This window comes from Anguilla anguilla, chromosome 4 (assembly GCF_013347855.1).
Source record: "Anguilla anguilla isolate fAngAng1 chromosome 4, fAngAng1.pri, whole genome shotgun sequence".
NCBI classification, from domain to species: Eukaryota; Metazoa; Chordata; class Actinopteri; order Anguilliformes; family Anguillidae; genus Anguilla; species Anguilla anguilla.
The window spans coordinates 17,663,767-17,892,954 of NC_049204.1; the positions used below are offsets into that span (position 1 = coordinate 17,663,767).

Sequence of the window (229,188 nt, forward strand, 5' to 3'; positions counted from 1 at the left end):
TCATTATTGCATTTGGTGCAGACAATTAAAACAAGCAAGTTGTACCTTTGGATACTTTCTGTGGCAATGCAAACTTTTTGTTTTGCTGGAATTCCATTGCAAACACCATTTTGCTTGTTTCAGTCTACTTGAACTCACTCTCAGGTTGTGTCACCTCAGGTAGATTGTCTTTGTTTTGTTCATGATAACCTCACAGGCCATGTTATGGCTGTATGGAAATTAGAGCCTGTAATTAATTTTGTTCTTGGAACCAGTGTAGCCTCACTTTTAAGACTGTCTTTATTCCACTTTTGAGAAACAGTTCTGAAAGCTTTGTTTTGTTTTGTTATTCCCAACAGCAACAATAACTGTGGCACTTAAAATTGAGACTAAGGTGAACAGCTGGCGGTTTATGACAGGGATTCTCTCAGAAATGTATTGAATGTGCATGGGCCCATTTGAATCTTCCAATGAAGAAAGCATGGCTCATTTTCATATCAACCTAAGCTTTCCCTCCTCCTTTACATGACAGCAGGTGAAACAAAGTGCTGCCCTGGTAAAATACACCTTTCAACGGAAATGTGAACTACAAGACCAATCATCAGTTGGCCCAAGTCCACGGTACCTCAGGTGAAACAAGAACAAAAACAGAGTCAATGAGCCAGTCTAATCATATGCATTTTTTACTCAGTAGTACTGTTATTTCAGAAAACAGCTGAACAACCGCAAGTACTATCACTGGACCCAGTAGCAGCACACAGAAATAGTTCCTAACGATGAATTACCTCCTAATGACTGTTAAATGAGCTTGATCAGAACATATTTAGTTTAAATCAAGAACCAGCAGAGAGCCTACATAGAACAAAAATACATGAAACATTCACTATGACAATTTTCTTTCCCACAATACATCATAAGAGCATAGTGACTCTCTTTCCACAGCAGCTGCCCAGGAACTTTTCCCCTCACATCTCTCTGCATTTGCATGTTTATGAAACTTGGGCAAAGGGCATCTGAAATAAATGAGTGTAGTTTGAAATCTTTTTCTTCAGATTGTCGTTATTCCATCGAGTTTAACAGCTTTAAAGAGCACAGAGACACAGAGGCTTTGCGGGGTATAATGCACACAGGGAAAGTGACATCTAACTTCTAAGTGTAAATATTTAATCCTGTGCCATTATCTCTGTGGCCTTAGAGCAGACACCTACTTGTGAATCTGGTCTCAGAGTATACAGTACATGAGAGAACGATGGCTGCAGTGCGGGCAGGGGGCTGGGTTGGTGATCATCCCCAGTTTCAGAAATGAATGACATTATTTCAGCTGTGGGAAATGTACATCCTAAAACAACTTCTTTCCTGCTCAGCGGTGGCAAGACATAAGGAGACATGGGGGAGTTCCAGTCAGCTGCAAGCTTCCGTAAAAAAAATAAAACACATTACACACCAGTTACACACTCAGACAACAACCGTGACAGGCTTACCCAAGAGATGAAAAGAGCTAATAAACTGGTGAAAATAGAGTCATTCTTGAAAATATAGACTCACAGATTGCTAACCTAATGAAGGCCATTAGGCCATACACATGGTCAAGATTTTCAAAATACTCACAGAAGCCACCGTAAACAGAGCCAGTGAATGCGTTTATATGGGAGGAGAAAATAAACAAGACTCTTGCAAGGTAAAAATGGACTCGGCTGCATAGCTGTGAAGTGAGAAACACAGCACTGCATAATTATGTGGATAAACAAACTTATTAATAATTCATAGATATCCCTCTGTAACACAAATATTATTTTTGTTTAAAAGAGAGCCAGTTAGATCATTTTAGTGAAGCTATTTATACCCCTCAAAGAAAAAACACCAAACAGGGTATGTTAATCTGTTATTTGTGCCACAGTGTGATGAGAAGAAATATCTTAGTCGGTTGCAGATTTTCTGATGTATAACCACATGTTTTTTTTTCCAGTGAATTAATTTTGACTGAAAACCTATACATAGTCATCATGTCTTTTCAGAAAGTACCAGTAATAGCCATTTTAGTTTACTTTTGGGATGATATGTGTTATGGAATATACTGTCCTTCCAGACCTTTTGCTTTCAAAAGAAATAGTCTATGAGTCGTTATATGCCAAACCCTTTAAAAACAGTGGATTTTTTATCCCCTTACATGAAATAATCGCAATATTCATCGTTTTGTCTATTCCACTTACTATATGGATAAAGATATTACATTAGGTTTACATTGTAATCCATCTTCTAGGCACAGACAACATACTTAAAACTGTGGTCACAGTCGCAGTGAAATCTTTTTTTATATTTAATTCTGGCATAAATTTTCTTTGTGACTTTTTTCTAATGATGACCCTAAGACACATTCGTTTTTGTATGTCTTAATGTTTTAAAATCAAATTGCAGCATGACATCAGGAACAATGTTTTGTAAATTTGTTAATTTGTCCATTTCTGTTGACATCCAAACTAATTTAAGCTTGATCTGTACACACATCTACACACAGATCACGCCGTTCCAACCACTGCCTGTCTTCCATTGCCTCTGATGCCTTACGGCTGGGCCCTGTTTGCAGGGAGATTATGAACGTCTCTGCCATACGTTCAGATGCAATTACAGCCAGATGTAGATCAATTGTGTTGCCATTCATAGCATTTTTAGGAGAATTAATGCCAATCTCTGACAGTCTTAGAAGGACTGCTATATTCAAACTGAGATACCAGGCATTTTTCATCTAGATGGCTGCATCCAGAAATATAATAATATATAATATAGATATGCATTTCCTCCAGAAATACATATTTATGAGGATATGCCTCTGTCCCCACTTATGTTGAACAGGATTAGCCTTGGCTGTGAGCTAAATTACCCCTGCAAGGGCGATCAAATGCCTTTGCGATTTATTTTATTTGTGCTTATGTTTGCATTTTACAAAATGATAGAACACTGAAACAGTCATAAGCAAAGTGATTGCAAACGCTAATCACATATCATACGGAAAGGGGTTGCGAAAACATTTGGTAACCTAGAAAGAAAGTAAGACTTGCCTACATAACACTAATTTTGGTGTGCACCTGATAGCAAAGCATTTGATGATCATATACACTGTATGTATATCAGAAGAAATCAGGAGAAGAAATCAGAATGCAGATATAAAATGGGAAGCTGAGAGTTACTACTACAAATGAAGAATGGAAAGAGAGTCTTTGGTACACATGAAACTACAGTCTCACAATACTGTAGAGAATACCCATGGAAAAAGACAAGCAAAACAGTACATTTGTTAACTCTGCTTGTTGGAAGAATTGTCCTGGAAACAAATACCTACCCTTCTCATATATTTTATTATTGCTCGAACTTGAAGGTCTTCAAATTATGTTAATGCTAAATGAACAGTGCTCACAATACACTCTACTGAGTGACTGCAACATATTAACGAGCATGGCAATGAACTATTAAAAAACATTTTTTTCAAATTGAGTTCCATTGGATGATGTCATTAGGTCAGTTGGGCCCTGCTGGATCTAGAATCTAATCTCATGCTGCAGTTGCCCCCTAATGCAACATATGTCATCAGCTTCCCTCATCTCTATGTCAGATGAGTATAAAAAGGCATTACTTTTCAGCTGAACTGATCCAACCACAGCAGATTCTGTCACAGCATGATAGCCGTTAAGTGGGATCCTAAAGCTGTTGCAGATGCACATGTTGAGACACTGTAAAATAGTTGATCATCTGCAATTTTGATGATGGGATTTCTGCTCAGGAATAAATACTATATTCTATATGATTGCGTTGAGTATAATCTCATTTAGAGTATAATCTCCCGTATGTTATGGACTGATGCACTCAGCATTGATTTCCGTGATTAATTGCAAAGCTGCCAATGCCCTTTCATGCTGAATTTACCAGTTATAAGGTTACTATTGTGTATCATGGCCAATGTTATTTTAAGGGCATAATGTCTGCATTTTGAAGTGAGTGGAACATTTAGGGCTCTATTTTCAGGAATCTGTGTCGCCGGGTGCATGGGCGCAGTCAAAGGTGTGGCGTATGGGCACACTGAGTGTGGCTGCTGAATGCTAGCATTTTCATGACTTACGGTATGCTCAAATAAACCAGTAGCCAGAAATGCAAGGACTACTGTTACTTTTGAGTGTAACTGCGAGCGCACACAACCTGATGTGTCTTCAGTCAGGTTACAAAAGGGACTGTATGTCAACACTCAAAAATACGGGTTTTATACCTTCTGCACCTGCGGCAATCAATTATGCACTCCATTATGCCTACAAATTGAAATAATGAATAGTAATCTGAATAGATGTACTATGACCAACTAAAACACAACAAAATAACAGAACTGTTTCTGTCTTACCAAACAGGCTAATCCTTCTGCTTAGCAATTTGTCAAATCTTCCTCAAATCGTCTCCTTCATTCACAGGAACATCATGCACAAGTCACTTTATCATAGCCACTTTTTATATTAGGCCTGGCACTGATACATATGTAGGTAAAACCAGCATAATTAGTCAATTGTGAAGCCTTTTATTAGGCAAACTTTTTTGGAAAAAAAATGATTTGAGCAAGCAGGTGGGGAGGGCACATATCATAGTCCATATGGCCTGGAAAATTTCTATGAGCTGCACTAAAATTGCAATCCGCTTCTCAATCTTGACTGACAGAACCCCAGCAGTGAGTCTCCTCCCACTTCGGCACATGGCGAGTCAGGAAATTACCAACAGCTCAGGCACATCAAAATTCATGATATAAATACCATTTCACTAGTGTGATGGCTTGCAACACGCCATGTGTCAGCTGGAAAATAGAGCCCTTAATGGCAAATATGTTTTCATCTTGTTAATTTAAAGTAGACCAGGAAATTGCCAGCAACTGTTTGACACCTCGAAAGTGTGATAAAGTGTTTTTGAAATTTTTAATTAATTTATGTGTTAATTATGTGTTCTCACTATATAGTGGTCAGCACTAGTGTTGTGTGAAATAAACACCATACAAACATTTATTTAATCTACACTTTGAGAGCTCACAGTATTCCATAGATCTGTTTTGATGACATTTTAACGGTTTATCTTGCTTAAGTTCAAATGATACTGTACCAATACTGGCAAATACACAAAAGTAACATAAATTGGTGGGTCCAAATGGTATATTGACAGGTCTCTTTTTATTAGAACAGCCCCTAGCTAGAAACCCAGCGATAGATAATTATAAAATGGCTGCATAAATTAATTCCTCCAAAAGGCTGAAAATTATGAATGCTGTTCAATTGATTACCTTAAATTAAATGATACATTGACTTTAGACATACGTTGACTTTAGACATATGCTTCCTGGTTTCCTTTTTATACAGTGTACTGTAAGTCATTTACAATTTGTCTTCAGTAAGAATTCTTCTTTTTTAAAAATAGGAAAGAAACACAATAGAAAAGGGAAATCTGTGAATAATTGCAAAAGGAGCCCTTTGGCCCAATGACTAATGGCCCTCTTTTTTCCATGGTGCAAATGTTCTGCTTTTGGAGGAGGTCGGCTAAGCTTTCTGCTCTCTGATTTAGCGGGAGCTCTGGGACCCATCCGATACCAGACTCCCCCACACTGCGCCTCCTTGACCTCCCCCTTCATTTACAAATGTTGCTCATTACAGAGGGGCTTACACACTCAAAACAGCCTTTGACCTTCTGCTTCTTTTCCTCTCTCTTGCCTTCAGTTTCCACAGGAGACGGGTGCCCACCGGCACCGTAAATCATAATGGCCAGGGCGGGATTAACTGTGGAATTGGATGTGGTGGGGCGAAGGTGGGGATGTGCGTGAAGCTGAGAATGGCGGGCTTAAAGCCATGCTGTACGTATGCCAACCTCTTTATTTTAATGCAGTTTTCCTCATCATATTGGAAAGGGTTGACGATTAATCACATTTTTTCTGTTGGCACTAATTCAGTCTGTATGGTGCTTGCAGCAGAGAGCCAACATTTGGTCTTACACAAAAAACAAACAAACAAAAGAACCACAGGGATGAATTCTGGAAAATCTATTGTGCTGAGTGTCTGTAGTCATATTTGTACTAAATGCCTGTCAGTCCAGAGTGAAAGGAGCCCGTTTCCTTATATAGAATATGACCTCCGTGTCCTCCCCTATATGTGCTGTTCTCTAATGCTCATGTGTGCACATGTGCTTTCCCAGGGCAGCTGCTCATGCTGTTGTAAATAGAATTGCTTAAGGGATATGTCCACCAAATGACCTGGAAAATATTGCATCCCTCCTATGCTCCCCCCCCCCCCCCCCCCCCATGCTACCATTTTACAGAAGATATCGAACATTTCAATCAGAGTAAATGCTACCATTTTTTTTACCCACTATATTTACACAGAACGCTATTGACTGTGAGGCACACTCTTTATACAGTACTGCATTCAGTGGCTGTTTCCAATGACCCACCTTAGCTGCAGGTTGGTTATACCTGATGTAAGCCATAAGTACTTCTACAGAATATTGATGTGGACACAAAGCATGCTAGCTGATTCCTGATACAACCGTCGGCATGCCTAAGTGGGTCCAGTGGATGAGGTGGTATTTATGCAGTAAAATAACAAAAGTTGACTAAAGTTAAAGACAACACATTTCCATTTCACTGATAAGCTAGTGATTTAATTCTCAAATGTGGTGTGCAAACTCATTCATGTATTTAGCAAATATACAGGCAAGTATGGGTAGTACCTGCAAAGTCAAACTTTAAGAGTACTTTCATATACTGTATACTGTCAGAATTTAAATGCAACTCCATTAGTGCTCACAATGTGAAACCTGTGTGAAAATGTGTGCTCTCTACCTGGCAGGTGGTTTATAAAACAAATCCTGTAGCAAATATTTGTTTCTGTACTTATGTATGTAATTCTGTGCATTTATTCTATAAACATGTCCCAGGCAGGAGGAAATGCAATTGCCACTTCTCACAGTGGGTGGGTTGAGGGTTACTTCTGACATCAAGAAATCAATCTGAAATATGTTTTCTATGTTATTCTGTGATTTCCTATTTGCAGATGCAGAATCTTAAACTAGCTTACTTTCCCTGACATATAACACTGATTTAAATGTGACAAAGTACCATGATACTAGCCCACCATAAATCTTGCTGCAATTCCTCTATTTTTATGTTTTGGCAGTCCCATTTTTCAATAAAATATGTGACTGACCTTCAGTGAGCTGCCAGTTTATAGGAATTATGTGCTTATTTGCATGTTTGTAACTGTACTTCAATTCTAAGTCAGCTGAGAGTTTATTTGTATTATGTGCATATCTGCATGGTACATCATTAAATACAGAAACTACATCATGTTTAAGGACAGCAAGTGGATGGTATTCAACCAAAATGAAACCAAACAAAATTTTCACATTGTTTTTCATGCTGAAGACATCAGAAGGTGGTGGGCAGGAATTCAATTATTGCACATGAACAGTAGATTTTAGAGATTATAGGCTCAGTAGCTCTTGAGAAGTTAAGTAAGTATTAAACAACCTGCCGGACTGGATTGTATTACAGTAACACACATACACTTTGGCAGGGCGTTTGAAATGCAGATTTTTAACTGGGTGGTAATGGTTTTGCTGGATTTGTTATTGTATGCTGCAGAGACATACTGTACTAGTATTTTCCATTTCTAGGAACTATGTTAGATCATGCTGTAGTGCTCTAGCTGTACTAAGCCATAGGAATGAACACACAAATTTAAATTAAGTGGGTATATTTATCTCAATGGTAGGAATTTTTTTTTTTTTTTTGTATTTTATTATTCTCAAAAATACTTAGCACAGTCATCTGATTATGCCTAAAATTTAAATGGCCAGTTACATGGTACATAGCATTATAGTGAATTACCTTCTCTGGACTCTACCTATCCATATATACACATGCTGTTTTTTAAGCTTTTCTTACACATAATTTTTACAATCAATATTTTTTGTTCAGTGCAGTACGTCTGCAGGCATGGAGGCAACAATGTGCGAATGCATTAACTCTCAGGTGTTAACTTGAGACTCTAGTGTCTGCCCACCACATTTGAGAAACGCTTCTTTACAAAATACATTTATACCATTGCTTAAGTATTTATTGGAAAGTACAAGATTACGAGCTACAAAAATGTTTCATTTTAATATGTAAAGCAATTAGGATTATTACAGAGGTATATCATTCGATATTATAATCTAACATGTATTGCACGTGTGTTTCGAATAGATAAATCTTGCATGAAATTTTTCTGGTTGACTGCTCCTGAAATGCTGTCGACGTGTGTGGGTCTTTGGTGTGTTTGGGAGAGAAAGACCCGCTGGCGTGATTAATGAGGTTCCTCAGAGGGGCGGCGGGAGGCGGACCAGACAATCGCCGGCCCTGCCTCCGGCCTGCCGGAGTTGTCCTTCACGTGGGAACAACAACAACAACGAGAAAAAGGCCGCTCCCCTCCCGTTTACTCAGACTCCACTGAACTTCCTGTCCTTCATCTCCACTCGTATTGTTACTGAGGATGGGGGTGGCGAGGGGAGGGGTGGGGGGGAGGGTGTCAGCACAACAGAGCCAGTGTGTTGGGGCTGGCAGGGCAGCTGGGGTGGATGGCGCTGTCTCAGTGGCCCCCGCTGTCTCCCAGCAGCCCTGTTTCTTGCCCCCAGGGCTCCGGCAGCTTCGCCTGTGCAGTGGTAAAACAGGCTTTAACCTGCTCCTCTTCTCAATGGTGCCCATTGTGTGGGGGATGTGTGCACCAGCTTTCGCTGCACAGGGTTCCCTCCCTCTCTCTCTCTCTCTCTCTCTCTCTCTCCTGTTCTTGGAAAGGTAAAAAAAAAAAATCACCCAAGCAGCCCACAGTGCCACAGGGGTGTGGGTGAATTTCCCTTTTTAGGTGTTTTTTTTTTCAGCAGGCTGAAGACTTCTGTCGTAACCACACCACAATGACTTCTTCAAACGGGGTGCAGTATTCTTGTTAGCGACGATCAGTTGTATTGAAAATGGTATAATTTTCACTTTTTTTTCAAAGAAAAAAGAATAAATGAGAAGCACAGGCTGTTGCAAGTGCGTAAAGAAACTGACAGGGAAAGCACACCGTGACGTATTGATTGGAAAACGTCCTCTGGGAATTCCAAGGCGGCACTAGAACAGTCACATTCCATTTTGCTTTTCCAGAGGCTCTCTTTTCCACAAAGAATCTGAGACGCCTACTTGAAATGTCACAAGGCACCGGCAACGCATAAACAGTGGTGTAATATTAGGAACTATTTATCATTGGTGATATTTATCTAGTTGCAGCAGTTGCGTAAATTCTGCTCAGGGTCTTGACATCTGTATCAGTGTGCACTTGACAAATCCTGCTCTGCAGTCTTAAGGATTATGCAGAGCACACTCAAACCTGGGTCTCCTGTGGTCAGAAGCAGGCAGAATGATGGGGTGGAGGGGGTGGGGTGGGGTGGGGGGTGGATCTGAGCAGCCTCTTTTTTCTTTGGGCTGCATTTGTGTCACCTCCCTAGCCAGCCTTTTGTTAACTCCAAATGACTGTGGATTTGTTTAGTTAACCCACCGCAGCCTAAGGGCGGATTTCATTATCTCCCCACTCTCAGGCTCTCTAATTGGGGATCAATGCTAACGTTGTGGCACCTGTGATTGGCTTGCACATCTGCGTAGCCTTGGAAACATGCATTCACAAGCAGAGAGAGCGATCCTGCTGCCTCGTCTCCTGTCACCAGCGCTCTGTCATCCTCGTTCAGTCCAACTCTAATGTTCACATGGATTCGCTTATGTGGATAGACATTTCAGTCAGCTAACAACAGTCCATACTTCTATTCAGTATGCAGCTGTATGGTTCAGAATAATTACTAAAAATTGTGCATTTTATCTCTAAAGCAGGAGTGGCAGGAATGCAATTCCAGCCACACCAGAGTTGAATGTCTTGAATTGTGCCTCCTACTTTTAAATAACGGATGTGACCTTAATGTTAAACGTTATTATAATTTGCTAACCAGTCTTATAATTTTCAGATAATTTCAGTGTGATAAGTCAGCCAGATACAAGGAGAAATTTAGAAACAAATAGTCACATTCTAAGCATAAATGTCCTTAGAGTTATTTTTCTTATTGGTTCCTTTGCATTCTTAGTGCTGTTAGGATTCCATATTAGAACGGCAGAACTGTACAGTCAATATTATGGATCGACACTCTGCTTGTGCTAAATGCTTCTCAATCCCAAGTTTTTGTTAGGCTGGTTACTTATCCATGCAGCCTCAAGGCTATGATTTGTTACAAAATATAATTTCTTACAGTTTTCAATTAGCTTTATTGCACCAATACGGCTAATTCAGACATGACTGGTAACTGTAATTAGATAGTTGTAAGCAAACCTGAGAAGGCTGAACTCTTTTCCCTTCACCTCTATGTGTAGAATCCTGAATCAATCAGAGATATGAGAGACACGATGGGGTATCAATGATGTATATGAGTTTTGTGGTGGGATATCATTCAAGCTGCCATGCTGGGTAATAAATGCAAACAGAACACACAGTGATGCTGTAATTAGGAATTTGCTTCACCAGTCAAATTCTTAGATTGTGTCAAAAATAAATATATTTCTCATTTTGAAAAAATTACATTTTGTCATTTTGTTCTTCTTGTGTGCCCACAGTGGGAGAATCATCATTATTATGTTTGTATATGTAATGCATATGTCCTGAATGACACCAAAGAGGAAATTTGCACTAATAAAACTGGCAGTGAGGTTTTTTTGCGATTGGCTTTGTCCATTGAATAGAGAATTAGGGTTTGTGATATTTGTGACATTCCACATGATCTGAACAGATTTGACTTGCCTGCCATTTGTTTGTAGCAATGTTGCACAGTGGTTATGGACATGGGCTTGTAACTCAAAGGTTGTAGGTTTGATTCCCAAGTGTTGTACTGCAGTTGTACCCCTGAGCCAGGTACTTAAACCACTTCAATAAACATCCAGTTGGGTAAATACATTGCATGTAAACAATGTAAGCTGTGTGAGTCACTCTCGGTAAGAGTACCTGCTAAATACCTGTAAATGTAAAACGACAGGGTCAGTTCAATAGGAATATACATTGTGTATTTAGCCTTTTTCTTTAATACTTGAAATATTTGAATTAGCTGGCATTTAATTGGTAATTGTGCTGGTTTAGTAGAAAAAAGCACAAAAGAATGTCAGTTAAATTATTGTGATGTTAAATCCTGAAGAACATGACTGTAGAGTTTAATCCAAACCATCTTTACGTGAGATGGAAACCATCGCAACAAATATGTGTTTGATGGCTGTGCTATAGCATTTCTAAAATGCGCTAAAACCTTGTAGAATTTGCTTTGGATTATAGGTGAAAAGAACATGAAAAAAAGACATGAATTGCATGACTCTATCCCTCTCCACTCAATCATCATTGCTTGGAAACATGGAGTGAAAATGAAGCAGGTTTTAATTTTAATTATCAAAACCTGTGAGAGGTCACAAACTTAAGTGCAATCTACTTTGTCCCAGTGTTTATTTTAAGCTACAAATATGTAAATGTAGAAGCTGAGAAATAAGGAGGCGTTTAGAGTTTAATAGCTACAGGGGCAAGCATGTCATTTCCCTCCCTCTTCTTTGGTGAAATCCTCTTTGTTAGTAACAGAGATTTTGTCATTTTGTCACAGCTGATCTGAATGAGCAGTTAGCACCCCAGACCTTATAGAATGGTGTTTTCCTGTGAAACAGTGGGGGTGTGGTACATTGTCCTCTGTCCTTAATTAGGTTTTCCAATGTTGTTATTTGCACTGGACTGTGAGCTGGATGAGGTTTCCTTGGAGAGGGAATTAAACTTTGATAAATTCTTCATTGCAAGCATGAACACTAAACTGAACCTAGAAAAAAGGCAATGCCACTTCTTAGGCGTGAACTAGATGTCACAAGGTTCTTGTTGTAGTGCTTCTGCATAATTATCAGCTAAGGCGTACTCATCTTCTAATACTGTGTGGGAGGGGCTCTTGAAAGCGCACACACAAAAACAAACACATGCACACTGTTTTTTTTTTTTTTAACTGTTTAACAACACCACAACTTCCTTGGCTCTGACTCTCCCTTTCTACATCTGTAGTGCCTTGCTAAAGCTCAGAACGAAATGCTACTGCAAAACAGATTCTTTCCCCTGCAGAGGAGCAAAATCAATACACTGCTTAAACATCCCGTACAGTCCTTCGGAGATTGGGAAGCTGTACAATGCAGACGTTCAATCACTCTGGTGTATGTTTCAGTGAACTGTGTTTACCTTGTGTGTATTTTTCATGGATTTTTGTTTTGTTTTGCTTGTTTGTAGTATTATTCATATATTGATTTCAAATGCTTTTAAGAAGGTATGTGGGCAGACATCAGTCAGACACATGTATAGACGGCTGGTGGCACCAGCATAAAATATCACATAATAATCTTAAATCCAAGACACATTTTCTACAACGAGAGCATTAGCTCTCAACAGACAGCAAGGGTTTTTTTTTTCTCCATACAAATGAAATATCCAGTGTATGCTTTGGGTGCTTGAATTGTATAGACTCATAAGATATGGCCTTTGTATTCAACAAAATGAAGGGGTCTCCTTGGCAGCTTTAATGCATAGATTCCTGCTTGTTGTGTGTCAACAGGTAAAGGAAAGAAAGCACATGCACTGCATGTGAGCGTGACAATAAGGAAGTGCTGCAGTCATGAGGAAATAACCTTACTTGCACTTTGCATGTGCTTTCAGTATATTGACCCATGATCATTTCTGGCAAAGAATGGTCAGTTGTTGGAAACTAGGTCTTGTGTATGCATAATGGAAAAAAACAGAGTATTGCTTTTTTGTTCTGGGCAACTCGTCAAAAATATGAATCTTGTGAAGAGTTTATAAAATTAAGTGTCATAATATAAACCGTGATTGGTTAATATCATGCAAACAAACATATCGTATCGAGCACAAGACGTGAGAACAGGACTCTACTCAGAAAGGTGTAGTCACCATGAGCATATCAAAAAGGAAAGGATCATGTGTCCATTACAACATGTAAGTCTGTTATGTAAGTGCATTATTTCAGAACATAAATAGGGTTTCTCAGAATTTATGATTCCTGAGAAAATCTGACTCCTGTCACCTGTAAAGCCATACTCCCCACTTGGTTTTGTTGTTTGTTGGCAATGCAGTTCCATTTTGTGGAGGAAAAAGGAACATAATCGTCACATTTAATTAATCTCATCTTCATCCATTTCCCCTGTAGTGTCTGCAAACATTTGGGCACCGCTGGTCAAATGATAGGGGTTGTGGCTTTTATAAGCGGGCTATTTGGACTATGTGAGGAAACCCACAAAGACCATATACAAATTCCACACAGACAGGCCCCACCTGGGACTTGAACCCAAGACCTTCTTACCAGGGGGTGACAAGCAAATTGACTATGCTTTAAAAGGAAATCAAGCTGAATGTATTCTACAAGAAAGATGCAGTTCGAAGCAATGAGAGTGTAGTCTATTCAGAGATATTATGACATTCCTTTATGCAAAGTCCTTGAGACTTAAGAGGCGACTAGAAGGACATTCCTCAGTGGCCTTAGTGCAGGGGCAGTGTGGATCTCATTCCTTCAGAATTTGGAACATACAGCTCAGTTTGGCAAAGACAGCATAATGTTATTTTTTGCATATAATATATGAGAAATTAATGTTGATTCTTGGTAGGCAGTTTAGATCACTTTTAGCAGACCTTGGACCTCTGGAATGAAGACACCACCACTGTGGACATGGGAGGGAGTTTGTGACGCTGGACTGGCGACAGCAACTGGGCTGGTCATTCCCACTCAGCATTAACTCTTTCACTGACTTGGGGTAAGACTGGTGAAAGAGGACAACTAATAAATTTCCAAATCATTTCTGTTCCGTTTCATAGTCTTATTAAACTAAATCATTAGGCAATAACCCATGCTGTTTTATTCTTGGCCTTATATGGTTATGTAACATATTGATGTGCTTCTATTTGATTCATTAAAAATGTGGATTGGACCAAAGTGTGTGTATATGTACGCCACTGTTTTTTAAAATTTCAAAACTTTTCTATGGGCAATTGTGTCAGGAGTGACCAAGTACCGACATAGATAAAAAAGAGAAAAGGTTTGAGCTGAGTTTCTTGTTTCTCTTGGAGGTGAACTCATCAAAACATTAGTCAGCCTGTCTAGCACTGTCTCTAAGTGAAGCAGAACATGCCATTCTGTGACACAGAAGGATATAAACAACAGCGTAAAGAGGACAGCACTTATATTTTGAAAATTGATTTATTGGAACAAAAAGAGCAAAAACATATATTTAGATCCAGATTAATAAAGATTGCAGAACATCAACTTTCTACCATTTTAATCATAATCACAGAACACAAACATTCTACCCTATTAATCAAAATCACAGAATACCTTCATAAACACTCGAAATGGCTTTTTACAAATCTACGTAAAAGTTGCTCAGGGCTAAGACAAGGCTGACTTCAACTGTTTCTGGTATTTTTCCATTCTTTTCTTTTTCAGACATGTATTAAATTCTATTAAATTTGGCTCTATACATTGTCAGATGTGAACTGAATATCATGGTAAATGAATCATGAGATTGTTTTCTATCATGTCCAATTTTGGTAACAAATATACAGACCTCAATGTTTCTGTGACAGACTTTCCAGAGAACAAAAATTTTCCAGTGAACAAAAAAAAAGCAGCCTTTTCTTTTTTTTTATTTTAAGGGGTAGCTGATGATGTCATATCACTAGACAGGCTCTAGTCTCAGAGTAAAGACATTCTTCTGGGAGGTGATTGGCTGAGTGCCAGTGGGGGAGGGCTGCCTTCCCTTTGGCTTTAGTTTGACCCTACACTGTGCAGTTCTCTTTTCATTTTACTGTCTTCTGAAGTGGAGTCAAAACAGTGCAGGAACACGCTGTACACACCTAAGATTACATCAAGAGATACTGCAGGATTTTTGAGCAGGGCCTGTACTTGCATTATTACAAGCATTCACACAACAATATATATTTGATTAATGTACTTAACTTGCTTTTTAACTAATAGTAACATAGCCACTTCCAAGAAAATATGTTGCCTGTATTTTCCAAAGGTTTATTACCTCATATTATTTTGTTTCACAATGCTGTCATAAAGATTAGTAATGTTGTTGTTGTTACTATCAACAGTTGTAATGCTCTAAGTAGTAACAGTACAACTTGGACTTGCTTTCTTAAAAACAGAATGGCCATGACGATATTTGTCATTCATTACATTTGCAGGTAAACAGTAGCCACTTTTTATTCTTACCACTTGGGCCAACAGTCTGATCTCAGTGTTCCAGTATTTGTCTTATTACTCACCATCATGGCCACGTCACTGTATTTTTTCCACACCGCTTGTGTCTCGGAAGCCAAATCACCGTTCCTGTAAAGAACATTATAAACTATAAACATTATAGCATCAGAACACATTTATGAGCTTCAAGCCACCCACTATTTTCAGTGAAGTCTTATTACTTCGTTGCTGTTACAAAAAAGTATATAGCCTATAATAACAATTCTTCACATTTACTGTTGGGGGAGTGGATTTGAAGCAGATCGTTTAATGATAAATTGGCACATTGGCACAATGCCCACAACACGTGCAGCCATGGGTTCCTCTTACAGATGGAAAACATTTGGGGTTATTATTATGCTTATTGTGAAACGTCTCACAGAGCAAAGTCTTTGGCACACTTAAAGAGAACTCTGTAATGTATTCAGGTCTGATTGAGTGGTTTTGGCAATGTATCACCCCTCCCCCGCAGTGAACTTCTCTCTTTAGAAAAAAGACAAACTATTCTCCCTGAGACTATATGTGCTTTGTTATCCTTTTTTTGTATGTTTTCAACAAAAGTATCTGAAGCTGATAAATTGAAAGAGAGTAAGATGGTGAAAATAACAGAAAACATACCTGTTCTTAGTCACTGGTCTTGAACTTCACAACAATATATGCCTTGTTGATATGTAATGAATGCCATCTTATGGTACTTTCTTTTTTCATTGAAAGCTTATCATTTTCTGGCTAGTGATTACAGAACTTACTGTGACTATAGCTTATTCCAAGATTTGAGCATGTATATTATTTTTAATGTGCCATATGTTACAATTAAATAAAGAAGTGTTTGCCAAGAGCACACTAAATATCTTTTGTGAGAAAATTGTTCTATGATTAAACACACATAACAGCACAAAAACCATATAACATTGAGTACAAACATTCAAAATGTAAACCACAGCCTTGTTTAATGCAGGAATGGTTCTAGACATAGGCGACCATCCATCTGCATAGTCAGCATCTGCTCAGGGGGTACCAAACAGGTCTGCAATTGCTGTCTGCATCACAGAACCCCCCATTGCCACCCCCTGCGTGCAATCTCACCAGGGGCAGCAGAAAGGCTACAGCCATTCTGGAAAACAAAGTATTCAAAATATATTATCTGTATGTCTATATATATGCATGTATACAAGACTGTATGTCAAAGTAATAATATATAACTATGCACTTCTCACATTTTTGAAATATATAACATATCACGTAATAGTTCCAGTTTAAAACCTGAGCATTTTAAAAGATCGTTCATCCTTAAAATGCATGCATACATATAGCACTCCTTTTGTAAATGGAAGTAAATGCCTTTGTAATTACTGAGGTCATGTGATGCAAAGTTCCACGCACCCTGCAGACATGAGTATTTATTGTGTTTAAATGCACTGAGGCGACAAGAGACCCTCTCACACAAAGACAGTCTGCAGTCTCAGACATTATGGCTCTCGTAGGCCATTATGCCATTCCACTCACCAGTAAATATATTTTCACACCACGCTCAAGGCCAGTGCACAGACTACTCAGCTCTTTTGTATGTTATCATTATTATGCTGCATGTTAAGTAACTGAGTAACTAAACTTGCAAAGCACACACTGTAGAAGCAGACAGATTTCGCTCCATGCTTCATGAAGAATGTTGTAAACATATAGTTTGATCTGAATGAAAAACACCATTATGCACTGAGATTAAGCCAGTGGGGTCTACACCATCCAGCTGAACATGCTTCTAAGGCTTTTGGGGGAACTTCCTGTATGGCACCCTGAGGACAACCAAAGTAGTGTGAAAAAGGTCCATTAGCATACTGTATGCACATAGCATCTTGAAGCCGTGCCCTGAAGCTCAGCTGAATGCAACACCTGTGTTGACTTTGGCAGAATGTGCTGCTTACTTTTTTTTTTTTTTTACCAAGTTAAGAAATGAAAGCAAGTGCCTGGATCTTAGAGTTTCTGCCACTCTGTAAATGAAAACTGGAGTTCAGTGCTGTGCAGGTGGTTCCTTCTAATTAAGATCAGAATACCATAAGCAGTACTGGGAATGCATTAAGGGGGTGCTATTTGACTTAAGGCCAGGGTAAACTTGCACATTGAAGCCCACATTGTGTGCGACCAAGTACTTTTTGTCTTCTTTTCATGCTGTCGTATCCCCATCATCAAAGCTCAGCGTGTGTGGTAGGTCTTCCCAAAGCCCCCAAACCCCATAACTTCCAAGGTAATGTGTGCTGTCCTGAGACTTGATCACTGGTGTGACTGCTGCTCTGCAATGAGCTGACAGTGAAGTAATGGGGTCCATTTGGTAATGACAAACACATGATGCTGAATCAGTTTTCGGCATGAGGGACATGTTTCTCTGATCGGGGAAGGCTGGGGGTTGGGACTGGGGAGGCGTCAGAAGTCCGAGTGCTGTTGTTAGGCCACATCAGCTCCTGAAAGTGACCAGTATAGTGGAGGTTAGGCATCCCTCAGGGCTTTGCAGTAAAGAGAGGCAGCTGACTCCTGTCTCTCAGACTACAGACTCCATCAGAGCTCTGCTCTCTGACCCCTCGCACCATTAGTCTGTCAGCAGTGGACGAGAACAGGCAAGGGAGGAAGGATGTCCAACCTGTGGTGGGTGGAGAGCCGGGTGTGCGGGCGACAGCCTGGCTGAACACCATGGCTGCTTTGCCGTTTACAGGAAGGGCAGCTCAGGCTCTTGGTGTAAAATAAGACTGGAGGACAATGGCTGTAAATTACCGTCTGATTAAAACCAACAATTACACATTTTCTCAAATGTTGATTTTCCTCGTTCTTAATTTAGAAATTCTTCCTGCTTACAATTATTCTTCATAATTTCGGTTTACTGTAACATAATATTACTGATGACGCAGTATTATAAAAATGACGATGTCACAGTTCTTTCCAGTAAGTCACATGACTCATCAGTGAAAACTGAGCTGTGTTGGAGATTTTTATAAAACTGATTGTAAAAGAACAGAAACAATACTTCTGACGCAACTCTGTCAGAGCTAAAATTGACAAACGTAAAACAAGTCCGGAAGAAAACAAACAAAAAATTATTAACAATGCAGTGTCTTTTTGTTTCTTCTGCTTTCTCGATAGATGACGGATTTATCACCAAACGTTTCACTTTTTCGTTAAACATGCGTTGGCCACTAGATTAATTTTTACTTTTTATAGTTCAGAACCGTGTAATGGTGTGACAGAAGTTTAACCACTGTGAGCAATACGTCACCGTCTGGTTTTATACGTTTTAGCCATACGTTTTTGAGCGTTTTTTCCGCTGTTGCGTCTCGCTCCCGTTCAGGCTGTGTACACATGTCCCCAGGGCAGGGGTTGGCTAGATAATGAAGGCGATTGGCTGTCAGGATACGAGTGCGCCAGGGCAAGAGTGCTCGGAAGGCAGGAAGCCGTGTGGGCAGTCTCTCTCCCCTCTCCCCGTGTCACCGCTTGCGTCAGACGGCAGGAGGGAGTTTTCCACTGACGAAAAAGGCTGCGCTGCTGAGCAGGCTGGATCAGACAAGGGGAGGCTTCAGCTGGTACGGTACTCATACAATAGCGAGACAAAAAAGCCAGCAGTCTATGCAAGCATAAGCGCAATTCTTTGGATTTCAGTATACTATCACTATATTTCACTGACGGATTTCTTGTCGTTTTACTAATGGTGAACGGATACTTGAACCCCTGGTAAGTAGGCTACTGCATTATGTTGGTTATTTAACACCAGTCTTGTAATTTATGTTTCAAGACCGCCGGACTGGACTCTAGCCAAATAGTTTGAATGTTCTTTGCCGTATGTCACTCGAACAGAAGAGGTAGTTTCGGCAATACATGAAATACATACATATATTTTTCATAAGTAAGTTTGAATTTTCCAGTCTGTTGAAACAGTAAACGCGCTAGTTGGTTTAACTTTAGGAAACGATCGCACGTCTATTGCATTTAGTCTCTTAATGTCTATAATAATGTTTACTTTGGTTAATAGTCTGCTTACATTTTTAAATAACGGGTGTTTATCTGTTGGGATTACTATTTAGGCTATTGTATCATTTTATACTAGTGATAAATGGTTAGGCTATAATGTATGTATAATTAAGCTGTTCGTGATGTTGTGAATGATAGTCATTTTTAATTAGTGATAGCCGTACATGGTGAAAATGCATAGGCTAGGTACATAAAATATTTAGCTTTATTGGTAAACGCAGGTGGTGAATAACATAATTTCTAATTTTGATATTTTTTAATTGTACTGGGATCCGTCGGATTTTTATTTATTTATTTATTTTCCCCAGCACAGTGGGCTATGGTTCACGGCTTGAATATGCGAAATGAGGTAACATTGTGGCGGACACCGTGTTGATTTATGCGATAGCCTACTACATAGACGATGTGTGCACAGTAAATTGATTTCTTGTTCCTCTGTTCTTCTGTCTCTGGTTGTTACACGAGCGACTCCTGAAGGAACTACAGAACAGCTGATTGAGGCCAGCGTTTAGCGGAATGGCGTTGCAATTGTAATTAGCATTAATCACCAGGGTTGAGAAGGTCAGCACTAGAGAGATTGTCCATTGCGAAGTCACGTTGAACACGACGTGATTGAAATCCTGACTATTTATGCAAGGCTTGTAAACCATCCTGCTTATTTATTTCAGTAGTGTTTGTAATCATTAAATATCAGTTTACCAGGTTTCTGCGGTGATTGTTTGTCTTATTCTCTTTTTAAAAAGAAATGAATATGATATGGCTTCGGTCGGGATAATCACTTATTCTTTATCGTGTCTGGTACCGTTTGGTTATGGTGTTTTCGATGTGCTTGCATTGATTTCTCCCCTAATTCATGGCAATTTGCAGAAAATGAAACGTTAATGGTTTATTGTTTTAGCGGGATGATGGAAACTTTGGGGATCTCTGGTGCGATATTCACATGCTGGGATGTCTCGGCTGTAATGAGGGGGCGGGTGTACAATTTGCCTAACCCTCGTGAATGAATTAATAGGTATGATAGATTGACGTGATGTGTTCTGTAGTACAAGTCTCGCCCCGCATGTGTTTATTGTTTAGTGTTGTATTTGTAATGAGTCCTCCAGTTTTATCTCCGGTTTTGAGGAGACTATCACTCCAATCCCTTTAGAATTATATAGGCTACAACACATCATTTGTCGCGGACCAGTAGGCTATTCTTTTTCCCACAGGACAAATAACGAAATATAAGCACCCCTCGGTCTCAGGTTTCTTTCTTTTTATATGTATACTGGGCTTTTAAAACTTTACTGTTGTTATATACCATCTGTTTAAATAGCTAAAACATTCTTTTTGACATTTAATGCAACAGTGGACTTAAAAAAACTCATGATTATTTACTTCAAGCTTTGGCCTATAGTCACGTTTTCAATAGAAGTTAACTATATCTAGTGTACTTTTTCTACACTACAGTATATATTTGAGTTTATAATTGGACTTGTTAAGCTATGTTAACTTAATCACAAATGGTTGTTAACAGGCAAATAAAGATGTGAAGCCAGAGTTGTGACGCTTATCATTGTGGACAGGTATGAACCTGTACTAACACTCCTTCAGGGGAATGGCAGATCATTTTCATGCTGTCATTACACTTCTGTTCAAAAATGAATTCAGGAGAGTTAGGGAAATTAAGTCAAAGGTATAGGCATGATAGGCTCATTTACTGACATTTGATTCACCTGATTTGCCAATTTTCCATTTTCAAAAGCAGTTCCTCGTTATCAAGATGGCATGTTCTTTCCCAAAAGTTGGGAAAAAGAGCTCCACCAGTCACATGATAGACCTACAGCATCTGACAATGCGCAGTATTTAATATACGTGCATGAGATTGGCTGTGAGGAGAGCCAGGCTGAAATGCACACAGGGTCAGTACATGGGTGGGAGGTGGGTGTGTGTGGGGGGTGGGGGGTGGGGGGGTGGGGGGGGGGGGGGGGGCGAGGTTGAGGAGACGGACAAACTGCCGGAGACGATCAGACCGGCTCGCCTGTTTCCTGTTTCACCCCTGGCCTCAACCGCTCGCCACTTTGACGCGGTCCCCTCCCCAAAAAACAAGAGGTGTGAGACTGTGTGGAGTTTCTCAAACAGGCAGTTTTTTTTTTATACGCACGGGAGCTCTCGTCTCAAACCGCAGGAAACGGCTCTCCTTTACTGCTTGCACGCTCATCACTGGAGGCCCCCTATTATGTGAAAGCAGGAGCAACAGCACTGTAAATCAAGTGTCTTCTCTCTGAGTGTCCCTTCATATTTTTTTTTTTCCTCCGAGAAAAAAGCTGCAGCTTTTGTGTGTGCTTAGCGGGAGAGAGGGAGGGAGGGAGGGATTTGGAGGTTCCCTTTCAGGGTTGTGGTAGCAGAGGGGGCCGCCATCTGCATTGGGGTTGTCCGGCACTCATTGCTGGAGCAGGGATGGTGACCTCTTGTGCCCCAGACAGATTTTACCCGAGATGCCTACCCCCTACCCGCCACACAGACACGTGTGAACACACACACACACACTGCCCCACCAAGCTAGAACCCCTCCCCCCCAGAGAGTGTCCCTCTGCCTATATCACACTGGCGGTCTCGCCATTCAAAAATTTTCACGGTAAACTTTTAATAGAGGCCATAAAAAGAGGGACAAATCATGTCTGAGAGGGCCCTATTCCAGTCACTGTTGGAACAGCTGAATTAGCACGCAGTTAACTTGTTTTAAGTGTTCTCAGATTCTCACTGTGTTTAAAGCTGCAATGCTGCTTTTAGAGTTGTTTTCTCTTTGAGGCTACTTTTGAGGCAAGATGAATAATTTTACAGAGTTTCTCCCTGAGTCAGACTCAATGTCAGCATGGATCTTGTGCTATTGGCAAACCTCAGGATGCATTTGTTTGATTTGGTGCCCTTTGCCATGTTCTGCCTTGAATACAGCCAAATGTAAATAATTTGCACATTTGCGACAGCACAAAAAATCACTTCTGTTAATTCCATCAATGACATTAAACTGCTGTGTTGTCGCAAGGACCAGCACAATAGTATTTAATAAAGGTGGTGTGATGGAATAACTGTTAATCAAATGCAACTTTGCAAACAGAGTACGTAACTCACTGTCTTAATCTGTTCTCTGGCCTGCTGTCGTGTAATACCTGTAGGATTGATGTTGTGTGGAGCATTTTAGTTTAGCCTAGAGAGGATGCCTAGTCTTGTAGGAATAGTAAGCATTGTATAGGAGGAGCACATCTGGGTTAAATATTTGCAGTGTTATCCCCAGAACAGTGGGAGTCACACTGTAGGCCTGAGCCGTAATATTATTTATTTGTTTAAACCCCCCACCCCCTTCCCCCCTTCATTTGGAGCGATTGAGTGAAAGGGGCTGAGGCCAAAGAACAGAATGTCTCTTTGGCAAAGTGGACTATGAAGGATTACATTTTTTGTGAAAACAACTTCTGAAAGTGCCGTAGTTCCCACTGGTTTGCCAGCAGGTGGAGTGCTTTGCTCTAATACACCGATTCCTGGAGTTATTGAATGCATACATGACGGTAATACTCCAGTGTAACAGTGGGTGCCTGCTATTTACCAAAATAACGTTTTTTTTCCTCTCGATGCCAGTACTTAAAATACACATTCATAGTCAAAGTAAATGGAGAAACAGCTGCACTAACAGGTCACTTGCCTTCTTAAATAATGCAGTTCGGCTGACCCTGTGCATTATTAAATGACAGGCACATTTTGACAGAATGACAGTGAATTTCTTGGTGCAGCTGCATTAGTGATTTGAGTGAAGTGATTAAGTGGCACTGAGCATGTGACCCAGGAAATCGTATTCTGAATGAAAGCCCATGCAAGTCCTTCGAGCAGTGGGATGGGGGGAATGTTTGCAGAACTTAGGTGCTCCGTGCAAGAGCTTTCAACATCTGCCTTCCCATCATGCCTCGCCACCGCTCGCCAGTGACTGGGGCTAGCTTGCACCCACTGGTTCATCAGCGCGTTCAGTCAGACGAACAGCTGGGTGGACAGAGTCGCCGTGAGCAGCACACTTGCACCCTGCTCTGTTGCCGGCCGGTAGTGCGAGACGAGAGCAGTCTGGACAGCCTGTCGCGTTTTTAGAGGTTTGAGGTTTCTTCTCTGCAAGCGGGAAGTCCCAGGTGGGGTGTCTTGCAGCCCTTAGGCCGAAGGTGAGAGATTTATGGCCACGGGCATAGCCCATGTGCTAGCCCACCTGTTTGCCCTGAAGGGATTAGGATTACAGTGTTGCTCCATGAACCACACATTGCTAGAAGGGTTTAAGCCACTTGCAGTTTTACAGTTTACTTTACATTTAAGCTATCGAGAGAAAGATGAACAGGGAATAGCCCTAACCAGACTTAATACCATGTCTTCTCCAGTGTTCACCTACTACTTGAGAAGTAGTCTATGTGGGATTTTAATATTGGGTATCTTTTACTGATAACCCCACATGCTCATTTGTTTTGGGACATTTATTTAGTAAAAAAAAAAAATATATAACTTTACCATTTTTTTCCCATGTGCATTTCAGACATGGTTATGAAGAGTGTTTGCAGCGTCTATGATCTGAAAGCGTCTATGATCTGATTCCACTTGAATCAGACCGACGGGTACTCAGAATGTTGGTAATGTCTGCCGCGCGCGCCAGTGGCGTCTCCCTGCTGGCTAGCACCAGAGCGCCGGTTATGTCCGGCTGCGGTGGCGCGGTGGCTCCGGGTTCCGCCTGCCTCCGCGTTTCCACCGCATCAAGGTCTATTTCCCAAACTCTGTCACAGCTGATTTGAGAATGCTCCATCAGAGCCCATCCCCATTCGCCCGGCTGGGCTGCTGATGGAATGCCGGCGATGCATAATTCATCGCGTGAAGGGGAAGCGCGAGCACGCCGCGTTCCGAGCCATTCCGTCGCGTTCCCCCCGCCGAAGGGCCACGCGCGACGGCCCCCTTATTTCTCTGAGGGCCGGGAGTCACGCTTCTCTTCCTTCTTTTCTCCACCTGTTTAAGGATTCCCTCCAGGAGGCATTGAATAGCTCGGTCTCCGTGCTCTCCCGCAGCCTGTTCAGTTGACAAGCAGAGGAGAGGACTACACAAAGAGCACCCCTCACCCACCCAGCCAACCCAGATTAGCTGCTCGGCACTGTTTCTGCCCATTGAGCAGCATTAACAAATCAATATGTCAGGTAGTCCCCTGTCAAAAGACAATGACCTACTTCTGTCACCTTAGTCGTCCCTTTGTCCCCCACCCCCACATTGCGGCTCTTAATTAAAACATTTTGCTTTCCTTGCTCTTCCTACCTCAGGGGGCTTCGCAAAGCATTGTTTCATTTTATTTCATTTTTTTGCCTAAATCATATCAGAGGCATTATACTAGAATAGGTCAATCCCATATGCTTTTCCTCATTATGCTAGAAATGGGAGCATCATCAGTAAACATACTTGAGGTCACAGTTCCAGAGCACAGGCATGGGGATCTCAGTACTGTAGTTGAATGGGGAAAAAGGTGTTCTTAAAAATGATGCACGTCAAACACAAGAGCTATCTTTTTCTGAAATTAATAATTGGCAGATTGTCAAGTTGAGAAGACTGGTGGATGACTGCATAAAGCTGGCATATGGGCAGCAGACTGTGTTCCAGTAAATGCTTTGAAATCTTCTAATAATCAGGAGGCTTTCAGCTTATTTTTTCCAAAAACTGCTAGTACAGTTGCAAATATTTGTCAGGGACAAATAACACTTATTGGTACAAAATGATCAAGACGAGATGAATCATCTCTCAGCAAAGACCAGTTTTGTTCTTAGCTTCTACTACAGCCTGAAAGTCCCCATGTACATAGCCCCTTGTGTTATGACTCACACGTCCCACGAAAGAACGTTAAGCTTGTGGAGATGCTTTTGGTGGTGCCGGCGGGAGGCGCCCGGTACTTGGCATCTGGCGCTGGCAGCCAAAGGGTGGCGGCACGCTTTGTTCGCCCCTCGCCAGATGACGTCCCGAAGTGCCCCGTGCTGTACCAACGGTCCGCAGTGTGTACTGTAAACTCAGATTGGAACACTCGTCCTTTGTGTTTATTCTGCGAGAGAGCCCAAGTGCGCCTCCTTCATTTGTCCACGGAGCCCTTTCCCTCTGACTAATAAGATGACTAATTCAAATTTTCTGTCTGCATTTTGAGGAGGCTGGTTCTTCCAGTTCAACAGCCTGCACACGGTCATGTTTTGTTACATAATGATTTAACATAGGAATAATCCTCTTTTTTGGCTAGACTAGCCGCCTTCTTTTTTTTTTTTTTTAAAGCTTATGTGGAATTGCGAAGGTTTGCGGTTAGGTTGCTTGCGCAAGTGGAAGGGCCGGCTGTTGCTTACGAGATATTTGACGCGTTAGCCATTGTGCGTCAGTGCGCCAATGCGCTTTTGTTGTACATAGGTGTGTGGAAACATTCTGTTACTTTTTTGTTGTGGGGGGAAAAAAACCCAGCCCGCGTTGGAGCCACTGACCCGAGGAGGCCCCGTGGGACCGCGGTTGCGGGGAATAGGGCTCCCTGCCGCACGGGCTGGGATCCCCCTGAGGCTCGAGTCAGAGGGGCAGCGATGACAGCCTCCCTCCGCCGCTCCTCAGTTCCCAGAAGTCCTGCGTGTATGAGCCACGCCACAGTGCTCATTTACAGTGCCTCCAGCCCCGGGTCGCATTCCCAGAATGAATGTTTACGGAACAGTTATGCGCTGGAAAATGTTTTTTGGCACTGTCCTCTGTAATTTTAGGAAAGGTTGTTTTAAGTTTTCTAGTTTACCTGTGCAACATTTAAAAAATATATTCTCAAGCTATGTAAATATGGCAGCTATGTACTACATATAAATAGCTACATTAAATTTACATTAGCTTGTACCACAGACCAAAATCAAGACCAAGAAATTGAATTTCTGTCACAAGAATTAGAACAAAATACAGCAAAATGGCTCACTAGTTGGCTTTTTTTTCCAACAAGAACTTGATAACTTAGTAAAGATGACATGAAACTATAAGTAAAGTTACATAACCAGACTCCACACAGTTGTTTGTGGAATGAGGTGCTTTTCAGCTTTCACTGGCCATTTGAGTACTACTGAAAGCTCTATGAGCCATGTGAGTGATCTTCGATGATGGCAATTCTGCTATCTTGATAGAAAATGAAATTTGACTGTAATAAAGGATTCTCCGTGCATAAAGACAGCCACTGTTTGCAGCACGGTCGGGCGTTTCAGAAAAGGCGCAGCTGCATCTCAGTCGTAACCAGAGACACAAATACATCTGACCCCGACCGGCTGAGGTGTCACCCAGAGGTCACGGCGGGGGTGGGGGCAGGGGCGGGGGGCTGCGCAGGGACGGGACCGTGCGCCTCTCCTCGCGGTGCGAGAGGGCTGGGTTTGCAACTGATAGCCTTTGCTGCCTGACAATGGCCTGCGGGGTGATCTATGTTTGTTTGACGCTCCCTTTAGAGGCTCTGCGGAGGCCTTTCCTCACGTCGCTGCTAATAAAGTGGGCGGACATGAGGGGGAGGGAGGGTTAGTCGGCTAATTAAGGAGATTCACAGGCATGTTCCAAGCGGCTGAACAACGTAGCATATCACACTTAACATAAAGCAATTGCGGTTACCGGTACTATCGTATACCGTAATACTATCGTAATATAAAATACAGTGCTGTAAATGTAAACATTTTCAGTAATTGGTGCTAAAAGGTTTGAGTGTGTGTGTGTGTGTGTGTGTGTGTGTTCTTTATGCATGAAGGCATTTGTTTCTGTGAATCAGCGCCTCTCTCTCTGTGCTCGCTGTGTCACTGTGAATGGTCCTTGCGGTGTTGAAATACTGACCAGCTCTCAGGCTGAATTAGCCGACGGAGCAGACCAGGCGGAAAAGGCAACGGACGAGCCGTGCTCGGACGCCCTCACACGCGGCGTCTCGCATGCGCCGGCCTCCCCGCGCTCGCTTCCCAGGCGCCGGCTCAGAGCAGGGCAGAGTCAGGCCCCCGCGTTCAGCCCGCCCGCAGCGGAAGTCCGCTGGGAAAAGCCCGCAGATCAGCGTCTCTTCCTGGACGCCAGCTCAGAAAAGCTTTGAGCAGTCGAGCAACGGATTATTAGCGAGGGAAAGGGCCTCCGCTTCGGTCAGGAGACTTTAGCTGAAGGAGGCGTGGAATCGAGGAGGTGGGGGGGGGGGGGGGGGGGCGCGTATGTCCTTTCAAAGGATTGATTGTTTTTACTCTGAAACAGCATCGTTTCCCCTGACATAGGGGTCAGAAGAAAGTATACTCAAGGGTTGCAAAACGCACAAGGCGTATTTACTTAGCAGAGCTGCTCCTGGCCGATTCTGACCAGAAGACTGCTCAGTTTTACCAAGTAGGACCAAAGACACTGTAACAACAGACCTGTCTTTTAGTTGTTTTTTTTTACAGTCAGTCTACAAACAACATATAGCAATTGAGGCTATTGACACTATGACCTTTTTAGTTTTGCACACCTGCATCCCTGATGGAATCTCATCTGTGTTTAAAATGTCAGGAATTTCTGACTTGGAGATGTAAACTGTAAGCTGCTAAATTTTGACACTGTGTTCCCTGGAAATACATTGCTTGGATACATGCTTAAGTTAAATGCAAGTCATGTTGCTGGTGGATTGTTACATATTTCAAACCTGTGTATAGGCCCTATTTGTGGTAAATAAAGATCTGTTGGCCATGCAAAGTTATTTTATGATATTCTGCATAGTTACATAATGCTGCATATAATTGCATAATGCTGCAATAATTACAGCATAATTTATAAGACTTACTGCCTATGAAATGTATCCTATATCCTCATTTTTCACCTTTGCTATTTGCTATCTGGGTGACTTGTACTCACACACCCAAGCAACCAAAACCTCTTCACAGGCTGTTTCCACCAGATGAATTCATACCAAATTGGCCTTAATCATTTAATTTAGGTTTTCTCTCGTGGGATTGGCCAATGATTTCTCCCCACACACAATTAACTGTATACAGCATGTTCATTTGTTTGGGTTTGCGGTCATTGGCTGTTGACAGTGACTATGAAGTAATTTTACTGGCAAATTAAGACTCGACTGGTTTAATTCCAAACATCTAAATCTTGTATGTATTAAAACATTTTACATAGTACTGTCAGAAGTGTGTTGCCAGTTGAAATTATCATAATTTATGTGCTGCTAATGGCCTTATCTCTACCGTTTGACCTCAACAGATTGTCCAGCTATCACAATATCGCCATGAGCGGCATTCTCAAGAGAAAATTTGAGGAGGTCGACGAAGACCCCTGCTGCTCCTCGTCCTCGCCCTCCTCTCTCTCCTCCTCGGCCTACTCCGAGTGGGACTCGGATGGAGAGAGCTGCTCCTCGGAAGCCCTGGATTCCAGGCCCAGCAGCCCCAGCTCTTCCGCAATGCAATTTCCCTGTGAGTAAGCTCAACTTCCGCACACGCCCTCCTACGTCTGCCCGCTTTTCAAACATTGTGGAATGTCCCAATCATTAGCGTCATTTCCCTCGAGCAGCCCAACCCCCTCCTGTCAGTTGGTCTTATCTTCATGTAGCATTGCTGCAAGCCGCGTCTGATAAGAAACAAACAAATCGTCAGTGGGAAGATATTTTTCACAATAAAAGCGCAGACATTGCCTATAGAACGGTTGCTAGAAAGGAATAGCTGATGGTGTGAATGAAACGCACTGGGGATTGATTGATGTCGAAGTCTGGCGTCGGCACACAAAAGCTGCGATTGCTCTGGCTGTTTCCACCGGCTCTCTTGGTGGAAACGCCTGCGCTCGCCCGGGAAGAGAGGAAACGGAGGGAGTGGAGAGTTAGGCAGGACACGGCGGAACTGCCGGGGTTAAGGGGCGAGGGCAAACAGTCGCGCCGTTCCCAGGACGGCGAGGCGGGGAGCCAGCGGGAGCAGCCTGGCAGAGCTCCAGCCGGGGGAACACACTGAGCCTTGTCCGACAGCCTGGCATACAGCCGGGCACGCACCCAGCACAGGTGCCCGGAGTCAGGGAAGCACGGAGAGAGGGAGGGATCGATCAGGAGAGGCAGACGAGGGAACGGCAGAAGATGGGGACTGTGGGGGATTGAAGAGGACCCCTGGCAGGAGGAAAACTGCTATCGTGCCGTCGGTTCACAGCGGCTAACGTGCTATCGGGGCGCAGCAACAGGCCATTTCGGGGACGGTGTGCGCTGTTATCATACAGGGGCAGATGCCAGGCGGTCGTCAAGGTGATCTTTTGTTTATATAGGCAGATGTTTAGGACACATTTATTTATTTTTTTAAAGCAAGGGAGGTAAATGGCCCTCACGAACCACATGCAGTCATTTGAGAATGCACTGCGGGCTGCAGTTCAGTTTTAATCGCTAGTCATAGAACTAGACAGAGAACAGCTGTGCATAATTTTTTCATACATTTAGTTCTCTTAAGATAAGCATCGGTGAGCTGGCAGCGACACATGGGGGAAAGGGGGGAGGGGGGAGGGGGGAGCCTGCTCCTTAAAATCTGCGCAGGTTCAGAGTTACAAAGCTATTTAGAGCTTTCCTGTGAGCAGGAAGGGCAATCTATTACAAATGTTTGAACTTCTTTTAGGCCACATATGGTTTTCTTGTGCGGTTTCGCCTGGTGTCGGTGATAAAAGGCACTGGCCTAAACAGCTTGTCCCAGCTGTCCTAAAAAGAGGTAGTTTCACCTATGAACACTGAGCGATGGTCCAGGCTGACCAACTGTGGTGTTTGCTCACGATGAGATATGAATGAACCCGCGCTGACCTGGAAGCTTTAGCCAAATCGTGAGAGCTGTGCGCTGCCCTCGCTACCAGATGGCTCCGGCCTCTCAAACATTTACCCCTCGGTTTGTGATTCTGGTCTGTCTGGAGTCTCTCAAAGCTGCCAAAAGAGCACTCCTTGGTTGTTTTAGTGAACAATGAAGTGCAATGGGACACTGTGTAAATTCACATGTTCGCTCTTTCTGACCGCCTCAAAAGAAAGAAAGCAGGGCTCGTTTGGGCTGCTAATTAGTGGCATGGAACTGTACGGATGTGTGCCTGTGCGCAAGGGTGACATCTGACATGGCGTCCTCCCAAGTCTCATTTACTGCCAGCAGTGTGTGTGTGTGTGTGTGTGTGTGTTTTTGTGACAGTCTGAGAGACAAACAGCTTGGTTTTAGAAGAAGAGCATAACACCAGAAATTAGTTTCTTTCACTTTATTGTTCATTGTAAAATTTTGAAGAGACAATTGCACTCAAAGTACAGCTGCTGATTATAAATAGCTGCAAGATATAGCGCCACGCTCAACTTTACACAGCCACTGCTGTTGTATATCTGTCTTGTTCAATGATTTGGTTGCACATAGCTGCCAAGAAACTGCTGAATTAGTTGTTAGAAAAAGCCTTAAAACAAGAAGGTATTGTTGACATATAACTGTGTGCCCTGCCCTCTAGTGGCTGTGCTTGGGACTGTAACAGCAGCAACATTCCCTGAATCTTTGTAGTATTGCGGAGTGGCTCAGCTCCACTGAAAACCTCCCATTAGCTCTGGACTGTGGCCTAGTCAAACATTCCACAATTGAAAAGTCATAGTGCAACGCTCTCTCTCCTCTTATCCTTATTTGCGTTAAAGATAGTGATGTATGTCTTTCTCCCTGTGTCTCCGCAGTCACATCCATCCTGAAGAAAGCCAAGCGGGCGAGGAGGGGCAACGTGCAGTTTGACCAGGTGACGGTTTTCTACTTCCCGCGGTGCCAGGGCTTCACCAGCGTGCCCAGCCGCGGCGGTTGCACGCTGGGCATGGTGCGCCAGCACAGCGCCCGCCGCCAGTACACCCTGGCCGAGTTCGCGGACAAGCAGCGCAGGCTCCGCCGAGAGAAGCTGAAGCAGCGGCTGAAGGAAGAGAAGCTGGAGGCCCTGAAGCTGAAGGTGAGCAGCAGGCGGTTAGAGCCAGTCAAGCGCCCATCCCCTGTCGGCGCTTAAATCCGCCGGAACTGTAAGTGGCCGGTGGTCGCTTCAGTCAGCGTTAAAATCTCCCAGTGCTGGGAGAGAAGAGTGGTGGCGTAGCTCTAGAAGCACGAGGCCCTGTCACATGCATCAGAGTTGAAACCCGAGAGCCGGTTTCAGCCTTGCTCTGGCTTTCAGGAAGAAATAAACAAGCTTCCTGGTTAATTATGCAAGACAGCTGACAATTCCCACCCCTCACCCCCCCCTCCACTTGCATGCTTCCTTCCCCATCACTACTCCCATGATACCTTGGCAGGAGAGAGGAAATTCATGCTTACAATGGACTCCTCAAGGTGACAGAGACTCTCGGATCCTTCTGGAATGTCAGTCGCCGCTTCCCCTGCCCTAAATGTCGTACGGTTCTCTCCCCGCAGCTGACCAAGAACGGCACCCAGGAGTCCGAGGAGGCCGAGCGGCTGACCACGGACGACATACCGGAGGACGAGATCGACATCAGCGGCGTGGACCTGGAGGACGGCTTCACCCTCCACCCGTACCCGTCCAAGATGCGGCACACCCTGCTCAAGAGCGCTGGCGTCAAGAAGGTGGACAAGGAGGAGAAGCGGCAGCTCCACGACCTCCGCCTCTCGCGGGAGGACTGCGGCTGCAGCTGCCAGGGCTTCTGTGAGCCCGAGACCTGCGCCTGCAGCCTGGCCGGCATCAAGTGCCAGGTACGTGACCGGTGCCGAGGAACAGCCAAATAACAACCTACACCAGTCTCCAAAGTCTTACCATTGTGACATATCGTTGTGGTTAACCATAGTGACTATAATCGGAGGTCACTTTATGCAGTAAGGTGATATTGCGAGAAAAGAGGAATGAATGAAGAATGAATAGTGAGAATCAGTTGCACAATGATATTGTCACAAGATTCCATTATAGTTTCATTTGATGTGCTGGACAGGGTAGTGTGCCAGCATAAGGTCTGGCTCTAAGCTTGTTGTACTCATGTTGACGTCCCGCTTTCCTGTCCTCCGCAGATGGACCACTCCTCTTTCCCATGTGGCTGCACTAAAGACGGATGTGGGAACACGGAGGGCCGCATCGAGTTCAACTCCAGCCGGGTGCAGACACACTACATCCACACCATCATGAAGCTGGAGCTGGAGAAGCGGCTGGAGGAGAGCTCGGACATCAGCGGGCGGGCACAGGAGGTGGCCCTGCCCGAGGGCGCCCCCGACATCCCCGCCTGCCCCTCCTTCCACTTCAGCTCAAATCTGGCAGTGGCGGGCGAGAACAGCTGCAGCAGCGACATGACCGACTCGTCCAGCTCCTCGTGCCAGACCGAGGACTCAGAGTCCGGAGGCAGCCCCCGGCCCTGCCATCCCCAGCTGGACGTGGACGACGACGGGCTGGCCCGCATCCTCAGCTTCAGTGACTCTGACAACGAGGACTGCTCTGGCGGAAGCGGGGGCGACCGGCTCGGCCAGCGGCCCCTGGCCGGCACGGCGGGCTTCTTCAATGACAACGACAGCGCCACTGGGCCCGGCTCGGCGGTTGAGCAAACGGACAACCGAAGTCTGTCGATCTCCGAGTTCCTGGACGAAAACGCAAACCAGGCCTGTGCGCTCTTCCAGAGCGGCCCGGTCCCCCACACCCCTTCCCCTTCCATCGATCACTCGTCCAGCTACATGGACCTCAGCCTGTCCTCAGAATCTGACTTGGAGTTCCTGGACGGCTTCCCCGATTACAGCCCCAGTCCGCTGTACCACTCGCTGAGGGATTATGAGAACCTGGACAACTATTTTCATTTCCAGTTGCCTAGCTATCCCAGCCTCCCCCAGACAAGTGACTCAGGCACCTGCTTCCTGGAATCCCTGATTGGCTTGTCAGAATCTGTCCCAGAACCTCCTGCTACTTTTACAGACAATCAGCTCTTGGAAGAAGCCATTAAGTCATCAGTAATGGAATCTGTAAAGGTTTAATGGGGGGAAAAAGCAAAATAGACATTATAATATATTGGCTGAGGACTGTACATGTATACTTTTTACAAATGTATGTGTTAATTTAAGGAAGCTGTGATCTCCCCTCCTCTTCTTGTTCAAATATTTCTCTTTGCCTTTCAAATGTTAGTAAAGGAGTCCATCATCAGAGCTATATAACCTGGCAGCTAACATGTTGTGTACAGAAACGTGAAAAGGTCATTCAAACCTTTAAGCTATCAGTGACCTTTGGCTGATATCCTATCCTGAGAAGCTTTGTACCGCACTCGGTACTCCTCCAGTGCCCCACAAAGAGTCACCACTTTATTTACACGTAGAGATTTGTTTTGGGGGCATTTTGAATTCTCATTGATTGTGCACCTCAGGGACTCTTTAAAGCTCTTTGAAGCAATGAATTGTGACTGTCGCTGTGATGGGATCCGGGTCTGTTTCATGTGTGAACTTCCCTCCCACCGCCCCAAATCACAGCATCCGTCAGTCTGGTTTCAGCTGATGGGTTTACCCCCCTACATTTCATCCTAAAACTGGAAATGTATTTTCCCACAATGATTTGGTATGGTACACAAAGCCCCCCTTGTCCATAAGTTGCAGATCAGCACTTTACCTGTGAGAATATTGAGAACTGGTCCAAGTTCTGGCAGAAATGTTTTTTCCTTTCTGCCTTTGAAGTTGTCCTTGGGCAGTACTATTTATGGTGTTGGGTCAACAGTGCAAAGGGTTTACATAATACACTATACTGAGCATTTTATTTATTATGAACTACCATATATATTACAGCTGAAGCTCGTATTAAGATAAAAATACCTAATATAACTGTAATACCTCAAAAGTATTACATAATGTTTTAATTTATTTGTATGTATATTTATTTTGCCAATCACCAGACAAAACAGATTCAAGTAGCACTGCAGTTGGATATTATGACCCAAAAGTGCAACACCTCTTTCCCAAGACTAAACACAATGATCATGTTTACCATTTTCGGAAAAAATACCCAAGTGTTTGGGTTTCTGTGGGGGAACAACTTGGAATTGAAATGTCCATTGAAAGATATTTAAGAGCCTATTTTGTTGCAATTTAAAAATAATCATTTCAATTAAATTATTTTTCATTTATGTCATTTAAGTTATTGAATTTGCTGATAATTTGTCATCTGCTAAAAGGTGACTTAATGTGCCTGTTGTGCAGAGGAACCATGTTTGTTAGTTCAGTGTAAACAAAGGGCCTTATTTAGCTGTTGGACTGAGAACTGTGTAGCCTTCCTTTTCACTAAATCAAAAATTTTGGGTCTGTCACATTTAATAGTTAAATATTATAGGCAATTCTCTAATGTTTTGTAACTAAATTGTATAAATTAAATCAAAATTCTAATCTGTATTACTGACAAAAAATATTTTACTAGTAAAAATATATAAATCTTTTTGCAGATTTTGAAACCTTTGTAATATATGAATTATATATATATATATATATATATAAATGAAGCTATTGCTGTCTGGCAAAAAGCATTTCAAGTTTTATAGTCAAATGAGATGCAGATATTGGAATTCCTATTTTAGTCTAAGTAATTCCACCAAAAATATAAAGTATGATTAAGCTGTATTTAGTATCTTTCGGTGAACATAGCTGAGTTCATATGAACAAGGTATGTACATTTTTGGTTTTGCAGTTTTGTGAAAATACAAATTTTATGCAACTTTTTTACAGCTTTTCTTGTGCCAATCTTTGATTAATAGAACTGCAAAAAGAATATCTGCTATAAATGGCAATAATGCATTAAGCCTACAATGACAACAAGCTGAGATGGGGCACTACATATGAAACTACTGTACATATCTGACCTATGCTAAAGCTATCTTTAAATCTAATTTGTATCTTATAGGAATTGCGCATATATACGGACCCTAAACTTCAATTTTTAGTTGAAACATTCCAAGGCTTCCCTGTATACAGTTTACTTTGAAAAGTGCAAAACGAAACATTGGAAATATACTTGCTTTTGCCTTCATATGGTTTCCGTATAATTTATTTCATTTATTTTCAGTGCCAACAAGAAGGCACTTTTTGTAAATACTTTCTTCCCTTGTATAAATGTATTGCTGGTTATGAAGAAATGAAAAATATGGATATTTATTAATGTAACAATTATTCTATGTATTGAACTCTGAGGCTTTGCTTAATACTTTTATTACTTCTGCCTTTTATGTTGTACATATGTGTTTTTCTGTTTGTTATTTTCTGCTTAAATGGTACTGCCGAGTTACATGCTGCTTTTTTACTTTTACATTTGCATTGTAAACAGACTGTTTATAAAAGCCGTTTTCATTTCATCAAAGCAATTTGACAATGTTTCTATCGCTACAAATAAATGTTCAGCCTTTTCATAAATGACTGAATTTGGATGGATTTTTTTAATGGTTCTGAATGGTTCTTTCAAAGCAGTCAAAGCAGTTGAATATCTATTTATTTCCATACATACTGTGCAAGTTTTTTTTGTATTACATTTTATGAAAGGACATCAATGCATATGTGAAGGCAATTGTTTATTGACCCAAACAATCATCTCATGGTTCATCATGGCATGTTCTCTATAAACAGAAAAACAAACGGCAAAAACTAAATTAATTTAGGTTTAAGCCTGGTTGCAATTTTCCTAAATGAGGGCATCAGCAACATTTGATAAATATGGTTGGTGCCTCAGCTTTGGACTGGTGCCTTTGCTTTGCCACTTCAAAAATAAGATGGAAACAAACAAAATAACTGACTAAACTGACATACTTCTGAGAATGCTGTCCTCCTGATAATGGGCGTAGAATTGCTTTCAAATGTAATTCTGGTGTTCAGGTGTGGAAAAAGATAAGCGTATTGCAATCAGATGATGGCCCTCCAACAAATAAGCGCACTTCATGTCAAGAGAGAATTGCTGAAGGATTCTTTTGAGTAATTCACAATGCCAGAACACATATCTGAACTACACTCATGCACAGAATTTTTAAAAAAGATGTAAAGCAAGCATGTCCTCCACGTATTCCACTGCTGTCCCCTAGACAAGCATCCCTGCTGAGAACCATAAAGAATGACACTGTGCATGTCATATCATACCAACCATTCCATTTACATTTATATGAACAATATGACAGTTTTAGCTGGACATAAATCCAGCGTGTGGCTGCTTTTCTAGCCTGAAAGCACCTGGTTGTCTGACAGAAAATGTGACCAAGGACAAGACATGGGAAGTGTCCCTTGTAGAAGCCTGGTAGACTACAAAAGAAGGGAGAGAAGCCAATGGATTTACCTCCTTTCTCTCACTCTCTGTGCCACACACACACACGTGTGTGTGTGTGTGTATATATATATATATATATATATATGGGCCTCAAAAACCAAATCCACATTTGGAGTAGCTTTCCAGTCTGGTGTGGTGTGATAATTCCTTGGAGTCTTATATGTATTTTGCATATAAATTAGGTTGGCAGATGTTTGTGTGGCATCTTAAGCGCTGAGCGCAAAGCCGCTGAGGAATGGTACAAAAGACGAAATCTTCCTTCCTGTCCGTCGCCGGCTGCAGATAAACACCACGTGAAAATGTCACAGGCAGGTGCCGCACAGAGTCCGGCGTAATCTGTATAATTCCTGAGCATTCTGTGCCAGCAAGGTCACTGATTAGGAATAAGGATGATAATAATAGCTCCGTAGGCAGCATATTCTCCCAGGAAATCATCAGAAATTGAGCAGCTTCCGGAAGATCAAGGGACCTATTAGTTACTGATGCTGAAAATATTCCCATAATCCTGTAAGTGATGAATGCAATCGACCTGAGACCATTCAGGCCCATGGAGAAAGTTGTTACATTGTTCTAGTGTCTTGCCCAGTCATTGATCTTATTTCCACACTTGTAAATAGCATGAGCATTTCATCAATTGTTATCCCACGTGTAAAATTTGTAACTGGTCTTACCTCCAATTATCCATATACCTATTATTGTTTCTGTGCTGTATTGCACCCTGCAGAATTTGCTTCTGATGAAAATTGTGGAACAGAGCGTATTACTGATAAAGCAGTTGAGACATTTATTGTCCCTGTGGGCTAGGGTCACTGGGACTTCAATAATCTTTCTCCGGCAAATTGTGTGTGACAGAAGCTTAACAATCTCAACAATTTATGCCTTTACATTAAAATACTTTGCCATATAATCTACATGAAATACAGTCGCCTATCACATTTCTGCTTTCTGGAGTCTATTGATGGTGCTGACATGCAGAAATGGTCTGCATCCTTCTTGGAGGCTTAGGTCAGGCCCATGAGCTGCAAACTATCAGCCCCTGAGAAATGCAAACACTTACTGCAGCTACATAATAACCGCTCTAAGCAGCTTAGCTGTGGGGCTCCGTGGTCGCAGTAAGCAGGTAGCACAGTAATCACCTGGATAAGAATCCTGGAGTGCTTGCACTATGTTTTATAATATGGTCCACAGTAGATATGGACATTCTGAGTACATAGGGAAAAATATTAATTGAAACAAAAAATAATAATAAATAAATAAACTGATGTATAAGCTTAATGGAATGAGTACACATTTTGGGCCAGGCCAGATATTAAACCTGATTTATCCTATTATAACAGAGTGTAATTATGTGCCCTTTCTGTATATATATCTGCCAAATATTAACTCCCTTATATAACAAAGTCTTACTCGAGGATTGCTGCCAGTGTCAAACAACATCATGTTATCCCTAACAGAGACATCCCTAAGCAGGGAACAATGTCCATTGCAGTGAAAAGTGCAAGATACAGTCATTTTCTCTTTTTTTTTTTTTTTTAGCTAAGAATGCATTTATTGACAACAAGCTGCCCATTATACAGGTAAGTTGATTCATTATTCCTGATTTTCCTGTACATAGTGACTACACAGAAGTATATTATGAAGTGAACATTACAGCAGTGAAATATATGTGCTCTTTGTGAAGTGATTTTCTCTGGAATATGTTTAGCAAATAAAAACGTGCAGGTTTGTATCCACAAGGTGGCACTGATGAACACTTCATGCAGTGTAGCCTGCTATGCTTCAGTAAGGGCTGCAACTATACAGTAGTATTAATTGACGATTAGTGAGTCATTCCCCTGGATAAAGACTGAGCAGATATTCGACTCCTTCAAAATATTGCACGCCCTGACAGCAAGCACTGGTCAAGTTCCTTTCTCATAGTTTACAGACTAGCTAACATTACTGAAGAAATAGTTGAGTTGTGAGATATTGAGATTATTCTGTGGCAAGACAATGTGAAGAATTCCTTATAGAAGCAAGAAAACAACATTAGAAATCATAGGTTTTGGTGGAGAACTTGTAAGCCAGACAATATTTATGAAGACCTACTCCAGTGGTCCTTTTCTAACAAAAAGTGAAAAATTTAGCCATGGCCTGTAAGTATAGTTACCATGACAATAAAAGTTAGATAAATTCCCATAAGACTCGCTGGGTGGCCTTTACAAGGACACCAATGTTGCCTTATTTACTCTGTAGTGATCAGTTCTCTTACCAGATTGTGATTTAGTGAGACAATATTGAGGTGGAGAGGACACATTTCACACTCATTATAATTATTAATACATCATCATTTCTGATGAGGGTCTGTATGCACATAAAAATTATTAGCTTAAGCAAATTACTTTCTGGATGTGGCTTTGAAGTACTGAAAATTGTTTTGATTTTGAGCAGCAAAATGGAGAAATGCCATCCATGGAGAAATGTCTCCCTCTTCTGCATATAGAAAGAAGTGGCATACATTTTAAAAAAGAATTTTCTTGCTTTTATAATCAGTTTTACTTGCCCTGATTACTTGTCTAAATGAGCACTGTCTAATCAAATAAAATGATATGTAACTCAAAGAAATTGCTAATAATATACATTTACTAAGAAATGCAATGTTACAATAATGTCACATAAAAATCTCCTTGAGTGAATCTTAATGATACGCTGCCGTATTGAGGATTCTTACTGTACACTTTAGACTATGAAGAAAATGGAGGAGCAGTGGTCCATGGGTGGTCAATGGTAAATCAGTACTTGACAACATATTCTTTAATAAACATTTTTTTTATTTCCCATAGAAATCTTTGTTCTTTTCCTTTTTAGCTCAAAATGACCTATAAATGAAATGAAAATGGTCATTACTGATACAAATACATCACAATATATATGCGTGAGGTAATTCAGTACTATTTGTCGCACTGCTGTTAATGAGAAATCTCAGGACATGCAATTCTATGAATTGTCTATCACAGAGAAACCAGCATCTGCTTTATTATAACTCAATGCCAAAGATGACTTTGCAAAGGCACATTTTAAGATGAATTTACGCATATACGTAGCATGGCATAGCCTAGCTCACAGCTCTCTGGAAGCATGGTCCTAGAGTTTTAGCATGGATGCTGCAGTTCTGTCAGGAAAGGCTAAACTTACACTGTATATCCAGTCTGTGAAGGAAGAGACTCTGGTGAAGACAGTGGGCTTGCGGATCGTATTGCAGTTCCCACCGGGGCCGTAGCTAACCACACCATGGACCCTCCAGGCACCATCAGTGAAGCAGTTGAGGGGACCTCCAGAATCGCCCTGTAACAGTTAACAGAGACAAGTTGCCAACTGAACCCCAGGATGCCCTGTGCTACACTCTGAGTGGAGCCAGAATCTAAAACAGGACACAGATAGACCTGCTGAATTTAGCAAATATTTGTTTAATATTTTTCTTACGACAGCTTTCATGCAAATGCAATAAAAGTCCATGAAAGCTGTCATAACCTTAGGTTTGGAATTCGCACAATATCCTATAGAAGCCTGTAGCATTCAGTCCGCCGGAAAGGCAGATTGGTCTCGGCTGCGCCAGCTAGTGGAGAGAGCACATGCACCTGGGCTGCGTTAGCTAATCAGCTCAGGTGCTTAAAGGTGTGCTGCTTTCCACAGTTTGGGGCAAAGGCCGGGCGCTAACACTGAGAGCGCAGTTATGATTTTCGGTTCGGTTTATTTTGAGCACCGAAAAGAAAGGAATCCTCAGCTGGGATGCTGGAGGAGCTGGACCTGGCTGGGAAGGCGGGTCAGCTACGGGCGGCGCACTGGAAAGTGGTGGTGCTGTTTTACTTTCTTCTGTCTTTGATATTTTAGTTTGTTTTAATTTATTGTCTCTGCTGGAACCTGTGAGGGGGAGGTACGGTGGCCCAGAGGTGCAATCCTCCTTCAGGGAGGGGTGAAGGTGTCCATTTATTTTTTCATGTTTGTGTGGGTGCGCTCTCTCTCTCTCCATGCGACAGACAACGGTGTTCCCCGGCACTGCCGCATCTCTCTCTTAGGGGTGACAAAGCTCTATTTTTCTTATTGTCAATGATGGTATGGTTGAGGCAAGGAAACCAGAAGCTATGAGGATATTTCCACTCAATTTTCCATAAAAAATTCTACAGCACTGAACGGCTAAAGGTCATTGTTCAGCAATCAACACCTATTACCTGGCAACCAGCTGTCTTTCCATCTCCTCCTGCACATATCATGGTCTTCTTGGCCAGACTGCCCCACCAATCATGGGTGGAGCACACTTTGTGTTCCACCACATGTATAGGGGCCTCCTGAAGGATGTCAGGAACACTTCCGCCAGCTGAACAAGAGAGAGAGGTTGAAATTGAAGAAAAATCTAAGCCAGGGGTGGAAAACTCCAGTCCTGGAGAGCTGCAGTGTCTACATAATACTAACCTCTCAGTGAAATAAAACTCAGTGATAGCTAGCGATACGTAACATGTACAGTGGAATTCAAAGCACTGCCAATGTGACGGACCAAATCCAGGCTACTAAGACTCATTTTCTTACAGCAGACATGTACACATTTTTGGGTAAAACCTTACCTCTAAGTGCTGCAAGACTATGAACAAATGCAATTACTGATAAACACATTTATACAGCTCAGGCTGAGGTCTTTCATCCATACTCACTTGCAAGTAGCCCCCATCCAGTTATGTAGCAGGTGAAATCATTCGGCAAGACCTCACCAGCATATGGTAGGTCAGCAAGTCTGACAAAGCCATTGTCATAAATTGGAGCCACAAGCTTTAGTAGGGCAATATCATTTCTGAAATAAAAAAATACCATGTTGTCGTTACTGTTTATTTTCATGGATAGCTTAATAAAATAAAGAAGAGCACTCTTACAGAAAAACCACACAAATTTCACATGGCAAACCCCATGTTATTCCCATGTGAAAAGAACCACGTGGTGATTCGGTGGCATGGTGAGTGAGCCAGGTTAGTAATTTTTTTGGGACACCAGGGTAGCTCATACATTTGGGCTGCCCAGGTCTGTTCCTGGAGATCTAACGTCCAATAGGTTTTCCATTTCAAGCCTAATTTGGCACACCTAATTCTACTAATTAGCAACTCAATGAGATCCCTAGCTGTTGAATGAGATGTGTTTTGTTTGAGTTGAAGTGAACACCCGCAGGACAGTAGATATCCAGGAACAGGGTTGCACTTTACGAGTGTCATGGGATCTTTAATGACCACAGTGAGTCAGGACATCAGTTTTGCATCTCATTCAAAAGTCTGCATCTCCTACAGCACAACATCCCATTACTGTAATGGGGTTGTTTGGGAGGGGGGCGGGGCATGGGGGAGACCACCCCCCCTGGCCCACCAACACCAGTCCCAGCAGCAATTTAGTTTTCCCAGGTGGCCCCCCATCTGTGTACAAACCAAGAACATGTCTGCTTAAGTTCAGCCTTTCAGCAGAAGCAGAATACATAACAGCATGGCTGCTGGCTAAACCATTGGAAATCGCATGTCATACTTTAGTGGCCAGGCTTAACCCTGCTATTGATTTCACATTTTGAATGATAGATTACTTTTCTTTGTTGATTTTAAATTGCTAGCCTAGCACCTTTTGGGTATATTTATTTTCTGTATGCAGATTCAATATGCATTGGTATGATTTCTCATTGTTGACACACTGTTGTGTTTGTTAGTAGTGTTCAAATGATTCTGTATGCTAAGATGTTAAGGTAACAATAGTGTGAAATATTTGTCAAGGAATGCCAAATGACAACACATAATAACATAACATGAAGCACATAAAATAACAGTACTTTATGTAACATGACATGCAACATAGACATGATGTGCTCCACATGTGATAACATGTAGAAAAATGACTAAATGTGATATAACATGTGGTACGTGCACTCAAGGCAACAACATCCTATACAGTAGTAGATGCTTGCAAGGTTTAAAAGCATTGAGGTTGAATCTAGTTCAGAGCACTCCTACTCTGCTAAAGGGAATTAAGTGTGATTGGTAGTTTTCTAGGGCTAGCTTTTCTGAATTCAACCCGCATTTGTATGTTTTTTTTTTTTTTTTACCCATTGCCAAGGTCACCAGTCCAGCCAGGATGAATTAGTATGTTATCCACAAAGCTGAACTGCTCACTGCCGTCATATTTGTACAGGTTGTGCTCCCCGGTGACCACACGGTAATGCCTGGCATCATAGCTGGGTGCAGAAAGGACAGGTGTATGAGTCACACCGCTTTTACACAAAATATGCATTACAGTCATCATGCCATTCCCAGAAACACTTTGACTTTAATTAATTGGGTAGAAAATTTAATTTAGTTTAATTGACATAGTACTCTGGCCACAAAACTGAATACAATTTCTCATAGAAAACAATAATTAAAGACTTTTATTTTCAAACTGTATGAGATATCATTATAAGCCAAACAGTAATTAGTCTGTAATGGTCTCAGGGTTAGAAACACATGCATATGTTACATTACATACTCATATTGCAAATATTAGCATTCTTTTAGGCTTTATAAATTATGTTCTAATGTGGGTCACTTCACAGAGCTAGGGAAATTGCTATAATTTCTCTGTCACTAAAAAGGGAGAGATCCTCTAGAACGCTCCAGTTTCCAATGTGTGTCACTGATTGTGTCATATTGTTCAATTATAATATACTAAGGCACTATTTTTCTCTATGGCCTTCAGTTACAAAAGGTTACTTGGAGAGTTAAGTAAGGACAAATTGAGTTACTGTCTGAACAAACACAGCTTGAATTAATATTGGTGATGCTGAACTCGCAAAACTGTGTTTGAGACATATATTTTTTGTATTTAAGTCAAATTTAATGACAAATGTCAACTGAATTCTTGCCTTAGTTTAATACATCATGGCTGCGCTATAATAGAGGATACATTGCCTCAAACAACACATATAAGCCAATGCAAAGAACGAAATGTTTGTAGTCACCCAGTTGCATGTGTTGTCTTGTAGCTCAATACTCACCTGAGTATACAGTGGGCTGCGGTCAGGACATGTGAGGAACCGATTATAGTCCCACCGCAGATGTGGTAGTACTCCTGCTGACTGGACGAGTCAAACTGAAGTGAAACCTGTGCGCGCGTCCAGAGGGAGAATATGTTTTTTCCACAAAGAAAAGGAAGCTGAGAGCCTCAGGACATGAAGAAGGACTAGGACTCCATATTTATTTATTTTACTGGTGATAATGAATATTGATATAATGATGATTCATATTTTAATATGCAAATAAACAGAATAAGTGCTTTAGTAAATATATATCAACAAAAGGGACATACGGTTGCAGATTAAGCCACGTTGCTTATTATATCATGCACTTCTCATTTTCTCTGAAATTTTACGTGAATGTGCTTTTTTACCATCAAAAATATTGTTATGTAGAATATTGTTACCTGCCACTTCCAGGAGTTTGGTTGTGCATCTGAACCTCCTACAACCCTTTCGTTCAGCTTCTCATTGTACACTGCATGATTGAGTGGTGTCCGACCATTGCTCACACCTGAAATACAAGTTACCCCAAAATCAGTTAAATCAAATGGTTAAATACTTCAAACATGACGCAACTCAAAAGCCAAGCCAGTACTTCAGTCACTAAACACATCCAAACATAAAAGGTGCAGTAGACTAATTTTCATTATGAAAAAAATAACAAAATAAGAAAGTTGTTCAGTAGCAGAATGTTTCTGTAAAAATCTCTTTATTCTTTGTCAATGGTAATTTAAAAATTACATTCAGAAAGCTATCTCTGTGAGAGAATACATAAGAGCATGTTTATTCATTTTTACAATGGTTTACAATCTATTATACAGTATTACAAAGTCATTACTTGAATGTAGAGTTATTATTGCATTGATACTTACCAAAGCAAGACAAGAGAACCACAAACCACATCATATTGGCCAGGAAATGTGATTTGGTTCAGATGCTTCTCAGTATTTATACCTGCCTTACTGTCGATGCCTTTGTCACAATCAGAATTCTGATGAAACGTTCTGGCTAACCTATCAGTTTTGGTGTTGAGATAGGATTCAAGGACATTCTTCCAACAGCTGAAGAACCAAATCTGTCGGCCTAAAGTTTAAATTTCAACAGCCATTTCCAAATTGTAGTCTCTGAAGGTGATTGAAAGCTTGCACGTGGGCACCATTATATATGCAATTTGCATTTATGAGAACATTGTTTGTTGGCTGTTTTGAATGCTATCAGTGATAACGCTCTTCAGCAGCAAGCGTTCCACTGAGAGCAGGGGTGGGCTGTAAACACACTGGGCATTGAACAGTGTGTGGCAGACTACTGTGGGGTTTCTGCAGGTGATACGTTCCATGTACTTATAGGGTGCTTAAAGTCTGTGCTTGGGGAAACATTTTTAACGATCAAAAGCCATCAGTGATGTGTAAACCAGGTTATATTTACTTGTATTTATAAGTAGATTTTGCCTGTGCAAATATAAACAAAATAGCTTTTAACGCCCATGTGCAATTATCTGAGAATCTCCTATCAAACCTTTATGGACCCAAGTTTGGGAGCCCCTGTTCTTGAGGAATTGGCAGTTTTGTATTTTTCACTAATGTATTTCATGGACAAAAAAAAATCACTGTAACTGCATCTTAACTTTACTTCTTTCTTTTTTATTTAATTTTTTTTAAATTCTGAAGTTAACACAGAAAAACCAGACTGCAAAAAAATATACTTCATTGACATGTAACCAACCAGAATTCACTTTTAATGTTACAATGCATGTATTGGGTGATCACGTTTACTAGTGGCTTCTAAAAAACTGGGGTGGGGACTGTTATAATGCCCATGTAATCCCAGCTGTCCATCACCATCCTACTCATATGACATCAAATAAAAAATGTGATAGATGGAGTAGGACAAGTTGTCAAAGAAATTAATTTCTTTGACAACATGTCCTACATAAAATGCTTGTAATGTAATTTATTGTTATGAGTAATCGAGAAAAACACAGACAAAAAAAAATTGTCAATAAGAAACAAAATTGGTAAAACAAAGTCACACATGCTCCATATTAAGCAAATTTACTAAAACCACACCACAGAACAAGGCACTGTGTACATAAGGAAGACAGGCTGTTCTCACAGCAGGGAGATATGTTTAGGCAATTTTGGCTTCTGAAGAAAATGCGACAAGTTTCTCCAAGGAATGCAGGCATCTTTGCAAGGAACAGTGAGCCTACGTTTGGACCTCCTCCTCAGCTCTAAGGCCTCAGAGCCAGCCAGGCACGCTCCAGGATTTCTCTCTGGATGAGCGGGTAGCCAGGGTGCTCAGTCAGAACCTGAGGGAATCAAAACGTCAACTTCAGTATAGCGCATTCATTATTTCAATTTTATTATTACCTATACTACTTGAAGATTGATTGAGAAGACAAGAATGTTTGTGTCTAAGAAAAAAAAACAATGGACTGTACAAACCTTGCGGCAAACATCTATTGCCTCTGTGTATTTCTTGTATTTCAGGTAATTGAAGGCAAGTCTGAAACCTGTTTAATAAGCAAAGGATAATATGAATTCACAGCAGTACTCCTACTACTGCTACTACTACTAATAATAATAATAAAAAGGCAACAACTATTGATAACACATCTCATATATGCAAGAACAGAACACTTGTAAATAACTCACCCATTGCTGGGTTCACCCTGTTGGTGTACTTCCAGGCCTGCTCATAATAACCTATAGCATCTTTGTAGGATTGCTCATTCTCCATCATGAAGCCCAAATACTCAAATGCTTTACTGCAAGACTGAAAAATTAAGATATACTTTATTATTTACTAATTATTTTCATTTATTAATCTGTCTGGCAGACACACATTTTGAACTTTCACAGCTTAAATCTGAAATGTTTTCCACCTGTACCTGGGACAGTTAGCAAAGCAATTTTGGCACTTTCTCAAGGGTGCAAAAGCAGTGACCCACTAAGAACTCAAACTTGAAAATGTATGCTAATAATTCCAACTCCCTATTCACTATGCCACTCATTATGACACCCAGGCAGGTCAGTAGAGTTAACACTGTACAGGGGAAGTTGGAATTTCAGCACTTAAAATACAGAATTTGATAAATGTTGAATAATAAGAAGTGGAGTTCATTGCGTGTGGCATAGGAATGGACTGCATATGAATGGAGCTGTGTAACTGCAGTGCATTCTAGTAGCACTGCTGCCAAAGGATGACCTTGCAGGCGGCAGGGCTTGGTTTACACTTACTCAAGACCTGACCTCAAACCAAGGTAAACCACGGCCTCCCGGAACAGCTGCTGAGGCTGATAAATCACACCAGTGTTTTTCCACACGGCATACAGATGCCACATTCACACTCAGAGGCTCAGGCTTTGGCTGACGTGACCTTTACAGGGCTCATATTTGTTTGTCTTTGTGAACTGGGTACACAGGAGTATATAATTTCAAATGAAATGAAAAGAATCTACTGCCCAGGCAGCAGTGTAGAATAACCATTAGGGAACTACGCTTGTAACTGAAAGGTTGAGGGTGCGATACCATGAAGCCACCAAAACAACAATATAGATAAGCCCAGGAACGGTGGCCTTAATTTCGGCATGGATAAATTCCTCTTCGTGTACCGGACGCTCACCTTGTTGTAGAGGAGGCAGCGTTTCAAGAGCTCCACGGCGATGTCATATTTTCCAGACTTGATGTAAACGTCAGCCAGGAGGATCCAGCTTTTCTCCAGATCCTCTGCGTTGCTCTCACTCCAGTCCGTCTTCGAGAGTCTCTTCAGCTGGTTCCTGGCCCTGGGTGCCTGTTTCAGTATCATGAAGGCCTGGGCCATTGCCAGCAGATACGGCACATTGTTCTCCTGCAAACAACACAGTCGTCACCAGTGAAAGTATCTGCATCACACCCAGAAGACACCCACCCAGTCGTTCTGCCAAAGTACTACAGGACTATACTTACATACTTACTTACATAACCTCTAGCAGATAGAAAGATAAGGAGGTGCGTTATGAAAGCATTCACTGCCATTTAAATATTATCTACTGTGCAATACATTACACAAACAATGCTAAGCCACATTGTAGCATTATTTTGTGTGAATTTATGGCAATCTAATTAAGTTAAACAACCATCAGAGGCTATTCATTTTATTTTTAAACAAAATTTAAACAGCTACTAATGGAAATGGTGTAATGGTTCCAAGCTTGTCATTTAAGACATAGCAAATGGATATAATCCAATCCAGTGGTAACCATCCCTGTTCCTATGGATGTACCATCCTGTAGGTTTTCATTTCAACCGTAATTTGGCTCACCTGACTCTTCTAATTAGCAGCCCAATGAGATCTATAGCTGCTGAATGATGTGTGCTTTGTTAGGGTCAGAGTGAAAACCTACAGGACGGTAGATCTCCAGGAACAGGGTTGGTTACCACTGGTCTAATCTGTAATTGCTGAAGGACAATTTGTACCAGCGATGAGGCCATTTCAGTGAATGCAGACAGAGCCCTCTCCACTTGCTTGGGTTCTTTGGTAGCCATCAAGCAGCGGTTGTAAAGCAACAGTGCTTTCTCCTCTCCTTCTCTGGTGCGGGGATGGTACTCCTTCAGCAGGTTCTGGGCTGTGCTCACTCCCAAGGGCTCTGACTCCCTTCTGTCATCGATACAATGATTCAGCAAAGAGGGACATTCAGCTCTTTGGTTCGCTACTCACAATGGCAAATCCAGAATTCATACATATGACCATTTATTCACGAGTTCACTACATTGGACCACTACCATAAGCAATGAACAGCCCTGGAGACAGAGCAAATATTTCAACGCTGCTCTGCTAAACAGAGAAGGCCTGGTTCCATACTCAAGTTTGGTTTACTGCTACATGCTAATTTGCCATTAGCCCCCAATGTTTCTCTTCCTGCTTCAGAGTACCTACCTCCACTCCTCCTGAACTGCCTCAAACACCTCCCCCCCGACGGTGTCACTGTCTGGGTTGAGGCAGATCTCGATCATGTGGTGTACTGCCCCTTCGCTCCAGTCCGTGTCTCTCCGGGCCTTATTGAAGTGCATCAAAGCTTCATTTACCTGTCCCATGTGCCTGAAGCCAAAAACCAAAGCAATAAAACAAACGGTTCCGTTTATTTCATATTTTAAACATGTCCACTTTAGATATGGGGGTAGTCGAAACGAACCAGCAGTACAGGCCCTTGCAGAAGTTATATCCTGGCTCCATGGTGGCTCTGGGACTGTGTTTCTCACACCTTTCAAAGTGGGCTGGTGCATCATCAAGCTTCCCAGTTCTTCTCAACAAGTTTATAAACTTGGCCAAAACAAAGTAGTTATCTGTTAAATAGAATGATTTTTGATTTATGCCTAATGCTTTTGGACACATCCTACCTCATGACACTGAATTATGAATAGATTTTGGCTTTCTGTCAACATCATTGCTTGATGATGGAGTAAAATGGATGCTATTTACATGTGAGCAGTGTTAACACAAAAGCACTTTCTAATGAGATTATAAAACTGTATGCCTAGTTAACCTATTATGTAAGGTAGAGAGGTTTAGCTATAGAGATGGCTGTGTTGTACCTGGGGTTTGCTCCATTAGTTTTGTAAATTGCGAGACTGCACCATCATACTCTTTTCTTCGAAACAGCAGATCTGCCATCAGCTATAGAGAAGATTCAGATGAATAAAACAATGTTAATTATTAGTGAAAAGGGCATCTGAGAGATACATTTCTGTGGGATATTATGCATTGATGTTATGATTTGGAAAGCAGCATAGCGACAACTATAAATAGTATGGTGAAAGGTCAATACCATGGCTGCCTCTTCATTGCTATCCTGGTTCTTTAGCAACACCTGGCACTGCTGATAACAGGACTCCATGTTACCCTGCTCCAGGCGTAAATGTGCCAACTCAAGTATTACCTGAGAACATACAGCACAGAACATAAACATCCTCTGACCCAGATTCCTGAAATACATACAACCCTTATGCAGCCACACGTGTGATGCTATTACTACTTTATTGTCATTGTGTAGTTAGTTAAGCCCATGATACATCACATTATAGAACGGTGCCTGTGGTCAAGAGAAGAAGCCTCCCACGAGACTATACTCAAACCCTCGATTGAAGCTGAGTAGAACTTCAGACAGACTTCGGTGAACAGTTTGGAGCTCAATTAAATGTGAGTGGCTCATGAGAGCAGGACAGACCAATGACTGACCTTCTGGTCCCCATCACAGAATGATAGGGCCTCTTTGTACGATTTCTTGGCCCTATCAAAGTCCCGCTGAGAGCGCCACAGCTGACCAATCTGGTGGCAGATGGACGCCGCCACCGTCTTCTGCTCCTGGAAAGCTTCTGGCTGCTCCAGTGGGAGGCGCCTCATAACCCTCATCTGAATATTGTAGGCCTTCCAGGAAGCAACCAATGTCACACCATGAGATCTTCCAGGCCTATGTGTTACCTCATGGTAACACCTATGCATTATTAAATATAACTGGTATCTACTGTACATGCACATGTTGGATAACTAAAGGCCTGTATCCCTGGATTTCTTAAATGCATTCTGCTTATCGGATTCAAACTTCCCTAATAATCACATGTGATCTAACTGAAAACGAGTCACTCTTGGCTCAATTATTATAACACTCTAACCTTCTCCAATGTCTCCATAGAAGGAGATCCACACCTCTTATCGATTTTGGCCAGTAAAAGCAAGTACTTTACATCATTCATCATGGTCAACAAGTCATTTCCTGAAAGAAAAAAAAAAACCTCAGCAATTACAGTAATGATACAGCAATTCATGCACTACAGTAATGTAACACTCAATTTGCTTTTACTTTGAGAAGCATTGTAACAAATACATTGAACACATTCATTGTCACTCGCATTCAGGGATATCAGTGCTATTCAATATACAACTAAACATATTTGCAATAATTATTTAATCAATTATAACTTTGAAGATCTGTCACGTGTTATATTAAAAAGCTGCGATATAGAGATTTTTAGCATTTTATGTTGTAATTCCAGCGGTTGTAAGAATTCTTTGCTATTGAACACATTAGTCTCTTCTTATCTTCATATGTATACTTGTGTCATAGGTAGTTCTTGATATGAATGTTGCCATTATTTACAATCAACATAGAAGCAATGTGTATCTAAACATCCCTAGTAAAAAATATACACTGTAAGGTCTGTTCACTGAGCTCATGTGAGTTTCATGTTTCACTGAGTTCATGTGATTGCAAACCTGTTTCATGTATTTAATTTACCTGGTTCATGGTCCAAGGCCTGGTTGAGAATTTTCGTGGCTTTTTCGTATTGCCTCATTTTCAGAAGAAGCTCGGCCAAGTCGTTCCGCAGGAAATCCTGTCCGCTGATCTTAAGGGCAGCTTCGTAGTAGCTAACTGCCTGAAAGTTATTGAGTGTGACGTAACAAAACAGTAATAGCATGCATGATGGCATCCTTTACAGGAGAAGGGGGGAAGTACAATAGACCAGCAATACAAAAATTAGTTGCGCATAGATTTCCATTGAAAATTCAGCATATATCACCCCTCCTGGCACATACCTGGTTGTACTGATGAGTCTTTACAAATGCTTGCCCAATCTTTCTTGCCAAGGTTGCATCTCTGCTAGACTTTTTCAGAGCTGCCTGATACACGTCAATGGCTTTTTCTGGCTGAAAAAAGAAGAATACAAATTAAAGCATTCAACAGTAGATAGAGTGGGTACATATATTATTTGCTCAGGAATGTACCTGAAAATTCCACTAGACAGATATATGTAGAAATCAGCTGAAGCCACCTTGTACCTCCATGTTTGCAAGGGCAAGTTCATCAGATGGAGGTACAATATGCGGTAAAACCTATTAATACTAGAATCTCATGATTGTGTTTTTTACACGTTGATCAGAAGTTTCATACCTCCTCTATTTTCATGTATGCATCTCCCAGTAGGACACTGGAGTGTGGCCCTGGCACATCCTCACATAGTTCCCTGAAACAAAAAACATTAAAAAAAAAAAAATCTGTGACCTTGTGATAGAATGATGAGTAGATGGCCCCATGTGCTCCACACACTTCATATTGAGTCTTTATAAGAGCAACAGCAGTTTACACACCCTTTTTGTGCACAGAAATGGATTCAGAAATTAAAATCAAGAAAAATGATTTAGTCCCGTGCGTGTGTGTGTCTGTGTTTGAGAGAGAGAGAGAGAGAGAGAGAGAGAGTTTGTGTGTGTGTGTGTGTGTGTGTGTGTAAAACATTTTCAAAAGGTTAATAATCCAACTCAACCTGTAGCATGCAATGTAGAGTTTTTTGTCCTTTCTTTTCTCCAGGTATATTTTGGCTATCTTCTCTTTGGCCTCTGTGTAATGCTGCTGGTCGGGGGTGATGTTGCGCAGTACAGTCAGAGCTGTATCGCTGTCGTCTTTGGCCAGAGCCAGGTCTACATTGGCCAGGGTGACCAGGATCTCTTCTGGCGTCCCGGTGAAGTTCACAATGGCGTCCTGCATTACCTTCGTAGCTTCATGCTGATGGAAAACACTTATAAAAAAGTGACAACGGAGACTGACACGCCTACTTTTATGCCACACTGTTGCCTGGTAGCAAATCAATTATCGGTTTATCATTTAGAAAGGGATGTCCATGCCTAGAGGGTATGATTACTTCATAACCATAAATCATAAGAGATGCAGATCTTCCAAGTACCTGTTCCCCATTCAGCCTTAGTGCCTCAGCCAACTCCAAGTACGCTGACACACGGTCGCTATTGCTGATGGACGTCTCTCTCCCCTTTGCCTCTCTTCTCAACCCTGGAAGACTCATGACCATTTTCAGAGTCTGGATGGCCTCTGGAATGTTCCCCATCTTCTTCAAGACCCGAGCTTTGATCAAGTGGTACTGAGGTAGCTCCCGAACCTTACAGAACAGTCAAAGAGTGAAAAAAAAAGCACAGCAATACACTATGATAAATACGCAGCAACTAATATAACATTGCTAACCAATACTGCATCTATTCTACCATTTAAGACTCATTATCAATCATTTCTGGAATAGATGTTGGCAACAGAATCCAGTGTATTAGTAATGCAAGTGCATCATTTTACCGCTCTATTCACTGTTTAATTACGCTGCAGATAAAATGTAATGGCTTTTCACAATATTGAATGTATTTTGCTGGATTTTAGTCAATTTATTTTTTATTATTAACTTTATTTCAGGGGAGTCCCACTAAGACCAATGTCTCTTTTTCAGGGGAGCCCTGTATTCAAACAAAACATACATATTTCTTGGTATATTCGATGCAAGTACTGTAGCAGTTACTCAAGGATAAGAAATTACAGTATAGTTCTGCTCCAGCCTTTATTGTGTATGTTTACTGTGAGCAGGTTGTAATGTAATGTTACATTACATGTTCCCCACATGCAAACACATATGCACACACACGTATAACAACTTTAGTTGGGAGGACACAGCTGTAACTTGTTTGATGATTGGAAGGATGGAAAACTTAAAGTGGTCGTAAGGTGCAAAAAGGGAAAAATACTGGTAGATCTGATATTTGTATGTAGTGGCACAGGCTTTTCTGTAATTTTAGGTTAAATATAAGTTTCCTGCATTATTGTCTGATGTCCGAAAAATAATCATTTTCACTGAATGGCTGTTTTGACTGGAAATTGAATAAATGGTGGTCTCTACCTTTTGCACAGTACTGTACATACATATACATATTACACAAAAGGAATGGTAGAGGTATAGGTCTGGACTTACCTGAAAGTTGTGGCTCACCCCTGTCTCCAGGGACTGTAGGCACTTCTTGAAGTCTTCCACAGAGAGGCAAATTTGTGCTTGGAGCAGGTGGACATCTGCAACAGTTGGGTCCAGCTCCAAACAGCGCGTTACGGAAACCTGAGCAGAAGTGAAGTCACCTAAAAAGAGGGGGGTTGAGAATGGTATGTGGGACCCATGTAGGTACTTCATTCCCTGCCCAATAACTGAAAGCCCAGACAAATTATACCTCACAGGGCTGAACAGAGCTTTGCTGTCAAGCAAGCATAGTAAATGAATAAATAAATTAAAGCACAGCAGTTGCCTGGAGAGGACAATCATTTGTCTCTTTTTACAAATCAGCCCGATGACACCTATGGTCAAGGGACATCAATTAGGTTTGTCTGCCCTGGATATTGTTACCTGAGAGATATTTCACCTTGGCCATGAGGTAGGCACCAGGTAAAATGCCTGGAGCAGTTCTGACCACAGGATCTAAGATCATGGCAGAGTGCATCAGCCCAAATGACAACGGTTGACCAAGAGCACGAGGCTGTCAATAAGAGGGAACAAAACAAATGCCATGGTGATATGTGATACTGTGGTATAAACACATCAACAACAAAAGTGCAGTTTCCACTGAATAAATATGTACCATGAAATAGCATTTCAGACAATTGAACTGCTATGAACTATAACTGTGAATTTCCTGTTTTGGATTACTGCATTGTCTGTGCTGTACACCAATTATTCCCCAGGGCAGTGTTGCTAAGTTTACCTGACAGACAGCCAGGTTTGTCTTCACCACTTCAAAAAGGAAGGTAGGATTGAGCTTCTCATAGTACTCCACACCCAGGGGCAGTCCCCGAATGGCGGAGAAATGAAGCTCAGCAGCCTCCTTCAGCAGAGCGCTCACGACAGCCTGGCTTTCCCCTCTCTTACAGGCTAGCATGGCCTGAATAAAAGCCAGCTCCTGCCAATCAAGATATTGTACATTATTGACAGACATATTTTCCTGTGATGCCATGCTCAGTGGGCTTTTTGCAAGAAAAACAAGATGCAGTAAGCAGCCGCGGCGTGGCCTTCTTGGCACATATACTAATTGGCGGAGCGGAGCGTTACCACTGACAGGCCAATGGACTGCTGAATTTCTCTGAGGAACTCCAGCTGCTGATCCGCTTCCTCGAGCTGTCCCTGCAACAGCTGGCAATGGATCACACCTGAGGGTATAAGTCAGCATTCTCACACCTGGTAGCAAAACAGCAGGAAGTGAACAATAATATGACCTTACTGCTGAGGCCACAATGGTGAGGTTGACTAGCCTCCAGCCGATTACAGCTGTCTGTAAGATACTGTGCAGGCAATTCTTGACAACAACATTAATCTACAGCACTCGCAAAAGGTACCTGCCAGAGCTGTCACACTGCTCCCATCCAGTTTGATGCCATTGGAATACCATCTTGCAGCCTCTTTAATCTTGTTTTGAAGGACAAACAGGTAGCCAATTTCATTGGCAATATCAGCATCTGCTGGGGCCTTGGCAAATGCTCGCTCCACAAACTGGCACAAAGTCTGCAGGATTTCTGTGTGGTTTCCACACTAAAGCCAGAAAGGATATGGTGAAACACTACACTAATATTTTTTTGTAAAGGAGGGGGGAGACAGGTCAAGTTGTGCTGATTTTATTTACGAATATACTGTCCAGACAATTGTCCATAAAACACTTTGTAATTCATGTACATAATTAAATAATGTGCATAAAACAGTGGATTGAGGGTATTGATATAAAATCCTCAGATGTAGCAGTTCCCTGTTACATTCTGCTCCACCTGCTCCATGGAAACATGACTCAAGGGACTAGAAACCGTCATAAGGGAACAATCTCAGCAACCCTTTGTTTAGACAAGCAGGGTTTCAGGAAACTAGGTTAACTTCGGCACGGAAGGCAGTAGCCTACAAATCAGTGCATACAAAAATTCGCTAAATATGCATGCCAAGCATAAAATGCAATGTTTGGATTTTAATTTACACTAAATTCCCATCCTGGTCCTGGCTTAAAGGTGTTATATTTACATTACATAGACCTACATATAATATTAGTTGTAAGGATTTCATATGTAGAAAATTCTTAATGTTTTGCGTGGCAAAATGCGACTTTGTGAACTGCTGATTTATTCTGTGCCTGGTCTGAATAAACAAACAGTGCTTACCAATCTGCTGATTGGCTTTGTAAAACTGACATGAAGCCCTGGTGCGCAAGGCTCTGTACTCTCCAAGGCACCGAGAAGTGCTTGAAGATGCTCCTGTGCCTAGAGGATTGAAGACAAAAGTGAGCAATTAGGTTTCTACCTACTCATCGGGAAAGAAAATCAGAAGAATAACACCAATCAGAGAAGGACACCTCTTGAATTTCATGTGCTGATTCAAACATTTTCTTATTTTGATTTCATGTATGCCCTCACCTTGATTAGGTCACCGTCTTTCACTATCGCATGGATCACCATTATCTGAAGAGCCTTCAAATTACGCCCATCTTGTTTCAAACATCTGCAGAGGGGGAAAAAACGGCTGAATATGAGACAAAAAAATCAAAATATTACATTGCAATGCAAAGTTGTTCAATTATTTAATACAGAAGGATCCCAGGTTTCGCATTAATTAAATATATTGCAACAGCAAGGCACAGGAATAAAGTCCAGACTGTCCTTGCCCTCCTATCATTACTTAAAAATGACTATGTGTTGTTTGATGAAGAATGCTGATATATTACTAAACTGCACAGATCAACTGACCGGGAAGCAGCATCAAGGGTCTGCTCCCAATCTTGTTGGGCAAGAAACAGATTCATCTTGCTGGTCAGAGCTGGGAGGAAATCAGGCTGGAAGGAAATAATCTGGTTCACTTCCTCGAGGGCACCAGAGAAGTTTTGTTTCTTCATAAAGTATTTCACCTGCAAAACAACAATTTGATCTGCAATGAGCAACACAATTTTATGGAGTAAGCAACTTTTATTTAGTCATTTTTTAGGTGCCTGCATCAATTTTTATTCTGGATATTAAACCAGAGAATACATAATGTAATGCAGTCAACTAAAACTGTTTTTGTGATGCCTGATATGTGAATTTCTGGAAGTTATTCAAATATGTATTTAAAAAATCAGTAGATTGGATAATTTCGACAAGAGAGCAAACTCAAACAGTACCTTTCCCATCAGACCAAATACACTCTTGGAGTCCTGCAGCCCACTCTCGAAGTATCGAATAGCCTTGTTTCTGTTTTGATCAACCTCGGAACTGAGCTCAATCCATCCCTTCAGAATTAGTCCCTGTACAGAATTATATATTTGTTTTCATTTTATTAGATTATAACATGATTCTTCAATATAAAGGTTCAGAAGAAACCTTGAAAGTAGAATAGTATGTCAACATACACACCCAGATAGGCTGCTGTATTGAAAGTATACACAAATAGCCCAACGATTTGGGGAAAAAATGCAGTTTTATATCTTATATTCTTATTGTAAGTTAAAATGGAGCTAAATTCTCTAACAATGTATAAAGTTTGATATGTGACATATTTTCAAACGGATAAATTACAGTATATTGTAAAATGACTGAAGAAATAACAGAAAGCTTTGTAAATCACTAGTATAAACCTCTTTCGAAGAACTGGACATCTTGAGCATTCTGTCAATGTAGTCTTTGGCCTTGTCACTGCGGCCCATTAGCCAAAGAAACATGGCAGCATAATAGAGGGCTTTGTCTCCGGCAGTTTTCCGACTCAACTTCAGCTGAGAATCCAGCTCCTCCACAGCATCACGATCTTGAAACAGTGGAAATAGGTAGTTTTATCACCATAAAAATCATAACAGCTGTGTCCCTCCTTGAAGAATATGCAACAATCTTCCGGTCTTAAGTCCAGCCGCATTACGATTGGTTTATAATTGTACCCTGGTAACATGTAATCAATTATCCAAGTTATGCATTGTATTGCATTGAATTGCACTTTGAACTTGTGGCATGCACATTAACTTCCTAATATTATACGAAAATGCATGTGGGTGTAGTGTCTAGGGGTATTTTAATAGGTCTGACTGAATGCACTAGTTAGATCCCAACTCACCAACAGTTTCACTCTGTCTGTGTGCATAGATAAGAGCCATGATAGAGCACAATGATACATCTGGTTTGTCTCTTAGTTGCTCCAGCTCTCGAATAGCCTCTTGAACACGACCTACAATGTACGAACCAGAGGGTGAATCCAGTGTTTTCTGCAGAATACTCATTGAAAAAATGCTTCAAGCAAAAATTTTGTCTACCCACTGATAAAAATCTGTAATTGAACTAAAATAGCATGTCACCTGAATTTTTAGGTTTTCAAAAGAAAGCATGTAGGCAAAATGATGTCATAACAGAACTGTAGCTATTTTCATCAATGTAGCCAGTTCTTTTACAAAGTATGCAATAATCTAAATTGTAGTATGACATATTCATTGTGCAATTTTTAGTTGAACACTGTATTGAATTGTAATGTTAATGTGTAGCTCTTAGTACATTTTCAAATATATATATATATTAAAAATCACTAGGGAACTAGTCTCAATGTACATACCTTCCATCAAAATCCCATGGGCTTTGAAAAACAGCAGTACAGGATCAGCATTGTACATTTTTAAATGTTCCGCAGTGGTTAGTATGGTTTGGCGGTAGTATTTCTCCGTGAAATAATACACTATTGAAGCCTGAAATCATACAGAAAAAGATTTCCTCTTAATTATTCTCACTTTAATAAACAGTGTTAGTCATACAGCATATGATTTAAGGTTAAGTCTAAGCAGCAAGCAAGAGGCAATTAGGTAGGTATCTAACAGCAGAAATTAAGTCGTTCCGTTTATTTTAAACTTACTAAACAAGATGAATCACGTTCTGCCATGTTCCGTTTTGTTGTATATTTGAATCGATTATTCTGATAACGCTACTTATCACAAGGTATCCTATTGCAATCAAACACCTAGGAAGCTAACTTTACAGGTTCAGTGATTCGGTGTCCCTAAGTTTAGCGTCTCTGGTTGCTACACAACCTCTGGCCAGAGTAAAGACAGGATTATTAATCAAACACAAAAAGCTAAACAACTATCATCTAGAATCCAGTACTCTTTTTTTGCTCAAACTAGACATTTTCGTCTAGGTTTTTGTTTGAGGTACATTAGCGCATTATTTTGTGTCTAAGTACATTAGTTTTAGTTTCTACCCTTATATGTGACACTAAAATTGTATCTTACAAGCAACATCACCGGGAGAGCGTTTTCACCACTGCATCGCCATCGGTGCGTTTGGTATTTGTTACTTTAGTCTTATCTTCCTGCAAAAGTAAATAGCTAAATGTAGCTTGCTAGCTGATTTGCTGTCAAGCAAGGTACATGGCTTCATGAATTCATCTTTCTTTTTTCTTCACTGTAGCTGTCCATATTTCAAATACAGTTTGTATAGCTGCTTTAAATAGTAAAAAATAACGAAGACGAAATGGGGTTATCTCAAAGCTCGGATGCACCAGAGGGAGGGACGGATGGCTACCATGTTCATGGGGTAAGATTAGCTTTGGGTTTTCAACTTTTTAGCTAGCTAGCTATACTCCTAAGGTAAGTTGGCTAACTTAACTAGCTTGCTTGCTGATGTGGCAGTTGTTTGACAAGTGGCCGGTATCCGATGTTGACGTGTGAAATGTAAATATTCAGCTTAATTTTATGATAATCAAATGGCTAGCACAAGTAGAATACATTAATAGCTTAAAATGTTTTATCGTTAGTGGCATAGATAGCTTGCTAGTAGTGACTATTCGACGCATTTGAAGCGAACTGTTCAAAGACTGCATTGCAAAGGTTGTGCTAGATGCCAACGTAGCTATCATTAGCTAACGGTAGATAGTCTAATATCTAGTACAGCCTGCTGTTCAGTAGACAGTCTAACAGCTGTAAATTTAACCTTTAGTTTTTATTGTTACCATACTTACATAGAAATATTTATAATAGGTTCAAGAGAACTCACCCGCAGAGAAGGCTGGTTTGGAACCATTTTTTGATTTCATAATATCAATTGGAAATACTAGACTGGTAAGTAAAGCTATTACAATTTAATCTGTACTTTTGTGTCTATGCTGGGAAATTGACATTTTTTAAATTTAACTTTAGAAAGTACAATAGTTAAGACGCCATTGTCTCTTTGGTGATTTTGACAAAATAGAGAACGATTTAAACAACTTAGTAAATGTATGTACATAATTTAGCCTGGAAGGAAGACATATAAGACCCTGCATTGAATAATTGATCTGCCAAATGACAATAAACATAATTACTCAATAGAGCAGGGGCTAAAGTGACTCTTCTCTTCCCAAAGAACAAGGAGAATGACATGCTCAAGGACCTGCTCAAAGCCAATGTGGAAAAACCAGTGAAGCTGGAGGTATACAGCATCAAAGCCATGAGGATCCGGGAGCTGGAGGTGGTCCCCAGTAACATGTGGGGAGGACAGGGCCTACTGGGAGCCAGTGTCAGGTTTTGCAGTTTTAAAGGTGCCAATGAAAATGTTTGGCATATCCTGGTGAGTCAGTCCAGAAAATGATATCAAGCACTTCATTGACTGCACAAAATAGTCAGCGATAATCACAGTTATTTATCAAAATATATTTCACGCTACATGATTTACTAACTGACTGCCACTTGGTGTGTTTTCATGAGGCTTGGTTTAATAACTGTCAAAAATCCCCCACAAACAGAAACCTGAATTCATGTTAATATACAAATAAAGGTTTTATCAGGAAGTTGGAACTCTGAGCTTTGTGGTCACAAACGACAACTCACCATCTCTAGAGATTATTATCTAATGACTGTCAAAGGGTGTGGTTATTTGTTACCTGAGATTTACTTGTGCACTCTACTTCATTGTTTTGTTGAATCCACTCCCTTCCTTGGCTGTTCTAGCTCCTCGTGAGGAATAGTACGGATTGCAGACACATTTGTTGCGCAAATATTCTTCCATGTGGTGAAATATAAAAATATGTTTTATATTTTATTGCATGATGACATCTCACAAAATGAGATAAGAATGGAAATGTTTTCTGTCAGAGGAACTTAATCAGTGCATTGATTGTAGAAGCATGTTTGAAATGTATTTGAGGTATTTTGAACAAAAAAATGCTAGATTATAATTTCATGCTAGAAAGAATACTTTAAATGCAGAGCACTTGACTTAATATTTTTATTTTTTTATGTTAGGATGTGGATCCTAGTTCCCCAGCTGCTCTAGCAGGACTTCAAGCACACATAGACTTCATTGTTGGAGCTGACCAGGTTCTGCAGGATGTAAGTTTTTAACCAGTCTCTGTTGCACAAATAAAATACCATTTCAACAGATAATGTTGATCACCTCAGCAAAGCCAGAGCAGGGCTAGGTTGGCCCTTTCTCAGCTTTCTTTTACAATTATTCCACTATCCTTATGGTACTAGTATTTCAACATGCATGAGGGCTACACTACCCTGGTCTTTGAGATCTGCAAAGCCATCCTTCCTGTAGAGAATCTCCAACTTGTTCCACCTACCACTTTATTCTGCAGTTATCGGTTTAATGGAGACAATTGTCTCTTCTGTGTTGAGGGTGTAATAGTTACGAAGGGACTGAAAATATTTTCCAATATCCACTAAGATATCCCCTCCCCCTGTTACGTATGACTGGTGTCTGGGAGTTCGCACTACACCCTGCACACTTTCTCTTTATATCAGCTTTATTCAAAACTAATATTGAGTGTGATTTTGTCCACTTGGTTATTGTGTCTACAGTCTGAAGACTTCTTCTCCCTGATCGAGTCCCACGAGGGGAAGCCTCTCAAGCTACTGGTGTACAATACAGAGACAGACCTGTGTAGAGAAGTAGTGGTCACACCCAATGGAGCTTGGGGGGGAGAGGGAAGGTAAGAAGAGGGGGTGCCCATCACTGCCCAACCAAAAGCTCAGGTTTCTTTGCACTGCATTGTTGAGTCCCACTCCACATCGATTACCATAATGTAATATTTAACTTCAGGGATAGGTAGAAAAGCGTGTTTCCCCAAGACAGTGAAGCACCATATGGACTCTATCTCTGTATCCTAGTGAGAGCCAGTGGTGAATCTTTAGAATGCCCTATGCTGTGTTAGCACACACAAACTCAAGTATGTAATGCCCTAGTAATATGCAATTTAAGCAGGGCCTCACAGTCATTAGTGTACTGAGCCCCGAAGGGGGGGAAAAAAGTTTTTAAACATCTCAAGCATATAGAGAAAGACTAATGAACATTTCCTGTTTTCAGCTTAGGCTGTGGCATTGGATATGGCTACTTGCACAGAATCCCTACCCGCTCGGCGTCCCTGAAGACAAGCGACATCACACCCCCTTCTGTTGAATCTGAGGAAAAATACATGCCAGAGAGCCCAACTAATGGCTATACGGAGGTGCATTTTTGTTTCTTCATATTCTTAATCTGTTTGTTCAGATAGATTATTCCGGTGTCAAGATGCTGTTGCTGTGAACCACTGTTAACACTTCTAACACTGACAGGATAAGTAGTCATATTACATATGTAAAGTTAAATACTGACTGCCTGAAATGTTTGGACACTTTTGAAACAGATGTTGTAGGTTAATAACCAATAGAATGTTTCAGGTTGAATTGACAGACTGAAGGCTGTTTAATTCTGTCGTTTTTAAATTCAGGCTTGGGCACAGTGTGGTGATGGACCTTATTTGTACATTGTAAATGTTGTCTTTCTCCTAACTCCAGGTATCACTGGCAGCTCCAGATCAGGTAGAGAGGGGGGAGGAAGTTTTGGGTCAGGAAACACAGGCCTTCCCTCAGCCCTTTGAGGACACCCCACTGCCTCCCCCCATCCAGAGAGTCATGGATCCTGGTGAGTTTTTTAACAATCACCGTGGTTGCGATAGTCCATTGCTTGATACTCCTACAGACAAATCACTATTTAATTCCCCACGTGTGGTTGCTGTTGTTTGTTTTCTGATTGGATTTTAGGGTAGCTAATATCAGTTCTGAGTTGAGCATCAGTGATCATAAATAATAATCATAATCAAAAGACACTCAATGTGTGACTTCTTTCTAGATGCTCATAACCGCCATAACCTTCAGAAATTCATGAATCATTTCTCTGATTATGCCATGTCTCAGATCTCTCTGATGTTCTGGTCCCTGACATCCCAGATATGGTGGAAAGACAGGACTTTCCTGTCTCCTCCATTGATGTTTCCAGCACTTCCCAGCTTGTCAGTGACACGGGGGCGTTCACTCCTGAATATCACACTGGAATTGGTGAGTTTGAGCATCCAAACATCAATGAGTGGCACACAAATGTGTTCTGTGGCTGAGTTTGATGGCCGAAAATTCTCTGTACTATTTTATATACTTTTTCTGAATGTTTGAGGAAAACAATTCCCTTTTCTATGCTTTCACATGACTCATGTTTTCTCCATGAATCAGAGGAATTGGGAGATGGTGACGGGCCATCTGCAATCCCAGAAAACCTTTTGGAAGTGGGTGGTCAGGAACATGCCATCGACCAGGCTATGGGATTCCCCCCCTCCCCACCCCTCGACTCCTCCCCCTCCCCACCCCTCGACTCCTCCCCCTCTGGTGACAGCGTCTATCCAGATGTCACTGGGGCAGTGGTGTCCGAAGACATCAGCTCACCGGTACAGCCTGTGGACCTTGTTCCACCAGAGCCTGATGCCCAGGACAGTGAAGCTAGTGAACAAACTGTGGCTTCAGACTCAGTCCTACAGTAGGGACTCCTCTGGCTTCTGCAAACTAACCTTAGCTTACTGATGTGCTTGCCCACTGGATTTGGTGGAAAGTAGAAAAAGTAACCGGTGACAACAAGGTGTAAGGCTAAGATTGAGTGTGCTCTTATTCGATGACTCTGCCATCTAAGGTTTTAATTACATATTCAAAGCTATTAGCCATAGGGGGGTTTGCTGTGTATTTGGAGAATGGGAGATTGGGAAGTCATAATTTTATGCACATAGGCAGTTATCTTAAAAACTGAATGTAGCACAATAGCACATGACAAAAGTCTTGCTTATTTGTGATAGGATATATTTAATTTTATTCCCTTTGTTGTAACACAGAGAAAAAAAAGACAGTGTGCAATATCACAATTAACTTAGTGCCTATTATAAATTGACACACCTCAAAATATAACAAAATTATATTAATCTTAACACTATATAATTAAATCTATTTCATACACAATTTGCATGTGATGTTTTATGACATTTAAGAGTATCGTACAAGTAAATTTGTCATTTCAGAACACAAGATTTCGTATAAGGATGCAGCAGTGTAATGTAACTTTACTTTCAGTTCTGCACTGTAGGTTGACATTGACCTTTCTCAAATTCAAGCAAATGTAAACAAGACAAAGTGAGCAATTCAGTTCTGTTTATGAAATTATGTATAATTTCAGTGTCAATGAACGGTGCAAACTTTGCCTTATTAGTGAGCATAACATCCAGTCGCTATAGCAATTTTCCAGTACCTTACAGGCCAAAGCTCAGCAAATAATAAACATGAATTTCCTCAAATCAATAATGCAGGGAGTTTGTTAGCTTCTGTTTGATACAAGAAGCCTTCTATGTTTCTTTCGGTTCTTGATTTTGGAAGAGCTCTGAAATTAATCGGAACCATTTTTAAATGTTTTAATAACAGTCTGGCATTTCTGTGCACAGCCTGTAAAGTTTGTAGTTATGCTTATTATGTTTTAACATTCTGTGTCGAACAATTTATTTTTATACACCAGTAATAATGACAAATGTTACAATTATTTGATATTCTTCAAGTAAAGAAAAAAAAAGTAAAAATGCACTGGACAGGAAGAAGGTTAAAATGAAGAAAACATATTTGGTAAACAGATTTGCTTTATAAATGAAATAAATTGAGGTTAATGCTGGATATTACATATGTTATAGAGGATGTTTGTGTATGTGCCAAAAACATGGCAAAGTTGTGAGAGACATTTAAGAAGGTGAAGTATTTCTTATTGAAGTTGCAAGCCCTTTTTTCCCTTTAATTTGTACGACACAAACATTTGTCTTAACCAACACTGGATGTCTACTACATGTTAGTTGTTCTAAATACAAGGAAATGGCCATGTCATTCCTTTTAAGTTTAACTGTTGGACTTGCTTTCATGTTATTTTTTAAAAATGTGAATGAACATTTTGAGTGTTTATGGTAATGCTGTTCGCTGCATCGGTATTGTAAAGGCCACTTCCGCAGTAATATATGTGTTTGGTATGTTTTATAAGTAACTCATTGTCTTTGAGTATAAAGACACTATGTTTCTGTTCATATTGTCCTATGTGCAATTTAAAGAGTTGTCTTCATGACTAATCGATTAGGAGAAATGAGAGGAAGAACACTGAAAGATGTGGTGTACCATTTTAGCCAGTGACAAATAAATTAAACTTGAACATGCTAATTTTTACAGCTTCAGAGCAGCTTCTGCAATACATTACAATCTTTATTCACTGCACCCAGTTCACCCGTCTGCAACCAGTTGATAAGCACAAACATCTGAATTAGTAATACATAAATTCTTACAGGTAATTTTGATTTCCTTACTAAACTTTTGCCCGCCGTCCGACATTTTTAAGTTACGTGCAGCACACATGAATTCAGCTAGAAATCATATAATGGAATGAAACATGGATTATCTTGTATGACAAGACATGTTCTTCTTTGATTAATTTATTTCAGTAAAATAATTATGGGGTACTCCTTATGCAGGAAATTACCTTAAATAAGCAGGATAACCTAATTAACCTGAACAGAAAAGTAAAAAGGTTGTGTAATGTATGTGATATCAGCACTGAGTAACTATACCGTATATGGTATGCCAAAGTCCTTGTCTCAACACTTTCTACTTACACGTGCAGTCTATCTACAAATGCATGTTTTCAGTGCACTACTGTTGTCTATGCATTAAGTGGACATCTCGGGAATTCCTGTTCCTGAGTGACAGGATGCAATTCATAAATATTTCAATTTAAAGTCAATTTAAAGCCTGCAAAATTCTGCCTTAAATATTGTATTTTGCGTATTCACTAGTTTATTCCGAAAGAACAAAAATACTAGAAGGCTTATTTATCTCCAAAACGGTCATCATTATTTGGAGAACTATAGATCAATATGCTTTCAATGCACTATTTCCAAGTAATGATGATGGGTGGTGGATTAAAACGCATGTCAAACTAAATTTTTGCTTTTTTGCAGGTCAAAGTAGAAGGTAGCAAAATAACTAAATGCTGAATCTGTATCTTGACTTGAAATTTTGATGCAGGAGGTTGGATTGATTGTGGCCTTGATGCACTGAATAAGATGATGCTAACTTAACCGTGAAAATTGAAAATAAATCTCATGTGAAATGTTTATAATTTCTATATTTCTTTGATCTTGATTTCCAAACAATTGATATGACAAAACTCTTACTCTTGATTAACTTGACCTTGGAACTTCAAGGAAAACTTGTCAAATGCACAACAACCTTTAGGCTACATGCTGTATAGCCAGTGAGCACCTACTTCCTTGGCTGTTGTACAGCCAATTCAGTGTTCGCTGACTGTCAGGTAAAACATTCGTGCACCTATTGTGTGCGCCAGGGATGCGAGTTTTATCAAACTGCTTTGATGTGTGGGCTTATACACTCAGTTTGTATTTCTGGAACAGGTGTCTGAAGTGTAATCTTTCTTACAGCTATAACTCTGTAAGCTCATACTTCTACTTTCCTGTATAACCATGCAAGAATGGAGGAGATCACAGATTTATGATTTTGTGAAACATTTTTTTTTTATTGATCAGGCGTTAGAGGCCAGGTTTGAATGTGTCCGTGTAATAGAAAACCAGTGGAACCACATGAATCAGGGAGTTACTTCTCAATAAACACAAATATGGGGGCTTCATTCCACAAATGCGGAATTAATTAAAAAAAGTGTAACAAGTTAGATCATGTACCTGTAATAAATGAGTGACAACTACAAATAATTAGTCGTTCACATGGGAGAAAAGTACATTTTACCCAAATTTCATTAGGCAAGATGGAAGCACAGTCACTGCTAAAGTGAGAAAAATTTGAAGACTCCTGCAAAAATTTGGCCATTTCAAATCACTTTCTGTTTTACTTGGTAGTGGAAATGTAATGCTAATCACTGAAGTTACAATGCTCCTTTTTGGTTTTGACTGCATCACTTGGGTTACAAATGAAAATACTTTTTACCATTTTTAAATATACCAACTTTCCTATTTAAAACTTTCACAATTTTAGAGACTCTATTTTAGGTCCTTCTTCGGCCTTGACCTCAGTCACTCAAACATTCTTAGGGGGCTTCCACATAAACACATAATTCTGACAAATATTTTCTTATTCATGATATAGTAAAAGTCCTATATCAAGTCTATATATTCCCTGAATTTAGGGTTTTATAAAAGCTTTTTAAAAGCATATCTCATTTGAAGTCGGCATACTATTTCCCAGATTTGAGGTCCTTGGTGACCAATCACTCAAAACCACTTTAGGACTGATGAAGCTCAAGTACAGAAAATCATCTTTGTTAGAGCTTGGATTTTCTAGGGAATAAAATCATGAAATCGTAAATTTCCCCTTCTAAGCAATACCTCAGAACAGCCCACTTCCTTCAGAATCTGTACAATATAAGCAGGATTAGCACCACTGAGAACTAAAATAATTGTTTGTTCACACTTTTTATATTGGTCAATTTATTTAGCAGTTATTAAACCAAAATATACTACATATAGTTAATCAACACAGGGAGCATAATACAGGGCTTGAGGAGATGGCAGCTTTACATATTCCCTAGTTTGCTTCATTTACAGCTTATACAACAACTAGATTTTTGAGTTGCCTTTAAAATTTTATTTTTGGACTAATCCCAAATGATTTTTTTTTCCACCAGAAATATAATACATTTGCTATAACACTGTGCAATTCCCATTGTCATTCAATAGATTTCAATTTGCAGAGCAGTTGGTGTTGCATAAAGATGGGCCGACTGTTGCTCTCCTGTTTAGCCGATGCTCCATGTTGTCCACAAAGCATTCATGGCAGACAGAACTCGTTTCTATGAGTAGCGACAGTTAGGCTGATGCTTTACAGCAGGCAGTCATGGGTAATACCGGGAAAATAACTTCCCCCCCAAAATAAAACAACATTTCAAATTGCCTAAAAGTAAGAACAGATTATTTACAGTAAAGAGACCCTCTGCACATCAATATTAGCTCAAGAAGATGTTTGTGATGAGAGAACCCCATCCAACCTTCACAATCTGTCCTCAATCTATGAAACCGGCAGCCAATGATGCAACACAAGCCAGCTGATTACCCATCACTCCTCTACATTCAGTGAAACACTTGATTGTTCTGTACTGTTGCCTGAATGTCTGGGTCATTAATATAACCCTTACACAAAGACAGAATTGACAGTGATTCATCATTGGGAATGGGTACGTGTCTGGAATGTACGCAGATAAACAAAACCAGGAAAGCGTGCGGTTTGCCTCTCGCATCAATGAAAATGGACATACAACCAACAAGGCGTCCTTCAAAATGGACATGCCCCCTCAAAACAATGAAAAAAATAATAATAATCTTAAATACAAAAACAACTTGGGAAGCAAGAAAAGAAAAAAAAAACATAAATCATAAAAACTAAAAATCCCTGGATATTACTTTTGTCTAAACTCATCCACTGTACATACGGCACTATAAATCCCACATACCCACGTGTTCTCTTCTCGTTTTGCAAAGTAGCTGTTTTGGAGAGCAGCGGTTTTTCTATAACACTTGCATGTTACAGAAGGAACGGACTTCTGTGGAGTAAAAATGTGTTGTGGGCCTGGTCGATCAGAGTAACACCTAACCCAGGGTTGAGTGTGGCTTCTAGAGTACTACTCATGGAACCAGTACGATGAGTGGGAAGTCCAGGCTGGCGGCGAGGGGGGGGGGGGGGGTTTGGGGGGGAGGCGACTTGCAAGGTGGCGAGACTCTTGCCCCTTTGGCTCACGTCGACTTCTGCCGGTAGTGAAGAGTCAGATCCCCGCCGCTCTTCCAGATAAAATGTTTAACTGTTCTCAGGTCCATGTTGGGATCCAAAACCTTGGAAAGAGAAAGTACACCTGAAACTGGAATCTCACCACAAAACGGAACAATCTTGCAGAAAAATGACTTAACAAGAGGAACCGAAGACAAGATTTTGGACGTCTGGGGGTTTGCGCCCACCTGATCCTGGCACAGCAGCTCAATTTTTTCCTCGGCCAGCACGGCCATGTCCTCCTCCTTTTCCTGCTCTCCCGGCTTCTCGTTGTTAGAGGAGCTGGTGGTCTGCGACTCGTTGTCCAGGTTGATGATCTTCTCATAGACGTGCTCCATCACTTTCCGAACTTGCAGCATGTCGCTAGCCGAGAGACGATCCCTAAAATCAAAAATGGGAATTTGTTTGGACAGCTTTTGGAACTCATTTGGTTGCTGTTTTTATTGTAGGCAACAGAAAGTAGTCAATAAGCACAATATAAGGATAGCTTTGAACAAACTCGGTAAGAAAGGAAGGACAAAGACTTAAAACAATCAGTGCTCGGGAGAAGAAAAAAACACATTCTGATACTTTGTTGTTATAAACTTAAAATTTAAATACTGCCAGGTTAAACAGTTTGCATTCCACTTCAATCATACTTGAAGCACTGAGATTAATACAAGGAAACCTACTTCTTTAATGTTTTTGCCCCTGAAGAGGAGTGGGGCTGGAGGTAGAATGGGATTTTGTTAAATTTAGGCATGTTTTTCTGCAAAGAAAGAAAAAAAAGATACGGTAAGTTTTCACAAAAATCAAGGCAATAGTTACAACAGTACTGTCCTGTGACTGCTCTGTTCAAATGACGATAATTAAACAACTAATCTGCATTCTCTGGATGGTGATAGTCTAATTAGAATAAGCAATTCATTTTTTTAAATCACCCCATTTTGGAATGCCATCACTTATGTTTACTGTGGTAATACTACATACCAAATATATCAAATATGTTTGTTTTATAAGCTTGAAATTTAGTATTTTTACAATTTTGTGCTTTGCAAAACAAATTGTATTTCACCAGCATCTCACTCAGAACGCTGGGAGCCTGAGCTCGACAAGAGTTTTCCCCATCGTCACCGAGAAAAATTAGGAGTGTAATGTTATAAAGTGGGTGCTCTGCGTAGTGTTCTGGGCATTTTGCTGCAATCAGTAAAAATAATTTTACATTTATTTTATTTTTGGCTGAATTTTTCTTCTAATTGGCCGATTGCAGCATCAATTAGGAAACAATTCAATCAATTATCATTGATAAAATATTTTTGATTAAAAAAATGTTGGTTCCAAAGACTTGCCACCATGCACATGCAAATTTAAACCTACACACGTGGCACCCTGAGGCCCAGAATTGGTAAAGGGTGCTCACATCCACAGTGATGTCGATCACCCACTGCGGGACGGTCTCGTTCAGCAACATGGACTCCGTCTCTCCGCCTGAGTCCCGACACAACAACCTGCAGGAGACAATGGGAAGGCCTGAGCAGAGCGCCATCTGGCTGCCAGGGGGAACAGAACTTCAGCATCACGCGGCAATCTTTTAAAACCATACTAATAAGTACATTTAGAAAGTATAAAATTATCTCATACATTTAAACAAAACACCGAAGATATATCTGCAGTGGTTTCTATATGGGTAGGTACCTAAAAAGAGTCCTCCCTCCTGCTTCTCCAAAGATGACCGGAGTATGTGGTGGCACCTGGAAATAACCGTTTCCTTTCTGTATCCTGTTCTCCTGCTCACCGTTAACTGGTGTTCATGGAAAGAAAATGTATTTTTATTACAAACTATGACGTGACAAGAGCCAGTAGACAGAAGGAACCTGAAATGGCTCTTAGATTACAAAACAATAGTTCTTCGCCAGACAAATATTTACGTCTGCCTTGTTATGTGACTTGGTGTCTCCAGCTTCATTCAGTTTTTCTTGGGTTCATTTAGTAAGTTAGCAACCTGCTTTTTCCACAATCCTACCTCAATGTTTAGACAAATATTCAGTTAATGAAAGCTACATGATGAATTGGAGGTTCATTTTTCAGACAACCATCCATTATCCATTTATGGACTAAACTCCCAACTTTTTTTGAAACTCTTTCCAAAGAAAGACAGCTTCCAAAAGAAAAAAGATACGAGAAGTGCGTGTTTCTCCCGATTTGGATTTGGCTGCGGGTGCCTGTCAGTTTACCGTGGTTAATCTCATTCTCTTCTTCATCCATGGGGTTGATGTGCGTCCTGGGCCAGTACTCCAGAAGAGCCTGGAGCAGCAGCCCCCCCAGATTCACTACCACAAAAGAGGACACCAGCCGTGAGCTACGGAACTGCTACGGCACCCTGTGCCCTGGTGCTACAGCGCCTCTCAAAAGCTTGCTTTTCATTGCATGTGATACAATTGCATTGTTTTGTGCAGTCACTAAAATATCTCTATATACTCAGGCATTGTATTGCTAATGGACATGAAAAGCATTACATTTTCTTTCAAATATCCCAACTACACAATATGTTCAAATTGAATCAAAGGGTGAGAGGAATCTAGAAAATCCATCTTAATTCTAACAAACAGTGTGGTCTTTTATCTAAATGATATTGAAATTAAGTTAAACTAAATTCTATGATTGTGCCATCAAATAACAATGTAAAGGAAGTGTTGCATTATTTTGTGTGAAGGTGCCTGAAGCTTCAAACTTACATTTGGGGTCAGATCCATCTGGACTGGTGAAACCAGCATCCTTGGCAGAGACCCATGCTGCAAAACAGTCACTCTCATCCAAAGTGATTGTCAGCATCTATGAATTAGAAGACAAACAAAAAAGAAAACCCCACCCATATTCATAAGTACCCTGCACAGAATGACCCACAGTGCTTTTCAGTGATTTTGCCAATTGAATTTACTTTACATGGTAACATGTAAACATTGCCAATGGGTCATGACACATCAACAGTATGCAATGCAAATTATTGACCTGGATAAACCTCAAAGGAATAGACTGGATGCAGGCTGGTACAATTTAGATACTGCAGACATTTTGTCGGTTATCATCAGTACCCAAATTGAATGGCACTGGTAAGAGCAGCTTGTCAAGATTATTTATTTTACATTAGTTGTAGAAAATATATTTTAATTGACAATCACAGTTTACGAAATCAGTAAAGACTGCTTAAAAGAGATGCCTATAAAGGCTACAACACAAGCCCACTGAAGGAAAGTGATAATATAATTAATGAGAAGCACACTGAATACACTGCTGATCCTTGACAGATTCCAAATTCAATTTTAGAAAGCTTACAGAATTCATGGGCTGAATTTTGATCCATTCCATTACTTAGCAGATGCTCTTATCCAGAGTGACTCGCAATGAAGGAGAAAATAAGTGCATTTTATGAGTACTTCTGCCAGACCTGGCAAATAGCATTCCCAGGGTAGGGAAGAGATCTGGCCAGAGTGACTCATTCTGGGTGAGTAAGCTGTTCAGAAATCATACTGCGCAAACCAACTCAAATTTTGGGCTGGAGCTTCACATCAGTTAGGAAACACACCCCTGTTTTAAGATCAACGGAGAACCAGTTTGGCACGTAGACCATCTTGAACCGCTTCTTAATTTCTTCGTCAAACTCCACCTTCCCCAAATCTTCCACCTTGCATGCCTGGATAAGATGAAACAATAACAATATTCAAATGACGTCAAACAATGTCATCTGACAGTAATGAGAAAGCACTGAGAAAGCAGCCAGTGGTACGCACCTTTAGAACATCCCAGTATGCCACGTTGTTGTTTGTGTCTTTGGTAAGTATGTGTCTCTTGTCATTCAGAATGTGGCACTGAATTATGCTGGCTCCACCTTAAGGACAAACATGCGTAAAACGGTCAACAGGTGCAGTGGGGGGCACGTTGCTCTCTAAATATGAATCTCCTCAAATGCTTTCCATTTCTTTCATGTGAGACTTAAAAGAATCTGGATGCTTTAATCTTCACTCTGCCCATTTGTAGTGCTGATGAACTGCTAATCTCACCATTTGTCTTAGCTTCATGAATTTACAAACACAATAGAGAATCAAGGAGACTACTTATAAAATGCACATATTACATTAATATTTAAAATGGAGACATTTTCTTCTATGCTAATCTGTCTATTCTTTATCTTTTTCTTCAACCTTGTCTAGACCACATTTCTGGCTCATCACCATTTAATCTAATGGGACACAAAGCCCAAATGTTATGCACATCATTGCTTAGTTTCACAACAACTGTCACAAGTTTATGACTCATCTGATTTTTGTTTTACACCCAATTGTTACTAAAGGCCATTTATTTGAATGCGGCACTTTTCGTATATATTACAAAAAACATCAGAGAAACAGAGAATGGTCAAAGCAGCATGATTCATCTATGCTGCGTATGTTAATTTCAACGTTAAATGAGTGAACACAACATCTGTTTTACTCATGCAGTCAAATAACATCGGAGTGTCACTCTGCAATCTCAGAAATATAGAGGAAAGCCAGCGAATATATGCAACACCTGCTGTTGCTAAATCAATGTGAAAGCTAGACAATTTGACCAGCTGTGTAGCAATGTCACAAGATCTTCGATTACTTTTCTGAACCAGACTTAGAAGGCACAAAATAGTTCTGTACAAAGAGATGTGCCGAGAGTATTTGCAATCAGTGTAGGGACAGTGTGACAGTGTGAATTTTGCCAGGACTTTGCTATTAAAGAATATGGAAACAGGAAAAAACACTAATGACCTGAAAATACCTATCAGGTGGTTTTGTTCCATTTAAAAATAGTTTTACACCTTTGCTTTTACAACAAACACAGAGGTATGTTATTGTACATTGTGGGCATGTTATATTAATATAATGCTTCCCCCCTCTTTCTCTTTTTCTCTCCAATATGAAATACCAAATCATATTTATCAGTACTCATTGCTACAGCTTATGTTAATGATTTGAGAGCACGGACGAACGTGCTCTCTGCTGAATCACGTAATGAGAAACGCCACTTCTGATCCCGAGTCAGCACCACGCGGGGCCTGTGACTTATTCAATGCAGACGGGCGGATTACACACACCCCCGCTGCACGGCGCGCAAACTGCTGTGTCACCGCGAGCGCTGTGAGGCAGCAGCGGGTTAGCGACGAGCTGCTGCGGCTCTCTTTACCTCCACGCCTCCCCCCACCCCCCCCCCTCCAGGGAACACGGCCGAACCCAGGGCCGGCTCGCGTGTCGTTAACGGACGCCTGGACGCAGCGGCACGCCCCCCCCCCCCCCTCCCCCGCCCCCTCGCGGAGCGGCCTGCTAATGGGATCTGACGTTCGGCTGGAGCGTTCCCCGGTGAGAGGGAAAGGGCCGCGGTGGTGACGCCTCCCTCCCGTCAGAGCCGGTTAGAGGAGCTTTACCCTTGATGACTTGTTCGGGTTGCGTGCACAGAGGAGTCAGGGGGGTGCTGCAGTCGTTGTCGTAGTCGCCAGATGTTCGGAAATTGTGGATGCCCTTTAGAGACTGCGATAAATCACATTTGGGAAGACTGCATATTAAGCAGGGCTAAGTACATGCACTGATCAAAATGTATAAATAGTCCTCTGTAAGAAACAAAACTCAAATTCAACAGAAATACAACCAGTTGCATTGTTTTTGAATGAAAATGGAAACGAATTGAATTCATTAACTGAATTATACCAGTAACAGCAACGATCTGTTTTTTAGTCTTTGACTATCTCAAAACAAGCAAATAAAATTATAAATACCACAGAATTTGTGAAAATACACTAACAACTACACATAATAAACTTGTGCTCCTGGCTGAACAAAGTTTTAAAAGTCCAGTGTTGGGGTCAGTTACACAATTGGCTTTATAATGACCATTACTCAAGTAACATTATAATAATACTGATGATCTGTCGTACCGATCTGTCATCATTTCCATCAGTCATAATAACAGCAATGCTCGTTAGCATCACCATCATCATTTTCAGCATAACGGCGCTCGTCAGGACGAGGACGCTAATGAGCGCAACGGGAGCGCTCTCTGGGGGGCTGTCAGAGATGAGTAATGCTCCGGATCGCTCAGGGCCCGTCCGAGAGCGGCCGGGGGAAGAGACGGGCCCCTCCTCCGACGGGACGCCGTCACTCCTCGGAGCGCTAAGCGGTCCGGGCAGGTGGCGGCTCCGCTCGCATCACCGCGGCGACGGGCTAAGGCGGCGGCGGCCGCTGCTGCTGCTTACCCATTTGTTCACGGAGGACTTGGTGGTGGAGACCCAGATGGCCGGAGGGGGGTCGGCGGACCTGTCCAGTTCCATCTGAGATGGGACACAGAGTTCAATTCAATTTTATTTGTCTAGCGTTTTTACAGAGAACTGTCACAAAGACACTTTACAGAGTAGCAAGGCAAGAAACAGAGCAAAAAGAGCAAACAGAGAAAACACCAGGCCTGAACCCCCAAATAGCAGGTATATAAGGTAAAAAAAAAACTCCCAGTGGGGAGAAAACCCTCAAACAGTGGCGAGAAAAAACTTCCAAATGGGAAGAAATCTTGGGAGGAACCCAGCTATAGAGGGAGAGCCCATCCTCCACTGGTCAGCCTGGTGTAAAGAGAAGGGGGGCTAGAGGCCGCAGTCATTGCACGTGAATCTTTACCACGGCTTCTCCCTGGCGCACCTCCAACACAGTAATGATATATGGATTCTGCAAGCGGCTCAAAAAAGCCCTGACGCCTTGAGGTAAGCATGGAAGTAAAGTAAAACATGGAAAGTGATTTGAGGATGCACTTCAGACTTTAGACAGATTGGAAGCCGCACTGTCAGTCAGCCCTCTTAAACTTTTCTACAATTCATGTCATTCTGTTTCCAGTTCCAACTGCTCACACCTCCATAGGCACCCATTACTTAAAGTCACTGAAGTAGCTCCTAAGCCAGGGGTGGGCAACTCCACTCCTGGAGAGCCGGAGCGTATGCAAGTTTGTGTTTACACCACTTACCCACGCTAAAAAAGCTAATTGGCTGTATACACCAACACCGGCACACTCGTAGACTACATCTCAGCAAAACACTTCAAGACAGTCATCGGCAGTCATTTGTGTCAGATGTCAGATGGCACAGGCCCAATTGTTAGTGCTAATTAAGTAATTGAAGCCAGACGTTGACATGAAAACCAGAAACATTTATGTCACTGCCCACCTAACCCGTCGAAACATAGAGAGATGAAGCCGAAGCCGGGTGAAGGACCACAAGCTTATTTTTGTCGAATCGGGATGAACCCACAACTGCTTTCATCCCATTAACAGAGACAGATATTAGGACAGGAGCAAGCCCCCGCTCCCCCACCCGGCCTCCTCACCTTGAGAACGGGGGCCTTCTCCTCGCAGATGAGCACGCGGATGTCGGGGTTGCGCAGGTCGGTGCAGTAGATCTTGCGGTCGCGGCCCCCGGAGTAGACGTGCGTGAAGGCCTCGTTCACCTGCAGCGCCCACACCCCCTCGTCGTGCACCCTGTAGGTGGCGATGCACCGCTGCTGACCCAGCGACCAGAGGCGGATCGTCCCGTCCGAGCTGCCGGAAAGACACTGCGGGGCGCCCAACAGAAGCCGCCGCGAGCGGGACGCTTTCAGACAAGATCCAGACACGCGGATCCTTTTCATAACAACACCTTCGAGCATCTAAGCGGGATTTTGAGTTGAATACATTTTAGGAGCCAACACAGAATCATGCCTTTGCAAGAAGAGAGGTGTAAGAAACCCAGGGAAGCATATTATTCATAAATAAAATCATATAGGTTATGCAATTTACAAATATATGCCACTTCCGCCTTGAGTATGAAGTCATATTATTTCTCTGACAGTTAAACAACCACAAGAAATAAAATTGCATCCTTTCAGAACATGTTAATGTAACAATAAAAAATTAATGAAAAACTTTCTAAATGACCCACCCCCCTCCCCAGGTCTCATGATGAAGATAATTACTGTGCACAGTACGGCATTTGAAGTGCAATTGATGTCGCAGATCAAATGACCCAACGACAATGGGAACTCTCAGATGTCTGTCTGACGCCCCGCGCCCTCCCCCAGGGTCAGCCATACCTGTGTGCCGTCTCTGTTTAGCAATAGCGACTTAACGTTGTCCGTGTGTCCTTTCAGCTTCATGAGTTTTGCACAGGTTCTAGGGTCCCACACTCTCAGCACCTATCACAAAGCACAAAGGCCTACTGACAGATATGCACAATGCAAAACATTACAAAATGTGCAATTCGCTTACCCTCCCTAACCCTACCCCTACCCCCCACCCCCCTGCAGTCAACAACGCAATAACCAGTGAGTTGTTGGCCAATGGGCTACTTACCTTGGGCTTAAATTGTAGAGATAGAAATGAAATAAACTATGTCAAGTGCCAATTTCCAAGAGTGATGGTACTACTTATGAGCTAGTCTCTCAGTGATTACTGCAACAGCGCCAGTTTATCATTGTGCCTCAAGGTAAATTCCTTACAGGATCAACAACCAGTCAACCACTGAGTGAGTGGATTCCACCATGGAGGACCTGACTTAGAGGTGCTTTCTATGTTAAAAGCAATTTTGAGGGATGCACTGTGTTGCACGGTCTGCAAACAGCAATGGATTATGACAACAAACCCATTAAAGATCATCAGAGAATCAAAGCTTTCCACTTTTAAGACGGTACATTTTAACAGGAAAAGCAGAAATGTATCCAAATCATCTTGAAAATATATACAGCAGATCATCTATTTTTTGGTTGGTTAACCACAGGTACAAATTACAACAACAAAGTGTTATGCCACATTGGCTCTCAGAAAAAATGATGATAACGGTATCCCTAAACAATGCAATTTACACTTAGAAAGCACTCAATACTCTATTAACCATATTCATATCCAGTTGCCTAAAAGTATTACAAGAAATCATCACACACCAGTAAATATCTCTAAATGCCTTGATCACAGATGTGCCATCTTAAGTACTCTCCCATCCTCATACTTCTCTCTCGACCCACACTAAGAGTGACAAGCGTATGTTTTATTAAGTTAAGCATGGGGGGTATACAATTACACTTTTAATTTTACCAATTGCCTTGGCCTTACTGACATGTAAACATAGGTCATCACAGAGTTTTGAAAAAAAATAAGCTCATGCAGTTTTTAATAATCTCTGGTAAAACAGTGCCAGCCGTACTGCTGCAGCAATACACTGCTGGTAACTTGCATGAATCACGCCTTCACTGTTTTAATGAGGGTGTCCAAAGCAGTATCACTGAATCACGATCGTTATGCTCATACATTTATGAACCAATAACATCAGTAAGAGGCACTTCTCAAACAGGAAATTAATTCAGCTACGAGTACATCGTATTGTAAAGCTCTTGGCGACGCTGAATAGATCTCCATCCAACACGGTATTTAAAAGAACATCACAATAAGTACATGAACAGTCCTTGAAAATGGATTTTCAGCTTTTTCGGTTCAATTGGCACTTTGGGCTCACCGAGTCAAAAAGCACCGAACAAAGAGCAAATTGGAGGTATTAAAAGTGCGAACCGACCTTTTCGGTGGAGCCGGACACAATGACCGTCCCCATCTGATTCATGGCCAGGCTGTATATGGAGTCCTTGTTGCCACTCAGTGAGGAGGCTGCGGCGGAGCGGAACAATGCAGCGGTCAGTTACAGCGCGGCGCTCCCTGTGCGCCGCTGAAGGGCCGCCATTGTTCAGCGACGCGGTCCTCCACAACGCGCCACATTCACTCCCCGACTATCTGTAGGAAGTGCTCGGGGCTTTGATGTCCCTGATGCAATTTGCATTAACGCACAAACGGGGGTTTGTTTCTGCGTGTTACGAAATGCACAGAGGAATAAAACGGGAGGGTAACCTTAGCTTGAAGCTAAGGGCATGAAGCTTAGGTTCCATCCATCCAGTATCTATACCCGCTTATTCCTGGATGGGGTCGCGGGAGGTGCTGGAACCTATCCCAGCATGCATTGGGCGAGAGGCTGGAATACACCCTGGACAGTTTGCCAGTCAATCGCAGGGCATGAAACTAAGATGTGATTATGAATATCTTCTAAATGCGCTTTGAATATATTATTCCATACACTCATTGTTTTAAAAAATTTGTAGAATACTGCGCATAATGCACAATGACAGAGCCTTTGCTGCAGTCTAAAATCCAATTACTGTTTGGGTTTAAAGTACTACAGGCAAGCAGCATCCCAGGGATTAAAGAGTTTCATTTCCCCCACAAAGAACAGGTAATAAAGAGAAGCTTTGTTCTCTAGCAAATATATGCGTGATGGCCTCCCATGTACAGATCATTATATAGCACTCTGCAATAGTTTCTGACTCAAAGGCAGGATTATACTCACTGGTGACAGTGTTGTTTGAGGCCGTCAGTGCTGTTAGTGTATTTACATCCCACAGAAAGATTTGTCGGTCAAGACCGGCAGAGGCCACCAGCTCCTTGTCTTTAGCATACGCTAAGGCTTTGACATAGTCCTGCACAGCAAAACATGTTCAATAAGTCAATCATTCACAACACACTACAATTCAGTCAGTTTTTTTACGTAGGAGGTTCTTCTCCTAGTTCCAAACGCTAACACAACCACAAGGTTACTCCAGGTCAATATGTTCATAAAAATACATGTACGACCTTTTCAGTTCTAAATATAAATCCTATATAAATGCAACTTAAAAATGACTGTTTCTAACAGAAAGAATATGGGACATATCCTGTGCTCTCATAGCGTTTCTCACAGTGATCTTCAGCACATACACACCAGGCACAGACCACACTGATACTCTGTATGCCTGAGTTTGGATTCTATATCTGCTTACCTTGTGCGTTCGCAACGTTGACATGCAGAATCCCTTATGTGCATTCCAAACTTTCACAGTGGTGTCTGACGAGGCAGATATCACTGCAACGCAGACAAAGAAAACAGGGACATCAGGGGCGGCTGGGGATTCTGCGCAGCAGCAGATCTGTCATAATCTATTAATTTACCCTATAATTTCAACCAGCCCGCTGGCTGGGGTTTTCACAACCGTCAGAGTCTTTTTTTAATGAGGTGCACTGCTCTGACAGAAACGGACAGGAGCCAATGCAGGCTGGGTCCTCCACTCACATGTCTTCCCGTTGCAACACAGGACGATGTCATTGACCCAATCTGTATGATGCTCCATTGACGCTATGTATGGGTCTTGCTGCAACACAAAAGAGCCATGTTGCCAGGCATGTTCTTTACTGTGCTATAATACATGTTTGTATCATGTACCAAGCATAGCACTACAAAAGTGGTTCCTAACCAGGAAAAAAAGTTATTTGTTTGATACTCAGTATTTTTACGTATTTTTGTTCATTTTAGGCCCCGAATGATTTACATTCGCAGCATCAGAGAACATATTTTTCATGAGCTCATTTTTACATTTACTAAGACATAATACATATACATTACATTAAACATAACAACACTGTTCTACCCAGAGCTTTGGCACTGTTCTACCCAGAGCTTTGGCAAGCAATAATTTACCAGTGTTACTGTGGTTCATGGCCACACTGATAACACTGTATCATATTGAATAGCTATAGAGCAAACGGCAGGTTTTACCTTGTGTTGGTTGACGCTCCATATCCTGATGATGGAGTCCCTTCCAGCAGTGAAGAGCCGGTTCAAGGCTGGGTCCAGCTGTAGTGCGTTCACCCCATTGCGATTGTACTTCTCGACCTCGTCTCTTATGACGTACGACACCTGGAGGCAAAGACTCATAACTTTGGTGTGCCTTGGGCCATGCTGCCAAAACTCTGATTTCCCTCGCCACCTGAGTAAGGCCTTGCCGGTGTCAATCAACCAAGCCTTGGAAGCTCATTGGGAGTGTACAGGGGGCTTATTTCATTTGGACAGCGAAGTTATTCAGGTTCATGATGTCATGGGCAGAATCTTTCAGCTCTGAAGAAGGGTATTGCATTGAGGCTACACAGACATGTAATAGATGTGGAGGTCTTAATATTTGACCTGGTAATACAATGTACATCAACCTGCAAGAAGACAGTTTGTAGCCTCTTAAGAAAAAACCTCCCCATCAGCAATAATGTGCTCAAAAAAAGGAGCATACCAATGGTAGCACATCATGACTTGTTGCATATTATATTGGATAATTCATATATGGAGAAACTCCCTACAGGCTAAGCATGCTCTGAAATAAAACAAACAATAGAAATACAATTTCATAACCCAAAATGTATTGGGGACTTAATCACTTAGCAGCTTATTAGTGTTCCTAATGACACTCAACACTGCAACATAACAACAACTTCCCACTTGGGACACAATTTTATAATGCAGAGCTGAAATTTGGCCATCATTGTCCCTGCATGCATAATCACCTTGAAATGAGACAACTTGGGTTTAGGACAAATTACCAAAATGAAATACAAACATTAATGCAAGCAGCACCCACACTATGCTCCTTTTCCTGTTCCTGTTATATCATTATTATTATTATTCCTATTCTACATAATGACCAAAATGATTAGCCTGTCCCTGATCCTGCACCACATAGAACAGTTCTGGTAACCTGTTGGACTCTTAATGATGTAAAGCACCCAGTCCAATAAGTACTTCATATCAAATATCTTGAAGCACTTTACATAATATCATTGTGCTTACCAGTTATATTAAATCCAGCTGTCACTTTACTAACTCGATTTAAATGGGAAAATCTAAAAGTACGAATCATAGGCCTAGATGTACATATTATTTCCCTTGAATAAAACAGGGAAGAAATATCAAGGCATCATTAGGGTAAGAAATTAAAACTATACCTACATATATAATTAATTAGGTTGAACTATTTATTTTTTGCTTTTTTTGGGATGGGTTGCAGAGAGTGGCAGGCAATTTCATTAGGACACGAACAAACATTTTAATGAATTCATGGATTAAGCATTCTAGCTGAATATGAACTATGGACAATCCCATTTATGGAATAGTAAATAACAAGACAGCTGGTAAACAAGAAATCTACCAATGACATTCTGATGAAAAACATTTAAGATTTGATATTATGCATAATAATCCAAACTGAATTCACGTGTTGTAAAGTCGCGTTAAAGCATTGTACGGCATGTTCATTCCATGCTTATTGGAGGAATGAGACATGTTAGGTCCAATGAAATGTATCCAAAGCAAAGAATACCCTCAACACATTGTATCCGTTAGCAGATCTTGTACTTCCACGAAGTAAAGCCAATGTTGTCATAACTCGCTATCAAATAAAAACCAAGCCAGTTGCTTGCTAAACAAAATATACATCAACAGCATCGTTTTAGCATAACTGGCAACTTAACTGGTATAACTAATAAAGTTTGCTAACGTTAGCGGAATGGTGTTCGATGAGGATAGCTAGCAAGCTAGCAATACAGCTAACACCTACTTTGCCGGCATGAGAATAAGCTTTTTTAAATGCCTTTTTCATGCAAGTAGATATATATATTTAAATTATTGGAGAATGCAACTTGTAAATGAAAACAATACTGCTGTGAAGCAGAGTGAACTAACTGAATCAATTCAAGACCGGCTGTACATGCAGTCCGAATCCAACAAGGGCCATGGCAGGGAATGCAAGACGATTCCTTCAGTGACAGGAATGTATAGCAATGCACTGCCCATTTTATGATGTAGATTGAAATGAAAAAAAATCACTATTTGTCTATTCAACAAGAAGTAAGAGTAAAGCGTTATTTTGCAAGCAGCAATTGCGGTTGCTCGGTTTACAGCTAGCTAGTCAGTGCTGCTGATGATTAGCCAGGCAGCAAGCTAGCCGTAGCAGGGAGGAGTGACCAGCTTTTGTCCCCTTCGCGCCACCTCATTGCTGGGCTTTACAGGGACCACTTTCTGATTCTAGGGCAATGCCAATGCATACTGTCTACGGATGAATAAGGAGCAAACTATATGAAAGTCTAAATGTACACGCCACAATACTGCAAAGATTTACAATTTACCTGTACTTTTCTCCGCCCAGCAGCATTCTGCCTGTGATGAGCCGCCATCTTACATGTTGACAGCCTGACGTCACTTCCACAAAGGAACTCAAAGTAAAAAGTTCCGGAAAGCCGGCGGCAAACTGTTCATCGTTGTAGAAATGACTTTTTGGTATCCTATTTCAGCTGCTGGAAATTGTGTAGCAAGAGAAGCTATAATTCATGGTTCAGAAACTACTATGATGCACGTTTTTTATTTGCTAGATAGCCAGCTAACTATCGAACATTAATACTAAGGTTAACAATGTAGGCATAGTCTAGCTACTAGCTAGCTACCTGTTGTAGTAGGCTAATGTACAGTGGCCAGTTTGTTAGATACACCTGTTCGTTAACCAAAATAGTCTGCTCCTCCAAACAGCGAATTGTGTGGCTGGAATTCAATATAATCAGCATTCAGACATGGCGAAAAGGTTTAATTGTTGTTTGACAAAACATTAGAATGGGCACGACTTTGACCGTGGTATGACTGTTGGTGTCAGACATGGTGGTTCCAGCATCTCAGAAAAAAGCTTCCCTCCTGCGATTATCAGGCACTACAGTCTACTGAGTTCACAAAGAATGGTGCATCAATAGACAGAAAACATCCAGTGAGCGGCAGCTCAGACGGCAAAATACTTTTGTTAATTAGAGAGGTCAGAGGACAATGGACAGACTCGTTCAATCTAACATAAAGGCCACAAATGCTCAACTAGCTCTTAACAACAGTGGAATGCCGAAGGGCATCTCTGGAAGTGGTCCCTGATTGTAAGTATATAGAATACGTATATCGATAGTAAATACATAAACGAGTAAATAAAAATAATTGCACAACAGGAATGTCCTAATAATTATACTGAGTGTCCTAATAATAATTAATTACTGCTGGTCCCTATGCTGTTCCACCATCGGACATGGTGAACACTTGACAGAAGAAAATATAGTTCACAACTTTACTGGGTAGTCTCTGTATGTGTGATAATCTCCAGTACAATTTAGATACAGGCTGTAATTATGTCGTAATTATTGTCCTCCTTAAGGGCGGTAATATGTTAAGGCTGGTATGGAAGGGGAACAGGATTTTCTTGCTTTTACTCAGCAATATTGACTTAATTTCCATAAAAAAACTGAGTTAACATTAAACACATTATTTGAAATTATAGTTAAAACTCATTATGTTAAAATATTAACTAATTACAATATTAGAAGGATCTCTATCTAGGGATGATAGTGAAACAAACAGGCTCACTGAGCACAGGCAACTCGCATTACAGTATTTCTGTGCTTTAACCTGTTCATATCAAGTTTGTCATCAATGGAGCTCATGTCACCATCAATCACAGAACAAGTGATTAGTCCAACCCATTTGACAAGAGCTGAAGTTTCAAGCGGCGCAAGGCGAAGGGTTAGTGTTGAGAAGCAGGCTTTATCGGGAGGCAAGGTAGCCTATCTTCACAGGACAATGTCTGATTGACAAGCTGTGGTATAGTTTTACACCGATGACAGAAGCAGCAGGAGTGCAGAGCAAGCTGTCTGGCAAATTAACTCGAGTACAGGTGACCATGGCAAGGTTCATGATTTGGGAAATTAATTATGAAAATGTACATATTTTATTTAATATTTTCACAATCAGCTTTTCATATTAAATGTAGGCTAACTATTGCTAATCGAGTTTCAAAATACCATCGGGGAAGTTTTATTTTGCCTTCTAAAGTCAGATGTTCACTTTAGTTCCTATTCACTTTAATGGGAGCTCCAATGTTTTGCTCTCAATATGTACTGGCTTAATTCCTGAGTTTCACAAGCTTAGGTTAGCTGAAGGAGTGTTTTCCTGTCTAGTTAAATATGCATGTCTATGCATAATACACCCTTCTCCCTTAAGAAGCTTGTTGGTGTGGAGCTGCAAAGTACACATGGTTGTGGGGAGGACATTTTGTTTATGTTTTCAAGAATTTATAGTTTTGGGCTCATGGAGAGGATGGTTTGAAAAAGAAAAAAAAAAGATATTTTTTCACAGGCCACAATGGCAGAAATACAGAAAAAAATAGGCATTCTAAGCCACGCCCCCTAAAAATGTCAGTATCAGCCACGTAACAAAAGGTAAATATTCCTTGCCTGACTCTGTCACAGAGCAGTAATAGGTTGGTAGTTAATCAGGTCAGTTGTTAGTCAGTCAGTTGTGAGTCTTTGAATGTGATTGTATGCTATAGCATTACGATTTGCCTTCACCCCTGGACACCCCTGGTCTAGCTTGTTTATTTTCATGCACCAAATGATCACTCAGTGCCACACAAAAATAGGAGGAAAAAACCCAGCAACAGGTATGTAACTTGTATTCAGACTATCTTCCATTCTAGGTGTCAAAAAGGTAAAAAAACACCAGACAAGTCAATCTAAAGGTTTGTGTGCCTGTTTTAATCCATGAGAATCAGAAGCAGCAGCATAGGCAGAAATATTCATATAGTTTAGCCTGCATAGAACTAGCTGGGCCAGAACCACCTACATTCGGTGGGCATTCACAATTGGGTGTGGTGACTCAGCCTGGATAAATGGGTGGGCTAGGATACAAATTAAGTGGGTGTGGCCCACCCTGGCCAACCCATCGCTGAGTGTCCATCCCTACTTCTGGAGCATGCATAGTCTGATTAACAGTTTCACCTTTGAATTTGGGAATAGGTTATGAAAGGTTTTCACAAGAAAGACAAATTTAAGTAAATCTGAGAATAGAAAAAAGTGGGATGACACAGGAGGGTAGAAGTGCAGCTTCTAGAGTGGAAGCTGAGAAACTCCCAAGGCCAGTTTGAAAGGTAGGTTTTGTGATCACAGTGGATAGACTACCAAAATGAAAGTAGCTATTGGGCAGCTATTCTTCCTGTAGGCATAACCAAAACATAAGTACATTCTTAACTGTCTAGTGACATGGTCTTTTGTAGTACTAAAATCAATCTTCTGGAAAAAAACCTGAATTTTAAAGGAAAGTAGGGGGCCATATCTCATAAAACTTCAGTTGAAGTTTATTTTTTATATTTTTAAGAACAGAAATTGTAAAAAAAAAAAAACAATTAAATGCTTACTCACTAGCCCCCTTGCGCCAGTGCAACCTCAGTGACAACACCAATGATAATCACAAAATTAAAATGACTCAATTGAATTAAAGTGCGAACGTAAGGATTTAGATTTGGTCACAGGAAGGAAAACAAGTTTATCCGACTCCATTTACTTCAAAACCTGTAACGTGGATGTTTGTGTCAATATTGGTTCGCACATATACTGGGGTGTGTTGAAATAATCGGCAGCAGGACTCTGTACCCCGGAGAGCAAGACTACCTTCTGCTGCCAGGCATTCATCTAATTATTCTCTGACACTATGGCCTTCTATCCTGGCAGGTAAAGGTGCTACTCATCTGGGAATCTTGCAAATAATGTGTCTGTACCACGAAGAAGCAAATTTAACTTGAAAAATATGTTTGTCTGGATACCGAAACTAATCTATATTGGGAGCCATAAATAAGGTTACTCGTCTCCAACTAAATATCCCGGACCATATCCCCTCTATTATTTTATGAAATAGCACTAGGATCTATCTGGAACAGCTATACCAGCTGCACATCTGGCTGGTGAACCTATCAGTATACCCAATGATTAACCCGTTAACAGTGTTACCACAAATGCACCCTCTGGTCAACATACATGCAAGCTACATATTTTAGATGTACTGAAAATTTTAAAAACAGTTCATAATGACACAATAGGACAGTTGGTGATAACCATGGACAGACAGTTCCAACAATGCTGAAAAGTAAACATTTTATTTACAAAGCAAAACAAATAAAACATACAATCTAACAAACTAAGACAAAGAAAAGGAACACAAAAAGAGTACTGATGTTTGCCTAAGATGCTCATATGAGAAAGATAGGCATCAGGAGAACTGTTAAGCAGATTCTCCCCGTGAATGCTTCTTTAGACTTAAATGCAATCTTGAGCAAGCCTTCCACATTGCATGCTTCCCTTTGTATGCTCAATTATGGTCTGTTCAAATTTGTTGATCTAATGACCAGAAAGCCTAAGGTGTCACATCGGCTATCACACATTTATTCCACGAGAAAAGCTCCCCAGATGGAAAAAAAGACCATCTGCTATGCGAGAGACATCCTGAAGAGGTCAGTGCTGATACTATTGGGCAAGTCTACTGGGTTGTTTTGGTGAGTCAATGTTTCTTTACTGACCATTTGATAGTGCTACAAATCAATTGAACAGTGACTCGTGAAAAACTGCTCTGCTTTTTTTCTCAGTTTTATTGAAGAACGATAAAGAAAAAAAAAACATCCACCATCACTAAAAAGCAGTTTAGTTTTTGCATATGCAAATTTCTATTATAAATACAGTGTTATCCTGCATATGTGGTCACTGTTCAGATGCATAAAAAAATATGAATGACAAGAGAAACAATCACTGAGGACAAAGCTGATTCACATTGAAGTTGTACTCTATTAATTACAGTACAACAGGTTGCAGTATTTGTCTGGAGTTATCGAGCATAAACCATAAAATATCAATTTCATAACTTGTTATAACTTTCTCTATTAACTTTAACTTATTACAATTAATAAGGAGATACCCAGCCCTTTGCCCCCCTCAATTAGCAGCAGTGTAAAGATATAGACAATCATTCACACACTGACAATATGTAACTGGCCTTGTTCGTGGAGGTCTTCTGTGTTCAATGTCTTTTGTTATTTTTGTGTTCAGCTTGTGGCAATGTGTGATTCTGCTCATCAGTCATGTTTATGACGTAGCCCCATACAAGAATACTTGCGTTTGAATGAATCATCTTTGACCGGGATTAACCTGGAAACAGCACGTAAGTATGGCACCAGCACAGCACTCACTTTTAACACAACTTACAGCCGCAGCGTAGGCAAAAGGAATGGGGCGTTTTCAGAAATGACGGCTGACTTGGCTCCCTGTTTTTATTTCCTCTGTTACTCATTGTACCAAGCATTTTAAATACTCTCTTCATTTTCTTCTCTTTCTGATCTTGCTTGGGATGGACAGTTTTTAGAAAATTACCATGCAAGGTTTCACACAGTGCTTGAAGATACACTTTGCCTCAACCACTCTAGTCATGCATAATTTTTTTGTTTTTGTTTTGCCTGCATAATTGATACATGGTAGCCATAGAGCAGCAGGACACATCGTGCATTATTGAGATTGAGAGAATGTGATTAATTATACAATTAAATTGGGAGTTGAGGGTTATGTTTGGCATTTAGATTGGACTTTTAGACTACCCCCTATTCTGTGCACAGTGGGATCTTAAATTGGTACAGGTAGTTCATTTTTCAACTTCATGTCACATATTGTGTCCCTTTCATTGTTCGCCACTTATAATTTCCTTAAATTAATTTTTGAAGTATTGCCTAGCCATGTATTGCCATTATCAAATCACTGTCATTTCTTTCAACGGTTCTAAATATTTGCACTGTCTTTTGTTTGGTTTTTATATTTTCTAGAATTACTGCCCATTGTAAGCATACTTCCCATTAACCATGGTTTTTTTTGGACAGTAGTGTTATGACTTAGTCTAGGACATGATTAAATGCAGCCCCATCAGAATCTAAGGTTTGTTAGTAGGTGAGAGTAGGTGTTAGTAGGTGAGAGCTGTCAAAGGAACACAGATTTTACATTTCTGAACTCCAAGTTCCCTTCTTGATCTTATGTGCCCTGATAAAATGAGATTTCAAGAAAGATCCAAGCAACATAATTCAGATGTGTTTAACTGTGGCTTCAACATGAATCATTAAATAATTATTGCCTCTCTCTAAACCACCATATGGTTGCATTTTGTGTTTAGCATAATGGGTTCATTTGAACTGTGTAACACAGGTAAGCGAAATGATCAATATTGAATTTTATGAAAGCTGCAATATACCAGAAATGGCATGCCACTTTTAAAAAATCCAGGACAGATGCCTCAGGAATATGCCTCTGTACAGAATATAATGTATTGATGTACATATCCCTAATCATTCTTTGTATTTTAAAATATGATTCAATTTGTTTTGTATATGAAATAACATTCTGTATTATGAGTAATCTTAAAACATGCGTGAATGTATAAATTCCACAGACATCAGCATTAAATGTTTTGAGAAACTGGAGAATCCATAGCAGATTGCTACATTAATTATTAATGTATTTTTTCTGTGTTTCTTGGATTTAGTCAGGTATGTGAGATTTGGATCAGTGGACCACAGAAGTGGTCCAATATATAATATTCTGTGAGGCAGATTAGCGTTGTACTTGTAACTGTCCTTAGATTTATTATTATTATTATTATTATAACAATAACAACAACAACAATAATGATAATAATGATAACAATAATAATAATAATAATAATAATAATAATAATAATAATAAAAAAACACTTTTTCAAAAACTGTGTAGCAGTAGCGTCTTCCAAATTGACAAACTGATAATTGCCTTGTGCATTTAACTTGTCTTCACTGATTGTGAGCTGCATTCAAATGATTTCAGCTGCATAAGCTGACACACATGGTGCGCCAGGTAATTTCCTGGCTGACTAGGGAACGTTACAAGCAGTTTGAAAGAGAAGCGTTGTGGAAGAGGAATAGCCTCATTGGATGTGACATCGCGTTTGGGGGCAGAGTGGCCAGTAGATACATGATCTTTGGGACAACAAGTGCAACAACGTCATTATTGCCATCTTTCATTAACCCAAGTACAGTAATGTAGGCCTAACTCAAACAGTATGTTTGCCGGTAGAGGGAGTTGCGAGTTCAGGTTTGAAGAACATGTGAACGTCCATCCCGAGGTAGCCTACCCCCCGAGATAACTATTATTCAAGTCTGGTATCGCAAAACTCAAAATTAAGGAGAAAGCAGTAACTAATGTCAATTTTGTTTTTAAAAAATGCTTTTTTTTTTTTTTTTTTACAACAATTCCTTTATTTTTCTCAAACACTGTATGTACTGATAGTTTTAGGTGAATTTATTAGAGCATACTTCTGTCGATATTGTTCGTAATGATTTTAAAACAGTTTTAATCAGAGTAGGGATAAGGGCATGATTAAGACCTGTTGGCACTTCGGTTGGATAAATAAATAAACAAACAAATAAGCAAGCTATGTACAGCGCTTACCCCCATCATAATACGCACTGGTAGCCAACCAGGTTAAATATTTTTCATTTGTCAAACATCAGTGCAGTGTGTCTTAACGAAACAAAGATAGTATCGCCAATGGCAATGCCACTTTCAAAAAACAGCTGTCCCTGTGACAATCACCAGAGCTCATTCGGATAAAGGGCTTTAATAATCACAAGGACTTTTCATAAGCGATGTTGCCTTAGTCGGAGTCGTGCTTTTTACTTTGTTTTTCCTTCAGTATTGCCATGTTTTAATTTAACGGCATGAACATTGTTGACTTATTGATACTAATAGTCGGATTTCTGCTTTGAAAACTACAATGGTATTGTACGGTTTAAATGTTAGAACGGTTCAACCAACGGCAGTAGGCGTTACCTCATAACATCTGACTTCCTCACTTCGCGGTTCAAGGGCAAACAAAAGGTTTAGATGCTTTTTCGGCAAGGAGTTCTGTACGCACAAATGTTCGCTCTCGGGGGCTAACCAAAAGATGTCATAGATTCGTTGGTCGTATTACGTTCCCCTTGGACTAAACGCATCTGTAAGGAACTGGGAGGAGATATTTTTTGGTGGGGACAACGCCCGTTTTAGGAAAAGCACATGAGTGCATGTGATAGTGTGTACCTTACCGGAGAACGATAACAGAAGATCAATACAACTCATTGGAAGCTACACATCTTTTTCCAAAGCGCGCAATGCGTCCAATAAAACGGATAACGACTGGCACTCTGGTTTTTAACTGATCCACGTCTGGATGCCGCTCAGCAATAAGCAAAGAATACACTATTTTTAAAACTAATAAACATCTCGTTCCAGGACAAGTTATTAAGGGATGGTTGGGAATTTTCCTGAGAGAGAATAATTCGACATGGCGCTAAATTGGGTTTTCCAATCGCTTCATGGAAATTCAAAGTAAACTGAAATATCAGGTTCGCTCTGGATGCAATGCTCTAAAAACTGGACTTTCACATGTAAGTACCTTTTACTCTTTATACAAATTTGTTTAACGGTGAATTTAGTTTTAAACTTTGCCAAGGCGGAGAAAATGAACGTTTTCTTTTCCATCAGACAAGCGCTTGTTATGCGCTTATGATATAAAACACAATAAAGTTTAAAAGAGGTGTCCCTTTGTATCCCATACTCTGAACCCCCTTGATAAAAAGTTTTCATTGGTTTTATGATTCTAAAATATGTAAGCTGTGATTGGATTTTATACGTAACGAAGACCTGGGTAATAAATTATCCCGGTTTCACGCAAAAAAACACGAGACGCTTTTGGAAAACAAAAAGTAGCACGCGTCTGGATTGGCAATAGTAGGCTATAACTTTGTTAAACCTTAAGGTTAGAAACTTGTAATTTGGAGATCAGACCAATTGCGTAAGCAATGTAAGTGGCAGCACATTTGGTTCATCTTTAAAGCCAAAATAAAACTAATGTTAATTTGTATAAGGGCTTTGCAGCGGCAGGGCTCCTAAACCCCCATATGTTGTTTGGAAATCACGGTGATGCACGCATTCAGGGGATTAGTGCCCACTCGGTAATCGCGTTTAGTGCCACTCCTTTGCTGATTACATTTATTGGAGAAGTGTTATGACGAGAGGGGAAAAACTGTAATTGTGCTTAGCACGACAGATTTGAAAAAAAGGTTGAGCAGAAAGAAGTTGGTTACACAACGTTGGCTACACATTTTGCCTTGTAGTTGCGAGCCCCGAGTGTGCATATGTGTGCGTGCGTGCAAGTTTGTTTGCGCGCTCGTATGTGCATGCGTGCGCGTGGCCTAGGTCGATCTGAATGTGTTGTACTCACATAAAGGGAGTCATCAAAAGTAACAACTGTTTAAAACCTGAAATATAAAACGCCTGCTGGCGATACGAAGAACAGGACATCACTTTACACAACAGGTGTCTAGAGTATGCATTACATTTGACTTTGTTTGCTGTTTAAAAACAATGGCCCCTGCGTGGTTAATCTCCCAGTAAGGTATTCTCTGGGGGAACTGACATTTGAAAGTGTAGAATAAACAACACGCGGAAGCGGGAACTGGACGCCGAAATTAGTAGGTTTAAATACATTTACCATGAATGGATATAGTCTCCGCTGTTCTCTTGTCCAAGGTGCTGAAAGTCAAGCTGCAACGCGGATGATTTAGTTTAAGTGTTTTTTCGAGTACAGTACACATTCCTGCGAATCAAGCTTGGTTCAGACATAATCAATAATGACGACCAGTATACAACAGGTGAACTTATTGTTCAGCATTTTCAGGGAACATAAATTAAATAAATAAATAAAACGTGTATTTACTTAATATAACGTATGTTCCCAGTAATCTACTGGGGGTCTAATCGGCTATATTATTATTTATACTTTTCTCTGTGTATCATTAAACTATGTTGAAATTTGACAGATTTTAATAGAGAAACCAGTACAGGGCCATTTATATCGACATTTATTTACAACACTAAGTCTATTTCCTTATTTATCTTAATGTCATTTAAAAAATCTTTAATTAGCCTAAATAAAGACATGTTATTAATTAGTTTGTATTTTCTCCAAGAACGAAAAGACAGTGTGGTATGATGCAGGATTTGAATGCTGAAGAATTGCATCTAATATTGTACATGGTCTTGTAGAAAAAGATACTATGTCTAAATCTGAGCAAGGTAACAACAGCATCACAGATCAATGATATGCATAAGATGACTGGAACACAGTAGTTTGTATCTTGTTGAATATTTCTTTAATGGTGTGCCTTTAATTTAGTGCATGTCCTTCTATAATCCCTTGTCTAAACACGCACGCACGCACAAACACACACACACAGGTTATTGCTGAATACATGACTGAAGCAGTTGATTTCCTGAATAACATAAAAAGGATTCAAATTAATGGTCATGATCATAGGATGATCACATTCAAAAGGCCCATCAAGGGAAGAGATCAGTCACCACAAAGAAGTCATTTATATTTTGAATAGACGCCATCATCAATACTTTCTGGTCTCAATCTCAGAGTGATTCCTGTTCGGATTTTCTCACTGCTCGGTTCTTGTCATTTGTGTTTAGATTTTCCAGGCCCTGTCCAGAGCTTTTTGTGCAGAGGGCAGCAGATATGTGGGGCCTTTGTGTGGATTCAAGTGATGTACTTTTGAAGGGGTTCTACTAAAGAGCTTGGCAGACTTACGTGTGCTCTGCCTGTGCATGATTAATTATGATTTTCATTTGAATATGACTGCCGAAGCATTGGCTGATGACAGAGTTATCAGGAAGCAAAAAAAGTTTTGGCTAAACTCTGCATTTTGTCTTTTTCTGTATCACAAGTACAATATTTGTGATCTGATTTTAAAATGGCACTCTTGTATAAGAGAAACAAGCACTCTGCAGGAAGGGACCTTCCTTCCCGTACTAGTGCTAGTGGTCTGTATTATGATTTGTTGTTGTTTGTAAGAGCCCCAGATTATTTAATCATTCTGGAGAGTACAACTGACATTGCATTGAATATGGCTTACCAAATGAGCCTCACATTACGAAGTATTGATTACAGCTCACAATATCTCACGGATTTTCCAGGGGTATACAGGCAAATTCAGCCGGGCAATGTGGGTGTTTATTTTCTTTGTTGTCCGATGAGGTCACCAGTATGCTTCACTTTAAATTAAATAGTTTACAGCAATAGAGGCATCATTATAACAGTCAATCGTTTTTGCCAGGGGCATGTAGTTAGTAGAGGTGGCATAATGACAATGTCGAAAATGTAAGGGTTTCGTAACTCAGTTCCTTTCACTGAGGTTCCTAATACTTTTCCCGTGACTGATTTTCAAATGTACGCTGACATACGTACTATATCAATCGCTGAAAGAAAGCGATAAAATACATACTTGCTCATATTAATTCATCCTTATGAAAAAACACCATAACTCTGTCCCAGCAACGACTCATATATTGCATCAAAATGTCTTTATAATAGATGAAGTGAACAGATATAAGAGTATCTGGAGCAGAGTGGCTGTCAAGGGAACTGAAGTAGATTGGATTGTGTGCTGATTCTCAGTCAACGTGAATTGACCTGGCTTTTCATTACATTTTGAAAAGACAGGACACTAGCCTGAATTTAATTGGACTCTCGGCCACACACTAAAGCAGGTCATGACTGCTGCAGACAGGGATGACCTTGAAATCATTATTTGTCACTCATAATTTATTTGTGACACATGCACCTCTGACAGAACTCCTCTTATTTTCCTGTAGGGCAGTTTGAGCTCTGAGTGTCTAGTGCATTTTTCACATAGTGGCTTTTATTTGCTGTGTAATGTCACTGAAGGCATTACAATAATGTTGTACAGTAAGGCCCCTCAAATCTCTGTTCTATTTGTACAGTTTATTCAGTTCTACTGGGACTGTTATGATGGATTTGCTGACTTTCAGTGTAATATTGAAATGCATTTTTACTGCTAAATGAACAAAATGCTGCTGGAGAAAAATATCTATATAGTGCAGTCCGTAAGTATATGGACAGTGACACAATTTTTGTTTTTTTGTTGTTTTGGTTCTATTCTCTTGCACAATGGATTAAAAAAAAAAACAATGCATATGAGATTAAAGTACTTACATCCATATCAGATGATTTGTGTTGTAATTACAGCTCTTTTTGTACGTAGTTCCCCCATTTTAGAGGACCAAAAGTAATTAGACACACCATATCATAATTTTAAATAGAGTCATCATATAGTACTTGGCAGCAAGTCCTTTGCCTTTGATGACTGCTTGAAGTCTGTGATCCGGAGACATCACCAGGTGCTTGGTTTCTTCCCTGGTGATCCAATGTCAGATACTCCAGCCATTTTCCATTCCTGTTTGCTGCTGGGACTTTTTGCCTTCTGTCTTGTCTTCAGCAAGTTAAACACATATTCAGTTGGATTCAGGATGGGTTATTGACGTTGCTAGTCAAGAATATTCCACTTTTTGGCCCTGAAAAAGTGATTGGTTGCTTTAGCAGTATATGTTGGGAGTCCTTGTCCTGCTGCAAGATGAAGCACTGTCCAATGAGTTTGGAGGCATTTAGTGGGACAGGAGCAGATAAGATGCTTCTGTACACTTCAGAATTCATCCTGCTGCTGCCGTCAGCAGTCACATCATCAATAAAGACAAGTCAGCCAGTTTCGGTGGCACCCATATATGCCCAAGCCATCAGACTACCTCCACCATGATTCACAGAGGTGGTATGCTTTGGATTGTGAGCAGTTCCTTTGTTTCTACACGCTTTCCTCTATCCATCACATAAGACTTTTCCAGAAACCTACTGTTTTTTTGTTTTAAATATTTTTTTACATTTTAACAAACCCTAAGATACTCATTCTGTTCTTGAGGCTTACTAGTGGTTTGCATCTTGTGTTAAACCCTCTGAGGTAGAGGTCTGCAACCCAACCCATGACAGGACCCAAAAAAGTATCTTGTTTCGGGTTTGGATTTATATATATATATATGTGTGTGTGTGTGTGTGTGTGTGTGTGTGTGTGTGTGATTTGAGTTGTTTTTCTTAATGTAGGCTATGAAAGCATGAAAGCTCGTAAAACACACTCTCCTTTTTTGTGTTATAATAATAATAATAATACATTTCTGTCTCAGCTGTCTCTAACACAGGAATGATGTGGATGGAAGGTGTAACTCTTTAAATTCTGTGACAGTGCCTGTCCGCCTGCTGGAGTTTTTTTGCTCTTTGCCTTTTGCCCACAATGATCTCCACCCCCTCAGACTACAAGCCTTGTTAAATGCTGAAGTAGGCTTAAGTTCAGTGGGGAAATGTTATGACATTTGCCCCTGGTACTGAAATTGACAAATGAAGGGTGACCTTGATGTCCATCCACTTAGCCTGCAAAGCCCCCAAATGTCCAGGGATTTGTCCTAGGTCTAAGTTTAGTTATGCGCCGATTTGATCACAACATGGCCGAACACTTTAAAGCGAACAGCAGACATTAGCGAATGGCCACATGCTAATCCCAACTTTGAATATTGCCCTCTGGGAACATCAGCACTGATGTCAGTCTCACTTCGGCATTATTGATTATGTGAACACAGCCGTCAGTTCTTTACACCACTCTCCTGACAAAGCCACCAGGAATTGTGGGATAAAAAGGAAAGAGAAAAGTTAACAGAAAAAAATAAAATAAAATTTTGGGCCACCATTTATTTTCTATTAATTTCAATGTTTTCTTGAAAGCACCGTTTTGACAGTTGTAATAAACACTCACATTGGTTGCTAGGGTGTCCGTTTGTGCTCCAACACTGCGTCAATTTGCCATATGAAATATGACAGTTATTTTTACAGCCTTATCCCCAAGTGTACTTGGATTTAAATGGCAAATGGAAAATCTCTGAAGTTTCATGATAAATCAAAAGTATAACTGAAGACAACACAGAATGAGGAGGGGAGAATAAAACCACCCGTAAACAACAAATCCTGCTGCGGTTGTTGTTTTGAAAAGGGTAAGATTCTGGGACACAGCTGAAGTAACAGCAGCAGCAATCACATTCCACCTGTTTCATTTCAGGCACACGATCCCTCTGTTATTCAATGCATACCAAGGACAACCTTCATTAACTGGCTAAAGATTAGTGATTTTACAACTAGGGAGTTTTTGATTAAATATTTTCCCGCATTGCTACGTGGAAGCAGCTCTTTAACATCCATATAGTTAATGCTTTGAAGAGGTTCAGTACATGTTGGTGTTGAGAGCATGGCACACGGATTGTGAAATAGCCATATTCAACTAAGCAAAAATCCTCAAAAGATTTCAGTCCAGCCTGGGTTCATATATTAAGGCCCTTTGAGTTATGTTCCAGAGACGTGCAGAGTTTTAATCCATAATGCTATAAAACTAGTAACACCCTCTGTAAAATGTGTCCACTGCCTGCAGACGTTATTGGAGAACATTATGAAATGAAAAGTAAATGGCTAGTTGGACACACAACCAAATCCTGGCAAAGGAAATTCCATAGATTGCTCAGATCTTAATTAATTGTCTTGTTCATAAAGGTTAAAAGTGAAGAAAAAACAGGTCTGAGTGAATTAAGAAATAAATTGGTTCTACACAAGAGCAAAACCTTAATTAGCTCTCAAGGTTTAATGTTCATCTATTTGCATTGATAAGTATGCTCTTTTGGGACTGCAATATTATCCAATCTCTCTATTATGGATTATGTAACACGTACATTAAAACCTGGAAGCTCATAATAAACAAGGCGGCTTTAGAAATCCATGTATGATACTCAGCTGAAGGTGTTTTCAAATAGCTCATATACAACCTGTTTCAAATTCTGGTATTACCATATGCCATGCACAGTTAGAAAAAGTTAATGAAGGCAATCAAGGCAATGCCTGTCTGAGAAATCTGTTGTTCTGCCATACAGGGTTACTATTGCTGGAATATGAATATTGTAATTAAAAGGTCCCAAATGATGTAGTAGTCTGACCACTTAAAGGATGCATGTCCCTCATTGCGTAAAGGAAAGCTGCGGACAACTTTTAATGATTTGCTGTTTGTGTATTTCAGAAGTGTCCAGTTTTATCTGAAAAGAGGTGATGTGGGTACAGGTTTTTGTATTTGCAGAGCACTGTGACACCTGATTCAATTTTTCAAATGTCTTGGGTGAAGACCATGACTGGTTTATTAGTTGAATAAGATCAGGTGTCGTAGTACAAAAAACAAAAAATGAATAAAATAAAGGGCAACCCATGTTGGCTCCTTTTGGATTAGATTGGACACCCCTGGTGTATTTGTTTTAAGAGAATTATCAAATCATTTCACTGGATTACACATGATAAGGCCAAAACTTTTGGCAAAACAAAGTACTTCTGATTGCATGTAATGTGTCTGTTGAATGAAACCAATACATTTACTTTAATGTATCAGTATTGATTAATTTAATGCTTTGAGGCTAATCATGTCTTTGAACTGTGCTGTATGAATTACAATAACTAGAAACACAGTAAAACGTAGGCTCTAAAATAGCTTCATTACATTCAATTTCAATTATGTGTTTTAATTCCAGTAACAATGTACTAATGACTACATTCAATGCAAAATGTAGGCTAATTGTATACTTATAAATACATTCTAGCACTCACTTGCACATTGTATAGATGCCACAGCTCATTGCCTGAAAAAATGCTTAGTGCTGAATCGGCAACAACATGACTTTCCACAGCTATATAATTAATGCAGAATTTGAACCACAAGCGGGTCAGAAGTCTAGAAAGTGTTACAGCTGCTTTGTGCTGATCTATTGCAAGTACTTGTGAGTTTTGTCCCTAAAGTAACATTGTATCTCCTACATTTGTTCTAGACCAGGGGTGTCAAACTGATTCCCAAGGGGGCCGCAGTGACTGCGGGTTTTTGTGGTTTCCTTTCAATCAGCTGCTAATTAAAACCTTGAGAACAAAGTGTGTGGATTCCTTAGCCAATCAATCAATGACTTAAATGAGCCACTGGTGCTCAGAACACCCAGATAACCAGCAGACACTGTGGCCCTCCAGGGCTGGAGTTTGACATCTGTGTTCTAGATGATCTCTCTGGTGCTTTAAAACTTGAAATATGTGACCCTTTGAAAATATCTTGGAGATATGGGGGTTAGAAAAGCTAAAAAGTGCTCCGAAATGGCAAAATGTTTGCATTTCCTTTTTCAGGAAATTCAAGTGAACTGTATAGCACTCAAGCTGCAGTTTGCCACCTGCATTACCTGTTCAAGAACAAGTTTGCTAAAGTTACATCCCATAACTGCACACAAACAAGGTCACAGAATGTGCTGGTACTAGAGTATGTTGCTGTATACAGTGCCCCCATGACTGCATTGCACTCTGCACCTATGGACCTTAATGATATGTTTACAATGATAAGATGATAATGATTAGATGTATTCTGGTTTGGATATAAAACAACAGTGTATTTGAATGATTTGCAAGGCAGAGACTCATACATTCCTAAGAATATACAGCAGGTCAAAAGTGTTACCAAGGGTTTATAGCTAGTTGTTAACTCCCATTTGTATTGCACATATTGGCCAGTCTCCGGCTAATCAATGCAAAACTACATGAATAATTTCTTTAAAAATCAGTTTCACAAACTGCTTTACCAATGTGGTAAATATGTGTTTAAAAAGCTGACTTTTTAAAAGCTGATTAGATTAGCTGACTTGTTTACAGGTTTTTACAAATGACCTCCACATAGTCATTGACATACCAAGGATAGCTCTGAATATCTATCATACTGATTTATTAATTTTAATCATTTTTACGGAGGGTGTGAATATTACATGTACCTGACTACCCATCAATACCAGCAAATATGAAATATCCATCTGTTCTGTGTCAAAGTAAGTGTGTATATCTGTCTTCTCCTAGATTGTGTATTGTAAACAAGTCATATTTCAAAATGTAATCGAGCTGGCACATGTCTCATCACAGCTGATCGGTTGTTTTATTGGGAAAAAAATGTACCAATGCACAACCCTAACTGGATGAGGTTAAACATATGATGCCATTTTGATTTTGATAAACACTACAATTGATTTTTATTTTATTTTTATCTGAAAATACTATTTAGATTTTACTAAGAATTTCATACATTTATTTGGCAACTCTTTTTGTTTTTGTTTACATATAGGATGCTACCGTGGAGCAAAATGGACATGATTAATAATTAAAGTAACATTGTGCTCTATTTAACCCCACTCTTCACTATTCATATCAGTTACGTCCAGTTTAGCAACTGGTTAAATAAATGCTCACTCCCAGTAGGCTCATAACTCAGTTGTAATTTACTCCTGTAATTAAATATATTGCTGAAGCCAGGCATGGGTAAATAGAATAAAATATTTTATGAGTTTGAGACCTGTGAAACATTTAGGCTTAATGTTCTGTAAAATGAAACTGTTATGCAATGAAGCATGTCTGGAATTAACTAAACACAGCAAAAGCCCAGGATTCATTGCAGTGCTCATGCAAATATAACCTTTTGCCAAGCTATATGTATCTGTTTTAATATAAATAACGGTTTAGCTGCGTAACTGCATCTCTTTACACATGCTGGCCTGCTCAGCCACTCATATAGAAAGCAGAAGTAGTTATGTATTGTTAATTTGGATAAATCTGCAACTATCAATTCCGTTTTCTGTCTGCTTTGTTTCACATTTTAGATCTTAGTCCTTCTGCTCTTACATATCCACATTCAATTACATATACATTTCATCAGAAAGATTGAGGAACAAAAAATGACAAGGACTGAAACCATCAATAGGGGTGAATCACATCTCCATGAAGATTCATCAAAATTAATCTGTGTTGGTTGTGTGACATGGCCTTGTGATCAAATTAAACAGTGAAGACGTGGGCTCTGTTCAAATTCAGGCATTTTTGGCTTATTGTGTATAGAAAATTGACAGCCTTTAGAAACTGGAGACTCAGAGATATTTTCTTCTGCCAGGATGGCTATTTTGTCTGTATATCTTGGTTTTTTCCATTAATATTCACCTTGATGCAGCTGTAATGTAAACTTCCAGCAAAATATTTTTTGAAATGTAGATATGTTTCATTTCATCCATCCATCCATCCATCCATCTATCTATCCATCCATTATCTATACCCGCCTATTCCTGTTCAGGGCCTCAGGAGGTGCTGGAGCCCATCCCAGCATGCATTAGGCGAGAGGCAGAAACACACCTGGACTGTTCGCCTGTCCATCGCACACACACTCACCATTTACTCACACACTCTTACAGTATGGCCAATTTAGACTCTCCAGTTAGCATGTCTTTGGACTGTGGGAGGAAAACTATGCGGACACAGGGAGAACTCCACACAGAAAAGTTCCAGCCGAGGTTCTTCCTGTGAGGCAACAGTGCTACCCACTCCACCACCATGCCACCCTATTTTATTTCAAATGTAAAAATAGAGAAACAACTGCAACAGTGAGTAAACAAATGTAAAAGCAGAAAAGCTTCCAGCTGGTACATGATATTACTTTTTTTTTTCCAATGCAAGATATAAAGCATTGGGTAGGAATGCATATTTCTATGAATTAACCAGATGCGAGACAGCATTAGGATACCAGCAAAGCCTATTGTAAGCTTCTCACATTAATTACATTTTTCAGAATAATCCCTGCCATGTTTTTCAAGGGTCAATGACAGGTATGCTTTAAAGTCAACTTATTGCCCAATTTATTTATATCTTTCCATGTAAGCTCTGAATATGACTTTCAGCACGTTGCCCTTCACCTTTTCCTTGAAGATAAGCATTGATAAAATTGAGGCACTTTATCAGCGACCAGGATGTCTATAAATATGAACCTTTTATAAGTTAAGGTGTTAGGCAGTAGTTGAAAATCGCACGCTCATTCACTTGTTCACATGTATGCTACTGCGTTGCTTATCTGCTGGAGCTAGTGACTCACCATCTAGAGAACATGTCTTGCATTTCTCGACTATTCATTGAGAGCCTATCAGTCTGTGTTTCAATTGTTCTCTTTTCTCACATGACCAAAGTTCTTATTTTAGAACCTGAAAACAACTCTAGCGCTCTTATGCTCTACTTTGTGAGTGACTTGGAGGTCAGACACATCCCAATATGGTAGCTGGAAAGGCACATGAAGTGTTCTCTGTGATAATTTCATAAATTGCAGCACTAAAGGTAGTGATCGAACAATGTGACACCGGGAGAGGCCGGCTTGGAGAAAAGAACAGAAAGTCCTGCACAGTCAATGCAAAGAACCGTGCAGATCCCAGGGGAAATGTGGTGGAGAAAAGTGGCATAGCACCCACAAGTGATTCATTATTTTGCAAGTGAATAACAAGCAAACTCATTATTAGAACACAGGATTTAGCCACATATGCTGAAATGCTTACACAGTAGTTCTTTGCCACCTGAAGGGAGGAAGATGAATCCATGTTTTGGTAAGGGCTTGAGTCTGTGGGATTCAGGGGATAATTTATTGTGCAACAAACCGAAACCATTGTAACTTACCATTGCAATTTACCGATCAATTTAAAATGGTGCTAAATTGATTTATGGGCATTATATAGTAGTACAAAAGCAATACAAGGAATTACAGAACTACACTGTATTACTTGACTAGAGCCAACACTTCCTTTTGAATGTCAACCTTTAAATTTTATTTCCAGGGTAGTGTCAATTTTCAGGTGTAAGGCTGCTGAAACTCGCTGGGTTAGATGCAGGTAATATGTGAGTGTGTTGAGAATTCGAAATAAGGGGAACAAAATGCCGTACAGCCATGCTTGTGTAACTGCTTGTCTATCTTAGAACTGGGTCAGGTGCAATTAGTCAACTTTCAACATATCAACTTTATGTACGTCGCTTTGGATAAAAGCGTCTGCTAAATGAATGTAATGTAATGTAATGTAATGAAAAGCCAGTGATGGAGATGAAGCCTGCACTTTTTGTCTTAACTTGGCTATGAGTTGGCCCCATCCTCACCTGTTGAAATGGCTTACTTAGTCAAGTCGGTGACAGTGAGTTTTGTTCTTATATAAATATACTTTTAAAAAATATGCAATACATATTGATGTCTATAAAATGTTTAAATTCCAATGATGGACCAACTTGGTACATTCATATATTGCACTGGTGCGGTACAATATAAACATTATTCGGTTCATTAAATACTTTATACAATAAAATGCTTAAGTGCATCTCAGATGTAAATTTGTGTGCAAAATAAAGTTTCCCTTGAAACATTCTAGTTTGCTCTTTCTAGTGCTTAGTTGAGGCTTGTCCTTTAGAGGGAAGGTAGTGTGTAAGTTTTAAGAGTGTTGTATGAAGTATTGAAGTATTGATGTTATTGTTAAACATGTAAAAAGGTTGTTGCTGTTATGTGAGTATAGGCAGAAGTGATCTGTTGGATTTTGATTCATGGAGGTGTCATTGCAGACAGTGGTGATTACAGATTGCAACAACTTAATGTAACATAATGTAACAGAGTAGAGAAATATCCTGGAGTAAGGATAGTGCTGTATTTTAAAAAGAACAATAAGAAATATTAAAGTAATGTGTGCATTCACTGAAACATGATAGCTGGTGGCAGAAATGTATATCTCCAAAATGAATTTCTGGCTATGCCTCAGGCTTGTTGTGTATATATATATATATATATATATATATATATATATATATATATATATATATAACATTAACAGCTCATTTGGTATATAAAGCCTACATGGAAAAAAAGGTACATCTGTGCATTCTATTTTGTATGAATCTTCAGTCATAATTCGCAATCCACATGCAGAACAAGTTATTGAAACATGCTCATTCTATTGACTACTCTTTAAAATATTTGTAAAGAAATAAGTTCAATTATTTACATCATTGCATTCAAACCTTGCATGCAAGCAGTGTATTCCTTCATACTGCAACATGGTGTTCCACATTTCACTCTGACCAACCTGTTCTGCTGACAGAATGAAATGAAGGAAATGTATTTACTTTCATTATGCTCCTTGGCAGACTTACTTCATCTTTCATTTTCTGATTGACAGTGATCATCAAACATTATTACATAGACAAGGTAGAGGTGATTTATCTTCATCCAAAACACACTTTTTATTGGGAATCCATGTTTGAGCCTGGAATGCTCGTGGGATTTGAAACACTGATTTCCAAGCAGTGAAGCAGTGAAGCAGCTTGAAGCGTACCACCTGGACAGGGTGACATCCCATGCCAGTTACCCCAATTAATCTTCCTAATTCTTATTGAAGGAAGAGCCACTTGGTTGTGTACTGTTGAGTTGCTACAAAGATGGCGATTTAAGGACACAATTTTCAGGCAGAAAAGTGGCGAATTTCAGCTTACAAATGCTGTCTTTATGTTGGGCAAAATGCTCATACAAATATATTTGTTTTATTAGTTTTGGTATTCACCTTTTAGGCTTGAACAGTGACTACATTGTCCAGGCCTTATGCATGCAGAAATTATCAAAGATCTCTGTACTTCATTCATTTCATTTCATAACTTTGACATTATTCCTTTTATGTATTCAGTATATGTGAAGGGACAGCCAAGATTTAGCATAGCACCACTGTGCAAGAAGATATTGATTTTCTGTGCCACAGTAAATGGTAGACTAATGCCAAAAAGATGTTCAGTCAAATAGCAAAACAAAATCAGGATCAAATTGATTTGGTGCATAAACAGACATAAGACATTCTGCCATCTGGGCTGCCAAATTTCTCCATGACTGATATTGATTGGAAATGCTATAGGACAACGAGGCCACCACAAGTTTTCATGTCAGTAGTAGCAGATGAGAAGAAAGGAGAAAAAAGAAGATTTCTATGTAACACACGTGCATAATGTACTAAGTCTGCATCAATGAATCGATTAAAAGATACGTATACATCAGGAATAGCTTAGGTAAAGATAAGAAAATAACATAAGGAAAAGGAAATTAGATTGTACCATTATGCTATTCTACGTTGAAGCAGCTTCTATATTAGTTATTCTGTACCCCTGGGATTTCATAACCGAATCTCTGATTAAGTATGCCATGTATTCAGCCTGTATGGTTCATTTGTAAATTGATAGGCGCTTAGAAGGGATTATTGCATTTCATGACAGGAGAAAGCATGGAGGAGGGTGTGCACTGTTTAAGGCCAGCAATATGTAATGGAGATCTTCACCCTTTAAGAGCCAATCTGTGTGAATACAGTCCACCGTAACACTCATTTGACTTTCTCGCATACTGACAGATGCTCGTACTGTTCAGGAGCTAGCTACAGTAAATGTCATATTTACAAACGCAGCATTATATTGCCTTCTGAAACTTTTAACTTTAGGAGGTGTAATTGATGGTTTGGGAATGGAGAAATCAGCATGGGCTTTGGGTAAAAGTCAGCTAGACATTTCCTGGCCTTAGCAACTGCAGGGAGTGTTTTTGCTTGCATGGCAATCTGTGTTTAACACTGGCTGGGATCTAATAATATCGGAGTTTGCCTTGCACACTGTGAGCGCTCCAGATACCAGATGAATGGTGTTTGCTGGCTTTCGCCTGCCGTGTGCTAGAGTGGCTGAAACAACACTGCTAAAACACACAGGTCAATGCTAGCCGCTGCTTGATAATCTTTTGACAGAGGACCGCAGTTGCCCTACTTTGAAAGTGACAGCTGAATAACAGAGGGCTGACACAGGCGAGAAAGAACTTGCGGCATGTGAGGCCATGTGCGGGCTAGAATTGACCCCCCCCCCGACGGTTTATCAAGAAAGAAAAAAAAACTCAGGTACAACAGCCTATTCTTAAAGACTACGCTGTGAGTTTTGTATGAAAGAGAATTGATCCTATCTCCATGGGGCGGTAACCTAGGTAACAAACTATCGCGCAAAACATTCTGATGTTTTGAAGCAAAATCTCCATCTTAATGAAATTATCTTTGTGAGAATGTCATGTTGGTCATGTAGCCGTGATAGTGTGCATTCGCACTGAGCTCTGCTGTAGCTGAATCAGTGTGTTGATGGCATCTGGCAGCTGAAGACAGCTCCACGATGTTCTCTCTGCCTCAGACCTGCAGCTAAATTCAAAACCTTCTGAACAAATGAGCCTGCGTACTGCTCTGAGCATTGATGAGGTTCATGTCATATTGTAGAATGGCCAGGGGTATAGGGTTAGTTCTGATGTTCTTAGGGCTTTTAAATAATATTAATTTACAAGATTGACATCTGATCCCTGTTAACTTGCTTGATGCTTAATTAGGAATTTTGCCAAATTAAGCTACTTTTTCACACTCTTTTATTATTTTACTTATTGGTAATTGTTTATAAAAGTGTTTTGGTAATGTACCTGTGCCAATATCATCAAAAGTAGGTGCAATAATTTTGAATGATGACATGTCAACTAAATAATGTTAATAGCAGTTCACATGAGGTAAATCACATGTTCTTTGTTCTTTTATGTGTTTGCACTTCATCTCAGAAAATAAATGACCTGACAAATTTAGTCTGCTGATGTAGGGAAACTGCAGCACTTGCTGAAAACACAAAAAAGTTTTTTTTTTTTCTGTCCAAAAAATGGCTTACAGAGTGTGGATTCCAGGTGTAACTAAATAGGACAGTGACTTTTTCCAGCTGTAACAAAATAGGACAGTGTATTATTTAAGAAGACCCATAGGGCAAACAGTCGTTTAAAGCACAGAAATGCAAATTAATACCAAAAGGCCTTTTCAAGAAATGTGTATCTGTACAAACAGAATACGGCTGATTGTGTTGGTAAGCACTTTTTGGCAAACTTTTTAATGCTAATATTTTAATAAATATACATTTTAATGCTCAGCCTGAAAAGGTTGATTGATTTTAGAGGACCAAAGTGCAGTGATATTGCAACAAATGAAATGTATTATTACATAAATGATATGAGATATATAAATTCAATGAAACAAACCCTTTCCCAACCCAGCCAGTGCACCAGTAGTCTCAGTTGGGTCTGTTTCAGGTAATACATAGCTAGAGGGTATTAAATAATCAACACAATCAGACAACAAATTTAAATATTAGTACTGCCTTTGCAATTCACTGATCGTTCGAGACTGCAGGTCCGAGGTGTAGTCTGTATCTCCGTGGAGGACTCAGATATGTTATGTTATGTTGTGAAATGTAGTTTGGGCTAGAAGAGGTGGGAGATAATTGCCACAAAGGGGGAGGGGAGCGAGGAGGATGGGTGGAGGGTGGTATATTCCTTTTTTACACTTTAATTGCTGTAATTGTAATTATGTTTGTATTCCCTTTCTTAAGGAAATAAAAAAATAATGAATAAAAAAACAGGATGTGTGTAGGACAAATGTCAGATAAATGCTAAGTGCAAAAGTAGTTTCTTTTATGGTGTTAACTGGCAATGTTGCACAAGTGATTGCCCACAATGTTAGAAATGTGTCCTTCGGTCATGTGTCTCTCTTACTGCACCCAGCAGGTTAACCCAAATGTCATTATGGCCTTCAGGGACTGAATTTGATCTGGGTATCCCTTTGGGAAATCAGCAGTAAACAGTTTATACCTTGTATGCAAGTGCATTATAACCTAAAAGATCCTAGAAGCATGTTATTACTTTTTTCTCTCAGAATGAATCAAGTAAGTTTCATAATTTCAATGAATTTCAGAATTTCAATGAATTGAATTGAAACGGGAAAACACAACCTTTCAACCTCATAGATATGGCCCTGTCTGTTCATGTGGTGTGTGACGTGAATAGCAAGTGTTCACAGGCGGCCCTGTCTGTCGATGCGTTTGCCCGAGTTACACATGGACATGCTGCCCCATCACCTGGATGGCTTGTCACTTCCGCTGGTGTGGGAACTGTGGTAGACTAGAGACTGGCTCCCCTTCACAGTATTAGAGACAGTGGAGTCAGCCTGCAGGGGAGTGACATTTGCCAGCACATTTAACACATTAATTCAGAAGAGATGCAACTGCCTGCTGCAATAATTTATTATGTACACGCTAAACTGTTCTGCTTGAGCCTCGAAGAAATAAAAATAATGAAGATGAGAAGATCGTTCTTATTTTGTTGTATTGTGCGTTTAATCCTCCTATTTTCAGATAGAAAATCACTTCTATGTACGTTCATGATAAAACACGTAAATTTTTTTGTCTAACCTGACACATTAACACATTTGGTGCTTACCCCCGTCCTGTGATTGCTTTATGGACTAACCAATCATGAAAATGGCAGACGTTCAATTCTATAGCGAGTCAATCAATCAATGAAGAGGTTTACAAGGTCTTTTTTCCTTCTTCAAGACATCTAACCAGGAGTGTTTTGTTCTCCTGCTCACAGAGGAATTCTATCTGCATTTCATTGAAAGAAGCAGTAATCAAATGTGTGAAGTTGGTGATTTTCTGTGAATGCTAAGCTTTTAATCAATTAGCAAGCTGAAGGGGGGCTTGCTAAAATTGAGTGTCCTCTGTGATAAAGGGATCGCGTTCAATCAATCAGGCTGCCTAAACTGATGTGTTCATCATCATCAGCTATTGATTATGGGGGGAGACCTTGGATTGCATTAAGTATGGTTCTTATTCAACCATACCCCCCACCGCCCCCCTCCCGCTTCACAAGACTGAATGCTCCCTGCTGCATTCCTCTCAAGTCTCACATTCCCTGTGGTTAATTAATTTCAATGACTGCAGAAAATATTTTCAGTACTTACTGATTATTTCCCTGTCTGCTGATGACAGATTATTCATCACTGCACTGCAACTGTACTCAGATTGAACTCTGGGTAATCAACTATTTCAATTTGCTTCACGATGGACATTCTCAGGTCTGTTGGGAAAAAAGCTTGTCACATATGGCAGCTGACACGTGAATGTCTTTGCCTGAAGCAGCTTGTGTATTTTGATCGTTCGTGTTTGATTATTCTAATTGTACTGGCAATTTTTTTGCTATTGTCATGTTATGATGATTATTGAAATAGTTTTGGCACCCCTTGGTTTTTGGCAGTGTTCAGAGTTGTAAGGTAACAATGTGGAGTTTCTTTTTTTTTGTTTGCTAAATCAATTATGACAACCATTTTATCTTATAGAACCCTGTTTGTGCAGAGAAATTAAAATCTCTTGAACTAGTTGCAATATATGTTGTTGCATATAAACAACAAAAGTAAACAATAATAATAATAGTTTAAATATACATATTTCCTATGCAAATGAATTAATAGGTGAAAGGGCTAAAATTCCCAATCTGTGGCAAGATTTCACTTTGTGAGTTTTGAAAAGGAATGACAGGTTGCATCAGAGACACGTGAATGAACAGAAAAGCTGAGAGGAGGCTTTAACACATTAACTGTAAACCAAACCCACAGGAGTGAAAGGAGGAAAGGTTGTAGCTTCTTTATTTTTCACAAATTACATGCCACCTTCTTCCAGCTCATCCAACCTGGGAGACACATAATCTGCACATATTGTATGGCTTGCAGGTTGTATCAGGAGGCAAAATAAGATACAGATTTAACCCTTTCTACAACATCTAGACTGATGTGAAAAGCCCGGTCTCCTTCATAGCCAAAAACCTGCTCACCCTGTCTTTGATCTCAGTGATCTGGACCTGGTGGTTGCACATGGTAACACTCACAGCACGTCCTGTTGACGCAGGGCGTGTGAGGGGGTGGGGCGTGGTATCGACATTGTATATCACATGACAGTTTTATCGACATTGTATCATCATATTATCGACATTGCCCAGCCTAGAAAGCATACACACTGGCTCTCTTGAAACAGAAGTTCCCATTCCTAGACAAAGGTTTATGTCAAAAATAAATATTTTTGATTGTTACCCTGAAGGCTATGGTGTTTCCAGAGATTAATGAGGACATGGGCTACAAGTTTATCTTATGTAGCGTGCATAGGCGCTGGAACCAGGCAACTTTTAGATTATGTAGACTCACTATGTTTTATGATCAGTGAATTGGTTAATCTGCTGATATTACACATTGAGCAATACTTGATTCTGATTTGTCAGTTTAAGCATTCTGCAGTTACAGTATTTCTGAAAAGTTGGCTGCTGTTTTGAGTAAGGCTGTTGTTGTTATAACATCTGGATGCTTCATTGCATAAAAATGACTTTTAATGAGGAGCCAATGTGGAGTCAAAGCGGAATCTTCTAATCAGCTTTCACTATCATTATGTATTAACCTGTCATTGACTACTAGTTTGATAAATGTGGCCTATAAAGAATACAAAAACACAAGTGCATGCTCTTTTTTTTTGTTGTTGTAACAGCAAATTTTATTGGGCTAGATTCCATCCTGCTCTCAGTTTCCCTTTCACTGGTATAGCCATCTCTGAATCTAGCTAACGGTAATAAAACAACAAAAGCTAAACAGAGTACTTTGTCCAGATTTCTTAAGCGTGCTCACACGGTGGGTGAAGATGAGGATTCAGCCTCTGCTACAGCTACCTCTACTGCTGCTCACAGACCCTGAAGCCAGCAAGTCAATGGCAAGCGGGCAGGCAGGCTAGCTAACGAGACAGCTAACATTAGTGAGGCTACATGCGCAGCACTTTACCTTGAAACTGCTAGTTGTACCTCTAATTTGGTGGATATGAAAGTTAGCAACCCTGTTGAGTTGCAAACCCAGACCAGACATTGTATTTGACCAGCCACCACCTCTGAAAATCAACAGGTGGTATGATAGCTAACTTGGTTTCAGTGGCTGGCATACTGCACACCCAGGGACGCCGTTCTTTGTGAAAAAAATGCTGCTAATTTCCCTACGGTTGATGTAGAGGATTGATTAATAAAAACTGGCTATGGAGATGAAATATAGTTTACGGTATTGTATGAAATTTGAGGCTAACAACAAGCACACACACAGCAATGAAGTCATTGGAGTAGGACACAATTTCTCTCCCAAATACAATGATGTGATTTATGGGGGGTGGGGGTTACAACCCCCCAAATATTACAAAACAGGCCAAATAACCCCCCAATAAGTTTGCACGATGATGAGAAAAATATTTTCATATAATAACGTTGGGTATTTCATCATGTGATTGGGATATACTGATCAGTAAGGCTGGGTGTTTGTCACAGAAGTTGCAGGTGCAACGGATTCCATGACTTTTCCACGATTTACTCCTTTTTTAGTGCTTTTCGTGATTTCTCGGCAGTTTTGAATTATAACTTTTAAACTTGTTAAACAATGTTATGTTAAACTAAAGTCAAAAAAGCATGCCCTCTCTTTCTGTGATGGGCCAAATTAACCTGTTAAATGCACCAGACTGTCAGGGTACCCTGTTTCACTCGTTCGACTGATCCTAGCACCCGGTAACTGCCTGTTGATTTATTGTTTAAAACTTGTTACTGTAGCTACAGTTGAACATGCTATTTCAGTCATTTTCTACTGCTGCTCATTGGGTTCTGTTAATTAATTGAATAAATTAACACTTTTTAAAATATTTTTTTTTATTTTTAACTGTGATTTCTTGTGCTTTTTCAGTTTTCCATGATTTTCATCAACTTTGCCGTGACTGCTTTGCGAGTAATTTGTAGTATTGCCCCCCTACAGACTACAGCCAATTATAAATAAAGCTATTACACACCTGTAGATTCAGACTAATTCAGACTCTGTATTGTTCTGTATTGTATTGCTCTGTGGGGGGTATCGTGGTTGTTCTTTCAGTTTCGTCAGCTTTAACACAATGATAATAATAATAATAATAATAATAGTAATAATAGTCTGTCTAAGAGAGCACATTTGGTTGATTTTAAAATCACGGTAATTTAATTCCTTGTACATTAGAGCAGAGGTAAATGCAATATACAGTAGGATGACATCTGGAACAAGAATACATAAAAATCTGTAAAAAGTCATTTCAGTCTGAAATTTTGTGATCTGGCCTAGAAGTTGTATCCCCTTCAGTAAGAACAATAATAACATTGGACAGTGCTCTCAATGAACAAAACTATTGAGGTTTGTAGGGAGGAGATACACTTCATGAGGAAATAAGCTGTCCTCAGGCAACCTCCATGCACAAAAACACATCTTATGCAGGCTCTTTTGTCAGAGATGTTTTAGAGGCCTCCATTCATGTGCTCAAATGCTGAAAAGGAAGCTGTGTAATGATTTTGAGCCCCATTTAATCTGTCCAACGCTCACCTTGGCCTGTTCAATATACTACAGTATGACATTATTTTTGGAGAGACAGCAGTCCACTAAATGGCCATTTGTTATCCTTGAGAAGTTAGCTTGTGCATTCAAGATGATGGATACACTGTATGCCATTTGCAGCCCTGTAGTTTTTGTTTCTTAAGACCATGATGTAATTTCTGTTCATAACTTGTCATATTAAGACTACTGGCCAGATAATTGTCAAGGGGTTTAAACTAGAATATTGTGTATATAAATTTATACATTTTTGTAGTTTAGTATTTTTGTTTCACTTGCCTGTGTTGGAAACCTCCAGTCTAAGTGGGCTAGCTTTAATTTTGGGAAAGTGTCCACCTTTGACGAGTATATTGGTTATTTATTTTTGGCTAGGGGTGACACTAACAAATTTGATGATATTGTGAGGATGCATACTTGCATTTATGTGCAGAGAAACTTAATTCTTACTAGTTCTTTACTGATCTGCAAAAAAAAATGAGTATGGTATGACGTGCTGACAGCTTACTTAACTATCATCATATGATTTTGCCAGTAACACATACTATATATTTCAAAGTGCTTATATACTTCTTTCATGAATATGGAAAATCTGTTTCAGTCTGTAGAATGTAAAACAGGAGTGCTAGAGTGCTCTATGTCAGACAGTAAGCTTGAAATAAAGGGGGGTCGTCCTTATATGTTTTCTCAAGTTATCGTCCATCGATTGGTTACCAGTAGTTTACCAGCATAAAACATTATAAGAAGACAAGAAGAGCACATTCCAATTTGTCAAAGCTAATAAAACCCAAAGGTTGTTCTTTCAAACTTTGATTTTAAACTTAGTGAATAGATAACAATGGAGGAGCTGTGTCACTGTACAAGATAATCTGATGCAATGCCCTAGAGGAAAGACCAGCTCAACATTTGGATTAGGCTGTCTAAATGTAGTACTGTTTGCGAGCAGGTAAACCATTCTTCTCAATTCCTCTTGCTTCTCTGTCCCTTCAGCTGTATGTAAACACGAGTACAGGAGAATCAGGATGAAAAGATGGCAACCTTGCTGTTACCACCGGGTCCTGACACCTTGCGCCGGTTCACTCGCGAATCCTTGGCTGCCATCGAGCAGCGGATTGCCGAGGAGCAGGCCAAGAATGCCAAGGAGTACCAGGAAGATCTGGGAGACGTGGAGCAGCCCAAACCTCGGGCCGACCTGGAGGCTGGCAAGCAGCTGCCCCGCATCTTCGGTGACATTCCCTCCGGACTTGTCGGAGTGCCTCTGGACGACATTGACTCTTTTTACTTCAATAACCGCAGAGTAAGTCCGATCTAGCTTTTTGTTTGTGTGCGTGCATTTACATGTGTGCATTTTATTCTGTTATTGGTGTGTGTAAAAGATTTTTCCTGTTTTAATGCTTTAATGATGTCTAGTGATTATGACTGGGTAAAGGTACTAAGGAAAGGACATTTTTCATGAACTGAGGAAGAAACATACAACAAGTATGCAATGACTGCCAGTGATATAATTTCACTCACGCAATGTTCAATGGGATTCCCAATCTGACATATTTCAGAATATGTCTGCATTGCTATAAGTTAATTGCATTCATGATTTCAAAATGTCATTTATGGTTACTGCTACTGTCTTGGTTACTAGTGGTTACTATAGGACATGGCATCCCAAAATTACAGCACCAACGAAGGTGACCCCAGCCCCCCCCCCCCCATATAATAAATCACACATATGTGATAAATATACATTATGTACATTATGCATTTATGGTGACTGTTTCTGTCTTCAAAGCATTTTGCATTCCAAAGTTTCAGTACCACTAAAACCGTCTTGCCTGAAGAGAACTATAAGCTGGTAGAAGCAACACAAGGGGGTGTGTGGAAAGTGGGGTAATGTAACTCAGCAAGAGCTCATGTGATCCTGGTAATATTTCACCTTTGTGATCCACTGAGTATGTGTCTGTACACATTTTGTGTTACCGATCTTGGCTTTCTGGATAATCTTTAGAAAGAATGCTTTCATTAACCTGTAAGCCCAGCATCAGCTCAGGGCTAAGGAAAACACTTTTCAAGCCTTCAGCTTATGCTTTTATGAATTTGTTCTTGACTCTATCCTCAGGCACATGCTCTGTCCTCAAGACAAACCAGAATCATCCCTGTCAGTGTCATTCAAGTGTTTTGGACAGTGACCTTATGGACGTTGAGTGCTAACTAATAGCACTCGTAGATTTGAGAAGGACATGCGACAATAGCTTGTGTTACATATGATCAACAGCCCCTGATGTGACAGAGCTCTTCAGATCTGGGCATGATTGCACATGTTGATTGTTCTTTGAATGTGATTGTGGTTCAGGGCATTATGGCTGCCTGTGTCTGGAGGAAATCTATGAATGTAGAAGTCTATGAATGTAGAAGTGATTGACCGGGAATTGGGACATGGGTGTTGGCATCCTAATAGTGAGAACCTAGGGAATCCTTCATTGATACTGTACCTAGTGCATGTCTGCTGGCTCAAAGCATTTGGAATAACAAAGGATTCTATAAAGGATTCTTCTGCAGAGTATCACCATGGTAAATGATTTTAGATAATCAGGATCAGTCAAAAGCAAGATCTTGTGCTGCGAAGACCACACTTCTCCAGTTTTTTCTATAAGCCATTTTCTCTGGAGGTTGGCCAGAAATGGACAGAAATGGTTGTCTCCCTTCAATTGCAAAAACAATGGGTCCCAGTGCAAACAGAATCTGTCACTGTCCCAGAATAATGACAGATGGGCTTTTGGTGTGCCGCCTTATTTCTGTGATGGAGTTCACACATGCATGTTTCCAGTTCATTCCGCCGTCAGAGAGCACAGGCAGGTTGATTCAGGCCCAACTTCACTGTGTTAATCCCAAATGGAATTATATCCTTTGTGACCTGATTATGTCAGATCCCTATGTTGTGGACAGTGAATGCGATTTTCCCCTATCATTACCAATCCATATCACTTGTGTCCATCTGTTGTCTGAACCACTGGAGCGTTGTGTTCAGACATTGACTTCTGCGCTTCTCTGACCAACAAGAGCCATGTCAAAAATAGACAACTCTCCTTCCTTTTGAACATTAATATTTTAGGCTTAGCGATTCCATTTAGGTTTCAAGACCAGTTTGGATATTTTTGATGTCACATTTACCCTGATGAATGGCTGTGACAATCCCAAAGAGAGTATAAAAGCCTTTATTCTTCTCATGTTTAAGAGTTCTGTCTGCTGCTCCACAGAGTAGCTGTTGCCTCTCAGTTCTCATAAGCTGCTGGATGCTCCCACCAGCACTGTCAACAAGCTCGATCTCATTTCAGCATCATGATTGCTTCATGCGCCAAATAAACTGTCCGGCCCCAGCAAGATTTGTCAGTTTAGTAAGTATCCGTTCTGACACTAACATGGCATGTCTGGATTGAATTACATCACAGAGCTACGCGTGAGGGGCAACTTTGTCGGGAGCTCCACGTGCCCATGGGATTCACAGCCGGATGGGTTTCCTTGAGAGATGCCTCTGTGTTGACTGGTTTTAGGTCTTCAGCCTACAGGACACATTTATTTATTTATTTATTTATTTGCCTTCATTGCATAATGTGAAATGCCCTTCAAAGAAATACTTAACTACAAGAAATTGAAACAGCAGCTGAGGGTAAATATGTAGACACATATTTAAGTTTTTTTTTTTTTTTTTGGGATTTGTTTGCAATTAACTTGTCCTTCTTTACTTACTGTTTCTTAGAACTTCTATACCTCTCTCTAAATAGGTTTACTTCACATGGTTATGCATCTCTGGAAACCAATATTTTTTTTTAATCAGCTGATAAATATTGTAATATATTCAGGTAATTTTGCCATGTTTCTCCCCTAACACTCAGGTTGAGCAATCATCAAAGTCAACTGCTTTTGTAAAGTAAAAAAATGCTTATATTCATTTGTAGGTCAAATTTAGGGACAAATGTCAAGGATGACAGAGGTCTGCAGATATGCAGATATGCATGTCTCACCAGCCCCAATTATGAGATTATTAACCGCACACAATGAAACAAAACCTAAAAGCAACCAATCTGATAAGAGCTCTTTAATATTTGCTTAGTTATACCAAGTTATTTAAAAAATTGTTTAGTTGTTTAATCACTTTTAGCATATCCCTCCCCACACACACACAAAGTTGGGGAAAAAACAGGGAAGCTACATGTTTAATGTATTCATATGATTCACATGTCTAATTTGTACATGTTAATTCCACTCTCAGCACACCAAGAAGCCTTCAGGCAATGATTACACAATACACTCCAAACAGACCTCTCTGGCCTCCTCTTGTCAACTGGCTATTGTATCGCTTTGGTTCCCATTACCCATTCCTTGTGGCCTTGACTCTTGTCCACCCTTGTCTCGATGGTGAAACAACTGTTCCCGGTTAGTTTTCTACAAATTTCACTTAACATGTTTGATTACACCTCCAGTACCCAAATTTGGCTGAAAATCACTTTTGTAAGTAGTTCTCGGACCATGTGCATAATGTTGTGAACTCCTTTACAACAGTGGGTAATGTTGAGCCCATTTCAGAGATGGTTCCTCCTGGCTAATCTTGTATGCAGTTGCCTAGTAACAAGGGATTGCTCTTCAGACCAACAGGCTCAACTTACTCCCATTCCCCATTGCACACTGTGTGAATCAGGTCAACCCTTGTGAAATGGAACATTTTATGGGCAAAGTTTGTCTTCTTCAAATTTATATCACAACACATTTGTGACCAAAAAACAGACTCGTCACTGCACTGGTCTCTCAATTTAAACACTGTACAACTTGTTGATGTTCTTTCCTCAGTTTGAGTGGTTTCCAGGAAAACACGCCATTTTAGATGTTGGGAGTATTTTTGTTAATTAGTCTTTTAAAATGACGATGTGTTGTGCTTTCTCTCCACAGACTTTTATAGTACTGAACAAAGGGAAGGCCATCTTCCGATTTAGTGCCACATCCGCACTGTATATTTTTAGTCCTTTTCATCCTGTCAGAAGAGCATCAATAAGGATTTTAGTACACTCATATCCTTTTATCTTCTCAAAAAAATATTATGCCTTTTTGTGCCTGCAATGACAAATGTTTAATATTTATCAGGTGTGGTCTGCTGAAACTAATTCAGTTAAACAATTCATTACTGCCTTTTAAGAATTCAGTTTTATTGTTTCTAAATGGGAACCTAGCAAAGCTGACGTCTTTTTCATTTGTAGTCATTTTTAAAAGCCTAACACGGAAATCTATCCAAAGCATTTGACTAGCACTTCGTGTTTGCCTGCTGATGTGTAGAAACCGAAAAAAAATACTGTGGTCTTTGTCAATTTATTAACAAGTTCAACCAGTATTTGTAGTCATATTTAAGTCTTTTTCAAAGTTGCTATTGTGTGTTGAGCACAAAAGATTTTGTACAGCAGGACCCAAAACAAACAGAACAAACAGGTTTTTCAAGATATGTGCATTTGATTTATCTTATTGACCTACACATATTAAATGTACCTCCAAAAATGATGAATGGAAACTATTGTGGTTTTCCTATTCATAACCATAGCTTGTGCAGAAACTATAAGCATCTAAAATAAAAAATGGTGGGACTATGTATCAAAAGGGCTGTAATACCTACACATATAACCCGATATGGATGCAAATACCCTCAAATTAAAGTTTACAGTGTGCACTTTAACTTCATATTCATGGTTTTATTTCAAACAGAGCCAAAATGACAAAATGTGTCACTGTCCCAATGCCTTTGGATTTAACCACATAACCTTTTTCATTTCTCACACACAACATGCTTCTGAGCAAGCTTAGCTGCACCAAACAGATTTTTAATAATTTTAAAAATTGTGAATATGCCATGAATTGCTTGTTTAGTTTTACTTGCTCTGGAAAGAGTGGGAAAGAGCTATCATTGAACACTGCTCTTTCATGTTCGACTGCAGCTACTAGAACCCTGCTGTTTTAGACTAGAACTCTTATGGGGAACCCCCCCCCCATGCCATGTTTCAATGGCTGTTTACCCACCTGTATCCTGGCCAAATCTCCACCACCTCCTGTTTCTTTATGGACAATTGCTATAAATAAGATGGCTAGTGTTTGCAGGTGTTAAGAAATATAAAGCTTGTGGACACTTTGCTTGTGTCACTCTGATACACGGGTGAAGAGGCTGATTCTGGAGGTGTTGGCTTGAAGGCGAATGCGTTCCGCTGCGTGTGGCTCAAAAAATCACTCTGGTGCCATCAGCTCCCACCACAGCTCCGTACCCCACCCGACCTGCCGTTAGCAAAATAAAATTCCACCATGAATGCTTAGAGATTTAGGAAACATGTGGTCCTGGCCTCTTAGTTGTCTGGCCTTCCTTTGAATCCATTGAATCCATAAAAATGTATTTGTATACTGTATATTTTAAGTCTGATGCAGACTGCTTAGTTGGTAAAGGCCTTTGGGACCCAACGAAAGCAAAGAACGTTTAGGCAATTCTGTATGTTGGTGCAGGGAATAAAAAGAACCATGATTTGACATAGGTATTGAATAAAGATGCCCATGTAGTCAGCTCATATTAATTAATTAATTAATTAATTAATTAATTGATTGATGGAGTGAGTAGGGTATTAGGTCATTCAAAAGGCAATAGGTATTACATTGATTTGTTATTAGGAGTTACTAGTTGGGATTAAGTTGGTCTGCAGAAATAAGCAAAGGCTGTGTTTACTCATTCCCGTTTTCGGGACGATGTATTTGCTAATAAACCTGAAATTGATTTCTCATACGGGAGACTGGATACATTCCTGGCATGAGTGGTGCAAGTGCTTCATACATGACTCATTTTTTAAAGTGCTATTCATAACAATGAATGGGCTTCGATGGTTTGGAATTTGCTCAGAATTTATAAAAATACAGAGCACTTTTGATCTAAAAACCATGATAATCATAGCTTATTCGTGAACCTGAAATTGTCTTACTGTGGGTTTATTGAATTACCCGGAGGTCTAAAATACTGAAAGTTACATAAGTATGCTACTTTCATATGACATTTATATCACAAAAATCAAGATTTGGATTTTGATCAGTTCACTGTGCTTTAATGTTTTTAGTAAAAAAAAGTACTGTGACTTATGGTCCTGTTTTTAATAAGGTTAGTGTTCCCTAAAACTGTAAAACCTTTCTTATTAAAAACTGACACGTACTTATGATTAAAGCCATACCTTTTCTGAAGTCTAATTTTCTGTCCAGCAATTCATCAATAAGGCTAATTTGACTCTTATACATTTATGTTTACCATTAAAATAATATGAACAGAATATTTCAGCTAATGGTTGGAATGAACAAGCAGCACCCATGATTCATTACATTATATTTATATATTAATTAAACATCTCTATTACTTAGATTGTTCTTTCATTAATTGTTGCGAACAACAAATGCCATGTGCTAACCTGTATCATCTGTGTACACTGCACCAGGTGGATATTGGAACACAAGCATTTTCATAAGAAAGTTGCTTCTTCCATTGTCAAAACGATCTTGAATAATGCATTCAGTTAATGCTATAATTCATTCATTTGTACCCAACTCATTATGATTGATATCTCATAATTTAATTAAATATGATTTTATCAAAGCCAATTAGCTTGTTATGTAATCCACCAGTGGATTACGAGTGACTTCAAAGACACACAGTGAATTTCAGCTAGATTGTGATATCGGACTGCAGAGTTTTGTTTCTAATATACACCTATAGGTGACTCCCTTAATAAGCAGATGGAATAATGTTAAATAAATAGAATGGATACTGATGTACATAAACATTGTAACAATTGCTTTTATACAACCAACAACATTTGCAGGGTGCTGCAATAGAAAACTTGTGTGATTGGCAGACAACCAGGCAATTCAGTTTATTTCATTGACTTGAAAAATGCATCTTGCAAGTTACATCTAAGTGGTATTTGTTGCATGTACATCTGTCAGCAGGTGCAATTGGCCATATGAGCTTAATTAAATTTTCTGAAATTAAAAAAAAAAAAAAAACCTGACTTATAAAAATTCACTTACTTCTGTATCTTTTGCAGATAAGTTTGAATGTTTTTTTTTTACGTGTTTTTAAAATGGGTTTTTACTTGCTCTTTGTATAGTTTATGTATAATGCAGATGTTGTTCTTAATTTCCTTAACTCTGTTTCTTCTACATTATTTAGTTTGTTTATTATGTGCACTATTTTGACCAATTGTTGTTTTATGGCCATGTCTGAACCAGCGCAATGGGCCAAGTATGTTGAGTAAGTATGCCTTTTATATCCCCCCTTTCAACACAAGCGCTTCTCCCGGCTAAAAATATGCTGTGTGAATTCTCTGTTCTGTGCCATTTCCTAACTCACTTTGATTGTATTGACTTTTTGAACTGTACCCTATTTGTCCTGACATAAAGCTTTGCCAGGTGTTTGTTGCCTTGCCAACCTCAATTAGCAAGTAAGTTAATGATTTCAGTGTATCCAGCCCATAACTTTGCTAATTGCACTTGCTATGCTACATTGGAATGAAATCATGGTATGATGTCACATACTGTTACACCTTCCAGAATTTTCATTAAAGGGATCTACATTTAAAAACCAAAGGTGTAGGAATGGGAAAGGACTTTCAGATGAATTTGGCAAAACTTGATTTTGGTAGAACTGTTCTGGGCATGGGTTAAATCCTTAATTTACAAAGTATGACAATCATAGAAATCAAAAATAGTTAATGAAAGGTTAATGAAAATGGCTAAAGCTAGCCCACATTCAGGCAATGCTGAGGACAATTTTTGCTACTGCTTGTCAAGTATGACGTATTGAATTTTGACAAGTCAGCTTTATTCAATCCGCATTTGCTCTTAGGTTTGACTTAGAAATGAATGCAAGTGGGGATTTTTCTTCACAAACGTAGTTTGGTGAGTTCCAAAATTAACTCAGCAAACTGTTTGTGAAGACAACTTATTTCACTTGGATTAATTTGTTAATCAAAGATAAGAACAGATGCTACTTGAATAAATGCCAATGTGTCTTGTACGTTCTTTGGGTTTCATAAACCAGTGCTAATGTTTCTCGTGGCATCAGTACATGCTCCTTAGTGTTGTGTTGCACATGACAAACAAACTACTACCTTTATGGCTAGTTGCAGTCTTAACTCATGACACAGTGGCCTTGAGTTTATTCACATGTGTTGTTAATTTCGATTTAGAAACGAAATCAAGTGCTTTTTTTCCACAAACAATTTGATGAGTTCATAATCACCAAAATTAACTGACCAAACGGTATTTTTCTGAGTTAATGTCAAGGAAAAAGGTTCATTGAACTAAGGCCACTGTATTTAAAAGCATACAATTATCCCCCTGCTTGAATTCTGAACAAAAATTAGGAAAAACTGCTCACAAATAATGGTCTGGATTAAATCAACATTTGTCCTTAACTTTGACTCATGACTAAATTGAATTTTGTATCCTTGTCTACTCACAGTCTGGCAAGCTGAGGAAATAGAGGAAATTATCTAGCCAAACTGCTCCTGTGACAAATAACAGTTGCATGTAATTGTAAGTCAAGATTAAGGACAAATCTTGATTGAAACCAGTGTTTTTAGAAATTGGTTAGGCTTGTTGATGCAGTTAAGACCTCAATGTGCTTTTATCTACAGGTACACCTCCCCGTACAGTAGCTGAAATGTATAAAATAGAGCTGCTGTTTTGGTTCTCTGAGAAATTTGGGTCATGGTATTTTACTATTTTGGATGTAACCCATGTCCTGACCTATAGCTGATGCAGTTTGCTATATTCTGAGATCAGTCCACCTCTAGAAGGTGTGCAAGATCTCAGTCTTGGGCATCTCCCGTCTAAAGTGAGATTGAGCAATCAATTTTTAATACCTTTAATGAAGAGAGACTTCCACCTAATGAAATATGTCCACTATCAGCACACATTAAAATATGGTTGTTGTTTTGGGAGGGAGCGGGGCTCATTGGCACACAGCATGCAATGAATCCCGGCAAACCATGACCCGCTCCAACTGGAGAAACGCTCGTACCTCTCAGCTCCTGACTGCAGGGGTAATGGCTGTCATGAGGATAAGTTCATTTTTCCTGCAATCAGGCCTCCTCAAAGTATCTTTACACAAACGGACCCATTGCATTGTGATGATCATTTAGTAAGTGGACTCGCAAACTCTTTATAATTGATGGAAAAATATGTTTGTGCAAGTGGACGGGAAATGCAGCCACAATCTGAAATTGGGGTTCTTTAAGCGAACAAAGGATGCCTATTATCTGCACAGCAATATGGTAATTAAGTTAAATACCATACCCATACTTTAACAGCAACCTTTCGTTTTGAGCTCATAGGGTTGAGAGGTATGATATACGTACACACAGCATCTCTTGCAAAGCACTGAAACAATGTCAAGGGAATTAGGGAATATGGTTGTGCGAATCAGAATGCTGCATCCTCCATCTTGGTTTCCATTGAACCTGGCTAATTTTGACCTCTTATTTTGATGTCAGATTTGACTTGCTGGATCGATGCTCATTCTTGTCTTGATGACTGCAAACTCATCAAGCAGTGATGTAACGAAAAAGCTTGCTCTTCATTCTTCTGGGGCTGACAAGTACACATGCTTACCACATTACTGTCCCCTGTACTGTTTTCTACCGTTCCCCAGCTGCTACTGTGGTTCATGACGTTTTTATTTTTGGGTTCTTGTTGGAAGCCCATGTTGAGGAGTGTTATGTACTCCGCCTCTTGACGCATACCATTGTCTGTTAATGCTTTGAATTTCTCTTTCCCCAAACACTTCACTTAGGTACACTTTCACTGGCATATATACTTTTGAATCCCTGATAAAAATACTGGCGAGAGGATTCTGTGTCGGGCCGTTCACCTTTCTGCGTGACCCCTGGAACTGGTTGGATTTCAGTGTAATAGTCATGGCGTAAGTATTCCATAAATGATATCCTCAGACACTCTCCTGTGTTTACACCCCAGCGCCCCCCCTCCTCACCCCCCACCCCGAATCCACCGTTATTCTTACCCGATCACACACTGTGCTTGTAGTCTTGTAGTTTTCGTTTCCTCCCATGTAGTATAATAAACATTAACAATGAAATATGTTGCAATGTTGGGATATATTTTGAGGTCGCAAAGGCAGAAGGCAAACTCTAGGTCAAGCGCTGGGGCAGATAAAAGTGAGATGTGTTCAAATTTTAGTGATGCTAATACATGTGGTGTGGTGCACACGAGTGCCTGGCATTTCAGTTTTAACGAGTGGAAGGTGTGGAAAAATGTGCCTGCACTGACCAGTCAGGACGTGCTGCATGTTCCTTTTAAGTGAACAGTTGTATCAAGTATCCCTGTTTCTCATTCTTTCTTTATGGAGTGCCTGCTCAGTGCTGAGGGTTAATTTGTAACCATGTGAGATTTTCAGCATTTTCTATTGTGAATAATCTTTACATTTAGTTAGGAAAATAGCCAGCATTGTTGGGCTTAATGGCCTGTTCTCGTCATTTTGTTATTTTATGTTATGTTATGTTATGTTACATTGACCAAATTAATCTCTTTCCAGTTCATATAAATGTTATTATTGCACGATGACAGGTATGAGAAAGTGACAGTAGTGAATTTCAGAAATCCCAGAAATGACTAAATACCAAATTTGGTAAAAATATATTCACAGAGCTGTGTTGCTCTAAAATATCAGTCTTTGTGATTACTCCTTTAGCAGTAGCAAGTACCTTTAGCGTCTTCAAAATAGAGCTTGTTGTGTTTTCTTTTAATCTTCCCTTCTTCCTCTTTGACTTTCAGTTTCCCCTCTGTGTCTCTCCCTTTCAGACCTCTGTGAAACCCTTTATGATTTAAGAGAAGAAAAAAATGTCACAGAAAACAAAAGCTTGCTGCTTTCCATTTTTTATGGTTTTTGAAAGCGTATTTTTTGTGTGCTTTAGCTAGTGCTGATGTAAATACTGTAGCATGAAAGAAAACCACCAAACTGTGATTCTTGGGAACGCCTTTTCCCACAGGATTGACTGTATAGAAAACCACTGCATTAAAACAGGCATTGAAACTACAGTAAATACTGGCAAAATGCCCAGTAGCCCATACTGTAAGTAAAGTACAACAATTGAATCTAACTATTCATTGTTATAAACCTCATTGAGGCATTGTGTCTGGAAGAGGTCAAATGTCATCTTGGTTCTGGATTTTGATTTTTAACCTAATAATGGAAATTGTGTTTACAGTGCTACATTCCCTGAGTATTGGATCAGTGATCAATCAGAAAAATAATCCAAAAGCTGGGCATTTTTTATGCATTTTTGCAGTTTTGCATTTGTTTGCCTATAAACCGTAATATTGAAAGAAGTGCAAGCTTTTGTTTTCTAACATTTTGTAATGCAACCTAAAATGTATAGGAAAAAAATCAGCTGTGAATTCTGCATTGTTTTGTGAAATTCTGTATGGAATGGAATGGATACGGCCTTTAAGAATTTAATATTTATTTTATTACGCTTTATATGGTATAGCATGTTGTTTATAGACAATACCAAATGCACATGGATGCATGAACTTCATATCGAAAGGTTGTTTTACAGATTCCTGCATTTGTTGCCCCTTTAGCTTGGTCATTTCTCCTTTTCAAAGCACTGTTTGACTATTGCAATGTCAACGAAAAAAGAATGGGGCAGGATTTTAGGGATATAAACGAAATGCTTTGCCCAGTTCCGGGTGCGTGCTCTTGCAGTAAGGGGTAGATGTACACAAACAGTTTGTGTGGTCTCGGAGGAACATTAAAGGTAGCCTCTGCTCTCGAGAGAAAGAACAGGCTGACTTTAAAGAACAATGACTTTAAAAACTCTAATTTGGGTTCCTCTCAAACAGTTTTGAAAAAATTAGTGGAAGAGATTATAATAAGATCAGTAGTTGTTTGTGGGGGAAAAATACAGCAGTAACAATGTAAATGTATTATTTTAAGTTAACATTATATTATCTCTACTTATTAAACTGTGTATTATGCAGTATGCCCAGTGAGAAAAAGAGAAACAGGTTTACTGTTTGGGATTTAGCTTAAAAACCCGTCTATGCCGCATTATGGCTCACGGTGAATCAGAGAAGGATTAGCTGTCTAAAAGCAAAGTGTCACACATTATAGAAAGTGATCCAAATTTGAGAGGCAATTTCCTTTTTTTATTGTAATCAAACACATAGGCCAGCTGTTTGGTTGGATATAACCACTTCTCTAATAGACAGTGAGATATGGAAGATCATGGGTGCTTGGTGCTCGAAACAATGTTTTATCCATTTTTTTCTCAAAGTTTTCTTGATTTTTTAATCAGGATGGATTATTAATTAAAATGCAATTCATGACAATCAAAACATTCAGAATGTCCTTGGATATTGCACAAAGAAGCAGTTCACTGTTGCTGCTGTGATCAAGTGCTTTTTTCTCGTTATGGTTTTATTTCCTAGTTGCCCTTGAACTAGATACCAAGCAGGGTCAGGTGAATGCTTAGCAAGGCTGCAGTACATAAGTCAAGCCACCACTCAGACATCAAAAGGGCAGCTTCCCCGTGTTGACTTTATTAAATTCAAACCGGTGCTTGGGGCTCATATACCAGGGAGATATATATTATCAGTCTGAAAACCTCAGGATTTTTTATATAAACAATGAAACTGTCTGGCTTGATGAGTACATGCCTTATAATAAGCACAGTGTAACTGCAAATGCCATGGGAGCCTTGCTATAGTTACATCTGTCGGCGTTGCAGCACATGCAATACCTCTTGAATTTGCGAGATTCATGTTATCCTCTGGGGTTTTAAAAAAAAAATTCAATCAATATAATGGTCAAAGCGGATGAACTCACATATGGAATAAAACCCAAAGGGTCCAGATGACTTGATCTCTCCACAAAATTTAAGGTTGTGAATTGAAATTATGAAGCCTCTGCTGTCTATATGTTACTTTACAGGGGAAGCGAAGCTACCAACAAATATGGCGTGCTTGCCGTTTTTTTTCTTCTTCCATTTGTTGTGTTCTTCCAGAATAACTCTTAATTTAATCCTGCAGGTTTCTAACCGAATTTATAAAAGTAGGCAATCTTTCAGCACTACGAACATTCAGGGTCCTCAGAGCATTGAAAACTATTTCGGTAATTCCAGGTAAGGGATGCCGCTCTCTGGAAATGGGTTGCATTGTCGCTCTTGTCCAGTCGAACATGCCACGTGCCCTTTGACCTGTGCCCCCTCTGTCCCTGCCCTTCCTTCTTCTGTCGTCTGTCCAATCGCATTCTGTCCCTTGTCCTCTCACTATGTTTGCCTGTTGATGGTGCACTGTCATTGTATGTGTGACTTTCGCTTATTGCAGATATGTTACTGAGTTTGTGGACCTGGGAAATGTCTCAGCATTAAGAACGTTCAGAGTACTGCGAGCACTGAAAACTATCTCTGTCATTCCAGGTGAGAAGGGAGTTAAACACTAAGGCTGTGTTTAAGGAAAGCCAAGCCTACCTGCCATTTCCTTTTTTTTCTGTAACTGAAACTAACCACATAATTTTTTTCAACTATGGAAATGCAATAAGGTGTAGAAAATGAGACCTGTGAGTGATGTCACACATGTACGATATAGAATAAACATCTCTTAGGGATACATTATATTGTTGCACTCACATGTTAACAGGTCAGGAAAGATGGAATATTATAAATTAGCCAGCTTTGGATATTGATAAACGTTTTGCAAATACTCATTCTAGAGAAACTTGTTACCATACAGTACACTTGCACAAACCTGCATACAAATACAGACAAAAAATTAGGACAGGGATAATGTTTCAAAGGTCCTCTGCCTTGATGCTTGAGGCTTTTGTTACCTCATTCAATGGGTCTCATTCAACCTTAGTGTTTAACAGTTAACAGGCATGGGTAGTTAGAGAGTTACCAGTTTGTGTGGTAAACGCAGCATTCACACCAGACGCTACCACAGCTTTTTAGGTAAACTTCATGAATGAGCATAGGTATTCCTTTTATGTATTAGCTCGATAAATGAAAAATGTATTACAAGAGATTGTTATAAACAATAATTAGTTTTTAAGTTGAATCATATTTTCATGTATCAGTGAAAAGTAAAAATCTCTACCATGGCTGGAATGATTCACTCTCTTCCTCTCTCCCTCTGTCTCCCTCTCTCTCTCTCTCTCTCTCTCTCTCTCTCTCCCTCCCTCCCCCTCTCCCTGCCCCTCCCTCGTTCCCTCCCCCTTTCTCTCCCTCCTCCTCCCTCTTTCCCTCCCCCCCCTGTCTCTTTCCCTCTCACCCTCTGTCCCTCCCCCTCTCTCTCGACCAGGGTGATTCTCTCTCTCTCCCTCTCTCTCTCTCTCTCTCTCTCTCTCTTTCTCTCTCTCTCTCTCTCTCTCTGGACTCTCCAGTGTCAAAGTATCATTGTTTCCAGTCATGTGGGAAGCCAGATCAGAGCGTTGTTTATGCGGCTGTGCTGGTGTATTGGGCTCAGGTGGCTGACCTCCGCTGGCCTACATAGTCTGCCATAAATGCCAGAACGAGAGCAGTTCAGTGTTCATACAACCTTCTGGTTGAAATCATGTGTCCAGTGATTTTAATCTCAGATTTGGAATGTGAGAAACAATAATTTGGTTATAAGGATAGGAGCATTTGACATGCTGCTTATTTGGTTGACAGACATGAGATTTTCAGTGTCATATCAGCACAAGCCTTCAGCGATAAAGTACTAACTGGACAGTTCTCACTATTCATAGTGCATCAGTATTTTTTCAAGTACATTTATGGTCAGCGTCTGTTGTCTGTGTCTGCAAATTGTAAAATTTTGGCACTAGAAGCAATTACACATGAGAAACACACAATGTTTCTTACTGTAGAAGATTTTCTTTCGGGGAGCAGTTCTGTGTGGGCTTTCTTTGTGTTGTGTTGTGTGTGTTTGTATACTTGTGATTTGTTCTTTGTTACTTCAATTTGTGGTAGTAAAATATAGAATATAGTTTATTCACTGTTCTTGCTATGGGACCTTCCTGCATTTTTTAAATTACACAGGGATGCCCATGAAATTTATCCCTGGCATATTATTCTGTTAAAAACATTAATGATATATGATGTCATACAGTAATCAGAAATAGCATTCACATCTCTGCTGGGTTTTTAAAAACAGTATTAGCATTAAAGAGCAGTAGCATTAAGAAAATGAAATTTCTGGAGTAATCTCCAAGTAATCTTGAAGCTCAATGGAACACAACCATTTAATTTTGGGAAAATATAAACTTTAGCTTCCCTTTTATGAGTTCTCTAGATGAAGTGTATTTCTTCTGTGATATAATTAAGAATTAATTGTATTAAACAGTCATTTAAATGAAGTTTTAACAAAGATATTCTCATGATGATGACCACAAAGTATCAGCAAATTTTAAGAATCATAAAATATTTAGCATGTATTTAGAACCGTAACTGTGTGATTTCAATTGAATATGAGTGACTGTAAATATTCTGGGTCCAGTTAAATATTCATACAGATTTAATGGAAATTGGCATTCTGAGAATTATATTAAGTAGCTGCAAAACAGACAAAAGTGGTTTGTTTTCAAATAGTGAATCTTTTGTTAAATCATTTGGTAAAGCTCAGTTGATATTTCATTATTTCCTCTTTCTCAAAAAATATTTTTGACCTTGTCTTTTGTGCATTTGTATGGAATTGTAGTAACTATTTGGAAGACCACAATTCTTCTCAGCCTTATTGTTCACTGTAGGTTCATGTTAGATATATTTTCATAGTATGTATTTGACCTGTGTACTGGTCTTTTTTGCATTTTGGAAACCATTCATATTTTACTATTCAAATTAATACAAATGCCCATTTATGTTTCATGTGCACCTTACTATACTGCACATGTATGTATTAATTAAATGCAGACTTGATTAATTAGGCTTAATTTTTGAACAACACAATGTTTAACATATTACCTTTGTCCCAAAGTATAATCAGAAGTTTGAATAATCTCCATTGAAGCCTGCTAACTCAAAGAAATAAGCATCTTTACAGTGATATTTTATTTAATTATAAGTGAATGCTATAGTTAAGGCCAGTAGTGTTTAAATGCAGTATTTTGTGTATTGTTGGTGGGAGTGTCAGCCCAGGCTCAGAATGGTGACACGGTTGATGTTGGCAGGCCTGAAGACCATTGTGGGGGCTCTGATCCAGTCGGTGAAGAAGCTCGCAGATGTGATGATCCTGACTGTGTTCTGCCTAAGCGTCTTTGCCTTGATTGGGCTGCAGCTCTTCATGGGCAACCTGCGGCAGAAGTGCGTTCGCAGCACAGCGCACTGCTTGAACAGCACCCGCGGTAATGACACCTTATTCTTCTGCAACAACAAGACCTGGACCTCTGAGGAAGATTTCATTTCTGATGAAGGTAACGTGGCACGTCTCAGTATGCGAGCAGACCCTGGGGAGAGGGGCAGCTTTCTTTTTTTTTGCTTTCCCACAAAAATATTCAACACTGAATAATCTCTGAAATTTACAGTACATCTAAAGCTAGATTTGATAAAGGCTTTAGCATCTGAAAATGGAAAAAAAAAACAATATTTCTACTGGTTTTATTGGTCAAGACAGAGGCTTCTGTGTAAAAGCCTTTTGCAAATGTGGAAACATCTGGTACATTTTTTAACTTAATATACTGTAAGCGGTTTGATTCAAGCCCGCAAGCTCTCTGTACCCCAGCGTTAAGTGAAACAGGTTGCGTTAAGTGGCACCCTGACCAATGCTGATTTGTTCCATTGATTCAGTCCTCATGGCTGCAACCACCTCAAATAGTTTCTTTAGTTTTATTCCTTTGGCTGGATTTGCGCATACTTGACGATATGCAAGATTCTACAAAACATTGGCCAAAATGGACAATATTTATGAAAATCTTACACCTAGATTAAAGTTCTATGTAAGATTTGCACCTTTTGTATAATTTAACAGTGTGTTGAAAGTATATACATTTTGACTTCCAAATTTAGCAGAGGAAAGGCCTTGTGCCGTGACCGATTTTCACAAAATACAACTTCTTGTAATACAGATACTCCCTGCCTGATATTATTTCCTGTTTATATTAGCAGTGGAGGGACTCCAAAATGAAAAATGAAAATTGAATTAATTTGCTGACACTGGCACAATTCATTTAGTTTATATAACAGTTTAATCCTGAATTGTTATGCACGGGATGGGAGGACTCTTAGTGATATTTAACCCATAATACTGTATGTACTGTGTATGATGGACACAGTATGGAGCCCATCCAGAATATTAAAACCTGCCTGGGGGCCTGCATTTGTGACATACATTTGTGGAGAGCCAGACTCAAATAGTATTTTTCTTTACTGCATCAATGTTATAACTGTGCTGTATGGTCATATATGTAAGCTACTGTATGCTGACAATGTGGAAATGGAGGATAAGACAAGTTTCTCTTTTGTGCACATGTTTAACAGTGCCTCAGTATCCTTGAATTTGATAGCCTTATTAAAATATTTTCATTCAATTCTAGTCATTTCCGTGTAACCTAAATGATGAAATGCTTTTGGAAAGAAGCCAAAAATAATTAAAACCTTAATTTATCAAGGGGGTTTCCCCCATTTAGAGCTCAGGAAAGTGTTTTCAACACAGGGTAAATGACATTACAATTTATGTTCTTATTAGAGCGTTTCAGTCATTGCTGTACGAAGTGGCTGCAATTCCCACCAGATTAACAACCATTTACTGAGCAGATTACGGAAGATATGTAAATACAAAAAGTGAGTTTGCCATCAAGTTAGCTGCAGCTCCTGTAATAAACTTCAAAATAAAAACAAGAAAAAACAAGTTATGTTGATTTTAAACGTGCACATGCACACCATTTCTTTGTTTACACGTGTGCATAAACAGATGGTAATACATTTTTCCATCTGTATTCATATTACTTTATCTCCAGGTTTTGGCATTCATATCAAAAACAAACCAGAGCTCAAAAAAAAAAAAAAAGAAAAAAACATTTTTCGAAGGCTAACATGACGACAGCCGTGGCATAAGGCTCTCGGTGTTGCTCCTTTGAAAACATAGCACCTAATCAGCCCCACTCTGTTGGATGGATGAATGCGCAATCTAAAAATTGACATTGAAGGGCAGCTTTTGAGACTCAATTGAGTCGGAGCGTAAAGAGGAACATTTAAGGCCATGCTGTAAAAAGGAATGTCGACAGCTGAAGATGGTTAGGGAAAGTTGCCAAAGCGCCCCCAAACCCTCTCAAGTCCAGTCGCCTATGAGCACTTAACTAGTGGAGTGGGACAGAGTGAAACTGAAATCTTGTGAAAATGAGGGAAGATAATTTGAGAGTTCTGTCTGCTTAGCAGAAGGAGAGCGGAGTGGACATGGAGCCTATTGTATGCGTAATCTCTCAGACTCCAATCGCCTAGACTAAGTAAAATACAGCCGCATAGTATATGTATTTCCTAGGCTCCGGCGATATTCCATAAATTATACGAACGTGCATATGTAGAAAATAATCGTTAAAAAAGGTCAACTGAACAAAAATGTTAACTTTATTCGCAGTATGTATAGTGATAATGCATTAAGGGTTTTGGTCAATTTCAGATAAGTTTAATGATTATGATTCTTATTTTAATGACAGTAAGAATTAGCTAATACATTTTTCCATATTTCTTTTGGAAGCAAACTCAAGACGACGTGAGAAAGTTAAATTGCAACTGTAACTACGGTTTTGTTTTTTTTATGGGAGAAAGGGTTCTATAGGGTGGAAATCAACAGCCACATAACTGGTAGTATTAGCATAATGTTATGAATTGCACGGACAGTGTAAATCTATTAACATTGACATTTGTTTTTCAGAAAACTTTTATAAGGCGGAAGGAGCAAAGGATGCCTTAATTTGTGGATATGGAAGTGACGCTGGGTAAGTGACATGAATTCAAGCTGTCACATTAATTCACTAATAATATTTCTCATTATTGGACTGAATGTATTGCCATTTGTTATATGCACAAGTTCTGAAAGCAAATGACTTTGCATATTCATAGCTGGATTTTTCAGAATTTTCTGCAGAGATGCTGCATTCCACTATTGCACAGCTCTTATGATATTATGCGGACTACTTTTGTTGCTTCATGACATAATACGCCTAGATAAATTTGACATCTGACTTTTATCAGCTTTAGGCATGCCTGCAATCCACTTCTCAAAATATTTATTTTTGTTGGGCCTGATAAAGATTGGTCTTTGAGAAGAGCTTTCTAATGCGTTTCCTGGAAAAGGTGGGAAAGGGTATAACCTACCGGTGACATCATGGGTCGTGCAGCTTTTGATAAGCACTGCACTGCTCTAGTGTGAGTTGTGATACTAATCTAATTTGCGTCATTACTGTCAAATGTGCTGGGCGATCTGTGTCTGGTACCGAGATATGGTCTAAGCACCATTATGATTGCTGTTCTTTCCATGTACTCCACAAAGGCATGTCATAGTCCCTCCTGTTCTCAAGTCACTTTTCTGTTTTTTGTCCTTTGAAACATTTAAAGGGGATCTTGTGACTGACTAACGTGCTTAAAATGTTTTTGTTTCAACATGGGATGTATAAAATATGTTGAGATTTGGCACCTTCTGGCACATTGTATTGTATATTGTATTGTTTCATTTTTGAAAAATAGCAACATTGTTCAGTAGGAAAATATTATACTTTCCAAATGCTCCAAATGAAGGAGTAATGGGTGCCAGATGTGTTCTGTATGACAGTTTATTGTTTATTGTAATTGTGTTGATGTGATAATTGCAATCAGTTATGTCACCAACGCAATGTCATAACTGTCATACTTACCCATTAAGAACACATTTTCCTAATACATAGTAAGAAAACCTATCTAGGTTACCAAGAAACAAGAAAAGACTCCTTGTTTAATGAGATGGGAATAGAATAAGCTATTTTAAGTATAGAAAGTTCTAAGTCCCATTTTTCCCCCCTAATGATCAAGCTAAAACATTTGGCACCAAGCATGTGTCGAAAAGAGTGTATTTTTATTTAACCGTAATTCAGCCAGAAGACTCATTGAGAGGAAAATATGCTTTCTGGTATTTTTACCTGAAATCAAATGAATAGTGATAGGTTGAGACAACTGACACATATTTTCTTATGTTGTGTGTTGATGGCATGATCTTGCGAATTGCAGTATGCTTATTATCATAGATATGTGTTTGGAATTCCTAGGATCCATGTTTTTGATTATGTGGTTTCCATTGAATTAGGAGAGTGACCAATCTGAGAATATATGAGCAGAGTGTGTGGCCAATGTGACCATGTCTTAGCTAATTTTTCTTTTTTGTGCTCTTTCTATGCGCTAACTACCTGAAAAATCTGCTCAAAAAAGGCAAGATGTAAGCTAATGTCATAATTACCATCATTAGTAGCATCAAAGCTTATCTGCTTCAGCCTGTATCATGCTAAGTGCTTGCTGGAGATGAATCATGGATGGATATAATGCTGCGATTTACTATGGTTATGAATTAAATTTATCCAAGCAATTTAAAGACACTAAAGATGGTTCTTGGGGAAAAAACGAACAGTGTTTGAAAAGAGACTGCTTGGATAAACTAACCACTTGCTATGGACTTTGAACTGGTGTGTGCTAGTATATATGTCTTTTGTATTTAATTGTCTCAGTAAACGTTCAATTTCACTAAAGTATTTCAATGATTATGCTCAAGTGAATTAATTTGTTTCAGAATATGACAGTGCCATCTATGTATTTTTTTCTTGCCAGTGTATGGGAAGGGAAGACATGTACGGTGGTGTTCCCAAAGTTTTTTTTGTTGTTGTTGTTGTTGAAAAATATAACTTGTTTCTTGTCCATATGGTCTCTCATATGCTCTCACATGCTTTTGAACCCAGAACGAGTGGATGTTGTCTATGTTGCCAGAGAACAATTCGGGACTTTTTATAACTAAATTCCCATCGTGTTAATGTTTAATGCCAAGGGGTTGGTGCATGTGGTACCATTTTGTTTTGGTATCATGGCTTTAAATTAAATGTAATTGCTTAATGTTAACTAGTGAGGTATTACCGTCAAGACATAAATCTCTACAATTCATCTACAGCCACAAAGGATTATGGGTCAGTGCCTCAGCTGCTGAACTCAATCATCATTATAGATTTAATTTGCTTTGAGGCTTTTTCTGTCCTTCCCAGGTTATGTGCAACCAGATTGTGGCTGTTGAGCACAAATATTTGGAGGACAGGAGCAGGATGGCATAAGAATAAAAATTCACTGATTAAAATTCTAACTTAAATATTAAATATAAAGTGTTTCTGGTTTTAATTGCAATGTTAAAGAGCTGTAAACAGCTGTTCTAAACACAACTAACCAATCATATGGTTTCCCATGCTGCCATTTGCTGCCAGTGTGATACAGGTTCAGTACTTTAGGTGAATGCTAACATTTCTACCATAGCCATATATTTATGCTATGTGCAGATTATGAGCCTATTTCTGCTTCTTGATGTGTATAATTTCACCATGTTTTAAAATGACCACTTATGATATTATAAGTCCAAGAATACTCAGACAAAGTATGATGCTCTGATGTTCATGTCCTTTGAGAAATGGTAATTCAGCCATGCAGTAATCTGTACATTTTTATGGATTCTGCTGTTTTTCATCGATTCTGCTTCTAGTGCCAAGAACATTGGTTGCACAACATGTCTGCCTGGTAAATTGCTATGAATTGGAGTATGTATGAAAATACCAGTGTGCCTAATGTTCCACTTTCAGCCTGCCTCCTCTGACCTATGAGTAGTTACATCTTTCCTGAGTGGCGATAGTGGAATGAGTGAATATGGTGTATATCTGGCAGTAAAACATTGTTTTTACAACTGAAACTATGTTACCATAGCATGGGCTCAACATAGCTGCTAGAGGAAAATATTCTCAGTTGCACCTCTATTTAGTTGCTAAAGTTAGATGATAGAATATGCATGTTAAACTCCATGAGATTCAGCATGTGTTTATGTTTGCTGTACCTTATTGGATTTTAGTAGGAGATGCATCTTGTCGTGTCGTGTTCTTTGGTAAATTTCGGAGAAGAGTTTTATAGGGATTTATTCAGTGGTTTGTCAGAAGCCTTCCAAGAGCCATGTTGGGAACCAGCTGCTGTTATTCTACAGACAGAGCAAGAGGGGGACATGCAGGCTAGCCTCTCACTCTCTGTTTCGGATACTGTTCAAACAGTGGCTATTCTTTTCAGAGCACAAACAGTTAAAACAGACAGCCTGCATCCAATATGTAATGAAAAGCGTGAGACATTCCTTATGAATTATTTGATGGCGGCAGGGGCGACCATGTTGCTTAATGGCGCGTTGTTTCAAATTATAGCAGGGCTTGTAGATGTTGATTGCAGCATCTGTCTGCAGCCAGAGTGTGAGAGAGCCGTATCTGTCTGTCTCACGGGGAGATAACACGGCTTTCCAGCTCAGAATACTGCTTGTGCCCACTACAGATAAAATGTCCCATTGAGCAAAGTTAGGCTTTATCAGAGAGGAAGCAGTGGAGGCCTTTTAGCACTATAAAGGTTCATTTTATGTGTGATCTATACACTGTCACTGAGCTGTTAATCCCTGTTCTATTTTTCCCTCCCAAGTTGTATGTATGTATGTATGTATGCAGTGCAAACATACAAAGCAAACTTGAGTCCTATCAAGCCCTGCAATAGAAAACATCATGGCAGACCACTTTTTTTTTTTCATAAAATGGCAGACTGCCTCTTAAAACAGAACAAGCGTTGTGATCACAGCGTATACATTGAGACTGTCTTGTTAAAGCACCCCTCACAGCTCATGGGAGACAGTGGAACACTGCTGAGTTCTCTCAGTGATATATTGAGGATCGTTACAAGTATAGAGGCCCACTCCAAAATTGTTGATGCCATCTGTAACTTTCAAAGATTATTTATTATTAATTAAATAGCTATACTGTTTTGCTATTTTTGTTTTGCATGATGCAAACCACGATGCATTTTTGTGTGATAAAATCATGTTACAAAATGGACAATTGAAATCAACTGTAGAATCAGCCTTGGTCAAAAAAACACATGGAAGAATGCCCTGATGAACCTAACTACAAGGGAATTTCTTCGTTGAAACAAAAATAAATTTGTTATGAATATCATCAGTTATTTATTTTTTTCGTATAGCTTGGCTGATTTCATTAAAAATCTGTAAAATTTTACACTCGCGTAAATCTTATGGTAAGGTTTCAAAGGGAGACCTCTGAGACACTAGCCCATTTGGCAGCCTTGCTCTTTCTGTACATGTCCTCCACTGTAATCCATTTTCCCAGGGCTGAACAAGAGCTGGTCAATCATCATGGGCTGTTTGTTTTGGCTACCTATCAACACGAGCTCTTGCATGCCCAACACCATCATCAGACTGCAGACTTAAAGGCAATCACAGGGTCGTAATGTAACACAATGCATTTCACAAAAACAAAAAAAAAAAATTAATTACCCCTGCTTAATCCTCCAAAAAATGGCTTACTTTATGATCTCTTTTTCTGTGTATGTGTGTTATGCAAGTGAAACAGAGCACCAGACTTGTTGTGTGTTGCCCTGTTGACTTGCACGTGCGTTCTGAATTGCACAACGCCACCAAGAAGGAGATGCTTGCAATCAGCAGTTCTGTATAGCCTCCCAATTCACAGAAAGGATTTCCCTACTTTCATCACATTTATCCCTCTTTAAGCTGTTTTGCTACTCACTAATTGGTTTGTTAATGGCTGCCCTGACCTTAACTGCAAATGTGAAAAGGAATGCCTCTCTCTTTCTCTCTCTCTCTCTCTCTCTCTCTGTCTCTGAGATTGGTAATTGTAATTTTTGTCTTGGATATGGAAATGAGTGCATGCGATTCTCAGAAGATTTTAAAATGCACCTGATAACTCCTTTCTTGATCCACACTAAACACTGCCTCAGCTGAAAAAACGTTAGAACATGCTCATCATACATGTTCGTCATACCCAGTACATCCATGAAAGCACGTGACCAGACCAATTTTGTTTCATATGTAAAAGTCCTTTAACATATTTTTTTCAGCTGCGGCACTGTTTAGTGGATCAAGAAAGGAGTTATTAGATGTATTTTTAAATCTTCTGAGTTCATGCCAACAAGTGATCCCCACTAGGACTCCAAATTAAGGATACAGTTATGATGGTAAATAAATAACACATCTCTTTGATACTCTTAATTGTTATTTTCTTGGTACTCCAATGATTGTTATTTAAAAAAAGCAGCTGCTGTAATGCATTGCACTGCTGATTGCATGGTGTGAGGATATTCTAATTACGCTGTGCTTGACTATAAATAAATATAATTATGATGTATCTTGGTTTTTATAAAGATCATGTTAGTCTGTCCACTCCTATAAATGGAATGTTAGAGGGGTAGATGCTTCTTGTCTTTAAATCACAAAGCTTTTAAATTGATTGAAATTAACAAGAGGTACACCAGAGTCTTTGTGAATGGACAGAACAAGTATTTTCATTTCAAATAGATTTGCACAAGCATCATAAAACCCTTGTAAAACTCGTTCACATAGTTCACCCCTTCATTTTAAATTGCTCTGAACCAATTTAAATACAGTTCATGTTGTGAGGCAAAGACTAGGTTTCCTAAATTCTCTGCTGTGCAAATATGTTGTTTGAAGCCATGGATTGTTTTGAAATATTCTACTATTAAGCACACCCAAGAACCAAGAATATCCTTGAAAGTTTTGATTTGGCCAGTAACTGAGCACATGATTAATGATTATAGAGTGAATATGTATTAGCTAGGACCTTGGGGAAATCAATGTAGAAATGACCATAAATGCAATGAGAGTAAGTGCATACAATCATCCCTATTAAATGTTCATGCATGAGAAATACACACATGCAGATTTGTATTGACTGATATTACTGTATATCAAATGCAATTCAACAATCTTCCCAGGAATGGCATCAATTAGCTGAGTGAGTCAGGCCTACTATTTGTATTCAAAGGCACCTGCACGAAAGGTTTCATTTTCTTTCTTAATTCATACTGGAGTTGCAAATATGGCAATAAAAGTGTGTTTGGGTTGATTAGTTACTTGCCTTGCTAATACACCTGGCTTCAGTCTTGTGACTTACATGTGCACAAAAATACAATCTGGTGATTTTAATGATTTCAGGGTAAGAGTAGCTTACATGAATTTACAGTTTAACGATTGTTATATTGAGCAAGAAAGCAAAACATACCAGTGTTTTGTCACTGGTATTAAAGATGACTGGTTTAGATATCATTAAAAATGAATGAGTATATAGTGGTTTATATAGTAGTTTTGTTGGTACCATCCTGAAAACCTGCATTGTTTTTTTTTTTTTTCTCCTGTTACAAAATGCATTCAAATTTCTAATAAAGTGATGGTCTGACTAGGTTATTGCAGTTTCGGATTTATGTTTTATGCTGTAGAAGTACAATATTATAAGTATAAGTAAATTATTTTAAGATTTTTAAATCTTATAAACATATATTGATATAGATAATGGTATTACAGTAACATGACATGCCCTCTTAAAGGAGCTAGATCCAGAGACAGAAGAAAGCATTCTAGAGATGTGACAAGAAAAAATCTCCATGGGTAACAGCCTCCTGGATACTGTTGCTATAGAAACTTTAAGTAATTTTATCCTCATGGCGACCTTGCCTTTCTAGTACCTTAGTGCGTAATATTAACTCATATGCCTCATATCGTTCCATTTCCTCCCTGTGGGGAGATGCCCAGGATTTACTGTACAGTGAACTGTTTCTACTGTAGGCAAGTGTATATGAAAATTTCTGAGGTATTTAAATGTATTTAAGTGCTCACAAATTACAATTTCTAGATCAAATGTAATAGTAGTCCATTCAATCTAGTTTTAGTGTTGGCAGTATTAATACATATAACGGATTTCATTTCATTGAAGTGCTTTTAAGTTATTGTCTTTGAGTTGCTATACATTATGATAGTTTAGCCTCTAGAGAACCATTTGAAAATTGCTTCCATCCTTACTGTCTGTGATAAAGACACTGTAAAGGATTAAATTAGATGGTCCTGTAGATTTGTGTAGCTGGCTGGCGGGCCCGCACGGTTAGCCAGTGATTGTGTGCGGAAACCTGAGCTGAGAACTCAGAGGGCCCACGTGGGTGCCCTCGCCCAACACGGCTGCGCTTTGAAGCTCGCCCTGGACGCTCTTTGTTGTTCCAGGGGAAAGGGTGGCTCAGTTCCTGCCAATGTTCCTTCTCGCTGACCCCTGAGAGAGCAGATGCCGATCCCCCCGCTCCTCTGCCAGGAATGAGAACTCGCTGCGGCCGGAACGAGGGCCGGGGCCGGGGGCTTCCGATGTCCCTGTCGCCCAATCCGTCTGAGGCATGCGCTCGGCTAATCACTCCTTACTGCATTTCAGAATCCGGAATTGAGCAGACGCTCAACCCCATCCGCTCCAGCATGGAGCCAAAATGGCTCCAGTGCAAACATACCTGGTTTGGCCCTAGGGGCCCTGGCCCTGGCCCTGAGAGCAGCTTTAAGTTTAGCTTGCAGGGCTTTGTCGATGTCTGGCTGCAAGGTTTCCGCTTGTTGCACTGTAAAAGATAATGCCGACAAGACTGTTCTGCTATTTATTAGTGGCTTTTTGTTTTACGGCTTAGGTTCCCATTGGTAATATAAAAGGAGATCTGATCATTGTGCTTGCCAAAACTGCAATTTGAGCTACTGGGAAGTGTATGGTGTTATTTCAAATTAAACCGATGGCAGATATCCACAGGAAGTAGCTAAACTGAACTCTGGCTGTCCCTGATGCATAATAACTCGGCCATCTGACATAGCGCACATTCACAAAAGGGCAATTAATTGGAAATGGCTAAAGGGGCCCGCGTTAGCTTACAGGAAGGAACCCCTGACCAGATTCTCGAATACTCTCTCCTCCCGGTCCTTCCGTACCCCTGCTGGTCCCGAGCAGGACAGAGTGGCTCGGTGTTGTCTAAAATAGCCCCTGTCAGAATGCTATTGCCTGGCCCGTATCGCCTATAAAGGCCCCCAGCTGACCAGGTGCTGAGTGAAAGCAGTTCCTCTTACAGACACCCCGGGAAGCTCCATGCCGAGACTCAATGGCCGCCATAATGATACAGGCCGTGCCGTATCATGTTTATAGTCATTCACCCAGAGAGTTTTATTTTCCCCTGCCTTTGGACTGTGGCTTTTTCAGAACCTTTTTGCAGACCTTACATACATGACATCCAGTATCCCAGTACAGTTCTGTAGTTTCACATGTCAAATGTTTGTTCGTTGTCATTGGATTTTTTAGACGTTGCCATTGTATTTTTCTTGAAATATTAATCAGATATTTTGATGATTGATGTCTTTCATGCTCTCATTGTACAATACATGTATATTTCAGGCAGAAACATTTTATTTATGAGATCATATGTAACGAGTGTGACAAGCAGCCATGAGAGGTATTGGCTAAAAGCTTGCTTTTCCCAAAGAGACTCACGCAAATGAGTGCCACAACATTACTATGCAGAATTAAATTTGAGCAATAAGCCAAATAAATGCAGTTACAAGGTCCTCAGTTAAAATAAATGCATTTCTCAGTGTCTTTTTAGTACCTTTTATAAGTTTATTAAGTAGTATTGTGGTAAAAAAAAATGTGGCCTGTGTTCAACGGTTGCAAATTGAATCTTTTAGTGGAACGCTAACGTATGGTTCAATCCAACAGTATAAATACACACACAGTGGATAAGCTACCCTGCTCCAGGCTGTCTGTTTCACGAGTACATAATGTAATGCATGCTAAAAATCTGAGGCTGTTGTATGCTTGTGTTCTTTCCTTTACCTGCTTTAATCTCGACAGATACAAATAGAAAATAGACAAGTAGACAAATTGATATCAGTGGGATGCAGGGAAAGCAAACGATTTGTCATTTTCTTGAGTCAAATTGAAAAAAGTAGTACTGATGGCACTTGTTTCCTGAGCCTTTTGTGTAAATAACACCTTTATACAGAAAGTCCTGTAAATTGTGCTTTGTCCTTGTGGTGTAGGGTTTTTTTTCCCTGTGATGTCATTCATCTACAAATGGAATTTCTTAGAGTCTATTTCACTCAGTCCCGTCTATGAAAAAAGACTGACGCTGGTAAAGTTTGGCATAACAGTTTTATAGGTGCTCTCAAAATGGTGTACTTTCTTCCAGCTGTGCGATTACTAAATGACATTGCTGTGAAAACAAAATGGCAGCCAGGCCATAGGTAACAGGTGAGGTGGTAAACTGTAATGTCTCCACACTCAGAAAAGGGCCAGAATGTCCATCTGCCTGATGTTTGGTTGCATTTTTGGTAATTCTAGTAATTAAATGAGTTTGTCTTCCTCCGACTGATGTCTATATGAGCCCAACTTCTGAACTATGGTTTGATAAGAAGTGGTGATGACTTTACTTCAGAGGAGAGCACATGCATTTCTGCAATATCAATACCTGAGCTTTCAACAGTGAGCACTGACATGTGATGTAAATATATGTATATATGTGTATATATGTATATATGTATGTATATATTTAATTTCTTATAATAATTAGCCATTACAATAGTTATTAATTGATGTGCACATCCCCTGTTTTAAAGTTTAGCTTCATCTTTATTGAAACAATTTGACTTCATATGGTTAATTTTGGGGTTGGCTATTTAGCCGTAAAAGAGTGCAGAGGGATCTTTGGTTTTGATTCAGGCATACAGATTGTCATACTGCCCAGTTGTTTAATTTAGACGATGTTGCTGTTGAACTATACAGTAGTCATCATCCAGTTATAGATGAGGGTGTATTCCTTTCTACTGTAATCTGGGACTGGAGCCATGTTGCTTAATGGCAAGAATATTTTAGTGACCATTTCACTATGATCATTTGAATGCAGACTGAGTCTGCGGCTGTTATTGTGTCATGGGGCTCGGGCCTTCTTGTCACTCATTTTGTTTTCTTAACGCTAACCTGTTGGTTAGAGACCACAGATCCACATGAACATATATGAACATGTAACCACACGCATCCTTATATGTGGTTATACGTGTGTACTTCATGCCAGGGCGGCGGAGGTTACCTCTGCCCACTGGCATGAGGAATTGAACTGAGGCCCCCCGTCAAAACATCATCGAGTAGGGCCCGTCCATTAACACATCCTCCAGAGACACGCCGAGGTGCCTGTGGGTGATAGGACCCATCGCCCCACACCCTGACACCCCGCGTGGTGCGGCGCTGAGAGCCGGCCGCTTTTCCTGCCAGGGGGGCCCCCGGTGCGGTCACGCCGCCGCGGCGCCACGTCCCCTCAGCTCCGTCTCGCCGACAGCCCCGCCGCCCGCTCGGGGTCTTGCCAGGTGTCATGTGACCGCCTTTCGCTGCTGAACTTTCACGTCCAGAGCCAGAGGGGTGTTTCTATTGCGTGGCATGTCACGGAAGCCTCCTTGAGTCCTTGAGGTGGAAATTCCAGGTTCAGAAAGTATAAGTCCACCCCTGTATTTTGTTCCAATCACCTGGATTTGCTCATTAGAAAATTCAGCCCGGACATCCAACTAATTAGTGAAATCAGTCGGCTGAATTCATGGGCGGAGAAAGACGTGGCAATATGTTTACGTTTTGACCCCTGGACTTAACACCTCTAAAATTGAGTGGCCTACTAAGATATGTATTTACATTTCAATAATGCTTCAGTAAAAACAATATAACAGAGCTATGGAATATGGTATGAAAATCCAATATATCTGAAAAAATAATTTACTAATGCAAAGTTCCTATAGGTCTTCTTAGGGCATATTTGCTACAATAAAAATGCCTCAGTTGCATAGCAGAAAAATTACGTAGCATTTTCTCTTTTTTTTGCCTGGAAAATGTCTCCACTCAGGTGTAAGCAGAGCAAGTCTTTTGGCTACTACAGTTCATATTCCTTTGCTTAATGAAGTTGATTCTCCTCTCACCTGACATAGCCTCTTGTAAAAAATTGTGACCCAAATTCCTTTTATACCTGTACCCCATAAGAGTAATAACTCCTGTCAGATCATTATGTGTGGATTAACTTGCTGGCCTGGAGAAAACATATGGATATTCAGTGTAATGACCTCCACCCGAGATAATAAGCAGTGAGGTCCTGGATAGGGAGACAGTACTAAGTAAGTGTGTGCTGGGCAGACAGGAGCTACTTGTTTGTGTGGGAGGAAGTCGTGGCATCCTTCTTCAGCTGTATAGCCTAGATTCCAATGTACTTGGGTCAAGATTTAGTAGACCGAATGTGGCTGCAGTGGAGTTGACTCCTTTGCTTTCTTCATTATTCATTGTTACACTCATAGGTTTTTGGATCTTGACTAAATACTTATTCTTGTTGCTGCACTGCAAAATATGCAGCTAAGCAATAATCTTTTTCATTTTTATGATTACAGGAAATGCCCAGATGGCTTTGATTGCTTAAAGGCGGGAAGAAACCCAAATTATGGTTACACAAGTTTTGATACCTTTGGCTGGGCCTTTCTGTCCCTATTCCGTCTAATGACGCAGGACTACTGGGAGAATCTCTATCACCAGGTAAACAGTGATTTGCCATTGTCTGCTATACTCATGAGTTGCATAAGCTATGAAATACTTCCAAATTAGCTGCCAGCTGAACAATATATAAAATAATTTTATCATTTAATTGTAGAAGATGTAATTTACCTGGCTATGAATGCTATCACTGGCACTTTGATTGTTCTTTGATTTGATGTAGTGCTGTTCATTTGAGAGGTTGTGATGAAGAGTTTGTAAAATTGGAACTCAGATACAATATGTGGTGAGTGGAGACAGTGTTCTAATTTCGTGTGTCCTAATTCCCTTCCAATGTCAGACTCTCCGATCAGCAGGGAAGACCTACATGGTCTTCTTTGTGGTAGTGATCTTCCTTGGCTCCTTCTACCTGGTGAACTTGATTCTGGCTGTAGTCGCCATGGCGTATGAGGAGCAAAACCAAGCTACCATTGCTGAGGCCTTGCAAAAAGAGCGGGAATTTCAGCTAGCAATGGAACATTTGAAGAAAGAGCAACAAGTATGTCCGAAACAGATTGGCCACATTCTTTTACGCAGTTCTATTATGCCTGCACAATTTTTTGTATTGCATACATAGGTTCTTTCTCATACAATGTATGATTGCTGCATCAGTCTTATTACTATGCTTGTATCACATACACTAATTTATATTTCACTTTTTCTGCATTGAATAAAGAAAACACTTTTCATTTTTACTACTTTTATGTGAAGAGACAGGCAAGAGGGAAACACATATCTTGACTTTCACAGTGTGTCGAGAAAGTGTTTGCACTTTGCTTTAGAAACATTGCCTCTGCTTGCAGGATGGGAAGGACACCATGTGACACGATCTGTGACTGTCCTCTCTTTTCACCTCTCAGGCAATGGCACAAAAAGTTGAGGAGACAGACTCTGTGCTTTTGCCAGAGTTGTCTCCCTCCACTCTACAATATGCCAATGAGCAGAAGAACAGAAAAAAACAGGAGAGGACATTGTCGGAGGAAACTGAAGAAGATGCAGATGAGAAAACAGCTAAACTGGACACTATGGGAGCACCCAAGGTAAGCCAAACTAGCTTGGTCCAACACTAGTAAAAATTCAAATGGGAATGATCTATGACTCATAAGAACTCATTGATTTGGACTGTTAATGTGGTTCATAAATGCAGTTCTGCTGAACACCCAATGATTTCATTAATTAATGATTTACAAGTGTGAACATTTTCAAAACTGGGCAAATGTATCCTTGATGTACAATGAATAATGACCACAAGAATGGACTTGTCATGTATAAGCCACCGAGCAGACACCTAGTACCAAGCTTATGTTTGAAAGTAATTCCTTGAAGCAATTCAATTTACCTCATTGCTTTCACCTCATTTTCAGTTTTGTGCTTGGTCTGTTTCATATTGCATCAGTATTCCCATGCATCGCTTTGACCATATTGACAGTCATCCTGACCTTTGCATGAGTAATCAGGATGGGACCTATCCTTCTCTTCACAGCGTGCACACCCAGTCCTCATCCGCACCCTGTCATCCAACACCAGGAGAGGAAGCCAGATGAGCATCTTCAACTTCCGCCTCCGCAACAAGGATTCGGAAGCAGATTTTGCGGACGACGAATTCAGCGTGCACGGAGACAGTGAGAGCCGCACGGGTTCGCTGACCTTGCCTTGGCCTAAAAGGCGGACTAGCGCCCAAAGCACGGGTAGCCACTGCTCCCAGGTCTTCGGCCCCAGCCTGAACATCAATGGCAAGCTTGCAGTCGCCATGGACCACAACGGCGTGACTGGCATGGGCATGGGCCTGACTCCCCTTCCCCTGCCGGCCTGCAACATGGAGACTGGCAAAAAGGACAGCGTGAGTAGTGAGCGTCTGCTGAGGAGCTGTCTGCCAGTGCATCACCAAACATGCTTCAGAAGGCTCCAAACGAGTGTAGTGCTCAGCTTGTAAATAAACATTTGTGTCACTTGCTAGCATTGTGATGAAAGACCATTTACTCCCCTGTGCTATGGGCTGGGGTCTTTGCAGCTGGCTGGTGTGGAAGGCTGTGAGTTTGTTTCCAGGTCAGAAAGACACCTGCTAAATAATGAGTTATTATTTAGTATTATATTTAGAAAGGGAAAATATATGAAGACTAGAAAAATTACTGTATACTTACTGTCAACAGGCAAGGGACTGAGACTTGCATTGGAAGTGCTTCATGTATATATAAGCAATATAGCGGATGGGCGCCCTGGTACAGCAGCTATCAAGGGCACCTAGTTTCAGTGTAGAGCTGTCCACTCCAGTGTTGGTTTGAATCTAGCTGAATCACTTGTCTGCTAGTGACAAGGCGCCCAGGATTGTTTTTTTCCCTCTCATCACTCTTCAACGACACCTTCCGGCAATGCACTGCCCGCATGAGCTGTGCCTGTAACAGGCAAAATAGCGTGTTACGTTGCCTAGTGACTGGTCACAACAAGCCAGGTGAAAGAGCAATGTCTGGCATTGCTGGTATCGAACGAGGCTAGTTCTTGTCTTCATCCTCTAAGATTACAGTGGGTGTTGTAGATGTGAGGGAGTCCTCCTAGGATTGGGAATCGATGATGATTTAAAATGGGGGATAAAATGGGAGGGAAAAACAGTCCAGTAAACGATAATGTATCATTCTGAAGTATAAAGAAGGTTCCACTCACAGTGGCTGGCACTGTCATTTTGGATACTGCTAATATCTCTGTTCAGCATATTTTCAGTTTTTTTTAGCATATTTGCATAATATTTAGGTTATGTTCATTGTCTTTTCTTTAAGTGTCCTGATGGTTGTGAATATGTGAATTTGGTTGCAATTCAAATTATGAATGGCAGAGCATATGTTTTTGACCATTAGGATATGTTTTTGGCCACAACTTAATGTTATTTCATACATGCCATTTTTGTATGATTAGAGTTGGTTTGCTTTGGAATTGCTTGGATTACTTTCAGGTGAACGGTCACTGGAAGCCTCTGGCCGTTTTCAGTAGCCTTTTCAGTTTGCTGTTTCAGGATACAGCAAAAATTATTTTTGAAAACATTCTTATTCATTTAGGAAGGTTCTGACTCCTTTACATTTTAGCTTACCCGTAGCTGTCTCTTAGATGGTGGCATTATTGTTTATTTTCATACAACACTTGTACGTTTTGCCATAATGCTTCATAGGAAAGTAGCAGTAAAGTCTTTCCCCAATATTTATTACCTTTTTTGTGCAATACTATGCATAGGGTGTGTGTCCACATAAAAAGGTTACCTTCACCCACTACTTGAGCAATAACAGTGCTGTCATACTATAGTCTGCTCTGAGTGACACAGAACTGTGCAGAAATAGCATTTTCATCACATGCAGTGGCCACAACGTTGACAAATATGTTGATTGCTTACCATTGATTTGATAAATTATGTCCACAGTATGAAATACAACATTAAGAATGTGATTGACACGCCTCACATACAAAAAAAAGCCTCTGAAGGTCTCTTGAGGTTATACCAGTATTCTGAAGTGGGCCATAAGTTTTTCTCAAGGCTTTTTTGTGCTCGGCTTCTAGGTGAGGGACTTAAATAGCTGGTGAGTTTTTGATTGAACCCTTTCTCAATGGGGTCAGCATATCACAGACCACCTGACCGCATTTGAGTACGGGCATCATTCACAGAAACAGCTAGTTGTTTTGGAGGTGGAAACCCATTTTCTGTCAGTAGTGCTTGTAAAAGCTGGAAATTCTTTGTGATTAATTCTCCACACTTTAATTATGGGAAGACAATACAGTTGTTCTGTTAAGTGATACAGTTTGGGTTTCTGTGGTCTTGTTACTGTACAATATTTGCTGCAGGAAAGAAATTGAATTTTCTCACTGCCGTTTGCACAACTCAAGATTATAATTTTCAAATGAGATCTTTAAATTAATTTAATGTGTGTGGTTTAGCTCTTCATTCAGCAGAACCTGGTGCTTCCTCTGCCCTGTTATAGTTAATGCTTCCTTGACAGTAATATAATTTACTGCCCTTTGAGTTCATGAACCTCTGTGGAGATTGTGGAGTGTCATTATTCTAATAGAGGGGACACAAGCATGACATTATCCCCCCTCCTGTATATTTAGCTGTTTCTTTGGCCCTGACTTCAGTAAATTTAGTTTGAAAATAGCACAGTGATTATTTTAACTGGTTTCATTGATTTTAAGCTCCTTAGATGTCAGTGCTGCAAATACCTGAACTGGTACCTTTGTGTTTTTTATAGTTTCTGAAATGCATGTGGAAAATGTCCAGAAATGGTTGCACAGCTCAGAAAGCGTAATTTTATAAACCTGGATATTTGGTTTAAAAAAATGGCCTACAAGGATAAGTTGTGCTGGGTTATGTTTTACTCAGTTTTACCTAAAGATACTTTAAAGGTGCATGAAGATTAATTGCTATTGAACCAGTTCGTTGTACACTCAGGGTGTTGCCAGCATGCAACACTCATTTGTTTGGTAAGTGTCCAAATGGTATATCTTGGGGTTAAAGATCAAGAGGGAAATATTAACCTTTAACCTAGACTGTTTGTCTGAGCTGCCCATGGTGTTACGTAACATATTTAATCCCTTAAAGTGTTTCAACCCCAAAGCTATTTCTCTTTTCTTAACCCCTTGAAAGACTCATATATATTCTTAGTACTAAGTGTCTAAAGCACTTCCTTGACTAATTTTTCCCAGAACAGAGCAAATTATAATATTTCCATTGTGAAATTAATTAGGTTTCAGATTCATAGCTTAATGTCAGAATCATGCTAGTCATTTGGATTGCTGTGCAAAGAAAAGCTATGTTTGACCAAATAAAACACATTTTCTACAAGGTAATCTACAGATGGATCTACTTATATACAATATATACATTAGAGAAACATTTTTCCAATGCTCTTGTAAACATTTCACAAATAAATAATAATACATTATAAATATTTTAAGCACATCTGCTTCTTGCAGAAATTCTTAAATTTTCCTATTTTATTCACAAATAACACATTCTTCATTAGTTGATTTGCGACTGATTTAAATACTGTAGGGTGTACATTACAATGCTGCACTGCATCACTGTTTGACATTTTATTTCCATTTACAAAAATGATCAGGATTATCAGTCAGTTATTCCATATGCCCTTGGTAACACCCTGGCGGTTATGCAATGTGCTAATGTCAGGTAATCAGGGTTATGACATGAAGTCACTTTGCTGCAACCCACACAATGTTTTGACTTTGTGGAAATTTGGAATATTTTCATAAATTAGCTTCAGGCAGAGTAGTGTATACCAGTGAAGTGGCAATTCAACTCTATTGTGATGGCATCATGGCAACATTTGTTTTTGTTTTTTTTATTTTAATATTTTTTGATTTATATAATAGGGTACTTATGATTTTGTCAGTGTTTCATTTGTATGCAAATGTAGTAGCTGAGCATTACCACACAAAGCCCGTCGCTATGTTCAGTTAGGAGGCTTGTAAAGAGGAACCAAAGAAGGAAAATTGCAGTACAGGTGGTTTGTGATCACCTGCAGTGCCAGTGCCAATATTTTGAGAATGTACTGCAATAGGAACAGTTTATGTGTTATTGTTTTCAGTAAATTTCGGCACCATTTGAAATAATTCGTATTATTAATATCAGAACATATACACTCGGTAACGTGTCATATTGAAATGCTTAGGCGTGTTTTCTCCTGGATTACATTGTTCTACATTGTAATCTATGGTATCTGCATTTAATGAGATGTGGTGTCACAATTGATGAGACTTAGAGGTAAATAAAACTGTTGATCTCAGACCATGTCATGTGAAACAGGGACTAACCCCACACCCCTTACACACCTCCTGTTCATTCTCGGGCTATCTGTTGGCATTGAACGGACCTAAATAACAACTCTCAGCCTGCCCCCGTGTCACTCTTCAATGTGAGAAATGTGCTTTGCCGTGCAATGTCAGGAGGGACTGTCGGTGTTGCTGGGCAGTTCATTCTATACGCTGCTGGGGGGAGCACATTGTCTGCCGCAACACTAATCACTCTGTTGTCACTTGGAAAATAAATTGACGTGACTTTAAAATGCAAGACCGATAGGGATTCGACAACTGCTGTTTTAAGAGACTGTTTCACAGTGTACTTAGCGCACATCACCACGTACCACTGGAACCTCATTTGAACCAATGAAATGGAGGAGCATTTTTACTTCTTGCACTGTAAACACTGTAATTAGTGTTTATGAAATGTATTCTCTTACCCTCACATCTTTGGACATTGTCCATTCATTCTTATAAAATGACAAGAGACTTTACGAGAAAGCATTGTTGAAAACTCTGCAGAAATGTTATTCTTATTGAGAGGTGACTAATGTGACATTGTTTACATATGTTGGCTATTATTGCATTACTCTGTCATTATTCTGTGCATTCTTTAGGTTGGTATCGATGTGGTATTGAAGTGCAAGACCCAAATAAAAATACTAGTATCTAAAAATAAATGTTAAGAAACAACTAAAGGTTAAAGTCTCAACAAAGATACAGGCTCAAAAGGATTTAATGCCAGATGAGGCAAAAACAAAATAGTAAGATATTACAGGAAAGTGGTGAAAGGGATGGTGTTTTTCAAAGATTGTACATATACACAAAAAATGTTTGTAGCTTTGAGTCTTGGTGTTTCTGTTGAGTTTTCTTTTTTCCTTTTTTTAAAACTGCAACTCTTGTGTTGTTTATGGTGCATATGTACTTAAAGAAACTGTGGAGAATTCAGTAGATTTTTAAAAAGAATTAATGAAGTGGATTGTACACAATAGTCATGTTCAGTTATTTTAGCAGAACTCGAGGGCGCAGGTGGAAATTAGCTGATGGTAACTTGACCTGTCCGTATTTAAAAACTGTGATTTTAGGGTGTAACATTACACAGTCATCATTATTATACATTGAATGTAATTTATTATTAATTTATTATTAGGCCCATTTTTCATACGTAAGACACAAAGCTATGTATCTAATTAGATATAGGAGATGAGTGAGCATTCTCTTGATCAGCAGTGTTTCCTCTCCGATCTCTGCAGGTGCCCAACTGTACAACTGAGGTGAGCGCCATGCTGATCCCTCGAAGGCTGTCACGCGAGGTCCCGGAGGAACCTACTAGAAGGGAAAGAGCGATGAGCGCCGCCAGTTACCTCAGCGACGCCATGGACGGTAAGGACAGTGACATCTCAACACGCCGTTTTCGCATAGTGTGCTATAATCCTCATTTTGCCTTTCCTTTACTGTATATCAAAACACGCAGGAGCTGAGGGTGTTTACAAGCACAGGATATGTTTTATTTGACTTGTGCTATTAATTAGATGGTGCTTTTTTTTAGAGAATGAAAAACAGTCTGAGATGAAAATGATTTGATGGTTTTGTACTGAAAATATATCTTTCACTTTACAGGAAAGCTGTTGCCATGACTGCAAAGTTAACCCAGATTCTGAAACACCTAGATCTTTAGCCCAGATTGTTCTTAATTATCCTTTTTTATATTGACGCTGGTTCTTGCAGAGAACAGAACCATGAAGATGGATTTTCCAAGATAACGCTATCAGAAATCATATTTATTTCATATTTTAAACAAGGTATAAAATCTGCTCTGGATCATCTGGCTTTTGTGTCATTCCAAATTTTATCCTTGCCCTGCCAGTGCCAATTGTTGGTGGCAGTCCCACAGGACAAAGCATAATTGCATATAGTGTGACCCTTGGAGGGAGGGTTTTTAGTCAGTAGTGGTGTAAACCTGTGATTCTTAAATAACAAAATATCTTGTGATCATGAGGTCAGAAGGCTTTTCTGGATCACATCCAGACTTTCACTCCTTCAGATAGTTCAAACATTTTTTCCCCCAGATGTAATCTTAAATCTAGGCTGTGCCATCACATTAATGCTGTGCCATCCCTTTATGTGTATGGTGTCACCAGTGTACTTCATTTCTGCCCTACATTTAACATATTGTTACCATTCCGTTCAGACTGTCCACCCTCGTTCTGAAACCACAATTTTTCTGTGAGTGATTTTGTGCTGTGAAGGCCATCATATAAGTTTTCTCTGGAGACGAGGGGCTAGTGATGATTTTCTTGCTCTCCTCTACTTCTCTCACAGTACACATGCGGGTTGGGTGGGACTGCAAATAGAATGGGTGTAAGGATTAATAATGGATTGTGGAGTGGAGTCAGACGGTAGTCCGAGCGCTATCCCTGTGCATGTTCATTAAAATGAATGCAGATCAACAATACAAAGTTTTACTTCCGAAACCAATGCGGTAGAATCGTTACACTTGATTAATTTGAATGAAAATTGATTCGTTGTTTCCCCCCCCCCCCCGCCCCCGCCCCCGCCAGCCCCCCCAGTCGGTAGGGTGTTCCCTGCCTCGTCCGTTATACCATCTCCTCTAGTTGATCGGACACCTGTGGTTAGTCAGCAGCCGCTGCACTACCCTGGCACAGCTGGTGAACGATGGCAGATAGCATGCATGTCAAAGCACACATTTGCTGGCCTACAATCTCCTGCAAAAGATGTTACGGGGAAGAGATGTGCTTTTAAATTACGGCGGGGCATTCTCAGTCTGGCAGTAAAGAAACATTGTGATAAAGAGCTGTTGAAAATGTAAGTGAAAGGCCTTTTGTATTTAGAAAGATCATCTAGAACCACCCTGTGATAATTGGATAAAAAGTCATAGTCCCAGAGCATGGGAAAGCAGAGGTTGCGCTCGGAAGCCTGAATTACCCAGGTGGACAGAGGATGACCACTCAGCCAAGAAGCTATAAATCAATCTATATATAAAGAGACTTTATAATTTATGAGAATTTGCACTGCAGGAATTACATTGTGCCAAGTTCAGCAAGGACAAGATTACTGCAATTGCAATAACACCGCGCCCTAGATTTCACCTCTGCCAGAGGCATGCTAACATGAGCCATGCCTGTTTAGCTTCAGACAACTGTAAGTTGAGGGCCTGCTCTTCTATTTACGCACTTTAGTTTGTATGTGTAATTAACAGGAAAACATAGTCAGAAGCCTACCCTCACTTCTATCCAGAGAAATGTTTACTCTCCAGGTAACATAATATAGCTTTAATATTTGCTCAGCATCATTGCAGAAATTTTGTTCTCTTCATAAATTTCATTTATGCCAGGGACTGTAAAAAAGCATTTGCCCATTATAGCCATCTAGAATTTCAATAGATCAATTCTGCCAGGAAACAACAGGAGGTTTAATTGTTAGTACTTTCTCCGCAAATCAATAACGGCTGTCAGGGCCACTGAACGCACAGTGATTTTGAAAAGAAAAACACTTCAGCAGAATTATAACACAGAGCCTAGTTTGTGATTGTCTGGATACTTGGGTTTTTCAGATAAGTCCTTTTAAGCTACCCCTCCCTCACATCAGCAAGCCTGCTTCCTCCACTCTAAAACAAACTTCATACCCTATAAACAGAATGCTCCTTTTCTGCCCAGGTCATTTTATGAACATGCCTTTCTTGATGCTGAAAATGACTGTTACATCCTACCTGTTATCAGCAAGTTGATCTTGCATATTACAGTACATGCCACGATAAATGCCCACCTTGATAATGAGAAAATCAGAAATCAAAGTTTATGCATTAATAAGTAAACAATTAAGCATATTAGTCATTTCCTACATGAAGTCTATTTGGGATCGTTTGTGAGAAAAAAAAGAAGTTTTTCCTTTGTCTACAGGCATCCTAGGGAAATATTAGGGCTGTGAAATCGAATGGAATTGGTAGCAGTATCTATTTCTGAGAAAATAAGGGTTTTGTGCTTACCGTATGTTATTGACTTGTATAAAGTGGATATCACAAATGATGTATCACAGATCTCCAGTACTGGACTAGGGGTAGGAAGCATTTATTACATTTTGGAGTAGTTTGTATTCAAAAGGGGTCACTTACACCAATTTTTTTTTGTAAAATCGCATTTTGACTTTTACTTCCATTTTGCTTTGTGTCATTTTACTCAGTAGAATTTCTCTCTTGCAGAACTGGAGGAGTCCCATCAAAAGTGCCACCCCTGCTGGTATGACTTTGCCCACAAATACCTCATCTGGGACTGCTGCCCCATGTGGCTGAAGGTAAAGGAATGGGTGAAGTTCATGGTGATGGACCCTTTCCTGGACCTGGCCATCACTGTGTGCATCGTACTCAACACCCTCTTCATGGCTCTGGAACACTACCCCATGACCGACGAGTTCAACAGGATGCTGTCTGTGGGAAATCTGGTAGGTGCAGTCCACTGATTAAATGTATGGCAGAACAAAACCCTAAGCAGTTCTCCACTGTACCAGAAAATGTGTCCATACATCAGTGGGTACATTGTAAAAGCAAAGGAGGAAGTAGAAAGGATATGTTCAACTACACAGCAATAATGATAGCTAGTGACATAATCTTTTTGTTAAGATTATGTCACTAGCTGTCATTTGGTTTTATTGTAGTTGAGACAGAATGGCAAATCTGGCCATAGCCTCACAAAACAAGCTCATTTTGTTCAGTTCAGTAAGCCACTGGCATTATATGGAGTGGCACATGAAATGGGCAATCTTGTTTCATCCTTTGTGTTACTTTGTATTGTTTTTCAATAATGATGTTTTGCCATTTTTGGGGAATTATTTTTATTATTTAAATGGATAGTGCCTGCTTACCAAAAACAGCTTTTGTTTACCAGTCTACATGGTAGTGCTGATAGCACACATGCGTACATGTGCATATGTGAGTACGTGTGTGTGTGTGCATTCATTTCTCTTTGCATCCATGTGGGAGTGCATGTGTGTGCGCATTTCTGTATGTGTGAACATGTATGCATCCCTGTGTGCATATTTCTGATTATGTGTGTGTGTTTATATGAGTATGAAAGTGTGCATGTCTGTGTGCATGTGCATCCTGGAAAACCTTACAAAGGACTAACCTTATATAACTTCCAATATTGCTTTGTTTATTATGTATGATTGTTGTTGTTGTTATTATTATTATTATTGTTGTTGTTGTTGTGGTTATTATTATTATTATTATTATTATTATTAGTTGTGTGTGTGTGTGTTTGTGTGTCTGTGTGTGTGGCTCTCGTGGGGACTCCCAGGGAGCGTGCTGATGGTTAGTGAGCACCATGTTGACGACCCTCCGTGGGGCTGCTGTCCCTCCCAGAGAGAGCCTGTCACAGGCCATCTCTCCTCCGCCCCTCACCCCGGTGCGCCCTTCCCTTCTCATGAGCCTCAGCGGGCCAGCGCGCGCCGGCTTAACCCCCGCACCGAGGCCCCCACGCTGGCGGGCGTCCCGGGCGCCTGCGTGCATCATGGGGCGACCTTTTGCACCCTCCGACTGTGGCAGAGCCTGTCGCTGGCCTGTGTCAAGGGCCAGATATTGTCAATATTATTATTATTATTATTATTATTATTATTATTATTATTATTATAAGGCCATCAATATTTTTTTATCCTCTTGCATTTGAACCATATCATCATTCATCAAGAGATGCCATGTCTAGAGATTGTTGGATTCAATCCATCTACCCACACATTTGGCAGTGTTAAATAAAGGCATTCATTAATAATCAAAGCCAACATTACTGGACTGGGTTTATTTTTAGGTCCGTGTTAATGTCCTCTTCCTTATGTAGCTAAGTCCAGCTATGGCTTTTATCTGTGTGAACTTGATGGCTTGATAGAGTTGTATTTCCAATTTGTATACACAGATTATAAGATTAGTGTAAACCTTGAATTTTGACATAACCCTCTCAGGTTTTCTTGGAATTTTGGATTTTTCCCCATCTAAGGCCACGTTTCATCTCTGAAATATGATTAATTGATATAATTATTTGAGAATATCTCATTCAGACATAGGCAGATTCCACATGGAATAACCCATTTGTCCACTACATTGACAGTATGACCAGGGATCATGTTTATGTTTATTCCATGATATAAGAGGGATCATCTTCATATCATACGGCATATGCAAAGGATTCAGGATTACTCAGTATGGACATATCAGAATTAAAATGCTCATTTAAATGTTGCTATTTACCTTATTTCCCCATAATCAGACAACATTTTACATTTTACATCTGTGTTTCTTACTTTAAAACAGAACTTTGATTGTATCAGTTTTAAATTTGGCACTGTTTGACCTATAACTGCTGGTCACCTGTAAGAACCATGCTTATGCCTGAAAAAGTAGTGTCTCATTTCTCAAAACCCTGAAGCATGTGGAAAGGCTCTTATGTATCTAAAACATCTTCTTGTTGGCTTGTAAAACTAGGCGAATATTTAAACCCTCCCCTACTTTAAATATCATGTGTATGTCCATGTCCTAGTTTTGTTCTCCAGTTAATTTGGTGTGTCTGCACATTTATGTAATTGATTCTTAGCATGTAGCCTGGTTTATAATGTTATCTTTAATGTTTTAGTACATTTTATATGACAGTAAACATGAGCTAAACATGTTGTAATCCAGAGAAGATTATGCCAAACATGTTTATGTGTTCAGTAGGAGCTAGACAGACCTCTAGACAGACAGATAATCTTCTGAGTTGTACTGTTCATTTGTTTTTGCTTCGCAAATGCCTTTTATCCTGTGAAAAACTGTTTTGTGTCCATTGATCCAGGCACATCATAAAGGTCTTTACTGTATTCATTGAGATACAACACTGAATTTCTGACTTTTAAATGAGTACAGCTCTCTGTGTCACTGTGTATGCATGAACACTGACATCAGATTTGTGTGCCCAGACTAAGTCCCCAGATTTGCACAAGAATAACAGGAGGGCTGAAAAGGCTTACGGCAACATTTTGTGAGACTGGCCATTCGTTTAAGGTTTCTGTGCACCTAGCCCAAAGAATGCTTGCATCTATCTTCCATTCTTGTATACTAGGATTAATTATGAAACTTGAGGTTTTAGGTGTGCAAGCCTGCCTTCTTACGAGGCCAAAAACAGGTGCTGGATTAACTCATTTAAGCTCTAGAGGTCTGCAGAATTTCACTGCGATAATGACTGCGCAGCCAGTGCCTCCTGAGGTTTCATTCTCCCTCGTCCCCCGGCTGCCTGCCCCCGTGTGTCACGTACCCTGTGTCAGTTCGGGGAATGCGTCTTCGAGGAACAACAAGCAGAGCAGGAGTGCTGTGGCTGCATCTTTGGAGATCTGCCTGTCTGTCAGCTCTTCCAGCCTTTCTGCACAAATACAGACCAGCCCGTTGGCCCTGCCCACCGGAATCATTAAATAAGATAATGGGGGCTACAGAGCAAGTGCACCAACAGCACATGAAAGGGAATAAAATAATTGCAACATGAAAGCACCGAGTGCATTACTGAAACTGTTAATGAAAATTACAATGTGTACCTTTGCAGAAAACAGGCTTCTTCGTGCTAGCACTGAATATGATTATTATGTAAAATTGTGTAGGTTCTGTACAAGTGTATCTTCTGTATTGTTGCTGTTGTTTCCCAACATAGACCTAGTCGTGAAATAGGTAACTAGTGGGGATCAATGATTTGGAAATTCTCAGGCAGATATCTGTTTGTCTGGCCATATTGGCCATTGACGGTCAATTTATGAAAGACAAATATACCAGATTTCTTTCTTATTACAAATATTCCAACTTTCTTACTTTATTATGAAGCAAAGATAATGGGTTAAGAGAGCAAATGAGTCTGTATAGCTTTGCTTGTGAGTTCCCTGTGCGCAAAAGCTGGAATATAGGTGTCTAGAGGGGTGGAAATCTAGGTTGAGATGTTTTGACATAAAAGGGTGAGGTAAACCCCAATATAGCTCAGGTTTCCCTGGATATAGCCTGGTTACATCCTAGTCGGCTAAAAAACTTTCACAATTCAACCAAATGCAGCCGGGGTTTCACCTGGACGCCTAGATGATGTTTCACTGACTTGACATTTTCACTTAATTTGCAGCATCAGTGGTACATTAGGTGTAACATCTCTCTGGCACGTATTGTGTCATCATATTGGTCGGACCATAACTGTTAAGCTAGTTCAAAGCTATTATCAATCCTGATATGACCCAGATATTCTCGTGTATCACTGTAATAAGTGTCTTTGAAACTGAAAATTATATACTACTTTGTGGTTAGCAATGGCCATCCATTGCTGTGTGCGGTATATGCGTGCGCATTTTTATTATAAGATTGAATCATTTCGTCTTATAACCAATATTTTTAGATCTCTCCTCAATTATTTACTTATTTATATGTAAATACGTCATTTAAAAGCATAATTATCATTCTCGTGCAAAAGTAGTCTCAATAAAATTTAGTTACTAATGTGATTCAATATGAGATGATTCACAACAGCAAATTTTCTGTTAATAGAGCAGTTTAATGTGGATGCTTTTATTAACTGAGACTGAATGTGTTTTTTGCTTGCTCAAGGTCTTCACTGGGATCTTCACAGCTGAGATGACCTTCAAAATCATCGCCCTCGACCCATACTACTACTTCCAGCAGGGCTGGAATATCTTTGACAGCATCATCGTCAGCCTCAGTCTGATGGAGCTGGGTCTCTCCAACGTTGAGGGATTGTCGGTGCTGCGGTCATTCAGATTGGTACTTTCTCCACCTTCCATGTGGCTTTTCAGTTTGCTTAGGGTAGTTCTGCTGTAACTGAAAGCAGAATACAAGGACTCACATCCACATACATACACAAGCACATGCCTGCACACACACTTTACATCAAGTCATTCTACTTGTATATATTAGATTTGAACAACACTACTGTACACTAATATATTGCTCCATTTCAGTAAAGCCACAAAGAACAGATCTGGGTCAAATAGCTTATTGAATCTCTGTCTGTTCCTGAAATATCACTTCAATGCAGGTCCAGACGTAGTGCTCCATTTATGCATATTGTGTTGTTTGGCTGAATCATTCTTTAGTCTGTGATAAGTTTTTTGCCATTACAATCTGGAACCTATTTGCTCATAGTGAGCTTGTCTGAAGTTCTGGTCTCCTCAAACACTGTGGTACATTCCCTAAATAGCTGGTGGTATAAGATGGTCTTAAAATCCCCTGGATGGTGACATACATATTTAAAATAATCATTCTAATAGAAACCTTAATGAATCTCCTATTTTTTGCTAGACAGGTATTTTCCTAAGTAGTCCGTTAATTACGAGTGTGATGGGGCACGGAAATTGGGTGAATAAAAACAATGACAGGTTGAAAGGTACGCTGCTCATTTTACCAACCTGAGGAGTAAACAATAAATAGGATGAATATTTTCATCAGCTGGTCGGGAGCTGTTTTAACTGTTTGCTTTCCTCAGTTGAGGGTCTTCAAGCTGGCGAAATCCTGGCCCACCCTCAACACGCTGATAAAGATCATCGGGAACTCGGTGGGAGCTCTGGGCAACCTGACCCTGGTCCTGGCCATCATCGTCTTCATCTTCGCCGTGGTGGGCATGCAGCTGTTTGGGAAGAACTATCAGGATTGTGTGTGCAAGATCTCCAGGGATTGCTCGATGCCCCGGTGGCACATGAAGGACTTCTTCCACTCCTTCCTGATCGTGTTCCGGGTCTTGTGCGGGGAGTGGATAGAGACCATGTGGGACTGCATGGAAGTTGCCGGACAGCCTCTCTGCATCCTTGTCTTCATGCTGGTCATGGTGATCGGGAACTTAGTGGTGAGTCTCATTCCTCTTTTAATGATTGAGCGTGGCTTGTTTTGCGTGATCTTTGCCGCTCTCACGTGGATGGAAAGGGCTGTTGTGGGAGTATTGGTGTGCATTATTAGTGCTGCTTTTAAGCTGTCAATATGTTGTTGTGTGATGGTGAAAGCAAAAAAAGAGCTTATAGGCTCTATGTGGCTTTTGCAATTCGGGAGATAATGGTAATTGCTGTCAATTTCAATGTGAACTCCACTGGGAGATGGTATGGTTGAATTTTTATAAAATATAATCCTCAAGACAACTACCTGCATTTTATATAGTTGTTTTAAAAAACACATGTTTAGTGTGTCATAGTTGCTGATAATTTAGAATGAAAGGTAAACATAGTTAGAGCTGTGTATACTTTAGACTCCTGAGACACATACAGTAATGCCAGTAAGCCCATCGACCTCTCCTAGCCGTGTACTGTTACCTTATCATTTTAGAGATTTGCAGGATGTGGTGATCTGCTTCAGATCATACTGTATTACACTCTTTATCTAGGCCCAGAGCAGATGTTTGGGAAGAGAAAAAGTGTTTGTCTTTTGGGGGGGGGCAGAGAGGTATGTTACTGACCTGGAATTCTTTAAATATATGATTTTGTAACCTAATACTGTAGGTCTGAGCCCACCAAAGGCTAAGCAGTTTTGATGTAGCTACATGTATTTGTCACAAGTGATGAGAAGGTGTTTATGTAATCAGAGTTATTGCAAACATTGATCTTGTGTTGCATTTTCCCATGCTGAGCTGACAAAATCCATTTTCAATCAATCATGTTCAATCAATTTTTGTCCTTAACTCTAAATATATTACAAGAATTAGTTTTTGTATTCATAAAAATACTTAAGAGATTTCAGCAATCTCCAAAATGAATGAGATCATCTGTGGTTTCATTTAATTGAAATTCATTATTATTAAGACATTTAATGCAATTAAATTAGAAGATGTTTAATCATTATTTAGGACAAAATGCCTGGGTTCATGTCAGTGCTCTTTAAATGGCTGAATTTAATAGAATTTGTTTAAGGCATGTGTTTTCACATACTTCTCTCTAACATCGTAATTTCTCTGGCTTGTTCTTGACCTACTTGTCGTTCTTTGATGCTGAAGCAGTTGTGGCGTTGCGTAAAGATGACGCATCACAACAACATGCTTACATGTAAAAAATAAAATAAAAAAATAAAAAACATGTATGTGCAGGCATGGCTCTAGCCTTGGGAGTGGGAACTATCATGAAGGCAACGCATGGATATGTATTTTTGTTTTTCCCCTGGTTTGACACCCCCCAAACAAACGACACCCTAGGCAACGGCCCTTGTGACCTGTGCTTAGAACTGGCCCTGCGGATACAGCATTCTCTGTGCGAAGCATGTGTCCCTAACGTCACCTCAGCTCAGTCTCCAGTTGCACAAAAGCAGACCATGTCACTGTCAACTTCACCTGATATTATCTCTAAAGCTGCCTGAACAACCCCCCCCCCACCTCCCCTCGTCAATCCCGCCCATTTTCCCATGTCTGGAGGTTTCAGCAAAGACTGAGCTAGACTTCATGAATTTTTGTAATTGGATGACAACACGAGCCACCGCGACTGTCCTCCCTGATTGGCCAGACGACTCCTGCTTTTTTATTGTGCTCATGGTGGAATGGCTGCTGCTGTGGGATTTCTTAAGTTCTTGGAGACATGAGTGTCTGGTCAGATGTAAGTTTCAAAGATTCTTGTGCTGGATCTAATTATCTGGGTCAAATAATGGAAAGCAAAATATGAGAGACAGTGGGCGTAACCCAAATGACTAATAACGGACATCCAATTTTTATTTTACTTCATTCAGACAGAAGAAAGCAGAGAGGATTACAGACAGAGATGGGATCACAAAAACGTGTCCGAGAATCAAAACGCCAGCCAAACATGGTGATTCGCGTATGGGTTTGAGAGTCCGCCAGACTACAGACCTCAGCACAGTTTCACCCAGAAAGAAAAGGAGCAAATGGCAGCGGCCCTTTTGGATTACTGTATGATGGGAGTCGAGGGATCACCAGCACAGGGGCTCTAAATTCTTAGCCAGGCAGCACTGTCCACTTACTGTGCTTCTGTTCTAGGCATTTATGCATACTCTCTCTCTCTCTCTCTCTCTCTCTCTCTCTCTCATTCACACACGCACGCACAGGCGCAATGTACAGACAGAAGGCTTAATACGGTGTATCAGGGTGGGCTATACCATCCTAACTGACACATGGACAGGTGCTGTTGCTCAGCACACATTGTTGGCCCTGCATTTCTCTGCCTCTGTCAGCGCATAAGGGGAAAAAGCTGTGATATATTGAGTGCTGTTGCAACAAATGCTCTCTGTTGTTGTTGTTAAAAGAAAACTTCAGATCAGTGCTTTGTCCACAGAATATCACAATATTATGAAACACGAATTTTTATCCCTTTAGATTTGGAGATTAATTGTTTATGTTGTTATGGTACTTTATATAAGTATATATAAAACTGCATCACATTAAAAGTTATGGAATTGCATAGCTTGTCTATAGCTCAGTTTCCTTGCATTGTGCTCTCCGCTACTTAGCAGCTGCACAGCATGTGTAGTAAGACTGAAAGCTTGGGGAGACAATGTAATGTATTATAGGGACTAACACCACCTCTCCTTCTCTCCATTCCTTCTGTGAGTTAGTATGACTAGTGTATGGGTGTATAGCCAAATATTCATACTAACAACATGCATAATGACATTATCAAGGATTCCAAAGGCTAGGTGCCTTAACAATGTTCCACAGCAACATGTATCTGATGTTAGCTGTTGAAGCAAAAGGTTGTGTGGTAGTTCTCAGTTTGTACAAACTAAAGATGCAGCCGGACACTTGTGAACTTTCATGGTCAGCCACCATGTGAATTGGGGCCAATTTAGTTAAGTGATCCGGCACTCATGGAGTATCATCTTTCTTCAGAAGTCTAAAGTGTGAAACACAACCAGACAATGCTGTTATCTTCTGTTTTATCCATCATTCTGTTTCTTTAGATACAAGTGTGTTGGACCATGCATTTCCAAGTACATACTTAATCCCCAATTAAGAGAGCCCTTAACAGATGAATAGAGAAGAAATTAGTATTTGCTTGTGATGTTGTTTGACTTCAAGCATGCCGTGTTCGTAAGGTAGCCATGTGGAATGTCTATTACTTGAGACACAATCAACCAATATTATCTTTCTCTAAGTACACGCCCCCTTAAGCACATGCGTAACATTTTCCTTGAAATGTTTAACATGGCTGAGCTGTCATAAAATGGGTTTCACAGATGTTTTGCATAGCTTTGTTGTGAGCATCACACGGTGTCACCTCCAAGGATTTATCTATAAGGCTGTCTGAGGTTAAACCCCTCTGAAAACAGCTTGGTCCCTACTGCTCTGCACTGTGCTAAGGTATACTAGCTCATAAAGACATGCGGAAATGCATTCTGCAGTACTTTGATATTAATTTCTTGCGCAGATATTCCTGTGTGCAACAGTTTGTATATCGAAAAGTATTATTTGGAATAGCAGTACGTGTGGGTTTATTTAGGCAGTTGTGAAAACTACACAGCAGAATTCAGGAAATTGGTGTCAGCTTTAAGTGATGTCCAGTAAGCTGTGCGAATGGAAACAAGGTTTAACCTGTGCAGGGGTCGCTATTGGCTTTCACTTCCTGGTTGCATTTGAGGTCAGGTTCTTTTTTAATACACCGTGTTTAATGAAGCGCCGTAAGTGCGTAAACGGCGCGGAGCAGCGACATCCGTACCCCGCGGCTCCCGTGTTCATCTCCCGCACGGTGCAAAGGACAGCTGCGTGGAGCTGTGCATGGAAAGGGCGTTTTCCACACGGGCCTGCGCGGAGCGGGGGGAATTGCGCAGCGCCATGGCGATGGCATTCTCTGGAGTCCAGTCAGAGTCCCGCCAGCACGGCGTGCGCAAACACCAATCATTACGACACCGCGCATCTCAGCAACCCCGAAAAGCAGGCGGCTTGGGTCCTGGGCCAATTCCGGTAACCGGAGACGTGTATTCTAGCATAAGTGGGTCACTGGGGTCAGGTATACTTTGGCCTTGAATGGAACTGCAAGGATACTTTTCCTTTTAATCGTCACTTTAATCTCTGTCGCACAGTGTTACCTTACCATGTCGTTTCAGTCTTAAACATGAACTCAAATGGAAGCTGGGCTCGGGCAGTGGAGAGATAACAAAGGACGATATTTGAAAATAGAGAGGGCCGGCTGGTCGACTGTGTCAGGGTGCATGCGACACGCTTCAGTCATTGCTGCTGATGGGAATGGATAGGCTTTCAGCTTGTGCACACGTGTGAATGATTAGAATTATTTAAAGGGGGACATGGCAACCGGAGAGGTGAAAGTGAAGTTATCAGATAAGCGACACTGTCTCTTTAAATCTCTCAGGTTTGAAGACTCTAAATGATTGAGTAAATTGTGTCACAGCAACTCACCTTCCTGCTGTGGTGAAAAATGAAACAGACATACTACTGACAAATTAGTCGTCACTCTACATAACCTTAAATTATCTTGACACCGTAGGCTTGCCCTTGGCACAATTTGTTCTTGATTTATAGATGTATTTAACTCAATCACATAAAATAAAAAGGAGTTATAGAATATGATATAGAATTCATTTTTGTATGCGTTAAATTGAATTCACTGTACAAAGCAGAGGGTTTCAGTAGTGGTGTATGTGGCCGGTGTGTACTTTTAAACAGTGCATACTTTTGCCCTGGCTTTGGCCAATCAAAGGACAGTTCTCTGACAGTACCTGGGCCTTTGCAGGTGTTATGATTCAATGCTGCTGCTGAGAATCACAATTATTTCAGTGACTGCTGTTCCTGACAGCCAAATGCCCACCCTGCAGCTGTAAAGAGCACAAGACAAAAAAAAAAAGAAGAAGACTATGAAAGCCGAAGCTTTCACAGCATTACCGCAGACCGTGTGATCTCAGAATTTAAGCTCCAGTTCGACCGCGATGAAAGCCCATGCCCAGCCTCCTCATCAATGCCTAAATAGTTATTTAGTTAACTCCACAAGGTTCTCGCCTTCCTTCTGTATCAGATGTGTCTCGGGAGCTTTAGTTTCATGCTCTCAAACCTTCCTTTGCTGACCGCCCGACGTCTGTAACTCAGAGCCTCAAGTGGCTCTCTTTTAATAGTTACCCGCCATGCCGCCACTGCTGAGTGTCGTGCCTCCCCGCGTATCTGACTCTTTAGCATGCGGGGTGTTAATGCCTCCTCATGACCGTCATTAGTTAGCACCTCACCACCATCAAGTGTGATCCCGGAATGCTCTCCTCCTCTCTTTACATTTTTGTTGTTCCTTTGGATACCAGGGTCCCATTTTGCATTCTCCGTAGGTCCCAGCAGCGGCGGCTACACGGTCTTGGTATTAATTATCATAGGCTGTGTCATCTGCAAAACAGATTCAGTGTCAGATGTTAGATTGCTGATATTCAATTGGTGACACATGCTATTTTTGGGAATGCTATTAGTTACAGTAATATTTGAAAGTAATTATGTTGTATTCACACGTGGCGACTGATATTAGTGCATCTGAACAATGTTTACGAGAATAGAAATGGAAATGCCAATGCAGTTAACTCTTTTTTTAATGAGCGCTGTAGGCTTGTAGCACTCTTGTGCATATTCAATGCAACAAAGATATCCAGAATTCAGGGTCCATTAAAATATCATACATATTTTAGATTTGTTGATACTGATGAAATTACAAAGCAACTCTTATGTTTTTCTCTTTAATATCTAAAGTTAATACATTGGATGCTATCTGTCACTTTATCCTTTAGGGTACAGCATAATGAGCTATTTTTGTACAATGACTATTACAGAACTATGAATAGCATATGCTTCACATTGATTAGTAATTTGCACTGTCTTGATGGCATTCAAAGACTGTTCAATTGAAATTAAATAAAACATGTATTTATTATGTAATTATTTATTTGTACTGTGTATGTGTTCTGCCAGCATAATTGACATGTTAATATTACAAAGATTAATAGTGATTGTGTGAGGAAAGGTAATATATTGTATTTTAATTGTGCAGCATAATTTATTGAAGCAGCAGCAGAGTTTTTGAGCATGCCCTTAGTATTATATATTTTATTTTCAATCCTGTACTCCCATTGTGATTTTTTAAAAAGTCATATATGACTTTGAGGACACCCATCTATAGAAGTGAGGATCCATCTGCTGAATTATACTAAAGCATCTGTGTTGCTTAAAGTGATCATGTGATAGTCCTACAGCCAGTACAGTATGTAGAGTTCTAGGAAAATGGATGTGTCTGGGAGGGTCAGAGGCCATGGATTTAACTAGCATTTCAAAAGGGATTAGCCCTCAGCTAGTGCCTTCACATGATGCATTGACATCTGTCACAGCGAGGCGTAACTCTCTGGAGTAGGCGTATATAAAACAAGTTTTCTGTGTAAGCACTCTACCGACTAAAAAAAGACCAGACACTGGGGTTTACTGGCGGAAAGCTTTCCTCCTCCAAACAGTAAACATGTTCAGGGTGACATGGATTTCTTGTCATGATTTTCCAAGTGTGCAACAAATAAGCAATACTAATACATCCTGAAGCCCTAGTAATGTGGCATGTTTGTTTCCTGTTGTGATGGTGATGGTTAGGGAATTGTGAATGCAGTGCGAAGGTTGCGTGTTCGATTCCCAGCCGGGGTGCTGCCCTTGTATCCTTGAGCGGGGTACTTAACCTGAATTGCTTCAGTAAAATATCCAGCTGTGTAAATGGATTGTGTGTAGTAAAAAAAAAAAAAAAAGTAATCTCTGTAAGTCGCTCAGGATAAGAGCGTCTGCTAAATGCTGAAATGTAATTTGATGCACTAAACTGTTGAGGTTGTGCTCTTTGACTGTAACGTACCAATGATCAGTGTATGTTTTTGGGGTAGTGCAGTGAAAAAAAGGAATATAGAATCTAGAGGATTGCTGTCAGACAAAAAAAATGTATTTATTATTATTATTATTATTATTATGATTATTATTAATAATCATAATAATAATAATAATAATAAATATACTGATTTTTTAAAGACTGTAAAAATCAATAAAGTAAAAAAAGAAATATACCAAAATGTGTGCATGGGTATGCAGAACTGCTAGTGTACAACCTTGAAAAACACGGAACATTGTGGCATGTGCATGAAACTTTTCTTAAAGTTCTCGTGCACAAAAGGATGTTTGGATTCCACACATTCCAGGTTGTAGTGTTAATTGTTATGGATTGCAAATTACGTGACTTTCTATTGAACTACTTAAACCAGAGATTTCCACCAGTTTTTAGTGGTTCTACATTATCCCCTATATTTCAAGAATCATGAGTTGTAACTGATTCAAGCCTGAGTTTTTCAGATATTCTACGGCAGAAATAATGAAACTCTTTTTGTTGTGTTAGTTCTACAGTCACACAGGGTGTATTTTGTTCATTCTGGTGTGCATATAGCCTGAGATGGTGCTCTATCCCAGGGTGCACATTTTGGTTTGAAGGCCGCTGGTCTTCTGTATGTTTGTGTCTAGTGGTGCTAGTCTGTGTGTATGGAAGCCTTGTCTTTCGTTGGTGTTAACGGCTGTACATAGCATACTGTTTTATGGTCCTGGCTCCTGGTTCGCAGTGAAAGTGTCAGCTATTCCAACTAGCTGAGGCTTGGCTTGAATGCAATTGATTGAATTTTCATTTTAATTTGCCACTAGAAATATAAGTGCTGCTGCAGTTCTAGGCGGTGCTGCTTAATTCTGGCAACTCTTGGTACACCATGTGAAAACTGCATCATAGACAGACTATTCACTGGTTTAATGTTGCAGATTAAATACTCTTAGCTACATTTCAAAATTACTTGTTCCGATATCTCGTTAGAACAGCTAGATTGGCCAGACAAGTAGATAACTATTGTCATTTTCTTTTTTTTTCTTTTACATTTTGAGCACTCATGTTCTTTACAGCCAGTAGTGTAATAAAATAAAATGAAAAACCACCCACCCCCTATCCGATGCTTTTAAAAATTATAGAATTTGTCCATGAGAAAAGTTGGACCGCTATTTCTATTTAGTTTTTAGTTTAGTATATGAGTGTTTTTTTTTTTTTTAATTTTTACAGACAGCTATTGGATTTACCAGGGATATTTCATTTCTGATGTGGTTATCCTCATTTTTCCTGGGCCTGGTATAGTGGACTTTAAATAACATTCTTTGTTATGAATCCTCTTGTAAATAAGGAAAGCAGCCTTTGAACTTGCACAAACTGTTAACATCAAGTTTTTTTTTTTTTGGAGTCCATATATCATCTGTGTCCACAAAGATCTTCCCCTAGGCACAGCAAGTAGTGCCTTTATAACCGGCCTGACAAATGGCAACAAGCATCAGCTAGCATTATTACTAATCAACCTCAGCTGTGCATGCCTGTAGGTGAGGCAACCACTGTCCTTGGTTCTGAAGGCCTCACAGGATTTAGGAGACAGCAGAGGAAACCACAAAACAGCAGGCAAATAGATGGAATCACCTTCTCCCCCTGCCTCACCCCTAAACACAAGCTAACCAGCAATAATCAGCAGCTATATAGCTAGAAATTAAAATTATTAAAATTCCGCAGCTATACTCTTACCTTAATACTTCAAATGTTTGTCTTAAAAATAACATAAGATTTAAATTTAAATATTTAAATAGTCACACCTGCTGCTCCAGTGGTTGAATTTTGCCTACTATAGCAGGAGCTCCATCAACATGGTAATAATTTTTATGCACTCTAGTTTTAATGACTAGGGTTTGTTCTGTATATGTATGTTTTATCTGTAAAGAAAAATGAAACTAAAGTAATTATATTCACCAACTACATAGATATTTAATGCTAGTATTTACTTACAGAGAACATTTTATTTTACTTGTAAGATGTCTCCTAGTTTGATAACTTAGTCATATCAGTTTTGTTTACACCAACAAGCTATATTTGAGTCATATCTAACCAGGTTTATGAAGCTGTTGTTAGCCTATGATTAGTCACAATTGCTATATACTTGTGTGCTGAAAAAAATATTATTTTAAAAATGTTGTATGTTGCAAGAAATATATTGGTCAAATGGACGTATCCATCGTTGTCACAGGAGAATGAGCATGCCACGATGATTTTTTTTAGATTTTCTTGACAAACTTCTAGCTCCCTAACAAATTCTCTTCTTTGTACTATTTGTTCAAAGAACATTAGTTAGTTAACCAATACATTTGCAATGTATTGATAGTTTTATTTGAAGGGCGTTTTGAAAAATAAAAGAATAGCAATCGTTAGTGAAGTTGTTATTTGCTTCCAGCTTTGTAGTTGTGACTTCTCTGGTCCATTCACATATGTCAGTTTATGGTACCTAGCTGGTTACCACTACCACCATTGGTAGTTACTGGTAGTTACTGGACTGACTTAAATTCTCTAATTCATCAGCTCCTGCTTTGTTACTTCTGGGATACCAAGCTCCAAGCTTGCAATATAGGCTTTATATATATATATTTTTGTCCTGAGTGTGAGACAATATATTTTCTAGCTGACTCGAGATGACTGTCACATCCACTGCTTAATCGTGTCTTGGAGTGTTCATGCCTAAAGGTCATGTCATTCATGCTGTTTTTGTGTTTCTTGGTCGCAAACTTACAGAAAGTGTGTGATAGCCCACTAACTGAAATCAGCAAAGCAGAGTTTTTGGTCAGTCTATGTACAAAGTGTGTCAAGAAAACAGAAAGGTCAGGAATATTGTAGATTATTCTTGTTTATTTTTCCCTTCCTGTGTTCTGTGCAAGACAATCTACTATGACTGACATAACTACCACCTGTTGTTTCTACAAAGGTACTGTATGATAACATAGGTCAGCTGCCTGTGTCTGGCTTCATAGATAATGGTCTATTTATAGCCTCAGGACTGCAAACTGAACAGGCTCGTATTGCACATTATCTAACGCTGGGGGGCAGGGCAACATCTTAGGAATAGGTGTGTTAGCAGGAAGACACTGGACCAATCATCCTCACACCAAGTACATACAAAACGTACCTACAGTTAGGGCTTTCATAGCCAAAATACAGTGATGACATATTGAATATAAGACCTGGGGTCATGCAGATAGTTGGTCGTGAAAATTATGGCTGAATGAAACATCCTGACTGACATTCATACTGCTGTCATTGGGTTCCATGGTAAACAGACATCATTGGCTTAGCCTTCCAGATGTTGCTGTGGTCCCAGCTGTGAGCTGGAAACCTATGACTAATGACTCCAGATCAAGACTCCTTCTTAGAATCAAAGGCCAGTACTATTAAGTTATTTTTAGTATTCAGACTAGCATGAGCAGTAAACCTCAGACACAACCTACAACTTCTGAATACATTATTTGGTATAACTTTTTAAGCATCAGCCCCCATAGACAAAAATTAATTTCTTTCATCAATTTGCCTAATTTTTGAGGACCAGGGAAGGAAATGCTGGCTTTAATTTATTTAGCTACTGTAATGTAAAATCCATCTAGAAAATCTATTTCTGATGCTTTTGTAATGACATGTATGTTATCATAAGTTTGTAGTTTGTTAGTACTATCTTTCCCTACCAAAGCATATAAAATAGTGCTTTTAAAGACTGCATCCACAGGGTTGCCCCTTTTAAGAGAAGGTTTTCCCTTTAAGAAATAGCTTCTATTTTGTGTCATGGGAACTGCAGTTGAGAAGGAAAAACACAACAATTCCCATGAGGCTCAGGCCTTGGACTTCCTGGAAGAAGCAGCCAGGTGCACTTCTTTACTAATTGGCAGTCAGGTGATTGCCATTGACAATTTAAAGCTTACATTATGTGAATCAAAAGCCCTGTTTAAGCGCAGGGAACTGGAGATAAGTGCATGTGGCTACGGCATGTTACTTGAAAAGCTGCTTAAAAAGGAATGGCTTGAATATGGTTTGGGCATGGAACGTTTCATTTTGACCCCTGGGCTGGACCACTGACCTTAAAACTGCTTTACACTTGCAGCACTGTTTTTGTGCAGCTACCAACTAATGCTGCTACAACCTGGTTATCTTCATACCTTTCTGACCGCTCCTGTCAGGTAACATGACATAGCTCTGTCTCTAAGGTCCACAGCCTTACCATGAGAGTCCCACAGGGGATCTGTTCACAGCTCCCTCCTGTTTTCTTTGTACTTGAAGTCTCTCATCTTAGTAATGTCCTCCCGTGGCTTCTCATAGCATTGCTGTGCTATCAGCACACACTTTTTCTTTCCTTTCCATCCATGGAGGAACATGCATGTTACCTCACGCATCAAAGCTTGTCTCTTAGACATTTTCAGTCGGATTATCAGACCCCATCAATCTTGGCAAAACCCAGGTGTTCTACCTACTTGCTCCATCCCCACAGCCCCCCCCCCCCCCCCCCCCCCCCCCCCCAAGGCTTTGTCCATCACCCTTGGCAACACAACAAGAATCAGTGTAGTCCTGGATAATAAGATTTTTTCTTTCAGTCTTTTACTGAGAATATTACAACAATTCTTGGAGATTTAGTTTATTTCCGTGAAATCCATCCTTTCCTTACAACATATTTTGTACCTGGTTGATTGTCATGGTTGTTGTCCTGTCCAGAATGAACATCTGCATCTCTCTCTTTGCTAGCCTCCCTGTGTGTGCAATCGGTCCCCACCAGCTCAAGCCCATTTTCTGCTTTAATCACTACAGTCTCCTTCGAAAACCTACTATGACACTTAACTTTGTATTGTAGGTTCATGTATTAACTACTTTTGATAAGTTAAAGGTCACTATCATTATACATTAAAGGTTACAGTCAGTTGTAACCCTTAATGATGTGGCATTAGGTGTTCACATTTATTACTCACTCTGGAGTGTGTCTGCTTAAGGCCTAAAAATAAACATAAAATAGTTTTATGAAAGTTTCTTGGTTTGTAATGAATAAAGTAATAGGAATAAGTTAATACATATTAAGTCTCGTCAAGTGTTTTTCATCATTGAATGTTTCATTTATAGTCTGCAGAACATTGCAAGCTAATGGCAAATGTATATGTGCACTGTAATTTTGCCTGTATTGCTGTTGACAGTTGAGGGAAAACTATTATGAAATTCCATCCAACCATTTCCTGTATAAAAGAACAAAATAAGCTGTATTACTCATTTGTTGGTAATATTGTTGCTGCTGAAGAATAGATTACTGTAGTTAAATCCTCAGTGGCATTCATAATTCATATTAACTCTATTTGCTGTACCAACATTAATGCAGCAATCTGGCAACAGTCTGTTTTTATTAAATCATATCAGACCCACAATCATTACATGTAAGTTCTGTACTGTATTGGAGTCGGTTCATATTCGTATAGCATATTTAAAAATCTTTAAATACAAGTGAATGCCATACATGAGTTCATTTTGGTCCTTGGTGATTTAAACAAACCTGATGCAAATGGCTAGGGTGTGCTGTTTATGTGGGATCACAATAAACCTAAAAAGAAATCCCTGCAAAAGTCATGCTGTCACTCTGATGCGCATGCAGCACCTGCGTAAAGCTACTCTCCATGAACCTGGGCCCTTCAGTTTCAGTGGGAGGTCTTGTGTTTGTGGAGCTGTGACACAGCAGCTGTTCATCACAGCAGGGTGCATCTTGTCAGGGGCTCAGAGCAAACTTTAATGACTTGTAATTACAGGCAACTGCTTATTGATGGGGAATCGTCAAGGTTTCCCCTGGAGAATTATCTCCCTTGCAGAGCTGCCCTTCGGCTCCATGTCTGCTACCTGCTACCTGCAGCCCATTGGTTTCTAGCGCTAGGTGCTCAGCACAAACGCCTGTGCTGCTGCCATTCACAAGAAGAGCAGCCCCACCGGTGACCTTACTTGACTGGTGACTTAGGATGTTTCATTCATCCTTTGAAGGGACTGTATCTTACCAGCTTGTGCATTGTGAGGGGGAGCTATGATAATCAGTGTGCCAGTGCTCTTTGTGTATGGTCATCTCTGTCTGAGTTCTATGGTCACCTTTTTGGCATTTTTCTATCTGCTGTACTTGGGAGGAAAATTCAGGTTCAGAATGTAAAACTCCTCCCCAGTATTTTGTTGCAATCACCTGGATTTGTTAATTAGCACAATTCTTCAGCCAGGCAGTAGAACCAATTGGTGAAATCAGCTGACTGAGTTCTTGGTTGGGAGAAACACGTGGCAGAACTTTTACTTTCTGACCCCTGGAGTTTCCGACCCTTTACCTTAGATCTTTTATGCATGCAGGTACCTGTATGCAGTTAAATATCTGGAGGGATAGGATTGTAGAGCTGTGGTACTGTGATTAAGCAGTATCCATGTTTTAATGGAGGATGTGCGAGATCCCAATATACATGTTAGTTTTTCATCCCCTAGCCTCTGCCCGTAATTGGGCCTTCTCAGTATGCAGTACACTACAAAGTACTACAAGTACTACAATTGGCAATGGGGCATAAAGTAAACTAAATCACCAACACAACGATTCTACAAAATGTGATAGATGGACAATGTAGAATGAAATGGAAAGTAGGATTTAAAAGCCAGTGAAAGGCAATCATAGAAGTAATAATTTCAAAAGGAATTGTAGAAATTCGAATTAAAATGGCGACTACCAGCATGCTAGAAGCTCATTTTAAAATGTGTGTCTTCTATAGGCTATTGAAATGTAGTGGTCACTGGTCCTCACATGACAGTGTTCCAGCTGGGGAAGGATCACCGCAGCAAGTCTAAGCATGCTGAGGACGAGCAGGGTCTCAGGGAGGGTGTAAGGCTGGAGAAGCTCTAAGTGGTACACTAGAATAGAGCTGTGTTGTGTCAGGCTCGAGAGTGAGCAGTGTGGATGGTTGCCCCAGTATGTTCTTTGCCTGTTGCCATCATGTCGTTTGAGCAATGCGTTATGCAACAAATTGAGATAATCCAAATAAATCCAGAATCGGCTTAGACCTTAGACCCTCACCCTTCAACACAAGATATTTCCGGTTTGTTTCTATCTTTTCAAAGTGTGATTAACGGGTGTCACACCAGTGGAATGCACAATTTATTTCTACTACATAACCTTCTCATTTGCCAGATGGTAATTTTAGTTCACCTGACTGACTTCTAGTCTTGAAAATATTCACTTCCCGTCAGATTGTGAGGCTAGCCGGCTGTGCGATCTTTATCCTGTGAAACTGCAGGCTTTATATTCAAACCATGTTCTCGTAATGGCCTCAAAGCATGCAGTATATTGTTAATTTTTCGGGCCCTCTCTCCATTTCCCGAACTGATCTCAGTCAATCTGATGCATTTGAGCTCTGTTTTTTGGGGGCTCTTGGTTGTTTATCTCAAGCAGTGTTGCCATATTTGAAAACGGTGACCCCCCCAAAGCCATTTTTTCCTGCACAACAACAAAAAAAAAGTATCCCATTTGAGCAGGAATCTGGCAAGACGGATCTCAAGCTCAAAAAATCTTTTGGTATTTTCTATTCTCTACAAAACAGCACATAAATGTTGCACCAAGTGTTTTTCAGAAGAGATGGGCATTTTATTGCTCAAAATGTGAGGATTTGTGCATATGGCACGAAAAGACTGCAATGGTAATCTGCATCTTCTGAGTGTGACTGTAAATGCAGATGTTGCCATGTTGTGTTCTCTTGCAGTCCTGATGAGTTGTAATCATCTGTTATTTTTATAGATCTCTGCTGGAATGGAAGGGGATTTTTAAGCATAGAAAATAAATAGTCTACTCATTTTTTTATTTATTTAAGTTTTGTTCTGCACCTGCTTCAATTTCAAATTGTGTTTGTGTTTGTATATTGTCTTAAATGTCTCAGCTTATCTCTCTTATCTATCCAGGCAGCAATGACAATGAATTATTGTATATAGAGAATGATTTGGGTTGAGTGAAGACATAACTCTAAGAGTTATATTCAGGAGTACTGGAAGTGTAATGTTTCTCTTTGGCACTTTTGGACCATGAACTCCTGTACAGTAGGCAAATGCAGGTCCTTGTTCTCTGTATGAGTTGAGGTCTTAATATGGCAATATAGCTCCAGGCCTTAACAATGTCAGTGGTGCAAGGCCACCAAATGAGGTAAACCATATATGCCCCAGGAGAGTATTTCATCTCACAAATTGAAAACCTGCTGTGGTCGCCGGCTGTTAACGTGATTTATTCCTTAAGCGAGACTAAATTCCTCATGTCTGACCCTTATTCATCTACTGAGAATCTGTTTTGTTGTTGGTGCGGTTGGTGTTACGCACTGAGGAAGTGAGTGACGTGGGGTTTACCGTCTCACGAGACTTTGGTTTCTTGGCACACTAAACAAACAGATTAATTCTTGAAATTGAAGTGACTTCACTTCACTGAAGCTGACGGTGGATGTCTTCTATGAAATTTTGTAAATCTGTTTTCTTATAGCATGTAAACTTGCATATAGGAAGCTGGCTATCTTTAGGAAATAAATATTTTTGCCTTAAGTGATGTGGAAAGGTTAACATATAATTCCCCTAAAGGATATTCCACAAACGAATGAATAAGAATGAAAGCAATGCAGAAAGGACAGACTGCCAACAAGTGAAAACCATAATATACATTACTATTTCAAATCTAACTATTACACCTAGGTTCAAGGATGGCTCTGTTCAGATATAAAATGAGTTATAAAATGAAAAAGGAAATGCCGTTTATGTATACAGTATATTGTTGTTTTTTCTACATATTTTGTATCCTGGCTAAACTGCTAATTAAGTATTTCAATACATTTTACTGATGTACCCGGATGATAATTAATGTTGAAAAGTTGTCTTGGGTCATTTGAATGAAGTGGGTAGCAGCTACATATTTGTTGACATGAGTTGGACTTCATCAAGACTGCTTACATTATATTCTAATTTTAACAACATAAGTTAAAAAGCATTCAGTTGTCCATGTTCTTGAATGTGACTCACACGAGGGGGTGGACATTCTCATTCTGAAGTGTATGTGACATTCTGGAATCCAGGTTTAAGTGAATGCTTAAGAATTTAAAATAGAAAAATACTGCCTTTATAATCTCTATTATGTATCTATAAAGAATATTCATTTTTGTATCAAAAATCATATTATATACCCGTAGTTTTTAACTGAGTGGGATGAAGCAAATCGATACATCCAGCCAGCCTTATATGAAGGCCTTGAGCCCCTGGATAATTTTATTTGGGTGTTTTTCTATTGAGACTAGGATATGGGCTATCAGTTCCCTTCTGTCAGGGTAGATTTTGACGCAACCGTAGATGAAGTAAACATATTGATCTGTTGCTGGGTTTGGCCGCGCAAAGCTGCAAGGGTTCCGGTGCTGGTGGGGTTTGAGATGGGCTTATGGGTCAACACTGCCTCCAGGACTATGTGTTAGCCCCACAAATCCATGCCACTGTATTTTCAGTGGATATATATATGTATACTCAAGAGCTCAATCGTTAAGCAATACAGCATGTCACTGGAGCTACAAAAATATGTTGAATTAACTTCAGATGAATAGCTTTATATAGTTAGAGCTCATTTTAGGGGTGGGATTGTTGCTGACCCAGTAGCACAGTTTTTGTCGTCTTTTCTCTTGTTCCCTTGTGTAAAGGTTTGTTATCTGTTCTTGAGGACTATCTGCCCCACAGTGGTCTGCAGTTGTACTGTAATGGCCAGAAAAGTTTTACACGTCCTGCCACACAACCTGTTCTGTTTTATTGAACAGCCCTCAGGCACTGCCTGTCAGTAAAACAGATGGCAAGCAGCCAACTGTAGCCATTTTGTGTGAGCCTTTCCAGTTACAGTAAGATTCAGTAATTTGCCCTAAGTGGTTGTCTTCAAGGTTTTGAGGGGGGTTTGGACTTCTTAGACCTGTCTAAATAATTGTTAATTTCTTCTTCTTCCAAGCCAAGTTAGCCACGACTAAACACCACCTACTATATTATCAAAAGTCAGGTAACTGTATATGCATCATGAATTACAAACATTTAAAACAAAACAATATTTATTTTAAATAAAGTCCCAACATTCTAGAACTAATTGAAGAAAATCAATTATATCAAAGGAAATGAACACAGGATCAAAGCAAATATAAGAGAGTTGATCATTGCCTTATTTAGTAATACTGGCACATTACAAAATGTATGATACGCTGCACATTCATTTTGTCGGAATGCAGGAATGGAACTTTGACCGCAACCAGACAGGGTCGTCGCAATATCTAATTTCTCACATGATCACACCAGCTGAAGGTTCTGCAGCTACGCGCTCATGCCCTTGGCTCACAGATTAGTCATTACAAACACAAGTTTGCCTTATTGATCTGACATTCAGACAATGTACCACAGCATGTCTTCCAGCAGCAGAAATACAGATTTCAACTGTTAGCGTCAGTCATAAAACAGGCCCTGCGGGCTGAGCAGCCCTGATGTGTTATACACATGACAGCCGTAATTGCACATACCTACAGGGTATGTAATTATGTTTTAGATGGTGTGTATTGTAGCCCGAGTGAATGAGGAATGTAAATGTAAGAGGTTATTTATGTGATGAGCAAATGTCTTCACTTTCATTATTGTTACATACCCTAAAGCAGCTAATATATAATTTTTTGGCATTGCACTGATTTGTAGCAGCAGTTAGAATTTCTCACATTAGTGGAAGCGATTGCTTGTAATGTAAACACTATACATAATAGTTAACTGACAAAACAGCAAGGAGACCAGTTGAACCAGTTGCCCAAATTAATGACAGCGAGTCCAACTCCATCAGTAATGCCCCAAAGTAATTTTGGTTAAGAGCAGCGCAACAAATTATTGAATAATGTGCAGGAGTGCTTACAAATGATTTACAAATTGCAGCTCAATTAAGTTAACACAGGAATAGAAACGGGCTTGCAAAATCTCACAGAGGTAATGTAACCGAAGCAGTGGATCGTCTGCGTGACGCTTTGGCCGGAAGCACATTCCATGTTTGGGAAAAGCCCCCTTTTCTCCGGTCTTATCTGAGACAGCAGGGTGAGAAATGCATGAATGTCTCATTTGCATAAGAATCAGGTCCCCCCGGCAGGATGTGTTCTAAGGCTGCATGTGTTTTATACCTCGGGAATTGCATTACGTTGTCAATCAGTCCGGATGTGTTCCCTTTTCTATGCACTGCGCTTGTGCATGAGACAGGATGCGCAACCGGGCATAAATGTTCTAGAAATAAAGAGCAATGGCAGGCATGTGCACCTGAGATATCGTGGAATCATTTTTATCTCTGCTGAAATATTTGATTATTTTGTCATAATAGTCCTTAATAGCATTACCAGCGCTTTCCATGTTGAATGCTGAATCAGTACAGATTTATCCTCAGACACGGGGGCTGGTCTTCCATACATTAATCATGCAAAAGCAGCTTACTCCCATTGGGGTCACATGAAAGCCAAGGTTTATCCCAGCTACTTTATGCCATTATGGACTGACAGCACATGTAACCAATCACTGTACTCAACCAGTCACAAATGGATACCAATAATTAAACTAATTCTATTGGTAGAACACTTGAAGAATTAGGAGACAAACTCCCCATACCTGAAACCTGAACCACAGAGTCTTGAGCATGTTATTGAATGTTGAGGCGAATACATTGGTACATGTAGTGAATACGTTGTAGTGTTTGTATTGTATTACATGTGAATTAATTCAGAATGGTGTTCAGCAGCTGAATTCGGAGTTACACTGCTCTATAATAGTTTCAGTTCATGACAAATGCTCATGGCAGCTAACTAATTCAGTTTTAATGATATCAATGAAGGATTTCATGAGAGCATGTCAACAAGGCAGGGCACAAACACATTTATTTAATGAAACCTCTCAAAAATGTTAATAGGATTGTGCTTTGAAACATTTCATGGAGACTAGCGGCCTGAATAAGAGGTTTTCTGAGATGAAAACCATGAAAAAATACCAGAAAATAATACAGTTTTACATATCCACAGTACATATATATATATATAAATACACAATTAGTGAATATGTAAATACTATGATTGGTTGAATATTTGTAACTATGTTTGATTTTATCTGTTTGAAAATGTATTGCATTTAATACTGTTGGTATTATTAATTAGTAATTAATAATTAGTCATTATTAATAAGTAAAGTTATTCATTATTAGCTTTCATAAGCTAAAGTTATAAAATTAGCCAGTTGGGAGAAAATAAAAACATCCATATTTTAATCCCCTTCCAGATCATGCCCTTATTTTGTGTTTACTTCATAAAGGATTATACCAGAACCTGGGGTACACATCGCATGGTTACAGGCTGATTGATCAACTGAGTTGGTGTGAGACTGAAAGCATCATCCACAGTTAAGACTTACTGACCCCTTCCCATCAGGAATGTAAAAGGTGAACATTAAATAGAAATAATTGCCACTTTCTATAAATAAAGACATTTCAGTCAGGATAACTCACATATTTAAACGAACAACATCAATGAAAATGCAAAGCAATTACTTTTGGTTTGGGACTAAATAAATATGCTTTAGCTCCATCTGTGCATGCACCAGTGTGCACTAACCTATCAAACAAGGATCACGATACATATCCCCTACTAAACTGGAGAAATACCAAAACCTCCAAACAGCAGATCATCCAAGTGCCAAACCCTAATCTATGTGTACAGTACAGCACCTGCTGCTCCCTGAAACATCAGAGGATCATACTGATATCCCTCCAGCATGGAGACGGAACACAAGCTGTGAGTGATTGTTAGAGCAATAATTCCTTGAGTGCAATTTTGTGAGCTGCAGCAAGCGTAGCAAGCAAAGAGCAGGACAGGCAAGGAGTAGCACTTGAGAAGTCTGACTGTTGGTTTTAAATGGAGCTCCGGTAATGATGTGTGGATGCGATTGATTGAGTATGAGAGCATATGGTTACTGAGGCTGACCAATGGTCAGCTGCAGCAAGAGTTTCCTGACAAAACGTTCTCTGTGCATTTCAGTCGCAATGCTTATTCTAAATACTATCATAATTAGAAAAATGGATATCTCATTGTACTATTGGTCAACAATGCAACATGAACAGTGTTAGATGTGAGGGGGGGAAAAAAAAAACAAAAAAAAAAACAAACTCAAACAGTCTGGAAGGAATTTGCAACTCAAACAGGTGTATCATTTGCAAAGCCGACAAAAAAATTAAGACCAATTCATATCTCCTACTATGGTCCTACTATGCAAGCAAATGTAAAGGGAAACCATTTTTGAGCTAAATATTTAGTTTTTTAAAGGTCAGTAATACCTACACTCTGTTTTATTGTGCCTCACTTGCATGTTGTTTCGAAGGCAGCTATTTCAAAGGGAGGTGCTCTTTAGTAGTGTGGGATTGGTATATTCAGGATGCATTTAGAAGGACAGAAAATATAAAATTAAGACTCCTAATAACTCGTCACAGCCAGCGCCTGCCGTGGAGAGACTGGCAATGGTGCCTAGTTTCAGACTCATCGTTCAGCCACACGCTGACAGACCGAGCCCTGTAGCCTCTTTCGTTAGCATGTAACTTCCTCACTCAATCAACACTGCCTGTGTATCCCCCTGAGACTAGTCCCAAGGATGTGGCTCCTCATTTCCATGGTGTTTGCCTTCAGGAAAGCCTGGGCAACAGCAGTTGCTAAGCATCCATCCAAGCAGTGTAATTAAAGAAAAACTACAGGGTAATCTCGTTCAGTAAAGAGCATGGTATACATGTTCATGAACTGTCAATCATCATGGCAGTCAGTGCTAGAGCAACAACTCTGCAGTTTAATATACGTTTCAATTAGAAAGTATGAACATCATACATGTTATTGTGCTATTCATGTATCAGAATATGCCTGGTTATTGATATTGGATCTTTAATGCATTTTAAAAGCATTATTTTGAATCGTGCAAATAATACTGCTGTTGTGGCGTTTCAGAATGGTTCTTTGTTCAGAAGACAGGAGGTTCTCTAACTTAGTGTATATGTGTACTGACGGATTGCTAGACCTAAGTTTTCTGCATAAGGATGCAACAGCTTCCCCACCACAATATATATCCTTCAGGAGCTCAGTGCCATAACCACTATTCAGTCATAAATGTTTCAGTGACAGAAATGTTTACAGTGCTTTACCTCAGAAGCAGAATACATTCCTTTTAAAATGTTTCTTGAAAATGGGTGGACCCAATCAAATGAGTTCATAACAGGCTGACTATTCTAGTCTTAAGCCTCCAATAATCGCTTTCACTGAGATGTATGTCCTTCATTATTTTCAGGAGGTGCTTTACTGTAGCCTGAAGGTTAGAGGGCAAAAATGTTTTCGGTATAGTGATATTCCCTTCTGCCAACGTTTCCGGTGCATTGCTCTGCTGCTCCATTGTTCAGCGAGCGTACTGCATTGTCCCGCGGAGCACTACTTCCATAACGTGAAATATATCCCCTCGTCCAGTTCCAGCAGGTTGAGCAGTCTGAGACCCAATCCCTCTGACTGACTGCGAGCCCAGCGTTGTCTGAACAGACAGGCTGTGCGTCCCTGATGTTGCTGCGTTTTAGAGGTGACAACCTGGCACAATGGAGCTGACAGTGGGACACATGATTAAGCTTCAGTACACGAGAGCCCCTTTGTCAAATGAGCAGCACAGGTGACCAAGACAATGCGGAGCCATGGCAACTGATTCAACGCGCAGATATTTGATCGGGTGGCTACGTTTACTTTCCAATAAGGAGGGGAACTTTTTAATCAAGTACATTTGAATATCTGCTCTGTTTTCCACTTTCTCTTTCAGTTGTTAGACTGATGGATGCCCCTGTGAGGTTAGATTGGAATTTAAAAGCTGAACCAGATTAAATTCACTTTATTAAGTCAATAGGCCAGGTTATTGATATTGGAGCTTTAAATTATTTTCGAAGAATTATTTAGAATGCTGTAAATAATACTGCTGTTGTGGTTTCACATTTCAGTAAATTCAGTTTAAAGTTTAAATAATGTAGTACATAAATAAAGAGACAATGAGAGGTGCTTAATTACATATGACCATTACAAACATGAAGAGAAACACAATCGCTGGGCTACAATGGGCTGCATTTATAGTGCACTCTTAGCTGTACGTTAACAATGCTTTGATTAAATACCGTCCTTATTTGCTTGACCAAACAAATGATTTCCTGTCTAAAGCGCATGTGTCTCTGCAAGCTTTTTAATCAAAGGCATTCATACACAATCAGCGCACGAGGCCCTCTGAGACACAAAAGCAGCTGTAAACACACGGGGCGGCAGGTTGATCGGGGACGCGTAGGCCTGCCTTTCACAGCCACAGGCATTGTGACATTTCAGACCATCTCCAAATCACACCTGTTTGCATTCCCTGGGCACTACATCGCAGGGTTTCTTCTTTCTCTTACAGACAAAATGCTGAATGCTGAATGTTTTACTCTGGACCACCCGGCGAAGATTGACATGATTCTTTTCTGTCGAATGGTTTTAAAGTTGTAAGATTGCATCTCAGTATTCCACATTTACTGTGTGAAGAACGATGTAGAAGGCAGAGATGTTTTCTGTCACAGGGGCTGTTTTATGTCGAGAAATCTCACTTCTTTCTCACTGAAGTAAACAACAGTCTCAGATTTGAAGGAAATCTTTTTGCCTCTGCTTCTTTTGAGTCTCTTATGATGAAACACAGCGGCTAGGGCATAAGGGCTAGGGTAAATTGACCCTTTCTTTCCCATGGCTATAGTTATCATGTCTGTGGGTGGAAAAAAACTGACAAGTAACGAAAACTGATGAATGAATGAACGGCCCTGGTTTTATCACCCGTTCACAATCGTTTGACTCTCCTCTAGGTGCTGAACCTCTTTCTGGCCCTGCTGCTGAGCTCCTTCAGCGCGGACAACCTCTCCGCGCCCGACGACGACGGCGAGATGAACAACCTGCAGATCGCCTTCGCCCGCATCCAGAGGGGTGTCGGCTGGCTGAGGCTGGCCATCTGCGACTTCTTCAACGGTAACTTCAAGAGACGGCGGCAGAAGGCCAAGGAGGCCAAGGCCATGCTGAAGCTGAAGCGCATGAGCAACCACGCTGAGGGGAACGGCACGGTGGGGGTCATCGGACGCCACGGGGAGAAGTACATCGTCACCGATGGCGACAGCTACATGACCAACCCCAACCTGACCATAAGCGTGCCCATCGCTCCTGGGGAGTCCGACGTGGAGTTCCCCGAGGAGGAGGAGGAGGAGGAGGAGGAGCAGAGCGAGTGCTCGGAGGAAGAGGAGACCAAGCAGGTGAGCCTCTTGCCCTTCGGCTTTCCCATAGTTTTTTTCCCCTTTTTTTAAAGCCCCATCTGTTTGTTTTTCAACAGCTTGAAAAAGCCGGAACTGTATGCCATTGCAGTTACTTTGATAACAGATGGTTTAGTGCCAGAAGGCCATAGTGCACCTCAAGTAGTTTTGTTGGAGGCAGCTAGTGGTGGTGATTTTTAGAGCAGATATCTTACTGATGTTATCTTGTCACTCAGTTCTTAAATATAAAATTTTACTCACACTTTTAAAACAGCTTGTTTGTGATCCAAAATATTAGTGGAAACATATGATATAGAAATGTCACTTCATAATGCATTTATCTTTAACAAAATCATACCTCCCCCTCAGGCTTGCATTGACAGGCATTACTTAGAATTCAGAAAGATGGAATAGCCTAACAGGTCAGGCTGTAGTGGTGCCAAGTGAACATTGGAATATTAAGCAATTTAATGAGCATGTCAATGGAGGTTGGGCTCTGGTGGCTGTAGATCCCAAATATTTTTTTAAGTTGCCTTTCTTTTCATCCTCTCAACATATGTCTCCAGCAGCCTATTATAGAGATCGAGCTGACGCTGATGTGTATGGGCCATGAAACCTCAGCCTCTCAATTTCTTATAAGTAAAAGCTTTACTGCTCTTGATATGCTCGTGTTTGTAATTGCAATAGATGTCAGTTCATCCAGCAAAGTTTGCTTGTACAAACATTTTTCCAATGCCAGTATCATTAGAATGGAACATATGTGAGTTCTTTTAGTGTCTAATAGTGTGTCTAATTTGGTGAGAGAAATCTCTTGCAGAGCTTTTCCTTTCTTATTAATGTTGTGTGGTCCTCCAGGACCAGCCTTTGTCACCCCTGATTACAAGGCTTAAAGCTCCATGCTAGCAGTTTGATTATTTGATTATTTTGTGATGTTCTGTCTGTGGCTTGTCATGCTTTTCACCCCGCAGAGTGCTCCTGTTCATCTTGTTGACAGCGAGAAGGTGAAATTTAGAGCAAGATTACAATTAGAGGGTCAGCTAGATGATCTTGGGAATTTCTCTAGGGTTAAGTAAAGGGACAGAGAGGTTTATCGACCTATGGGCTGTTAATCTGAGCCTAGTGACTGAGGGATTAGTCAGGCAAAAGTGAGTTGAATTAAAACATCAAAGTACAGAGTTCAAGGGTAATAGTGGGTGTTCAGAATATCCTATTAATAAGATGCCTTGAAAATCCTTTTTAATTATAAGCTGTTTGAAAATGCAAACACATTGCCGAACATCATGGTGACTTTATTTATTTGAGAGAGATAAATAAAGCCAACAGAAGACAATGGTGTTTTAGAAAAATCTTTTTAAATGTTTGTCACACGCCAGCGTGACACCCTTGGGAGGGAGATGCGGCAGTTCTGGGAAACACCGTTGGTTACCGCATGAAGCGAGAGAGTGCTAACACACGCGAACACGAAAATAAATAAACCAACATCTTCACCCTTCCCACTCACGGGTTCCGGGTGAAAACAATAAACCTAAACAATAAACTAAAATAAGAAAGACGAAAGAAAGTAAAACCGAACGACCACTTTTCAATATGCTGCTCGTTGCTTGCCCGCTTTCTACCGAACCAGCCCCTCCTGCTTTTCAGTGGCTGTTTACTTTCTTAGTCGTATTCAAAGAAACAAAACTGAAACTAAATGAAACGAAAATCAGAAATGCGCTCTCGGCGTGAGCTCTCGGTCTCGGCCCTGAGCTGTGGAGAGGAACACACTTTTATGCACCTGGGCTGATTAGTTAACACAGCCCAGGTGCGTGTGCTCTCTCCACCAGCCGGCGTGACCGAGACCAATCCGCTTCTCCGGAGGAACTGCATGCCACAAAGTCTTTTTATGGCTTTATTCCTGCTAATATTTTCTCACTTTCCAAGGTTGTATTAATCATGTTTATGTATAACAACAAGTTCCAAGCCTGAAATGTGGCCTAGAAAATAAAAACTGCAGATTCTAGATTTCTAAAAACACTTACCATAAACTGTGTATGGACACTAATAAGGCGTGTTTATGCATAGATTCATAAGTTTCTGCTTCTCAGACCTGAAGCAGGATTTCACTGAATCTAATCGGAAATAGGTGCTGTTTGTCTCATTAATCTCATCCTCAGTTCTAACCTGTGAACATGGCCAATATGCCCATTACAGTATGTACGTAGGATATTTCAATAATCAACCACATGGATCTAAAGCTGATGCTTGAAAATGGTTGTATTCAATATGAAGCAAGCATTTTATTTTCTTAATGTTTTTGTTTTTAGATATTTATGTATTATAGACATTCTCTCCTGCCCAGCTGGTTAATTTGTGTGTAAATGTTAGAATTTTGTGGGAACCTTGATGTAGATCGTCATAATATTGAGTATGACATTATTTACTTATTCTCAGGTTTTTCTATGAACATCCATATATTAAGCCAAGAGATCATAGAAAGAAGCCATTGGCTTTTTACTTTGCCATTTTGATGATTGGATAGAGATTCAGTAATTTAACTGAATGTAGTTGATTAAACTGTGACTACTGAAAGATAACAGTGTCAAAAAGATTTGACAAGATGTCAGTATATGAAAATTGTAGTCAGGTTATAAAAATGAAGACAGCAGCTGCAAATGTTGGCTTTAGTAAGGTCAGAATACTGGAATTAATTTATTCCACTATGATAAACCTATGGATAATGTATCATTTTTAAAATTATTATTATTATTATTTTTCTTTTACATGATTTATATATATATAGAGGTAGCACAGCAGGATTATTAAAATACATAACTTAAAATGCATACACATTGTTTCAGCTTTTTTGGTTTACTCATAATTATTTTATTGTTTTATTGAATTGCTATTTACATGTTTCTTCTCAGTGCTATTGCTCTATGAATTGCAATTAAAGCTGCTGTGGTTTTGTTCCCTCACGTCCTCGTGTGTTGACCTGGATGGGGACAGAGAGGAAAACATCTGGTGAGGCTATTATAAGTCTCCTGTACAGTGCTGCTGTATTTCGAACAGCCTGGAAACGCCTCACTAAAATAAGACGATATAAGGCAAGATATGTATTCTTGGAACCTCGCCTGCCTTCCCCAGTTCCTTTTGTGCGATCATGCATTTTTGCTGCGAGAAAGAGACAAGCATGTCACATAGATTATTGCTTGAATCCAGCAGCATCTTCACTTCCTCTCGAAAGGCTGTGGATTGTGCTGTTCCTCTCTGCCCAGAGATGGACCGCTGAGAAGTTAATAGCTGGCTATCAGGCAGGCCTAAGCTTCTCTGCAGATAAATTGAAAAGCTGTACACCCACACAGAAATTTGCTGTTTTCTGTTCTGGTTTGTTTCGGGTTTCTCCAGAGCTATTTTGCGTTGCAGAAACACTTTTGAACTGACAGAGTGGATGCCATGCCAGTAATTAAATTTGTCCTGTACATGTGTTCCACTTATAGCTTTTGGAACTAGGGGTACTATAGTGGCAATGGCAAAGATTGTTGTTTTTAATACAAAAATAACTTTTGAACATTTTGAAGGTAAAATGTTTGAATTCTGCCATTGCTCATTTTATGCGAAGATCTCTCAACCTTGGGTGGCCATTTAATAACCCATCATAAGTAATCATTGTCTTGGCGCCAAATACTGAATATATTTACCAGTATCCAAGTGTTACAGTACAAAATAAAAACACTGAATAACTATACATGCTGTTTCTAAAATGAAGATCCTCAAATATTAGCTGTAAAAAATTCAGCTAAAACATAAAGTTTGGGTGGAAAAATGCAAAGGAAACTAAAGAAATTATGATTTTGTGCTGTCTGAAATGACTGCCCAATCTGGGCCTCTGTCACAGGACGGGGACGTGAAGCCCTGACTCCAGTGGGATGCTTGCCTCCTCCCCGTCTGCCTGTCGGAATTGGGGTGTGGGTTTTGTCACCGGCAGCCTGGCTGTCTGATCACGGTACTCCTTCATGCAGACCCCCCATGTGACCGGTTGTGTAACTAGGCAGCCATGCTGGGGCAAGCTCTTTCATAATTGTCACGTTGCTCACAAGGCCCCATGGAGCTAATCGTTACTGTAAAAAAAAAGAGAGCGCAAATGGAGACTACTGATTTCTGTCAGGGCGTCACTCAGCTCTCAGACAAACAAGAGAGGGGCTCCCTTGGTACTCACTGGCAGACACACATACACACACAGATACGTATGCACACACACAAACACACACAGACATGCATGCACACACACACACAGAGTTACTTTTACTCCATAGGCTAATTTCTCTGATGAATTGGAAGAGAATCAATATGGCTTGGGGCTTGGTTTGTGATGTCAGAGTCTGACAGTGCACAGAGAGGACTCGACTCATCTGTTAAAGTCTTTTAATCTCCAGCTGAGCCTTTGATTGACCAGTGGTTATATGAGAACGCCTGAACATGGGAAAATCAGACCTCGAATCCACGCTGGAGGCTCTTGCTTGTAAAAAATAAACCAATAAAAAAATCAAACGGAGGCTGAGGCGCAAAGCAGACCACCGGGTGGTCCGCTCTGAGTTCAGGGATTCCGCGGTTCCCCTCCGTTCGTGTCTCTCCGAGCGTCGCGTTCCGTCCTTTCTGACTTCCCTTCACTCCCTGTTTTTCTATCCCTGGCCCACCCCTCCCTCCTTGCTGTCTCTCGCAATCAGCTGGCTGGGTGATAAGGCAGGCCCCTGCGCAGCATGCTGCAGCTGGCTTCAGAGATCCCCTCGCAGCGGATTAAAGGGGCAGCAGCAATCCACCGCTCTCCATTCCTCCTCTCCTCACACTGAAGATGTGCTTACCCGGGGAACGGAAATAAGCCTCTGACGAAATAGGAAGCGCAGTCCTCGTTAACTGCCGTCCTCCTTTCTGAACGTCAAGAAGGTGGAATTTTGAATGGCGCCTTTTCATAAGGGACTTAATTCATTATGGCCATTACGGGGCAGTTACCTCACAAGGGCAGTTACATTTTACAAAATGATGTGAAGTATTGTTTGTACCTCATGGCTTGAGTTTTTAACCTGTTTATTTAATCATTATATTTTATTTATTTATTTGTTTGTTTGTTTATTATTATTATTATTATTATTACTGTTGTTGTTGTTGTTGTTGTTGTTTATTTATTATTTTCATGATGATGCCAACCTTAAAATCACATGTGGCTGGCTGGTAGGGTGCAGCATGCAGCTATTCTGTGACATGACAAATTTGCCACAGCTATAACATTGATGGAATTCAGGACTGCCATAGATGAATGGAATTTTTCACCTTTGACGCTCCCCATCAACTTTGACAATCTACCTGTCAGCGTGTCACGTGTGGGTTCAGGCTTTACATCTTGCACGAGAAGGTGTGGGTGGGGGAAGGAGGGGGAGGGGGTCATCTCCAAATCCATACTGCAGTCAGGGTCACTAGAATGCTGGAATGGTTCTGAAGTACCTTTTCTGTTCACTGTCTTTGCCCTGTCCATGACAGGTCATTACAGCAGCTATTTGACATCAGCGTGTGTTCTTGTAATGCCTGAAGTTGCCACCAGAGGGAGATGATGAAGCCGTTTTCTCCCGTGCTTCTGGGCCATTCCAGAATCTGTTAGAAAAGTTAATGGCAGTGCTCGTGCCGTGCCATGTTAATGAGAAGGTTGAGCCATTTTGTCCCTGCAGCACCTCTTTTACCTAATTACCATAATACTTTCCTTCACTTAATCGTGCTGCGTGGTCCTCCAGGAGCAGCCTTTGTCACCCCTGATTACAAGGCTTAAAGCTCCATGCTAGCAGTTTGATTATTTGATTATTTTGGGATGTTCTTTCTGAGGCTTGTTATGCTTTCCACCTTGCAGCATGCTCCTGTCCATCTTGTTGACAGTGAGAAGGTGAAATTTAGAGGGAGATTACAATTAGAGGGTCAGCTAGATTATCTCAGGAAAGGTGATTTATTCTATGGTGAAGTTATGGGACATGGAGCTTTCTCAAAATAAGGATTGTTAATCTGAGATTCAAGCAGTCATTTCTGTGAGTATAATAAGATTTCCCTGTGTTTTAAAAATAAGCTGTAAAACGAAACCATAAATTAACATGAATGTAACTTTTTAACTACAGTATTCAGTGCTGTTATAATTCTGGCCTATTCTATAACAGGCGACAGTATTCATTGCTATTACAGTACTGGCCTATTCTTTATCAAGGCAAAAACTTTTCTCTGCGTCTCACTGCATTTCTATAGTAATCAGTTATTTTTTGCTATAAAACCAGTGCACTGAGCTGCTAGAGAGCTTTGATCTGGATGGATCATTTTGCAACACATATTGCTCATCTTTATCAATCAGCATATAAAGCAGTGGCAGGTTTCCTGTCAAGGAGTGAGTGATTAAATATTGTACTTCTTTAAGACTATATGCATATTATTATCCTGAACAGCCGCTTTTACATCTTTTAAAGGCTTTTGTGTGCACACTAAACATTGCAGGTACGCAGGAAAAAAATACTTTTTTTTTATGAATCGAGGTAGCTGAAGGTGACATCCTGCAGTTCATTACACTCATAAACAGAGAGAGCTGCTCTATCAACCTGAGTACAGCTCAGGTTAAGTGTGGGTTTGAGGTCAGCTGCACTACCCACAGTCAGATTCTGTGTGTCTGGGACTCGCTGTTACAGCCTGGAGAAATGGCTCTGTCGGCTGGCATTAGTCCCTGTCCTCAACATCTCTGTCTTGGAGGGAGCTTCACAAAATCCTTTTTGAAAAGAAACGTCTTCATATAAGCTGGGCATATTAAGTCAGGACAAAGGTATTGGCTTTTTTGTTCAAGTTACAGACAGTGCTAATAAGTTGTACAAATCATTGTTTCTCAATGATTTGCTGTGCTGTGAGCTCCTTTTCTAATAGCACAATACTGTGAGTATTAATGTACTTCTTGTATGAATTAGATTCCACTTAAGTAAATGGCATCTATTCATAAAGAGATATTAATGCTGTTGCATTCAAAGTGCATATCAGTACACATCAAAGGCTACAAAAAATAAAAGCATTTCACAGTCAGTGGTTCACTGGGTTAATGCACTGTGAAGCCTGCTTCGCCTGTAATGACTTTAGATCAGGTTTACAGAAGGCCTGGGAGGGTTAACAGGTCATCTAGACAGGGCTAATCACGTTAAGACAAGCCCGTGGCTAAACGAGAGGTTATGCCGCAGTTCAGCAGAAGAGTCCCCCAGCGAAAGACTTCAGTGCGTCTTATGGCCTGAAGAGACAAGTAATCCTTCTGCCGGGTCATCTTCTGACCCCCTGGGATTACGCGGCTCCCTCACTGGATTGTCGTGACACCTGTGAGATTGTGTTTTCTTTTTAGCCCTGCCCTAATCTCAGTTGTGATAAATGTTGTTCCATTACGGGACTTTAAAAGAAAATCGAATCAAAATTGCATCAGACTCCCGAACGGCGGCGAAATGGCCGGAAACCTCCGGGGAGAGTCAGCTAGCGCTGCGGAGTCGCGGCAGAGCGGAGCGGAGCGGCTCGCAGTGCTGAGTCGATGGTTTGCGTATTTTCTTGACGGGATGTTGATTGCATAAGCAAGCAAAATGGACTAAATGTTTTGTGTCAGCTAAAATGTATATTGACGAGAATTATTTCTGGTTTTTGGGGAAAAACCTTTTTTAAATTGCTGAAAGCATCGTCATTCAGGTTAACTAAATAATGTGTGGCTCTGTTTATGCTGTTTTTTATTGTGTACTTTTATTAAAATGTTATTTCATTGACTGAGCTTGGTACAAGTCCTGAAAGATGAACAGATATGCTCTACTAGTCTCAAATCAAACATGAATATTTGTTCTGAGAACATTCATGGATACATAGAGTATGAAGATTACATGAGTTTGGCATTGAAGATAGTGAAATAATACCTATAAAGTGAGAGTTTATTGAATTTTTAGATAATTGACATGCATCTTAATCAAGCAAAGTAAATTAAAACAGATCGAGAGGCATGCTAGATTCTTGCTAAAAATATATTTAGGCAACTAGCATGCCAGTTGTCAAAATATTTAGTTAGCTAGTAATCCGAAAGCTTGCTAAAAAAATTGTGCTTCCTGTGTTATCCTTCACATCATATTCAAGAATGCAAAAGACATGTTCAATTTTTAAGAATCTATTTCATCATTGCAAAGAAAATACCGCGCTTCTGTCAGAGATACATCACTCAGTTAACTTTGGCACCAGCTTTCAAATAAATACACAATAAAGGCTTGCAATAGAAATCTGTGCTTTTTAAATATCAGCATTTAAAAAGCAGGGTGTGAGAAGATTAATGGGGTCTTTAAGTCATTGATACACGCTGAATGACAGACAATGAGGAGCACATTTATCTAAGTTAAATACTATTTGGACGTGAGAAAATGCTGCACTATGCTGAAAAATAATGCAACCACAAAATCATTTATTTAAATGCTATAGTCTATTGTATTATAATATAACCTGCACTGAGTATTCATATCCTTGTTTGCTTGCTAATACAATGATCCATATGAAGTTACCTGCCTATTATTTTCCTCTTTATTTACAGCACACCAGCCATCGCTGCATGGTATGCTATAGCATGATAATCATGCCTGTCATTCAGGCTAGCTCAGTAAAACTCAGAGAAAGATAGCCTTCAAGCGCTAATCTATGTCAAGTCTACTTTCATTCTGGTGACTTAGATTGGAGCTTGAGAGAATTTTTGCTACTGAGCTTGTTAAACAGATATTTTTTTTATAGCAGTGCACCCCTGTAATTCCAGTCATCTTCCAGTCGCACATCACAGAAGATCCTTCAGCCATGTGAATACAATGCTTAAGCCTAGACCGAGTGCCAGGGTTCAGCTGGCATTACCGGTGGCACACAGGGTTCTTATTTCATGGTGTTTTAATGGCGGATGAATGTGGCTTTGTATCCCCTTCCCTGAGGGGGGTATTTATAGTGTGTTTGTGGTGGTAAATGCCTCTGGAATGCGCAACACTACCGGGCACCGCGCGTCTGTGGGTGCCGCGGCCTCTAGAGATGCCAGGCATGCCAGGGCTGCCAGCCTGGAGCCCCGCTGCTGAGGGTGCCATCTGAACCAACCGGGGGTGGGGGGAGTGAGGACCGCAGGAGGGGGGGTGGGGGGAGCGAGGACCGCAGGAGGGGGGGTGGAGCAGGTCCAGGTGCACACTCAGATTCCTGAGGGCCCCCAATTTTTAAACCGGGACAGATGGCCCTGCCCACAGACACGTACATGCGTACACCCACCCCGTCGACACACCGGTACATCACCGAGGCTCATGGGAAAAGGATAATGAGTTTGATCTGTGGTCTGCTTTTTAGGAGCGCCGACCGAAATAGAATGCTTGCAGGCGCGAGAATGGGGCTCGGCGACGAACACGCAGTGACAATGCGGGCAGCGGAGTGCATTCGCGGGGGAGGCCTCCTCCCCGCTGTCAGAGGGAATCCATCCAGCGCCGAGGGAGCGGAGGGTGCAAAGGTTTCGTGTTGAGCAGGAGTTCCCTCAGCTGTGCCGTGAGGAGCGCTGTCCTTCAGTGCGGGAATGTGTTGGCTACCCTCTCCGTGCACTGCGACCTCAGTATTCTGTAACAGGCCTAATTGAACCTTAACGCCCTGTCTGCTGCGGTTCACCTTTCAGGAGTTATTTTTTATCGTCGGTAATCTGAGTGAAGACAGAGAGCCCCGGGACACGGGCTCTTTGTCTGCTGGAGTAGGCTGGAAACAGTGGGCTTTGGTGGACCTAGCAGTACCTGACCAGGCCTCATCTTTGTGGAGCAATGCTCTGGTGTGATAGAAGTGGAACTGTTAACCGGTTCTGAGGAGGGGGGGAGTCTGTTACTGCAGGTGGTGCAAGGAAGGTTCTTAACCTTCAATGGACATCAATATATTTTCTGTGCCCAGATCAGAGCAAGGCCTCCTGTTGAGCTTGAACAGGGGAGGCAAATTCACCAAGTAAGCCTCAAATCAGTAAAGTCTATTATGTAAAGGCTTAATACATCAATAGGACATTAAAGGCAGTGTCTGTTAAGGGCTCAGACTGGCTTGAACCACACAAAGCATACTTGTATATTTGTCACTCTGCTTTTTTAGTGCTGAGTCCAGTATATCCCTTGCAATTTGGACACTGTAATTGCAGCAGTTTTTTTTTTTTTTTTGTACTGACATTCATCAGTTTCCATGGCCCATTATAGAAGCACAGGGGAAATTCAGCAAAATTTCATACAGTAAGGTTTTTGTTTGTCATTTAACCAGCCTATTCTGCAAACGCTGTTCTTTGAAGGAAAAACGAATGAACATGAAATGTGATGATGTGGTAGTTATGCTCCTAGCCCTTGTTTTCTTTTCTTATGTGATGAGTCATAGACAGCGTGTGCACATGTCACTTCCAGCTGGTTGACATTGTCATGGTGACAGCATATCTCCAGATACTCTGAAGTGCTTGGTATAACACTAGCCAAGCAAAGGGGGGGTCGTTTTACCCTTTAGTGTCTTGGTGCTCTTCAGGAGGTCTGGCTTCAAAATTCATCACACACTGTTGTCACATGGTGCCCATATCACTATTGTGGCTTTTACAATATGGAGTATGATGTCATGAGATTAAATATTTGACCATATTTGACAAAAAATGCTTTTATATGTATCTGATTTCTACGGGTAGTATAATTTTGTGAAATAAAAATGAGTTTGTTTCTCCTTAAATATCCACAATAAATGTAGTATGTCATATACAATTAGGAGTTAATATAATTGCAAAGATAGTATAAACCACATTGTGAAGCTATTTCACTCATGTCAAAAAAAACAGAGCTCAAATTTAAGGGTGATAATTAAGGAAATGGCTGCTGCAAATACATTGGGACAAATTCACAAAATCTTTCTTGAATTATTCTTACTTTTGTTCTTAAAAACATTCCTACAAAAGACTAATATGGGATTCATGACACATGTGGAGACCTTTGTTTTTTTCATATCCCAGTTGTATGAGATGATGAATGCTGACTTTTAGGTGGTACATTTTAGGTACAACCCTGTTCGTGTGATTAGCATAAGGAAACAGCCATGAACAAATACAGGTTTATGACTCCAGGTTTATGTTTAGCATGTAAAGTAGAATAACAGCAAGTGCTTCTGGGTAATGGCCTGTGTGGCACAGTTATATAATATTTGGTTCTCGCATTCTTAAGACTAGTGGGTTTCAGTCTTTGAAGTGTGTAAATTAATGTCTTTGCCTTTTGACGTCTGTATCACTTCCAGTTTTTGCGCTGTCACAAATTTATTGTGAAGTCCTGTGTCGTCATCTCCTCTAAGCAAAACAATGCACATTTTTATTGCGTTTTTATTTCTAGATCATCAGTCCTGTCTCGAGAGGTCAGTAGTGTAATCTCCTGCCATATTTCCAGCTTGTTGACCTTCTATATAGATTGAAATGTGTGCTGCAGATTACAGCTTGAAATGCAAAAGATTAAATGACATCGTAACATATGGTAATAGCTTGATGGGTAACATAGGGCAATGGTAAAAGTAGGCCAATACATATATTACTTTGAATTTCATATTATTTCATTTTATTTTTCATTTGAATAACGTAATAATGTACTTTCAATGATAAATCCTCCTTTTGGACTAAGATTTGCATCTTGGGGATGTTATTCAAGGGCTGTGTAAATGTATTCATGCTCAAATTGGTATAAAATTGGATATTAAACAAGAAAGATATGTGGATCCTTTCCTTTAGTCCTGTCCTTTTTTGTTTCTTAAGAAGATGAAGATCTAAGATTATTCAGTCCTCATGTCAAAAAATTATTTTATGGAGAAATTTTAATTATATTTATCTGGATTTTCTGAGAAGATTTTTTTGAGGAACTCAAAATGCGTTTTCATTTATGTATCTCATTGAAGCTTTAATTTGTTTATGTTTGTGCTGGCTAGCTTTTAATTGTAATCCCTCACCTAAAAAGACCTATCCTTATAATGATGTCATTCCACTGATAGACTTGAGGGTGTGGCCTCATTCTGTCCATGTTTTGCCTCTTTGTGGCCTGGGTCTTTGTGACTGTCCAAATTTTTATCCTTCTGCAGAAGGACGAGATCAGCCTGTCAGAGGGGAGCACAGTGGACCTCAGAAAGACAGGAGAAGAGGAGGATGAGGACTCCGAGATGGCCGAAGAGGCCATGGACCCCGAGAACTGCTTCCCTGACTGTAAGTACTCTTCATAAATCATTGACAGTGAATGCTGGGAATGCTGCGATTGCGTCACCTGTGCCATCACAATATGCAAGGCATCCAGCAGCCATGGTAGTCACAGCACATGTGATGGTCTGCCTGAGCAGTGTTTGATACTGTGCGTTGGACCTGGAAATTGTTCCTCTGTTATGTAATCTCTGTGTTTTTAAACCTGCGTATCAGCCAGTGTGGTCTCTGTTATACTGGAGAGTATCTTTCTGTTGGGAAATCCCTTTGATCTTTTGTTACAATGGTCCTGTCTCCTGTCAAGCTGTAATGGTCCAGGCCCCTTCCTGCTTCTCACCCAATGCATGCTGGAAAGGCTCCAGCACCTCCTGCGACCCTGACCAGGAATAAGCGGGTATTGATAATGGATGGATGGATGGTCCAGTCCCCTGTAAAACTGCCCTTTTGGTCTGCTTCTTTATCATTGCATCAGCTGGCCACTCAGTCATCGTCCACAGATCTAGATCCTACTGCCAGAATATACATCATAATGACATTCTCAATGGTGGCTGGTTGTACAATAAATTTAAATACAAGTTGTACCACCTATGTAATTATCCTTGGTCAGTGATTGATTTACATCAGTCTGGGTGGTCTAATATACAGTGTGTGCGGTATATTCATTTCATTATAGTCTTTGTGGACATAACAAATCCTTATCCAACCTATGGTTGAAATCATGTGACACAGCACTGGCTAATCTTGGATATCCCATCCGATCTTTATCAAGGAATGGTGTCCCTAAGAGACATGTAATGGAATATGTACTCTCACTGGCTACATCCCCGCGTTCCTAATGACCATTTGCCGACAATGAATAACTGAGCGCTAAATGGGCATGTGGCACTAGACGTGTCACTAACCACCTACAATTCTCGGTGTTGATCTTGGGATGACTACCGGTGCTCTTTTTACGCTTCCGCGATGGCACAGCCGTGGCCGGAGGCATTATGTTTTCGGGTTGTCCATCCGTCTGTCCGTCCGTCCGTCCCTCTCGATTCTCGTGAACGCGATATCTTAGGAAAGCCTGGAGGGAATTTCTTCAAATTTGGCACAAACGCCCACTTGGACTCAAGGATGAACTGATTAGATTTTGGTGGTCAAAGGTCAAGGTCACTGTGACCTCACAAAACACTTTTTTGCCTTGAAGGAATACAAAACACGTTTTTGGCCATAACTAAAAAATTAATACGTTAATTATGATGACATTTTATATCCAAACTAGCTACTGATTGGCGGAGGCATACAACCGCGAGGCGATATTTCTAGTTTTTCTTTTTTTTTTTTGAATGTGCAGTTAATCAAGCCTCAGATGCCCTGTAATATGCTGACTTAATGAAAGGACGCCTTGGAAATGATGATGCTTTAATTGCTTGGCTGCTTGTGCAAATTTTTTGTGACAGATTCTCATGCTTATCCAGAGATTTAATTTGATAATTAATGGTCTAGTGATCATTTGAAATGTATTTACTTGGTTTCCACAACCATGTTTTTATGAGCAACATTACTTGGGGGATTGTACAGATTTGTATCAACTGTAGCTCAAAAGAATCCCCATGGTCCTATTAGACGATGTTCCGCCCCCACATACGAACTATATGCTGTATAAATGACATAATTTATTACATTAATTCATTCATTAATTAAAGTTTATTATTTTATTTATAAGTTTAGCTTATTTCCATGCGAAAGTAATACTTAATGCTAAATATTGTGTAGTAGGATGCATATGTATATAGCCATAGGATATATATTCGTGCACATTTTTCTAAGAATTGAATCATATGAAAAAAACTGCCTGATTGAATTGAAAAAACGAGACCAAAAATAGTAGAAAGTGCAACAGCAGCCTCTCTATGGTATTACGTGTAAATGTGATCTTATTGTGCCGTTAATAAGCACAGCCTTTTTGTCGCTTGTCATAGTAAACAACCAACACGGATTGTGATGGCTGCTGATTTCCTGTGGAGGAGATAGTCGTGTTGCCATGAGTTGAGTTTTCTTGCGCCCTCGATTTCCGCAGCGTAGGTCCGTTCTGCCGTGCGTACATCTGGTGAGCCACACACACTGCTGTTGAAATGCATTACAAGGGAAACTGACTGCACCGCCTTAATGCTGCTGACAGCACACGCTTCCTCCCCCAAACTGCCACATGCCCTGACTGAACAGAAGTAACAACTGCACAGACAATGCGTTCTTGCACATGTGGCTGCAGGTTACGTAACTACAAGACACCAAATGGTGTTGCACTGCAATTCCTTTAGGCTTCAGAAGAGTCTTAGTTATTTCAGTTTTTTTTTTTTTTTTTTTCAAAATTATTCCACAATGTAGCCTCAAAGCACCAAGGGGTCTGTCTGACAATGGGATATTTTTCTTAGACAAATTGATGGCTGCCGTCCGATCAGTTTAGCCATTAACATGTAACACAGTGAATACGGCACGTGCTGCTGATATCTGTAAGCTGCTCCTTTCAAAATGCAGTCAAATTTCAAAGAAATCAAAAAACATGAAGATGACAACATCTTACTGTCCACACAAGGTCGTGACGAATGAAAACAAGTGCTGCTGGATGGCTCATAAGGGGGTGGAAGGTTATGCAACGGACCACTACACTGCAGCACTTCAGCATGACCTGTTCAGTTTGAACAAAAACAAAGCTTACACAATATATTGGAAAACAAAATAGGCAGCTTGCTTCCTGTAAGCGATCAGTTATATATTACCTGTGATTTAAAAGCAGACTGAAATTTTTGTGATGCTTTTGCACCATTTCATCCATTGCAAGTAACAGGGGAAAAATGTGTATGCTTCAAAAAGCACAATCAGGTGGACAGTATATGCAAATGCACTACCTGAGTTATTCTATGAAGTGAGATAGTAAGTTGTACCAAGAAATACTGAGAAGCTCCATTTCCTGGCCATTGCTCTTATTCCTGGCTCAATGGCTCAATTTTTTAGTCATTGTTATTCCTGCACCACAATTTTGTGCACCAGACTGAAAATAATCCCTTGTAAAATGACGGCCAATTTTTCAATTAATGTTATTGAATCACTCCTTGCTCAACGTCAGAAATAGATATGAGCAAAACCAGCCCTCAGAGACAATTTGACACCGAGACCTGTTAGAAAAAAATAACTGCGTTTGTGATTGAGCCGCTTGGGAGCCATATATTTGTTAACACTCACTTAAGACTTAAACCTGGCATCAGACTCTACGAACGTCTTACCCTTGCAATTAAAGTAGTTGTGACAAGAGAGATGCAGGACGTCCAGCTCATGTCCCTGCAAAAAGAAGTGCAGTGGCTGAATTAAGATTTTGCACGGTAATCCTTCAGATGGAACAGATGGTTTATAGTATCAAAATTGGGGAGTGGAAGTCTTCATGGATATATTTTTAAAAGTACAGATTGTTTCTAGAAGTAAAAATGGGGAGTGAAAGTCTGCATGGAAATATTTTAATATTATAAAATAAAATCTTTAGATAGATATATATGAAATATCTTTAGGCAGGTACATTTGATATATGTCATACATGCTTAGCCCTTTGTATGTCATACTTGGTACCCTGTAAATGTATAAAATGGTTTAATTGCAGTGGGTTACCTTTGTGGTTAAGCAATCCCGATGACACCATCAAAAAATGTTGCCATAATCATTGTCTCTTCTTGATGTCTGCTTAATAGCTGTTAATTGCTCCCTAACATAGGCGCCAGACCGCTAAAGTGTCTGTGGCTTTCAAGGAAAAGCTGTCTCATGTCTTTACAAATTGGGTTGCACATACCCTGTTACCATAATCCCATTATCAGGTTTACAGGCAATAAGTTAATTTGTAGGAGCTCAAATACCAGTAATGGACACAGTTAGATAACCATTGAATGTTCTAATGTGATTTTGTAGCAGAGAGCCATTGTTATGGAGGGATGAAGGAAAGCTTTTAAAGAGTAATTGATACTGGGGCTTCTGTTGTGCAAATTCCACCATGTTTTATAAATTGGGGCTGTGAGATTATCCAAGACACGTGCGATTATGAGGGATAAAGATGGATTAGGAAGAGGGGGCAAGGTGCGGGGCAGTGTGTTTGGAAAGGGGTCTCCTGAGCTGTTGGCTCAGTGCTGCTCCATTGGGTTTCATGGGAGATTATCATTGAGATCACTGGAGAGGAAGCAGCAAGACCCCGTTGAGTGTGTGTGTGTGTGTGTGCGTGTGTGTGCGTGTTTAAGATTTAATCAAAATGAAGTTTTGGCCAAGCTTAGCATCCCTGTATTTCAGTGAAATGATGGCAGGGGTAGGTGGTCAAATCTGTATATAATCTGCAGTACTGTGTGCTAACATTTGTTGGCTGTAATTACACCATCAAAATAGGGCTCACTGTTGTACATTTATATCTATTAACAGGGTTTTCAAATGTACAGTTTGTGCCTGCTCTGTGAATAACCTTTTGTCAACTTTGCCAATCCTTTGCATCCCATTTGCAGAGCAATGGAGCATACCATTCCTTAGGGAAAAGAGTGAGCACAATTATAGTCTGACTCCCACCGGGCTGGTCTATCCTATTTTTATGTTGGGTTGAATAATATGGACTAAGAAACAATGCATGAATACCAAACGTAATATTTACTCGGCATGAAAGTGCAGTTAGGTAAACAGTACACAGCATACACTTTCCACAAATGTGTATTATTAGCATCTAGAGATTAACGGGCAGTATGAAAGTTGCATTACAAATAATGCTGATTGTATACAATTAAAGAGAGAAATATGGGCTTTTTATGGTCTCTCTGCCTCAGGGGTCTCATGCCCCTTTTCATGTGAAAAATAAATCTATTTCCAACATATAAACATATAATAGTAATAAGAATAATCCACCCGTTCATCCTTTATCTAACCTGCTTATTCCTGGTCAGGTTCATGGGGGTTTGGAGCCTATCCCTGCTTGCATTTGGTGAGAGGTGGGAATATGCCCTACACTGGTCACCAATCCATTGCAGGGCACATACACTGGTCATGCGCATACTGAACCACTGTGCTGCCCAATCATAATAGTAATAAATTAACTATGTAATGTAATATATAATGGATATAAAATTACTACTGTAATTCATAATAATGCATTTACTATAAGAAGGCACCCATTTTGTGTATTTTTCAAATATTCTGCTCTAAAAGTAAGGTTGTTCAAGTACATTCCAAATATATACCGTATCGTTATTTGAATTAATTTTTGAATCTTTTCTTTGTTTGCTTTTGGCTTCAACTGTGCAACATGAAAGCCATTCAGTATGTGTGGAACCCAGCTGGTGGGCAATGACCCTGTTCAGCAAAATCACAAACTGCAAAATTGCTGTGAAAATTCTGGTAAACAATCAGGCGGCATTAACAGCCCTTTTCCCTGTGACAGCCTGCGTCCGTCACTTCCAGTGCTGTGACATCAACACCACGCAGGGAATGGGCCAGATCTGGTGGCGCTTCCGCAAGACCTGCTACCAGATTGTGGAGCACAGCTGGTTTGAGACTTTCATCATCTTCATGATCCTGCTGAGCAGCGGTGCTCTGGTGAGCCTCCCGAATCTGCCTGACTCCGCCCCTGCCCTCTGCCCCTCTGTCCTTCTGCCCTGTGTCCCTCTGACCCTCTGTCCTCTGTCCCTCTGCCCCCCTGTCCTCTGTCCCCCAGGCCCCTCTATCCTCTGTCCCTCTGCCCCTCTGTCCCCCTGCCCCTCTGTCCTCTGTCCCTCTGCCCCCCTGTCCTCTGTCCCCCAGGCCCCTCTATCCTCTGTCCCTCTGCCCCCCTGTCCTCTGCCCCTCTGTCCCTCTGCCGTCTGCCCCTCCGTCCATCTGCCCCTCTGCCCTCTGCCCTGTGCCCCTCTGTCCCTCTGCCCCTCTGGTCCTTTGTCCCTCTGCCCTCTGTCCAATGCCTGGCCTGGCACAGCTAATCAGCTGTCCGTTGCTTTTCATAGGCTCCTTATAACCCATGGTTACAATCTAAGCCTGTGTGTGCGTGTGTGCGCGTGCCTGCATGTGTGCGCATGTGTGAATTTGGACAATAATCCCTCTGTAATTATCATCATTATTTTCCATTTTTAATTGTTTTAATGCCATAACTGTAACACTACTACTAATTTGCTTGCTAGACTCATTCCGTGGCGCTTGCCAACTGATTAGTTTCCATGAAATTCGAAGAGGTAAAAGAGAGCAAGAATTCTGATGAAACACAAATAAAATACTGTTAAAATAACTGTCGCTTATTTTAACAAATACATATTGTTAAAAAATGAATATGGAAGACCGAACTCAAAGCAACTCCCTTTGGCAACAACCGATGACAGCAATATGAGCAATTAAGTGGAATATGAAAAATAAAAAAACAGACAAATCTGAGTTTCATAGCAAAAGTCCACCTACAGTAAATATCCAGCTGCTCACCTCCCACCGCCTACACGGTACTATTGGCATTGGGAGAATATTAAAATTATAATGTCAGTGTTAAAGGTCTGTGTGAAAATACCATTTGATTGAAATCTACAGCACAGTGTTGTCAAGTCCAAGCAGCAGTAAAGAATGATGAACTGCAGGTTCCTTGATAACTAATGACTAAACCTGCTGTGTGCTAACTCTCTGAGGGAGGAGCCCCAGGGGTCCCTCCATTTCCGAGTCAGAGCAAAAGTAGAATCTGCGTGTGTGCCATGTAGCAAACAAGGTTAATGACAGGCATGCAATATTCCTCTACGTCAAGATAGAATTCACTACCAGGAAAAAAGGCATTCTGGGGCCACATTTTGTTTGTGCAATCATTCACAGCAAAAGAACGGTTTTTATAAAAATTGTACAAAACCAATAAACACAAAATAGCCGACTGAGGAAATCAGGAAATACTGTTAAAGAAATGAAGGGAATACTGCTTTAAGGGTTAACACATCAGCGCAGGGTGGTCTGTCAGGGGGTTTTATGTTCAGGCCTTGGTGCACTTGCGCACAGCTGAGATGAGTCGGGTCAATGATTGGTCAACCCTTCTCCACTCTAATCCTAATTAGTATTCGATCATCCCGAGGCTGAATAGGAGAGCTTCAGCTGCTACCAGCGCCCCGTCTATTCAGTTCTGTCCGAGCAGATGTATGTTACAGTGAGCATTTTCCATTTGGGCAGTGGGTGGGAAGCATTGCCCATGTAGCAGAAGTACAAGGAAAGCATCATGTAAATCCAGCAGACCAGAGCGGAGGGTTTGACGATGCGTTTCGTGGGGAAAGGCTCTAGGAGCAGCATGCTCGCTGTAGCACGTGCTCCAGAAAGCCTTTTGAATTCAAAGGCGCATTTTCCTGTCACGCGTCACCGTTTTAATTTTCATAGCCAGTCACCTGGTGTATTTTCTACTTGTTTTTTTTTTATTCATAGTTTATTTCTGAGCTGAGAAATTATATGACATGGTGGATTTTTTAAATGGTGAAACATTGCATTGAAAGTAATAAAATAATTAAAATGTATTGTGACATGACAAATGCATATGGGCCAGTCGCCTATGCAAGAAATTACACACAAATTAAATTACACACTCATTAAATTTTGAATATTATATTATATTATATTATATTATATTATATTATATTATATTATATTATATTATATTATATTATATTATATTATATTATATTAGCCACATTTCTTTAGTATATAAAGTTAACATGTTTTATTAGCAATTATAGTTACAATAGCTGTAATTGACCTTATATCCCAAAGTGCTTTCCTATATTTGTTTTATTGAAAGCCCATTTATGATGGCCAACAGTATAGGGGTAGATTTTAATTTCCAACAATTGAGTGTGTTGAAATGCTAGAACCCAATGGCTTGTTTGAGATTCTGAGACTGCTTAAGTTGTGAAAAGCAGTAAAAATATCAATCTGTGTAAATAGGTTTTATGTAAAAAATTTAATCTCTCTAAGTCACTGTGGATTTGATTCTCTGCTAAATTCTGAAATGTAAGTCTAAGTAATGTGTCTCTGTGTTCACAGGCTTTTGAAGACATTTATATAGAAAAAAGAAAAGTGATAAAAGTCGTGCTGGAGTTTGCAGACAAGATCTTCACTTACATCTTTATTCTGGAAATGCTCCTCAAATGGGTAGCCTACGGCTTTAAGAAGTACTTCACCAATTACTGGTGCTGGCTAGATTTTTTAATTGTGGATGTAAGTACACCATTTACAGTTTTTCCCATTTTCATGCAATGTTTTCTTCAATGATTCACAAAAAATGGTTTGAAATTGGGTCATACTTTAATCTATACTGCAGACTTACCATATTTGTGAATAAGACATTGATATTGGCTTACAAAATTAGCAATTAATAAGAGGTATCAATATTTTAATTGTTATCCAGGGAGACATATAGGTTATTGTTATATAATTGATCTATGGCTGATGTGCAAGATACTATAAAAGTATAGTATAATTTTTTGTGTTCTTTAAAGAATATTGACACATTTTCACATACCAGACTCAGAAGTGCATTCATTCAGATTTTCCTTTCTATGGATTTATTGGTATTAATAAAACTATATCCACAGTACAGGTATAGGAAAGACTGTTACTAAAAATATATAGTTGCATTTTTGTTTAAAATGCAGTAGTCTAGTGTTTGTTTGTGCCTGTTGTGTCATTGACTTTTGTCAACACACGTATGTACTGTGTAAGAGAATATGGCTGCATTGATGATGGAAAACAAAAGGAATTTGTGGCAGTTCACTTTCACTGTGTATAGCAGTTCACTTTCAGGGGAATTTTGGCCTTTCAAGCAGTTTAATCTCACATGTATTGCAATATCAATGACAATGGACAATGCGTATAAATGTTACAAATGGCCTACTTTCCTGCCTGTCTGAATGATTTGGCATCCGTTGGAGTGAAAATGAGAGATGTCTTTTGAGGCGGTTGCTCGGTAACATGTTTGACTGTGTAAATGTCATGCCCTGTCCTTTCAAGTTAGTGTATGTAATAGGAAGGCTGCACCCTTGTTAAGCCATAACTTTTTCTTCTTCTGTCCAGTCTTTTGTAATGAAATTTGTATTTAACACGGTTCCTGCTTAAATGCATGTGTATTACTGAACAGTACATTGTGCAGGACTTGGTGTGAAAAATAATGCCAGCACATTTTAAAGAACCTTATGAACTCTATGTGGTTAGTCAAGGGGAAAGATGGTCTTATTCTGCAAAGTAATTATAATTTGGCTCTTGTAAGTTTGGTCAAATGTAATGACACTTATATTCCAGTTAGATTCTCTATTGAAAACTTATAAAACAACATAAAGTAGGACTTTAATTGCTTGATTATGTCCCTGTCAAAAATGTCAATCAGCTCTAGTGTATGACTTACAATATATATGCTTTATATTGTCAAGTATGTTTCACAATACCTGGATAAAAATAGTTTTTTTATAGCAAATAAGTGATGTGTGTCTACCCACAGATCTAACCAAAACATTACATAATTCAACTGAAGGCGGTGTAAAGTTATTTTTGATAAATGATGCTTCTCAATCCAATTTGTTTGTGGCTCAAATGGGCTATTGCCATGTTGTGGCCATGCCAGTGCCAACTGTGGCTGTCAGTTCTGTAGGGCAGCACATTATTTGTGTTGCCCAGGGACGCAGTGTTTCACAGTTGCTGCGATTATCCTCATTTCATTGCTCACCAGCTATTCTTCAAGTCAGTTGTGCACTTTGTGTTGAAAATAAGCACTCTTCTGAATCAACAGGGTGTTACAGTGAACTGAATTGGCCTATAGTATCTACTGGCCACTTCAAATTGGAAGAAATTTAAATAAAAATCACATTTAAAAAAAATTGTAAACAATCAATCCATGCAATTTCCTCATAGACTTAAAATAAGCACATTAGCATGTGCTAATGTGCTTATTAGTTTTGATGTGGCCAATTAAACAATGGCAAAGTTAAACCATTAGTTGAAACTGTTGTTAGCAAGAACTCATTCGAGAGACAACACTCTGAAGCTGCAGAAAGTGATAAATACCCCAAATTGTTTCCTGTTAGCCTTGTTTCCACTGCTCATTCTCAGATTAAGCAACGGCAGATAGTGAAATTAGCTTTGTTTTGATGGACGGGGTACTCACAGACTGTATAAGGTAGAAGCACTGTGCATACGAACAATGGCCACAAAATTATATTACCATTTTCACTCCGCCATTGCGAGATGGTCAATTCCTTATCTTCCCTCTCATTAGAGTAACTTTCCTGTACGATTTCATCAGTCACATAGAGGTATATAGTAAGAAGTCCTTGGATTTAACAGTATGACTTATAATCTGATTTACACAGGTCTCAGTGATTGGCCTCTTGGCAAGCGCTATCAATTTTGAGCAAATTTCCACCATGAGAGTCCTCAGGACCCTCAGGGCACTGCGGCCACTGCGAGCGGTGTCCCGGTTTGCCGGCATTAGGGTAAGGCCTACTCTGACCACAGTGCCGTACCTTTGGTCCTCAGCTGCTTAGGTTTTACGCTTTCTTCTGTTGCTGCCATTTTTCTTAAGTGACGTAACCTCCCATTTCCCTCCACAGGACCAGGAAGCAGCTACGAACGGTCATTTCCAGACTGTAGTGACAAGGGCGAATTATGTTTTGTTAATTTACCAAAAATGTATTGAAAAAATTATTTTTTGATTCATATTATTCCACCAATAAGTTTACTTTACAAAATGAATCCTCCAGAATACATTCAGGTCAGCAGAAGAAATACCCCCGGAGATGGCTTTTGTCTTTTTAATTAATTTTCTCATCAATGCTCTGCCTTGCAGCCAATCGAAGGAGAGGGAAGGACATACGCCTGCAGTCTTCTGACTTGTTTTCCTCCACTTTAACAGGGAGTGTGTTGACATCTTATCTGACTGGTTGTGGAACCAACCTAACAATCTTGGTTCTTGAATTTATGTCTCCATGTAGGTGTCTTTAGTAAGCCTTGTAGCTAACACACTTGGGTACTCGGAATTTGGTGCCATCAAATCACTTAGGACCCTCAGAGCTCTCAGACCACTAAGAGCCCTGTCCAGATTTGAAGGCATGCGGGTAAGAGTTTATTCTCTCGCACCCTCTCTCTCTTACTGTCCCAATGCTCTCTTTCAATGTGAAAAGTTTAACCCTTCTGCTGTCTTCATATTATGTATGCATCCTGTTCACAGGGTCAAAAATGACCCACCCTAGCCAGACCCCCTGTGATTAAGCCTCTTCAATGAATGTTAAACCCTAAATCAGTATTATTCATGTAGAAACAACCTGTCACTTCACAATCAGTGAACTACTGTTTTCCTCCTTCACAGTCCAGAGAGACTGTTTTTATTTAGTCTATACCACTCCTTTTAACAACAGAACATACATAAATGTTTTTTTTGTTTTGTTTTATTTTGAAGTAATGGATGTGTGGTGCTTAACTATGATTGTGATTTCAGACTCATAAGCAATGTTTGTACCCTGATGATGTAGCAAGCACTTTTATAAAAATATTTTAAGAAGTAATGTTTATTGTTTTCTAATGGCAGGGTCACTCCTAGAAAAGTCATCCAATTTCATGCTAAAAAAGTTACATTTTGGGGGTTTTCATTGATAAACTCAAATAGGATAGGGTCTATTTTGACCCTGAGGACAACAGTAGGGTTAAAAATGTATTGCGTATCCTTTGATGATTTTAAGATGTATATTGTTTAGATGTTCATTCATGCAATTTCTCACAAATGAGAATGCATATCACCTGCCAAAGTTTATATCAAACTATATCTTTAAAAATGGTAAACAATTAGAAAGGTCAATTTGATGATTGTTTATTATACAATCTGCTATTTGCTTATTCCTAATTCTCATGCTAAGACCTCAAATCCCCACCTCAGCTTCCCTTTAACATATCATTTCCACAGGTGATCATTGTATGCCACCACCTATGAAGCCCCATCCACCCCAGCCCCCCCCCCCCCCTCCCCAACCCCCAATACTGCGCAAATAATTGTACTCATATCAAAGTACTGACTGCAGTAACTGTAGGAGCTGCTGTCACTGCCTTCTCAGTTTCATTTAATGACCTACAGTCAAACTTCCAAACTGCCCCTGTCAGTATTACAATTCTCCGACATTCTCAGCATGCCATGTGACAGTGTTATTTTTATTTTTTCAGAAACAGTCATTTTTTTATAGGGGAAAAAGTATCTAAACAAATCCAAAAAGAAGCTCCTGTGTACAGTACCAAGCAGTATTATTTCATTACACTGTAACTGCAGAAAAACATTAATGAGAATGCTTGTACCTAGGATGTAGAGGACACCATGACACTGTTTCCCTCCTATCTCCACAGTATTAATTTCCATTTCATTCAAACTGCATCTATTTTATCGCTTATTGGTTTGCTCTGATTTCCAGTTCTGGCATTCGTTTTACATGTACATGTGCTCCCTTTATCTGATTCTGTTAAAGTATTTCTTAATTTATTCTTAATATTTAATTTAAAGCTATGACCTGGATGGAACACAACCAAATGATTTATCAGTAATTTCTCAAATTCACATTCTGCAGTCAGCCCTGTAGTTTAATGGGTGAGGGCATAAAACACTTTCTATCAATAACATCCTCATTACATCCTAATTTCATAATCAAAATGAATAGATTGTCCCCCCATACGTGTCTTTCACTCTTGGTCTGATGATCGGTGGGAACTGTTGGAGCTCTTCACAGAATTAAATGGGGTTTTATAGATACAGTATATTTGAGGCTAAAGTGCAGAAGTTTTGGTCTGTTTCTTTAAATCTGGCCAAGGGGATTTGGCATCAAGCTGTTTAAAATGGCCACCACCACTTTTGAGTGCAGAGAAAGGGTTGGGGGAAAGGAAAGTGCTGCCTCATTAGAAGAGGCAGAGAGTTCTTTGTGTGCGGACTCGAAGGGCTGCCCCATGTCCCACCTCCCCAATGCAAAACTGAGCAGCATTCCTGAGATTTGGATAAGCAAATTCAATTACAAATTTCCCCAATAAAGAGTTACAGTAGTCCTTAAACAATCTAGCCCTGTCCTGTCAGTACAGGTCAGTCATTCCTTACAGATACAATGTGACTTGCAGAATTGAATTTTTGTATGAAATTTTGTACATTGCCCTTTCCAACCTTTGCCACATACATGTATGTGTTTTGAATTGTGTTTCTGTTCTAGTTTGTGTTATTACTGTAATTACCTACAGTACACTGACCTCTAAACTGATCATCTTTTATTTGTGGAGATTGATTCCAACTGTGTCAATTATTTCCTATTATTGTATCGTACTTGTAAACAGACAATTATTTTGTTTTTAGACCTGCAATTTATGCTATTGGAAATTTAGTAAAGCTTAAAGTTGGATTGGAATGTCTACTCTGTATTAAAATACTTTCCATGTGTTATTACACAGATCAAATGGTTCTCAATTGTCCACACAAGGCAGGTGACAGGGGGCTGATGGGCTGTTTGTTTTGTTTCTATGGTGACAGGTGGTGGTGAATGCCTTGATTGGCGCCATCCCCTCCATCATGAACGTGCTGCTGGTCTGTCTGATCTTCTGGCTGATTTTCAGCATCATGGGAGTCAACCTCTTTGCGGGGAAGTTCGGCAGGTGTGTCAACAGGACCGGGTACATATACAATGTCTCCATGATCAACAACAAGTCTGAGTGCCTGCTAATGAACGACACACAGTTCTACTGGACCAAGGTGAAAGTCAACTTTGACAACGTGGGTGCAGGCTACCTCGCGCTCTTGCAAGTGGTGAGTTTGGCATTTCTTTCGCCAGCGTAGTTGGGAGATTTTTTTTTGACATTCTTGAAATGTTTTTTGTTGCCTACTTTTGTCAAAAGCCAAAATCAATCGACAAATCAGTGGGACTTCATTTTTAGCAGTGACAGACCCATTACACAAAATTTGTGCTCTGCAAGACTGCCAGCATTCACTCCAGTGTAAGTTAGTGGGTGCAGTAGCCTAGCAACAAGTCACTTAGCTCTGTTCCATCACCTTCTTCTGGCTTCACTCAATACAAACCTTTCATTTGCATCTAGAAATAGTCTGCCCCCAGTCATTCACAAAAGCCTGTAATTACCGGTAACCAAGGCAAAAAGCCAACTGTGGTGATTTCTGCTGATACGCACTCACTTGTCTTAAAGTAATCCTCTGCTTTCATTCATTTTTTCCCTCATACACTATAAAAATCCCATCCTTCAATTTGAGGAAGTCCATATATGCCATTTCCACAGCCTTTGTGTCAGAAGTTTTAATATCCACTGCATTCATCCCCTGATAAATTTTGACATCTTTAGGGGGACAGTATAAAGGTCCATAATGTAAAAATTATGTAAAAAGTGAGTTATGTGAAGAAAAAATATCTTTTTCTCTTCTGTTCTTTTTTACTTTGCTTTTCGTTGAAAGGTTAATGAAAGTAAATGTATATTCTTATCAGTATGGTACGATGACAAGTGGCATAGACAGCTCACGTTCACTATAGCCATCATTATAATATCTTATAGCCTTCAGGTTTGGACAGAAATCAACAATACCAGAAAAAAAACAATGAATAACAAAACATTGCTGCTTGAGTCATTCAAAATGTGTATATCAAATGTGTATGTGTGGTACAGTTGAATTACGTTTCTCAATTAAGTATATGCTCCATATTTATAATAAATTCTAAATCAGCTGGGGCTTTGTAGCCTACTCAGCTATTGTAGCCAGGAATTAATGATTATATAATGAAAACTATAATGTACTTTCTTGTGATTTTGTTCAATTTAAGCAACATTAAACAGGTGCTGTATAGCACATGGTATGAAATGTGTGTCTACAGTAGGACATACTGCACATATTTTTATAACAGTAAGTTGCTTCAGTATGTACTGCTTCCTTCACTTCAACCCTGCCCATGGTGGGTAAAACACTAGTTGTTCATAAAGTAATTAATCATTTTCAATTATAACAACACTGTGTAAATATTGTCAATGGTGTGAGTGTATCATTCCCGTCCATAGTCTGAAGTGTGTGCTTTTGTTTTTGTCTTCAGGCCACGTTTAAAGGCTGGATGGAGATCATGTACGCAGCTGTGGATTCACGTGCTGTAAGTACAGTGCTTTGTGAAATTTATCTTTATTTGCATTCGAGTTGGATAAATACTGCATCTTGCAACCGATTATTAAATTCAATGTTAAATGTTCAAGCGGATTGTTAAAGTGTGTAAATGCAGCAAAATTATCTTATACGGTTCTACTTTTATAAACATGATATCATAAATGGAACATGCAATGCATGCATACATATATTTTGTATTTATTTATTTATTTTTTATTTAATGACCTTGTATTTATATAGGATGTTTCATTCATGACTGTAACACATAGTTATTTCCAGAAATATAACAGTAAAATCATTGCATGGATTATTTAATAAGTCTGAATGTTCTTTGTAACCCAATGAAACAGGTTGAGGAACAGCCCATCAAAGAGATAAATCTGTACATGTACCTGTACTTTGTCATCTTCATCATCTTTGGGTCATTCTTCACCTTGAATCTCTTCATTGGTGTGATCATCGACAATTTCAACCAGCAAAAAAGAAAGATAAGTGTCTCAAAATTGTATTCGCTCAATTCCCTTTTAAATCATAAGGATAATTGAACAGTGCAATTTGACAAATAAATTATAAAAATCATATAATGTGAATCTTTTACAGAACTGTTAAATGTACATGATTGTACACATGCCCCAAAAATAATTTTGATGGGATCTGTCTGTACTTAGGTGGACAGGATATCTTCATGACAGAGGAACAGAAGAAATACTATAATGCCATGAAGAAGCTGGGATCCAAAAAGCCCCAGAAGCCTATTCCAAGGCCAACGGTATGTACAGATATAAATGTAATGGACTGTATGTATCTTGATTTGCTGCTGTTAAATCATGTTTTAAATATGTTTTGGCATATATTATTTGTTCATATATAGTTGTTACATGCTTGGCCTGCATTTAAGATTGTGCCTTGGGTGTATGTCTTACATGTAAATGTTCCATGTACTTTGCTTATTAAACCTTTTTAAAAGAGGTGGTTTGCCTGTGCTGGTACTGAACAAACAATGTGATGCCCCTGTTGTTTTATGAAAAACACGTTATTACTTCAGCACGCATTTCCAGAATGTATTTTATGGCTGACGTTATTCCAGACTTGGGTGTGCTTGTTTACTGCGTTCAAGGAGGAATCACTAACAATGGCCTGTTTTCAACCATTTAGAACCCGGTGCAAGGATTCTTCTTTGACCTGGTGGGAAAGCAAGCTTTTGACATCATAATAATGGTGCTCATCATCCTGAACATGATCACCATGATGGTGGAGACAGACGAACAACCGAAGAATATGGAGATCATCCTCAACAAAATCAACTTGGCCTTCATTGTTATCTTCTCAGCAGAATGCCTCATCAAGATCACTGCCCTCCGTTGTTATTTTTTCACCGTTGGTTGGAACATCTTTGATTTTGTGGTGGTAATCCTTTCTATTGTGGGTATGTAAAATACATTTTTCAAGCTTTTCTGTAAATGAATACTTCCTTTCATGAATCTGGAATCCTTTTTTTGTGTATGAAGTTGCATGCAACAGACATATTACAGCCTAAAAATAGTATTTAAAAATAGTAATAGTATTATTATTTCTTATAGGGATTGATAATAATAATAATGCAAGCTATTTTTAAAGCTGTTGACTGTTGAGCTGTTGACTAAACTGTTGGCTGTTGAGTTGTTGATATTTATGTTAATAATACACCTTTACGAAAGGCATAAAAAATGTTAAGCTTCTCAAAGTCACATAAATTCACATTAATGAGGACATGGGAACTCAAGACTGGCTAGCCGAAAAGTTATCGTAAATTATCTAAGTGACAGGCTACAGTGATTAACTGACTATAAGCTGACAAGTAGGGCCATTTTCACCAGTTATGCATGAAAGTTGTGGCTTGCTTTTTACTAGTAGTGGGATCAAAGTTCCAATCATGGGCGCACCAGAGAAATTTTTTGGGTGGACTGGTGTGGGGCGATGCGAACATGGACGGGAGGAGAGGGGTTTGGGGGGAGTGCGTCGGTGATCGTCTACCTGGGGGAACCTCTGGTGTTTGAGTGTACAAATCAAACTGGCCGTGCCTAGGACATCCAGGACACAACAGGCTGCCGGCGGTGGTTTTTACACATTTATATTGTTACTTTAATAATTCCTCAAAAAAGGAAAGGCCTCTTTAAGTGCATATGCATCCATAAGATATGTAAATAGCTGCGGGACATTGGATCATTAGTTGTACGACAGTAATTTATATATTTGTGGCTACTGTGGCTAAAGAGGCAATTATTAACAGCTCTTTGTGGTTTTTAAGAAACTTGTTGTACACCAGTACCTAGCAATCTACATCCCCATATCATTCACACATCATATATATGGGTATGTCAGTTGTAATAATCACTGCTCCACCTTTGGTTTCCAAGGTACCAGAGTATTTTTCACATGCCATAATGTTGGTTGTTGACATCTCCATTTTTCATCTTTACAGGTATTGTTCTTGCAGACATTATAGAGAAATACTTTGTGTCGCCAACTTTATTCCGAGTCATAAGACTTGCAAGAATAGGCAGAGTCCTCAGACTTATACGTGGAGCCAAAGGAATCAGAACTTTACTTTTTGCCTTAATGATGTCTCTCCCGGCCTTGTTCAATATAGGCCTCCTGCTTTTCCTTGTGATGTTCATATATGCCATCTTCGGCATGGCTAACTTCGCCTACGTGAAGAAACAGGCCGGGATCGATGACATGTTCAACTTTGAGACTTTTGCGAACAGTATGATCTGCCTTTTCCAGATCACCACATCAGCTGGCTGGGACAGCCTTCTGAGCCCCATATTGAACAATTCTCCAGAGGAGTGCGACCCCAACATCCCCCATACGGGCACCACTGCCAGGGGAAACTGCGGGAATCCCTCTGTGGGCATCACATTCTTCGTCACCTATATCATTATATCGTTCCTCATTGTAGTGAACATGTACATAGCCATCATCCTGGAGAACTTCAGTGTGGCCACCGAGGAGAGCACGGAGCCTTTAAGCGAGGACGACTTTGAGATGTTCTACGAGGTGTGGGAGAAGTTTGACCCCGAGGCCACCCAATTCATTGAGTACTCCAAGCTGTCGGACTTTGCGGACACCTTGTCGGAGCCTCTGCGCATCGGCAAGCCCAACAAGATCAAGCTCATCTCCATGGACCTGCCCATGGTCAGTGGGGACAAAATCCACTGTCTTGACATTTTGTTCGCGTTCACCAAAAGGGTCTTGGGAGAGTCCGGGGAGATGGACGCTCTGAAGCAGCAGATGGAGGAGAAGTTCATGATGGCCAATCCGTCCAAAATCTCCTACGAGCCCATCACCACTACGCTTCGGCGCAAGCAGGAGGAGGTGTCAGCCACCGTCATCCAGAGGGCATACAGGAGGCATCTGGTGCGGCGGCAGGTGAAGCAAGCCTCTTTTCTCTATCGCCAGATCAACGCGGACAGCCAAGCTGAGGTGGACGACCCCCCAGAGAAGGAGGGGCTCATTGCCTGCATGATGAAGGAGAATTACGTACCCGAGATTATGGAGACGCTGTCTTCCACCTCATCTCCGCCATCTTATGACAGCGTGACCAGGGCTACTAGTGACCTTTTCCAAGTTTTAATTCCTGAGTCCAGGAACACAGACTTGTGTGAACCCTTGCCTCCCCCTGACAGAGACCGGGACACATTTCTGTAACAAAGCTTAGGAAACGCTTTGCTTCTCCTTTTTTTTTTTTTTTGTTTTTTTGTTTTTTTTTTTTGTTTACCGAATGTAACATAGCTCAAAAAACACTGACTCAGTCTTGATATACACGTGGTTGTGCATTATAACCACAGGGTTTCATAGGAATATATATAAATATATATATTTTTGGTATATGCTTTGTTGGAATACACGAAGGGAACGTGTAATTCACATAGACGACCCTTTGACCCTGCTTACGTCAAACTGTGCTTCACAATTATATGCATGAATGGCCTGCGCAGGGTCACAACAGTTATATCACTGATGTAATAATCATTTATTAGACGCAAGAAATACAGTTTATCACTATTTGCAGAATACGCCTGACTGTATGCATTTATTAAAGGTCTTACTTACAATGGTGTGATTCCTTATAAGAACATATGACTTTTAAATTATAACAAAACACAAGAAATGAATACAATTCTGATAGAAACATATAAAACTGTTCTACTTTATTGGCCTTTACTAGGGGTATGATTATTATTACATTTCATATTTTTCTATGTACAGAAAAACAATTTGTGTAGCTAGTAATAAAAAGGAATACTATCACACTGTAACATAATTAAATAACAGGTTTTAAAATTTACAATAAAACTGTACTCTATATTAGCTATCTTTTGGCATCATTGCACTTTGAGTTTACATGTAGGTTTATGCCTAATGTGTCCATTGTTTCATCAGTAGCCTGCAGCAATGCATGTCAGTGCAGTAAGCAAGGTAAGCATATGACAATCAAACCTACTTTGATAATGTTGTCAAGGTAAAATCCTGACAGGAGCAGACTTTCCTAATACTTAAGCTAAACTGAATTTAAGGCCATTGTCTGCTTATGTAAAAAATATCAGGCAGTGGGAGCAGCAAGCTTTGTTTTTTTTAAAATTTTTTTATTTAAAAACTATGACTATTTGCATTGCATGATTAACTGTATTTTACACAGATGGTATGCTTCATGACCATTTTTTTAAGAGGCTCTGTCTTGCACACACCATGTTTAGCAATAATATGCTAATTAGGGTTTGAAGAAAAAACAATTATCTTTAATAATAGTGTCAAAGTTTGTACTGTTTTGATTTGATCTCTGGAAAACCACTTCTGTTTTTACTGTAATGTCCTTACTGAAATTGTCGCTTCCGTTTTCAGACATCAGACTTGGAAAAGTACAAAGTTGTAACTCAAGACATCCTTGTTTGTTTTACAAGTCATTCTTGAAAGTCTGTTGAAGGGCTGTATTCAGTAGCAATAGCTCCAGTGTGTGCCTAGCCGCTCCCTGTCTCTTTTCTATACAACATTTAAGAAGGATGTACTCAGTTGTGAATGGAAGCCATTGATGGAGCTAGAATTACAATCTTGTATGATAATGAGATTTGTACAATATGGGGAAATTCCTAATACGTTTTTGATTGCATGCTGGATCACTTTATTAATAAATTAGAAAAATTCTCATGTTCCTCTATTAATAGTTTAATTAGAAAGCACATAGAGATTGCAGAGGGGATTTTTCACAAGGAAGTTACCTCCAGACATCTGTTTGATAAATTTGGCAACTGATGTCAAAAAAAGAAAAAAAGAAGGATATCCATAAAATTCACATAAGCCTTTGTTTACTATTTTAAAATGTTATTACGACATTATTTTTTTTATGTATGCTGTGTGACTTTGACAACCATCTCTTTACACGAAAACATTTGAAAACCACACACTATGTGTATGACAGTAGCCCACAATGATGCCTAATTCTTACAAATCTTAAATAGTGTTTGATTCAGATTTTCAAATGCTGAATAACTTAAACAATAAATGTTTTTTGTTTTTTTAATGAAGGGTCATGATATTTATACCAGTTGTTTAAGATTCAGATTTTGCAACCAATGTTTAATTCACTCAAGTAAAACTTATAATAACATACTGAGAACCTGAAATTGACTATGTCTATTCTTACTACATCATTAAAGGAATAGTTCACTTTTTGGGCCTATATATTTAAATTTTAGTATATGATTTTGATTGGCCCAAGCAGTATTTGAGTGTGAAGGAGGCTATTTTGTGACACATTGGGGTTACAATGACTGGTACAGGGGCATTCTCAGGTTTTGGATTTAAATTAAAGAAGAAAAAAAACATTTAAAAACTTCTAGAGCAGCTTCTATAATGTTATGTTTCCAGAGGCAGTGCATGTTAACACATTTATTATAATTATTCACTAGAACACATTTTATAGCACTTATTTACAATTATAATCATAAATATCATTTTTTATATTTTTCTAGTACTTATTTCCTCCTTTGGTTCAGCAGTCTCAGGTTGCATGTTCTAATAGGAAATAGTTTCAACCGAAAAGATTCAACTTAATTCAAAATAATAATAATAATAATCTGGTAATATAGTTCATACAACCTCTGGAAGCATTCCAAATTCCAGAAAGTGAACTATCCCTTTAATTCCAATATCTGAACACGTAGTCACACTTTACATATTTATTTATTCGTAAAGCCTTCATAAAGCATGTACTTTTTAATGCCTTGCTTAATGTGACGTAAGATCTTTTTAAATCAGTCATAAAGAAATGCATTACTCTCTGGCTATAAGGATATTGAACAACACATTATTTTACTTGACTTTACTTTGACCAAAATTTCTTGACTCACATTTATTGTTATTATTTCCGATAATGTTACTCTGTAGTAAGGGAGCTGTTATATGTGCTTTGTGAATGCTTTATGAATACATATTGTATGGAATGTGTGAGCCAATATTGTCACATAATTGTCATACAAAATTATACAAATTTTGAATTTCTTCAAAACAAGCTAACCAAATAACTACATATTTTAAAATTGATTGTTTTCCATATCACAAACTTGTATACATAAAGCAATACCTCAATTGCACACACTCTCAAGCATGCTGATTTAACATGAATGATGTCCCAATTCTGCCAATTATTTTCTTTTAAATTTGCAGGAAATTGGTGAAATGGAAGAGCTGGTCCTTCAAAGTAGTTGTGTACTCCTGTTTTTAGAACTTATGATGTATGATACAAAACTCCTCACTTTGGACAGTTGGGCAATCATGTCTTAATAAATGCAATATTCACAGTGAATGCATTTGTGTCATTATGGATAATGAACACTCAGTATCATGAATTTACATAATACTGGCTCTCTTGGTTGGATTACTATATAGTATAGTTTTAAATACAATTGTTGCACTGAAGAAATATAACCCTATACAAAAAAGTTTTTTGTGTGCTGAGGGTGAGGGAGCACATATTCAATGTGAAGTTCTTTAAAGATATTTATTTGGCGTAGTTGGTTTTGTCTGCTCAGTTGTTGGGGTTATGGTTTTCATGAGGCACTATGAGATTTACCTTCATGATATTGGGTTGAATATTAGTGATTAGTGCATACTGTAAACCAAAGCACGTGTCACAACAATACAATTGTTGGAACACAATACAACAAGAATAGCATGTTAAAAGTTTTAAAAAAGAAAAAAAGTTGGGAGTCATTTTTGCTAAGTTTCTATCATGAAGTGACTGACTGCAATTGATATAGATTTCCTTATTGGATTATGAGTTGATGCATTTTACTTATTTGGTTTACAGAATGAAATACTTGCTGTTTTGCAGCGTGTACTTATTAGTAGACACCAAATTTTCAGCCAAAGGAAAATTAGTTTTGGGGGGGGGGGGGGGGGGGGGGGGGGTTGTGCCAAATACATAATATGAGAAAAAAAGATGGAAGGGAAAGAAGAGATTTGCCATACTGTGTAGTTATATCCTTAGCTATGTGAAATGTATACGTGAAATACATGTAACATGAAATCCCTTAGTTATAGAACCTGAAGTTTATGTTGAATAGAATTTTGGGCTGTGTGTGAAGCATGATTATGAAAAACCCTCTCAAACCTAATACTGCACATACATTTTAAATCATTATGCTTATTAAAACTGGAGTTATTTTACCAAGTATATTTGGAATTATAGTAACAAGGAGGTCTGCATTGCCTACTCTGAAGCAAGGTCTTTGCATGAATTGGGACATCATATGCTATGCTATCTCTATAAATATTGATTTTGCAATATAACCAGTCTAACATGAGAAATAAGATTGCCTATTGAAAGCAATAATAAGCTGAAAACAAAACTTTTTGGTCCAACTCCTGCCTTCAGTTTCTAAGCTAGGGGCATTGTACTGTTATTTCTCCTCATTTGTAATATATTTCAATTTATCATCTTTTTCATGCCCAGGTAATGATTGAGCCACACATCTTTGTTTTTGTAAATCAATCAGTATAGATATGGCATTAGGCATGACATCATATATTATAGCTGGAACACTCTCCCATAGTCAGTTAGTTGAAGAACAAATGCACTACCAAAGCCAAATTATAATTTAGGGACCACTGTACTGTGTCCATTTGATTGATGAAGGCCCATGTTGCCTAAATGTAGTTGTTATTATTCTTATTTTTGTAGTTTACCTTATTTATAGGACATTACCATTTTCAATGAATGGCTGAGTTTTCCTCTCTTTTTTGATAATTGATGCTTTTGATGCTGAAAACGTTTTTGATGGAATTACTGCTGAAGGATATAAATACACATAGAAAGATAGAATCCTGTGGATTTGAAAAACCCTACTATGGCATCCAATGATTGAAGATGTGGAGTGGCACTAAGATAGTGTGCATAGGCTGCAGTTCCCTGCATACATTTTGTATGTACTGTATAGAGCATGAACAGTGGACAGAACAAACTCTTGTAAAGTGAAAATATTCACCCCTAAGTATGCTTTTGGCCGAATCCTTATGTCCATTACATACACACACCTGCTTGTGGTCTAGAAAATTTTGTCTAAAAGCAAACTGATATTTCAATCTGTCATGGTTCTGAGAGGTCATGATTAATACTAAAAGCATTCTTTTGACTAAATAGAATCCAGTCATGCATCTGTTGAGCATTATTCTAACTACTGCTGCAGGTTATTTTTTTGCTCATCTCGGCATGTCTTTTCTGATTATTCTTATACCCTGTGCTTCCTTTTTGGGTTTATATTCTAACAGAAATGCTGGGAGCATTTCTTTATTTTATTTATTTTTAATTTTTTTTTTATGGAATCACTCCCTGGCTACCATGCTTAAATGTGAAAATCTGGATGAAACAAATGTAGTGAAGCAGATAACAAAAGCAGAATATCTGATAGACACACTTATGCACTGAAAAGAATGCTATTCTTTAGTAGTTTTCCTTGTTTAAATAGTTCAGAATTCAATTTATAGAACTGCTGTGAAAGTTGATATAAATTTAAGCCATATGCTATATGCCATATTTTTTAAATTGCACGCCAGTAGTTCAGCATGTTCATATGTTTATGTCCCATTCAGGTGGGATCTGGGTGTCAGTCTACCGTCACACCATTAAAGTGTTGAAGGTTTACCCTCAATAACAAAGCTCTGTGGGGAGGAAAGGTTGTTTTTTTTTTTTGCTGATCTCCTCTCATTTCTGGACAATTATATTGGATTACAAAAGCGGTAAAGGCGTATGAAAAGTCAGGAATCAGAATTAGGCTTAGAATTAGATCGTTTTATTTTGGGGATATATATTTTTTTTCACAATGCACATGTGTTATCACTGAGTCTACTGAATGAGCTGAAACACATTTGGATGACCTGGATGGATGACAGTTGTTCATACTGGAAAGAGCCATCAGCAGTTTATTTATTGCAACTAACACCATGTTGAAATATTTGGTAGTTTATCCACGCCTGGTATTTTGCGAATTTTTGTTTTACACTTTTACATGGAATGTATATTTCTTTTTAAGACCAAATAATCCTTTATTTGATTTTCCCCATCTTTATGTCATGTCTGTGATTTAAGAAATGGTTTTTTGTAAATGTGTCAATATTAGCACAGACATGCTTGTTTTACTTTTTTTTTTTAAATCAGAAATATTTTGCATGTGTGCAATGTGAAGGCCTATGATTGAAATGGGAAATTACGGAATATGTTGTTTATGCTTTATATATAAATGTATAATACAAGTTCCTAATGTAGATGTGTTTTATATTGTAGAACTCACTGTATTTAATTGCATTTTTATTTCATTGATTTACTTTTTGTAAGGAAATTTACAAAGGATTATGCCAACAATGCATACAGGACATGTGGACTGCCCAATGAGTGCTGCTTCATGATGCCCTACTTTACCTCTGGGAGAATGCATGTTCTTTGGGGACTGGGTCTCTAAAGCCTGAATTAAGGTTTCAGCTCAGCAAAGTGTGAGTGATCCCAAAAAAATATGTGCCTGGTTTTCAACACTATGGAAGAAGTGCATGATTCAGTAAAATGTAGGCCTTTTCTTTTGTTTTTTCTTAGCTATATTCACATTTATACAGTATCTCTTACAGTACGAGTGTAAATTCCTGTTTCTTTGTTTTAAATAAAAATGAATATGAAAAAAAAATGTTGTCCAAATGATCAGGACAATTGGGAAACAAAGAATCAGTGGGTTTGACACATGCATGGCAATAAATTAATAAATGCAATAACAAAACAAATAAACATCAAATAAAATGTTAGTATACAAATGAAAAATTAGAACACAGTGAAAATGAAAAGTATAGAACACAGGGTGGATTTGTTGCTGCCTGACTTCTGTGTTAGAAACTTCCAGAATACTAGTGTGTTCTTTTCCAGTTCATATCATTACAGTTAGAGTTCAAGGCCAACTCCTTTGTAGTCATTATGCTGCTTGCATTTTGCAAAATAATTGCTTTGGCCAGATTATTTACATCAAGAACACACATAAATATACAAAATGTAGGTAGCAAACTTTCTCTGGATTATATGAGTAGTTTGAGTCATTATAGGCAGGAATGCAAAGAGACACTACAAATATACAAGATGATAGCATCAGCTTTTCAGGTAGTTTTGCATCATGGTCATAGTTTTGGGGTGATTGAAAAGCGAATTTTGTTTTGTTTCTTTTTGGATTTCCAGTGTTAATTCAACTCTAACAGAGTACAATAAGGACCGTATGTACTCTGTAAGCGTTGATTTAACACTGAACATTTTACTCTGCAGGGGATGCCCTGACTTCCTATTTCAATGGAAACCTTGTAAGGACACAAAAAAAAAGAAAGAAAAAAAAGAGGTTTTTCAATGTGTCGATGGTAAGAAAATTATACCATTGTGGTCTGATACATTTTTACACTTGATATGTGCATAAAAATAATTTGTGTATAAACAGACTTCTGCTCTTCTTTTCTGTCCCTTAATTCACCCTGCAACCTGGTTGCAAACAGAATAAAGTGATGATGCTGCCGTAAACCCCTGTTCTTGTTTCTGGGGCTTGTTTCATGGTTTTAGCACATTGCTTCTATCATGTCATTGGATGTTTATAATTGGCTAGTCCAATCACATGTCCTCTCTGACTATACCAATATTAGCATATGACATGGGCATTTTCACAAAGGCCTCTTTCCACATTTTGTCTTCCCCTGCCACTGAGTGTTCAGCTGTTTTTTAATGTCAAGGAATTTCCCATGAATGTTCACTTTTTATTCTTTAATTTAGATGACTGTGTTATTCATTTGTGTGTTTCGTCTTAAGTTATCATCAAAGTATATTTTGTCAAAATCAATGTTTTCCCATGCTTTGACATCTGGCTTCAGTTCAATATATTTTGATGTCATAAGTCATTTTAAACCTACAGACTCATTAATTGTATTGCCCACTGAAAATCATAGTAAATGGCGATCAAACAAAACGTTCATGCTGCTGAACTGAATGTATGTGGTGACTCAAAGACAACCAACTGTATACATACATTTATATTTCCTAAATTTATTTGGAGTTACTCTGGAATTAAAACTGGACACAAATGCAAGAGAACCGAGAAAAAAAAACTATTGAACTGGGTGGTATACACCATGTTGTGATAAGAGTAATCTATTTTTCAAACTAGCTAGCAATCACTGCCCAAAAGGTTATGAAAATAGATAAACATTTGTCAAAATAAAAGTCACACAGTAGAAACAAATCTAGAGCCTCAATTATATAAATGTTCTTTGATTTAAACTTTAACGTAATCGTAAGATCATCCCCCAAGTAGTGCTTATGATTGACTTAGAAAAATGAAAGTTTCTTACATTGGCGTAAATCTGCATCTAATGCACCTGTGCTATACAAATATAAAATGAACTTAAATTTGAAGTCATGTGAACATCTGGTGAATGGAGCCAATAACCTTTTCCTCTAAATAATCCTGCATTTGCATTCAAACATTTCTTGCACTCTTCATGCCTAAAATTGATTATCAATTAAATGTTATTTTAGTATCAATCTAATGCCCACATCGAGGATTCTGGCACAGCCCGCAAACATGAAACACCTCTATATAATCAGCAGGTAACTACATTTACATCAAGTTTAAACTCTACATAGAGATGCAATCATATCTACATCATAGTGGGATTTCATAAATAACCATTTAGTCATGGTTTTGAGTTGGCCACTGCTTACGGCAAAATTTGGTCATAAGACCGTTTTATAATTGAGGCCCCTGATGTAATGATTTAAACATATTTTCATGTTTCCAATGTCTGAATCTTCTGAGCTCTAACTAGAAATTTTAACTTCAATGAAGAGACCTAAAGTGATGCTATTGAAGTAATTCATAACATTCCACCCTTCTTTTAGCTTTCGTATTCCTTTCTATCTAACCTTGTGTCGGTAAGGCCTTTGCCTATCACCGTTAAAGGGTAAGATAGTTCTAATGACTCTATCTCATATTATTCAAAATGTTGAAACAAAGACTTGACTGAGGGATCCATTATGATCATGATCATCTAATTCTTCTGTGTGCTGTCTGAAAGATAATATTCGTTCAAGGTTTTATTTTAGAGAGACTGGGGCATGCCTGTAAAACATTCTGCAGAATCTTCCTGACAATGGGGTCACTTAAGGATGCGACAGTCTTGTGACTTACAATGCTTTTTCAGCTGCGTCAGCCATTCACAGTGACAGTTGTCGCATCCTGTCAGCTTGCAGCCGTCGTGTTAATATTTGCGTGAGCCAAATGCTGAGGATCGGCATCCATGACAGTGCTTTTTTGCCCATCCGTATCAAATTGGGCATCTTTGCCATTTAAGCACTTGTGACTTGCTGATTCTGGGCAGGGAGTCATCAAAACAAAGTCAGGAGCTCATCAGCCATTCTTGAGTTCCCCCACAAAGCCTGCAGATCCTTGAGTATGAAGCATATATCCTCATGTTCTGAAGCCTGCCCCTTCATTCTACATTACACGTATAAATACTGACTTCCTGAACTTGACATTTTCTTACTTAAAATTTAAATTTTCTGTCTGCTTACCAGGCGGATACTGATGCACTCAGTCACTCAAAGACATTTTTTGTTTGTCATCCCATTCATGATTACTCTCCATATGTTCGAAAAATGAATTGCTTTTAGGAGGGTCACAATTAGCCATTGATTGTATGATTAATCAGGTGACAGTGATAGTTCAGCGCCCCCATGAGGTTATTGGCTGTAAAGCAAGTTTAATCTCTGTGGCTCATGTGAAAATACGGTGAACCCCCCGCCCTCACGCCCCCCCCCCCCCCCCCCCCCACCCCCCCAGGCCATTAATTATGTGCAGACTTTAAGGGCATCGGCCCCATCAAACTGGGGGAGGAGTACTGGTGTCTGCTGCCTTCTTTGTTAAGCTGCTGACGGGCAGATATACTGTCGAGCTATGTGCTCTGACTGACGCCACACAGCTGCCAAAGTGTGTTCCTAGCTCCCCAGGAGAGCCTGCAAACCACACTGTGTGCGGTTTTAAAGTGGGTATAATACAGTTTAATCCATTGTAGGATTTTAACTAGGCTATGTGGCATTTCACGTGGCGCGCTGCTACTCTGTCACCTTTCCCCGTGTCATGCCGAAGTAAGCAAGTGAAGCGCGCTAATTAGGAGAAAGGCACGGACGCTACTGACTTATCTGTTCAATTCCTCCTGGCTGGGGCGGGTGGATGGGGGCCGGCCCTCTGGGGGTGCATCGGGGGGCATTATTCAGGACATACTGGGGCTATTTGCTGCTCTGTGGTCTCCAGTAAGCTATGCAACCCAGAGTCAGGGGTTAGACAATGCTGAATGGGGGTGCCAAACAGCACTGAAAATAGACTGTGTGTTCTTGGCTCTGCTGGGAGGGACACTGCAGGTCTGGAATCAGATGGTCAGTTTCTGTCACAGGAGGGGGGGGGGGGAGGGATTTCTGTTAAGAGATCTCTGGGCGTGTCGGCAGAGAAGGGCAATGGTTAACAAACCACAACATCCTGTCTTATCCTATCTTATTAGCTGTAAGAATGCGGGGGACTTGTTCGGTGGCATCTTGTGCATCCTGCAGCTGTTGGTGATGACTGAAGAAGCACCCAGGAGCAGAAACGGCTTGCATTTCTGTATACGGGCCTCAGCTTCATATATGGAGGAGGAGGAGGAGGAGCAGGAGAAGAAGAAGAAGAAGAAGAAGAAGAAAAAAAAAAAGAAGAAGAAGAAGAATTAGAAGGCAGTAAACAATGCTCACTGTTTGTCAGCAAATATTTTAAATATGTTTTTAACGCCATATAACTCACTGGGACAAACTAAAAAAGGTAAAAGCAACCTGCACAGTGACATCTCATTGTTTGCTCAATCTACAGGGAGTAATGTGAATGGGTGGCAGATATGGAATATACAATAATCATTGCAAGTTCTAAAAAAAAATACACTATTTACGTGGATGACTCCATGTGCTTATGTGGGGCGTGACGCTGTGCATGTGCCGACAAAAATGTCACAGTGTGTCTGGACCAATGGCGTCTCTGCAGTCTTTGTGTGACTTGACACAAAATTATACGCATTCAGTCTTAAAAATCTTTGGTTAAATCAGTCCACCAACATCTCATCTGTACCAGGAGCGAGGGGTAAAGATATCGAGAGAGAACCAAAAATATCCACATTGCTGCATCTGAGTGTTCGTTGTCTTCTGTTTTCCATTAATTGCAGTCTTGACTTTTGGGTTGCAGGAAGTAGCACTTGTGTGTGTGTGTGTTTGTGCGTGAGAGAGAGAGAGAGAGAGAGAGAGAGAGAGAGAGAGAGAGAGAGAGAGAGAGAGAAAGAGCCCTTCCCTTTAGTGTCTGTCTGACCTCATCCAGTCCGAATCCGCAGACGAGATGGTTTTTGCCCTAGCGCTCATTAAATGAGCATCACTGGATATCATGATATAAACAAAGGAGTCCCTTGGGTATGCAAATTCAGGCAGGTCTCAAGCAGTCTTGCATGTGTCTGTGTACCTCATGATGTAAATTATTAGACGGCAAAATCATAGTGTGTTGTTTGAAATCTGACTACTTGTAAACACTGCCCCCTGTCTAGAGGGGTATCTCCTCCACTAGATCACAGACAACAAATATGATCTGCTGCAGCTGGACACTTCTCTGTACAATGTGGAATACACCCTGGTTCGATGCCAAACAACAGATACGGCCCACACTAGTCTTTCCTCTCTCCCCCCGTCAATGTGCTTGGTGATAAGCAGCACCCGGGAGACCTGTGTTTGCTGTATGGGGTTGCCATGGCAGCGCAGCCCTGATGAGGTCTCCCGACAACCTGGAAGATGAGTGTGTTCTCCCGTTGGGAGTGCTGACCTCCCTCTCGAGAGGTTAATCCTCCTGTTTGTCTCCTACAAGAGAAGCTGGATCGCCCTGGCAAAACGGCGGCTTTAAACCCATTTGATAATTACCGATAATGGCAAAGTAGCAGTTTGTGTGTGGGGGGGTGTCACATCTGTAAAGCAGTTAAACAGCTTTGTCCAGGATCTGAACAAATGTGTAAATAAATGAAGTTGAGCAGAATATGCAAGCACTTATGAAAGTGTCACAAGGCAGCACCGCTATGCAGTGGTATTCCTGTGAAGAAGTGACTATTAGTTTTCAACAACAGAAGACACATTCGAGGAGGCGTGATTAATCATGTGCTGTGAATCAAGATGCACCTTTATTACCTCCCTGTAAATCCTAATTTACTGCAGAGCGGCTGGTACACTAAAAGGGATGACACAAGGTCATGTGCAATAATCCCCTATATCGGGTCCCAGCCCACTTAACCTGTACCAATGATTTTAATACAGTATAGCAAAAACAATTAAGCAGGTGGCATTGTATCTTAGCTGAGAAAGATCCATCCATGTAGTGCGTCTGTCCTTGGGTGATATTAATGAAAACAAGCCGCAAAGCAAGCTGTTTTCGCAAATGACGTCTGTCCTGTCAGTTGAATTTTAGGGTCACAAACATAGAAATGATCAGCTTATATGAGCGGTCAAAATCTTGGAGGTCCACAGTGTGTCAGCATTTCTGTGCGCAAGGTGTGTGACGCCTTTTTTTAGGTGCTGGAAATGAATAACCGAAACAACACTGCGATCCTCCAGGACTGGAATCCGACACCCATCAGCTTACAAGGAATGCCAATGAGGAGGTGACAAAAACAAATGAATGCTTAAAGTGCTGTGAAGTAATGAATGTTCTTGCCCCTGCATGCAAACCCCATTGGTGCCTTCCCGTCTTAATTGCATTTTGCTTTCTACCTGTTTCTGTGTGTGATATCTAATAATTACAGTCAGACAGCCTTTTCATGTCCCAAAAGGCAAAAGAGAGAAAAAAGTGGATGACATGCTCACAGTATTACCCAGCTGTCACGATTAATGCTGGCGAATTAATTTCCACAGTTAGCAATGGACCGTTAGGCATGGCATTAGCCCCCACTTTTATTTTTTATAGACTATTTTTAAACACCTTTTGTAACAGACAGAAATTTAATGGAAGTACTACTTTCAAGCGCAGAGAAAATAAGCAGCCCCGATCATGTATCCTTTGGCCTCAATCCCCCTGGGGTCTAGCCAGGCTCTCGACCTTGGCAAACATCAGCCTCACGTCTGCTGTTCCAGTGCCCCTATCCTCTCTGTAACGGCAGCCACACCTAGGCGGCTGCAGTTTAGCAAAACTACTCTCTGGTCACCTGACTCACCTCTCTCAGTTATCATTACAGATGCATTAGCTGCTCCAGAAGTTCACCGTGCATTCTTGAACAAGTTTACAGATTACCGTTGCATATAAAACTTTATATTTTAAATTATAATTTTATTTTATTTTTTTTATAGGAAGTACACCTTACCCACGGCTAAAGAAGTAGCCCCCCACCTGTAAACTGTACATGTACACCACATTAACAGTTTAAGTATCCATGAAAAACTGGGTTATGCTGGGTGCCAGCAAGAAACATAAACAGGTTCATTTGCATGAACGCAGTATCTCCCATAGTTGTTTTTAATTCATTTATGTTTAATAATTTAAATATACTGTTATTTTGTAAACACTTGTGTGCTCAGACTATGTTCAAATGTAGCTAATTCGAAATGTTTTGAATTTTGTTAATCCAGCAGCACACACCTTGACCAATCTCTAGAGAGTGGATTTGAGGTTTACAGCAGTAATATCATTTACTGTATATAGTAGGACAATATCAAAAGGGTGCTTGACACTGGAAACTGAGATCTAGCCACACAGTCTGGCTGGTATAGCAGGATGATGAGCCAGAAGCAACATATCCTGGCCTTGTACAATTATATGTTAAAACATGTCTCTTTGATGGGGGTGGATCTTTAGCCTGCATAAAAGCTGAAAACGTGAGCAACAATCTGTTGGATACCATATAGTGACCTAGTGCTACTTAATTGGTCATATTCACATTTATAAACAAAGCCCCGTCAATTCTCTTTGGAAGTGTGCATGGCATATTTAATTCAATTATAACCAAAGCACATTACAGTACAAGCAGTAGCTCTTGAGAAGCACTTAAGGTATTTAAATAAGAAAACCAAAAAAAAAAAAAAAATTCAGTATCAAAGATGTTACAAACCAGAAGTGAATATATAGGAACGCATTTACTTCCGGCTTCCCCCGCAGAGAAGGAAATATGTTTAGACAGAAACATATTCTGATTGAAATTGCAATTCTGAATATATAAGTACAATAAGTGGACATCAGGTCTCTGTAGCAAAGCGTAGATTGTGCTTTTACAAATACATAGTCCTGGAATTGCAGCCACAGACTAACACCACCACCTGCTGGCCTTCACAGGTAGGAAAGAGGAGACTCAAAAAACACTCTTTGCTACAGTTTTCTGACAGAAGCCAGTGTTTACAATGTGCTCCCAGTCCATCGAATAAACTAGTGAATATGGTATCACAAGCAGATTTGAACTGTCAATAAAAACTGCTTTTAAGGGGAATTCTGGGTTGTAATTTAAAACACTGTCACATCTATTTGAAGACTACAGGAAAAGTGAGCTAACATGTACATTCCACTTGAGGTTGCTCTTTAACCAGGAAACTTGCTGCTTCAATGTGTCTGTGACAATCTTGCAGTCCAGAGCTACCAAAGCCTGTTGCTATGGAGCTCAATATCCTAGCGAGAGGCAGAACCATTCCTATAACACAACAATTCACACTGTGTAGGAGGAAAAAGCAAAGCTGTTGAATGCTGACCTTGTAAATAAGGAGTCTAATATGAGACAGAAGCTAGAAAAAATATTGGTAAAAAAACTATGGGATTATTGTGTTTTTGTGCCTTGAATTTGGAGAATAGCTTGATGCAAAATCTTTTAATAATAATTTAAATGTTGTTAAATATGAAAACATTCTGGTGAGGCTAGATTGCACGATAGTGTTTAAATCTAAATTTGTTTGATTTTCATCAAAATTATTAAGAAACATATTCAATTTGATGTCAGCCAATGCTAACATGCAAATTCAAAGTGAGCAAAGTGCAAAGACAACTTATTCAATGCACAATAATTAATTTGTTCATTGAAATATTACTTTTTTTTTTTTTTTGCCAAGTTCACTACAGGTGGAAGCTTTCTTGGGACCAATGGTTAACACAGAACAATCTTTCGCAAGTACCTGTGTCAAAGGTTTTTTTCATTGCAATGTAACAAGGAATAACAAATACACTTAGACTGGAACACAATTCAATGAACAGAAGAAAACAAAGGGCCTACAATTTAACCAAACTTTTAGCATGAGTATGAACAGCACCCCATGTGAAGTAGCAAATCTCCTTTCTGAAAAAGCAAAGAAGGCCGGTTGGAAACAGAGTTCCGAGAGTTAAGAGTGAATTCACCAAATAACATGGCAGAACGTGGTTGTTAATTACAGTCTGGGGTTTTAATGCTAGCTAGCTACTCTGCACCTGCTCCAAAATACAGGGTTACAACCAGAGAAAACACAGCATGCCTTCGACATACGCTTCCACAAAACAGTCTGAGAACTTCTCAGAAACAATGGCTCTAGAACGCAATGTCATGTGAAGGCATCTGTCCCATCAAAATGAAACATGGCATGTATATTCCTAAAAAAGATTAATAAGAGTGCAGATTCTTATAGATACTTGAAGTACTTAGAAATACAGTTAATACTGAAATTGTTTCTCTGAATCGACATTAGCGGTCTACCTTATAATTAGGATTCAACATGTAGTAAATACAACTGGGGTATGACACATTTTCTTCAGCAGGTTTTTGTTAAAAAGCAAAAGTACAGAAGAAACCATATTCTTAGGTTCTCACTATAAAGCAGATGTATGAATGCTGGCCAGCCAAAAATATTTTTTTTTTAATTACTGTTTTTTTGTATAAAAACAGTAATTTCACTTTTGACCAGTACTCTCTTGGAAAGATGGGTGTCTTGATCCATGAAATATCAAGCAAAAGTTTACATTTTAAAATTAAATTTTGTGCAAGCAACTACTGTATCAGAGTTAAATGATAATAGTGCATATTAGACTAAAACAATTATAAGAGATTATGGTATGGTAATCTGTTATATATTTGATTTGAAATGTAATAAGTAGGATTACAGTAAAATGGCATT

General features: G+C 39.8%; 6 protein-coding genes across 10 annotated transcripts; 3 read left to right on the forward strand and 3 right to left on the reverse strand.

Moving 5' to 3' along the window:
* Positions 1 to 18,824: 18,824 nt before the first annotated feature.
* Positions 18,825 to 35,714, forward strand: csrnp1b (cysteine-serine-rich nuclear protein 1b). Its single transcript, XM_035415867.1, has 5 exons — positions 18,825 to 19,074; positions 28,600 to 28,808; positions 31,043 to 31,302; positions 31,755 to 32,051; positions 32,361 to 35,714. Exons 2-5 carry the CDS (start codon positions 28,625 to 28,627, stop codon positions 33,303 to 33,305), a joined length of 1,686 nt encoding a protein of 561 aa, XP_035271758.1. The 5' UTR covers positions 18,825 to 19,074; positions 28,600 to 28,624; the 3' UTR covers positions 33,306 to 35,714.
* Positions 35,715 to 39,421: 3,707 nt separating this feature from the next.
* Positions 39,422 to 44,655, reverse strand: LOC118226326 (elastase-1-like). Its single transcript, XM_035415871.1, has 8 exons — positions 44,533 to 44,655; positions 44,065 to 44,171; positions 43,640 to 43,746; positions 42,713 to 42,841; positions 41,295 to 41,431; positions 40,818 to 40,963; positions 39,784 to 39,933; positions 39,422 to 39,467 (listed from the first exon to the last, which is right to left on the reverse strand). Exons 1-8 carry the CDS (start codon positions 44,564 to 44,566, stop codon positions 39,453 to 39,455), a joined length of 825 nt encoding a protein of 274 aa, XP_035271762.1. The 5' UTR covers positions 44,567 to 44,655; the 3' UTR covers positions 39,422 to 39,452.
* A 641-nt stretch (positions 44,656 to 45,296) lies between these two features.
* LOC118226321 (tetratricopeptide repeat protein 21B-like) lies at positions 45,297 to 58,499 on the reverse strand. Its single transcript, XM_035415865.1, has 29 exons — positions 58,339 to 58,499; positions 58,045 to 58,174; positions 57,556 to 57,666; positions 57,089 to 57,255; positions 56,636 to 56,758; positions 56,226 to 56,383; positions 55,896 to 55,980; positions 55,644 to 55,742; positions 54,840 to 55,032; positions 54,556 to 54,653; positions 54,212 to 54,406; positions 53,857 to 53,986; positions 53,437 to 53,594; positions 52,375 to 52,584; positions 51,958 to 52,196; positions 51,588 to 51,660; positions 51,233 to 51,343; positions 50,934 to 51,072; positions 50,311 to 50,411; positions 49,877 to 50,065; positions 49,467 to 49,577; positions 49,234 to 49,315; positions 48,834 to 48,984; positions 48,578 to 48,739; positions 48,118 to 48,298; positions 47,285 to 47,509; positions 46,315 to 46,435; positions 46,105 to 46,172; positions 45,297 to 45,968 (listed from the first exon to the last, which is right to left on the reverse strand). Exons 1-29 carry the CDS (start codon positions 58,363 to 58,365, stop codon positions 45,891 to 45,893), a joined length of 3,915 nt encoding a protein of 1,304 aa, XP_035271756.1. The 5' UTR covers positions 58,366 to 58,499; the 3' UTR covers positions 45,297 to 45,890.
* A 40-nt stretch (positions 58,500 to 58,539) lies between these two features.
* Positions 58,540 to 65,895, forward strand: LOC118226325 (Golgi reassembly-stacking protein 1-like). 2 transcript variants are annotated; one of them, XM_035415869.1, is made up of 9 exons: positions 58,540 to 59,018; positions 59,462 to 59,542; positions 59,826 to 60,029; positions 60,704 to 60,790; positions 61,265 to 61,395; positions 61,770 to 61,911; positions 62,240 to 62,366; positions 62,639 to 62,779; positions 62,948 to 65,895. In XM_035415869.1, exons 1-9 carry the CDS (start codon positions 58,956 to 58,958, stop codon positions 63,250 to 63,252), a joined length of 1,281 nt encoding a protein of 426 aa, XP_035271760.1. In that variant the 5' UTR covers positions 58,540 to 58,955; the 3' UTR covers positions 63,253 to 65,895. The 2 variants fall into 2 exon arrangements, with proteins under 2 accessions (XP_035271760.1, XP_035271761.1); XM_035415870.1 differs by having other exon boundaries at positions 62,672 to 62,779.
* Positions 65,896 to 66,286: 391 nt separating this feature from the next.
* On the reverse strand, positions 66,287 to 82,689 carry LOC118226323 (WD repeat-containing protein 48). 2 transcript variants are annotated; one of them, XR_004765021.1, is made up of 20 exons: positions 82,598 to 82,689; positions 80,205 to 80,345; positions 79,722 to 79,800; positions 79,432 to 79,514; positions 78,963 to 79,092; positions 78,144 to 78,232; positions 76,672 to 76,773; positions 75,931 to 76,155; positions 74,820 to 74,894; positions 73,995 to 74,097; positions 72,337 to 72,434; positions 72,132 to 72,239; positions 71,284 to 71,380; positions 70,783 to 70,878; positions 70,244 to 70,349; positions 69,969 to 70,056; positions 69,241 to 69,317; positions 68,758 to 68,950; positions 67,787 to 68,634; positions 66,287 to 67,739 (listed from the first exon to the last, which is right to left on the reverse strand). XR_004765021.1 is itself a non-coding variant. In XM_035415866.1 (19 exons), exons 1-19 carry the CDS (start codon positions 82,643 to 82,645, stop codon positions 68,539 to 68,541), a joined length of 2,034 nt encoding a protein of 677 aa, XP_035271757.1. In that variant the 5' UTR covers positions 82,646 to 82,689; the 3' UTR covers positions 66,287 to 68,538. The 2 variants fall into 2 exon arrangements, 1 of the variants encoding a protein (XP_035271757.1); XM_035415866.1 differs by having other exon boundaries at positions 66,287 to 68,634.
* Positions 82,690 to 89,972: 7,283 nt separating this feature from the next.
* Positions 89,973 to 220,554, forward strand: scn5lab (sodium channel, voltage gated, type V-like, alpha b). Of its 3 annotated transcripts, XM_035415363.1 has the most exons (27): positions 89,973 to 90,756; positions 112,427 to 112,733; positions 116,372 to 116,490; positions 119,649 to 119,738; positions 122,283 to 122,411; positions 125,837 to 125,928; positions 128,655 to 128,897; positions 131,354 to 131,417; positions 142,970 to 143,111; positions 143,410 to 143,607; positions 143,969 to 144,148; positions 144,592 to 144,948; positions 150,155 to 150,284; positions 153,121 to 153,359; positions 157,513 to 157,686; positions 158,408 to 158,764; positions 181,657 to 182,094; positions 194,212 to 194,332; positions 199,761 to 199,915; positions 202,364 to 202,537; positions 205,303 to 205,425; positions 207,858 to 208,130; positions 209,413 to 209,466; positions 209,828 to 209,965; positions 210,142 to 210,246; positions 210,633 to 210,903; positions 211,939 to 220,554. In XM_035415363.1, the coding sequence occupies exons 2-27, from the start codon at positions 112,467 to 112,469 to the stop codon at positions 213,165 to 213,167; spliced, it is 5,862 nt and encodes a 1,953-aa protein (XP_035271254.1). In that variant the 5' UTR covers positions 89,973 to 90,756; positions 112,427 to 112,466; the 3' UTR covers positions 213,168 to 220,554. The 3 variants fall into 3 exon arrangements, with proteins under 3 accessions (XP_035271254.1, XP_035271256.1, XP_035271255.1); XM_035415365.1 differs by lacking the exon at positions 181,657 to 182,094 and having other exon boundaries at positions 89,974 to 90,756; XM_035415364.1 differs by lacking the exons at positions 89,973 to 90,756; positions 205,303 to 205,425 and adding an exon at positions 204,682 to 204,804 and having other exon boundaries at positions 112,467 to 112,733.
* Positions 220,555 to 229,188: the final 8,634 nt, after the last annotated feature.

Bases quoted from the DNA above. Each gene is read 5' to 3' on its own strand.
- csrnp1b (XM_035415867.1), top strand. From the start codon at position 28,625: ATGAGCGGCATTCTCAAGAGAAAATTTGAGGAGGTCGACGAAGACCCC. The intron at 31,303-31,754 runs GTGAGCAGCAGG...CTCTCCCCGCAG, and splicing joins TGGAGGCCCTGAAGCTGAAG to CTGACCAAGAACGGCACCCA. The intron at 32,052-32,360 runs GTACGTGACCGG...TGTCCTCCGCAG, and splicing joins TGGCCGGCATCAAGTGCCAG to ATGGACCACTCCTCTTTCCC.
- LOC118226326 (XM_035415871.1), bottom strand. From the start codon at position 44,566: ATGATGTGGTTTGTGGTTCTCTTGTCTTGCTTTG. The intron at 44,172-44,532 runs GTAAGTATCAAT...CTTGTATTTCAG, and splicing joins GGTTCTCTTGTCTTGCTTTG to GTGTGAGCAATGGTCGGACA. The intron at 40,964-41,294 runs GTGAGTATGGAT...TCTCTTGTTCAG, and splicing joins TGGATGGGGGCTACTTGCAA to CTGGCGGAAGTGTTCCTGAC.
- LOC118226321 (XM_035415865.1), bottom strand. From the start codon at position 58,365: ATGGCAGAACGTGATTCATCTTGTTTA. The intron at 52,197-52,374 runs GTACTTGGAAGA...GTTTTCCATCAG, and splicing joins TAAGGCTGAATGGGGAACAG to CATGAAGCTACGAAGGTAAT. The intron at 48,299-48,577 runs GTAGGTACTCTG...TATCGATGACAG, and splicing joins GCAGTTCAGGAGGAGTGGAG to AAGGGAGTCAGAGCCCTTGG.
- LOC118226325 (XM_035415869.1), top strand. From the start codon at position 58,956: ATGGGGTTATCTCAAAGCTCGGATGCACCAGAGGGAGGGACGGATGGC. The intron at 59,543-59,825 runs GTAAGTAAAGCT...CTCTTCCCAAAG, and splicing joins CAATTGGAAATACTAGACTG to AACAAGGAGAATGACATGCT. The intron at 62,367-62,638 runs GTGAGTTTTTTA...GCCATGTCTCAG, and splicing joins CCAGAGAGTCATGGATCCTG to ATCTCTCTGATGTTCTGGTC.
- LOC118226323 (XM_035415866.1), bottom strand. From the start codon at position 82,645: ATGGCGGCTCATCACAGGCAGAATGCTGCTGGGCGGAGAAAAGTACAG. The intron at 80,346-82,597 runs GTAAATTGTAAA...CTTTGCCTCCAG, and splicing joins CTGGGCGGAGAAAAGTACAG to GTGTCGTACGTCATAAGAGA. The intron at 70,057-70,243 runs GTACCTACCCAT...TGTCTCCTGCAG, and splicing joins GGAGGGAGGACTCTTTTTAG to GTTGTTGTGTCGGGACTCAG.
- scn5lab (XM_035415363.1), top strand. From the start codon at position 112,467: ATGGCAACCTTGCTGTTACCACCGGGTCCTGACACCTTGCGCCGGTTC. The intron at 128,898-131,353 runs GTAACGTGGCAC...TTTGTTTTTCAG, and splicing joins AGATTTCATTTCTGATGAAG to AAAACTTTTATAAGGCGGAA. The intron at 157,687-158,407 runs GTACTTTCTCCA...TGCTTTCCTCAG, and splicing joins TGCTGCGGTCATTCAGATTG to TTGAGGGTCTTCAAGCTGGC.